The 288,358-nt window shown below is 29.8% G+C and overlaps 8 protein-coding genes and 1 long non-coding RNA gene across 12 annotated transcripts in view; 4 read left to right on the top strand and 5 right to left on the bottom strand.

Moving 5' to 3' along the window:
• The window catches only part of LOC136978029 (transmembrane 7 superfamily member 3-like), a 30,448-nt gene extending 18,556 nt beyond the window's left edge, over nucleotides 1-11,892 (bottom strand). Inside the window, exons 1-4 of the mRNA XM_067273673.1 lie at nucleotides 11,759-11,892; nucleotides 11,469-11,659; nucleotides 2,742-3,062; nucleotides 2,018-2,295 (exon numbers count right to left, since the gene is read on the bottom strand). Of these exons, the coding sequence (XP_067129774.1) occupies nucleotides 2,018-2,295; nucleotides 2,742-3,062; nucleotides 11,469-11,526 (657 nt within the window). The 5' untranslated portion in view covers nucleotides 11,527-11,659; nucleotides 11,759-11,892. The remainder of the gene's footprint in view (nucleotides 1-2,017; nucleotides 2,296-2,741; nucleotides 3,063-11,468; nucleotides 11,660-11,758) is intronic.
• Nucleotides 11,893-14,374: 2,482 nt separating this feature from the next.
• LOC136977954 (uncharacterized) lies at nucleotides 14,375-15,055 on the bottom strand. The gene has a single exon (XM_067273568.1). It carries the CDS (start codon nucleotides 15,053-15,055, stop codon nucleotides 14,375-14,377), a length of 681 nt encoding a protein of 226 aa, XP_067129669.1.
• Nucleotides 15,056-22,190: 7,135 nt separating this feature from the next.
• On the bottom strand, nucleotides 22,191-56,582 carry LOC136978030 (uncharacterized). 2 transcript variants are annotated; one of them, XM_067273675.1, is made up of 6 exons: nucleotides 56,377-56,582; nucleotides 38,870-39,013; nucleotides 36,003-36,200; nucleotides 32,465-32,644; nucleotides 24,897-25,115; nucleotides 22,191-23,696 (listed from the first exon to the last, which is right to left on the bottom strand). In XM_067273675.1, exons 1-6 carry the CDS (start codon nucleotides 56,534-56,536, stop codon nucleotides 23,404-23,406), a joined length of 1,194 nt encoding a protein of 397 aa, XP_067129776.1. In that variant the 5' UTR covers nucleotides 56,537-56,582; the 3' UTR covers nucleotides 22,191-23,403. The 2 variants fall into 2 exon arrangements, with proteins under 2 accessions (XP_067129776.1, XP_067129775.1); XM_067273674.1 differs by having other exon boundaries at nucleotides 38,870-39,016; nucleotides 56,377-56,579.
• A 7,034-nt stretch (nucleotides 56,583-63,616) lies between these two features.
• Pbgs (Porphobilinogen synthase) lies at nucleotides 63,617-95,214 on the top strand. The gene is made up of 9 exons (XM_067273678.1): nucleotides 63,617-63,811; nucleotides 64,300-64,447; nucleotides 69,735-69,870; nucleotides 69,983-70,066; nucleotides 71,397-71,541; nucleotides 75,419-75,506; nucleotides 81,961-82,047; nucleotides 88,160-88,289; nucleotides 95,058-95,214. The coding sequence occupies exons 1-9, from the start codon at nucleotides 63,684-63,686 to the stop codon at nucleotides 95,117-95,119; spliced, it is 1,008 nt and encodes a 335-aa protein (XP_067129779.1). The 5' UTR covers nucleotides 63,617-63,683; the 3' UTR covers nucleotides 95,120-95,214.
• A 5,223-nt stretch (nucleotides 95,215-100,437) lies between these two features.
• Nucleotides 100,438-111,899, bottom strand: LOC136978021 (uncharacterized). Of its 2 annotated transcripts, XM_067273662.1 has the most exons (4): nucleotides 111,578-111,894; nucleotides 106,425-106,741; nucleotides 102,490-102,698; nucleotides 100,438-101,784 (listed from the first exon to the last, which is right to left on the bottom strand). In XM_067273662.1, exons 1-4 carry the CDS (start codon nucleotides 111,620-111,622, stop codon nucleotides 101,102-101,104), a joined length of 1,254 nt encoding a protein of 417 aa, XP_067129763.1. In that variant the 5' UTR covers nucleotides 111,623-111,894; the 3' UTR covers nucleotides 100,438-101,101. The 2 variants fall into 2 exon arrangements, with proteins under 2 accessions (XP_067129763.1, XP_067129764.1); XM_067273663.1 differs by lacking the exon at nucleotides 106,425-106,741 and having other exon boundaries at nucleotides 111,578-111,899.
• Nucleotides 111,900-117,489: 5,590 nt separating this feature from the next.
• LOC136978036 (uncharacterized) lies at nucleotides 117,490-121,124 on the top strand. The gene is made up of 2 exons (XR_010881157.1): nucleotides 117,490-117,927; nucleotides 120,516-121,124. It is a non-coding gene; the product is annotated as an uncharacterized lncRNA (long non-coding RNA).
• On the bottom strand, nucleotides 120,757-200,419 carry LOC136978024 (transient receptor potential cation channel subfamily M member-like 2). 2 transcript variants are annotated; one of them, XM_067273666.1, is made up of 30 exons: nucleotides 200,261-200,419; nucleotides 186,356-186,541; nucleotides 185,718-185,897; nucleotides 184,599-184,814; nucleotides 179,692-179,872; nucleotides 173,959-174,151; nucleotides 171,580-171,736; nucleotides 171,100-171,193; nucleotides 170,465-170,592; nucleotides 170,079-170,270; nucleotides 169,567-169,895; nucleotides 169,234-169,486; nucleotides 166,021-166,108; nucleotides 162,750-162,828; nucleotides 148,194-148,356; nucleotides 138,995-139,138; nucleotides 136,918-137,148; nucleotides 132,635-132,809; nucleotides 132,498-132,563; nucleotides 130,589-130,697; nucleotides 130,315-130,504; nucleotides 130,079-130,221; nucleotides 126,182-126,324; nucleotides 123,660-123,855; nucleotides 123,425-123,583; nucleotides 123,258-123,344; nucleotides 121,802-121,892; nucleotides 121,634-121,726; nucleotides 121,370-121,549; nucleotides 120,757-121,300 (listed from the first exon to the last, which is right to left on the bottom strand). In XM_067273666.1, the coding sequence occupies exons 1-30, from the start codon at nucleotides 200,363-200,365 to the stop codon at nucleotides 121,190-121,192; spliced, it is 4,662 nt and encodes a 1,553-aa protein (XP_067129767.1). In that variant the 5' UTR covers nucleotides 200,366-200,419; the 3' UTR covers nucleotides 120,757-121,189. The 2 variants fall into 2 exon arrangements, with proteins under 2 accessions (XP_067129767.1, XP_067129768.1); XM_067273667.1 differs by lacking the exon at nucleotides 200,261-200,419 and adding an exon at nucleotides 189,699-190,065.
• Nucleotides 200,420-200,923: 504 nt separating this feature from the next.
• Nucleotides 200,924-232,342, top strand: LOC136978020 (zinc transporter Slc39a7-like). Its single transcript, XM_067273661.1, has 3 exons — nucleotides 200,924-201,785; nucleotides 221,374-221,570; nucleotides 230,408-232,342. Exons 1-3 carry the CDS (start codon nucleotides 201,014-201,016, stop codon nucleotides 230,657-230,659), a joined length of 1,221 nt encoding a protein of 406 aa, XP_067129762.1. The 5' UTR covers nucleotides 200,924-201,013; the 3' UTR covers nucleotides 230,660-232,342.
• Nucleotides 232,343-234,304: 1,962 nt separating this feature from the next.
• On the top strand, nucleotides 234,305-279,185 carry LOC136978033 (zinc finger protein Gfi-1b-like). Its single transcript, XM_067273679.1, has 5 exons — nucleotides 234,305-234,526; nucleotides 234,615-234,776; nucleotides 234,838-235,236; nucleotides 255,219-255,407; nucleotides 278,660-279,185. Exons 2-4 carry the CDS (start codon nucleotides 234,644-234,646, stop codon nucleotides 255,404-255,406), a joined length of 720 nt encoding a protein of 239 aa, XP_067129780.1. The 5' UTR covers nucleotides 234,305-234,526; nucleotides 234,615-234,643; the 3' UTR covers nucleotide 255,407; nucleotides 278,660-279,185.
• The last annotated feature ends 9,173 nt before the right edge of the window (nucleotides 279,186-288,358 follow it).

The raw sequence follows: 288,358 nt of genomic DNA, 5'->3' as shown, positions 1-288,358 counted from the left end.
TATATTTACATTAGTACTCAATGCAAAAAAGCAAAAGACAAGTCTGATAATCTTAAGACTCCTGGTGTGTACAGTGTCCTGGTGAGGGACGACAGGTTTAGGCAAGACTTAGTGTACATTGGCTCCACCAAATGTTCCATCCAACAGAGAGTCCATGAGTACAAATACAATATAAACCATGCATGTTACACCACTGCCCTATCCACCTATGCCACTGACCCAGAAGTTCATGCAGACCTGTCCAACGCCAAGCTGATATAAAAGGCCTTTCACACAGATTATATCAGGGCCCTTAAGGCCCTTGAAATTTACAAGGACAGCCTGGCAGGTAGATGTATCAACTTTAAGGACAGCAATGCATTATTGTATGCCTGGCGCTAAGTATGCGAGAAACAAGAGGTTGCTGATGCTCCATGAGTGTGTATTATTTACGGTTACACCAGTCCCGCAATTAACAGGCTTACATGGGACACCATATGTATTTACACAGATGGCACGCTTTTGCAACCGATAAATATGGTTAATAACCATGTTCCAATTTTATTTTAAAATTTAACATTTGAAATGGTTTGATACAAGGCATTCTAAGTTTGGAATTCCTTCTCAATTTAACCTGAAGCAGACCTCAAGTGAGGCTGAAAATGTTTGCTTCATGAGGTTTAAATGTTACTGGACACAAAGGTTCGTTGGGTGTGTTTCATAAGTGATAATCTACTATTAAAACAGTCCTTCTGGTACACCTGTGGTAAATATTAAAAAATCTTAAATAACATGCAAAATAAGATTTAGAACACTTCCCCACATTGTGACACTGTGTGGGATATAATAAGCAAATTTAGGAGCACTGGTTACACAGTAACCACACCAAGAAGTGATAAACCTATTATGCTGACAGATGAAAAACAAGACTATTCATAAAATGCTGGCAAGCCCACCAAAGTTAGTACAAAAAATGTCACAAGGAAACAGAACTCATAGTAGAAAGTGTCTGTAAAGCAGTCAAAAGACAATATGGTACTTAACTTACAAAGTACAGATCATTCACAAATTGTAAACTTCCAATCCAACTAAAAGAATGTGACACTATCAATGGTTTCTAAACTTCATAGCAGAACATGAAATCAAAGGTGATGGATGACTGCTTTTTCACAAATGAGGCATGGTTCCATCAAGGATATGCAAATTCACAAAACTCATGATTATAGTGAATCTGTATACACTTTATAAACAGCCTGTGTTTACTGAAAAAGTTAATGTTTGAATAGCAATTTCTAAAAAAATGAATAATGGAATTCTTTGATAGCACTGTTCAGAGACATTCTAATTCAGAACAAATTTCCAGAAAATGAATAAATTCCCTCACTTCACATGAAATATAAGTGTCTCTAACTATTACATTCTCACGTTTTCCAGTTTTCTTAGTGAGGAAGTATTTTGACATTAACTTCTGTAATAGATTTGGTACATCATCTGAATTTTTTAAATACATATATAATAAAATAAATATTTAAATAAAATGTTTATACATAATTTTTTAAGATTAAATAAATTAATATGACCAATAATAATAATAAAAATGAATAACAGAAGTTATCAATATAACAAAATACTTATTACATACAGAAAGATTTCAAAGCTGACTACAGCTAAACTGCCAGCTGTTTATTAGATTTATGATTCATGTTTTATAACTATTCATTGTATCAAGAATTAAATAATAATACTTTCATTTTTAAGCTAATGATAAAATGGATTTTACCATTTCATTCAAAATTTTAAATTTTGACATTATGCTATTCTATAAATCAAAGTTAAATTCTATATTTATAATAATTTAATTTTTAATATTAAAATAAAAAATTATCAATTCTTTAATTCTTGAAATAATTACTAATGTTTAATACACAATATTCTATTAAAACTTTCTATTAATTTTACTTATGTTTTACTTAAACTGTAAAATATATGAATTACATTTTTTCTAAAATTAAATGAATTTTTTTTATTTATATTGTACCTTTTTTGCCACAGAATAAATATTATTTAAGTCTGTCATTGAAACAAGGGCTTTGAAATAACTTTCTTCACTAAAATCATTTTCATCCAGAAAATATATATACACATCATAAGAAAATTCTCTTGCAGTAATAGAACAAGGAGGAGCATGCTGATTTCTTTTATATCCAACGTTAGCATGTTGATATTCTAAATGTGTAATTGCTCTTCCAAACAGAATTTTAAGAAATGGAGAAATTTCTATTGGAAATTCTAAATTACATCCTCCTGGAATTGGTGCTATTAATATAAAAATAGAATATATTATTGAATCAAACAAATTAAAATAATTTTAAAATATTGTAATAAAAATTTCTTGCTACTAACTCTGTTAAAATCATCACACACTATTTCTGGCATTTATTTAGAAGCCGTATTATAAATATAAAGAAATATCATTTCATTTCATTTGAAACCTCTTAAAGAATAACCAATCAGTATATCTTGCTCTTACATAATTGTTTATGAAATACTGTATTTTTCATATAGAGCAATTGTTTAAGAAAAGCATAAGAAAAATAATTTACGAATGCTTTTAATGATAAAGATGAAATATTAAGATTATACAATAAAAAAAATATATAAACTTCTAAGTATATTTCATTAATAATATGTGATGATTTGAACATATTACCAGTAATCATTTTTAAAATATAAAAATAATTATGGTATCAATTTATTCTTACCTTCAGGTTTTTTAAGTATAATTGTTAAAAGTACAGTAATATCAGTGTCATAATTATTAATAATCCAAACAGAACCAGATATTTGGTTCTCTTTCAGTAATATAATAAGACCAACATTATTGCCAGTTACGTATGTTCCAATCAAATCTGCTGACATGGTTTCAGAAATAGTGACTTTTTCTTTCTGGGAATGAACTCCAATTTGTATATAATGATATATAATATCAACATTTCTAACTTCTACTTCTAGAGTCTCATTAGCATTCAGATTCAATGTCTTAAATGTAAGTGGTTTTATAGGAAAAAACACTTCTGGATTTGCTAAAATTAAAATAAAATAACATGCAAATTACAAACTTACATTTACATGAAATATATGAATTTTACAATTAAGATTTTTATTAATACAAACAAAAATAATTGTTGATTATAAAAGTAATTAATAATTTAAATTAAATAGTATCGTATTAAATGCAAATCTTCATACTTAATTTATAAATCAAAATATTTAATTATAAGATTTATATAAATCTAAATTTATATTAATCTTATGAAAATAATCTATGCACTAGAACAGTGTTTCTCAAACTTTTTGGACCGCGACTCCCCTTCTGCACTTAAAAATTTCAAAGGACCCCAAAGAATGAGTATGTGTCAAAAAACATCCCGGAGGGTGGGGGTTAGGCTCGTATTTAAATATTTATATTCTTTTTATTATTTATATGTGCAATTTATTTAAGTAAAAATTATTTTATATAGTTTTTATTTCTATTATTTCTAAACATGAATCCATAGTAAATTTATAAAATATTTGAAAAAAATTGATCTAGAATCAATTTTTCAGTGACCCCCCAAATATTTTTCACGACCCCCACTTTGAGAATCACTGCACCAGAAGACTTGGATTACAACTTTTAATTTTAAAACTTTTTAATTTTTAAGCTATTACTATTGTTAAAGTATTTGTAATATAAGAACAGATATAATTCAGCACCATCATTTGTTTGTCTTTTAAATTGCATTATATTTAATGCAGGGATGCCAGATGCCCCATAATGCAAGGAACAGTCCCACACAAAAGTGATTTGTCCCACATCTCGGATAAACATTTCAATGTCCTGCAGGTAAAAAATTAACAGATTTTGATTGTAAAATGATAAAATAATGCCATAAAAAGAGATGGATGCTGTTATGAAATGTATTTCTTTCCTAATAAGTATGAATTTCAGACATTGGCGGGAGAGTTGCCCACTAATGGTCATGGGATACGTTAGATCTCAAGGAATCCTTCCAGCTGCTCAGGGATTTTTAGATGTAGGCATCTGTGTAAATAGTGTGATCAACAATGTCAGTGCTGTCTGGTGCAATTTTTAGTCTAATGATGAGTGCTCAGCGTAAAGATAGAAATATGTTGATTCTAAAAAATTTCTAAAAATATTGTTCTGAATTCCAATTTTTTTAAAAATCAAGATTTAGTCATTTTTAATGAAGTGAAATCAAGTGATAAATATTGAATAATTTTTAGGACAAATAGTATAAATAAAAGTTTATCTCAATTATTTTTGTTGTTTTTTTTTTTATTAGATACATTTTTAAATGGCCAAAATGAATTTAGTTATTAAAAATGATATGTCAAAATCATTAATTGTGAAATAATTTTCTTGAGAAAAATTGCCGCAATCTCTCTCATTTTTGTCCCATGAGACCTAATTTGAAATCTGGAAACCTTGATTTAATGTGACACTAAACTGAAGGATCACAAAACAATAAAAATTAAATATGGTATAAGGACTACTTTAAAGTTTGAGTGAAAGTTTTAAGTCATTTAATTTAATAATGATATATCATTTACAATACAAAATACAAGATTCTCTGTTTAATATTTATAGAGGAAAATTAAGAGGGAAAAAAGAGACTTCCTAAAGAAATGATATAAAGTAGGGTTTTTCAAACGGGATTCTGGGATCCCGGTTGTTTTTTTAACCTGGGAAATATCCCAGGAAATCCCGCAAATTTCTTAAAAATTCACTTTTTTCTTATTTTATGTTAAGGTTGAGGAAATTTTGCAAATAGAAAGTATAATTAACTCATAAACTGTCAGAATACATTTGTATTTATTAAGTTTAAACCTACTTATCACTTTTTTTTTTTTTTTAATTTTTGCTCATTATGGCACGTCACAAATAGTCAATAATCAATATGTAGCTTATTTGTGGCAGGACTCTCAAAATTCTTTACCAGTAATATCTGGAATAATTGTGCTTATGCTGTCTTAATTTTTAACCATGCCCAGTAGCTTTAATGACTGCGTAACGCCAAGTTGTGCAAATTGAACAAGGATAGAAACGAGTACGAAGTCAGCAAGTATGAAGTTTTTCTTCATAATCTGATTATTAAAGACAAACGAACTGTCGAATTATTGGGCTATGATGTTTCTATTAATTAAAGCAGTCGAGGTAGACAAATCAAAAATACTAGAGAACAAAAGAAGTACTATAATCTCGAAAATGAACTAGAAATCTTCCAGGCTACAAGTGAAAAACCATAACATCTGTCTTCTCTTAAATGCATTAAACATGATTCCAATCACATCAATTGAATCGGAAAAGGCATTCTTGGTAGCGAGACTTTTCATTACTAAAATAAAAATTAGATTGAGTGATCGGAGTATTGACCATCTTTGCTTTTTAAAATCTTATAAAAATTTACAATATTTTGTATTATATTTTATTTTAAAAAAACAAAAACAAAAATTATCTTCTAAGTTAGAAGTTCGATCTTTCTTTCTTTTTTTTTTCTTAATTTTCAACTCAATTCAAAAGCATTTTTGTTGTTGTTGTATGCAGTTTCCAGCAAGCTTTAATAAATTTTTTCTATTTGTGAAATTTCTACCCAATTCAAAGGTAATTTTTAATATATATCTTACACAGCATTATTAATATGATTTTGGAGGTCGCAGAACGTATTAAATTACTTTTAAAAAACAAAAATAATTATATCATTTGATTTCATGATATTTTGTATATCTTAAAAATAATTAATTTTGTCCCAGGATTTTCCAGGATTCCAGGAAACAGTTCACTTTTATCCCGGAATCCCGGGACAAGCAAAAGACCGGAATAGAAACCGTAATATAAAGCTTCTGAGGACCCTAGTCTAGATCTTCAGAAAACTAGTAATTTATTTATTTATTTAGTACAATTGGAAACATCGGAGAAGATTGTATTCCAACCCCCTGATAACAAAAAATAAAACAAGATCCCCAATAAAATAATAACAAAATATAAAAGACATAATAAAAATTATAAACATAGCAAAACAAAAGTTACATTATGTATAATACAAAATAGATTTACATTTATTTGATATAATGACTTGAAACCTAGGAAGAAAATACAATACAGCAGGATGAAGCCAAAGTTATCATACAAGTCAAAGATACAAGATTAGCAAAACTAGAAATTATAGAAATTTACAAGGTGCAACAAAAAATATTTAACAAAGCAAAAAAGAAATAAAATTAAAAAAAAAAAATGTAAAAACAACATTTTCAATGCCTGGAAGTTTTTGTTTAAAACAAAATTTAATGCACACAAAGGTTGTAGTAAATAGTATTTTATTAATGGAATATATTTTAAAAGTATAGTTACACCTGAAAATAATTTTTTTGGGCTGAAATTTGAAAAAATTGTAGACCTATAAATTCCCACTGTCATCCGTCTGTCCTTCCTTAATCTTGAGAACAGTTATAGATAGATGGAAGTTGAGACTAGATATGAAAAGCTTAGAGGCAGAAAGTTCCAATATATAAACTTTTTCGTTGGGATGAAAGTCATGTTATTTCAATTCAAAAATTTTTCCCTGAAAGCAGTTAATAGATAACTGACACGACTCTATTGTTAAAGGAAAAGTATGATGTATGGAAGCAAGCCACTACTAACTTGAGGTGGAGAGCATATATTTTAAATTAAATAAATTACAGATATGATTAAAAATTGCAGCCCAGCTTTCTGACAATGTCACAATAAATAATTGCTCATTTCATATACTTTATTATATTTTAGTGTTATTTTATTTATCCAGTTTATAATTAAATTTACTTTGTAATAATAATTTTTTTAAGTAATTAGAACACCTGTATGTATTTTAACTTCTTTTTTGAACCTGATGAAGTTTAAATTATCTTGAAAACATTACTTAAATATAAATATTTATTGCTGGAGTAAAGTCAAGGTTGTTTTATTTGTGCTGCATCTACATTAAGTTTTTCAATATACATGTATTCATCCTATGATCTCTGTTTCAAATTAAGTTTATTTTTTAATGCTCACTAACAAGATATAATTTAAAAATTTTGATTTTTGTTTCATCATATTAATATAATTCTAGTGTTAAAAAAAAGTTATTAAATAATAGCAATAAAATAGAAAAATTAAACTTATAGGTTATCTAAATCAGTGGTTCTTAACCTTTTTATACTCGTGGCCCACCAAATATTTCATAATTTTTTTGTGACCCCCATTTTTTTAATAATAATTTCTATTTGTTAAATTATCTATAATAAATTGATTTTTTTATTATTGCTTTATTTTTTATATAATAAATGTAAATCATAACTTTATTATTTCATCATCTATTTAAATAATTTTGTTTGACAAAATGATTCAAATAGTTCTTTACAAATATTAAACATGGCAGGTTTTAATAATTCTTCGGCTATTGTAAATTGTATTTTTTTGCTTTAGCAACGTGAAGAACTGTAATAAATGAAGCTTTTAATAATTCTTTATTTTTAGTAGTTGTCATTTATGAGTGTCTTTTTATTTTTTAATTCATCATTTTTTCTTATAAAAACTCCTGCATTTTGTTTTTATATTGTTCATGCTTAGAATTTAAATGCCTCAACAATTTATTTGGTTTCATTGCTTCATTGGAGAAAGCTGCACCCCAAATGATGCATGTGGTTTTGTAATTCCTTGAACTTCTATGCTTATGAACCCATATTTGATATAATCATGATCATATTTTCTAACTTTAATGTTACTTAATTTTATACCATTAGTTTTAGGACTTGTGGTTTTTTCCATTGCATTTTTCACTGTATCATCACCAGAACTTTCACTAGTATTTTCTTCACTATATTTTCTTTTTGAAGGTCCCAGTCTGCAATTACTTACATTAAAAAATTTTTCTAACATTCCTTTGTTTTTTGGCTCATTTTTATGGGTTAATTATAAATAATTAAAACTAAACACAATATAAGAAAGAAATGCACTATTATTTGATCCAAAGTCGATGCTAAAACTAAACTAAAACTAAAACACCCACAACTTGTCGTAAACATTTTGCATATCTTTTGCAAAAATATTTAAATTTTCAAAGCCTACTATTTTTCCTAATTATTTTTAAAATTCCAAGCATTAATAGTTTCTTAGAATTACATTGGAATAAAAGAAGTAAATACTGCAGTGTAAGTAGCATATTTGCATTTATTTCTTATGTACTAACAAAGTTGTATGTAGGAAGAAATAAAAAATAAATAAAAAAAACTAAATAGGAAAACTATCTTTCTTATTTCACTTTTCAATACAATATTTGGTTATGCATCAATTTTCCTTTTATGATATTCTGAAGGAAATTTTGCATAATTTGGCAGCCCCCGGCAAACTTCTTATGGACTTCCAGGGAGCCGCAGCCCCCCTGTTAAGAATCACTGATCTAAATCATTGACCGACTGTTTATTGAATTCAATTAAAATTATTTCACTTGTATTTAAATGATCGCATCATGCTCTCAACATTCCAAAATAAATATATTTTCATATTTATATTTTAAAATATCTATAAATTTTTATGTAAAAAAGTAGATAAAATGTTCATATTTTTTGTAACCTATAACATGATCTACACACAATAAAACTTGATTGCAGTTAACTCAACTAGTAGATATATAACAAAATAATCAACCTATTTCCAACCAGAAAATTATTTAATTTAAATCACCAACTTAAATCACAAACAAAAAATAAACATTATCTTTCATCTTTAATGACCAATATTTCAATTCCAAATTTTTATCAAACAAATTTGTTTATATAATTAAATATCATTTAATTATTAATGATTGTATACAGACACTCCTCACTTAACAACTGAGTTCCATTCCATTCCATTCCTATGACTAGGTTGTTAAGAGAATTGATCATTAAATGAGGAGCTTAATAATTTTTATTTATTGTAAATAAATAAAAGGTCTACAGAAACTCCATCTTGATATCTTTGTTTTAATTTGCATTCCTTACATATAAAAATATTATAACATTAAATATTATAAAAATACAATCAATAAAAATTACAAAAATAACATACAAAAAAAAAAGAAAACAAAGTTTATTCATAAAAAACAGAATTCAGATTAACATTTTAGTCATTGAATATATCAAATAGGATGCACAATAAAGTACAAATTTATAAATGCAATAAGAAGTCTCGGAGATTGCAAATGCTTCACATAGTGAATTCTGACTGACTGCAGGAACTAGACTAAAATTAAGAAAGGGATTCTCCATGCTGGATAGCTGATCATAAGTTCAAGTTGTCTTTAAATAGGTAGATTGTTAAGTGAGGAATGGCTGTATTGTAAGATTCATTATGATTCTCACAATGGACAGTCACTGAATTTTATATGATCATATATCGTACAATGTAGTATTTTTCCCTTTTCATATTAATGGCAAATTCAATAATTATGTTAACGAGATAAATGATTTAGTCATTATATTTGCAAATATATTAAAAAATATATTTAAAAGTTTGATAATAAGGAAAGGAGTATTATGGTCAGGATTGACTGGGAGTTTGAGGGAGATATCTAGCCCTTCAATGTTGGCAAATTATGCTGTATAGCAGGGATGGCAAACCTTTTTCAGTCCGTGTGCCATATTGTAAGCATACTTAGCTTTAAAGATGTTAATGTGTGCCAATGTCTTAGACTTCGAATAATGATATTTAAAAAAATTAAACGAATACGCTTTAATTCGAATAAATGTAAAAAATCTGATTGAAAAAAAAAATGATCAGGAGATAAACAGAAAGGATGATTGAAAAAGACAGAAATCATATGATACATTACATGCCAGATGATTTCTCTTACGTGCCACTTTGGGCACGCGTGCCATAGGTTCACCATCCCTGCTGTATAGCAAACTCACACTGTCAATAAACAATATTTTTTAAAGTATGTACAAAGTTGTTAAAATCATTGAATTTATAATCATTTACTTTGAACACAGAGACACTTGTAAAGGATAAGTTAAGTTAACTTGTTAAGTTAAGCAAAGGATTGTTTACTTAAGTTTGACTTCATTTCAGCCTTAAGTATCAATTAGCAAAATCAGCCTCCATGTCCAAATGAAGACGTCTAAATACAGCCCTGATTCTAGTGCCATTTTTGCCACATATCCAACTGCTCTATCTTCAGAGCTTTATTCTTTTAAAATTTTCAGTTATCAACTGTTGTCTGCCAGTTTGGATCATTGCTGCTTCCTATCTTCAGCAAAAAGTTAGCAATATCCTTAACAAGATTTACATACCCATAACAAACTTTCTAATCTAAGAGTCACATATATTGGTGAGGTTTCCAGATGCAGACTTGGTTTTTCCACTTTAAATAAAGACAAGCTCCATGTAACTACAATGACAATAAAGACATTGAATATTTTGATATTTTATTTTTCAAATACTTCCAAGACATACTTTACATAAATTGAGAATTCCTGCTAGTGTTACTCACAATATGACAGGCATTTTGTCTAGCTATCAGTGGTCATTTTTTTTATAGCTCAGTTCTTTAGATCAGACAAATAGAAGAATCTTTGTTTTTATTTTCTCTCATTTTAAAAATCTCTGTTGTCATTTAGTCTATTGCTCAAATTGAATGTTTATCCTCAGTTTAAATGCATTTAACCAATTTTTAAACAGATTTTTTTAGTTTCAATTTTAATTACTATTTTCTTGTGTTGTAATTTTTCTCTTTTATGGTTTTGTTTGTATTGTGACTGCATATGAATCACTATACATATGGAGTGTTTGCTTGTTTATTTTGTTATTGTAGGAATGGTAATCTCAAGTAATATAAGACTTTATTCTGTACATAGATTAGAAAATAAATAATAATATTTAAGTATCATTTTATTAAATAATTTAAATGTAGAGTACACATCCTAATAAAAGAGTTATGTACTGTAGCCTCATTTAGTTATTTTTTAATGCTCACTAACAAGATATAATTTAAGAATTGTTTAAATTTGTTATTCAATCAATATCTCTTGGATCATGTTCACTAAAGTTGATTTAAAATATTTGATTTCTCTTAAATAACTTGCTAGTTGTTCTGTTAAATTTATATAGTGGATCATAAGGTCTTTTTGCTTTGATTATTTATTTTTTTTTGTTGCTTTCAGACAAAAAGTAAATAATTCTAAATAAATTTTGTAGAATTATAAAATATTGATATAATCAATTTAAATAAAAAAAACAGTAGAAATTATTTTAATTATATAAATTTCATAAAATCACTTTTATTAAGTTTTACTACATCTTAATCTTTAAATAAAGATAAACATTAAGTAAAATGAATCCAAAACAAGATAAAAATCATTTTTAAAAGATTAATTAATTAATTATTTATATATAATTTTAGTATAAGTAATTCATTATATTAACTTACCATGAGTAATATGACATAAATATAAACCAAAAAAAATCTGTAGCAAATTTGAATTCATTTTATTCCAAGGTTCGAGCACAAGTCAATTTACGCATTAAACATAAAAATTAAAGGGAGAGATAAATTCACATCGCATGATTCACTGTAGTTTCCAATGGCGATAAATGTTGGCTATCTAAATACATCGGGCACTGATAAAAACTATAAATATGCCGTTTAAGTTTTGAGATGTTTGTTAATCGCACGCATAAAGAATCGCGTGGATCAATATTGTTATACTGTAATCTTACACGAATGTAAACTCACTGGTAAACACGAGAAATTCAAGGTTTCTTGTCACGAGACATTCCGATTGAATGAAAACGAATGAGAATTGACTGGAAATGTGTCAATTGCAAATCACGTGTACAGTACCTTAAGACTACTTATATGAGAAAAATAGTTGTTATTGTTGAATGTCTCTTCTGAATTATTTTTCTTATTTACTCTTTGAAATATAATTTATGGTTCATTTCGATTGATCATAAACTTTGATGTCAATAATTTTCTTCGTTGGTTTACATCAGCGGTTCCCAACCAGTGGTCCGCAAGAGCTAAAATATGGTCCGCGAAAGATTTAAAACTTTTATTCGTTTTAAATTATTATTCCCCATTGATACAAACTGAATTTAATTTTTACTAAAAATGTTATGTTTTCTATTATAATAGTACTGTTAAAGCATGTTACTCTTGCGTTTAACGATTACTTATGTTAACAGTTTTGATTAAAGTTTATTTTTCTTAAACCTTGTGGTCCCTGCCAGCCTCGGATTAAGCCTCTAGCGGGCCCTAGACAAAATTTAAATTGGGGCCCCATTTAAATAAGTTGCTTCTAAACAAATCTTATATAATATGACATTAGCGTAGCTAGCATGGGTGACACCCGGTGCGGATATCCTGGTGTCACCCCAAGTCACACCGTAGTGTCACCCTTTTTAACTCTTTTATAAAGCACTATTGAATTGTAATATCTTCGCACTCGAGAAACTTGAACGCTATATCGAATATGCGATGTCGCGATGTATAAGTTTAGATTTAGAAAATAAATAATAACCATACATCAGTACTACCACGAGAAGTGGCCATAGGAATATTTCTAGATGGTGCGAGAGATCTCGTGGCGTACATTACTTATGACGCACGGGCGGCTGTTGACTTTTTTTTTTTTTTTTTTTTTAAACGATGGCTAGTCGAGCGGTGCTTAGTAGGAATTGTTAAATACAGTCTTTTCTGTCCTAAGTAATTTCTTAAATAATTTTTAACTCGTTTTGAAACAGAGAAATCTGTGCTAAAGCCGGGCCCCTCCAAATTACGGGCCCTAGACATATCTACTTTGCCTATTCGATAATCCGGCCCTGGTCCCTGCTAACAACAATGAAATCAAAGTGGTCCCTGGTCAAAGAAAGGTTGGGAACCGCTGGTTTATATGGAAGTTCTAGCCGGATCGCCTTTCCTCCGAATGTGTGTCAATCATTGTAGGCTGGCCGGATGGCCGAGCGGTCAAGGTTAGCAGCCTGCCGCCCTGGGGGACCCGGGATCGAATCCGGATGGGTCGAAAAATCCCCAAGAATTTTTCGGGGGTGGTCCGCAACCTCATAAAGCAAACTCTTGCTATGCCCCGCCGAATGGCACCACAAGGTTAGAAGAGACTATGCCTTAATCATGGGCTTGGTCTAGTACCATAAGGTAATCTTGGACATCTTTTAGTTGGGCCACCGGGTACATCTTTCGGGCTCCCATCCCTTCCCTTAGGCCCAACGCACTAACTTTGGCATAACTTTTGTATATATGCAGCCTGTACTGCATTTTAACTTTGCTCTGTCATATAGCTCACATAACACATACTTTAAACGTTCAGACATCGGACAGCGGGTTACTCCTCCCTACAAGAAGGAGGCACCCTGCCCAGTGCGTCCACTGAGCTTATAGATCAAGTAGATCTATTACCCTTACCATCAATTCCTTTAGTCTCTTTAGGTTTCCTTTACTAGCTGCTAGCATTCTAAGCACTTGTTCAGGGGGCATACTCAGTGCCAGATTTAACAATCAGGGGGCCCTGGGCACAAATACGGTGGGGGGGCCTCCTTTAAGAGTAAGCAAATTTGATGATTTAGAAAATTTACACAAAATACTGCACTTTCAAATAGATTTCAACTAGGAAGTTGTAAATTTCATTTAAAAATAAGGTTATTGTAAACATACATATATTTTATTGTGTAAAACTAATTATTTTAATTTAACTGAAAAATACCTATGTGAAATTTTTTTCCCGAAATTTTCCGATGTTTCATAGGTTTTTTTCCCGGGTTTGGTTTTCTCTGCCTGTGACCCTCATGATTAGGCCACACTAGACTGTCGCGGTAATAGAAAAAAAAATTATGTTTAAACATAATTTTTTTAGTTTTGTGGGGCCCCTATTTTGTGGGGCCCTGGGCACAGGCCCCAAATGCCCTTATGTAAATCCGGCCCTGGGCATACTCCAGTTGACCTGGTCGGCCCCTAGGCGGAAGTCCTCAGTTAAAGGACAGTCAAGCACGTAGTGTCTCGCGTCTCCGCGAGGAGCAGCTACCATCTCCTTGTCCGAATTTGGACTTGAAGTGGGGAAACCTCCTGTGTCCGGTCAGTATTTGCGTTTTGTACCAGCACAAACTTACCGGAGTAAGGCCAACATCAGGCACGAAGGCGTAGGTTGGCCTACCTACTGCACTCTGAGTCCAGCTCTCTTGCTAGTGTTTCATCGATCGCTGCAGTAGAGTACCTTTTATGTATGTTGTCGAGGGTTCCACCGTCCTCGTTACAAATGAGCCCCTGGCCCCCGCCTTGGCCAGTTGGTCGGCACGCTCGTTACCCAGGATCCCGATGTGGCCTCAGACCCATTTCAAAGTAACGTGTCGTTCGTGCCTCGCCCTCAGTACCCTACCTCTGATCTCCTGTACCAACTCGTCTCTGTGGTATCCGTCGCTTAAAGCCTGAAGCGATGACTGGCTGTCCGAGTAAACCGTGACCGGCTCTGGGCCTGGATGTTCTAAGACCCACTGGGACTCCCCCGCCAGGGCCACCAGTTCCGCCTGGAACACGGGCGCTTCCTCGTTCAGTCTGACTGACTGACAGTGCACTTCTACTCCGTCAGAGAAGACGCAGTACGCAGCTCCTACTAAGTTACCGTCCTTTGAGCCATCGGTGCATATTTCAACGCCGATATGTGTCGGTTCACTGACATCCCAGTCGAGTCCAATCCGATAGGCCGGATGGATCTTTAGCACGTCTGTCTGAGGTCTAAGTCTGACCGGGTACATCTGATTACAATGATTTGCCTCAATGCCCTCCACAGTTGTCCTGTAGAAGGCTGCCTCTTGGCTAACCACCAAAGGCAACGGGAGCAGCCCGGCCAAGACCAGGGCCGCCTCCGTAGACGCAGTTCTGTACGCCCTAGTGATCCGCAGGGCAGCGGGTCTCTGGATCGTTAGCAGCGTCCTGCTCTGTTTGACGTTGGCAGAATCATTCCACCACACCCCACAGGCATAGCAGATAACATGCTCTACACTCATCTTATAGATGGATCGAAGCGCTTCTCCGCTTAGCCCGTAGTCTTGTCTAGCTAGTCTCGATAGTGCCGTTATCGTGAGGTTTGTTCTTTCTCGAACACTCCTCAGATGTGGCGTCCAACATAGTGTCTGGTCGATGATAACACCAAGGTACTTTAGCTCGTTTACTCTTCTGATGGGGTTGCCCCGAATCCGGTATATTGGTCGGCGAACCAACACACCAGTCCGGGCCACCGTCAGCACCTCCGACTTTGTGGGGCTGAAGGATAGCTTGTGCAGCTCTCCCCAGCGAACGAGTCGTTCTATGACTTCGTTGCCGCCAGTCTCCATCCCGCTTCGGCTGTAGCCAGCAACTACTAACAACAGATCGTCAGCATATGCTTGCAGCTGGACTTCGTCTGGTAGGACTTTTTTTTTTTTTTTTTTTTTTTTTAACTCTTTCCGCCCTGTGGGCACTAAGAGGGCCTCTTTTAGTAGGCCCATTATGGGTTCGGCCAGGCCCACAATGGGGCGACCGGGTGGTGAGGGACGGGGCCGACATATCCGAACGGACCACCCCCGAAAAATTCCTGGGGATTGTTCGACCCGTTCGGATTCGATCCCCGTCTGGTAGGACTAGTCGCAGCGCCGTGTCTGTTAGAACGTTCGATAGTAGGGGTCCCCTGCGGACAGCCCCTTTCCAGTATCCTCTCATACCTATTGCTCGGTGTCTCGTATACAACACAGCGGTTACTCAGGAAACTCCTGGTAAGTGCAACGAGGGTGGTCGGCAGGTTCGCCTTCTGCAGTTCACCCACGATGGATGGCTACCAGACGTTGTCGAATGCCTCCTCAACGTCCATCGAAACGAGCGACGTGTGGAGACCCTTCAAGCGATTCTGGCGAACCAGATCAATCGCTCGGTGTAATGCGCGGCAGGTCGACGTGTCTGGGCGGAATCCATATTGTTGTGGATGCAACATCCCTCTCCGCTTTAGATGGAAAAATACTCTGTCACTGAGGATTCTGTCAAGAACTTTCCCCAGGACTGGCAACAGGCTAATCGGTCTGTAGGACCTAGGTTCGTTCTTCGGGCGCCTACTCTTGTGAATAAACACAAGACGCGCCCGCTTCCACTGCACTGGGAAATGACCCAGGAGCAGACACTTCTGGTACAGTACATGGAGCAAGCCAGGACGTTCATATTGCAGAACTTGTACCATTTCGGCCGTGATTCCGTCATCGCCAGGTGCTTTCCCTTTCCTTAGGTTGCCGATGGTGTGGGCCACCTCAGAGTCAGTCACCGGCTCTGGCATCATAGCCTCAAGAAGGGCAACTCCGCATCGCCGCGAAGCCGCCTCTGTTCTTCAGTGTCCTCGGACCGCTCATCGCACGGAAAGTGCGAGCGGAGCAGTACCTCTATCGACTCTTCCTGTGTGGAGGTTAGGGTTCCATCAGGTTTTTAAATGGGCCCCGAGACCGTACTACGTTTGAGTTTGCCCACCACTAGCTTGTAGGGTAGACAGAACGGGTTCTCGTCACTGATTTCCTGACAGAATCTGAGCCATGAGGTTTTCTTAGCATTGTTTAACTTATACTTGTACTCAGCATTGGCCCTCTGGAACTCCAGTTTCCTGGTAGCCCGAAGGTCATCGTCCCTACAGCGTTGAAAGCGTCGCCGGAGCGCCTTCGTGCGCTTCCTCAGGACACTCAGCTCCTGGGTCCACCAGGGAACTGACTGGTGGTCGTTGGGCCTTCTCTGCGTGAGTGTGCGGTCTCCCGCTCCTCTGACTGCGTGGGTGAGTTCGGCCACAACTTCCTCCAGATCCTCGACACTCTCTACCGCAGAGACACAATTGATGATATCGGCCGTCTTTTCGACGAGGCATTTGCTAAATTGATGGCGGTTTCCTTCAGTCAGCTCGTAGCGCCTACTCGGCCATTGGGGTAAGCCACACCCCACCTCAAAAGAGATGAAGCGGTGGTCACTACAGCTTTCTGCATCGATAGTCTCTCACTGCGAGGTCAGTCTCAGCATTGTTCCACTCACGATGGTGAGGTCAATAGGTAAAAAACGTTTGTAGTCGGACACTCATTGTTTATATCAAACTGCCAGGCAGAAACTATAAACCGCGAAAGGAAATCGTCCTACGATCGGTGGAAGATCGAATTAATCTTCTATTTTAACTTTTCTCCGGCTCCAGGTAAGAGTCTCGTTACGCTTAGTAACCAGGGACCACCACTCGGGAAGCGTGATTGAGGGAGAGTGACCAATCAAATGGACGAAGGAAAGAACGGAGATTGATATAATCTTCGGCAATTCCACCACGCACGTACGAATGGACCCTAGATCATTACTGAAGCGCAATTAACTGATTGCCCCTGGAAGTCGGCTTCTTCCAGAAACACAGCTTCCCTATCATCAAACGTCACGGCACGCACTCTTTTTCACTAGCAAATATCTAGCTAAACCGAGGTTAGGGTTAATGTCGAATAAGAGCCAGCGACCCATTCTTGAATTCGTGTCATTGATTATCAAATTTATTGGACTACAATTAAATTGCAGTGGCGTGCCGTCATTGGAAGCGATGGAAGCGCCGATTCCACCTTCCAATGACCTTCCCTTGTATTTTATAAAATATAAATTTTCATATTTTAACGTACTTTGCATTAATTAAAATTAATATTTTATTATAACTGCATTATGTATCTTTTACAAATTTCTATACTACATGTGAAAAAAACGATAAGATTGCTATTGTATATTCGAATAATTCGGTGGCGGAAGGAATGTCGAAACCAGTTGTTTCCAATCAGCCAGATTATACAGACATTGGCAAATGCGGTTTACAGAGCACCAACCTCACCCGGTTTAGCTGGTAGAAGCGACACACGCGTAAAGCGTCCAATTTTATATCCCGGACCGGTTGTGGGCTGTTAGCCGCTTGCCTGCTATATATTCGGCCGCCCTCGCCCGATTATGCGAATCATGAGTAGACTAGATCAACGGCGGGCAACCCCCGGCCCGCGGGCCAGCTACGGCTCGCGAAAAGTTTCTATCCGGCCCGCGAGATTTTTAATAGATAATTAGTTATTTTTCCAATTTAATAAATAGTTATTTTTCCAATTCTTTGTAATTTTCGAAAAACGATAAGAGAAATAAATGTAGTAATTAACTTTTTATTTATTTATTTCATATTTGCAGACTAAAAAAATTACGAGTCACAAGAAGGCGTCAATTAACTACTACGGCCCGCGGAAATAACGTAAAATTTATTCTGGCCCATGTTATAAAAAAGGTTGCCCACCCTAGACTAGATTTATAACTTAACCCAACCGATAGGAATTTACTGGCATGTTTTTATGATAGTTCTGTATAGTTGACAGGAGTTTAAAAATCCATTAAAATATTTGATATATTTATTCTGCGTTTATTCTGCTCTCCCATCTTATATTACTTACGGATTTCAATGTTAAACCGGTGATATTACGACTTAGTACGTCCCAGCTGTAAGGGGATGGAGAAAAAACGTGTACAATTCTAGTACAGTGTTAAAAAATTAACTGTTACTTCGGCAGCATCATTTACAACCAAATTTAATGAATGAGACGTACAATGGTACAAAAAAGCTCTAGAATTTTTCTTCTTTAAATTTACGATTTATGTATCGGTTGTCATAAAAATTTCTTTCCACTTCTTTCCCAAGACTACAGATATTCAAGTACAAAGTAACCGGTTTCAACTTATTTCTACTTAAGTAGTAGTTAAATAATTAAGCGATTAGGGAATTAGAAACATATATAAAACCCTGATGAAAGAGTCGAAATTAAACAGAAACTTAACCAAACCAATCTCTTGCCGAGTACAGTGGGGTTTGATCTCTTCATAATATTAGATGTAATAAAGACAGCAATTTTTCTAGTTCAACGAGAGTGACCGAAAAGTTGTAAATTTTGGAAATTTCCGTGAACACTTGGTCCTAAAACCAATTAGTTAGAAAACGAACGACGGACAATCTGTTAAATTTAACATATTTAGATTTTTACAGCTATGGTGAGAAGCGTTTAAAATTTACAACAGCTCTGTCGCGTTCTTTGAGATATACTAGTGATGCGACAAAAGAGGCATTTGACATTGACCGGTATCGGCACCCTCGGGATTTGGCACACACACCTACCTGGACCGTCTCTGATTCCATTCATTAGCCACTCGTAGGGAGCTATTTCACTAAGTGGATTGTTTTAAGATTTAAAAAGTAAAGAATATTTTGTTATTTTTATGTACGTTTCTTCACAAAGTTATATTTAATTATAAGTTTCTTTAAAAGTATATTCATACAATTGAAGAATTTTTTTTTTACTAAGCATGTATATTCATCAGACATTTTGTTTTACCAAGTAAGTTTTTTTTTATAATTTTAATTTTAGCCCTTATATCGTGGCTAGTGATTCAAAAATTAATTTTTAAAAAGTTTTGGCTCAAGACCGTATAACGAAAAAGAAAACATTATTAAAAGAGAAAGACCAATGCCTAAATTAAATATAAATACGTGAACAAAAAAATTTCGACATTTTGACGATAAAATTTATGACGAATGACGATTCTTTCGTAAAATTGAAGCAATTTGGAAATCAAAGCGGAATAGAATTTAACATTGGTAGACAATATAAAATAAATATTGAAAATTATAACAAGATAATTACGATTAATAAATATATCTAAATTAATAGACGTTATATGTTTTTTCTCAAAGTGAGAATTGGCATTTAGAGGGCATAGGAAATTTATTGAATCTAATAACGGAGGTAATTATATTGGACTTTCTTATTTATTAAGTACGTCAGATAATTAATTAAAAATACATTAAAAAAAGTGTACGGTTTTTACTGGCTTATCGAACAAACGAATACGAACGGGCCCTGACGCGCAATTAATTGATTGCCCCTGTAAGTCGGCTTCTTACAGAAACACAGCTTCCCTGTCATCAAATGTCACGACACGCCACTGTTAAATTGTAGACATAAATTCCCAGTGTCGTCCATCCAACTTAATCACGATAATGGTGTTAGATAAATGAAATTCAAGACCAGATATGGAAAGATTAGGAACAGGAGGTTACGTTATTTCAATTCAAAAATTTCCCCTGAAAGGATCTACATAGATGACCGGCACGATTCTATTGATAACGGAAAAGTATAAAGTACAGGGGTAAGACACTGCAGTACTAATTTGAGGTGGAGAACATATATTTTAAATTAAAAGTGATTAAAAATTGCAGCCTGGCATTGTAACAATGTCACAATAAATAATTGCTGGTTTTCTATTTAATTTTTTCTGAGTTTATTTAACATTCAATATTATTATGATATACCGTATTTTACGGACTATAAGACGCGCTTTTTTCTTCGAAAAATTGCCTCCAAAATTCAGTTGCGTCTTATAGTCCGTAGTGTCTTATAGGTATTTTTTTAAAAAATTGCTTAAAAATTAAGGTGCGTCTTATAGTCCGTAAAATACGGTATTTAAATATTATTTGATAAAGAAAATAAATGAAGTAATGTGACCAAAACAAAATTGCTCTTGATTGGCATTCTCTCTTCCAAACATGAAGTTCCTCTCAGTAATATTTTTTACTTATTTATAACATCTACAATTTAGGGTAATAGAAGGTTTTCATATTTGAGATGTACCTTCTAAACTGCATACCAGTAAAGTGTCATGCTTTCAACCGCTACTTCCAAGGTATGGGTTATGTGGTCATTTATGTTGTAGCATTTTCTGCCAGGCATGTGACATCACGAGTATCTAAATGAAATGGTGATTATATCACAATTTGAAGAATTTGTGTGTGTGAACTTTCGTTCAAGACTTAAAAATAAACAATATTGAGTCATAAATTATAAAAAAGCAAATATATAATTAAAAACAGATCAAATCAAGGTGTTATTACAATTGAAATCATAGATTTGTATTAATTTTTGCATGCATTTTATTCATTGATCCAGAAAATTTTGCTGAAATTAAGAACTAGAAAGTTTAAATTTTATAATTTACAATGAAATATTTATTTAAATTCAAAATATATGCTTAAATAAATAAATTTATTTAAGCATATATTTTGTGCTTTTTAAATTATGTGGGTGTCTACTTAAATGTTCCACCTAAATTAAAATATTAAAAAGTTTTAAAATAAATATTCAGAATATAACCTTTATTTTTATTGACATTTCTTAAATATATTTAACAAAAATTATATTCCCATTATTATTGAAGGGATTAAATGCATTTAAATATGATGTTTCTATAAGAAATTTTTTTATTCGCTATCAATCTTCTTGGAAAATGAATGAAAAAATTGTTCTATATCTTTTTACTCTTCCCTCCATGTGGGCAATGCACTTTTTCCCACGGCCATCATGGGTTTGATCAGGCTCAGAGTGAGACAGTCAAGCAATAGGAAAGGGACTTGCATATCTAGGATAAACCACCCACGAAGAATGACTGTTGTTTGCCTGGACTTGATCCTGGGTCTCCCATAGTAGTAAACTCACATCTTAACTGCCAGCCATCTGGCTGCTCACATCAAATACAATTGATTTAAGACATCATTAACAATGTATTTTTAGGTATTAATATGCCTTTAAATACTAACATTTGCTCTAAGAAAAAAAAAAAAAAAAACAGAATGCAAGAATAATACAAGATATGTTAAATTTTAATTATGGTTTCAAAATTATATTGGATTGTATTTTTGGCTCATGGCCTAGCTAGTCTTTTACAAGCATATGGCAGACTTTGATTCACAGCAGGTTTAATAGTTTCAAGTTTAGTTTTTGACAAAACTATTTCTGAAAAGAGAGTCCAAATTCCTCATTGTGCTAGGTGTGTCCTTATTCTGTAATAGTCTATCCAACCAATTATTATTAACCTAAAATTTGTAATTTGTTTTTTCTTTCTCTTCACTCTTTAAGGATAATCTCTTATATGAAATGACTCTATTTTGAATCTACAACAGAAATATTGAGTGTATCTAAATATAATTATACATTAATCTACATGTTGGAAAATTGAGAAATTGAAATTTGTGGATTTTGTTTCAAGCTTATTTCAAGACAAAACACTGTGAATGTTTTTAGTAATTGATTTAATACAACAAGCTTAAAAGGAAATCAAACTTTATTTTCATTGATATGCAATTGTGCATAGTATCTATTATTAATTTACATTTCAACATTTTACAATAAATTATATTAGCTTATATATATATTTTATAAATACTACCATTACTACTGTATTTTATCTATTACTTATGGAAGTCATTTAATACAAATGTCATTGATTTAGTTGCTGGAACATTTTGAGGAAACAATGACTTATTAAAAAACATTGTTTTGTGTCCTGTATCAAATGCTACGAAAATATGGCAAAATTTGCTGTGGAAAATGGTAAAATTCCTGTGACATTTATTTTTAAGATAAATTTAGAATATAAAATGAGCAACTGTATTTTACTTTGCTTATACAATCAGATTTATTTTGTTTTATTTTTTTCTATAAAATTTGAGCATCTTATATTAAAACTTTAAATATATTTTTGAATATCCTCAATAATTCTTTGAGTTAAAGTTATCACTTATAACTTTCGTATAATTGATATGTTATGCATTTTGCAATTTGACTAAATTGTTGATTTGTCACATTTTATAAATATTAAGATGATGGTATTCAAATATAATACATAAATAATGAACATTGCAAAAAACTGCAAGTACATAATAAGAATGTATATAACAAATAAATGGCACTTTATATATATATTTGTATAACAGATCACAATACATCAAGATTCACTGTACTTCACAACATTTATCATGCAATATTTATAATACAATGTGCCTATATTAAATAAAACACTTTTGAATTTTACATAAAAAGTTTACTTTAATTTACATATTTTTTAAATTATGACACCTGAGCTAATGACTATTATTAATGAGTGATTTAATGAATGGTAAACTAAGATTTGCATATTTTCAGGAATTAAAAATATTCAATATTCAATCATTGTATTTTTACTTGCAAATTTTGTAATTCATGATTTTAAAATTAAAAAACTGAAGTATTGTATACATATATAAAATACTTTTCAAGTTATTAAATATTCCATTTTTATGGATATTTTTATATTTTAAATGTGCCATAATTGAGTATTTATATTATGGTGGTTTCAGAAGCAAAAGGCACAGACTAGAATATGAGTTTAATTCATTTTTCACAATTTTAAAAAATTTTTATGCATTTCATTTACAAATGCATAGTTATGTATTAGTTTTTGTTTTTGTTTGTTTTTGGTCAATCACAATTAAAACTTTTCAAACATTGATGGCATTATAAGTCTTTGGAGATGAAGGTGAATACAATTTTCCTGCTTCCAATGAACTTGTTGGTGTTTCAATAATTTTATTTGTTGAAACATCTAAATGCTGATAGTTGCAATTTGGAGGATTATCGTCCTGTAATTCTATGCTCCAAAATGGTATGCGTGGACGGTTTCGATGAATTGTCCAATAACGATAACAAGTAGCAATTGATGCAACCAATACTAAAATACCAAGAGTGACAACAACTGCAATAAGAGGTACAGTTCCATCTGCTATTGTCCTATCTGAAATATATTTTTAATATTTATAAATATTTTTATCATATTTTATTGATAATTATTCCTTTCATTAAAAAGTTTACAACATTTTTATAGATATTTATAATCCTACTTGGATATATTTTAATTAAATGGGGTATCTATAATTTACTGATCAGAATATAATTCTTAATAAAAAACTTCAGCAACACGTTACTTAACTTTCCTGACAACAATTGATGGCACCATTGTTATCATATTTTATTAAAAAAACATTTTATATTTTTAAAAGCTTAATTTTGAGGGTACAGATGGATTTTATAAAATTGTAAACATTAATGAGTAAAATCATTAAGTCCAACCCTACTTGAGATATGACACGATCTCCCGTTATCTCCTCCTTGAACTTTAACTACAAAATTTAATAGCATCAATCCTCCTAATAAACAAACCTCCCTGCAAAATTTCATAAATTTTTGACAAAAAGCACAGGAGTTATTAAGCCTCAAAGAGGTTGAACAAAATTGTGCCCTTCCCACATAAAACATTCATACATACAAAAAACCCCTAAATTTTTTTGAATTTCTTGATATTTTAAGGTGTCTCAAGTCTAAAAATGTAAAAATCTTGGGGAGTCAATTGCCATATACTTTCTCTATGTTATATATAACAGCTGGGAAAGTAAAAAATTAATCAGAATACATAACATGAGATTCTTTTGCATTGAATACAGCAACAAAAAATTTTTAGGAACACCCAGAAATTTGTTTCTAAGAATGTCCTGGTAATTGAATTGGCTGCCATGACCCTATTCCAAGCTCCAACAGATTTCAGAACTCTGAGTATTTCACAGGGTTACTATAGGACAGAGTATGTTAAAAGATTGTCAACATTGCAGAATTGAAACATTGGATAGTGGAAGCCCACTGCTCAGTCTTCCAAGATATGTTGTGCAACAAAAAAGACTCATATATAACAAGATACATTGTGACATTGAAATTAATTACGGATTGAACATTGTACTTGTTGAAATTTACTATATTTCTTAGATCCTTGTAGGTTTGTGATAAAACAACTTTTTGGGTTACTGTATTTGCTGAAAAAACCATTTCTCTGTACTTGTTATGGTTATGTTTTATCAAATATCTTAATTCAGTCAATAAATTGTAGATACCCTATATTATTTGAACTAATTACTTATCTATTAATATATAAAAAACTTTTTACCAGATTTATGAGGTATTGGAGGAAGATGATTAGAAGATTCTTCAAATAATGCGCATTCCTCACATCCTGGAGCACTTTTATCTTTCTTACAAATTGTATTGCTGTAACAATTAAAAGGAATGCAATGATTTTCTTTCCATTCATATCCAGCAGTGCATAGCTGGCAATCTGAACCACGATGTCCAGGAAGACAATTACACTCTACATTACCATGTGAATCTGTGTTGAAATAATTTTATTTTAATTACAAATATTATTATTATTGAAAATAAAAAATTATTTTAAAGTTTAATATTCAACAATTCCTAAATCAATAGAAAATTTTGTTCAAAAATATTTTAAACACAGCAGACTGTTTATTGTAATCACTTTGGGACTTCCATGATCTTATTGACTCAGACATTAAAAGACATGTTAAAACAATTTAATAAATCTTCAATTTAACATTAATAATAATAATCAGCAATGTATGTTAGTGAATTGTGTGCTACGTTTAGTTGACACTGTTACCTTGTACAGGAGTCTCGATAAATCAAACTTCTTTCACTCAATTTTATTTTTGTTTCAACTTAAATCTCAGACTCAATGCATTCTGATATTTCTAAATGTTACAGTAGCTTTGAGATCACATTTCATTAATTTAAAATTTATGATTTGAAGATTATTTCATGTCTAATTTTATATGTTTTCTTTTGCATTTTCAAGAGATAGATGGTTATGATATAAAACTGAAGATAGAATTATGCTTCTGACTGCACAACTTAAAACTCAAAATTTTAATGACATTTTAACCTAAATTAATAAACACCTTTGTGATTTGACAACTTTCTGAGTTATTGGCCAATCAAATAAGAGTTTTTTATACCATGTCTCCTTACTTGGAACTAAATATTCATCCTGTATAATTTTTACAGTAAGGTTTGAATTATATGTTGACATTTTAATCATTGATAATGACCAGTTTTGGATGAAAATAGTCAAAACATTGATTGTATTGATACAAGCAGTGTATTGACTATTTTCATTTCAAAGTAGATAGAAATGATTAACAAGAGAAAACTAATGATTTTGTCAATAGCAGAAATGTTATCCTCATGAAGATGTGGAGGAAAGTAAGAACAAAAAAATATTAGAAATTGCAAAAGAATTTTTATTCAATAATGTTTTTGTACTTTTATAAGAACATTAATTCTTACATATAACTGATGATGTTCTTATAAAAGAACAAAAATGTTACTGAATAAAAATTAAATTTGGTTTCCAGAATTAAGCATTTTTTCTCATCTTTTTTGAGCATATACAATAAATAGTTGGTAAACTTTCACTAAACAATGATTTTCATAAATATATCTTTTCTTAAGAAAATTTGTTTACTTCTATGACAGCAAAATTGTATATACATAGTAAATAGTTATCAATGAGTCAAATGTAATTTATCAAATCTTTTAAAAGAAAATTCTAGTGAATCATTAAAATTTCAATATATTTCTGTAAGAAATTTTAATTAAAAACTGGACCAAACAGAAAGACTGCAAAATATGAACAGATAACTTTTAATCTTTGTTGACTTTTTCAACAGAATTGTCAATATTAAAAGATTTTGTTTTCAAGTTAGATAAAATGAAACATTTAGCATTTGTTTGTTTGGAAACTATTGTTATATTTTTTGCCAAAATAAATACATGTTATTTTTTTAACATTAAGAATCATCTGTACAATAAAAAATATTTTTAACAATGTTTCAATTTATCAATAGAATATAACTTACAATTTGTTATTCTGAAAGTGACTAATTTTAAAAAATTTTATTACTTATTAAATGTAAAATTTTTATATTTATAAAAGTTTACTAATTAATTATCTATTTTCCCTTTAGTATTTTATATTTTTATATCCAGTACATTTAGTAAATTTCTTTCTTCAAAATAATATTGTGTTTAATAGTGGATAATCTAACAAATTTTCATTATTTCAACATTCAAATTTGCAAGTAAACAATTTTATATTTCTACTACATATGTGTTTATAATAAAGTCTCTACATCTCAAATTTCAGAATTAATTACAATTCTCATAAATTAGACCTATCTAATATGATACCACTAAAGCAATAGCAAATTACAGAATATGAAATGTAACTGATAAAAACTAAAGTATTTAAGTTTTAAACAATTTCTTATCAAATATAGGTCTACTGCTTATAGCGTAGTAATTATTTTGAGAAATTAAGCACATGAAAAGACTAATTCCATCTTCATTCTATAAAAAATCATTTTATTAAATTACATTATATATTCTTTACCTGCACTTAAATCAATCAACAACGAAAACCCTTTAAGATTCAGTCTTTTTTACTTAAACTTCCAATGTTCACAGTCTACTTTATTGACCTTCCTCAGGAAAATCAAACATTATTATAAAACAAATGAAACTTATTCTAGAATGTTGTTAAAAACTTCTTTTACAGCTACCACACATGTCCCTTATTAATAATTACAATCATCTTATGAACAAAATTAATAGGTAATTAAATAACCAAATAACCAAATAGCTGCTAATATCGATATAATTATATATACATAACTGACAAAAAATGTGCGCTTATTGCTTTCAACTGCTGCATTTTATTCCAGGACACTTTTTAAAAACATTCTGGAATAAGTTTAGTTTGTTATATAATAGTGTTTGATTTTCCTGAGGAAGGTCAATAAAGCAGACTAAAAATGTTAGAAGTTTAAATAAAAAAGACTGCATCTTAAAGGGTTTTCATTGTTGATTAATACATTATATATATATAAATTAATTTCATTTCTCATTGAATTAATTATTATTACTCAATTGATATTTTAATTTTTAAGTTGTAACTGTTTAATATAGTTATTATAATGAATTCATAATTATGATTGTTGATTTAGATGACATTTTTTAACTGTGGTTATCTAAAAGTCAGAACAAACTAAATATAATATTTTCAAGATTTATAGTACTTTATATTGATTAAACCAGTTTTCATTTCATTATAATACATTAATTTATTCAATTAATAAGGTTATCGCTGCAATATAAAAATATAAATCTGTAAAATGTTATGGTTTAATACTCTTCAAAATTTTCACTTTGATATGATTTTTTGGTGAATTGATCATGTTGTACTTTTTCTACAATCATTAATGAGTCACACTTAAATGTTAATCTGAACAGTTTATGAAACTTGCATTAATATACATATATTGTATACAATAATTTTATCATTGATTGCAAAATACAAAATAAAGGATTTTTTTATTATTAATGCCAAAATTTTTCTAATGCTTTTTAAAAGCCTACTCAGTATAAAATTTTGATATATAGGTCAAGATCACATTAATATATGATTCATTTTATTTATTACCCAATATAAAATCTCAGATACAAGTCATATACAAGACCAAAAAGTCATACACTAGAATCAAACAGGGCCGGCCATCGGGGGGGTGCGGCGGATGCTACGCACCGGGGCCCCGCGATTGAGGGGGCCCCAACATTATCAAGAATGCACACGAAAACTTGACAATATTCCTATCGTTATCAGTATGACGAAAAGTACATTTTATCGTAAACATTATTATTGTAGATCTCTGAATTTCGACAATCTTTAAACTAATTCTCGATGATGCGAATGTTTAGTTTTTGTTATTTGATTCGGGGAACTCCCGAGGATCCCCACCTAAATTCGACTTTTTAAAAAAAATTTCAAAACCATATAGCCCGCGTTAAGAAATGAAAATAATACTGTGGCCGTCGGCCATATAAAATTATACGATTTATGTATTCGTTTGTCATAAAAATTTGTCTTTCCACTTTTTTCCCGATACTACAAATATTCGAGTAGAAAGTAACCGGTTTCGACTTATTTCTACTTAAGAAGTAGTTAAATAATTAAGCGATTAGGGAATTGGGGACATAAACAAAACCCCGATGAAAGAGCCGGAATATTACTTAAACAAAAGCTTAACCGAACCAATATACAGCCGAGTATAGTGGGGACTGATTTCTTCGAAATATTGTATTAGATGTAATAAAGACAAATTTTTCCAATTCGACGAGAGTGACCGAAAAGTTGTAAATTTTGGAAATTTCCGTGGACAACACCTGGTCCTAAAACGAATTAGTTAGAAAACAAATGACTTTTAAGTTTAACATATTTAGATTTTTACGGCTATGGTGAGAAACGTTTAAAATTTACAACAGCCCTGTCGCGTCCTTTGAGATATACTAGTGATGCGACAAAAGAGGTATTTGACATTGACCGGTATCAGCACCCTGGGGATTTGGCAGTCCTCTGCAACCGTCTTCGATTCCATCCATTAGCCACTGGTAGGGAGCTATTTGACTAAGTACATTGTTTTAAAATTTTAAAAGTAAAGAATATTTTATATCTTTATGTACTGTACGTTTCTTTGCAAAGCTATATTTAATTATAATTTTCTTTAAAAGTATATTCATATAATTGAAGAATATTTTGTATGTACCAGTACATCCACCACATATTTTATTTCACCGAGTAAGTTTTTATTATTTTACTTTTAATTGTAGCCCTTATACCGTGGCTAGCGATTCGGAATGTAATCGTGATATTAAAAATGCATTTAGAGAAGTCTACGGTTTTTACTGGCTTATCGAATAAACGATACGAATGGAGCCTAGACCATCACTGACGCGCAATTGACTGATTGCCCCTGGATGTCGGCTTCTTACAGAAACACAGCTTCCCTATCATCAAATGTCACGGCACGCCCCTGGTATATAATCGTAGTTTTAATGTTTCTTTTATAATTTCTTCTATCTTTTTTTGTCTGTCTTATTTCTGGAACTTTCGGTCTGACTACAGCCTACAGGTGGGTCCTATTGACAAAGCCGGCGCTTCCTTTGTTTTCCCTCTGTAAGGTGTTGACCTTACAAGTGGTATTACCCAACCGCACGTGGGTCCAATTGACAAGGTCGCGCTTCTTTTGTTCCCACTCTGCTAAAAGATCAATACTTTACAAGGAGCCTCCGAGAAGTTGTGAGAGTTCGAGTTCAGCACGAGAAAGAAAGACGTGTCATACTACAAAACGTTTAATTATTGTTACATCTAATCATGTCCATGCCAAGGAAATATCCCTCTGGGTGTCAAAAAAGAAAATTAGCAGAAAAGAAAAAAGTAGAAAAGCTAAATTTCAAGAAATCACAAGTAGATCTGTTTTCTTGGCTACGAAGTAATTCCAGCAATGAAATTGTTTCGACTTCAGAAGTTACAGTTCAAGCTTCAACTGGAGAAGAAAGTTCCGCACAAACTACACAGTCTTGCAATGAAAATCTTGACTTGAGAACCCATGAAATAATAGGAACGCCTAATAATGGAAATTTTTTAAGTTTAATCGAATTTTTAAGTAAATACGACTCTGTGTTAATGGATCATATAAACAGAATAAAAAATTCGAAAAATAGAATTGTGCATCATTTAGCACATAGATCACAAGAACAAATTATTTCTGCGTTAGGAGATGAAGTCCTTAACAAAATTAAAAACGATATAAAAGCAGCCACATACTATAGTGTCCAAATGGATTGTACTCCTGATATTTCCCATAAGGAACAAACTTCAGTTATTATTAGGTATGTAAATTTTGAAGAGAAAAGATTAATTATAAATGAGTCATTTATAAGGTTTATTGAAGCAACTGATGTGACTGGAGAAGGACTAGCAAAAACTCTATTGAAAACATTAAGTGAGCTTGATTTAGATATTATGAATTGCAGAGGGCAGGGATACGACAACGGTAGCAACATGAAAGGGAAATATAAAGGTGTACAATCTAGAATAATTGCTCTAAACCCTCATGCAATATATGTGCCTTGCCTATCACACTCTTTTAATTTATTAATTTGTGATGCCGCTTCCAGCAGTATATATTGTAAAAATTTTTTTGGGATATTGCAACATTTATATTGCTTATTTTCTGCATCTACAAAGAGATGGGAAATTCTACAAAAACATTTAAACATTACTCTTAAACCATTATGTGACACTCGTTGGGAAGCCAAAATAGATTCGGTTAAAGCAGTGTATACACAGTTTGAACAAACTTGTAATGCCCTAGAAGAATTTATTTATGTAAGTAACGATAATACAGCGGTATCCGAAGCTAAAAGTCTATTGGATTCAATACAAGAAATGCCATTTATTTTATGTTTAGTAGTATGGTTTGCAATGTTGTCTAAAATCAACGCAATCAATATACTATTTCAAGCAAAAACAATTATTCTTGAGTCGGCTTTTAATTTAGTCAATAAAATTAAAACTGAAATCCAAAATTTAAGAACAAAATTTAACACATTTTTAGACGAAGCAAAAGTGCTAGCACGTAATTTAAATATTTCAGAACATTTTCCTGAAAAACGAATACGAAAAAGAAAAAGGTTATATTCCGAAATAGCAGAAGATGAAGTTATAGAAAACCCGGTAGAGGAATTTAGATGTTATTTTTTTAACACTCTAATTGATACGGTTATTGTACAAATAGAAGATAGATTTAAAAGTATACCAAATATTATTTCTGATTTCAAATTAATCACTGATATGAAAACCTTAGAAAAACATGAATTAGAAAAATGTTCCAAAAACTTTGTAAATTTTTATAACAAAGATGTAGATGAAAACCTAATCCAGGAAATTGGTTTGCTACGGGATTTGATTTTGAATGAAAGGGATGTAAATAACGCACAAGATATATTGCAATACATACTAAATAATAATTATAATGAGTTATTTCTAAATGTATTAACTGTATTAAAACTTTTCTTTACGTTGCCAGTTACTATAGCAAGTGCTGAGCGCTCTTTCAGCAAATTAAAATTAATAAAGAATTATCTTCGATCCAGCATGTGTGCAGAACGCTTAAATGCACTTGCTATATTAAGCATCGAAAAAGAAATTGCAAAAAATTGTAATTTTTCTGAAGTAATTAATGTATTAGCAAGAACAAAATCACGCTTTAAATAAACATGCATTAATATATGTTCGTGTTTGTAAATTTTTTTATTTTAGAAAAACATTTGGGCCCAAATAGTTTCTTGCACCCGGGCCCCTTTATCGAGAAGGCCAGCCCTGGAATCAAAAGACCAATTTCTACCAGAAAGGCTTAAAAGGGTGTAAAATTTAAATAGGTGTACACACCAAATATTATTAGAAAAAGATAATGTACACCATTATATGTTGGAGTCACATAAAAAATTTATTTTGCAAGTACTTTTGTCAGTATATAACTGTCCTCAGTTACAAGACCAAAAAAAAAAAAAAACCTACTTATATTAAAATACTTTATAATGCAAAAGAAATAATGAAAAATTAAGCTGCATAAGAGATTAATTCCAAAAAATATATTCCAAATTAGGCAAGTTACAATTTTTTTAAATTTTAGCTTTGCAAATTGCATGAGAGATTTCAAATTATAAATGCAATCTCTCATGTTTAATTGATAAATAAGTACTGTATAATGAAATAACTTTTAATTGAAATTAAAAAATTTATTTTAATAACACAAATACCTAAAGTGCAATTTCCAGTAGAAGTATATTTTGTACACGGACATGATCTGCATTCCTTAGCCATTAGATAATATCCTTGTGAACATTTTTCACAGAACCGACCAGTATAACCAACATGACAATTACAAGAATTTGTAATTCTTTTACAATCCAATGTTCCAATCTCACTACAGTTGCAATCTAAAAACAAAATGAGAAATTTATATGTTTTGAAATATATTAAAATAAATTGTATGTTTAAAAAATGTTAACTCAATTTATAATCAGTTTTAATTAGAACAATACAAGTGGCATTCAAAAAATTTCCAGAAAATTTTAATTATTCATAAACCTATATTTATAATTAATTGATGCGAACATAAACTTGTTGAGACTTGTTTTATCAGGGTATTTGCAACAGTACAGCACAAGACTTGTGCATGGTGTTATATCAGTTTGAAATTAGCCTTGCATTTGCAAAAAATGGATTCAGTTAAATTTGGAGTGCTAACATTAAATTCCTAGTTAAATTGGGATGAATAAAACCTGATATTATTACAGCTATCACAGATTTTATAGAAAAAAATGAACCAAAAACAATCACTCTTTATGAATGGATAAATCATTTTGGTGAGGATCCACAGAACATCAAAGATGACAGTTGCAGTGGAAAACCGTCAACTTCACTTTCTGAAGAAAATATCCATTCTTAAGAAACTATAGTTAAAAGTAGTAACCAAATAATAGTGCAAACGATAACTCAGACTTTAGGCATACCCATTGGATCAGCAGAGAGCAATTTAAAAGATAAGCTAAATCTAAGCAAGTTTTCACTGCACTGGGCACTAAGTTGTTGCCTGAAGATCAGCTGGCATTGTGCATTGACTAATTACTTTAATTTTTAAACAAATTTGATGCTAATTCTGAAGCTTTTCTAAACAGGATTGTTACAGGTAATAAAATTTTGATCTACCAGTTTGATTTCAAGAGCAAGCAACATTCAAAGCAATGGTTACCAAATGGTTTAAGTGCTTTCATAAAGGCTAAAGCCATAAGATTGGATATGAAGGTAATACACACAATTTTCTGGGATTCTGATTGTGTGTTGCATATAGATTTTCTTAAAGATTGAAGAAAAATAATTCCAAGCTATTATGAAACAGTTTTAAGAAAACTGCATGCAACTCTAAAAGAAAAACAACCTGGAAAATTTATCAGTATATCTTGTACCATCATGATAATACACTCTGCAAGATCTGCTAGGACAATATTTAAAGAATACCAATAAGAAATTTTACCACACCTTCCCTATAGTCCAGATCTAGCTTCAGATACATTTTTTTTATTCCCAAATTTAAAAAAAAGACATTAGCTAGCAGTCAATAGATCAAGTTAAATGTTTTATAGTGCAATGGCTAGAATCAAAAGACCAATTTCTACCAGAAAGGCTTAGAAGGGTGTAAAATTTAAATAGGTGTACACACCAAATACTATTAGAAAAAGATAATGTACACCATTGTATGTTGGAGTTACATAAAAAATTTATTTTGCAAATACTTTTAACAGTATATAACTGTCCTCTTCAGGCAGAATTATTCATAGAGAACAAAACATTTGAATTTCAGAAAATTTTCTTTAATTCTGCCTGAAGAGGACAGTTATATACTGTTAAAAGTATTTGCAAAATAAATTTTTTATGTAACTCCGACAGACTGGTATACATTATCTTTTTCTCTTAGAAGGCTGATGATACCCTATGAAAAATGCTTTAACTTAAATGAAATACATGTTGCAAAATAAACTGTTAAATTCAATTTGCTGTCTTTTTATTTACATTTTCTAGGAGCTTTCTGAATGCCCATCATATATTACTATAAATTGTTCTAATTAAAATCAGTAAGTAAATAAATAATGACTATAATCAATTTTTTATACTTATAACTTTTCTTCTGTTAATATATTGATATGTTAGCTTATAGTTGTAAGCTAATGTATATTAACAGTAGAAAAGTTTTAAGTATATTCAAACATAACTTTAATTAATGTAGTATTATTTCTTTGTTTTTTTTATTTTGCTTACTTTTCTCATTAGTACAATGCAATAAAATTATATAAATGATGGCCAGTGATTAAGATGCATGTCTTCCCTTCTGAATGGCTCATGTTTAAATCCAGATCAGATCCGGAAATTTTTCATAGGTAGTCTAGTCTAGAAATGTTAGGCCTTGTACTTCATTATTCAACATCTCATTGTGAGCTTAGCACAATGATTAAAGGCTGCTTAAAAGGATCTGTTTGTACCCACAGGCAGAAATAAAAGCAGACATAGAATTGTAATCAGCAAAATTAACAATATTGTATCAAACTTCAAATATCACATTTATATAATTGTAAACAAATGAAATAAACTTTTTATAAAAACAATAAATTTTGAAAAAGTTTAAAAGTTTTGTATCAGTGATAAAGATCATAAGTTTGAAAACACTTATGAATAATTAACAATATCAATAACATCATTAATTTTATATACAATAAACATTTATTTTAAAGAATAAATATTATTAATTAAATAGTGTAAAATCATGATAATTGAAACAGTGATTTTTGGAGATTATAACAAACACACTAAGCACAGATTGTGTGTTTATGATTCAAAACGGAAAATACAGGCGTGAGTGGCAAAATTTTATTTTTAATATTAAATATATTTAAATATGTGTTTTTTTTTTACACAGAATATAATGTAATTTGAAAATCAACAAGCATATAAAATGTGATGAAAAACAGTTATAATGCAATTATCTATAGAAGTAGCTAAGAATTAATTATTATGATTGACTATTTCTGTAGGCAATTATATATTAAATTATTATACTTTTCATAAACTTTTATAAGTAAGTCATTTATCAAATATAGATGTTTATCATTCATTTGTGATTAAAGAATTTTTAAATAAAGAAAACTTACTTTAAAATTTTGATAGATAAAGATTAATTTTAGAAAAATATGTAGAATAAAACAAATATATAAGAATCTATTTGAATATTTAACTTTTCCATAATATTCCCATTACACTCAGAATGAACTGAGCAGTAATTTACCAAATTTTAAATGTTATGAATGATAAACAAATTATTAAAATTTAAATATTTGTAAAACTGAATATCACTTATGTAGTTTGTTATTCATAATTTCTATGTTATAAATTAACAAATAAAAATAAGTATTTGAAAATATTTATATGGAATTTTTACAGTTTTTCTTAACATTGTGCTGTTCAAATGAATAAACTTATAATTATTACAAAGGAAAGTAGTTATGTTATTTTCAATCACTCTTAAAGTTTTGAATTTTCAATCACTCTTAAAGTTATTTTCAATCACTTCTTAAAGTTTTGAATTTTGAAAGTTTGTAAACTTTCAAAATTCAAAATTTCAAAATGTTACTTTCAAAATTAAACCAGTTTAAAACAATAAAATTCTGTAAATTTGATTTATTTGAAAAAATTATTAACAGAAGTACTATGACAGCTGAAATAAAATATTTTAAACTAAAGTACCTTGTTCTGTAATCCTGTAAGTATCATCTCTTGCTGGTAGATCTGATTCTTTTGTGCCAACAGTAAATTTTGGTGCAGAAACTTCTTTGAAACCTTCATAAATTGATGATAATATCACAGCATATTTGGTGCCAGGATTCAAATTAGACACAGTTTTAACTGTTGATGTTGGGGGAAGCTGTAATGCCCTTTCTTTTCCTGAAATTTATTTTTATAAATTGTTGTCTAAAATAATTGTTTTTATTATATTTTAAATTAGTAATTAAAAATTAAAATATGATCAAAACAAAAATATATTTAATAAAAATTTTTGTGCAACTATTAAGCTTTAGATAAATTTAATGAACTATTTAAAAAAAATTAATAGTAATATTTGTTTATGTGTGTACCTATATAATAATGTTACATCGACCTCATTCACTAACACAAATGTTTGTTTAGTAGCAGACTTCTCACAGAAAAATGAAATAGGTTATTTGAATGAGAACATCAAGTATATTTGCAGAAACATCTGAAATCTTAAAAAAGTCAAATGACATCAAAGTTCAATCCTCAATTTCACTTAATAAGTGTTTCACATTACAAGTAAGATTCTGGAACAAATTATGCTCGTTAAGCAAGGTTCCACTGTATTTGTTTAGTTTAAATCTGTAGTGGAGTGCAATTTCTTCTGTTGCACTGTCTCTTAGACCTCCTCCATCCCGAATCCGACTGCCTTCACACGCGACCACTCACGGGGGAAAAAAAACTAATGGTCAAAGTTCAATCCTCAGACTGTAATGCCACAATGCTTCATTTTTAATTTTATTTTTATTAATTTGCTGTGCAGTATTTTAAATAACAGAATTTTCATTATGTATTATAATTGATTAATTGATTTTTCTTTATTAAATTTTTAAAATATTATTTACAATTACTTAATTAATATAATATACATATAGACGAGAACCTAGATTTAACCAAGAACCTTTATTTAAAAGGGATTCAAATAAATAAATAAATATATATATATATATATATAAAATTTACCAAATAAGTGTTAGAAATTTTTTATTAACACAAAACATAGCTACAGGAAATTATTTTATTCTATTTCCCACAGACTTGCTTCCTTGTCCAGAGATGACACATCTGAATGTGTCATTTTTGATTATATATCAGAAACCTACATCCAAAAATTGCTATTGGATTAGCTAATATAATATTTTCAAAAAAGGAGATGTGAATAAAGGGGGAAGGCCCCCAAATAAAAGAGAGAATCAGATGACAACAAGGAGTTTGTCTGTCATTGTCAATTGACTATTACCTCCAGTTTTCCCATCATTGGAGTTTGTCTATCCTCTTGGTGTCAGATACCCCAACTAGACTACTTCAATATCGACTACTGTGGATCACCACCTTGATCCAGATCCTACCCGACAGTGCCAGTTTCATCCTCCTACCTAGATGAATTCAGATCCTACCTGCGAGGAGCCAAATACATTCTCTTATTGGAGCCTATCTTCTCTTGACCCTCAAGTGTCTGGCTTCCTCAACATTCTTACAACAATAGGTATTTATCATCTCACACCAGAGTGTAAACTCTCTCTCTCTCTCTCTCGCATTAGAGACCCACCATAATATGCTTACAATGACTCGTTATTATGATCTTTATTGTAATCAATATGTAAAATTCTATGTAAATGTTGGTACAGTGGAACCTCGCTTAACGAGCACTTCTCATAATGAGTAATTTGCATAATGAGCAAATCAAATTGTAAAAAAATGACTGACTTAATGAGCAATATTTTGCATTGTGTGCATGTTACACCAGTCTGTGTTTAGCACTCATTCCGCTAGCATCTTAGTGTTGCTTGTGATCACACATTTTTCCAAACTTGTGTTCAAACATATTACATATAAACATCAACAACCATAGCCCATTATATAATAAACACACCAAACAATATGCCAAATTCTTGGGCTATGTAAAGTCTATAACTAAATGTTAAAAATTCAATAATTTGACTAGAGGTAGGCAGTTATGCTGACATCTTGTATTAAATTTAATGACCAATTCCTAATTAAATTTCGATTTTTTTTTTGTTTTCTGAAAATCAAATTCACATTCCAGGTTGGTTCATTCCATGCTAGAAGAAAAGATGATAATGATTCACACTCCTTAACAATGTATATTGTATAATTTTCTCAAAATAAACATTATACATAAAATATTTGAGTATTTTTTTCATCATGGAATGCATTATCATATTTTACATTAATTTATATGGGAAAAATTGTTTCATTTAACAAGTGTTTCACATTACAAGTAAGATTCTGAAACAAATTATGCTCGTTAAGCAAGGTTCCACTGTATTTGTTTAGTTTAAATCTGTAGTGGAGTGCAATTCCTTCTGTTGCACTGTCTCTTAGACCTCCTCCATCCCGAATCCGACCGCCTTCACACGTGACCACTCACGGGAAGAAAAAAACTAATGGTCAAATGGTTTTCTGTGTCTTCCCTAAAGACACATTGGTGTCAGTCCTGATGTGGGCATCACAGATGTGGTGCTGACCCTTTGGTCAAGTGGTGCAGAAGCATGGGGGCACTTCTCACATTATCACATAATATTGCTTAGAAAGTTATAAATTACAACATAGATATGTGTGTGTCAAAGTAATGCAAAATGTCAGGGTTTAGACTGCCAAAGGCTGTCAAAAACTCTTAGTGTGAGTGAGTGCACAAGAGTGTGTGTCGTTGAATCTGAATTAATTCAAATTATTAGATAACTTGAACAACCCATCAAATATAATAATAATAATATAGTAATTAATGATTATGGTGTTCAAAAGTTTATTAAATATATTATATTATTAACACTACTTACCACTTCCAAAATTTTTTATTGGCATGTAAGTCAAGGAATATGCAACTAATTTTTTTTGTTTTTGAATATCAGATGCTCTCCATGATAAAGTAAAGGAATGTTCAGTTATTGACTTGACAGTTACATCCAGTGGGGGGTGCATATCTTCTATAAAAAAAAACAATTTTATTTTTAAATATTATAATTGTAATTTAATAACTAAAAAATAATTATTCTAATTAAAAATGAATTTATATTTGCTCAAAAATAACCATATGTTACATTACTATAAATATAAGTTTATACCTTTTCTTATTCAATAAATATGAAAATCTAATGAATCAGAATGAATGGAACAAAATTTAATGAGCAAATTGCAATGAAATTGGAAGCTGTGTTCTAAAAAAAATATAAAATGCAATTTTACCTTTTTAATAAATATTAATTCAAAATTTTAACCCTCACAATGTCACACAATGAATAGCATTATCATTTTTCATCTAGAGATGTTTTGAAAATAAAATAAACTTAATGTATAAAAGAAATTCATAATCATATTCTGATAGTTGGTATTGGAATATACATCTATTATTAAAAAATGCTCTTAGTTTTATTTAGATTACATTTGAAAACATGAACAATATAATGAAGTTACAAGTGTGTTTTCTACTGTCTATTATAGTGATTCCCAATCTTTTCTAAAGTATGGAACACTGCTGTGAAGAAAATTGTTAAGAGGAACACTTACCTAAATTAAAAGAAATAAGTTTATAATCTGATGACTTATGTCTGTGCTATCCATTTACAGCATACTAAGGAATGGAAAAGACCATCCCAAGCCAGACAGATTACTGGGGATCTACAGTGTCCTGATAAGAGATGGCAGATGTGACAGAGATATGGTATATGTTGGTTCTACCAAACGTTCGTTAGCAGTAAGATTAAAGGAATATAAGTCAGACATACTACACAATAAATGCACAATGGCCCTTTCGACTTATGTGATGGATCTGGACATCACAGCTGACTTTAACAAAGCACGTAACGTCTTCACCACCCCACATCATGATCACCTCAAAGTGTTGGAGGCAATGGAAATATTTAAGAAGGGTTGCAAGTCCATATGCATTCATTTTAAAGAAGAAATGTCATTTTCCATGGCATGGCAAGTCCTAGTGGACGATAGCATTTGATTTTGTATTGTTTTTTAATGGTTTGAACTGAATCTTGTGTGCATTTAGAATCTCATACGATTATCTGATATTTGAATATCTTGGAATGCGTGCACGTTTTCAATCAGAAATCGAATGCCTTCTAAATGAAATTCAAAAAATTGAATGAACAGCTTGCAACGGATTTACGTAAAAGCCTAAAGAAGGAGCATCAAAAACATTCGCATTAGTAGAACATTTTTGCTCCAGTTATTTGGTTTAAGTAAGGTTGATTTAATGAATCCAAGTAAAATGGCATTTTCACCGATATCAATGGATTTGTCGATTTGAAGAGCGAAGTATGTATTGTGAAGATTACTTGCAAATCTGCCTTCAATGTCACTTGTAATATCAATTATTCTTATTTAAATAATATTCATATTATTTGAAAGAGGTATTTTCATTACTTTTTTTTTCATTTTCTGTAAACATAGTACTAGAGATTTCACAACATGTAGGTAAAATTAGTGACTTGGCTTTAATATGTGGTATTTGTTTCATAGCTGCTAATTCTGCTTCTTTATGTGATGCTATTTAAATTTTATCTGATAATTTCACAAACTGAAATACATTGATTGTTTATTTTTCACATTTAAAAGTCTCTCAAAAAATCTTTTCCTTTTGAAGTAAGATTTTATGCTTAGTTATAAACTGTCATTTCAATTTTGCAGGAACCATTGTACTATTAGCAAGTTTAAGTCCACATACACAATGCATGATATTGAATAATTTTATCACTTGCCATGTAAAACCATAATTCATATACTCATTCATTTACTGACGATTAATTTTAAGTTTTTTGAACAGCTGGGTATTGCTTTTAAACTGGCTGCCTGTTCAATCTCATCATCATTACTGAACTTGTATCGTAATTATTTTTCCTTATGATAAATCTGTTAATCATTTTTAGAGGTATAAAATTTACCATAAAATATAACTAAATATACATCTACTTAACTTACAATTGTTTGATAATAGAATGTTGTTAATATAATTTTAACTGCATAACAATTACAGATATACCATCTCCATTTGAAAACAAAAACAAACTGTAGCAAAAATAGCTAAATATCTGATCTTCTGTTCTTCCATTAGTAGTTGGAGGGAATAGCAAACAGCAATAGAATTTGTAGTGAGAGTGCAGCACTTAGACGAAAAATACACTACTCTGATGTATGAAAAATGACACATATGACACAAGGTATTAATATCTGGAATGCTCATTTTATATCAAAATGCATGGCTTAGAAATACACATATCTTATATGATGCACAAACTTGCTTCTGACATGACACCGATCTGGATAGATCAGACAAGCGTCAGAATGTTGCGGGTTGCCCTATGTACAATCAACATGTTGCCAATGCTAAAAAATATAATTAATATAACGACAATCAAAATAGTCTGTAATTTAATCAAATTGGAATTTTAAATATTAAACTATAAATATGACTACATTAATATAAAGTTAAATATTGTGAAATAGTTTAATATAATAATCTGGTCTTATCATGGAACACTTTTAAAATGCTTACAGAACACTAGTGCTCTGCTGAACACTGGTTGAGAACCACTGGTCTGTTACCTAAATAGAACTAAGAATATCTTTTATGAATAAGCTAGCTAGTATTTTCATCTGCAGTTATTTTGCAGATGGAAATGAGTCCTATTATGATGGTGATTAAATGTTCTACTCTTCTGCAAACTGGGAAAGTAAATAAAATAATGAACACACTAGCCTTATATTTCTCCCAGCAGGATGGTGTAAAAATTAACACAAAATAAATGTTTTCAGTCTACTTCTAAGACTGCTTTAGGTTGATGAAATTGCTTTGCTTTTCAGAGATGGAATGCATTGAAGAAAATATTTGTATAAATTTGAATTCAAATTTTAACCAATGGGATGTTTCCACTCTTGGCCCATGCATGGCATGCCCTATTTTGGCCCATAAATTCCAAAATGGAATAATCAAAAGAACAGTCATGAATTAAATTTGAAACAACCAATAGGTGTGCATATGTAATTAAATTATAACGCTGTATCATAATGTGCTTGCCAAGCATGAGAAATATATTTTTCTTCTTTAAAGTTAATATGGGTAATTAGAAATGCTTGAAATTTTTAAAGCTGACAAACAATGACACTGTATTAACTTCCATTTTGGAATGTGTATTATATCTGAAGCAGATCTTAGGAAAAGATCAAAAACATTCATTTTTGATGAAATATACCTGTTTTCTGGACCAAATCAAGGTTGTTTGGTGTCTATAATTTTAGCTTAAGATTTAAACTTAGAAATCATTTTTAAAGTAACAACTTAGTTAAAAGTAACTTAAATTACAGAAATAAAATCTAAATGAAATTATCAAGAAGGATATCTAGAAATAGAATATTAGAAAGAAGACAACTTATAATTTTCAGTTTGATGAAAAATAACAAGTCTTTAAATTGTTACCCAGCCTTATGACAGAAGCTATTAAATCAAATAAAAAAAAGATTTATACATAATACAATGAGAAATCTATTTAATGAAACTGAATAACAAGAGAAAATCATTGTTAATTATAAAAAATAACAGATTTTTCTTAAATATACAGTGCTGCTGTTGATTAGTAAGGAATTAAAATTATACAATAAAAAACAGTTTTTTTCACAAGTTTGATAAGAAAATAAAAAATTATATAGATTTTAACTGTTATATATATAAAGTTAAATAATATATATTTTGAACATGGCAAAAAGTAAATTCAAAGTAAACTAAGAAATTGGAATTTTAAATTTTTAAAATATTATAGTTTTGTTTCTTATATTTGAAAAAAATTTTTAATTTGAAAATATAAAAAAAACATTTGGTTTTTTTTAAATTAATATTTTAATTTTAAACTTTACATTTAAAACAATTATATTTTAATAAGTTCAAATTCTTAAAGAAATGAAAAGTGAACAATCTGTAAAAATAATAAGCAAGCATTTTGTTAATTAAAATTAATTAATCTTTTTAATTTTATCTAAAACATGAATCATTTAAAAATATTATTTAATTAATTAAATAAAATATATTAAATAATTAAAATCTTAATACTTTTAAAATAATGATGAAACTATTTCTAAATGAAAGTATATACTACCTAAAAATAAAAAATTTGTCTATGTCAATAATTGCCATTTCAGAAGGAGCTACTGAATATGTATACACAGTATATTGATGTTCTGAATGAAGGCCAACATACTGTATTTTTGACTCCTTAAGATAACATCTCAAAAATGAAGTAGAAAATAGTTTTAATTAACTGAAGTAGTCTTGATCTAATAGTATTTTTGAAGTCTAAGTTTAATATTCAAATGTGCCAAGAACTTTGTTCAAACAAAACTGAAAATATTTATGTAGTATTAAATTAAGACTTATACAGCTAATGAAATTTTTTATTTTATTTTTGAGCCATATTGATGTTCTACCTTAAAAATATTGAGGTAATGTTTATGTTTAGAATTATAATAATCAGCTTGTTTCACTTACTTTTTGAAATACATTTTGAAAATGGCACTAAAATTTAAAAATATCAGTGATTGTGATTTCTTAAGAACAAGATCATTCATATATAAATGTATATTTTTTGTGTTTAATCCAGTAACAAGGGAATTATGCTTGATGTCACTAATCAATTTAATTAAACACGGTATCAAATGAAAGATAATTAAGTATACTATCACATATTAAAATATTATCTGCAGAATACAAGTATTAAGTCAAATGAGTTATATCCTATTAAAGTTTTCATGTTTTTTCATGCAAAAAAAAACTAATTACACAATGACTATTCAACATGATTGGTACAGTAATATTATTTAAGAATGAAAATTGGGTTGAGAATGAAGAAAGTGATGAATACACAAATACTCTAACAAGTCAATTCTTAGAACTTACTATAGTGAAATCATTCAAAAAATATCAACATGTAAAAATGCTTTGCTGCATATTTCAACCAAGTCCCATGTTAACCTATGGAAAATGTCCTAATTTTATTCTAGAGGTGCAGAACTGCATCCATGAGGGTCATCTGAACTCCCCTGCATGGAGAATCATGAGGAATGGAGGAAGGAATGTTAATTACCTTGCATGATTTTTTCATGTTTTTGAAGTTACTACTTATCAAAATTTGACACACAAAATATCAATCAAAAGGATTTTTACTGCTCTATTATTATGCTGTTGATTTTTGCATATGTTGTATGAGTTGTGAGTGATTTTCAGTTGTGTTTGGTAACACATTTTCTTCACTATCACTCTAACACTTGTTATTCTGCAAATAAAAATAAAATGTCTTATTAAGTAATTAAGCTCTTCCATTTGACATGGTTTGTCGAAATCAGTTAGTGACATCAGGTGTACTTTCCTTGTAAAACAGTGGTGCCCAAACTTTTTGATTAGTGAGCCAAATTGCACACAAGTCATAGATAGTAGGCCACAAATATTTTGAATATTCCATATATATTAAAAGTAGGCATACTTCTACCATTTAAAGTGTGAAATATGTTCATGCTCTAGATTAATGTGTGCCATAAGACAAATTTGGCCCAGGGACTGTAGTTTGGGCACCACTACTCATTGATATGGTTCCATAGATACAGACTATTCCCCTAAAACATTTAATCTATTAATAAAATTAATAGATTATACTACACATATAACTAATATCCAGCAAGAAAATACAAAACTACATGAAAGCAAATGGTTTCATCGATCATTGTCAGGATAAGTTAGTCTGACAATGACCATTCTGCTTTGGTTTAAGGTTAGCTTCTCTTGGCAGTTTTGTTCCTGGGAAGTTTAGTCCCTTAGCACATTTCATTGGCAGTTTAGATTTTTGACACTTGATGTCTTGGTCACCAACATTTTACATGAACTTTGAGTCACCTTTTCAAAATTGCTGACCCAGACATTTTAAAATTAAGATGTTATACTTGAAAAAACTTAATTTTTTTATTTCTATTGTGAGTAGAAAATAAATAGTTTTTTATTAGAAGGTAAACATGTACATGATATATTATTAAAGTAATGACATGTGGCATATCCAAAAATAATTAATAACAGTCCAATGTTGATATTAATTGCAAAAGTAACACAGTTACTTTTGCAATTAAGTTACATAAAAGTACATAAAAGTGCAAAAAAGTTACATAAAAGTAAGAATAATAAATAACAACACATACCAACACAAGTCCCTAACTGGTTTGAATATGAAACCATGCAAGGCATGCACAAGGTCATTTTACAGCCAAAAACTGAACAATGCACATGCCGGTTTTAAACCAGTTAGGGATTTGTGTTGGAACAAACCTAATATTTGCCAGAGATATTTGCAAGTTAGAATTTTAAAAGTACTGTACATCTGTCACTCTTAAGTTTGGGTGAGGGTATGAAGTTAAAGTCTTTAACAGTTATAATAAAATACTCATAAATATTTTTATAAATTTATTTTGTTTCATTATAATTTCACAGTTTCTATGAAAACTGGACAAATTAATAAATAATCCAGACTATGAATTCAAAAACCGGCCTGTGCTCAACACTACTTTGAGCGGATACATGCCCACCTGTATCCTTTAGCAGCAGAACATTCACATATCCTTTTCTAGTAGAGAATGGCTAGACCCTTCTCAATTCTGTTCTAGACAACTCTTGGATTATTCAACTTCTTTCATGTTTTCTTTCAACTTTCTTGTCATGTTCTCCTCCTTTTTTAGATTTGGACTTGATCATTTACAGCCAATCTAGCTCTGATTTAATGATTCACTTAAGACAGGTAGGCAATTTATCTTCCCACAGAAACATGGTCTGTTTATTCAAACTCTGAAGATGTTGATACTTCTTACTGTGTCCTTTCCTGGCAGGTTATGACTATCTCATAGCAAAGTTGCAATTCAGGACATCACAAAAATACTTTTATTTGGAATGCAATCTATAGAAAATCTTTAGGCCTAATAAGAAATTTCTATAAATTATATCCCAAATTTTAACTGAAATAAATGAAGTGATCCCACCAGAATGAAATAAATAACTGCTATGTGACTTTTCAATAAAAATTGAATTACTCTGATACATAATAATGCTAAACTGATTAAAAATTTTTAGTATAAAATAAAATCATTTCACAAACTGAATCAAACAGCAAAATTTTCTTAATATAGAGTTATCTTTAAAATAAACAAATAATCCTTCAGTATATAATAGGTCCCTCCAAAGAATATTGTTTTTATTCAACAGTTAACATTGTTCAGTCCTTGAAAAGTCCTTTATGTCTTTTTCTGCTGTCAAAATGCACTGATTGGTTGCTCTACCTCTTAAATCTTATATAGTAAAATAGAATCTTTCATGTAAAATAACAAAAATAATGAATAAAGAAACTATTATAAATCTGAAGCATGTAACAATAACAACATTAACAAAGAGAAGTTGCTAAACCAAATTAAACTAAGTCGTTTTCAAAACATTAAACAATGTAAAATTTTGGAGTTATAAAAAAAGCTGTTTTTCATTACTGTAATTATTTTTTTCCATATTGTAAATTTTTCAATAATTTATTTCGATATTAAGCTGATACTTTAATTTGGCAAAGAACTCTTAAATGATACTTTGTGCAAGACAGAAAAGTTTATTACATTAAATATTTTAAAATTATTGGGCTGCAATTTGAAAAACTGTAACTTATAAATTCCCACTATCGTCTATCCATCCGTCTTTCTTTCCTTAATCTTGATAACAGAGTTAGATAGATGAAAGACAAACCTGGAAAACCCGAGGAGCAGGAGGATCTGATTAACCAGGGGTGGCCAACAAGTCGATCGCGATCGACCGGTCGATCGCCAAGCCAATTTTGGTCGATCACTAGCGATGTCTTGACTTAATGTATTATATTTGTAACTGAACGCAGCTATATGCATGCAGTTATGACTCGACTCATAAGCAGTGAGTGCACTTCGTACTGAAACAGTGTATAAACATAGTATGTATTTCACACTTTCCCCTCCCCACTTAGACTATGCCTATGACAACAAGTCGATCAGCGACACATTTTTACCATAAAACGTAGATCTTATGTGCACAAAAGTTGGCCACCCCTGTGATTAACTATAGATATATATTTATTTAAGAACTTCCAATGCAAACCAGAAGTCATGTTATTTCAATTCAAAACTTTTTCTCCAAAAGGTGTTAGATAGATGAGTGACACAACTCTATTGTTAAAGGAAAAGTATGACATACATGGGCAAGCCATTAATAATTTGAGGTGGAAAACCCATATTTTAAATTAAATACATTAAAAATATGATTAAAAATTGCAGCTGGCATTGTGACAATAGCACAATAAATAATTGCTCGTTTCATTTATGTCATTCTAAAATGTATTCAAAATTGTATATGAGGTAAATACAACAAACTTTATATAAATATTTGTTACATTGACTGAAGAAACTGAGCTATGTTCATTTACAAATATAAGTAAATGAAATTTTTTGAAAAATTTAATAAGTAAATAATAATTTTAATAAGTAAGTATATTATTATTTCAAGATATTCAGCTAAGTTTTAGAATATAAATAATAATTCTTGGAAATTACAAAAATATTAAATATCATATATTGTATGACATATTATTCATTAAATAAGAATATATTTATTTATAAAATAAATTTTACTTCATTTATTCTGATGTAGAAAGAATTTTCATTGCATTGGTAAACATAATTAATTTTATTTATAATAATTTGGCTAAATTTATTAATTTTTAAAATTTTTTGCAGAAATCTAACATATGAACAAAAAACTTTAATGAAAAATAAATCCTCTATCATAATTAGAAAGTTCTATTTATTATGGGTAGTTTTAATCAAACAAACAATCTATTATAATAATATCCAGTTTTGTCATCTGGCAAGCAGACCAGTGCACATGCATTTTCTGGCAAATGAGATTACATCAGACTATTATTGCTTTGTGCTGATGTAAACAATAAGTATCTAGAGATACATAAGCCAAACTTTTGAAAAATTTGTATTTATTTTATTTTTTTACAACGGTACCATTTTAAGATGAATACCATCCTTCTATAACAATAATGTCTATTTAACAAGTATATAGCATTATTTTTTTATATGTGGTCACTATTATGTAGCATCTTCAAACTGAGAAGTTTAATACTATTAAATAACTGGAAATCCTGTATTTAAAGAAGTGTATCCATAATAAAGATGTTTAATCAGAAATGTTTTGCAACTCTGCTAGCTTATAAATGTTCTCATCATTAAAGCTTTATTATTGCAAATGATGCACGAGTAAGTTTTACAATGAATTTAGTTCATTAACTATGATCAAAACTGACAATGTATACAGAGTTAGATTACTATTAAATTAATTTTCTATTATTTGAATAATAATTATTTATAAAAAAAAATCATTTTTATATTTAAACTTATAAAAAAAATGCAATGTTTTTCTAATGCAGACTAATAAAAAATTTTTAATTTTTTATTAAACTGAGAATAGATTTTCAATAAAACTAGATTTAAATATATTTAAATTTATAATTATAACAAATATTCAAAATATTATGTCGATGTACAAAGTAATTTGGTCATACAAACCACAAATTTTTCCTGCTGTTAAAAAATATACCTTCCAGATACTACTATAATTATACTAATTATTACTACTTTTGATCAATGGTTGATTTAAATACTGTATGCATTTAATCTTATGAAGAAAATATTTAATAATTTTAGTTATTTTATGTGAATAATGAACTTAGCTACATTAGATTACCTATATATAGAATAAAAGTAAGAAACTTAATTCACTTTATTATTAAATGTCTACATCTCAAAATAAAATATTGTTCAGAAAAATTTAATTATTACTCTAATCAAAATGCAATTCATAATTCAAAAATCTGTGACAAATCTGCGGTTGTTAAAATTTAGAGTGAGAAATGTTTTTTAATAATTAATAAAATTAATACATTAAATAAATTTTATTATTTTAAATTGAATCTTTGTATTATTATTTTCAATTAATACATTTTAAGTAACTGATATTCTTATTATACAACAAAATATGAAAAAATAAATTAAAACAGATATCTACTGTAGAATAATATTAAAATTGGAATCAGCACTTTACAGTAGCTTGATAATTTTCTTAATTGTACAAAACAATTAATTATTGCAGGAATCTATATAATAATCTAAAAATAAAGATGGTGCATTAAAATAAAAGTGGCAATTCAGTCCAGAGAGAGATTATACTACATCAAAGTAAAATTGATTAACAAGCACAAATTACAATTAGACATAATTTTTAATGCAATTTGTAAGCACATTATTTAATAAAATAATTTTCTTTAATATGCTTTTATATAGTTATTTATTCACATTTCAGATCTAGATGTTGGCTTTGATGTCAAACTATTTTTCTGTATATACCATTATCTTATCTAGGCAACTATATAATGATTCAATTTGAATAATTATTATTTTAAGAAATGCTACTGGATCATATGCAACCCAAATTTGTTGTTTAATATTTTATAATACCAATGTTTTGAATAGGTTCTATTAAATGAAATGAATTCTTATCAAGTAATGAATAAGTAAAGATAATTGTGCCACTGTGATTTATCTAATAGATTCATTACATTAATGACTGACCTAATGTATTCAAATTTAAGAGTCACTTGACCTTATCAAATTAGTTTGTACTGTTCTGTTAAATTAATATTCTGAGTTAGCTCACTATTCAATGTGAATTACATCATGATAAATTGTCATTTTTAGAGAAATTTCTCATTTCATAACATTTTTTATTAGAATTTATAGATAAAATTTTATATATCTTCATCAAAAATATTGAATTATAATTTTTCTATTACTGATATTTTACATTCTCTACCTAATAATAATATATATTATAGATCATCTTTCTGAAATGATGAATTTCAATCAGTATTTCAGTAAAAGTAATTATACGTAAGCAGTCATTAAAAAATAATAATTATTTTTTTTTTTAAATTTTCAGAGTTGAAGTTATCTATTTAATACAATCTGATTTTAAAAATTAACAATGAATATTGAGATATTCAACAATATGAATGTGACCTTGATTTACAACAGACATATGGAATAAGTTATTTCTTTTATAAAGCATAACTAGATAAATAAAATTATGGTAATTTGCTTTTCATCAAAGTGACTTTAATAATCATATCTTAGAATAAAAATGTAACAGATAATTTTCAGTGCTGAATTTTATTCAAGTTTCCTCTTTTTTAATATTCACTAGATATCAGTTTGTTTAAAAGAATTCATTTCTCATGACATACAATCAAATTGAAGAGAATGATGAAAAACTTCAAATTATCATTAGTTCGACAGTTTGCAAAAGCTAAAAAAAGTACAATTTATTATAGTAAACTGCTGCAGAAATAGTTTATCAGATAACAAACAACACTTCATACAGAATGATTAAAGAATGAATTGTAAATGAAATATATAAACAAACATCATGAAACCCAATAAATTTGTAAAGCCAAACAACCACCAGATTATATACTTTTCCAGGGTTAGTCATTTTTCTTTGGATTAATCCTCTGTCTTATACTTGTCAAGAAATCAACTTTCTGCAAATACATAAACAAATCTATATCAGTTTTACTTTCTAGGTATTGATATATTATCACAAATCAGCATTTGTCAGGGCAAAAGAACCCTGGTTTCTCCTTTGTCTTCTGAATCATCCTTTTGCCCTTGCTTCTTTTTAATAACCACCACAATATACTCATCAAATATAAACATCCATTAACCTGATTTTTAGACTAATGTCAAATGATTTCTGGATTAGATGAGGCTTTAATAATGCTACTATTTAATGATTAACTGTCAATTAATTTGGCCTAGAGGTACGTGTTAGGCACCATCTCTTGATAAATTTAACAATTATAATTAAATTAATATTTAAAAATTAATTTAAACAGTTATGGAAGAAAAGAATCAGTCCAGAGCAGGACTCAAGCCTGCAACTCCTGCTTGCTGAGTGGATATGTTGCCAGTTACACTACCCATGCTCTATCTTTGCTTTTAGAACTATTAATTTAGATATAACCATATTGGTTACTATAGGTAAGTGCCAACTGGGGACTGTTGTCTCCAGTTGGCACCTATCTCTAGACCAAATCACTTGACAGTTAATTATTAAATAGTAGCATTATTATGGCCCAACATAATCCAGCAATCATTTGGATATCTTCATTACACAAAGCTTTGCAGATAAACATATTTTTGTTGATATTCAAAAATTCCTCTAAACTTGTCACTACATCATGATTTCTTATTAAAACTTATAACTTAATTAACAACCAATTCACACAGGTCCCTGGACACCAGCCCTTCTGAGCTTCCTCCACGACATCATCCTATACAAAAGATACTTCGATGATATTAATTAACAACATGGCTAAATAGGAGGGCTTATCACATCAGAATGAGAAGAAGAAAGAGGTGCAAAACAATCAGATAAAAAATTTTATTGATATGGGAATGCATAAATTCTACTAATAGAAAAATTAAATTGAGTAAAAACCAATTTTATGTTTATGAAGACATCTCTATGTAACTGTACGAGACTGACTACAACCATCAATTATGTTTATTATTGTATTGTACAAATTTACGTATGTTTAATTTAGTATTATCCATTATTGTTAAAATTAAGCCATAAAAGTATCTAATAGTTTGTATACTCAGTGCACTGAGTTATTTGATACCAGACTGTAATCTTTGTCTTAATACAATATTTTAAATACTCATAGTGTTAACTGCCATGTTCTACTCCTTAAATGGGGTGATGAGGGGTCTTAGCACCTGAAATGCATTCCCATATCAATAAAATTTATATCCAATTGTCTTGTGCCTTTTTTTCTGTCTCATCCTGATGTGATAAGCCCTTCCCATTTAGCCATGTTGTTAAGCTATTAGTTTAATGTAGATTTGAAGTCTAGAAGCATACTCAATTTAGTAATTTAATCATGGTTTCTGTATACAATCTCAGTTATTTCATCAGGAATGTTTTAAACAATATCAGGCATATTTAGGGTGCAAAAAAAAAATCCAGACTTCTTGAAGCAATTAGCAATAATTGTTTGGTTAATCCATACACTGGAAAGCATCTTGATTGCATATAAGGTATCAATGTGACTACTGACTCCTTTCTCTATATCATTAATGGTCTTCCATACTAGCCTTTTTCTGTATGAATGAAATATTTAATAATTCTTGATCTGTTGACTAAAGTTTTAGGTATTGTTGACTAGAAGGAAAACCAATTTAATTGTCTTTAAATTGGATAGCTCATCAGGAGCCAAACAATTGTAACAACTATAATACAAATTTAAAAAACCGTTTATTACCTAATAAGTCAAAAGGCCCAATGCAGGCATCAGGTAATACTAAATTACAAAAAGTAATAATAATAATAAAATATTGAATATTATACTGTAAAAATATAAAATAATTTATATTGTTAATTTAAATTAATTTAAATAATAGCTAGGCACACCCCTACTGGCCGTTTTTAGCATACCATAACAGAAAGAAAATGCCCATTTTTTCAGCTATATATAGTAGATTTACACAGTAGTTAATGTTACTTTACAGCTACTCTGTTCTTTTTCCATTAACAGTACTGCGCTCTTCTTGTCGCTTCTTATACCTTTAGTGGCAAACTCCTTGTACTACATCTTTAATTAGTTCAGGTTCATACAGCAAACAGCTAAGATTTTTCCTACTGATCACTTGTTTAGCAAGCAACCTGTTCTTTGATAATTCAATAGTTAAGTAGCTGGAGTTAAGATGTTGCTGTTTGTGTCACAATAGCAAATCATTGCAGGGTATGATTTCATAGCTTAAGCAGGTGCTTAAGTGTATCTGAATGTTTTTAACTCCACGTAATTCAGGATTCAGCGAATAAAGTACCATGCTTTTCATTTTTGTTTCTAAAATCTAAAATTTTTTATTATTTAAGTCATTTTATATTTATTGAAATAAAATGACATATCATTATCCTGTTGCTTATGAGAATTTATCATCAGAACTTTTGAAGAAAAATGACAATTTCTCCAAGGACAACATTTTTCTTCCTGAATAAGATCATCTGAGAATGCAATCAATTCATGATAGTGAAGCAGATGCCAAAGAGTTACTGGCAAACACAGAATCATCTGTCATCAGATTCTGTGTAATTTACTATGTGAAAATGGAACCACCAAATGGTATAAAGAACCAATGTTCATACTAGAAATGACTGTATAACATTACCATGTATTACTTGTTTTTCTATTGATTTGTTGTAAAATATAATGTTTAAGTGCTTAATTTTTAAAAGTATAACCTAGTTTGATATTAATAAACTTTTTCTTAATTCTTCCCCATTATCCGACATTTTGGCTTATCTGACGTTTTGCTCACCCGTTTAGGTCAGGTAATCGAGACTCTACTGTATATATAAAATCATATTTAAAAAAAACCCATATTTTACAAAAAATAGAAAAAAACAACTTAGAAATCAAGAGGTCGAAAAACCCAGATCTGGGTTTTAAAACCAAGGAGTGGTAACCCTGCACATGATGCATTATGTACTAATAATAGATTTTTCAGCCATGTGGACAGTAAGAGGGCCTTTTATCCATACCCATCACGAGTTTGACCATGTCCACAACAGAGCATCCTGGTAGTAAAGGATGTTACCTGATGTATCCAGGACAAACTTTCCATGAAATATTCCTGAATGTTGCTCACATGGATTTTATACTGGATCCTTTGACCTTAACTACTTTGGCCATCTGCCATCCACTAAAAGTTTTTCAATATAGTATATGAAAATTATAAACAATTAATTTCCAAGTGACTTTAGGATAAAACACAAATGCTAAATATTTTAGGAGTAAAAGCTTTATTATTTATTTTTAGTTTATTTTATTGTATTTTTCACATTTATGTTACTTTTTGCCATTCTGCTGGGTGAAACTTAAGATTCACATGTTTGTTATTTTTTTTTGTATTTTTTAATTATTTATTTTTATTCTTTTTTTTTTGAAAAATTGTCAATGCATTCAAACTTCCTAAAGCACTCAACAGAAAATACAGTAACATTTTCATTCAAATATTTGGGTCTGATAATTGAACAGAGATGTCAAAAAACCGGGTAAAAAGGTTAGAAGGGTTTCTTTTATTATTACAAGTTCCGGTGAATAGAGAGATTATATATGTCAAAAAACATTTTACAATAAAGCATTCTTTTATCATTAAAACATTATTTTTTTAAAACAACTATCATACACTTTTATAATTTAGCATTGTAAGTTTAAACTGTGAAGAAAACCAGCACAGAATATCAAAATTAAAGCAAAAAACATGCAAAAACTTACTGTAACAAACTAGCGTATATACAACCCACTCATAGACCATAGAGTTAACTGCAAATTGAAATACATGGAGCCAAACACTGACAGTTAAGCACTGATCTCAAAGAACATTGAACTTCCTCCAATGGTCTTAGCCACACATGCTACTGACCCTGATACTGAGGTTCACTTTGATCAAGTTCACCTTCTACACCATACCAATAACAAAGCACAACTCAAGTATTTGAAACTTAAAGATTTTTCAAAGCTGCAGCAATCAACTTTAATGAAGTGAACTCCTTCCCCCTACTTGTAAGATATGCTTTGACCTTTCCTAATCATACATCAGTGTCCTATGTCTCCCAGGATTACCATTTGGACTACATCCACCAATCAACAAACTCTTCTATTTCTTAAGTTAAAACATTCCATTCTATTTTCAAACGATTTCAGCCTAAGATGACCATTTAATACAGAAGAAACATTGGCTACAGTAAGTTTTTACGTTTTTTGCTGGATGTTTTGTAGTATGTGCTGGTTTTCTTTTACATACAGCCAGTTTTTGCTTGCTAATGTATTTAAATAGGGAGTTACACTTACAATAATGCATGACTACATGAAGACTACATAATATTGAACAATGTAAGAGTAAAGTAGCTATACTACCATAATTATTGTTTTGTTAAACTCTTCTCTTTACTTCATTTATATTAAAAAAAACTAAATTGAATACTGTAATTGTTTTTGTAGGAATCTAAATGAGAACTCAGTTTTTTAATTTATTTTAGCTATATGTCTATAAAAAATTAAAGTCTTAGTGAAAGATTATATATTTATCTTTCACTAAGACTTTAATTTTTTTAATCATAATTTTATTTGTTTATAAACTGTAATTTTACAATTGCAATCAAAAGAACTTTTGAATCATAAATATCCTTGAAAATCCTTGAAAATAAAGAAGTATCAGAAAGGTATAAAATGGTAACATAATTTGAGATTTAATCTTAAACATAGGATTTCTAGACTATTTAATGAGACATCTCAGTTTTAATATAACTTGTTTGCTATGCATTTTGGGCCATATCTGAAGAGATAAGGAGAATGAATATATTGACAGAATCTAGTCAAAAGACTACTGAAGATGATTGGAATGCTAGTTCAGATATAGAAATCATCATTTTATACATTACTGGATTTTTTCTCATGCTTTTCTTTATAAACATTTTAATAGATATTTATGAAGTTTAAGCTCAACAAAAATATACAAAAGTATTTGCCAATTTAAAACATTTTGTTGCTATTTACATTAGTTTCTATATTATTGTTTACTTAGTGCTGACTGTTGTCTAAATGTAAATTTTTCTTATACATTTGAGGCATTCTTATTACAGAATAAATATAATTTCCCAGAGAAAATCAATTTTTATGAAAAATTTAAGCTAAGATAATTTGAATGCATCAAATCAAATGATCGTGGAAAAGAATTAAGCAACAATACTGCATAGATATTGCTTTATCAATTTTCCAATATGTTAAGTTTACATATTTCCAAATACGGTAGAAGTTACTTTTAGGTAATTTGTGCATATATGTTATATACATCAATTACCTAAAAGTAACCTCTACTCAAAGTTTACATGTAGCACAATAAATATATATAAATTCATTAATCAAAAAATTAATATAATCCGATTTAAGAAAATGACTTTTTAAACTAACATGTATATAAAACATCAGTAAATTTACAAGAGTTTTTTGGAGTTTATTTAAAAAGAAGAAAGAAAGAACAGCCTTAATAGTATACAGAAGCCATCCATTGTCAATGTAACCGTTACTAAGAAAAAACTATATAGAAAGCAAATTACCTTCATCGCTGGTGGCTACAAACTTCCCGAGGAGGCAGATAAATAGGAAGGCAATCGAGGTGCTCATATTGCGCCGGAATTCAAGCAAAAGTGTATATCTCCATCTCGACCAAAACAAAGTGTTCCGCATCACTCCGACATCATGACTCATTTCGCGCATGCTCTACTTTGAGTCATCCAGCGTAGACGTTAACCTTGGCGTCTACGAGTCTGGCGTCGCCACTATCAAAGGCGCCTCTTGATTCTCTCATCACCCTCTCGTCTGAAACCATCCGCTTAATAAATTATTTTATGATAAAATTTTAATTATTCTCTTAATTCGTTTGCAGCAGAAAATCATTCACTTACGGGATAAAATGGATGATGCTATTGACGCTAAGGTCGTGCTGTAGCCTGTTCTATACTATAGATGCAGGCTTCTTAGAGTCGAAAAAATATATATTTCATTCGTAATATCTCTATCATTTCATCTATAAAAAGATGCAGTGATATTACTATAAACTAAATGTAATTGATGATCAGAAAAATGCTTTAATCATAACTTTTCCTCTGAAAAAAAAAATGAAGAGTATCTTCAATGGCGTAGCGAACATAACTGGCACCCGGGGCACGACACTTTATTGGCGCCCCCTTCCCCTCCAGAAATATATATACTTTGTCTTGGAGACCATTTGGCACTCTGCGAGTGGCACCGGGCGCCAGTCGCAGAGGGGCCCGGAGCATGATACACCCCCTTGCCCCCCTCGCTACGCCAGTGAGTATCTTACTATAAACTGTAGGCTACTATAGATAGAATTTTCGATGAATATAATAATGTTTTATTCATAACTTTTCTGTAGCATTTCCTTTGTAAAAAAAAAAGAGGCCAACGTATTGTCTTATAAACTTTAATTGAAAAAAGAAAGTGAATTGTCGTCATAAAACATCGCTGATATCAGTCATTGTCCGAATAGAAGGTCATAGTTAATTAGCCTAGATAATGTGAAATTATTTGATCTTGATATACTATTAAAAAATAAGTGATTTGCTATTGTATTTTTGGATTATCTTTTTTTTTTTTTTATCGCTGATTCTAATTATTTGACCTTTAATTATAATTGAACTTTTTCGAATAGATGAAAAAATGAGTTGTTAAAACTAAGTTCCTAGAATAAAATTTCAAGAAAAATTCATAATTTTGCCATTATTGGATTGAAAAATTTGCTGCTCTTAATATATACATCGGATGTAAACAATATAAAACTTAAATACTTTTATATAATTATACAAGCTATATAATTATCATATGTAAAATCATTTTAAAAAGTTGTATAATATTAACATAAATTATACAGTAATTTATGTTAATATTAGTGCTTATGTCTGTAAAATGATAAAGATAAATGTTGAGATCTTCCGCAAAGTACGGAAATCATATAAATTAAGAAGAATTCCGTAGAAAAATAGATTATGTAATGGAAACTTTCAAGCAAATTATTTTTAAATTTTAAGTGTTTTATATATTTTTATTTTTTCTAAATTCTCTTAAAAATCATCATTCATTCATTGGGACAAAGTAATTAAAAATAAATTTCCAAATATTATAACGGGTCTGTAGGCTAACTAAAATCAAACAGCATTTTTAAAGCTACTATATAGTGAATTATATCCACAGAATTGTTTAATATATTACCAGAAGGAAGATATTAAGAAATTATAAAATCAGCATATCTGAGTTCAAAACACTATTTCTTATACTACAAGAGCAACTACTGTACTTCGACGTACTAATAAAATTCAACAAATTACTTACTTATTTATTTAAAAAAATGGAATATAATAAGTGACATAAATTCATTACATCATTTGAAACAATACTGAAAAACGAATCAGTTTCCGAGAACGAATGTTTTTGAAATGGGCACTTTGCTTTGTAAAGAGGCTTTAATACAGCTGTATAAGAAAACCAATGACTGTCCGTTTCATATGAAACGAAACAAAAAATACAGTACGTATATATAATGCTTAAATATTTTTGCTTTTGCATTTATTTGCTTAAATATTTTTAATGCAGAAATCCTATAATTCATATTCATAAGTATTTTATTTTGTTTTCTTTAAATCTTTCAGAAGCTTATCATTCTATATTATTCATCTGATGATTAAATAACAAAATAGTTTTTTTAAACTAAAACTATAATCATATTTTGTCTATTATTTAATAAAACGAAAAAGTGTGAGTAGAATATTTCTTGAATAAATAAAAAAAAAATCAGTTTGTGATGATAGACTTTGGTAGAATTTTTATAATTTTTTAGGCTAAAGATTTACGTTATAACTAAATAAAATCGAACAAAACTTCCGTTCTAATGTTCATATTGATTTGTCAATACTGTGTTAAGATTAGTTGCAATAATGTTTAAATTAATAAATAACGACATTAATATGATTTTCAAATGATATATAAATATGGTCATATATATATTTATAATTGATATAAACCGCTGAAGAACAGTATATGTATATATATATTGCTCTTTCCGCGCTATAAGCACTCTTTATAAGAAGACCTTTTTTCTATACCCATCGTGGGATTGGGACACGCCTACAATGTGGGCGAAGCGGTAGTAAGGGACGGAGCCTGACGTATCTAGAATAAGGAACAAGACCCTCTGACAAATTTCTGGAGATTTTTGGACTGCCCGGATTCATTGTCGGGTCCCAGAGCAGTAGAATGATGACTTAACTGTCTTCGACATCGGTCGTTTTACGTTCATATGTAAATAGTTATTTTCTTATTCATTATTATTATTTGACCTACTAGTGAACAAGTGGATAAAACTCCTGAACACTCATAAATAGGAGCCAATTTTCGTAAAAGTTCTCCAGGAAGATACTCTCTTTTGCAGAGCCGGCGCTAGAGTTTATGCTGCCCGGGGCAAGACAAGTATTTCACACTTCTTATCAGCGTTGCCACAATGAAATTTCAAAACGTACTGAAGCTCCTTCAAAAAATGTACTATTTCCTTCAAAATGTACTATCAGTGGCGTAGCGTGGTGGGGGCGGCAGGGGCGGCCCGCCCCGGGCGGCACTTAAAGGGGGCGGCAAAATTTCACAATAAATAATAATAATACCTATTTAGGTATTATTATTAGGCGGCGAAATTTTCCTCTGCCCCGGGCGGCTGACACCCATGCTACACCACTGTGCACTATGTCTATGTTTGGTTGCTTTTGATATTAATATACCATCATACTCAATTTTTGTGCTTATTTCAAATTCATATTCATGAATACTGGTTAAATACGAATACTTCAAAATTAAATATTTCATAAAAAGATTTTATGAAAATAGTTTGTATGCTTTTTTGTTAACGTTGATTATTAGTTACAGCATTAAAAGTTGATTTTTTAAAAATATAATAGTGATGGATAAAAAAAATTATAAATTAAATATGCGTGGACAGATTCAAATTAACAAAAGTTATTTCTTTTACCAAGATTAATAAAATTGAAGTTCATAATTTAAGAATTAAATTATAGTGGTAGAAAATAATATAAAAGTATTTATATTATTTATACTCGTACAATTTCAAAACTATTTTCTGTAATAAATGGACTCTGACTTAAAGGATATTTTGATATTATTGATGACAAAAGTTTAAAATCATTTATTTCCTTACTTGTCCATTATTTTTGTTTGACAGAGTTGAATTGTTTGGACCACGTGGAGTGAAAAATTTTGTCAAGGTCCTCATGAAAATGTGCAGACGACTGAAACGTTTGACATACGTGTGAAAGAAGACCATTGAGTCAAGACATTTGCGCATGCAACTATCTGTATGTTGTTGACGTCGACCGACATACACCACGTGTATGTTGTGATTGGGTAAATCAAATTAGCGAGTAGTGACACTAGTCACACTAGTGAGACTTTATTAAACTAATTTTTTTCGCATTTTCTCGTTAAGGCATGAAATATTATTTTGTACCATAAATGGTACTGAAATATTATAATGTACTCAAAATGTACTAAAAATCTAAGTGTACTTTCAATGCTCTCGAAAAAGCAAAATGTACCCGAAAAGTACAAATGTACTAGGAACGGCAACACTGCTCCTTATCCCCCTACATAAAATTAAAAAAACATTCATTCTGAAATGACATACCAGTTAGAAGTGCTATACCTTGCTCCGTCAATCAGTATTCAACTCGCGTCGTATAATGTAAATAAAAATAAAAAATATTTAAAAAATAATAATACGCCTGAAAATTTTGTACAAATTTATGAAGATTTGCCGCCCTAGGCAAATGCCCTATTTGCCTATATCAGGGATGGCGAACCTTTTTGAGTCCGCATGCCATATTGTAAGCATACATAGCTTTAAAGATGTTAATGCGTGCCAAAGTCTTAGACATCGAATAATGATATTTAAAGAAATTAAACGAATACTCTTTAATTCGAATAAATGTAAAAAAATCTGATTGGAAAAAGGATGATCAGGTGATAAACAGAAAGGATGATTGAAAAGGACAGAAATCATATGATACATTACGTGCCAGATGATTTCTCTTACGTGCCACTTTGGGCACGCGTGCCATAGGTTCGCCACCCCTGGCCTATATGATAGCGCCAACTCTGTTTACTTGCCAAATCTTAAATTACATTATACCATCAATCTAATACAATCCAAAAAATCCTATTATTATTAATTTTAAAGAACAAATTTTTATGATTCGGGTCTTCAGTATATAAAATTAGTCAGATGTCTTATATATTTATAAATAATCTCTTATCTTTCGCAAAATATATAATTATTCATCACGCAAAATTTTATCAAAATTTATCAATTTATCTTTGTACTGTATTAAAAATTAAATGCACTAAAAATCTGATAATGAATATTAAGACTAATCTTTAGGAAATTTCAAAGGTTATTGTAACAATCCATAATTCGTTTTTCGTTTGTTACTGTTAAAATATTTTATTGATAACATTGTTTTTACATGACAAATGATCAAATACAGTAATACCTCGGTTTTTGTCGAATTTTTTCGCGAAAAATTTGTCTCGGTTTTCGTCGATTGCCACAGATTTCGTCGGCGTACCCGAGTGACCTCGCTGCTAATTTTGCGAAAGGACGACCCAGGCGTTTTCCGGCGCAGTGTGGCGTTATTTCTCGTTGTGTGACGCCACACTGCGAGAAATAACGCCACACTGCGTTCACACAACGCTGTGAACGTTTGTGAACGCAGTGTTGCGTTCACGACGTTCACACAGCGAGAAATAACGCCACACTGCGGTGTAGCGTTATTATAATAACCCCACGACGGTCCAGCATTGGCTAACGGTTCCGTTCCCCGAACACTGGGAGTTCGGCTGTGGGTTCGCGCTTTCCCAGGGCGGGCTGGCCACGTGAAGTTTTCCGGGTTTTCTCCACGTCTGTAACTCCTGAATAGGGGCCTGTTACCCTTAAACGGATTTTCCGGAAGGCATTATTCCCCTCGATACGACCATCATAAACGTATACAACAACGATTACATGACAATTACGTCACACTTTACCACGGGGCGATATAGGCTAGAACAGCGGTTCCCAACCAGTGGTCCGCAAGAGCTAAAATATGGTCCGCGAAAGCTTTAAAACTTTTATTCATTTTAAATTATTATTCCCGCATTGATACAAACTGAATTTAATTTTTACTAAAAATGTTATGTCTTCTATTATAATAGTACTTTTTTTTTAAAACTCTTTCCACCCTGTGGGCACTAAGAGGGCCTCTTTTTGCAAGCCATTATGGGTTCGGCCAGGCTCACAATGGAGCGACCGGGTAGTGAGGGACGAAGCCCGACATAACCGGACGGACCACCCCCGAAAAATTCCTGGTTATTTTTTGACCCGTCGGGATTCGAACCCGGGTCCCCCAGAGCGGTAGGTTGTCACCTTGACCGCTCGGCCATCAAGGCCTCGGGCCAACAACCTATTATAATAGTACAGTACTGTCAAAGCATGTTACTCTTGAGTATAACGATTACTTATGTTAAAAGTTTTGATTAAAGTTTATTTTTAGATTGACACAGTTTATTTTTCTTAAACCTTATGGTCCCTGCTAACAACAATGAAATCAAAGTGGTCCCTGGTAAAAAAAAAATTGGGAACTGCTGGGCTAGAAGTTCATGCCCAACTAGCTTCCACAAGACGAGATATTACTCCGCGTGTCCAGCCAAACAATTCTATTGCTTTCATCTTAATGCTAATTATCTTATCTTTAATCTTAATGCTTTTATCTTTATGCTAATTAGTCTTTTATGTTAATTTCTTATTGCTTTTAGTATTTAACGCTATATTAAATCTCTATAAAATGTGTTTTTGGTATGTAGTTGGAGTCTAGGACGAATTAATTAGATTTACATTGATTCATATGGAAATAATTGCCTCGGTTTTCGTCGGTTTCGGATTTCGCCGATTGTTTTCGGACTGATTATGGGCGAAAACCGAGGTATCATTGTATATCTATTTTAGAAATAAAATAAATAAATTGTTTATTTTTGTTATTTCCAGTATTTGTTTAAAATTTTTATGGAAACACAGCTTCCCTATCATCAAATGTCATAACGTCTGCCATCCGGCCGGATGGCCGAGCGGTCAAGGTTAGCAGCCTGCCGCTCCTGGGGGACCCGGGATCGAATCCGGACGGGTCGAAAAATCCCCAGGAATTTTTCGGGGGGTGGTCCGTCCGGATATGTCGGTCCCCGTCCCTCACCACCCGGCCGCCCCATTGTGGGCCCGGCCGAACCTATAATGGCCTTGCTATTAGAGGCCCTCTTAGTGCCCACTCTTTTGTTTCACTTGAATAAAGCTATCGGTTATTTTTTCAAGCGCGAAACGAACTTTTAACTATAACGAAGTGACGTGCATAAACTCCGCCTACTCGAGTGACGTTTGTCGATGAAAAAAAATTTTACGGCCGGGACAAAACGTGGTATCGTTCCGTTACGGTAACACGAACGGTAAAAATAATTATTATATAATGTTTAGATAGAATGTTTTGTGAGTGGTTATTATTATTATTTATTTATATTTTACTGTGCTTTCTGATAAATTTTGTTAGAATAACGATCGATCATATAAATTAATGTATTGTAATTTATTTAAATATATTTCATAAATGAAAATTTTATAACAAACTAAATTTATATATTTATTTGTTTTGTTAATAGGTGGCATTGAGGATTTTGTTTAGCGAATCACGTGTGTTATCGTAGAAGTGGCAAAGAAGTTGGTCATGTGGCATTAGTTGATCGAGTTCGTGTAAAATTCTGAAACATGGAATTCGAAGCTCCAGAGCCGAAGCGTAGATTACATAGCGCTCAGTTTCATCCAATATTAAGACAGTGGCAATCTTCTAATACTAGTATTACTCCACTTAATCTTCTCTATCCAATATTCGTCATGTGAGTATTTTAATTGATAAATGCATAATTATTTTTAATCATATTCGATAAAGTCAGAACTATGATATTGTAAACGAAAATATAATCCACTGACGTGTAAGCAATGTTGACATCAATATAGCAAATAATGTTATCCCCTATTTAGTAAAAATTTAATTTAATTTAAAGGGCAAAATAAATATTGATTTGTGCAGAAATTGTAGGTATTTTGAAAATTTATTTTCCTGTTAAATATTTATGGAAACAACATTCTTATAATAATAATAATAATAATAATTTTTTCCAATAGATAGAAAGTGAATAATGTATTATGTTTGGAAAAACATATTGTATCTGATGACTTAATTCTCATTTACATTTTAATTTCAAGTATTTTTGTAAAATTTAAATTTTGTTAGAGTTGTATTTAATAGCTTAGTCATTAATATTTCAAAATATAAATTGTTTAATGTGAATACAATAATAAATTAAAATTCTTTTTATTTCAGAGATACACCTGATGAAATTCAAGAAATTTCATCTATGCCAGGGATTAAAAGATATGGAATAAATAAACTTGAAGATCACTTAACACCATTAGTAAAAAAAGGACTTAGTTCTGTACTAATATTTGGAGTGCTCACTAATCTTCCTAAGGTATATACAAACAACTCTCAAGAGACCTAATATATTTCAATTTAATACTACAGTATTACTAAATAAGTGGTAATAATTTTACTGCAGAAAAAAATTGCATATTTTAAATCAAACTTTATTGAAACAATTTTTCAATATTAATAATGTGCAGTATAAATAATTTCAAAATAATTTAATTTATTTGGATTTTAGTTTTATTCATCAGTTTTATATTTTTAAATATTGTTGTTTTGTTATTATGTTTCTGTTTATATATTTCTATATTGTTAACATGCAAGTACAGCATAATAACAACATAGAAAAATTAGATCATAATTTAAATAATTTTTTCAACATACATAAGAAGCTTCAAAAAGTTCCTGGAATACTCAAAAGTATGTGTAAAATTGACAAATCAAGCAACGTGTCCTTCAAAGTATTGTTCTTCAGCAACTACACACTTTTGCCAATGTTTTTAGCAATTATACCAGCATTCTTGGAAGTGGTCTCATGACAGGTGCCTGTAATGCAGATGTTGCACTCTCTATAACCTCATCTTCATATCTGAAATGTGGCATCCCTTGATGGCATCTTTCAAGAAGGTAGGGGAACTGAGGGAAGAGGTAGAAATTGCACGAGGTCCACTGTGAGCATTTGTGGCACTGTGTGTTGGCAAACATGGTACAGGTTCAATTGATCATGTAGGATGGAATGACAACTTCCAACTGAAATTCCTGCTGTCTTGGCAATCTGCTCAATTGACTACTGTCTGTCTGACTTCACAATCTTTCATACAATTGACACTTTCTCCTCAGATGTTGATGTTGATGGACGACCACTTTGCAAATCAAAAGGAATACTTTTTTGTCCCTAATGACAGCATCTTTCCCAGTCTTGAGAATGCTTCATGGAAGATTCAACATATGCTTCCTGAAGCATCTTCAAGATCTCAGAAGGTTTTTTCCCCCAATAACACAAAATTTGATATTTTGTACATTGTTCTTCCACAGACATTTTTGCCAGACTGTTTCACGATGTCTCACTAACACGACCTTCAGTGAATGGTAACTGTTGTTATCTTTGCAGTGAGTTCAGATTTGTTTGAACATATTTCTCTATTCCTGACATGTTTAGCTAAGACATGCAATACATGTTCCCTTTTCATTGCCTTTAATTGACTAACCCAGCATAATTCCAGGAACTTTTTGAAGCTACCTTGTATATGTAATATTATTGTTATTATTATAATATATATGGGATAATATAAAATATCTACTTAAAGCTGTTTCCTAGCTATAAAGATTAAACTTTAAAGTTTGGATACATGTTCCATAATGTGTATAGCTTAAAATTTCATGTATTTTTTGTGATTAGTAGAAGTTCATCAGAAATTTGATCTGGTTAATTAAAATCATTGTAATTTGGCAAAATATACCTATATACCTATCCTCGCTTTTTGCATGGTGTGTATGTTCCAAAGAACATCATGTAAAAAGAGTATAGTACATACATCCTGTGGAAAAAATGCTTGATAATATTGACAACTTCAATGGAGCAAAAAAAATAAGCAATTCACAAAAGAAACATGCTTTTTTTTTATTCAAACATCATTTATCATTAACATTATTTGTATTTTTGAATTATTCTTTAATTTTGCTAATTTTTTCTTCCTTATCTTGTCTCTGTATGCATTAAAATATAGCTCCTTTTGGAAAAATATATGAAAGCTTGAAGGCTACTTCAAGCTTTCATATATTTCATATACGGTAGAATCTCATTTTAACAGATCTCAGAAAAATGGATTTCTCCCAGGTCCTGTCAAATCAATGTGATTCTACCTCTTTTTTAGCAGATCTGTAACTCAAAATAACGGATTTTTTTTTCTAGTGCCACCTATTGTAAACTTTGTGTTTTTTTAATGTTTAGTATTTCAGTATTAGTTGGCAGGCTTTGTATTAGTTGTCAACTGATTTGTTCTGAAGTGATACAATAGTGACGATTAAATTCATAGTTGGGTATTTCCAGGAATTTATAGAGTTTGAAGATGAACTTGTTACATCTGGATATGTACAGTACAATTGAAGAATTGCACAAAGAGAGTCAGCAGGCTGATATGATTGAGGAGGAGCCACACAGGTCCAAGTGTAGTGCCAAAATAGTGAGAACATCAAGTCTTCAAGTTGTGAAGACCTTCCCGATGAGTTTCATCATAAACAAACAAGCAGTTGTTATATTTAATAGGCCGAAAAGCGGCATCAAAACAAACAAACAAACAAATCATGAAGTTGAGTGAAGTACTAATGAGCATACATAATTTGTCTGTTTTTGTGCTGCTTACAGTATATACAGTTTCCATCAGCTTTATTGTACACATGTAAGGCATAATATACAATTTTGTAACATGTGTTTCTATAGAATACAGATTCAAGAGACTGAATAATTTCAAGTATAGGTATTTCTTATATGTAGGAGATAAAATAATGGATATTTTCCTGAAAGTGCTGGAAATTCGTTGTTCTTGATATAACAAATTCTCAGAATAACAGATGATTTTCAATGGCCTGGGTGATCTGTTAAAACGATATTCTACTGTAGTATTTATCCAAGAGAGCTTTATTTTCATCATACACTTTAAATTGAAAAAAAATAAAAGAAATAAATAACAAACTTAAATTTAAAAGACAGTACATTTGATGATAAATTAAATTATCTAAATGTATCATCCACATAAATTATCAAATGTTCTCTTCTTTACATATGTATAAACCCAAATAATTTTTGTAGAGCTAGTTCCTTTTTGTATTTTAAACCAGAAAACATTAGGTAAACAATTATTGTTTCTAATCATTATTATTCTCATTTTTAGACTTGTGTTTTTTTTTTCTTATTAATCTACTAACTCCATAATATCTTATATATATTTGAAATTTTTTTATAATACTATTACCCTTTTTTTACAATACAGTAGAGCATCGATTATCCGACTCAATTGGGGACTGGGGTTGGTCAGATAACTGAAAAACCAGATAACTGAAAAGTGTGAAAAAATACATTATTAGTATAGTATATTAGTATATCCCATGTAATTAGTATATTAGTATATTGCTATTAACTACTTTGCATTGAATTTTCATTGATGTTAAGCCTAACAGTATTTTTTTAAAGTAATAATCATCGCTATTGTATCATTAAAAATTATTTCTTTATTTTGCACAAAATAAATACAAAAATAAAGCAAAAAATTGAAAATTAAGCCTGGTTTAAATACTGGTCTCCCTTTCATGGTCAAGCCAATGTTGCCAGCTAAAACATGCAAACATTTAACAAAAATAATATTAAAGTAGCCAAGACATAGCCAAATGTTGTAGCGCCACATCACTATCGGACACTTAAATTTGCCGACTAGAACGCGGTCGGTTAACTGATGTGACTGTTGATCGGGGCTTGGATAATCTATGCTCTACTGTATTTTGAATGGAATATTTATCTATCTTAGTGATTACTAAATTTATTTATCTTCTGTATACTTTTTAATCTTAAGTTATCATTGAGCCTTCTCTCATTTACAAATTTTAACCCTCATCTTGGGGTGTATGTATCCAGAAAATACATGGCAGTTTTTTTCTATGAATTTCTCAAAAATAAATAACAGTTGAACTGCAGGCTTTGTATTAGTTGTCAACTGATTTGTTCTGAAGCAATTCCTATAGCAGTTTTCAAGTTTATGATCATTTTTTTGGAGAAATTTTATGAAAGCAATACCTTACTAGCACCTTCAGTAAATTCTCTGTGTGAAAGTGCTGTACTCTTGATTGTTGCACATAACAGTTGTGATTCGATAAAATAATGTAGAATATTTAAACTTTACCACGATGCTACACTTCCTTTTTTTTTTTCCTAGTTTCAATGACTTAATTCATTTCAAATGGTCCATTGCAACTATTTTTGACAATGCAATTTTCTTGCTTTGGTGTTATTGCCCAGCTTTCTCGCAATCAAAGCATGATAAGAAATTTAAAACTTTCAGTTTCGCAACAATTAAAATTTATGTTCATTACATAGCAATACCATTTAGTAATTGTGACCCAAACATTTATTTGGTAATTGTATTAATATTTTTTAAATTATTAAGCTTTAAATTTGCAGATTTGACATTTAGTAAATTGCTGAATTATTGGTGATCCATGCATTATTTTTATGAGCAGTTCATTTCCCATATAGAAAACATACCTGTGTAAACAATCATCAACAAATTTTGATATTTTCTGTAATATTTTGAGTAATGTCTATTTTTGAAATTATGTAACCAATTTTTGAAATGTGTACAACTATCTCTCAAAAAAATTAAAAATAAAATTATAGAATTTATTACTGGTAACAATAGTTGTTAAATCTTAAAGAAAACATTCTACTGAGTACAAGAAGATAATTTGTTAGTCATTTGATCTACTACTGACAGAGAAGGGAGTTTTTTGAAAACAAAATAATACAGTGATAAGCAATTTGTTGACCTTCACAGTGGCAGACCAGCTGAGTCTGTTACTTTTGTGGGAAACAATAAACAAAGCTTTACTACCCTGAACTTGAAAGATAATACAATTTTGTAAAATTAAACACCAATTTGATGTCAATAAGTGAGTTGAAATAATTTATAGTGAGTTGAAATTTGATAAGTTTAGTTTCTTGCATTTACAAATCAAATTACAAAAAATATATATAAAAATCTTTTTTAAACCCACAAATATTTTATACTGTTATATAATAGAGAAAATGTAGAAATTGAAGATATAATCATAGTCAATCAAATACATTTATAAAAATATAAAAATTGTATTAATTTGCATTATGTATCCCACAGATACACATGCCCCAAGTGAGCTCTTAATATTCTACACACCAAGATGAGAGTTAATAGATACTGAAAATGGAGTATTGAAATTCCAAAAAAAAATGTTAAATAAAAAAAAATATGTTCAATTTTACATCAAGAAATTTATTTTAATTTTTTACATTGTAATAAGTCAAATAATAGAAATGAATTCTTTGTCATTTTATTTATTGCAAATAACTAAAATTTATAATTGCATTACATGATATAAATTTTCTAAAATACTAAAGAGGACATATGCTAAAAGAAATCTAATCAAAACATTATTAATATGGATGTTATTGGAACCAATAACATCAATTTAGTTTGTAGGTATACTATCATTCTTGTATTTGTATCTTTTTAGAAATTATTTGAAACTTAAAGGACTAATAATGTTCTCAATATAATGCATTAGTGTGATTGAAAATTGTTTTTTAGGATGCACGAGGTTCCTCAGCTGATAATCCTAAATCACCTGTGATTCAAGCTATAAGAAAATTAAAGGGATCATTTCCAGAATTACTTATTTGTTGTGATGTTTGTCTTTGTGGGTACACAAATCATGGACATTGTGGTAAATAATTTCATAAATATTTATCTTTTGCTTTTCACTTTGAATTTTTTTTCTTTTATTTTAATTTGCTATTTAATTGTAGTATTTAATTAATTGCAAAACATTTATTTAGGTATTTTGGATGAGGATGGAAATATTGATAATGATAAAAGTATTTGTCGTATTGCTGAAATAGCAGTCGCTTATGCAAAAGAAGGTATTATTTTAATGACTCAAAACTTATTATTAAATTAAGTTATAATATTGTTTTATTAGAAATGTAGAAAATTTTAACAAGTTGTGTTTAAACATATTGAATCATGGAATTTTAATATTTTATATTAGGGGTTGCAAATTTACTATCTTTTTTTAGTACCAATAATATGGTAAATTTTAAAAGCATACTAGTTTACTAGGAAATTCCTGGTAATTTTTAAATTTTGATTTCAAATGCAAAAATTAGAGCACTAATGATTCTTTAATTGCTGTCTCATCTGTGAGTCAGCAACTAAACAATCTCTAGTCAATGCTATGTTCAATTGCATTTCCTTTTTTACATATTAAAAAGTAACAGTCTTGCTGCCTGAAAAATAAAACAGGCTGTGATTAAAAAGTTGCCAGTGCGAACACTCACATTCGAATAAATTTGTCAACTAGAAAGTTGCTCAACTAAAATCGATAGTGTGCAATAGGCATTACAGGTAAATAAACAAATTGCCAAACTTCCAGTAAAGTGCTGTAATATGATACTTTAAAAATTGTAAAGAACTATAATGTAAAAATTTAAAAAATAAATGACATAAACTACTTTTATGGTTTAAATAAAAACATTTGACACTTATGTCTTTCATGTTAATTTACATTTTTATATTATTGAAGTATATACAAATGTTTGTATATACTTATATCAATGAAAATGTAAAATCACATGTAAGATAAAAAGAAACCATCGAAAAAGAGTCCTGTTTTATCAATCCCTCACAGCTTTCACAGGCTGCATGAAATGAGGGACAGGATTGATATATCCAGGTCAGACTTTCTATGAGAAATTCTGAACAAGTTGCTCTCTTGGATTTGATTCTAGGTCTTCCAGAGCAATAGGCTGATACCTTAATGAATTATTAAAAATAATTGTCTAATCTTTGTCAGTTATTTTTATTAAATTGTTTTATTATTCATTTATTATAACAATTTCATAAAATATTAAAAATTGGAAAAAATGTTGTGTGAATGATAACAAATAAATTGCAATGTTAAAACAGTTAAAGTTTAATAAAATAAATAAAACAAAAGCACGTTGCCTAGTTAACTTTTTTTCAGAAACAAAACAGAAGTTCTAAGAGAACACAAAGGTTGAACAAAATTTTAATTTTTATCAAGTATAAAATTTTTACAAAATATTTGCAAAATTTTTTGTGAAAACTTTTATTCACAAAATATTTTCTTATACATCGAAATATTGAAATTGATACATAGATATAAAACAATATAACATCTTGGTGTAGAATAATTTGATCTTTTTTCTTTTTGCATTAATATGTTTTTAGGCTGTCATGTTATTGCTCCTTCTGATATGATGGATGGTAGAGTTGGTGCCATAAAAAAAGCTCTTTCTAATTCCAAGAAACTTTCCTCTGTAGCTGTACTTAGTTATGCAGCAAAGTTTGCTTCCAGTTTTTATGGTCCATTCAGGTAAGTAACAGAGTTTGATTTAAATTAGGGATTAAGCTAAAGATTTTAAACTGTATTGATTTGGTTAATTGATCTTGAAAAGTTGTAGCCAAATATCAAAAAATTTAGCTAAATTGAGATGGCATAAAATACTTTATTAAATTGACCAATTTTATTATTAAAATATTAACAAATTTAGTTTCTTTTAAAATTATTATTTTCACTTTTGTGTTCATTTTTTGGAAAATTAGACGACAAAGTTTATATACAAATTAGATTTGTTTTAGCTGTAGTTTTTTAGTCAAATGGTGACAATTTTATTAAAGTGAGATATTTTCTTTAGCTTTATGAAGGATTTTTCAGATTATGCAGAATTATATATAGCTTTCTAAATAATATGTGTAGTTATCTATAATTTTTCATTAATTTATTGAATTGAAGAGACTTCTATCTTTTCAATTCAAAGCCATAATCTCTTTCCTTTTAGAAAGAGATGATGGCTTTAAACTTTCTTTAAAATCTTTAATGAATGTATCATACAATGATTTGCCAGAACAGCTAATTGAATGTTTCCTGACTAATATAAAAATTATTCAGAATGTTTTACTTTGATGTGACATGTTTAATGTAAATGAACACAAAGTTACTGTGCCATTTCACAGAAATTTTTGATTATAATTATTAATTCAATTAAAATTTGAAATTTAAATTTTTAAAAATTATTTTTCTAACCTATTTGAAGTATGAAGTAAAATTCAGAAAATTTGATAATTGGGCTACCATTTGAAAAAATTGTAGACCTATAAATTCCTACTTTTGTCAGTCTGTCTGTCCTTCTTTAATCTCGAGAATGGAGTTAGATACATGAAAATTGAGACCAGATATGGAAATCTTAGGGGCAAGAGGTCCTGATTAACTATATATGAACTTTCCATTTGCATTGGAAATCATGTTATTTTGATTAAAAAATTTTCTCCTGAAAGGAATTAGATAGCTGATGGGCAAGATACTACTAATTTGAGGTGAAAGCATATATTTTAAATTGAATAAATAAAAAATATAATTAAAAATTGCAGCTTGGCATTGTGATGATGTCACAATAAAATAATAATTGCTCATTTAATATCTAATTATAACTATTTGATCATTTTATGAATACAGTAGAGTGTCATTTATCCAAATTGACTGGGTTGTTCAGATAACTTATTTTTCAGATAACTGATTATGTTTGAAAAAATATATTAACCTATCCCATGTTGAAATTTTTCTCCATTGTTTGTCGCTTCGTGTTGATTTTTCATCGATGTTAAGCCTAACGTAAATTTTTTAATGGTATCACTGTTCTTTTTAATGTCTGATCTTGTGCCATTTCCAACTCCATATTTCTGAGCTAAGCTTGATCCACTAGCACCACATTTCAACTTATCTATTATTTTAAGTTTATCAGAAACACTGAGAACAACACGTTTAGGTTTAGTCGCCATTGTGAATGGTACAACAACTACAGCATGATCTGTTACAAGTATAAAATTCACAGATCCAAAATTAACGTCCCTAGATGGAAACAGATTTCGATTCAGCCAGACACATGTCCCGACACACAGTCCTAAGAAAAACACCAGACAAAAGTGCCAGGGCTGCCGGCTAAAACACACACAACAACAAACAAAATATTGGAGTAGCCCAAGACAGCCAAAGATTGCAGTGCCACAGCACTAGCAGAAATTCAAGTTTCTGACTGGAATGCTTTCGGTTAACCGACGTTTTGGTTGATTGGCTTTCGGATAAATGACGCTCTACTCTTTTTAGTTTTTCTGTTGTTTTGAATAATTTGTGTTTTGCTAAATTTAAAATTATAACATAAATTTCAATCAAAATAACTAAGATTTTAAGAAAAGAACAAATTTCTTTTTTTGGTAACACATTGTTGTGTACTAAAAAATGCATTACACATATGTCTTTCGATTTGATTTTTAAAAAATATATAAAATAATAATAATAAAAAACTTAGGTAAAATATTGAATATCAAAAATTGATGGCCAAATAGATAAGGCAGTTAAGTTGTCAACTTACTGCTTGAGAGTCTGAGATTGAATTTGGATAAGCCATCCCATGTCAGGCCACTTGTTCCTCACCATTCTGTTGCATGCATTGTGGACTTGGCTGAACCCATTTTGGCTATTTAAAAAGTTCCTCTTTATGCCCACAGAGTAAGACCAAAATTAAAAAAAAAAATAGTAGTAATATCTAAAATTTGTAAATATTGAATTTACAAATTTACTACTATTTTATACTAACACTATTATGCAAATTATTTACTATTACTATTTAAACAATTTTCAACAATAAGGCTTTTCTTAAACTTGAGATTAACAATAACTGATTTTTTTTTCAAAATAAAAGCACAGTAAATCCCCAATTATCTGAACCCCAATTAACCGAGCTGCTGTAAGATCTGAGGCAAACTTGTAAATGAATACATTACTTTTCTTATAATTCATAAAAGATTTGCTATGAATACATCATGCATGTAAATATTGTAGTACAGTAGAGTGTCGAAAAGTGGAACCAATTGGGGACTGGGGTCCTTCCAGTTAATGATTTGTTCCAGTTTCCGACTTTGTACGAAAAAATACATTAACCTGTCCGATGTTCAAATTTTTCTCCGTTGCGTATCGCTTCCTGTTGAATTTTTCTCCGTTGCGTGTCGCTTCGTGTTGAATTTTCGTCGATTTTAAGCCTAACAAAAATTTTTATAATAATCATCGAGGCTATCGTATCGTTAAAAATTATTTCTGCATTTTGTACAAACAAAATAAATATATTAAAGAATATAAAAAACATGAAAATTATACTTTAGAAGTAAATTTAGTATCAAAAACATTCGATTCAGCACGACACAGTCCGACTGAAAATCGTTCCACTTTCCGGCCATTCCACTTACTGACGTTCCACTTATCGACGCTCTACTGTACTTTTAATCTCCACTGTATTGAACAAGTGGTTGATACTGAAACATTGAGGCAAAGAAAGGAGAAACTGTGATAAAACAAAATATTTTAGAGGACTTTTTGTTGAAATTTTAAAATGATAACATCATGCATTACAAAGTATTTGTTTGTTACTTTTTATCATTTAAATTCAATATAAGACAAACTATTCATATTAAAATGTAATTTACAATAGTACACTTTCATTATTTAAATTATTGTATGCATTAGCTGTATAATAAATGATATATATATATATATATAAAATTAACACATTTTTATGATAAAATTCACTATGGTATAAAAAGAGGCTTAAAATTGATACAATGTAAGCCTAAATCTTTTATATTCTTAATTTTTAAACCAGAATGGCCATTGCTGTCCATTTTATCCAAGTTTTCACTTATCCATGGTAGCATTGGTTCATATTATCTCAGATAATTGGAATTCTAATGTACTTAATTTTTGTTTTTTTACAATTTAATTTTGTTGTTGTTAATTATAAAAAATAAATCATTAAAATTTCTAAATGAAATTATATCTGTAGAGTCATAATAGACTATAATTTTTTTGGATTGAAATTCAATATTTTCAAAGTTAACAAATTAATTAAAAAAATTATATTAACTTACTCTAGTAACTTTAAATGTAAACAGCATCTTTAATTATACAACTTTAAGTGAAATTAGGAGTATTAACAAAATATAGATAACTTATATTATCTCAATTTATTAGATTTCTATTTTCATCAATTAAACTAAAAATAAATGAACAAAGTTAAAAATGATCGGTTTTAAAATATTTTAAAGATGTATTTTATTTGTAATTGTATCTAAAGAGTTATTTACATGTAAACATAACTAATTAAAGGTTAATTTAAATGAAATATAAATTGAATATTTTTCAGAAATGCTGCCAATTCTGCTCCATCATTTGGTGACAGACGATGCTATCAATTACCTCCTGGAAGTTCGGGATTAGCCCACTTGGCTATTGTAAGTAAATGAAATTTTAGTGAAAAATATTTTAATAATTCAGTATAAAGTTATTCAAGAAGTTTAGATATATAAAAAAGCATAACATATTTTTGATTTAAAGTTTTCTATAGTAATTTTCTATAGTAATTTAATTGAATTAAAATGTTAATGATACACTTAAAGTATAATTAACCCAAAAACATACAGGAAATACTGCAAAATTTCATTATATACATATATTTGAAGAGTGACAAAGAATACTCCAAATTTCAGAAACATCTCAACCAGTGGCGTAGTGTGGGTGTCAGCCACCCGGGGCAGAGGAAAATTTGCTGCCCCTTATTTAGGTATCTCAATTTAAAAGACTAAAATATACAGTAATTCTAAAGAACTTTTTGGCAAAAACAATCATTATTATTGTGTATTGTACAGGTGTATTGTATTATTATTATTATTATGTTGGGTTAAGTGAGAGATACTCGGTTAACACCGGTGGCTGTGTACTATGCTGGACCAAAGTCAAGGCATAGTAACCAAAACAGAAATTAAAGAAGTGTATCAGTGTGTGTGTCTGTATTCAGGAATTTTCTCACAATATGACATGTATTCAAAATAGTGGTCTTCTGTAGTGTGATGTATATGTTTCTATTCAATTGTAATGTGCCCAGGCTTTTGTGTAGTGTGTGTGGTATGACACCTGTAGAGGAGAGAACAACAGGTACAATAAGCACCCCATCCATCTTCCACAGATGACTTATTTCCTGGGCGAGTTCTGTGTACTTGCTAATTTTTTCAGTGCATGCGTTTTGTATATTGTGAGTGTTTGGAATGGATATGTCTATAATGTATGTGATTTTATTGTGTTTGTCAATGAGTGTGATGTCTGGTCTGTTGTGGTAAATTGTTTTATCTGTGATTATGGCTCTGTCGTAGTACATTTTGTGCGTGTTGTTTTCCAATACTGTCTGTGGGATGTATTTGTAATATGGTTCGTGGATGTCTGCTAATTTGTGTTTCTTTGCAAGCTCTTGGTGTATTATATTTGCTACTTTGTTATGTCTGTGTAAATAATCTGTCTGTGCCAAGAGCTTGCAACCAGAGGTGATGTGTTGTATAGTTTCTGGCATGATGTGATATTTTCTGCATGTGTCATTTGTGAGTGTTGCATCTTTGAGTATGTGTTTTCTGTAGTTTTTAGTATTTATGACCTGATCCTGTATGGCAATCATGAATCCTTCCGTCTCCCCAAAGAGGCATCCCCGAGCTAACCAGCTGTTTGACGTAGTTTTGTCAACAAAATCCTGGGCCAGATCATAAGGATGCCTGCCATGGAGTGCCTTTCGAGCCCACGATTGCTTAATGGTGTCTATGCTTTTTACATGTTGTGTTGTGTCCATATGATGCGAGTGTAAGTTTAATGGTGTGTTATTCGAGTCTGCTAGAGTTACTGCTTTATGTAACTGTGATGTTTCTTGTTTTCTGTAGAAAAACTCTCGCAGTGACTGTATTTGTTTGTAGTGAAGGTTAACTATGTCAATCAGGCCACGTCCGCCATCTTTACGTGGAAGGGTTAATCTTTCTGTGGCAGATTTAGGATGATGTTGTTTATGCTTAGTAAGTGTTGTTGTTGTTTTTCTTTGGAGTTGCTCAAGATCTATGTGAGTCCAATGTATAACTCCAAAAGAATATGTGAGTACTGGAATGACATATGTGTTTATTGCTTTAACTGTGTGTTTTGCATTTAACTCTGTTCTGAGAATAGCATTTAACCTACTTTGGTATTCTTTAATTAATCTTTGCTTTATTTGTGTATGTTCTGTTAGTTTGGCCTGTTGGAATCCTAAATACTTGTAGAACTCGCCCTCTTCCATGGATTCAATAACGTCTCCATTTCCAAGTGCAAAATCTTCTTTCTTCAGGATTCCTTTTTCTATGTGAAGTGTTTTGCATTTATCTAGGCCAAATTCCATTTGTATGTCCTTGGTGTATGAATGTGTGATTTGTAGGAGTTGATGAAGTTGTTTTTGTGTGGATGCATAAAGTTTTATGTCATCCATGTACATGAGATGTGACAGTGTAAACTGTGTTGTTTTTTCGTGTCTGATATTGTAGCCATATTGTGTGTTATTTAACATGTTGGATAATGGGTTCAGGGCTAGGCAGAACCAGAGAGGACTCAAGGAATCTCCTTGAAAAATTCCTCGCCTAATAAAAATTTGGTTTGTTTGTATGGAAGTGTTATGAACCCTGAGATGTAGTGTTGTTCTCCAGTGCTGCATAGTGTTTTGAAAGAATGCAATGAGTGATGGATGTATTTTGTACATGTGTAGGATATGTAGCAGCCAACTGTGTGGAACACTGTCGAATGCTTTTCTGTAGTCTATATATGCCATGTGTATGTTTCTGTGTTGTCTGTGTGCTTGCCGTAGAATGACTGAATCTATGAGTAACTGTTCTTTGCATCCCCTGTGGTTTCTACGGCAACCTTTTTGTTGTTCTGTTAGAATGTCGTGTTCTTCAACATGTTTGTATATTTTGTTTGCGATACAGGATGTCAATAATTTGTAGAGTGTTGGAAGACATGTAATTGGTCTGTATTGTGTGGGGTCTGTGGTATTGTTGTTTTTAGGTTTCATGTAGGTGATGCCCTGAGTAAGAAAATTTGGCATGTCTTGTGGATTGATGATGATGTGTGTTAGATGTTTAGCTAGTTCCTGGTGCAGTGATGTAAACTTTTTGTACCAGAAATTGTGAATGTTGTCTACACCAGGTGTCTTCCAGTTGTGTGTTCTGTTAACAGTGTATTGGAAATCATGTATGTTTATTTCAACACGGGGCATAGTTGGTATGTTGTGCAAGTTTCTGTTCTCCTCCTCGATCCAGCCTGCATCAGCATTGTGCGTGACAGCACTGGACCAAAGAGAAGACCAATATGTTGTGAGTTCTTCTTCTGTTGGTGTGCCACTGTGCTGTGTATCAGTGTTTGCTTTGTTATTAATTTGTCTGTAAAAGAGTTTTTCATTGTTTGTAAATAATTTATTTTGTTGTTTTCGTAGTGTACATGTTTTGTATCGTTTGAGTCTACGTGCTTTGGCAGCAAGTTTTTGTTTTAGTGTATCAATGTATTCTGTAATGTGTGTGTTGTGATGTTCATGTTTTGTGTGTGTTTTTATTTTCTTGAAAATGTTTTTGAGCTGTTTCCTTAATTTGGGTGTTATGTTGTTTTTAGTGTATTGTGTTAGCCTGCCTAATTGCTGTCTAATGTCATTTATTTGTGTTTCTATTCTTCTCTGCCAGGCAGGTTTGTGATAGAATTGTGTTTTCTGTGTATTTGTCTGTGATTGTACTTTCAGTCCATGGTGTGTCACTACTGTGACTGCCCCAGCATAAACTAATGTATGAATGTCTGCGAGTGTAGAAATTGAATGAATGTAGTGTGGTAGTAAGTGAGTGTTTACATAATTTAGTGTTTTTCCTACTTCCTTTGACGTGTTGATTTTTGGTATTCGTGGTCGTTGTGTGGGATCTGTACCTGTATATTTAGTGAGTGTTTCCTGAAATATAAGTGAGAGCGTATTAACTAAATCCAAGTCTATGTTATCAGTGATGGATGAGGAAGTGTCTGTAGTATCATTAGTGGTAATTGTTGTATGTGTGTTATTATCAATGCTTGTTGCTGGATTATCCTGACAGGTTACATGATCTTCATTAATGTTAGATGTTTCTGTCTGTTGATGTATTTGATCAGCAACCTGTTGTTTGATAAGTTCAAGTGTTGTTTGTGGAATAAGGTTGTTGTGTATAATTGTTCTTTTTTGATCAACAACCCTTTGTTCGGTGACAGTGAGATGAGGATACTGTTGTGTGAATCTATGGTGTAGTTGTTGTCTGTATGCTGTCATGTTTGTTTCGAGTTTTGTGATGGTGTAATAAGTACGGATGATAAACTCGTTCATTTCTACTGTCCATTTCATCCGTTGGCGTGGTTTTCCAGCCTTTGTGGTCTGTGGATGCATTGCCACAGAAACACCAAGGCTGGGTTGGTTCCTCACATCTGTTGAGGGCATTGCAGTAGCCATGCTTGGGCCGGTGCTGCTTTCGCCACCGGTAACCAAGGGAGACTGTGACCTATTTTTCGAACGTGAGCCTCTGCCTAACCCACGAACGCGGACCTTGTTAACCCGGGCGACGTCCGAGCCGGTATCACACTTTGATCTAGTTATTACCATGATGAATATCTCCACAGAATGTGGGCGTGGTCACTCTTAGCTTCATTTCTCCCCATAGACCTTACTGGCATGGGTGTCCCTACCAGGAGCTTATGCTCCAGCCTGCATTGCCCTATGGATCAGTAAAATTACTGGGCTCTCCCACCACGACCAGGTGGTGACCACGGGAGAGTTATTTTATTGTGTTTGTCAATGAGTGTGATTATTATTATTATTATGTTGGGTTAAGTGAGATATACTCGGTTAACACCGGTGGCTGTGTACTATGCCGGACCAAAGTCAAGGCATAGTAACCAAAACAGAAATTAAAGAAGTGTATCAGTGTGTGTGTCTGTATTCAGGAATTTTCTCACAATATGACATGTATTCAATATAGTGGCCTTCTGTAGAGTGATATATGTGTTTCTATTCAATTCTAATGTGCCTAGGCTTTTGTGTAGTGTGTGTGGTATGACACCTGTAGAGGAGAGAACAACAGGTACAATAAGCACCTATCCATCCTCCACAGATGCCTTATTTCCTGGGCGAGTTCTGTGTATTATATTATTATTATTATTATTATTATTATTACTATTACTATTAATTGTGAAATCTTGCCGCCCCCACTATGCTACGCCACTGATCTCAACCACCCTTCAACTTTAAGTTCAGAAATGTGAAGTGTATCTTAAATCTTAAGTAATATATCATATCATCAGAATATATACATTGTGCATTTTCCTCTTTCAGTTATCTTCTTTTTCACTTTTTCTCTTGTTTTATACTAATATATACATATATATATATATATATGATGTGTTACAGTAAAAACCCGTTTTTAGTGAAAACGCGTTTTAACTAGTTGAAACTAGTTTTTACTGGATGTCATTGTTATAATCCGTTTTGTCTAGTTAAAACTAGAATTTACTGCTTTACATGTTTTGTTAATGTTTGATTTTAGATAAAACTAAATCGAACGTTAACTTTTTAACTTTTAACATTAGTTAAAACTAATTTTAGCTACATAAATATGTTTGAGGGAAAGAAATAAAGTGATGATTGGGATTAAAACATTTGTATTATTTAATACGATATTTATTGAAAATATTGGTCACACGTCACACATCTGTGTTATTAACATTAATTAACCCTTTGTCCCTGAAGGCATCGATTGATCGGTACCCTGGCTTTTTAAGCAAAACTTTGAGGGTACCGATTCATCGTTACTTTGGTAAATATCAATTTTTGTAAAATTTATTAACAACAGATATAATCTCGTTCGATATGAAGTGAATAAAGTATAATAATTCATTATATTAGTTGATAGCAGTATAAAATTTTGATTTCAAACAAATGTTTGATATAATGTGTGATAATTTCACAACAAATAAACATACATGCATAAGTGTTATATCAAATTGTACAAAACAATATTCTATGTCTTTCTGGCTCAGTGCCAGCAAACAACTATGTAACTAGACAATGTTAAATTTCACAAAATGTTACAAATTATCAAGTTTGTGTGTCAGTTCTGATATATATTATTTTTTTTTCTTATAAATTTTTCTTATAAAATGTATTGAGAAATATTGTATTTAAAACTAAAGATATTAATAAATGTAGGTGATTTTTTCATATAGATATAATGATAATTTGATTTTTGGTAAACTTTTAAAATAATATCGCCTGACTGACCTATATTGCCTTAGGAGGGATCGAAAAATAAACGTAAACAAGATGTCGGGGGAAAAGGGTTAAAGCAATACGAAATTCATCATACACTATAGGAACGTGTTAGCTGAATGAACTTGGTCGAAACAGTTTTTACTAAGCCATTTTGTTAAAACCCGTTTTGTCTAGTTAAAACTAGTTTTAACTCAAATTCATTTTTGAGTAGCAGTAAATTCTAGTTTTAACAATGACATCCAGTAAAAACTAGTTTCAACTAGTTAAAATGCGTTTTTACTAAAAACGGGTTTTTACTGTAACATACATAAAATTATTCCTTTTGTTTATTTATATTCAACATGTCATTTAAATTAAAGATAAAATGCAATGCCATATTTAATATTTTCACTGAAATAAAAATAAATAAATAAAATATATAAACTGAATTGAAGTCTGAAAAAATTAGTTTTCAAATGAATTTTTATATTTAGCTGATTAAATTGTGATTGGGTAAGTTACTGCAATATTTTAATTCCTATATCACAAATATTTATGAAATTGAATAAAAAATTTTAACTTTTTTATTAATGTTTCAGAAAAGGGATATTGAAGAGGGTGCTGAAATGTTAATGGTCAAGCCTGGAATGTCATACTTAGATATAGTTACTCAAGTAAAAAAAGATGTAAGTATCTTAGGCTGCTGATCTAATTTAAATTTTCTATATTGTTATGCTAAAAATATAAGTTTGTAATTTTCTAAAGAATTACTTCTAGTTATGGAATATAATCAAAAATTTAAAAGATAGATGAGATTAGTATTGTAATTAACCTACAGTATATTGTACAACAATTACATTGTAGAGTAATCTTTATCTTAATTATTAATCTTGAATATCAATCTTGTTCATTAATCTTGAATATCAATGTGATATTCAAGATTAATGAACAAATTAGATATTTATCTCAAATTTTTTCAAATTTCTTTTTTATTCTTATAATGAATTTTTATCACATTTTAATTTTTGTTAATTATTCATCAGAACTAAAGAGAATATATGTCTTTCTCTAAGAACGTCAAAAAATTCCTTCTTTAATTGTCAATGAGAACATTTAATGTGCAAGCAAATTTTTAGTTAAAGTCAAATTTCTGTCTAATAACTTAAATCTTTAAATTAGAATTTCATTATTATTTATTGCATACTTATGAGAAATGCTTATTATATCAATTTATCATCTATTTTTTAATTAGAATGTACTGTATAGTCAAACTTTGACTAGTACCACCATTTGTTAATCTCTAATTGACATGAAATCAGTTATGGCACTAAAATGAATATATATATGCTCATTTTATTAGATATCTGGGAATAATAATTGATAGTAAGTTGACATTTAGAGAACAAACTGATAGAATAATAAAAGATGTTTGTTATGTTGCAGAATTATGTGAACATTTTTTAGCTCTACATTCTATAAATACTCTTAATTCCTTCTTCTGTAGATTTTTAATCCATAATTGAGTACTGTTTTCTGGTTTGGTCAGATGCCACTTCTAGTTTAGTGAATAGACTTTACAGTAGAGCATTGATTATCTGAACACCAATCAACCGAAACATTGGTTAACTGAAAGCATTCCAGTCAGACTGTGTCGGGATGTGTGTCGTGCTGAGTCAAATGTTTTTGATACTAGATTAACTTCTAAAGTATAATTTTTTTGTTTTTGTATTTTTCAATATATTTATTTTGTTTGTACAAAATAAAGAAATAATTTTTAATGATACGATAGCCACTGTTGTTATTAAAAAATTTTTGTTAGGCTTAACATCTATGAAAATTCAATGCGAGTGACATGCAACGGAGAAAAATTTCAACATGGGATATATACAGGTATACCTCGCCTTACATTGGCATTGGTTCCAGGAGAGGCGACATAAGTTGAAAAACGACGTAAGTCGAAACTACGGTGGAAAACGCCAATAATGAGCACTTAAAGACTGCTAAATAAGACAACACAGAAACACAGATGTTTTCATGTTTCCTTCTCTAGGATTTATGATGATTATGTTAACATTTGCTGTAAATGTATAAGATTTTATGTGCTTTTAACGCTTTTCTAGTGATATTACGACTTCAATATTTGTGGCGGACAGATGTAAACTTGAATAAAATGACTTAAACTTGATTTTTATTTTTCCACATACTTTTTTGACAAACGGCATATAATCGAGAACGACATAACTTGAAACGACGTAAGTTGAGGTATACCTGTATTAATATACTATTATTGGGATGTAATATACTATATTAATAATGTTTTTTTTTCGTACATAATCGGTTATCCGAAAAATCGATTTCCAAACAACCCCAGTCCCCAATTGATTCGGATAATTGATGCTCTACTGTAAATGCCAAATTAAAATAAGTTTATATATTCAAATATGAAATAAAAACAGATGACTCATGAGTATATATATTAGAAAAAAGTATATTATATATTAGAAAAAACTTAAAACCATTAAAGGAGTTAAAATATTTAATTTCCCTCCTTTAATGGTTTCAAGTTTTTCTATTCTCATCTAATGTTTATTTATTGTTTAACAAATTTTCCAACTTTTAGTATCTTTTTCTCCCTTACAATTTTGTTGAAGTAATCTGTGCAAGATTTAATTTTTCAAGTTTTTCCTATTGGCTGAAATATTTTGACACAATTTTGTTAATTAAATTTTTACTAGCATTTTACCACCTTGTGGATTTGGATTTTATGTCCCAAGTAGATTCACCAAAAAACCTCCCATTTTCATATTAAGAGATGCCATTTAGATATTAATAGTGATCATTTTTGTTTGTATCATTACATCTACAAGGAAACTGAAAATTCTTTACATGAAACTTTTATATATATGTGAAATAAAACTGCATTATTTTAAAACTTGTTGTTTGTTGTTGTATGTACTTTATAGGATTTGTTTTTTGTTGCTTTGAAGGAAGTCTTTTCTTGTCCAAATGAACATTAACTTTTATAACATATACATAACTCTATTTTCTTAATTCTGGAAAAAATCTTTCAAAAGTACTGATAAATAAAATATCTATTGGTTTGAATATATTACTTGGGATTTACTGAATGCCTAAATTTGGACATATTTTCTGAGTCAAACCAGATGAACAGTCTGTAATGCACTGTTTATCAGTCCAGAATTAAACCTAATGAAACAGCATTACATAAAACAATGAAAGACAAGGATCAGTTGGATGCCAGGTCTGGACTTCAGAAATGGGCATAAATAGCATGAATGAATTAGTTCAAAACAACACTTAGTGCAATAAAAATACAAAAATAATTCACTCAGCATCAAGAGTAACAAGAATTTATTGAAAATATTATGAGGAAGTGATATACAAATGAATTAATAAAAAGGTTAATAAAAAAAAAAAAACACAAAACTACATTAGTAATAATAAATCACAAAAATTATAAAAATCAGAACTGTAATTAATCCAATCAAAAACAAAACCAAAACTAATTTTGACAAAACTTACCTGACAGTTGGGAACTTAAATCTAACTTAAAATTAATTCTCCACAAGAACCAACAAAGTAAATCATAACCAGATTAATTACAATGAAAGAAAGACTTTTACAATCTAAACCACCTAACTGTCTAACTGTTACATCAAAAAATCCTTTCATCAACAGAACTCACTTCAGAAATCACCTTGCTTGCTCTCAATAGCTTCACTTCACTGTCTTCAGCTTTAATGGGATTTTTATTCATCTCAGATGTGACATCATGAATGTGCCACTCTATCTCATTTACATACATAATATTTTTTCTTCACAATATTTTCTTTTATAATAATTATTCTAGTCTTTTAAAAAAAAAGGTTTTTTGATTTTAAAAATCAGTAACAAAAGGATTAAGAGAGAATTCTTTAACTCAGAGATTGCTTAATCTGAGATGCCATTCTGTGATTGGTGACATTGGTTTTACAAAATGTTAGTCATGTTAATGGTGTGTTTTAGAATTTAGGGCTGGAAAGTTGTGGATTTTTCTCCTTTAAACAAAATAAAATATCCCCAAAATAAATGCTAACAATAACTAAATAAAAACCCTGAAAATAAAAGATAATGGTTGACTCAACTCGTTACAAGTAAAAAAAAAATGCAAGTATAATTAGATTGCTTACAATTACTAATTTAAAAAACATTTACATTAATTTGTCTTATATAATATATATATTTAATAACTGTTATTAAAAAAATTTAAATTAATAAAAACATTTAATCTTACAAAAATTAATTTATAATTATCTAATGATATCAAATAAGTAAAGCCAAAAATTTTAACTTTTATTAGTAAAAGAACAATACAATTCAAAATAACAATAGTAATAAGAAAAATCAACAACTTAAAATATAAATTTTAAATCTTAAACTAATTTTCACAAACTGATATTGGAAAAGTTAGATATAATCTTTGTTTGGTTATATCTTTGCTCATTACTTATTATGTAAAAATCTATCTTTATTTTTTTATTTTATTCTCTTTATATGCTTTGGTGCACCTATCTTTATATATTTCATAAATTCTAGCATTGAATAATTATTACAAAAAAAAATTGACTATTCACTAACAGTAAATAATTGAAAACATTATCATCATTGTCTTTAGCATTTTTAATACTTGATAGTTTGATTAATAAGATTTTTTTAACTCAATTCAAAATTGTCTTAATCAGGGCTGTTGTAGTTACAAGAGTGATAATGTTTTTCTAGAAGACAGCTGATAAGGTAAGAATTTTGAATAGTGAGTTGGAAGTGTAAACTATAACCCAGAACTAAACAAACTTCTATACTAAGCATGATTACAAAATAATGAGAATAATGAAAATACAGAGTTCAATTCTTCACAAATTGAAAGATGATGAAGATTTAATGATCAATTTATATCAATCCATAAAGCAAACAAAGTTCTATGATTGAGACATAAGTTAATATTCTTAAGAAGACTACAATTATGAAAAGAAAACAATATAAAGGCAACTCTGTGTTGCATACATAATGACAATTTTTGACAGTTTTTTTAAAATATCAATATCAATGATATAAAGAATTTTTTTTGTTAGTTTGTCTATAATTCCTAAATCTCCAGAAATTGTAAGGGAAGATAATTAATTTCTTAATGAAAATTTTTTGGGCTGCAGTTTTCAAATTGTAGACCTATAGATTCCCACTGTTGTCCATCTGTCCTTCCTTAATCTTGAGAATAGAGTTAGATAGATAAAAATCGAGACCAGATGCGACTTCCACTCAGAAGTTTGTTTGATTTTTTTTAAAATTAAAGCATGATTAAAAATTGCAGCCAAGCATTGTGATTGTAGTGATATTGGACCTATTCTTCCTCCCCCAACTGCGATCTTGTTGGTCCATGTCCAATCCCTTTACAAGCAGTCGTAAAGGTAATAAGCAAATGTAGACAAAGGATTATAAAGGGGGAGGGGGTAGCTAAACAAGGGTAGACAAAAAGCCATAAAAAAAGGGGGAAAATGAGAGAGAGAGAGAAAAGGGGAGAATCAGGTGTGAGAGGGAGTGAAGAGAGGTGAAGTGGTGGAGTATGAAAGTGGAATTAAAGATTTTTTATGTTAAGATATTTGGTGGTTTCAGTTTGGTGCGATAAACCGGTGGGACAGAATCCATTAATTCAGATTGGATTCTCTACAGTGATGATGTCACAAGAAGTAATTGCTTGTTGGGTTTAAATTTAAAAAAATTGTAGTCTTTAAATTCGTCTGTCTGTTGTCTGCCTTTCCTTAATCTTGAGAATGAAAGTTGAGATCAGATATGGAAAGCTTGGGCAGGAGGCCCCAACTAACTATATATGAACTTCGGGTGCAAACCAGAAGTTTGTTTATAGTTAATCAGGACCCTCTCCCCTGAAAGGAGTTAGATGACTGGCACAACTCTATTGCTGGCAGGAAAGTTATGATGTACAGGGGCAAGACACTACTAATTTAGATGGAGTGCATATATTTTAAATTAAATAAATTAAAAATATGATTAAAAATTGCAGCCTGGCATTGTGACAATATCACAATAAATAACTCATTGTAGACTGCATAATTTATCAATACAACATACTCGGAACACCTTGTAAACATTAGTATTTAATAAATACGGCTGCAAATTTACAAGGTGTTCTGAGTATGTTGTATTCACAATAAATAATTGCTCATTCTACCTTAGTTTCTCTATTGATGATTGAATTAATGTGCTCTATATGTATAAATTTCTTCTTTAATTATACATCTTTAATTTTAAATTTTTAATGTATTCCTGTAAGATTTACATTATGAATTCAATGCTTATTATTATAAAGTATACTTATTGGATCAAATGATCATTTTACTGAGGTCTTGGAATGAATTAATGTATATGTTATGGACAAAGTGATTAATACGGACATTATTCATAATGCTCGGTCATGTTGGATGATCACTCTTCAACGTCTTATTATCGCTTTGCCCGACTAGGTGATAGCAGTATTCATAATGACCGGTCAATTTGATAAATTAATCAATATTTATCACACTGAGCACCCTTTTTGGTCATTATTCATAATGCCCAATTAATCACTTTGTCCATAACATATGTAACATAATTTTTAATTTCAGTTGAAATTAATTTTGGTTAACTGTTTGTCTTAAATAAGTTTTAAAATATTAATTCAATAGCAGAAAACATAATTTAAATTTTTTTCTAATGCAACGTGTTTAATTATTTTATTGAATATTTTAGTTTCCAAATCATCCATTATTTGTTTACCAAGTATCTGGTGAATATGCCATGTTACATTATGGAGCTGCATCTGGAGCATTTTCATTGAAAGATATGGTTTTAGAAGTTTTTACATGTATGAGAAGGGCAGGTAAGTTCTGAGGAACTTTATTAAAACATTATGACAAGAAATGAAAAGAAAATGAATGAATAACATTAAATTAGATTTTACTAATTGGGCTGCAATTTAAAAAAAATTGAAGACCTATAAATTTCCTACTGTTGTCTGTTGTCTGTCCTTCCTTAATCTTAAGAATAGAGTTAGATAGATGAAAACTGAGATCAGATTTAGAAAGCTTGGAGGCAAGAGGCTCTGATTAACTATATACGAACTTCCTGTTTGCATTGGAAGTCACATTATTTCAATTCAAAAATTTTCCCCTAAAAGGAGTTAGATAGATGACTGACTATTAGAAAAGTATGATGTATAGGGGCAAGACACTACTAATTTGAGGTAGAGAACATATATTTTAAATTAAATGAATTTAAAATATGATTAAAAATTGCAGCCTGGCATTGTGACAATGTCACAATAAAAGAATTACTCATTAACAATGAATATTATTTTACAAGAAATTATTAATGTTAATTATTCTTCTAGTCAACCAATTCTTAATTGGCCAATAAAAATTAATTTTTCAGAATAAATTTATAAATGTTTATTATAACTAAACATATTACCATATTTATTCAATTCTACGATGTACATTTTTACTTGATTTTACTTGTCTGAAATAGATGTGTTCTTATATTTGCAGTGAAAAGTAACAATCAAGAATTGTAACGAGAGCATGGTGCAACAATTGTAATGAGTGCATGGCAATTGTAATTGTATATGCATGGTGCACTATGCACCAATAATAAACATTTTTGGCTGGACTGCTCAATGCTTGCATCAATTCAATGAGCTTTGCTAGTATTCAGAATTTAATTTAAACTCTATTTTAATGTTTAAAATGTCTTCAAGATAACATTATGATTCAGCATTAAAACAAAAGTAATTGTATATGTGGAATAACATGAAAATAGAGCTTCTAAACATTATCTAGTTCATGGAATTTGTATTGTTTTTCTAACCTATAACTTAAAACTTCTGTAAGATTGATTCTTTTAAAATTTTTCTCACCATAAAAACAGCTTCACTATTCAGTGTCAAAATCATGCTGCATCTTAGAAGTGAAGAATCGTGGTAATTTTTAAAGTAAATAATGGAAAGATTTTTATTTTATTTTATTAACATGGTTAATGTAACCTATGGTTCGAAGATGGCGGCACTTCCTGTCGCCATCTTGGATTATTCTAGAGACTGCGTGGTAACCGATATTTTGAATGGAGATCATGTGACACCCTAACTATAAAAACTATTCTAGTAAAATTATTAAAATATTACTCACATTAATGCTTCATTTTATTTTCGATCCTACTTTTTTTCCTTATTTTGTCCATTCTTCTGCACTTGTTGCAGTTTTCTTCTTCCCTGACTTTGTCGATTCAGCTACATCTTAATTGATAACTAAGTAGTTTTAAAATAAATATTTAAAGTAGATATATCACTATACATTGAAAATTACTTACTATGTAATTCATATACAGGGTGTGTGAAAAGTTCTGTCAATTTTATTTTTGTGCGTTTTTGACATTTGTCATTGCATTTTTTGTTATTTTTTATGGTTTTATTGGATTGTACCTGCAATTTTGATCAAGAAAGTGCTCTAATCATTTTTTTATCTTTAATTGTGCTAACGTTATGTCTCATGAAAATGAATGTATCATTATCGTTGAGTTATATAATCTCTCTATTCACCGGAACTTGTAATAATAAAAGAAACCTTCTAACCTTTTTTACCCGGTGTGGTTCTATTTTTAGAAACGCTTCGTTCTATTAGCAAACGTTTTCATAGCCCCTCCTGGGCTCTTCTTCAGGCTTCAGGCCGTTAACATTCGAAAATATTCAATTTAAATTTCTTTCCGGAATATTATCACGTGCGGCAGCTGGATAATTTGTACTGCGCATGCTCGATGCTCCTCTCCTTTAAACGCTGTTTTCTATGACAATCTGCCATGCGCTCGATAGGATCATTTCGTCCTTATGATTAATGCAGGTGTTACGTAATCCAGCCTTAAATATCTCTATGGCTTCTAGCCATTTCAATTGCTGTGGGTTATAGCTGGGTATAATGATTTTTGCCGCATGCAGGTCCGCTGTTATCTCCTCTTCCGACGCGTACGTCGCCAGGGCCGTGGTGTATCTACCGTGGTGTATGTCTGACTCGTGCTCCTTTAATCTCACTTTTAACGCACGTTTCGTGGAACCAATGTATGTTAATTGTCTATCGCACCTGTGATCTTCTAGTGGTATCATATATACTCCCGGAAGCCTGTCGGGGTTTGGTGGGTCTTTACTGTTGCTTAATATTCTGAAGAGAGTCTGACATCTTCTGTACACGATGTTAATTCCTTGACGGTTGGCCACGGTTTTGTAAATGGATTTCAGCACTGGATTGTATGTGATAGGTATCCTTTCATTTTCCTTCTGTGTGATATTCAATGGTTGTGCTGTTTGCTTATTTTCCTTTTGGGAGTTCTCATGTCTTCTAGCCAACTTTTCAATGAGCGTTTTGCTGTATCCATGGCTTATAGCAATATTTTGGATATGATTGAGCTCCGTTTCGAGCACTTTTTTTGTAGAGGAGTGCGTATGAGCCCTTCTCACTAATGCTCGGAAGGCAGCTATTTTGTATTGAAAAGGATCATATGAATTTCTAGGAATATATGTGTGGAACGTGCTAGGCTTTCGGTATACTGATGTAAGTATATTAGCTCCTTCAAAGTTGATATCAATATCCAAGAAGTGCACCCTCGATGAGTCGTGCTGCTCCACCTCTAATGTTAGCCCGTACGGATTACTGTTTATGGCTTCGAGGAATAATTTTATGTCCGGTTCTACTTTCCAAAATATAATAATGTCATCTATGTAACGTTTGTACAACAAGATGCTGGGCAAGAATCGCGGTAGGATATTGTTTTCCAATCTCCTAATTACCATTTCGCACAAATCACCCGAGAGCGGGCTGCCCATCGGGACTCCTTTGCCTTGCATGTACGTGATCCCTTTAAATTGGAAAAGAGAGCCGTAACATAACAAATGGGCTAGTTCGAGAATATGTTGGTGCATTGTGTTGTCCTCAACTATCGAAAACAGAAAGTCCCTTAGTTCGCAAAAACATGGTGGTAGTTCTATCGACGGAAACAACGATCTGAAGTCTAAGACCGTAGCATAAGCTGGTTTTGCTATCTTCTTCAATTTTTCTATAAGTTCTGCTGGGTTGGTTATATTGAACTGGTATCCTTCCAGGTGCGGGATGAGCAAGTTATGAGTAAAAGATTCTAAGATACGTGTGGGGGCCTTAGTCTTGTCCACCACTGGTCTCAGTTGCTGTGCTTTTTTGTGTGTTTTTGCAAATGCAAATAACCGCGGTATTTCTGGAGCATCAACTATTATATTTCCCATTTTCATTCTCTTGGCCAGGCTTGTGTTCGCAAAACGTTTGACCCGCGATTGTAATTTATCTATATAAACCCCTTGCACTTCCGTACATCGAGTCATGCTAATGTATTCTTCTAAGCCTTTTTCATACGTATCCCGCTTCATCAGTACTAACAGTTTATCCTTGTCGGCTCTAGCCATAGTGATGTTGTTGCGTTTTATCCATCTTATGGTTCGCCTTAGTTGTTCTTGGAAATGATAAACCTCTTTCGTTTCTTTGGATTTTCTTATTTTAAACGCCGCCATCCATCTATAGTACTCTTTTTGGTTCTCCGTGAGCCCTTTCAAGAGAATCTCTAAGTCCGGGATGTAAGATACGGCTGCTCGGTTCAGTGGAGGTTTAGGCGCGTATGAAGGTCCAAATGATAACACATGCTTGGCAAAGTCAGGAACCTGAATATCGTCCCAAATCACAAATGGACATTTATTAATTTTTGATTCAATGGGAATCTGAAACTTGAATATCCAGTTTATCTTCCTATCGTATTTTTGTCTCAGATTACTGCTCAATCTTTGCTGGATTTTGGATAATTTGGCATTTTCGACAGTCAAGGATCTTGGGTTTTGTGCAAATAACGCATCTTCTGTTGCTATAAGCCTTGCCAAGTAGGAATATAGTGATTTCCTAGTGCTTTTAATGGCCCTATTTAAGCACATCCATCGTACTTTATTGAGGAGTTGTTCATTTCCGGGTGGAAGATGTATACGATAAATGGACATGGGAAACACCCCACTCCGTTTACATTTATGAAGAAATTCTAGTTTGGCCCTTGCCTTCGTTAGGCTTATCATTAGTTTTCGATATTCATTAGCCGGCATCGCTATGTAAATATATAATCTCTCTATTCACCGGAACTTGTAATAATAAAAGAAACCCTTCTAACCTTTTTTACCCGGTGTGGTTCTATTTTTAGAAACGCTTCGTTCTATTAGCAAACGTTTTCATAGCCCCTCCTGGGCTCTTCTTCAGGCTTCGTCGAATAGGCCGTTAACATTCGAAAATATTCAATTTAAATTTCTTTCCGGAATATTATCACGTGCGGCAGCTGATAATTGGAAAGAAATTTAAATTGAATATTTTCGAATGTTAACGGCCTATTCGACGAAGCCTGAAGAAGAGTCCAGGAGGGGCTATGAAAACGTTTGCTAATAGAACGAAGCGTTTCTAAAAATAGAACCACACCGGGTAAAAAAGGTTAGAAGGTTTCTTTTATTATCATTGAGTTGCACAAGTTGGGAATGAAGACAGCCGACATTGTTCGCGCGACTGGTTTCCGACAAAGGACTGTCTAAAGGATTGCGAAACATTTCAAGGAGACTAGAGGAACTGTGGACCGTTTTCAGAATGATCGTCCAACTACTGTGACCACTCTGGAGAACATCAACAAGGTGCAATGCTGGATTCGTCGCAATCTGGAGGTGTCCATGTGCAAAATGGCCAAGGAGCTCCAAATCAGCGAGGAACGAGTCCATAATATCGTCAAGAGGAAGTTGGGAATTTGCAGCTACAAGATTGCCTGCATTCTTAAATGAAGTGATAAAGGTGAAGAGGCCTGAGAAAGCTCACCGAATGTGTTGACTGGTCGGCGCTGGTTGCTTGAACAAGGTGCTCTTCACCGACGAGAAGATTTTCACCCTCAAGCCGCTTCAAAACCACCAAAACCATCAACAGCTGCTCAAGAAGGGTCAACAGAAGACTGCCGCTGCAGAAACCATTGGTCGCGGCCATTTTCTGGCCTCAGTCATGGTGTGGGCCGGCATCTGCGCCACTGGGAAGACGCTGTTGGTCTTCATCGAACAAAACGTCAAGATCAACACCATCATCTACCAGCAATGGGTCCTACGCGATGTATTGGAGCCATGGGCATCACAGCACTTCAGCCCAGAAGGATTCACACTTCAGCAAGACTTGGCACCGGCGCATTCGGCCCAATCAACAAATACCGTCTGTGAAGAGCCGTTTCCAGGCTTTTGGGGCAAAGATGTTTGGCCACCTAACTCGCTGGATCTTAACCCGCTGGACTACTCGGTGTGGTCGATCCTGGAGCAAAAAATCTTGGGAACATGATACACCACCAAGGATCAGCTGAAAGCAGCGTTGACACGTGCCTGGGATGAAATTTCAGTGGAAGAATGCACGACCATCGTTGGAACTTTTCACAAGCGACTAAGCAAATGCATGAAGCCCAAGGAGGCAATTTCGAGCATTTGTTGCAAATTTTTTTGCTTATTGTTATTGTTATTCGTTAAATAAAACTTATTGTTCATTTAGTTTTGTGAATTTATTTATTTGTAGAGTATTTTTATACTATTGAAGTATTTCAAAAAATTGACAGAACTTTTCACACACCCTGTATTTATAGAGATAATTCAAAAAGGAAATCATATCATATTTTATATATACTCTTTTAGGAATGGGTATTCTTTTATATTTAGTGATGCTATTATAATATTAGATTGGTAGCTTTAAGCTAAAAGTAACTCTATGCAATACTGAATTTTTTTTCTTACTAAATTCAATTAATTTATAAATTTATTCAATGATATATATCCTATTAACATAAAAAGTTAGAAAACAATTATTGCAAAAATTATTACTATTTTGCTATTAATTTCAAAATTATTATATTTGAACTGTATTAAAACATTTGTGGTAAACTATGTGAAGATTCATAGTTTGTCATAAATGCTTTAATAGAATTCTTATATAATATAGTCATCGTACATGTTTTTGTCTTAGTTATCCATTTTCAGAAAGGAAAAACTTAGAAAAATAACATCTATCTTCAATAAAATTGAAGAAATCATTTCAAAATTAAATATATTTTTGTTGTTGTAGCAACAACTTTAGAAATAAATTTAAATAAAATACATAATAGTTTTAAAAGTTAGATTTAAATTCATAATTTTCTTATAAAAAAATTGTGTTACTCTTAGACCTAGGTTTCCAGATTAAAATTTTCTGACAAACCATCAAGAGACTTTCTTTATTTTTATTTTGAGAAAAGATGTATAGAAGAATTACTTATAAATAGCAAAATATTTACAGATATATATTACTTTTAGTTTACTCCTGTTTATTTCCAGTTTCTGATTGAATATTATGTTTATTTTTGTGAAATTATTATATTTGATTTTCACATACAAAGCCAATAAATAGTGTTAAATGTGTTTTTATGTCAAGATACATTAAAGATTAAAGCACTAATTTTTAAAATAATTAACAAAAATATATTTGTTAAATTATTTTTTTAAAATGCAATAAATAAACTACTGTTAATTGTAACTAAAATATCAAAAAATTTTTTCTAGGTGCTGATGTCATTATATCTTATTTCACACCCGTGGTATTGGAATGGTTGACAACTTCATAATTGTTAGAGTTACCTATAACATCTTTATTAAACAAATATTTTTGATGTATTCAAAGGTATTTGTATATGATTAAAATATTGAAATACTTTTTTAATCTAGTTTGAAATTTTTCTTTACATGTTCATTAAATTAGTTTTAACATCTTTTTTATTTTTATTTTGTCTTAAAATCAGTATAAGTTAAAATTAGTTAATTACTGTATTTCATATCTGTAATTAACTATTTTCAGTAAATTTCATATCTAAAATTTACATAAATTTTTAAATTTTCTAAATATAAAATAAATATATTTGAAATACTGTATACGTAAATCTAAAGCATTGATAAACTTTTAATCTGTAATTTGTAAATTCAAACAAACTATAAAAGGAAAACAATATATTTGTAGTTTTCTTTCAGATAACATAATATATACTTGTACTCATAAATATATACTCATAAATATATACAGGGTAATTCATACAGACCGAAACCCAAATTTTTTATTATAAATCTTAAATGAATGAATGGAAATCAATGAGATTTTCAGGAAGTGTACTTTTACTTAGATTGAACACACCACATTACTGCAAGTATTGGAAGTAGCCATCATCTTTGTTGTGCTCATGTCAATGCTTTGCTGCATGTTGTTGATAATGTGCCTCAATATTGCATCAATATTTTGAATCTCCTTCCTAATGTTATCCACTAAAATATCAGATGTGCAGGGTTTGTAATAGTACTCCTCTTTCCTTAAGATAGCTCCACAAAAAGAATTCTGGGCTGATAAGATTGGGCAACCATGGCAACCACAGATTCTTAGATTGTTGCCATTGACATCAGTAATGTGTGGCAAGCCACTCTATCTTGCTGAAAGAAACCATATGTCAGTTCCACTTCAAGTTGTTCAAAAAATTCTGTGAAAATCCACATATATACAGTGGTGTTTAGTGTTTCTTTAAAGAGACCAAGTCCTGTCTCTGCTGCCATCTAGCAGCCAGTTTTAGCACTAATATGTTTAACACAAATGGAGGTACATTTCTTGAAAATCTCATTGATTTCCATTCATTTATAATAATAATAAAAATTTGGTAAAACCAAATGAAGTGCCAAATTTAGAGATGATGTTGATATAAAAAATTTGGGTTTAGGTCTATATGAATTAGTCCCATATATATCCATACCACCAGGTCTGGCATACATTGCATAACATATTCAAGGGTATGCTATGGGAAAACTAATCCTTGAATGATTGGAGTTAGAATACTGATATTTAGTTGTTGAAACTAATTTTATGCTATATTAATATAGTTGACACCAAATTATCATACTGGTAAGAGAGTGTTTTGGGCAGAAGGCAACTACTTGAAATGTAGGCCATATGTGGTCCTTTGAAATGAAAAATGTTTTCATGCAAAACTTTCTGTACAAAGTACTTTTAGTTAATTTGATTGTAAGTTGCAAAATCTTCCAAATATTTTGAGGATAAAAGTAGGTATTGTCTAAACATAAACCTTATCAGTTGGTTCATAGTCAGTTATCCCAACATTACATGCTTTATTTGTTTTTATGGTACTAGGTTTAAAAGTTAGTTTGCAATGTACAGGACAGTTACAGTGGTTTTGAATATCATTGATTCTTAAAACTTTAATAAATTCAGACATTTAATATCATGTCTCCAAAAACTGATGGAGAATAAAGATGGTGAAGTTTCACGCAGCATCAAATCTGATTATGATGATAATGAATGATAAAATTACTGATATTTATTTTAGCATTTAAATTTTTATCATTAATAAGCTATAGTAGTTTTATTCATCAATAAGAAATTGATAATTGAATGATTCTAAATATGTGATCATAGATACCCACCTGTTCAAATTTGACAACTTCAGTTGCATGTTGAAATGTGTTTTGTTACTTAAACTATCTTTAAAATAGAAGGAATTTATAAGTAATAATTTTATATATTAAATTACAGATAGTCAGACTTGCCATTTTTCAAGTCAAATTATATTAATTTCTAATCCAAAAGTTTTTTAGAAAAATTTAGCAATATTTATTGTTTTTTGTATTAAACAGGAAAATCAGAATAACTAAAAGTGCCTTATTCTCTATATATTAAAAAAATATACCGTATATCTCGGCGGATAAGACAACCTTCAGATAAGACAACATATAAATTTTCGTCAAAGTTTTATAGTTTTAGTATATATGTCCTATAAGACGACCCCCAAACTATCAATGGCCTATGAATTTAGTTTAGATCAGCAATCATTATCTGAATAATAATACTGTATAGCGTATGTATGTCCTATTCGTAATTTTTTGAATGAACAAATTTTATTTTCTTACATCTGGCGATTTTTGCAAACATTTGCACTAATTCGGGCATTTGGGTAATGGCCTTGACTATTTATTTATAAAAACATCCTATGGGCTAATCTATTTTGTGCGCATACCCTACCCTCTTCTAGTAAATAATTACGGTTTGTCTGTCTTTTTATAATGGTTTTAATTTATATAAATTTCAATCTAATTTTTTTGTATCTGTCCTATAAGACGACCCCGGATTTTCGGGGCCATTTTTTTATGGTTCAACTATTGTCTTATCTGCCGAGATACACGGTATATATATATATTTATCTGGTGTTAATATCTATTTCTTGTTATATTATTAAAAAATTATTTTTTTGTTCAATTATAAATGTGCAACAATATTTATATTGTATTCTGAAGATTTATTACAATTATAAAATAATGACATTTTGTGGTATAAATAACATTTTCTTTTTAACTTTTTAATCCAGTAATAAGAATAATTGTTTGAGAATTATAAGTTAAATGGGATGTATAATTTACTACTAAGTTTAAAAATTTAAGATCTAGAATATTTGTTCAAGATTTAATATATTCTTGTTTAGTGAATAAAAATTATTTTTAAAAATATTGCACAATATTTATTTTCAATAAATAATCCATTCTAAATGCAAATAAAAGTATACAATACAAGAATTGAAAATAAGTATAATTTTATTAAATTTTTATATAAGAAACTACAAAATGAATTAAGAATTACTATATTTTGTACTTTCATTTATACAATAAATTTAATTAAATAAATATTAATTATTATTTAAATATTAAGTCAAATAAATGATATAAAAACTAGTTTGATTTCAAATTATTGCATAAAATAATAATCTACTTGCTTTTTTTTTTAATCACATACTGGAAATTTATTGATTTTTAATCTGGTATACCAATCATCATAATATTTTTAACAAAAATGATAGTTTATTTGGAAAAATATATATTTTTTTTACACTTGATATAAATCATATTTTAATTGATAGCAACAGATAAGCAAACATGTTAATATTGAAATTTTTTTGAGGTAGCTAAAATTGTAAGTTGTACAAAAATATATTTGAAGCATGCAATGCCACATTGTAAATGCCATTTTTCTCTATATACATTTTATTGAAGAATTGAATTCTAAATGCAATGTTTTCTGCTGCAAAAAAATATTGCGGTGATAGTGGAACTGTAAGAGGCTGTATTTTGAAGTTGAATTTATGTGAAGCCATAACATTTAAAGTGCTAGCATGTAAGTCATGTGACTGTTTATATTTACATTATTTTGATATTTCAGAGAATTTGTAACATAGTTTTTTACCATTTTATTGTAAAATTGAAATGAATTCATTCACTAGAAAGTGTTTTTTATTTCTCTGAAAAGTTTGTTTTTTGGCATTTACAACATTATGGCATTGTGTGCTTCATTTATTGTTTTAAACATATACACTTCTTTTAGTTAGTGATAAAATTTAACTTCATAAATGTTTTATTATTTTTTATATTAAAATTGTTTGGATAAAATAAGATTTTTAATTTATGCAAATTTTTGTTGTTACTAAATTATAAAATTAATTCCTAAAGATATAATAATCAAATAAACAATCTTAGATTATATTACTAGATTTAAATGAACAATTTACTATTATTACTCTCCTTATCACTTTCAATAAAAATTTTTAATATTTTTAATCTTATTATAGTATAACATATTTTAGCTTTGCGCTTAATTTTTTAAATCAAAAATATAATGGAAAATATGTTTTTTTGTCACTGTTAACATTTAGTGTATGCATAAACACTTGCATGTAAATAGATATTATTATTTATAATTGTTTTTGTTTAAATTTTTAAGTAAGTGATAATTACAGTTAAATTTAATACTTGATAACATTTATTGTTTTCTTAAATATTTTGAAAATACAATAATAGCCTTAGAATATTCCATTTATTTTCATTTTTGTAAATTTGAATAATTATAGATTTAGACACTTAGAACTAGATCTTATTATAGGTCTTCTATTCTTTTTTATAGTGTTATATTAAAAAAAAGAAAAAACATAAAACTTGTTTAAATTTTTATACAATATACATTAAATTACATAATTCTTAAAATGACATAAATCTGTTTTATAAATGTTTCTTCAATTTTAATATTGAGAAAATAAGTTATTTAATACAACTTAGCAATACAATTTTTACACTGCATTGAATCTTAACCAACATACTGTTTTTATTAGTTCAGACATTTTTGGCCATTGTCCATGGCCATCTTCAGAAAATCAGATGGCCAAAAATGATGGTCAAAAACAGTTGAACTAATAAAAATAGTATGCTGGTTAAGATTTAGTGTTGTGTATTATGTAACAGTATTAGTTCAGGAAAGACACAAACACAATTTTTCATATTTAATTGTTTTATATACCACTTATAAATTTTAAATATAAGCTTTGTTGATAAACATATCAAAACAACTTTAAAACTCTTGAGAGCATTTCATGTTCAATTGCATTTATAAAAATATGGAAGACATCTTATAGTTACTTAAATTGAAAATGCTTTAAAATATGAACTTTTTAAAACTTCAAATTTTTTCAATTATATAAAAATATCAGTAAAATAAATTTTTAGAAAAATGCTTGGATATAATACATTCAGAGCATTTTTTTATTAGTTTTACTGATATTTTAATTTATGTACATCTTTAAAAATATTTTTTACATATACAGTACTTCAGTACATAAATCTCTGAACATATACATAAAATACAAAAACATTATATATATATATATAAAGAAGTTAGAAAAGGAAATGAAGAAAAGTTTATTGAAAAAAGATTATTATTATTATTATAAGAATTAAGTAAAGAATATTAAATATCAAAAATATTGAGTTATAATTGACAAGTATTGCAATTTACATTGTACTGTACATATTCATTTACAAATAAAAATGGAAATATCTCTAGAAGCTGAAAAACTACTATTTGTAAGAGAAACAAATACTACTAAAAATATATCTGTATTTTATATTTTCGAGAATTTTGATTATGAATTAAAGGTATCACTAACATATTCAGGATTATTCCCAAAAGTATCAATTGGAAAAAGTCTATGTATATGATAGCCTGATGACTGAGGTGGTTAAGGTGTCACCATTCTGGAGGATCCAGAAGTGAATCTGGACAGTTGAAAAATTCCAGAAAGTTTTTTGGGAGGTTTATCTTGGTTATGTTTGCTCCATTCCTCAACACCCAGCCACCATATTCTGGGCCTGGACAAACTCATGATGGATATGACTAAAAGGTCCTCCTATGCCCATAGGACAGGAAGAGTAAAGAATTAAAGGAAGAAAAAAGTATGTATAGAAAATATAAGTTAAATTTTATTTAAAAAGGCATTGATTTTAATCTGTGCTGTTTGCTTTTTATGGAATTGAAAAAAATTCTAAAAATATGGTAAAAATTTATAATTTATACAAAATGAGATTCATGATACACAATATTTATAATGTATCAATATATTTATACAGTATTAAAAATATATTTTGGTCGTGGTATTATCACAATATTAAGCTTATGACCAGATTACAAAAATTATTATTTTTAAAAGAGATCATATAAAAATATTAATTTAAATCCTTAACTATGATTGTCTTATTTGTTGAAGATTTAAATTTATCCATTGAGAAACTGGAAGGTTAAATGCTGCATCACAAAATTCAAAATACATTCCAAATGAACTGGCATTCTCTACTTTCATGTCATGCAAAACAATTTGATCTGTATATTTTGGTTTTATAAATATATAAAGCATAATGAAGATAAATCCTATAACTGATCCTCCACCAATAACAGCAGTAAAGAAAGTATTGTTTATAGTCCATTGTTTATTTTCTCTTAAGAAATACCAAATACAAAATAATACAATGTTTTCCAAACCTAAAATTAGCATAAAAATGAAAGGACGTTTATTTTCCTTTAGTTGAAACAGGATAGGCCAGAATATTAAAGAAGGTAGTCCAAATATAACATATATTATAAAAATAATAGATAATTTTGTTTTATTGGATAATTCAGTTTCTGTATAACTTCGCCAACAAATTGGAACCAACCAAATAGTAATAATTAATGCATGAAGAAGGCAAAAGCCAACAATTCCTCCATGGATTATTGTTGCAGTTAATGCAATGATCAATGTTCTAGATGTTGCAATTAATGTCCAACCAATAAACGAAAAGAATGTTGTTAACCAACCATCGTCTTTTCTTCTAACAGCTGTTATCATGGAAATAATTATTAAACTTGATGAAATTATTTCTTCTTTCACTGAAAATATTAAATTATAATGATTAATCCAATGCAATCATATTACATTTAAGTATAAATTCAAATGAGAACAATTTTTAATTAAATTTAATCTTAATTTTGGAATATTTCATTAAATACTTCTCTCTAGATTTAAAAATTGGAATAAATCATCCTTATCTATCAAAACTCTGACATTAAGAGGATATGATATAAATAGAAACAGAACAAATTAACTTTAAATAAAAATTGCCAGTTAATATTTATCTTTGTTAGTTTGTAATTAGTTCAATTATTAACTAGTAAATGTCATCAATCTTTGTTAATTTTTTGCAAAATGCTACAGCTAATCAAGGTTAGAATTTCTAAAATAAATATTATCCCAGTTATATTACTATACAAAGTTTTTGAATTGTAATCAGAAAAATTACAACTTTATTCAAAACTTTGTATCCAAAGCAAATTTTATTATTAAGTATTTGATTTTTATTAGAGGAATTAGTATTTGGTATTAGAGGATAGCTTTAAAATTATTCTATTTTTAAACTTTATAAACATTTTTTTTTTAATCATATTATGTGATATTAAATACAATACTTGTTTAACTATTAAGTAAACTCAAGCCATGATATTCTTCCTGCTAGATAGTGTTTCATACTACCTTATATTATTTGTTCTTATTAAAACTTTTGATATCAAATTCAAATTAACAATTAAGACACTTACATATTTTTGAATTAAATGAAGGATCATCTAGACTCATTATTATTATATATAACTGTAAAGCAAGTTGAATAAACCCAGCAAAGAAGTCTTCGAAAAATTCAAGAACCATGGCTTGATGCTCTATAAGATTATATTCTTTTTTTTCATCTTCAGACAGACCCTTTCTTTGACATATTCTTTGAGTTGAAAATCCCAAAACTTCAAGAATGCTGTAAATGTAAATTATTATTTCTATATTTTGATTTTCATTCAATGTAACAATAATATAAATAAAACTAAATGCATAAGAAAAATTGCAATAATTAACATTAGCATTTGTTGTTGCAATTGCATTTCAATAATTAACTGTTGTCGTTGTTAGCAGGGCTGTGAAGACTGACTCATCTATAATGAATATACTTCTGGCACTGACGTAACTCAATCAGTAACAATGGACAGATCCTGACTATTTTTTTTTATTATATATTTTAAGCTCCTAATAGCAGCATTAACCTCCCATCTTGTATTATAGAAGCTGCCTGTAATGCAAGATCCTATTTTATGATTATTTCCCTACTTTATGGTCTTTCTTTACATATTAGTAATTACTGTTAATTTTCTTTTCAGAAATTTATATTCAAACACATTCTGTGTTAACTAATTCTAAATTTTTATTGTCAAAAGACTCACACAAAATGTCTAAGAAGACTCTGGTTAAATTTGAGTGTTTTTGAACTTCAATTTAACCCAAGTTTTTCCATCTATGAGTGTAGCAAAGTGTTTTCCTATAACCACAGATGGAAAACGTTTTGTGTATCAATGAGTGGTTGAAGATAAAGATATGGTGGTGGTGATAGAAAAAAACTATGAGAAAAAGATACTGTATTTACTCGTTTTATACACGAGTAAATACATATACGAGATCTCTCATATAGGACGAGGTGTGACTTAGGGTCAAAATAAAGAAAATTAAATTTATTAATACAATTCTAATTTTATTTCATTTAATCACAAATAAAATATTAAATGCATGTAAATGCACACATTGTCCCACAAAAATTACTTGCATTTTAAACTTTAAAGAAAAATCTTGTAAAATTGACAACATAAATTGTTCATGGACACAGTTGGGAACCTTTTTTGCCAATTCTTAACAGTCAAATCCACTCTGTCGATTGCACTTATGAGTTTCTCCGAATTCTGATTTCCGAATAATCATCTGTTTTCACATGGGAATGGATTAAAACTTATATTGGACTCCCGTGCATTTTGAAATTTCAATTTGAATTCAATTCAAAACCTTTGCTTTTCCTATTGCTATTCAACTTTACTCCTGACAATAAACAAAAACAATTCAAATGACCCAGATAAAATACTTTTGTTTTTAAACACTAGAGGGTGAGCATCTGGTAAAAAATGCAAATACACTGTTTACAAAAATTATTGTAAAAATGCAAAAAATCCTTTGCTCATGCATATGGGACAACCTAGGATTTTGAAGCAGTGAAAAATAAAAACCTCATCTTACATATGAGTAAATATGGTAAGTACTTTCAGTTTAGATAGGAATGCTTGATGACTCACTTCATAGTGATGAAGTATCCAGTCTGGGTTAATATAATCGAGGTATATTTTAAATTATTATTTAGAATCAGAAATTGGAGTTGGACTTTTTAAAGTTCTATGAACAGTCTCAGAGGCTTTGTTAGAACACTCCAACTAATATCCCATACAAGAATTTTGATTAGTTCATTAATACTACTGCTATTATTGTTAAAATTATGTGATTTAATAAAAATGAACTATACACCTGCAGTTACTCAGCTGAATTAATCAATGCACTCCAACAGTAGATGAAGTTTAAAGAATGCTGACGTTTTTGATCCAGTTAATGGGCCATCTTCAGGTGCAGACAGTTGCTGACAGTTTAAAATGCCCATTTTCAACTGTTAATCAGTTTTTAACAGATTAAATAATTTCAGATTAGCATTCATCTTGATCATTTACAGTGAATATGTAGAAACTTTGATTATATATGAACTGATATATGTATAGATACTTCATTTAGAGTTTTTTTCCTCTCTCTCTCTTCATCCATTTACTAACAGTATACATCATATATTTATATTTGATTTTCTTTATCAGCTGAGTTCAGATTTACAGATTTATGAACTGATAATCAATGAAAGTAAAAAATCTCATTTCACTTATACTAGAATATATTTACTTCCAGGTGCTTTTCAAAATTAAGAAAACAAAATTTCAAGAAAGTTCTGTTAGCTTTGTCAATGTTATTTTGTATTTTCAATGCATTTTTCTTAGTCTTATAGTTTTTTCAAAGCACTTTTCAAATTAGAAAAAGAAATGAATACCCTTTTATGTATTATTTCTTTTTCTAATTTGTTTCAATATATCAATAATGATCAGTCATCAAGCTCCCATTTCAGTATTACTTGGTAACTTCATTCTATATTTCTCCATTTCTTTTATATTTTGGTGAAGTCTCTTATTCCATTTCTCATTCACTGCATGTGTTATTAGGAAACTGAATTACTAAATGGGAATGCTAGAAATGAATTTTTATATGCTTTTTTTTTAACTTACTCTGTCTGTCCAGATGAAGTAATTCAATTTTCATCTTCTTCCCAATTTCCAATATATTCAAAACTTTAAAAAACTGTATTGTCATTGGAAATACATATGTATGCAGAGTTTGCAAACAATTTTAGCAATTTATAAAAATCTGATAACAGATGACACTACCCTTATGGCAGCCCTTTGCCTCTTAGTTGTTCTGTCTACATGAAATCTTAAAGCTCAATTTTTCACCCACTTCTCAATTAAATGCTAAAACAAGAAAAATTTCAATTATTCATGTTACATATATAAAATTAACAAGCTTGGTCAAGCCGATCTGATAGCATGCTCCACAAAAGTGAATCGAAAATAAATTTTATAAATTCTTGGAATCAAGTAGTTGTTCAGAAGATTTTTTCACCGAATATACAGTAAGGGATGTGGTTTATAGATTCCAGAGGAACTGCATGGTTTTTACTATAGTTTAGTGATCGTAAACGAAAATGTTCAGTTCCCTTTTGCTCATGCACATGGACATGCACGATGAATGGATTGAATGGAATACAATGTCTGACAGACACACAAAAGTCCTAACATAAGAACTTCACTACTATAGTGGAGGCATGCTAAAAAATAGAAAATAAAAAAATATAAAAAGTTTTCAACAAATGCTTTTTTATTGACATAAATGCAGTAAAAGGTAAAAAAATAAATCTAATTAAAAAAGTTAAATTAAAACTTTTTTAATTTAACTTTTGTTCTGTAAATCTGAACTTTAATTTAAATTTATCTTGCATTCTAACTGCTCAAAGCTTTTAAGCATATTTTCCATAATATTTTTGAAATTGAAATATTTTTTATTTTCGAGAAAATAGAATAAAAAGGGCTTAAAAATTGTTTTTTTTCTTTTTTTTTCAACTTTTGTCCTTGCATCTTAAAACTGCTAATCTTTTAATAGCTCTTCAATGCCAAGTTTTACATGTGGCTTCTTTCAACTTGGCGTCTGAAAACTTAGTTTATTAAACTTGAAAATCTCTCTTCTTTATATTTTTATTGTTTTGCAAGACCCAAATTCATTTGGAGCAGTAACAAGAGAACTTCTTTTACAAAGGTTGTTTTTGATCTTGGATGGAGAGTATTTTACTTCTGTTCCCTTATGGTGGATTCTGCCGTCACATTCACATACAAAACAAAGCACTTTTGTTTTTTTGTTTGACTATTTCACTTTAAAATAGATGAACAAATTAAAATAGTTTAAATTAGATTAATTCTGTACCACAAAAGAAAATAGAAGTCTTGTACTTGTTTTATAACTTAACATTAACATAAAATTAATATGAAAATAAATTTTTCATATACTTCAAAAATTTTAAATATACCTTTTAATTTGCCAAGGAATTAATAATAATCCATATATTATATTGGTTATTGCAGTCGTTATTTTGACTTTTTCTTCTTGGATTATATTAGCAAAGATTAAGTACACTACATAACTAAAAGCTGGAACTAGAAAACAAAAAATTGAGATGATGCAAAAATTAATGTCACCCCCTTTGTAATAGGTAGATACTGCATAACAATCTTGATATATTTTATATAAATAAATGATTAATCTGGAAAGAGAATAGACAAAGAACCAAGGAAATATCCAGGTGCAGCAACTTATGTTCTTAAATTTTTCCTTTATGCTTGTGTCCTAAAAAACAAATAAAAACCTAATTATTAGACAATACTTCTTATAATAGGTTCATTTTACTTAAAATTTATATTATTAAAACGAGGAAAAAATGGATGCTAATTTCACAATATCCTGAACTTAAGACACATAATCCACAATTCATTTTAACAATAAACTTAGCTACTATGATTAACTTAATCTAAAAACATTTATATATATATACCACTGTCAACTTCTCTTATTTATGTAAATTATGTTGATATTAATTTGTTCAATGTAAGATTTACTTTAAAGTTAATAAATACACTTTAATGTCTATGTCTCTCAAAAAAATATGTTATGATCTAACAAAGATTGATTGATGTTTTATTTCAGCAAGAAGTTAAAATAATTTTGATTTGCTTTAATATTAATTTTATAATAAAGGTTTCCACTTTATAATTGAAAATTGTTTCAAATACAAAGCAGCAAAAGCTAAACAGTTTTAATACAACATAATTCAAAAATTTTTACCAAAATCTATTTTATGAAAATCATTTATTTATCAGTCATTGCAATAATTATTATAAAATAAAGTCCCTACACAAGATGATATCCTGATTTAGATGAAGATCTCAGTGAAAAATTCAGTAGACAATGGATTAGAAGTTCATCTGATATGGCATGGTTTTTTTGAAATCTAGATTTAAATTTATAACACTTTGCTTTAACATTATGAAAGAAAATTCTCAACTCTGTCATACAATAGTGAAGACCTAAAAAGAGCAACGAGGGATTGATTGATTACCAACTGTTAAACAAGAAAGATACCATCCAGAATGTGAAGAAAAATTAACTTATGTTATTCTTCATTTCCAACACAAATTTTAACTTCTGAGTAACATATATGGGGATCTGTACATTTTTAATTTATTAACATTTGTTAGAATTACCTAGTAGAAAAAAATCATTAAAATCAAAGTAGTAGTAATACTGTTTTGTGAAATTTTATTATATATCTTTACAAGAATATTAAAAAAAAAACCCATTTTCTCTGGACTATTACAAACAAATACACAAAATTCCTAAACTCTGTACTGACTTGTTTAAAACCCCTGTACTTTGATAAATTTTTTACACTTTCAAACAATTCAAACATATAAACAATTCCTTATTTCCATAGGTTTTATACAATATAACAATGAAGTGTCACTTTCTATTAGTTTTAATTTGAGTTCATATATATGCATGAAGGTGATGACAAACACACTATGCCAAAGTTTTCTGAAAGAAACACTTTTTAAGCTTGTAATCACAAAAAAATATTGCCACACTTTTGTTAAACTGCATTAATTATTTTTGTCCAAAGATAAAAATAATTGATATTAGTAATTCCTGAACAAATAAGCATGCAAATTAGCTTGACTCATATTTCATAAACAGTGCTGGCTTGATGGTAATTTACACCTGAGGCAAAACCAACTTTTACCACCAGTGCTTTCAATTACTAAGAGAAAGCACTTCTATCACTGGCATTTGTGATTTCATTGTATGCAGTTTATTATTTCATTTGTTTTCTTTCTCTCCCTTTGAATGTTTTAGACTGCTCATTTTTCTGCTTGAGGTCATCTCATCATCTGTTTATATACCTTCCACTTTCACAGTTGTATTCTTATAAGAGAATGGCTCACAGACCACAGCTGACAGAGGTTACACAGACAGATTATTAGACTAGTACAGGAAGGATGCTTACAAACAAATTGCAAGTGGAAAAAATAATAAAAGTACACTCACGCCAAAGTTGTATATACTTCTGATAAATAGCACTGAGTTCAGCGTTAACGTAAATTCTTCTTTTTACTGCAAGCACTTTCGACAAAATTACGTTCGTCGTCTTCAGGCGAATAAGGAATGAACAAATTTGAAAGTGGCACGTGCCACTTTCAAATTTGTTCTTCCTTATTCGCCTGAAGACGACGAACGTAATTTTGTCGAAAGTGCTTGCAGTAAAAAGAAGAATTTACGTTAACGCTGAACTCAGTGCTATTTATCGGAAGTATAAATTGCAAGTGTCTGGATGAGTACAAAGTATCAAACTTATGGAAGAAAAATCAATTCACTGCTTCAGTTAAAAAAGGAAGGTGGTAAGGAAGGTGGTAATCTTCCATTTTCTCTGTCTTGACCAGAACAAGACAGAGAAAATGGAAGATTAGTGAAAAAGGTGACAGAACAGATTTTTCATAATGGTCTGTCAAACAAGTTTTGTGACATCAAAAGAATTAAAATCATGAATAGGAAGAGTGGAGTTAATTTGTGATAAAACAGTGAGAAGACAGAGCAATGGACTATGGCTTTCAAAAGGTAAAAAGAATTTCAACCAGCTATATCAAAGAAATAATCATCTACCAGACTGAAGTAGAAAAAAAGCACACAATGAATGGACTGTAAGGAATGGAAATATGTTATCTTCAATGATGATTTGCACAATTGCTTGGGGCATGGCAATGACAACAGTGTGTTTATCTGGATGAAGAGCAACAAAAACTTCCACAAACTGTGTTTCAAGAAATCTTCCAAATTACTCCAGTCTGTTATCTTGGAAAGGGCAAGGCAAACTTTCCACTCTTTAAACTAATGTATATGGAAAGTCTGAAACATTTCTAACAACCAATGATTGAAGATCGGCATGGAGATGATGAGATGGTGTTTCAATATGACAATTGCCATAAAGCTAAATGTGTGAATATTTTCTTGGGGCAAGTCACTTAACACATTTGTCATGGTCACCAAATACACAGATGTGAATCTGATTGACAAAGTCTGGTGCCAACTGAAAAAGTTTGTAAACAAATGAAAGCCAACAATAATAATGGAACTGGAGTGTAATAAGAGAAAGTTCAGAAAGAAGTGGATACAGCATTCTACATTAGAAGGAATATTATTTTTTTAATCTGAATGACTTTATATATTTTCAATATTACATTATTAAATTTCTTTCCTCTAATATCAATAATTTGTTATTGATAGTTACATTGAATTTAGAAAATTTTAAAAATATATTTATCTATTAAATATCTAACTGTGGAGGTAAAATTGATTAAGAAAAACAAGTCTTCTTGAAGACTAAATCATACAAAATATACTTATCAAAATTCCAATGGCAATAATTTGTCAGTTACTGGTACTGTGTTATTTGTGTTTTGAGTTGAGAAAATTATTTACATTTAATTAGGTATTACTGAAAATAGTTCTGTAACATTCCTCAATAAATTTGATTTTGTAAATATAATTTTAATAATAATACATCTGTGTACCCCAAAACACAGAAATTTTAGTATATTTTCTATTGATTAGTGTCTTCTGATGATTTCTCTCCATGTTTGTATTTTTTTTATTATTGAATTAATAATAACTAAAAATATTCAATTATTTCAAATATCTCTCATAAAGATGGAATGCAGACTTCCTGACAATTTTTTAAAAATAATTTATATTTTCCTGTATGGCATCATATTCCAGTTTAATATCAATGGATGTTTAATTTTCGCAATTATCAGTTTTATTCCAAAAGAAATAGTTGTATTAATTTAATAGTAAATAAACTTGTAATTCTACCAAATCCAGTTTTCTTTTTTGTAGATAGAGAATACGTTTAATGCTTTCGTCTCTGCATTAAATTCCATAGAATTGGAAAGACTAAATTTAATATTTAATATCACAGAATGTTCTTTACTATCTAATATTCTATTTTTATAGAAAAACTTTTTAAACATTTTCATTTTATTTGACTAATGTTTTTGGGAGTTAAATTTTTTATTTAATACAAATAATCAATTAAATAAAAATTTTTATTTAAAAATTGAAAATTATAATTATAAGTGAAGAGAATTCAGTGTTTTGTGTGTAAAAAGCTCAGACAAAATGTCTTCTTCAGGAGGAATAACTTTACAAAGCCATTTTTCCCGAAGAAACATTACAATTATAATATTTTGGACGTTACTTGTTTTTTTAAATATTTTATTATTATTTATCCAAAACTTTTACACCCGAAAACTGAATTTCCACTTATAACTCTAATGTAGTGTATGCCTTTTTGTATATAGAAAATTGGGCAAAAATTGTAATTTGCCCTAGAACATACACTCCAGTACCTTAATTTCAACTTTTTTTTTTATAATAGTTGAATCTGAAGGAAGCCATAAAAAAATATTGAAAATATTTTTCAATAATATAATTTAATAGAAATACACCTACTTTAGAATTTTTTTAAACTCATCTAATCACTGCATGATACATCAATTTGTGTTCTTGAAATCACATATAGTTTGCAATAACTCAAATGAAGTAAATCAACGAACCATTACATTTAAATGGAATAATTTATCTTAAAAATTTATATAATGCATCAAAACTAATTATTTTTAAATGATTTTAATCATAACATTTAAAACTAACTCCATGTAAATTGTATAATGACATCACCATAATATTGAATTACAAAAAAAGAAACATTTGAAACTAAAGTTTGGAACAAGTGCAATAAAAAATTATTATTAAAATCTTATTCAATCGGCATTCCTTCTATAAATTAAATGCTAAAGTTGAAAGTTGGATTAAATGCTGTGTAACCTGTAAGGGAATTTAAAGTTTAATGTAGTATATTCACATATTTACAATAATAATTGTGATATTGAAAGTGAGAAAAATCTCCAGAAACAATTTTTTTTTTTAAATTAAGAGTTTTATTGACAAATTAGGAAATTATGAATGAGTTGTTAAAGAGAAACGTGCAATCATTCTAGAGATCCACATAGGATTTTTAAATCACTTATTTTTAAATATTAAAATTAAAAGTTGCTAGATTAAAGGACTTACATTTGACATTTCGTTTTCAACATTCATTTTCACTCGTCTTTCCATTCCAGAGAAAGAATACTACACTTACATATAACTAACGAACATCCTGATGACGTAAGACAACCTGTTACCATGTCAAAGGTCGACCGTGGGCGTGTGAGAAGTAGAATAGGCAACTTAAAGTTCTAGCAGGTCATAATAAACTGATTAGATCGTAAATATAACTCTGAAATAATGTAATACTTTAAGAATACTGACAAATTCTGAATTTATATCGAAACTATCAATTGCGTCTGTGAATAGAATAAGTCTGAGTCAACGGGCATGAGAAGTCTTTAATTAATCAAAATTAGGTCATAGAAGGGATGAAGTAACTTGATCAGTTAGTGTGTATTTTAAAATCGTCGTTTTTGAATATATGCAAATGAATTGTTAATTAAATATAGAAATTGTTGCAAACTCGTAATTACCATAGCCTAATGTTATTTTGCAACTCTGTAATTAATAATTAATAGTACACAGACGATTAATTATAGGGGTCCCATAAGTCACGCACCATAGGTGAAATAGCTTTTTAGGTGATACGTTTGATGTGATTGCTGTCGTGTTGCATAGTCTCAGACGGGTGATCCAATCATTGCAGACACCTTGCAAGATGTTCTGTTACGGCCTGAATGATTCTGACTTTCATCACAATGTAAGTGGCATTATCTTCTGTTTATAAATGTAGGACCTCATATAAAGACCCAACAGGTAAGAATTCATTGGGATGAGGTGCGGACGATAAGGGGGTGTCCGCAAATTACGTCCGCATTTTTTCTTAACAATTTTTACTCCCCTTCCCCTTTTTTCTCGGTTTGACCAACTTTCCGTAACCCTCACCCTTCGGACATCCAGCAAAACTCAACCCCTCTTAAAACCTTTGTCACTATACAGTTTATGCATTTTATTATTCATAAAATTTGATGAAATAAAACGAACGTCCATTGAAGTTCAACCCCCCTCACCCTTATCCGATTTTGTCCGACTAGTCATAATCCCCCTTCCTTCCTCCCTCCTAGTGTGGACGTCATCTATGGACACCCCTAAGGAAGCCATTTCACAGGCGTTCGTCTCGCGTTAACATTCTCCTGAAACGGAAAAGCCAATTCTAGTGGAACCGGCTCAAAGTGGTCACCTTACACATTGGTTTCACTGTACATTACATTTTGCTTTTGGTGCATTGGCTTACGGGACACCCTATAGAATGGATCTGATGATGTTGACAATCTATAAATGAAAGACTTAAATGAATATTCGCAATATTTCTAGTCATGACCATCGAGATAAGGTGGAGATTTTTCTCCAGGCACAGAGAAAGTTCGGATCAGTAGCGATTCCTTCTCGTATAAAATTAATGTTATTTTTACTAACAGAAGATGAAATCTTTAATACGGGTTTTTATTAGTAAAGAAACCTTCGCATTTCATTTGTTAAAAAAAAAAAAAAAATGGCTAAAGAGCCCGTGCAAGATTTCGTTGGCCCCTGCTTCTAATTGAATTGATTTCTTCAGAATTTAAAAGATTCTGAATTTATTTTGGATATGTTAAATTTATTCGTATTTTTTAAGAGTTCGACATTTTCGTTTGTCTTAACCGCTTGGTTATTTAGATTCTTCCGAATCATTTTTTAAAAATTGAAAAATGATTGGCGACATATCAGAGAGAAGATTACTCGATATAGGCTAATCATTGAAACGATAGAGACGGTAGCAAATAAAAGATATTGTATAGGCTATTAAAATGAAGATAGAATTTAAAATATTGAATAGTTTTAAATGAATTCTAATTATTTTTACATTAAAAAATCAAAATAGATGCAATGTGTTTGTTCCACGAATATAAAGACTAGATTCTATATTCTCGTACAATATAAAATAACATAGGCCTACTGTGTATTTTATTTATTTATTTTTTTTAACTCTCCGCCCTGTGGGCACTAAGAGGGCCTCTTTTAGTAGGCCCATTATGGGTTCGGCCAGGCCCACAATGGGGCGACCGGGTGGTGAGGGACGGGGCCCGACATATCCGAACGGACCACCCCCGAAAAATTCCTGGGGATTATTCGACCCGTTCGGATTCGATCCCGGGTCCCCCAGAGCGGTAGGCTGCCACCTTTACCGCTCGGCCATCCGGCCGTCGACCTACTGTGTATTAGCCTGATACGTATATTCATACTTAGACGTATTTTAACCTGTAAACTCTTAGAAAATTTTATATATAAACATCGTTATAATTTTCTGCGTTCACTGTTACTTGATGATGGGTTCATTCATTTGAATAATTTTCATAATTCGAATGAATTGTCAAATCTATAAAACTCCTTCTTTCAGCTATTCTTTGCAATTTCTTAGATGCTTACCGCTGAAATGATATTTTAATCACTATAAACTATAAAAATATGAACATTCTCAAACTATTTTTAAAATTCCAGTTTCAATAATGAAATTTATCACTTTAATTTATAAAATTATTAAATAGTCGAAATGTTTTCTTACTTCTTTTTTCTGTAAAGCGCTAATGATTTGATTGATCAATTTGCGTTTAAGAATAAGATCTTTACATTAGACTCGGAACTTCGTTAAAATTTTGAATTTTAATGTCGTGTAATTAGAGGCGTAATTCTATACAATGTCAATACAGTATTTAAATTTGTACATTTCCCTGAACTTGTAAAAGAAAGTACACAAAATTAGACATAAAATAGTCTCCGGATCTTAAATTTCGAGTTAGCAAAATGTGATCTCGAAAGTAGCGAGGTTGAGCCCGAAGTTTTAAAGGCGAAAACGTGTACGTCGGACGTTCAGCGCCGCTTTCCTGTAAGCCTAGAAGTTTGACAATTGCGTTTGGAATGTCGAGCATGATTCCGCTGACTTTTCAAACGCCATTGTCAACCTTCTAGGCTTACAGGAAAGCGGTGCTGAACGTCCGACGTACACGTTTTCGCCTTTAAAACTTCGGGCTCAACCTCGCTACTATTAAATACTTCGACTTGTAGAAACAGAATGCATTAGTCTATGGTAGTAAAGTCGGAGAAAAATAAATAAATGGGAAGTTTTGAATAAATCTCATCTAAAGCAGCGTTTCTTAAAGTGGGCGATAACCCCCCCTTGTGGGCGGTGAGTAAATCTAGGAGGGGCACTGGAGGCAGGGTACTGAACGGTGATCAAAGGTAAAAGTTCCCTTTCCTCTGTCAAACGGATAAGAGGAAACATTGCATTTAATGGTTTCCAGATGTTGAGAACAATGTACGGTAAGGACACAAGTGTGAGATTCATAGAAAAGTTTTCTTAAGAATATTTCCAATTCTTTCTCACACGGGGGGTATAACTTTATGGAACAAAGGGGGCGGTGGATCGAAAAAGTTTGAGAATCACTGGTCTAAAGTTACCAAATAGAATATTACAGAACTTAAAATGTTTAAAAATTTTGAACAGTATGAACGTCACGTTTTAAAGTAATAAATTTTAAAAATAAACTTAATTTTTTAAATAAAATTTTAACGAATTTCGGAAAAAGCATATTTTTCATCAGATATTTAGTTAATGTTTAATAAACTTGAAGTCTTTGCAGACATATAATTTGAAATTTTATATGAAAATAGAAATACGGTAGGACTTGCTTAAGGTGATCAGCCTTGGAACCAAGATAAATGGTATGATTAATTAATATCAATACTTTGAAGCCTGAGGAAATTATTTTTCATGTTTCAGTTTTTAGAACATTTATTTTAAAAAAGGAACTTAAAACGTTACCATATTTTAAATCTAGCAGCTTGTGAAAAAATCCAGCCACAAGTTGTGTAATTATTCCGGTCGTTGCTAATTTTCTTTTCTAAATAATTTTTTATATTTTTAATTATTATCGAATGGCAAAAAATTTAATTTTCAGGGTAGAGATGAGTTTTACAAAAAAAAAAAAAAAAAAAACTGTAAATGCTAGTAACGAGTAAAATCGTCATTAGTCCGACCCTACTGGAGATACACACGACCCCATTATCTCCCAACCTTCTCGAACTTTAACCACCAAAATTTAATTGAATCAATTCCCGTAATACACGAACTTTTCCTAAAATTTTCGACAAATAAACACGAGTTATTAGGCTTCAAACGGGGTGAACAAAATCGTGCGACACACACACTAACATCCATACATGCAGAATCCCCCCCGAACTTCTTCGCATTTCTCGTAATTTCAAGGTCCCCGAGTCCAAAAATGTAAAAATCTTGAAGGGTCATTCTTTGACCGATCGCCATACTTTCTCGCTGCTATATGTAACAGCCGAGAAAGTAAAAATACTTTCCCCTCTCTCCAATGATATATAATTTATTAAAATGTAAGACTCGCACGAGGAAACCCTCCCTTGTTCGTTCTACGTGCAAAACAACGTGTTTCAAGATGACAAAAACGAAGATTTCTCTGTAAAATAATTAACTCTTTGTGGTTACCGTTAAGACAATGACAAGAAATATGTTTAGAAAAGGTGAATGTTTATCCTTGACTTATGAATTTGTGTAAATTTAAAACAGGATAAGTAAAAAGTTGCAATGGAGAATGTTGTTGCTAGAACGAATTTACAAATTGTCTGCAATAATTTAATTCATTAATTATACATTAATTTGATTTATAAATTGCAAAAATTTCTGTGAAAATATCAATATATCGATTGACGAAACAACAAACAATCGACAATACAAATAATAAGAAAAAATATAATAATCGGGCGTCTTATTTGTTTGACTTCGTTTAACGCGGAGAGACGAAATACGCGTCTCTCCGGACTAAATGGGGGCGGAAACGAAAATCCTCCGAGCCTTACCTCCTCGTGGTGCCCCGGGTATCTCCTTTCTGCCGCACTGTGCGGTCGTGTCTAATCAGAAGATTAGATTTTTTTCTCTCGGTAAGTTTACAAGATTCTTCTTTTTCTCCTGCTCAGCAACGGACAGTCGGCAGTTGGTAATATAGAAAACAAGGCAGAGGGTAGATTTTTCCTCCCCGTCGTGTCTCCTCCTTGTCGTGGTCGGGAGGCTTGGTGATCTGTGCTGCAGTGTCTCGATGAGATTTCTCGTCAGAATGTTGCGGCCGGATCCAACTAAGAGAGACACACCAATGCCGAACAGAAAGGCATGGTGCAGAGGTAGCTTTCTGCCTTATCTTTGAGTACACTTTGTCAAAAAATTCACGTGGCTGGTGACATTTAAAATGTGAAGTTTAGAGAAAATTTCTGTAGTTACTATAAATATACATGGAATTCTAGTCTGTAACAAATGTATAAACACATCTTTTTTTATTTTACGTTAAAAAGCTATAAAAATTACTTATATCTACAGATTTTAAGTATAATTTAATACAATTTAGTAAATTTTTAGGGGATACTATAGATTACCACCTATGGAATTTCGGGTCTTTGAGTATATTCTGGAACAAATTATGCTCATTAAGCGAGGTTCCTCTGTACTTTTTTTTTTTTTTTTTTTTGTAACTCTTTCCGCCCAGTGGGCACTAAGAGGGCCTCTTATAGCAAGCCCATTATGGGTTCGGCCAGACCCACAATGGCTCGGCCGGGTGGTGAGGGACGGGGACCGACATATCCGAACGGACCACCCCCCGAAAAATTCCTGGGGATTTTTCGACCTGTCCGGATTTGATCCCGGGTCCCCCAAGGCAACAGGCTGCTAACCTTGACCGCTCGGCCATCCGGCCGACAAGGTTCCTTTGTACTGTACAGATATATAGAAATATGAAGATATGTTAGACAATTATATACTGTTCATACACTAGACATCTGTCATATTCCCACCCATTATCGTACGGTACCTAGGTTACTATTATTTAGTCATCACATAGCTAAAGATAACTAAAACGCCAAACTGAATAGTTAAGGGAGAAGGCTCCAACCATCCCATTTTAATAGTCTGACAAACCTTTATGGGTATGGAAAAAGTTTTCGTGGTTTGCGTAGAACTGTTTTCTAAAATATCCTAGAACTTAGAACGATTAAATGGCACAAAATATGATGATAAAGTATGCGGTATCTAATCTTTTCATTTAGGAATTTTAATCGGTTAAACAATTTATAGAAAAAGAATCAATCAAGACACTGATTTTAATCTAATCGCGTATTGTAAACTGAGCAGAATAATCCACTGATAAAATTGCGATTACTCCACTCCGTTATCTATTATTGGCAATTTTATTTATCGACCTACCAATACCGTTTTCTAACACTCCACGCCTTTCTCATTTAGCCGCCATATTGTAGTAGAAACAACCAACTAGTTATTCTCTCGACGCGAGTATTTTTAAATATACGCTCACTACATCACTTCGGTAAGTATTTTTGATATATTTAATATAAAAGATGATGGTTAATTGTTTTATTCTCGATTTAGATAACCGTGACGAAAATCGCTCCGATTTTACTATTTTATAATTTAATTAATTTGACCCTTTCCGAGACCATTTTGATTAAGATTTATATAATTGATATTCATTTATCGCAACTTTTATTCGGGTCTTTATTTCGCGGAATCATTTAGGTGGGCGTCGTCCGGTGACGCCACACGTATCCTTGTGTGGCGTCACTGGCTTTCGTCTACGACACCATTCTCTAGATATTGTACTGTACTTGTTTTACGACCGATTTCAAATTTCAGGTAATAAATTAATATCGAAATCTTAAATGTCATCTAATAACGATTTTAAAAGTTAAAAGATAGTACAAACTGTTTCCTATATCTTATAATTTCCATTGTTTAAATAGTTAAACCGTTGGGTTATTTCTAAATACTATGATAAATGAAATCGATGCTTTATCTACTAGGAAAGGAAAATATATTCAAAAAAGATTGTATTTTCCGTTGAAAAGGATTTTTATAATTTACATGGAGTAAGTTTTACTATGAAGTTAATTAATAACAGTAAATGTATCCGTAAAAGGCTCGTGTGTAACGTATCCGAGAATAGCCATTTTGTTTTCGTTCCGAAACTGATAATTAAGCTGATACTTCGTTATACGAATGGTTTTTTGATGAGTTTCATTTTAGCTATTTGTATTAAATGGAAAATACTACTGTGACGTAGAACTAAGTAATTTTTGTGAGCCTACTAATGGCCGAGTGGATAACGCGCTGATCAACGGCTGGCCACGTGTTTTCCGGGTTTTCTTCACGTAAATAGGGGCCAGTTTCCCCGTATAAAGTCCCCCGTAGGCGTACAGTACATACGTACGGGTGTGCAAATACTACATACCATGGACATAACGTATATAACGTTTCTATGATATCCATATCAAAAATATGCAAAAAGTTTATTTTTATGAAATTATCCATTTCGTGAAACCGTATCCATAAAACTTCAGTTTTAAACTGAAGCAAATTGAATCGGAAACAAAAATCATAATTTATTTTAAGTGTCTCAGTTACTGATAAACATTTTGAAATTTCTTGTTCTTAATCATACTTTATCATTCCACTTCTGGATTTTTTTATGACTCATCAATTACATAAATAATTTCTTTTTATGTACTTTTACATTGTCTAGCTTGTTTAGATTATACTTTACTACTTGAAAAAGATCAACAACAGAAATAATTTAATGTAGGTGGAATTAATTTCTAATAAATTTTAGTACTCATAAATGTCTAACACATTTCAAATTGCAAAATTTTTAAAATCACAAATAACAATAGTATATTACTTATTAATGTGTAATAATGACTTAAGTAAGGGGTGGCTGTATGTGACTTAACAACAGAGTTCTTTCTATTCCTATAACTAGAAATTTTAGTCGTGAAATGAGGAGCTTAATTCTTTTTATTTATTTTGGATGAAGATAAGGTCTAAAAGAATCTCCAACTTTGATAACTTAGTATTTTTATGTTCTGTAATATGTAATAGATGCAAATTAAAACAATCAGCAAAAATTATAAAAATGATGTACCAAAACAGTTAAAGTTGATTCATTAAAAAAAATTTTTCAGATTAATATCTTAGTCATTGAATAGTGAATACTGACCATCTCTGCAGGAACTAGACTAAGATTAAGAAAGGGGATTTCCTGTATTGGATAGTTGGTCATAAATCCGAGTGGTCATTAAATGGATAGGTTGTTAAGTGAAGAGTGGCTGTATACTTGATTATTTGTTTCTAAACAAAAATAATATATTTTGTGTTCTGCTATATTTTTTTATAACAATGTTTAGTAATTTGCAAAACCATTACTTTTGAATAATGAATATTTATCTGTATTTGTATAATTAATATTTGTTCAAAAGTTCTGTTATTTTAAACATATTCATTAGTCAACTATAATTCACAATTACACAAAATATTTTGGTGTATGTTACTGGCTTAGAAAACTAAAATGTCTTTAAAACATTAGTCTTAATTTCTCTCAAAATTTCCTATATATTGTGAACTGATCACTATCAATCAGTGGCTTATATTTAAATATTATATTATTATATAAACAACTTCATATAACTGTGTGTAGTAAAAAACAATAATAAGTAATTTTTAAACATTTTTTATGCTTGATACTTATATGAATATCAAAGTAACTAGTACTATTTTCATATTAATACTATTGTCATATAATGAATTTTCTTTCTTTCAAAAAAGAAATTATTCTTTTAATATAGAATATCAGGGATGTAGCCAGAAATTTTTATATGAGGGATGCCTGGTTAGACCTATCAGAAAGATCAGTGCAATATCCTTATGTGTTTTAATGGAGGGATGCAATGCCATTGTCTTCCAGAGAACATTGAAAATTCAGTTAGTGGCAGTTTACTTATGATAAAGAATGGGTATCAGAAAACTTGGGCTAATTCCACACACTAACCAGCCTAACTCATATGGCTACATCCCTGAGTACATATAAAGTTCAGTTATTTAAAGCAATCCTTAATTTTTCAGATAAACTCCAAATAAAGATTAATTTTTTCTGGACCCAAAGGAGTTTCTGCCAACAGGTCAAATCCGAATCGGTGTTAGCACCCATGGAGAATTGGTCGCACAGATAGCAATCTGCGCGAGCAATTCCCCATGGGAGCTTGCACGGGTTCGGGATTTGGCCAGCTTAAAAGAGAAGACCGTACCAAAATAGTCTGGATTTGTCGAAGTTGAAGAATTGAATCCATGGAAATAATTGCCATAATTTGGAAGATAACAGTTTATTAAAACAGTCAAAGAGACAATCTGCAATTTACATAATAAAATGTTTATCGTATAGCAGTTTTCAATGTTGCAAGAATAAATAAAATTATAATTCTAAAAGACACAAGCAGTGTCTGAAAGCACCAATTTGTTAAGTTTTTTTATATCTAATTAAATTAAATTTTTACAAAAATTATCATGTATGGGATAAAAATCCTTATTATTAATGTACTTTTACAAAATAAGTAAAAGTTTTTTTATCACAGTTATATTATATGTAAAAATCACTTCATTCCAAAAATATTTTTCTAAATTTTAAATGGTGTAAAATATCCTGGTTAAAAATTGGAAAATAAATTATAAAACTAATCTCCTTGTGCTTGTATCTGTAAAATTGTTTGTATAAAAACAAATATCATAAAAATAGTTTTAAACTATATAATGGAAGGTTGGAGATTATGCGTAACTTCTTGTAATAGGAGGGCCTGGCCTGGTGGTAGTTTCATAAATATATCTTCGGTAATCAACCTCCAAAAAAGCGGAGACTAATACAAAAAAAGATAATGTCAAAAATGAAAATTTAAAATATTGCAAATTACTTTAAAATAATAAACCTGTAATTTTTCGCCAAGCGTTTCTGTCTCAGAGTAATGAATGTGCCAGAGTTCCACTTCTCGCCACGCTTGATCAGTATTGCATGGATCATCCATATAACCTACTAGTAGCTGTTGTCCTTTCATTTCAGATCCTGAAGAGTCCTTACCTTCCTCCAAATGAGTGCATCCTTGAAAGAACTGAGAAAAGTTATTAATTATAATTTTGTTAATTAAATGGCACAATTCAGAAAATGTACTATTTGAAATAAGATTTAGGTTTACCTGTAACATTTCTTCCTTATTTTGCCATTTACCCTTATCCAATTTAAATAAATTTGCAAGCATTTGATATTGATTTTCAGCTCCAACAAAGCTCTTAAAAAATTTTTTTAAGAATTCATTGATTTGAATAATTTTAGTTAAGAAAAAAAACAACAAATGAATAATTACCCCTGGAAGTGTTATTTGATTTTTTTCATTCTTCATTACTATAACTTCCAAACCTTTTCCACCAGCAATTGGTAATTTTGATCTCTGCCATCTAAAAATAATTTATGAAAGCAACTTAAATTATTAATCTAATATAATGATTTGTCTCAAAATTAGTAAAATGTTAATTTTGAGTTATTTTGATATGTGGGATAACAAATGCCATATAAAAATGTATTAATAAGTAGTAATGAAGTTGCTGTGAAAATGTATTGATCATGATAAGAATAGTTATCTTAAATACAAAAGAATTTAAAATAATTTTACATATCAAGAATTTCATCAATCAATATCTAGCCATTAGAAACAATTTAATTTAAAAGTTTTTTTTGTTCTCTGCTATATATGCATTTAAAGGGCTTTAAAATCATACCCATTGTGGGTTTGGCCAGACCCAGTGGAAGTGGCTGATGTTGAGAGATGGGTTTGACTTGACATATTAGGGAAAGAGTTCTCAAATTTTGTAGGGTTGCTTGCCCAGATTTGATCTTGGGTCAGCCAGAATGGTAGGTTGACATCTTAAGCACCTCAGCCATCTGGCTGACCTGATTTATTATTTGAGAAGAATTTTCCAATATAATTATTTTCTGTAAATTTAGAAAAGCAACAAATATCTTACTGTTTATAAATTCTTAATATTCTATATATACTAGTACTATTTTAATTATTGGCAAAACTTCCTTATTTATTTTACAATATTCAATCAATACTACTATAATAAAAAGAAAAATTAATAGGAGTAAGTTTTCTTATGGAAATTATTATAGAATTTTCAATTTTATGATGTGCTACTCTAATTATTATATTTGGAAATATAATTCAACATACAATTATTTATTTCATGACTAATATTTTTTGTTAGAAGATTCTTTAGATTTATCATAAATATTAAGGTCATTGTACAGTAATTTGATAATTACAAACAATAATAATAACTAAACAATTATTTATTTTCCTAGAATTACATTATAATTAGAATTTATAATGTAATATTGGTGATTACTATAATATGCATAATAAAATTTCAAAAAATATTGAGATAGTTTTTTCAAAATATCAATCATTCAAGCATATTATCCAGGCTTTTAACATGTTTAAAGAAAAATGTTCTTAATATTAATGTGTTGCAATTTTTCAGAATGTTTTTTACAATGTTTTTTTCTTGAGAAAGGTCTTTTAACAAAACAGAAAACATTTGAAGTTAATAAATTTGGCTGCACATTTAAAAGGTTTTCGAGTAAGTGTTTATCTATTTTTCAGAATTTTAACTAATTTAAACTTTTTGCCTTTAATAATTGTTATCAAAAGTAACATCAATAAATCTTCCATCATAAAAATATATAATTCATTGATAAAAATAAATTACTTATTTTTTAAATCATTATTATTGGATCAGTTTGAATGAAGTTGTTATTACCTTGTTATTATTATGTAAATGTAATGATTGGGACCCCATCGAGGAAGTATACCTTTTCCTCTAATTCCACTTCTTCCCATTGGATTTCTAAATAAATAAAGTTAATTAAAACATTAAAAGTTAAAATTAATACCTATGCATATCTTAAGAATATACTTAATATATACCGTGGCAAATTTTCACTGTCCAGTTTATAAATTAGTGGGATCCCATCAGAATCGACCATCCATGATTTTCTATTGGTATAAACTCCAGCTACATTGACATTAACAGTATTCCATTGTAAGATGGGCAATGTTTTATCTTTCTTATCTCCTTCATAAATTCTATAATATAAATTTTTGCATATTTGTATCAATATAAAAGCAATGAAACAATTATTTTTAATTTTCACTCTCTTACAAAAGTATATCCTCATCCACATAAGACTGTATTTCAATAGGAAAATCACAGAGAGGTTTAGTGTAAGCTACTGGATCATATTCTGTCCACATGACTTCCCAAGGTACATATTTATCTGGAACAGGAAATCTCTGAATTTTTGTACCAGGATAAGGTGAATGTCTGGATAAAATGTGTATACTTGGACCAGCATGCTCTAAAGAAGAAAAAAAATTTTTTATTAGTAAAAATAAGTTTTTTTAATAATCAAGAAAGATTTAATAAATTCTTAGATTTTCTTTTGAAGTGTTGAACACAAGATCATGTTGTTAACCAATCACATGGCTTCTTTTCCACCTTTATTGATTGGTTAATAACACAATCTCGTATTCAATACTTCAAAAGAAAATCTAGTACAACACGGTTTCACAACAAATGAATAAATTCTTAAATATTGAAATAATTTTTTTAAATCATAAATTTATAATAATTTTATGATTCTTCATAAAAATTATTATTTATACAATGAATCAATAATTATTTGGTAAATTTTTCTTCAGTTGCTATTTTCTTTGATTATAAATAAAGTAGATACCACCTAATTAACTTCTGAAGTATTAGGCATATGTAAGTGGATAAATGGATATACATTATAAATTATTTTTGAATAAAAAATACTAACATAAAATTAGATAAAATTATGAAAGAACTTAATTTAACATCTCAAAGATACCTTACTATAAAATGTAGATATTTTAATTAATATTAAATGAAATAATGAATTTCTCTATTCTTGTTGAATATGAAATAGTATCATTCTATGTGAAATTATGAAAATTTCTATGTAAATAAAGCAAAAATAATCATTGAACTATTTAAAACAATTCATAAATTAGCTTCACCAATAAAATACTATATTTAGTAGGTGACAATTAACAATAAATTATGAAAACTTTCAAACAATAAATTGTTTGTAAATAATCAAATACTAATGAATGAAATATACAAAATGTTTTAAATACACTTTATTTGTTCAATAGAATATAAAATGAAAAAAATCTTGATTTTAAATGAACGATAATTTTATATATTTTATTTTATAGTTTTTCCTTCCTTTTTGTATATGCTCTTTAGGCACTAAGATAACCTTTTAATCAAGCATACAATGGGGTGGCTGGCTAGTGAGGGATAGAGGCTGACATATACAGGATGGACCACCCCAAAAAAATTTGTGGAGTTTTTCTAGACTGTCTAGATTCATTCCTGGGTCCCCCATAGCAATAGGCTGATGCTTTAACCATCTTGACCATCCAGCCATCAAAATTTTATACTAATAAATTTTATTCTTAAAATTAATCAAAAAGCTAATTAATAATATTAACAAACTTATAAAAATAGTTAAAAGTTTTTAATACTAAATATCTTAGTTTTCTATGCCACAAAGCTCAGTTTTGTTTTCCAAGAAAATATGTCCTAAAACTGTGCAAAAAAAAGAGGTTTAAAACTGATCTAAATCTTTTGCTGGATTTTTTAATTTTAAACCACTTAACTTTCCTGGCAACATTTAAAATTTTGGCAATGCCATCTGTTATAATATTTTATTTAAAAAAACTTATATTTTTAACTATTATACAATGGTAAAAAGCTTAATTTTGAGTAGGGATGGGTTTTATAAAAATTGTTAATGAGTAAAATCATCATTAGGTCCAACTCTACTCGATATATGACACGCAACTCCTTTATCTCCTGCCCTGTCAACCTTTAACCAACAAATTTAATAGCATCAATTCCCCTAACATACACACATCTCTCATAAAAATTCTGAAATTTTTGAAAAAAATACAGGAGTTAAGTTTCAAAAAGAGTGAAGAAAATTGTGTCACAAATAAACATCCATACCTACAGAAAATCCCCCAAATTTTTTTGCATTTCTTGACATTTCATGGTCCCTTGAGTCAAAAAATGTAAAAATCTTAGGGTCATTTTTTGACTGATTGCCATACTTTCCCTCTGTTACATATAACAGAGGGAAAGTATGGCAAAGGAAAGTAAAAATTGTCATAGAGATAAATGTAGATTGATAGCAATCATAAACTTGACTGACAAGTAGTGTACAACCAGCTTAGACTTTACTTGGCAAACTTTGATTTTGAATATCTCAGCCCATAGATCAAATTTCAAAATTCCATTCCAGCTTTGTCATGACACTGGCCTTGCCAAGTTATATGTATTTGCAAAAAAATTGCATTCAGTGATCAAGTGGTTGCTTTGGACTTCAATTACAGACAAAACACTGACTTATGCAGAACTCCATTAAAGCTCCACTAAAATAAATGGATTAAGAAAATCAAATTAATACATTAAAACTAAATTCATGAATCAGTTAAAAATACAATAAAATAAAATTATAACAAGAAATTCTATCATATTTCCAAATCAAGCAAATATGATCATTTTAAAATAATTTTACCAAGAACTATAAATAGATCATACGTATGCAGACATTCTATTCATTTATATAAAACAACTTTACATAAAATTACCTTCATGCTTTTCTGTTATATGTTTTATTGATTCCAAATATACTTGAGACACACGAACTGAATGTTCCAATTCTCTCATTCTGCCTTTCAACTGTTTCAATATTTTTTTCTGATACTCAAGATCATCAGTCATATTTAATATACTAGAAAAAAAAATTTTATTTTATAATTTGATTTGGAAATTAATTAAGTGTGAATTAATTCTTTATACAATTGAAATCAAAAATACATTCTTTATATGAAGTTTTTATCACTACTTGAAATTCATAATTACAAATTTTGTATTCAATTTTAAATCTTAAAGGGGGGTTACAATGTGGTCCTCAGAGGTTTCATTAATATGATTTTTATGTACCAGCCTTGATGATTTGAGAATCCAAAATTCTTAATCAACATAATATTTTGTTTTATTTTTTAATTCTGCTACTCTCATCTAAGCCTGAAATGGCTTAGATAGAGTAGATAGATAGATAGATAAGCCATTTTATGCTTAGATGAGAGTAGGATGAAATGTTAAGGTTTTCTCTCAAAATAACAGTGATGTCCATCTCTTTCTGACAAACTAAGAACTAATTACCTAAATTGTGATTGGCCATACAATTGAAAAACTTCACCCATATTGGTTTAATTTCATGAAACTCAGTCCATATAAAAGGGCATATTGGAATCCTCACCTCATTCAAGTCAAAAAATTTCTGTCATAAGATTCAAGTCATGGGCAAAAGGAAATTTGTATTCATATACTACAAATTTCTATTTATTGTTAACCAAATGGGATGGTTTTAACCAAAATTTCAGTTGTAAACAGTACTTATTGATCAACCACTAGACACACATGAGGACATTTTGTCACTCTCTCTCTCTAAATGTTCAAATTGTTGAGTGTAAAAGTATATTCAGATGTACAGAAGAATTACTTGATTAAAAACCTTTAAAAGTCTTTACTTTACAAATAAATATATTATTAACAATAACAGAGGATTAGCACTCTATCTCAGACCCATGTGACAGTGATATTTAACAAGGTGTGTCCTTTATTACATAATGTAGAGGTTTGTGTAGACCAACCACTTAGATCTGACCATGATTGTCAATAAAAAATACAGATCTCGTGGTCTTAGTCTTAGGTCCTCCTTTGCCAAGTAGCATACTAGGATATCAGCTGTCTCAGGCAAATGTAGTCCGCTGCAATGGTTTCAGCTGATCTCATGGTACAAGCTTTTATTGAGCAAAGGAAGAAAAAGTGCTTCTCGAACATCTTCAAGAAAATAAAAGTTAAAAATCCCAACCAACTTATGAATAAGCGAAACCTTTCATTGAAGACAATGTGGTTCAGAACAGTGTGCTTTACTCATATTTGCAAGATTGTTGGTTCTTATCTCAATAAGTGAATTTTTCAAATCAATACAATTTATACATAAAAATAATTGTAAATACATAAATAGACAAAATGTATAAACCCATTTTCTATTAAAAATGTGTATTTTCTCTTCTTTCAATATTCATTTTTGGAATTGTGTTTGTTAAAATAAATGTAAAGTTTGTTTTTAAAACTTGAATAATTAATAAAATCATAAACTTAAAATAATTAGTCTTACCTTATAACTTTAACTTACTTTTACTATCTGCTTGTTTTATTTGCTATGAAGAAGGAATATACTTATGATATAAACAACAAGAAAGAAAAGAGATGACATTGAAAAATGTTTGAATTGTTATGTATGGCAGTAAACAATGTGATAATGAAAGTTAGTTATAACTAATGATTTTTTGAATTTATTTATTACTTAAATTGTCAAATTATTCATAATATTCTTAATTCCCAAATGTAAAAAACTTTTTTGGTTAAAAAATAAATTTTAAGTTTTTAACTTTGATTTTCTCATAAATATTTAAGAAGCACACTTTCTTCTTTTGCTCAATAAAGGTTCATAGCAAGGCTTATCCACACAAACATTATTATTGAAATCTCTGAAAACATGTCATAATCTCTCCTTGTAAGCATCTTTTGACTGAAGGCAATATGTCAGCATCCTCTGCAATACAAAAGTAAGAGCCAACAAAAATTTGCCAATGTTTGTTGGCTATTAAAATAAATGTAGTAAGTTTATTAAAACACCAGTGCTCCGAATAAGAAATTATGTCTCATACTGTTGAATCTTGCTTTTATAAAAGTCTATCTGATGTCTTATCATATATAATTTTTTTTTAATGTTGAAATTTAATCCATAAAAACTTTTGATATTTATGTGACTGGTAACTGCAATTGAGAAGCACTGATATAAACTAATTAATTGGAAAATCTTTTTACCGTGTTTTATCAATACAGTTAAAAATAATTCCTCTGTAAGCAAATCTCTTATTAAAATTTTGATAAATCTGTTTCTGAAGAAATGACCTTAGTTAAAATACAATCATAATTTTAAAACTTTTGAATTAAGTTTCTAATAGAAGAAATTATGCCTATCTATCTGTAGAGTAATCCACAAGTCATTAATTATATGATCCATTTATTTTGAAAATGGGGCAAGTCCAAAAAATGAAGGTTATGATAATAATAGATAAAATTTAGTATGATCTTTTTATCAGTAAGCAATCTATAATCAAAATAAGTCAACATCCTTAATATTTTGGCAATGGAAGTTCTGATGGTTAATGGTAGTTATTGAAAATTTGTTTATTTTGAAAATGGTTCAGATCTATCTTGGATAAAAATTATTTAATAGCCTAACATTTTACAATATCATTTAGCTCTAGTAAAATTTAGTAATATTGGCAACACTGTGAAAACCTAAAAATTTCATGTTATTCAGATATTTCTCATTTAATTCAAATAGTGTAAATATAGTAATGTAAAAGTCATTTAAAATTCTTGATTTATCAAAAACAAGGAAGCCGAAGTAATTTCAGAAATAAAAAATATATTCTCTACAGTTGGAACTTTTTAAAGGGGTAATGCACTGACCTTTTGCACATTTCCAGCAATTCAGTATAAACCATAAGCAGGCAAAAAGTTCAGCTAAAAACTCTGTTAAAAGCCTGATACTGGCCCATAAAAGAGGCTGAAAACATTTGATTCTGATTTATATCAAATTACTGGAAACATGCAAAAGGTCAGTGCAATACCCTTTAATTTCAGAAATATAAAATTACTTTCTTTGTATGAAAAACCCAGGCCAATTATATTAATTTAATGACTTAAGGAATTTTAAAAACTTTAAAATTTTTGTTAAATATATTTCTGATTCTAATAATATATATTATATAATTCTATAAAATTTAAAAGGAACTTAAAAATTTAAGGACATGATGGATTTATTATTATATTATATAACCATGAATACTTTAAAATGCTAAACCCTAAATAAACTCAAAACATATATAAAGCAGTAAAAATTATTAACAAAAATATATAATTTTAATGCTTTACTTTTATTTTTCATCAACTGAATAATTATTTAAATAAAATATAATAATATTTGTTGTTATTGAAAATAAAACTGAATGAACTGAAATATTAGTCATTTAATTAATGATTACAATAATTCACTAATTCTGAAAGTGACATAAGTCCATTTGGGTACAATAAAAATCTTCAATTTTTTCAGCCAACATTGATAAACACTATTGGATAATAAGTTTACATTATCTAACATCACAAAATAAATAAAAGTTGTCTATTAGTGCTTAACAATTTTTTAAATTTGTTGAAACAAATCCTTAAATACCTCAAAACAAGGAAAAGATAGATGTATTTAACCCATTTTCAAAATAAATGGTTCATATGTAAATAATCTAATTGCAGTCTAGAAATTATTTGACTATCTTAATCTATCCCAGAGTAATGTTAAACTTGTAATTATTTATAATTTTTTTTAGGAAAAAGTATTTACTTACGCGTCCATTTGTTTACTTAATTTATCTTTATCTCGATCCTTTTCTTCTTCTTTACTAAGATAGTCTTGGGCTAACTGTCTCCAATAGTTGTAATCCTTTTCAGAAAGTGAACTTTTGTCTTCTGCTTTTACACATAATGCATCCTATAAATGTATTAATAATTTCATTTTGAAAGATATTCTCAAAATATTTTAAATAAATTATAATTAAAATATAAATATATTTTTATAACTCACCACTTGATCTTGTTTTTGACAAAAAGCACAGGTCAAGCATTTAATTGCCCATTTAAAAATTATATATATATAACTTATAACACATAAGGGAGGTGGCAAACAGGAACGATTTGCAAAATCCACCACAAGTTGATATCGTTGAAACTTCCAAATAGCATCTGTTTCCATTTGAAGTTTAGATGCAGTAGCACTTAAAAAATCATAGTATTATTATTATTAATATTATAAATTATGAGAATTAAAAATAAAAATTTTTTAATGAATAAAAACATACCTAAATAATGCATAAAGCAAGGTGAGTAAAATTAATTTGAGAAGAACAAAATACTGAATGGAAAATATATATGGCCACAATCCATCATTTGGACAAAACTTATCTGCATCTGAAATTAATATATTTTTAATAAAATTAAGAATTTAAAGAATTTTTATAATCCATAAAAATTTATGAATCGATCAAACAAAAATTCCTTTTATTTAAACAAATGAGAAATAATAGATCAAGTTTTATGCCTTTGGTGTCCTTAACTATAGTTTTTATAATTTAATTGTCTTCTAGGACTTATTATACTGTTATTATTCTGCAAATTAAGAAAACAAATCAGAATAAACAGTCTTTATTTTTCACCTAAACACATGTTATACAATGTTGTTGTGTTTTGGACCTGCTGATGAGAAACCAACAGGTCTGAAACACAACAACATTGTATAACATGTGTTTAGGTGAAAAATAAAGACTGTTTATTCTTATTTGTTTTCTTAATTTGCAGAACAAGTCCTACAGTATAATAAGTCCTAATAATAAATAAGTCCTAGTAGACAATTAAATTATAAAAATTATGAGAAATAATAGTTTTTACTACAATAAATTATTTTTATTTGGAAAATGAACAATTTTCTTCAAATTATTACATTAATTTCTGGATCATGTGTTAATAAGAACGGAAAACGTTTTAAATTATGCAAAAATTTATAAAGCAATAAGAAAATTTAAAAAATAATACAAATTAAAAACTAAATACAAATAAAATTCACTGTCTTCTCATATACCTTCTAACCATCGGAATACAATTTACATTGCAGAATTGACATTTCTTTGAGGTTCTTCCTTGTCTTCAATTATGTAAATTGAATAAAAGTCTCTCTGGAATTGGATTACAGGAATCTGGTTCCAGCAAAACTTTTAACCAATTTACATAATTGTAGGTGGAAAGAGCTTCAAAATAAAGCTTAACTCTGCCAATGGTAATTGTGTTCCTGTGGTTGAAAAGGAAGTAAGAAGACAACAAATTTTATGTGTATTTAGTCTTCAATTTATGTTATTTTTAAATACATTTCACTTTTAATTTTTAAATTTTTCCAAAAACAAAATATTTATTTTTATAATTATCTGATAATAATAATTAGAGTTTAAAAACACAACTTTATTAATTAACTTTTGTACAAAATTTTTTTATACTATTCAAAATAATACAATTTGTTTTAAAATTATTAAAATATCATTTTAAATAATAAAAATTATTATATAATTAAGTGTATAATTCTACAATCATATTTATATTAAATTTATATTTAGTTTAAATATGAGTAAAGGAATTAAAATAGGAACAATCTACAACATAAAGGATGTAAACATTAATCCAGTTTAAAATGATTACTATATGAACAAATTAAATGTTTTTCCTCTATGAAATTTCAAATGCCTTCAGATGTTCAAATTAAACTATTTATTTCAATATAAAAATTTTTTTAACAATGGAAATTTTAAATTGCAACTACAAACTTGTGCCTGTGGAGCAATGACTGCTTATGACACACCCATCATTGCTCCATAGCAAAGGAATGATGGTCCAGGTTATGCTAAGGTTTTATTTTAGTTCTAGCATATTTCTGATTTGTATATACCATCATAGATTATATGCAAGAAAATATAATAATTATTCAATTTTGTTTTATATATTCATCTATTTATTCACTTAATAAAATCAGCCAATGACTTATTATTAACAAGAAAATAAATATATCCTTAACATTTTTTATTAATTAATTCTTACAATTTGATAATATAATATGAAATTAACTAATAACTAAACAAAAAAAAATTATACAGCATCTGAATAAAAAATTAAATCAAAACCTGATTTTAATTTAAATTATCATTTTATAATTATTTTTTAACTTACATTTTCCAATATTTGAGCAAGTTGTAATATTATTTATGTTGCCTTTTTCTCTACACCAGTCTTTACCTGAAATTTTTAAGTTTAAAAATTTAATTTACAATTTAAAAAAAGAAAGAATATTCATAAATTAATTTTACCTTGTAACTCATCAATTGGTGTTATGAAGAGAGAAAACCATGCACGATGAAAAGCACGTCTGAATAATTCTGAATCAAGTGGAAAATCTGGATATAAAGTAGCTTGTATGACTATTCCACCACTAATTATAACAAGCATTGTCATCCTCATGAAATTTAGAAAATCAACAAGAACCTTCAAGGAAAAAGATATTAAAAATCTTTAAATGATTTTTCAGAAGTCATTATTTAAACTTTTTTATATTAATAAATGATACAGTACAAACTGGACATACATTAAACATAAAAAACAACCTTTACTTCATCCAACAATAAACTTTCAAACATTTTAAAATCACTTAAGACTCATCTTCAGATTCAAACTTATGGAATAAACTACAAATGCAGGTGTTCCATTGGATTTAAAAATAAGTATTAATTTGCAATAAACCAGAAATTTGTAAAAAAATATAAATATAACTCATTATAAAATTAGAAATAAATACAAATAATGGACATAAGAACATAATATAACAAAATGAATAGCTTATGCCAAACTATACTGTTTTAATAAAAAATTTTACATGTTGGGAATAGATACTGCATCTCTTATTGATGTATTCTTCCTTTTCACTGGCTTTGCACATCTCCAGAATCTTGGTGATATTATAAGTTAATGCTTATTTTTAAATCCAATGGGATGTCCATGTGTGAGGTCTATTTCATGTGTTGAACCTGAAGATTAATCATTAAGTGACTCAAAAAACATTTATTTGAAATTTTATTGCTGGATGAAGAAAAGTTGTTGCTATTTCTTTATGCATTCTAATAATTTATTACTAAAATCTATTTACAAGCTGTTATCAAATTTATTTGTCAGTAAAGTTTCACATTACCAATAAAATATTACTTCAAACTATTGTAAGACTGTAAAAGTATCATTTATTCAAATCTTCAAATAACTAGTTTGGAAGTTTACAATAAATAAAATATATGACTATAATTTACTTTTACAATTTAAATTAATCTACTATCCTTGATAATTTGAATTTTAGATACTAATTATCAATTGTAGTGAATAAGAAAATGTAAATGATATGAATTGTTAGTTGACAAACATCTGAAAGAGAAGTTTTCTAAACAAAGTTATCACCTTTATTTAGAAAAAAATTAAACCTAATACAAACCAACAAAAGATGTATATAAAATAGTACACTGCCAAGAGAAATATGGCAACAATAAAAAGTGAACAGGAATGACTTTTAGCAACATGATATAAAATCAGACATTCATTTCTTTCTTACGGGCAACATGAATTATGAAATGTAAAATTTAAATATTTTTAATGCCCCCAATTTAATCCCAGGCCTCTCAGAGCATAAGTTGATGCCTTATCCAACTCAGCCATCTGGCCATCACTTGGAAATTTAGTCAAGAAAGAATTAATTAGAAAATTTAAGTTTAAAACAAAATCATTATTGATCAAACATTAATTTTACAGTATGATAGAAACAATAAATGGAACATTTCTTCTACTGTATGTTTTAAATAACAGACAAACAAATGTTTTTTTGGCATATTGCCCAAACTTTGATTTTAGTGCATTAGTATTAAACACCTAAATAAATAAGAGTTAAAAACACTTAATACATTTTTTTCACAAATGAGAATGATCAAAGCTAGCAATAACATTTAATACATATACCTCAAGAAAATTTTCAGAATAAATGATTTATATATAACATATACAGGATCTTCCAAAAAGAATTTTACTATTTTAAATTACAGTAATTATATTAATTATTACCTTAAAATAATTTAATACATTTCAAAACATAGAAAATCTCTTCAAATTTCATACCTGTTCATTACAATCCCTCAAAATGTGCACCTTGTGTCACATGATATACATCCAGCCAATAGTCAATTTCTTCCCAGACTCACTACAATATATCCATTGTCACTCCTCCCAAAGCAGTTATAATTTGATTCTGCAGCTCCTGCAAATTCCTGAGCAATGGTGGCAAAGACAGTGTCCTTCACATAGCCCACAAGAATAAATCACAAGTTGTCAGATCAAGGGACCTAAGAGCCAGCAAAACAAGATTGTCATTAGGTCCATGATGTCTGATGCCATGCCCCAATCACTGAAGAAACACACAATTCATAACTTCATATGAAAATGAGATGGAGCCTCAACTTGCTGGAAGATATAGTCACCAGAACCTCTCTCAGTTAAGAAAATGGCCAGAACAGTGAGTCTGAGAAGAAATTGACTATCAGCTGGATATTACCAAATACCTAATTTTTAGTTTTTACAATTTTTAAAGTTTATCTTCAAAGACATTAGATAAAACAAAAAGATCATCTATGGGGCAATTAAAGTTTTTGTTTGATGTATCAACTTTTTAGGCTTAAATTTTCAAAAATTTTCTTTAACAAGAAAAGCCTTTCTGAAATATTCAATATGATAAAATAAAACAAAACACCAACTCCTTAAAGCATTAGTAGTATTTGAGATTTTATTTAATTATATGTACCATATTTCCAAGATTAAACTTGGGGATTCAAATAAATCCCAGTTTTTGAATAAACTCCAGGAAATAAAAATTCCATTAAAAATAAACCCTGGATTGAAAAGTAAGGGAAACATGTTGAAGTACTGTACAGGGTAAATGTAGTTATGAGTGACAGAAAAGGAGTAAAAAAAATTCTAAACCTTCAAATTATCTAGAGACAGACAGCATTTTCTATTCCAAAGTTCGTGAAAAAATTTTTTGAAATAAAATTATAAATATTGTCATATTGAGCAGGGAAAGTTGCAACCAAGTCCAGAGTTTATCAGCCAAAGTGTAATTAGAAAAATTCTAATTGGAAAGATATGGAAAGTTTGAACCAAAAGATAGCTGTCAAGATTTTGATTCCTGCAACGACATTGAAGCAGACACAAATGACAATGTAATAACTAAATTGAAAGATAATGAATCAGATTGACTACAGTAATGCCCAGAGTTACATAAGTAATGCGAACCATAGACCTTTACATAACTCAAATTTTACATAAGTCAAATTTGTAAATTGCTTAAGTATAACTACATAATTAATAAATTAATACAGTAGAGAGTCGTTAATCCGAACCCCGGTAATCCGAATCGCCGGTTGTCTGAATGATTTTCAGTCGGACTGTGTCGTGCTGAATCGAACATTTTTGATACTAGATTTACTTCTAAAGTATAATTTTTTTGTTTTTATATTTTTCAATATATTTATTTTGTTTGTACAAAATAAAGTAATAATTTTTAATGATACAATAGCCTTGATTATTATTATAAAAATTTTTGTTAGGCTTAAAATCGACGAAAATTCAACACGAAGCGATACGCAATGGAGAAAAATTTGAACATCGGACAGGTTAATATATTTTTTCGTACATAATCGGTTATCCGAACAAATCATTAATCCGAACAACCCGTCCCCAATTGATTCGGATTAATGACTCTCTACCGTACTGTATTTATTATTATATGTGTACTGTACATATATTATTTATTTTTTTGTATAATTCAGTTTGTTGTTTCAATTACATTTTAACAGTACAGTACTGTAAATAAGCAATGAACACTATGTAAATTTAGCAGTGGTAAACAAGTTGTGTATTAAACAAATCACTTGAGGCAAACTACACTAATAACGTGAAACAATACACACAGAAAAACAAGCAATGATGATGTGCTTGGTTTCTCTGCTCAACCTTCACTGAGTACTGTAGAAGAATCTTGTTTACATGAGTGCCCAATATGTTTGCAGATGTGCTTACAATTAGACTGTAAAGTAACAGATTAGTAGAGCAATAAAGTAATAAATTAGTACAGTGCAAAAGAAAGAAAGGAATAGAGACAGAGAATGAATGTTTGAAATGGAATAATTCTTTGTATAATTACATATTACTTTACTCAGATTTTTTTCCAATTTTTGAGATTTACATTTTACATAACTGCAAATTTATGTAAGTCGTGTGTTACTTAACTCAAAGTATTACTGTATAAAACAATAATTATTTCAAATATTATAGCAGTAACCAATAAATATGGTCAATAATGGTTTTGATAGTTTGAAAAATGTACAAGTAATTAAGGTATTTCTTTCAATTTTTACTCATATTCTGTTGCAAGATAATAAACACCAACATAAAAAAACACTGGAGAAGCATGTTTTAAAAATAAATCTGAGGTTTAATTGAGGAAATATAGTAAAATATTATATACAGAAAAATTGTAAGAAACAAAAGTCTATCTTAAACTTACCATTAGTTTCACTCTATAAAGAAGTGGTCCTAAAGTTGGTGATATAGGAAGATAAATAGCAATGAGTCGATAATAAAAATATAATAATCCAACACACAAGAGAATCTTTCCATTATATGGTTTTAAAAAAATTCCAACATTCAAAATTCTGCCCAAAACATATAGAACAACGAATGCTATTATCAAGAGTATTTCTACACACTTCAGAAATAATGGTACACTGGTATATTTCTGGAAAAAAAAATTATTATTATTATTATCATCATGAGGAAAAAAAAATATTTATTTATTTACTGAAAAGAGAAAACAACTGTAAAAACCAAACAACCTTTCTAATCCAGCATTTAATTTTGAATAAGCGCACATTCTGCTTTCAGATGGCTTAACTAACTTATTTTAAATATACTGGAATATATGCTATGTTCAAATAAAAATATAATATTTAATAATTTCCTTGGAATGTAAAAAAATCCAGCAATGAGTTGTGTAACTTTCATGGCAAAACAATTTAAAATTGTATGTGGTGCCATCTGTTACGAAATTTAATTATTAAAACAATTTTCATATTATTAGGTCGTTGAAAAATGAAATGGCCAATTTTTTTTAAATTTAAACTTCCCAGCCTTGTAGTTCAACTTTTTTCCACATGAATAGTGCTGTATATTTGCAATTGGATGAGCACACATATAATATGTGAATTTAGAACTGTAATCCCATTTATATTGCGAGTTCCACATGTTTAAGAGTATTTTTTCTGACAGCAAGGAAAAAAGTATATTGAATATTTTTCTTTTACAAGTATAAGCAGGGACAGAACACAACCAATAAAACCTTTGGTGAAGGTTCTATGAGTGAACAGACCACCAGACATTGGTTAAAAAATTTTATTCCAAGAATACAAATCTCAAAAATCAGAATTGAAGAACATCGTTGAATCAGAACATCTGACTGTCTAGGAAATCATGGAAAGATTGAACATTCTGAACATTATTCAACTATTTCTCAACATCTAAACATATTAGGGAAAGTCAAGAAGCTCGAAAAATGGGTACCACACAAACTTAGTGAAAGATAAAGAGCATCATTTGGAGGTCTGCAGTTCTTTAATTATTCATCACAAAACTGAAAGTATTCAAATGAAATTCTTTCCCCATCCACCTTATTCTCCAGACTTTTTTGCCAACAGACTATCACTTTTATACATTTGGACAGCTTTTTTGGCAAGGAAAGTTGTCAAGAAAGAGGATGCAATAAAAAATACCTTTAATGACTTTTTGGCTTCTCATTCTTGTGATTTCTATCAAATTGGCATTAATGCATTTTTATTGTATTAGGAAAAGTATATTAATGTTGGTGGAGACAATTTTGATTGAATATGTAAGTTTTAAATTAAATTAATAAACATTCAAAGTCAGAAGTAAAAATTGGCCATTTCATTTGCAAAACCTAATATTAATTATTATAAAATGGCAAAAAGCTTAATTTTAGGGTAGAGATGAGTTTTATAAAAAATTGTAAATGCTAATAAACAGTGAAATCATTCAACGCCATTTGAAATATGACATACGACACTTTCTATCTCCCTATCCCCTTGATCTTTAGCCACCAAAATTTAATAGCATCAATCCCCTTAATACATAAACTTCCCTGCAAATTTTCAGAAATTTTTGACAAAAGGTGTTATTAAGCTTCAAAGAGAGTGAACAAAATTCCCCCAACACATACTAACATCGTTACATACAGAAAAATCCCAAATTTTTTTTGCATTTCTTGATATTTCAAAAATGTAAAAATCTCACAGGGTCATTTTTTGACTGATTGCCATACTTTCCTTCTGTTATAAATAACAGCCAGAAAAGTAAAAACAATTCCCAAAATGCTTACACTAATAAATGTATTCTAATTTGTATTGTTTATTGATAGAATACAATAAAATTAATTAAATTTATAAATTGTAAATTTAAGATAATTAAACAATATAAATTTCTTCTAAACATCAACAATCTGCTTATATTTTTAACAATTTAACTATACTTCAATTTTAATTTATTCACAAATTATCAGATAAAGTACTCACTTTGAATAGAATATATGCTCGTCTGATATTTTCTATGGCTATGAGAAATGTCCACGAACAGACAATTATGTCTAGAATTAAGATACCACAAGAAGGAGCAAGAACTGCAACACTAAATATCCCCAAATAAAACATATAAAATAACTGAAATGGTCAAAAATAAAAATAATTAGATATTACAAATTGGAATAAATTTAAAAAATAATTTATGAAATAAAATAAAATTTAAGCAACATTATAATATAGCCACAAAATAATATATAATTTTAAAAGATTTATTTCAGAGAGAGTATTTTTAATAATAATAAAACAAAGTGGAGGGCGTGTTTGAACGTCGACACTGCGAGTGACTTTTCTGCAAACCCTTCATTGTGCAGGGAAGTGGTAAATTACTGTTTAATTAATTAACCTAGGACTAAAATAAGTTCAAACTAACATTATCTAAGTGAAGGTAAAGGAAAAAGCAAAAAAATTCAAAAAAATAATAATATGCAAAGATCTCCAGTCAGGCGTGGAAGACCTCCATTGACTAGAACAAGGACAGAGAACAAACAAGCTCAACCATGCACTTCAAGTTGTAAACTTATTACGGATTACGGAAAACAACCGAAAAATGATTTACAAGAAGGAACAAAAGAACTCTCGAATCAAAATATGGAACCTGGTCAGCAGAATTTATTGGGCTCAACAGGTGAGTCACTTAATATTAATTCAAGTCTTCTTACTAATTCGGCTAATCAACTTGACACCACAACGGCACTTCTATGGACTAAAATATCAGATTTAATAAATACTTCAAATGATAAACTGTTAGAACAAATGGCCTATATAAAAGAAAATGTAAAACGAATACGTCAAGATATACGTGAGACTAAGGAAAGACAGATAAATATGGAGGAAGAAATTAAAAATTTACAACAACAACTAGAAAACCAAAAAAGTGAAAACGAACTAATGCAATTTAAAATGGACTTTGTAATTAATGATTATAATTATAAAAACATAATTGCATATAAATATCCAAACTCGAAAACCATATTTAAGTTAGAGGTATATAACTTTATGACAATGTACTTAATATTCACGATATACCCAAACTGAGATAATAGAAACAAACTTAATAACAAAGCAACCTAACATAACAGTAAGAATAACATTCAGTAATAAGCAACTTCGTGATAAATTTTTCTATACTTTTATTCAAAAGAAACAACAAAAAAATGCATTAGAAGAATGGGAAGATATGCAAATATCCCCAGATTTGACTAAAAACTCAAGAGATAAGAAGGAAAAATTTACTCCCAATACTTCATGAATTGAGAAAACTAAAAGACCAAGTGAAACTCTGTAATGATATATTAATGATAAACCAAGAAAAAATAACATATAGCTTAAAATTGAGCAAATTGGTTTATGTAAACAATTTTCGTCTTTATAGTAATCAAATAAATACAGATAGTTGATATTATGTTAAGCAAAAATATACGCAACAAAAAAAGTCATAAAGAATAACCAACTGGTTTCCATAGCTAACTGGAATGGCCAAGGAATAAAAAATAAAATGTCACTAATAAATAACTTTTGTGTTAGATACGAACCGGATATTTTAGCTATTACTGAAACTTGGATTACTTTGAATTTGTATTATAAAACAAAATTTTTCAATAACTTTATAGTAGAATCAATCCAAGCACAAAAACCTACAGGTCCAGGCCACCCAAGCAGAGGAATGTGTGTCCTTATAAAAAAGAACTTTGGTAAAATAATTGATATAAAAAAATGTAATAATTATATGCTACTGCTTATCTCATTACAAAAACCTACTTTTGTAAATAAAACATATAATTTAATAACATTATTAATTGCTTATATTCTGCCTGATGACTTAAGTACGTAAAAAAATATTTTTAAAACATTAGAAAGTTGGAATCATGTTTCTCTGCTCACTTTGGTAATGGGAGATTTTAATGCAAAGATTGGTGAGTTAACAGATTCAAAATACAGAGGCGACAATGTCTATATATCTAATAAACATCTATCGAAAGATAAACAAATCAACAGACTGGGTAAAAACCTTATTGAGTTGCTAACGGAACACAGATTGTTTCTCCTTAATGGTAGAATTCAACAGGATAGTCCGGCTGAACATACCTGCTTGACTAATACGGGTGCTTCGACCATAGATTTTACAATCTGCTCTGAATTATTCTTAGATTGCTGTGTAGAATTTCAGACCACAAATTTTGATATTTCAGATCATTTTCCTACAATAGCAAAATTCCGTTTATTTCCTTCTGAGAATTCAGATAATACACATAACAACAACTTCAAGATAAGGTACAAATTGACCAATTATAAGTCCGACATTGAAAAATCGGTTAAAAAATATGCTAGAAGTAACTAACTACAATTGTGAAGAGGTTTACAAAATAATGATAAATATCATGAATGATTACATAATATTAAACAAGGATAATAAAAACGTGCAAAACAAAAATAAAAAAATTTGGTATGACCTCGACTGTTATAAAGGAAAACTGCGGAAGCAACAAGACTTAAAAATTTATAGGCAAAATCCTAATAAAGAAAACTTGATTAATTATAAAAATTCCAAACGAATCTACAATAATTTAATCAAGACAAAAAAGAAAAACTACCTTTGTAGAATTGAATCAAATTTAATAAATAATAGTAATAATAGCAAAATATTTTGGAACACTATTCGAAAATTTCGACCAAAAGCTAATCTAGGGGACATCAACATTTGTATAGAATTCGAAACTTGGAGGAAATTCTATCAAAGATTCAATATAAATAATTTAAAAATTCCAATGAATAGAATTATTAATTACTATGATGATTATTTAAACGCTGACTTGACTATGAATGAACTCGACGAAGTAATTCAAAAAACAATACCACCCCTGGGGATGATAACATACCAACCAAATTCTTAAAAATGTTGCCAATGGAAGCTAAAATAACATTTTTGAAAATATTCAATGCTATGTACAGCACAATGTCCTATCCTGAATCTTGGAATTCCATAATCATGACGATAATTTATAAAAAGGGAGACCAGACGGCTCCAGAAAACTATAGACCTATAGCTTTGTTATCTACACTTAGAAAATGTTTCACCTCGATACTTGCAAGAAAATTCCAACATTGGATCAAAATCAACGAGTTAGAGGCAGAATTTCAATTTGCTTATACAAAAAATAAAGGCACTGAATTTGCGATATTCACCTTGCTCATGATTATTCAATTATATCTCGTAAAAAAACATAGAAAAGTGTATGCTGCCTTCATAGATATTACAAAGGCATTTGATTCAGTATACGTACCATTATTACCACAAAAACTTAAGGAGAGTGGTGCAAGTTCTCAATTTATAGGAACAATATCATTATTATTTCAAAATTATAAAATAAAAATTAAGCACGGCAAAAATACTCTTTCACCATTAACGCATTCACGTGGTATTCTTCAAGGAGACCCACTGTCTCCATATTTATTTAACTTTTATCTGAAAGATATAGATCATCTTTTTTCTGAAGTAAATGATGGCATAGTTATAAGTAATAAAGCATTTCATTATATTCTCTTTGCTGATAACTTGGTTGTGGTAGCACAGACAAAAATTTCTCTCCAAAGGAAAATTAACCAATTAAATTCGCATTTTAAGTCTAAATATTTGGCACTTAATTCAAGTAAAACTAAAATAATTATTTTTCGGAACAACAGTAAAATATCTGCTAATGAAACAAAAATATATCATGAAAATATCTTGCTACAAAATGTCAATGAGATAAATTATCTAGGAATTAATTTTGATTGGAATTTAACATTTAAATCACATATTTCTAAACTCAACAATAAAGTTAAACAAGCAATCGACAATCTTTTGTTTTTAGCAGCATATTGAAAACTTCTGATTTAAGAATACACATGAAACTTTATAATTCAATTATTAATCCTATGATATTTTACGCCAGTCCCATCTGGAGCTTGGATTATCTCTATAAATTAGAACTATTTCATATTTACTATTAACGCAGATTATTTCAGTTAGAACGGACAATATCTGGATATGCACTACGCCATGAAACCAATCGTATATGGTCCTTCCCGTTTATATTAAAACGCATTATAAAATTTTATTACAGGCTCAAATTCAATAGTGACACCAATTTGATTGCTCTATACCATGAAAATATTAAGCAAAGTAAATTTCAAAAAAATAAACAGCTATGGCATAATAAATTAAAAACTATCCTCAACTCTTTTGGAGTATCAGAACTACTATTTCAAGATATTATTCAAGATTGGAAAACAGGTTACTCACTTCTTTTGAACTCAGCTATAGCACAATCCATAAACAAAGATCAATTCTCCCTATACAGCAGTAAATATCATCCGTGGTACTTAGACATATTCAAAATACCTTCAGTTCAATCATATATGTTGTATTCAGTAAATTTGAATGTAAAACACCTTATAGTACAACTTCGTTTAAATAAATATTCGCTTTACGTTAACAACACTTATATAAGCTTATCAACAAAATGTTTCTTATGTAACGCTGATGATTTATCACCTTATCATTTAATATTAGAATGTCCAAAATTAAATGATATTCGTGAACACTATGACATGGCTCAAACTTGTAAAAGCAACTCGCTAATAGAATTGTTAAAAAACTTCAATAAAATGACTAAAAAGGACTTATATAAAATTTATACTATTTTAGTAAAATAATCGACATTTATAATAACAAAACAAACAAACATTAACGAAGCATTAAAATGTGCCATTATTAATGAAATATGACAAAAAAATCGTAAGAATCAAATTAAAAATGTATGGAATGTATCGGTGGAAAATTGGTGTAAATTAAAAAAATCACAAAGTATTGTAAAGTAAAAAAACAAGTAAATAATGTAAATGTTACCCCCTTGTAATAGGGAAGAAATTCCCAATGAACAATAATAAATGATGATGATGATGATGATAAAACAAAGTGCTAAAGTTCTCATCACTAAAAATATATTTAATCAGAAATGTTTTTGACTTTCAATTTAGATAATTCTCAGCTGATAGAATAAACAAAATAAATTTGTTTTAAATTTAAAATTACAAATTTAAATATGAAAAAATAAAAATAAAATAAATACATGAATAAATAAATGAATAAAATGAACTAAAAAACATAAATATAATTATACTAGCAAATAGGCCCAGCATTGCTCGGGCAAAAGTAACAATAGCAAAGATTAAGATTACGTTATAGTCACAAAAGAAAAAGAGTGATTTCATCAACAAACTCAGTATTTCTAAACAAAGGTTGAATTTGAAAATCGAATGTTCTAATATTGTTCAATTTTTACGATGTGTTCTGATTATATCCTTCAATTTTCATCCAATGTTCTAAAGAAGAAAGGTCGAGAAAAACCGAACTAATCTGTTTAAATTTGAAAATCAAATATGTTCTAACATATTACTCTTTTTCTTTCTCTTTTTTTCTCCAGCGCCCGTAAATCTTGCACGTCGCTTTCTCTTGTTCTCCATTGTTACTTAACACTTTGGTGTAACACAATTGCTTAAATTTGGTACCCTGTGTACCAAATTTCAACTTTCAACTCCTCACCGTTTGGACACGTCTCGATAATGTATATAGAAGCTTTAACCCTGTCCCTCCCCTCATGGAGAGGAATTTCAAAAAAATCCCTTCTTAGTGTGCATTCTCGTGACATACCCTAACTGTGTACCAAATTTCAACTTTCAACTCCTAACCGTTTGGGCTGTGCGCTGATTATTATTATTATTATTATTATTAACTCGTCTCAATTATATATATAGATATGAAAAATTTGTATACATAAATGTTCAAATATAAATAAAAGTACGTGCAGCAAATACAAAATCTAAATTCAGTCAATTTTAAGTTATTTTTCTGATGTTAATCAGTTAATATAGCCTTCACCTTTCTCTTTATTTTAGAGACATTTGACATTTATTTATTCTGGTCTTTGTTGTATATATATTTATTTATATTTGAATACAGTAGAGCGTCGAAAATTGGAGTCAATTGGGGACTGGGGTTGTTCCGATTAGTCATTTGTTCCGATTACTGACTTTGTACGAAAAAATATATTAACCTGTCCGATGTTCAAATTTTGCTACCGTTGCGTTTACACTTAACGTCCGAATTCGTCATGTATTTTGAATCCCGGGAACACCTATGACACAAATCGTCATCCGCTTACGAGCACGTGACCAATTTCCCAGGCAAAAACTTATAAAAGCCACTCCTTCCACCCCCTCAGGGGAGTCTCTTACCATCTGCCGGACAAACACCGTCGCTCGTCGTCACCGACTCGGACCTACTGTCCGAACGTCTTCGCGCTCAGTCGCAACATTATTAACCAGTGCCTATTTCGGATAATAATCCTCACCTCGTGGATATCAAGTGTTAACCCTACGGAAACGAACTAATGAGGTATGAAACCAGAATGTAAGCTCTCTCTCTCGACTCCTACGCGACTTAGGAAATTAGTCTGATTTTGTATTTGTGTCCATTGTTATATCGTAATAAATCTTGTTTTTATTGTTAAATGGTCTCCTCTTTGCCTCGAATATCGCTTCGCCTTATCGTCGACCCCATCCGTCGCACCTCCTATCCACTCGCATAACGCGTAATGCGTCACGCTAAGAAACGAAACAGCCATCCTTGACAAGTGAGGCAGAAACGGGAGATACGTCCTCCTCTGACCTCCCCCCTGTGTTTTGCATTTAGGTGTGTTCTTAGTACTAATGTAATCTGTTTTGATATTCACGTGTTAATCTTCATTTTACATGTGCATGTCCTGTAAGTTTAACCTGTTGGAATCCTAAATATTATTATTGTGTTGGGTTATGTGAGATATACTCGGTTAACACCAGCGGCTGTGTACTATGCCGGACCAAAGTCAAAGCATAGCAACCAAAACAGAAATTAAAGAAGTGTATCAGTGTGTGTCTGTATTCAGGAATTTCCTCACAATATGACATGTATTCAATATAGTGGCCTTCTGTAGTGTGTTGTATGTGTTTCTATTCAATTGTAATGTGCCCAGGCTTTTGTGTAGTGTGTGTGTGGTATGACACCTGTAGAGCAGAGAACGGCATATACAATAAGCACCTATCCATCCTCCACAAATGCCTTATTTCCTGGGCAAGTTCTGTGTACTTGCTGACTTTTTCAGTGCATGTGTTTTGTACATTGTGAATGTTTGGAATAGATATGATTATGATTATCATCATTATATTATTATTATATTTATATGTTTTTAGTTTATTTTTATTTTACTCATTTATTTATGTATCTATTTTATTTTATTTTTTCTGGATTTGAATTTGTAATTTTAAATTTAAAACAATTCCATTTTGTTCATTCTGTCATTTGAGGATAACCTAAATTGAAGGTTAAAAACACTTCTGATTAAATATTTTTGGTAATCAAAACTTTAGCAGTTTGTTTTATTATTATCATAATGGTGTTAAGTTTTATGGAATTTCATAAGAATATTTTTATTTACAAATATAAACATCCATTAACCTGATTTTTAGATTAATGACAAACAATTGCCAGATTACATCAGACTATAGTAATGCTATTATTTAATAATTAATGCCAAGTAATTGACCTAGAGATAGGTGTTAGACACCATCTACTGATACCTTTTTAAAGTTATCACTTATCTGTAGGCCAAATTACTTACATTTAATTATTAAATAGTAGCATTATTATAGCCCAATGTAATCCAGAAATCATTTGGTATTTTATTTACTATATATTATATGTATATTTAATTGTTCCTTGAATGAAATTAAAAACATTTTATTGAGAATAACCAAGACATTTAAATGAAAAATACTCTTTTAGGTAAATCTTTAAGTTATGGTAGTATATATATTTTTTACTTTTCACCCTTAAGGCACTAAGAGGGTCTTTTAATCATACCCATTATAGGTTTGGACAAGTCTACAATGAGATAATCAGGTGGTGAAAGATGGGGTCTGACTTATCTGGGATAGACACCCCTAAAAATTCCTGAGGTGTTTTGACCTTAGATTTGTTCCCAGGTCCCCAGAGAAATAGGCTGACAATGGTTTTCAGCTGGGGTGCCACAATGACATATAGAGACACTTAGGGGTGCCATGAAATATAGTGCTGAGCAGCATCATAATTCTTATATGTATTACTAAAAGTATGAAAAGTTCAATAACTCTACATTATAAAGCAGTAGGGCTGCCTCAAGAAAAAAGTATCAAATTAGGAAAACCCTATTAGAAAAAAGTTGAAAAAAACACTGGACATCAGCAATCAGCGAATTTGAATGTAGAAATTTAATCATGATAATTTCCTGTCTATAATCTGCGGATTATGTGTTAAAAAATCTTCCAACTTTGATGGTGTAGATCAGTGATTCCCAAACTTTTTCGATCCACCGCCCCCTAGCCCATTTTCTTTTGTGTGAGAAAGGATTGGAAATATTCTTAGGGAAAACTTTTCTATGAATCTCACACTTTGTGTCCTTACTGTTCATTGTTTTCAACATCTGGAAACCATTAAATGCAATGTTTCCTTTTATCAGTTTAACAGAGGAAAGAGAACGGCTGTCAGTGACCCCAACTTTTGCCTTTGGTCACCGTTCAGTACCCTGCCTCCAGTGCCTCCTAGATTTACTCACCGCCCACAAGGAAGCGTTATCGCCCACTTTGAGAATCTACACTGTAGATTATATACTAACTTCAATGATATAGATTTTATCATGTCAAGATTTCTTAACGTGATAAAATAGTGTGTTGTGTTGTTTGTATGTTGAGTGTATACAAAATCATTTGAACTTTCCACAAATAGCAACACAAACATTTAATGATAATATAAATTTGTTATTTTAAACTTATTAACTAAATTATTACCAAAGTGCTTTATAATCATATATATTTGACATCTATATTAATCTCTAGATTTGGAAATATCATTAGCAAATGTCTGTATTCTAAATATTGAAAATGTTAAAGTTCTCCATATTCTAAATAATAGTAAAAGCATATAGCCAATATTCCTCAAAGATAATTTTAAAATTAATTCTAATAATAATTTTTATATCATTTAACATTTTAATTTTTAGTTAATATTTTTAATATTTACCTGAAAAATCCAAAACTTTGTAATAGGAGCACTCCACATCCAATATATCATTTTCCAAATTGGAGGTTGTGCACGAATAAACACTTCTTTTTCTCTAAGTAATGTTGCTACTTGTTGTCTATGTTTACCATGACCAAATGGAAATTCATATCTCACAGAATTACTGAAAAAATGTTTATAGAAAATAAATGTTTTTAAAATAATTTATATTATAATTAGTGTAAAATAATATTTAACATTTAAATCACTTTTTAAAGTCAAAATATCCATTATTGTTTTAAAAATTTTTAAATAAAGGTTTTGAAAATAAGTCAAAATATAAAAAAAATTTTAACTTTTATCTTCAAATATGCTTTTCAAAATATCAAATAACAAAAATATTTTGTTTATAAATATAAACGAACATGTGCCATGTTCATTGAAAACTTTGGCATAAATATATTCACAGTTCTATTGACAAAACAATATCACATTCTCAATTAAACTGTGAATGTATTGTGAGAATTCGAATATGAGATTAATTTATTTTTCTAAAATCTAAAACTCCATGCAATATTTTGTTATTCAATTGCACATTTTTCCACCTTTTGAAAGAAATTTGAGGAGAACAAAGAAATAAAACTTCCTTTCCCAACCGTTTACTTCCTGAGAAAATTACTACTATATCCGATGACTAAACTCCTAATTAACTCGACTCATCGTCAGATGACCACAGTCCGAACTCCTCACTGGAGAAAATTCTGAATATAAAGGTTTTACGCACTGATTCGAGGTGAATTCGGCCATTCCAGCCAGTTCTACAAAACTTTTGTTTGTGCTTAGTCTACTCAGACTTCCCAACCTCTGCCTTGTATAAGAATCAAGAAAGAAATTAAGTTCAGCGATTATATTCAGAGGTATTATGCCAAACTTTATGTAAGCTCTCTCTCGGTATTTAGAGGTGTAAGTAGTTAGGAATCGATATAGCGATAGATTATTCCTTTATGTATTTCTTTATTATATTCATTAAACTTTTGTTTGTTATTTGTTAACCTATCTGTTCACTTGGTTAGATACGGAAACAGACACCTATTGATAACCTTACCCATTGATCTTCCCCACTCGTAATCAATAGCCCTCTTCTTAGAAAGAAACTACAAGATACTATCATGAGTTAGGACATGATATTAAATAAATTTAATCCTAACTGGGGTTGGGAATCCTGACAGGAGATGATGCTTTTATGATCGTCTTGTCTCCAAATTCTTAAATTAGTATATTAAGGCCATCCAATGACAAAGTGAGTGGTTTTTACCTAACCATGCTGATTAAGCGTCAATAATAAATCCCTATTGACTCCGGCTTCTCACAGTATTATGCCTGCTTTTGTTTATATGTTTATGGCTTCATATATGAAAACACTGCAGAAAAACAATTTATCTATAACAACTATTTATCTATAATAAAATTTTAGATCTGAGTCAAACATTTATTTTTGATTAAATGATTTGTGGGACATTTCACATTCTTCAAATTGAACAGTTTAACAGTTTTAAAGCAAAATGAGATTCATACTTGAATCTGTTATAACTTTTTGGAACATACTCCTATGTTCTATGTTTGAAATGGTTTAGAAGGATTCCATCTTATGATAAGATGTGAAATGTCTCAAAAAGTATTTACAGTAGAGAGTCATTAATCGGAACCCTGGTAATCAGAATCGCCGGTAATCGGCACGATTTTCAGTTGGACTGTGTCATGCTGAATCGAACGTTTTTGATACTAAATTTACTTCTAAAGTATAATTTTCATGTTTTTATATTCTTCAATATATTTATTTTGTTTGTACAAAATAAAGAAATAATTTTTAACGATACAATAGCCTCAATTATTATTATAAAAATTTTCGTTAGGCTTAAAATCAACAAAAATTCAACGCGAAGCAACATGCAACGGAAAAAATTTCAACACAAAGCGACACGCAACGGAGAAAAATTTCAACATCGGATAGGTTAATATATTTTATTGTACATAATCGGTAATCGGAACAAATCACTAATCTGAACAACCCCAGTCCCCAATTGATTCCGATTTCTGACTCTCTACTGTAATTGAAAATAAATACAATTAATTTCTTGAGTTATATATAATTCAAATGTACAGGGTGGGCCAAAAGACACTTTACCATAGAAAGAGCTTGCCTTTGTGAAGAAGAAAACAAGGTCATTTAAAGAATTTTATCTTTCATGTTTAGGCCAAAAACATCTCCAAGATGTGTACATTATAATGTTAAAAAGAAACTTATAAAATAATTAAAAGTAAAACAGTTATTTCATTTTTACATGATAAAGTGACTTTTGGCTCACCCTATATATAAATAATGAAATCAATTATAGATAAGAAAGATAGTTATATCTAATGTTAAAATTTCTGTAGTCATAGAATACATTCCAATACAATTTGCCTTTTCAAATATGTAAAAATATACAGAACTATAAAGTTTAAATAAAAATATGATGCCATCAGCCAAACATTGCAACAATAAAAACTTAATTGGCTAAAATCTGATTATTACAAGTATCTTTCAGAGGTAAATTTTTATATAATTTTCTACACAGATATAAACTATGTAAGGTGCTCCACAAAAGTATAGAACCGTTGAAAAAATTACTCTTTTAAGATCAGAACATGCACTAATAGATAGAAATAGATTTTTTTTATGTGTAATTCAGCACCTAACTTATAAAAACATAATTTTAGGAAACTAATTTTTGGCTGACTGCAAAATAGTGAGGAAGTCAATTTACATACTGCCACATAAGTATAAAACCACCATCTTTCTTGCAAGTTTGAAGTATGAAAGTTTTTTCATCGTGCCTCGTGGTATTTTTTTCATCATGCCATTTAACAGACTTTAAGAAAGGATAAATTGTAACTTTGAGAAGCACTGATTTAAGTCATCAGGCAATAGCAAACATCATCAAGCATTTGAAAAAGGTTGTTCAGCATTATTTGTCAAATCCTGCAAATTATGGATCAAAGCATAGAAGTGGATGTCCTTCGAAGCTTACCCTGCAAGACTGCAAATGAATTATTAATGCAGTTTCTAATTCCACAGCATCAACGCACAAAATTTGGAACAATTTGGGTATTTAAGTACATCATGAACCATTTGAAGGATTTTACATTGCAACAACAACATTGTTTGGTCTCAAATGAGAAGTGCCCCTGCTCTTAAGCCTGAGCACAAAGCTGCCTGACTCAATTTTGCTAGGAAAAACATGGCCACTTAATAGAATAAGGTAAGTTTTTTGCTTTGTTTAGACCTATCATGCTAGCACAACAAATAACAATTTTGTCATATATATAATCTTTTTGGACGAAGAAAAAAATTTAATTTGAATGGGCCAGATGGTTTAGCATTCTACTGGCATGATTTACAAAAAAAAGCCCAAGTACTTTTCACAAAGGAACTTTGGTGGTGGGAGTGTTATGGTTTGGGATGCTTTTTCTATTTTGAGAAAGTTACTATCAACAAGTTCTGGAGAACAAATAGCTCCCATACAAACATAGATTCAGAAGAATTCCTCTTATTTTTCAACAGGACAACACATCTATCCATGTATCACAAGATACGAAACAGTGGTTTGAAAATAAACAAATTGGCCAGTTCGTTCTCCTGATTGAAACCCTATAAAAAACATTTGGGGATCTTGGTTGACCCAATTTATGACCAAAACAGTATGCCAACGTTGAACACTTAAAACAAGCAATTGTCACTGCTTGGAACTTCCTTTAGGCATCAATCATAAAAAACCTTGTTGATAGCATGCCAAATTGCATTTTTGATGTTATCAGTAAAGGAAGTGTGCAAATAAATTACTAAATTAAACTATTCTATAGTATATAATTCTTTTTGCATTAATTTACTAGTCGATTCTATACTTTTGTAGTGCTTAAAATCAGTTTTTTTTTACAAGTTCTGCTGTTTGCTGCAATATAGGAAACTATGAGTTTTGACAAATTATGCTTTCATAAATCCTGAACAATATAATAAAGGTAGCTATGTGTAAAGTCCTAACTTTTGTATAGTAAATTTGCAGCAGTTCTATACTTTTGTAGAGCACCTTATATGTATGTATATCTTTTTCATTTTTCCATATACAAAGTATTTTATATTTAATAGCATAAAGTACATAGAGATATTTAACAAGTAAGTACATAACGATATTTAACAACATATTACAGTGTTTTGATACTTATTTTAAATTCATCTTTCAATGCATATAAATTATATTATATATTTGTCATATATATTATATGACAAATTATATTATATATTTCTTCTATTAATTCTATTTAATTTCTATTAATTTCTATTTAACTCTAATTAATTTCTATCTATTAATTCATTCTGGCACATGTTTTCATTTAAAATGCAAATTAATTTATAAAATAAATTTAATGCTGTATTTGAATATGATTTAAATTTTTCTCAATTAACATTAAAACAATATTATCTAATTGGAGATTTATGAAAGAATTTTAATATAATAGCACAAAAGGAGCTCAAACATTATTGTCACACAAGGTAAAGCCATATAGAACACCTCCTAATTTTCTATTTTTATAACTCTCCATAAACTGTTTATATTATTAACAATTATTACAATGAATAATTTTTTGTTGTTTACCTTCCATATAGAAAATTTATACAATAATAAATTTTAAAAATAAATAAATAAAAAGAAAGAAAAGAGCACATTCAATAAAACCTGGATATCTGATAATCTTATAATCATTAGAGATTCTAAATTTTTAGTAAAATAACAATGTTAGTAATGCAATAGATAATATTTAATAATAAGAAAAATAACTTTCTATAAATTGTTTTCTCCACAGTTTGGGAAATCTATCAGAGATTGATTTCTCTGATGTCAAAAAGTATTACAGCTAGTTGAAAAAATTAAAATTTACATGTGCACTACATGGTTTGCACTAGACAAGGAATATTTTTCTCTGTATTTTCAAATAATAATATTGAGTAAATGAATAAATATGAAAAAAAAATCTAGAAACAAAAAAAGCAATTTTAATATTAAAGAAAAACTTTAAACAACATTTATATATGGTTATGTATTGAAATGTCTGGAATATGAAATATTAAGCAAATAGCAGATACTAGATAGCAGATATATAATTGCATGATTTATAAATACAGTGAAGTATTGCAAATGCAGATTTGGAAAAAAAAAAATATATGAATTTACCCATATACCTGAAAATCCAGTTAGGATTCTGTCTAATTAGTCCTGATTTTTGACATTTCATTGTAGTTCCAAAACAACCATATTTATTTCTGTTAATATTCTATACTTTCATATTTCTGAAAAGTTTGGATCACAGTAAATATATTTCTCATCAATTTACTTATAGAAACTGTCTTTAATAATTTTATGTACATATATAGACAACTCGTGATATAGCATCCTAAACAATGCTACCCTTGTGTGCTAATGAATAATTGTGAATAAGTCTTTCCCATATATATTAAATATAGAACCTTTCAGTATTTTAAATTACTAAATACATATGCCAGTTTTATTCAAATAATAACCACTGCTACTGTTTTAAACTGCACATTTTTTCCATTGTTATTATTCAAGAATGGCAATTATTTCCTTTGCATATATCGATTTAATGTCCATTATTAATAAAGTATTTACATATTTATTTATGAAAGTTTGATTTTTAAAACAAATTATACTTGAAGTGGCAAATGATATCTTTCTTTATAATAAGTTTTACTTTCTATATACCAATAAAAAAGTACACTAAATACATTAAGATACATTGCTGAATTAAAAAGGTTATTGGATTGTGATATTGTATGAATTCAGTTTTATCACTTAAAAGTCATAAAAAGTAATTTAAAAATATAATACTGTATATTGTACAATTACCTATTTCATTTTTTATTAAAGTTTCTTTTTAAATATCTATAGTACTTGTTAAGTTTACATTACAGTAGAGCGTCGTTTATCCAAAAGCCGATTAATCAAATGTCAGTTAACCAAAAGCTTTCCAGTCAGACTGTGTCATGCTGAATCAAACGTTTTTGATACTAGATAAACTTCTAAAGTATATTGATCTAGTAATAGTCTCTTTAATCTGAAAAATATTGACGGTAGACTGTCTCACAGCTTAACAGGTTCAAACTCCTTTATTGCCTTTTTACAAATGCATTTCGGATCAGTATTATTTTTTCTGACCCAAATGCATTTGTAAAAAGGCAATAAAGAAGTTTGAACCTGTTAAGCTGTGAGACAGTCTTACAGTCAATATTTTTTGGATTAAAAAGACTATTACTAGATCAACATATAATACAGCTACCATAGGAAATTTAATAAGTAGTTCTAAAGTGTAATTTTTTTTGTTTTTATATTTTTCAATATATTTATTTTGTTTGTACAAAATAAAGAAATAATTTTTAACGATACAATAGCCTCGATTATTATTATAAAAATTTTCGTTAGGCTTAAAAATCGATGAAAATTCAACGCAAAGCGACACGCAACAGAGAAAAATTTCAACATGGAATAGGTTAATATATTTTTTCGTACATAATCGGTTATCCAAAAAATCAGCTCCCAATTGATTCGGATAAACAATGCTCTACTGTATTTCCCTGAGTTTCTGAAATCCTTGAACAATAGACATAGCTACTATTTAAATAAAACCAGTGTATAGTAATATGATTTTGCATTGCAAATGATGTTCTTATTAGCAAATCACAAATTTTCAAACTCTCATATAAATAATCATGTGTTCTACACACAATATATATATAATTATATATATGTGTTACTGTGAAAGACCGAAATTAGAGAATGTTGATATTATCTGGTGAATGTTGACACATACAAAATACATCGGTGAAAGACCGAATATTTGGTTATATTATTATACAGTACATTCGAACAATCGTTGGTATATGTCAACAAGCACAGATAAGCTTTGGTGAGGGTCAAAATGACACCCGAGAAGCCAATGCCGACAGAGAGGCGACAGTCTGTTGCCAAATCCTTTGTGGGTAGTCGGAGGTAGGACAAGATTGTATCTCCTTTCCCGGCAACAGTTTGGTGGAAACCGCCCACTTTGTCATTGGATAGTATTTTTGTTCTTTTGATCCCATGAGGTGGGGATCGGTTTGTCAGCTTTATACCCGTAATCAGTTCGTAATTTGTAAAAAAAAAGTTATTTTCCATAGATGAGATTTCTTCTCAAGAAATATCGCTGAGAGAAGCAGCTGCAGCTAATTCGAAAAGTGGAGGGCAAGGCTATACATGCTGTCATTGCAAAAAGTGTTCCACGAATAAATGCAGTTGTAAAAGCAAGGGACTCTTGCGCAATTCAAAGTGCCATAATAGTTTAAGTTGTTGCAATAAATAAGGTTGTATAACGTTAATCACATAATTTATGTGTAAGTTTATTATTGTATTATTTTCTTTAATGATTTAGAATGTACTGTTTGTTTTAGGTTCAACAGTTTATTTACATGTGCTGTTACTTAAGCTTTCTCCTATTTTGACATATTAAAAAGTTGCATTTTGTCTTAACATAATAAAAATATTTTTATTCAACATTCACCACCAGTGCATGCTGAATGTTGACTTATGCTGGTGTAAGTGAGAAATAATGATATTTAGCAAACATTTCATACATACACAAAATGACTGTGTGAATGCTGACATTCACCAGATATCGGTCATTCACAGTAACACATATAAATAACAATATAACTGAATAATAAGAATTATATATACATATATAATTCTTATTATTCAGTTCAGACCAAATTCAATTTACTGACAATTTCAGAAGTAAACAAATAGTGGTTCTAAATTGAAGTTTGACTGTATTTTTAATGTTGCTATTTTATAAAAAATGACAGCAATAAAAAAGTATTTTCTTAAGAAATTAAGTAGATTACATTATTTATTATACCTCTAATAGGTTGTTGATCACTCATCAATATAAATAAAACTGTAATGATCAGTCTGTGTCAGTTTGGACATTTGTTGCTGTATCACAGGAAAACTAATATATTTTAACCAAACTTCATATTTTGAATCTGACAATTTAGGAGATGGTTTAAACATACATATAATCTCCAAATCACCATTATAAAAAAATTAACTGTAACAGATTTCTATCTGTCTGTCTCTTTTTGCTAGCTGGCAAATATATGATTCAGCAGCTGCCCCTCAAGTAATTATTTATAAGAAAGTTGTAGTTATAAGAAAGTATTGAAGTATAGTATTATATTTGGAAAATTAACATTAAAAACAATTTATTTTTATTTTTCACAGACAGGTAAGGTCTGGCTAAAACTGGATTTCTCAGTCAAATCAGAAACCGAAATGGAATTTTACACTATTTTTGGTTAAGTTAAACTTATATAAAAAATATTAATGACTAAAAATCAATAAATGTATTATGTCAAATTTTATTTTCAGAATCTGTATATGCTTAGAATTCTGATTATTATTTATAAATAAATATTTAGTTAAATGTTATGTAGTACTTTTGTTTGTTAATCAACTTAGACTATCAGTGATGTTTAACATTAGCTATAATTTTTGTATACTTGTTTGCACTAATATTTGTAAAATCTAAACAAATAAACTTTCAATGTAAAGAAACTGTTTTACCTCTTTACCAACAATTTCTAATCCACCCCTACCCCATGTATAATAGTACTCACAGAGCCCATTAGCTGAACTAGATCTGGGGCTTCTTTTCATCATATGAATATAAACTAAAGTATTGACTGATACACTGACTTCTGAACTAGATAGCCAGAATTCAATTCCTTGGAGTAAGCAACAAAATATTAATTGTTGCTCTGGTGTTACGCAGCCTTCATTATAATGAGTACAGTATCTTCTCAGCAGTAAAAACAATTGGAAGTTGATGCAACAGACAGGAGCAACAGCCAGCAAAATTTCTGGTTTTGATATCAAAACTCAATGCTGATATTGGATAGTATTGATAATTTGAGACTGATGCCAATACCGGTTGGTATCAAAACTTTTGTGGTATTGGAACATCTCTAGTGGCACTACATAGGTGCATAGTGGAATTTTTGAAATGTTTTGTGATATGTTCATGGTTACTTAGGCCTAACTATTTTGGTATAAATTTCATTTCTATAAAAGATTGGTTTAACATATATATATAAATAAAAATATGTAAAAATATGTTCAACATATCTGCACCAAATTTGGCATAATATTATTCAACACTTTAGAAAAAATACTGTGCAGACCCTAACCACCCCTAAAGTCCAGCTCCTCTTAACTTATTATTTATGGTTTTAGGTAAAGGGCTCTATACTGCTCAATGTATCTAAACCAAATTGGGCACAAATATTCTTTGACACCATAGAAAAGTACTGTGTGGGTCCCCCAACTGCCCTTAAAGCCTACTCCCTCTTAACTTAAGCCCAAGCAATTTTTTGTGTTTTGCTGTTTCATTATTGTAAATACTCAGGTCAATAAATGGGCATTTTAATTACTAAGACCATTGTTCTTATCACACTCTCTCAACCTCCTTCAAAAGCGCAATCAAAGACAGGCACATGCAATTAGTAAAAAATATAGCAAAAGCATATTAAAGTATCATCATCAGCTACATTTTTCTACAAACAAACATTCACTAAAGTGTGTACAAATAACATTTGTTCTTGAATATGTTTTTCATACAAAACATAGATCATAAATGGAGATTATGCAGTCAAATTAATAAGAGATGATTTGGAATGTTTTCTTGAAAATGATGCCTACTGCAATTAATGATTTTCTTATATAAATCAGCTTACTAGATAAATAAAACTTACTAACACAATAATGATAATATAATAAAAAGAAAAATAGACATATTAGAAAATAGTCATAACAGATAATAGTCAATTGTCATAATAGAAAATTATGACAATTAAAAGTATTGACTTTTACTTTTAGTGACTTCATAATTACTCTTTTGTTATAACTCATTTATAAAAAATACAGAATGATATAAATAAATGAGGCACAATTGGCTTCAGAATAATAGGTGTTAATATAATTAATGAAGATCCAAGCAAATAATGTTTATTAAAGTAAATTATTAATATAAAAATACAACTTACATTTATTTCATAAAACTAAGCACTTTCAATTATTTAAATAGTCATCTCCATAATTTATATTAACAGAAGCAGGAAGCAGGATATGAAACTGGTTAATGAAGTGTTTGGAAAGGGTTAGTCACTTATTCTGAAGATACAGAAGCTGCAAAAAATAAACAAATGAGGAAGAATGTTTTTTTAAATTGAGTCAAGCAAGATATTGAACTTAAAGTATATAGATATAGATAAAAGCAGAACATATGGAGAAAAAGGTATTAAAATTGATATAAGAAAATATAAAGTAAATATATATGTTGATGATATAGAATAAATATGAAACAAGAGTTAACAGTATAATATAAAAAGTATTATTATTAAATATATGAAATGCTAAGTAAGTTATTTTAAGCATAAAATTAAATATGATAGAATTTTTAAATAAAATATATTTTAAAAAATTTGAAAATTCTGATAGTAAAATATTAAATGTATTTAAAATCAGATCTAATTTATCATATATTCATAAAATATAATTTGAGATAAATATCCACTTTTTGATATTTTCAGTCTTTATTAGCATAAACATTTCAGTTGCCAATGTTATATGATATATCAGATTTAGGTAACGTTGTATTTAATGCCAATGTAATAATCAATTTCAACAGAAAAAAAGCACAGATAAATTTTTTTATAAATTCATTAAATCTAAAATATAGTGTATCATTTAAGCTATGAACTTTCAGAAGAAAAAATGTGTAAACCTGAAGCTAACCTTAATAATAAGTATTAAAAAACAAACAAAACTAATAAAATTGTATTTAATCTATTAAACTAAATTCTATTGCCTACACTGATTAGTACTTAATGAAATAAACAATTGCTTGATCTAATAATGTATGAATAATCATCAAAGAATTAAATAACATTCACAGGAATAGCATATAACAATCTAAATATTCATTATTGCAACTTACTTAAAAATACAAAATGTAGTGATATTCAATAATTTCATTTTGTGTTTTTAAAAAAATTTAAATTTAAGAAATTTGCCTATTATTATGCCCTTTTTTTTAATTATAATTAATATTAAAATATTATTAGAATAATATGAGGTTAGTATCAGATAAATAATGATAAATACTACTATATATCAGAATTACATTTTATGGCAATCATTTCTTAACAAATTCAGAAGTGTATATTGTCAGTGGACTGCAGTTTATTTTCATCATCCATAATATAGAAAATAATCCAATGTTCTTTAATGACATTAAAAGATATGAAATATATAGAAAATTACCCTTCATAATGAAATATCCATAATGTAAATTAAAAATTATTTTTAAAAAAACTGATATTATAAATATAAAGGGCAAATCATCTTTCTAACATTTTATCACTTTATCATCATTTATAATAATGGAAAGATTTATTACAAACAAAATATTTTTATTTTTAAATATAGTTCTTATATAAAAAAATACAATTTGTAAAATTCAACATATGTCAAGATGGATTCAAAATTCTGTTTATATTTTTTTAAAATAAAATTAATATTATAAAATTTTGTGTTTCATTTTTTATCATTTAAATCTGATATATCATATTGTGTGTATTAAGTAAATATTAACAAAAATTCTTAAATAAAACTTTTAAGAACTGTTAAATGTCAAAAATTACACAAACTAATTTTAATATATATATTTAAGTGTCATTATAGTTTCAGAATGATTTTTAAAACTATATTTAATGTTTACTTATTTAAATATAAATCCATATTGAAAACGTACATATTACTTTTCAGAATATATTCTGCATGTTTTTTCTCCATACAACAATTTGATAAATTAGATGTAATTAAGGTTCAAAACATGCATTGAAATTTGAACAAATTAGTAACAAATGTGTTAATATAGCAATTGTAATGTTTTTTACTAAATGGTATTATTGTTAATAAAATGAAATTCTTTAAAATTATAGAATAAATTACAAATTTTCAAAGACCCCAGATTTGTACGCAAGTGAATGAAGCATACACAGAAAATATTCCATTATATTGAATTTGGTTCAATCAACTACATAGATAAAACAGCAAAAACTGATAATGATTCACAAAGAAAGTATGTAGAGGAGTTTCATCCTATACATTTAAAACAAATCATTTCCTGCTAAAAACCAGGTTCTCAGCATGTTGAGATACTTAGTCTCAGTATCCTTACATTAGTGCAACATAAGCACCAAAACAGGTTAAGTTCTAGTTCCACTGAAATTGACTTTAATACAGTTCATATCTGTTGGAAACAGAACATTACTTCAGTCCTGCATGGGCTACATCAAAATTCAACGCTATATCTACAATCACTGCTGCTTTACATTAATTGTTTGGTATTACTTTATACTAATTTGTAAACTTATACCATATACCTTATACCATATACCTTAACCTGTATACATTGTCACGCCATTTATTTTATATGGATTTTCTGTAATTGTTTATGCTTTTATGCTGTTATTGTAACTGTATTTTATTTTATTTATTAAATATAGGCAATGCGGGCTCCCATGGATCCCATGGTCACTTCCTTCCTTTATCCTATCTATCTAACTTCCTCTTGCTGCTTATCACCTTACCTTTGAACCTTCTCTCCGTTTCCTATCTAAAAGGGCTAAATCATCAGCTAAATGACTGACAGTTCTCTCAAACTCTTTTACAACTACAACTAAATCTACAATTAATTAATAACTTATTAAGAGCATTTACTCATTTCTCATCATTGGCAAGATTATAAATAAAAATACACAATACTTTAGATCAGTGATATAACTATAGGATAAGGGAAACTAACAAGGTAACCCAGTCATCCTCAAACATCTTGTAAATAATAATATATAGAGAAATAAATTCAATAATGATTGATTAAATAACAAAAAGTTATAAAATTTTTATTGAAAATGTAATTTTATTTGTAACTGATTTGATTGCATATCTCCTACATGAAAAATTATTCTAATATAAGTTTTGTGACAACAACATAATTTTCAAATCGCTTGTGTCACCTATTGTCATATGTTTAACCTCTCCACCTAAAAAGTATGACATAATAGATATTAGTAAGGATTTGCTTGCAGAGAGTACATAAGCACTCCAACCTACAAATTTTAATGTATATTATTAGTGCTTTTAACATGCATAATGCATATTTCAAGCATTTTAGCATGCATATATCTAGAATTTTTATGTTTTTATGGTTGTATATATATTGCAATTTTAAAGTGTAAATAAATCTGGCCTTTGTATTCATTTTAAATATTCATAAGTAATCACAAATACTAACTTATGTAACAAACAATAACTCATATTTACAAAACCATACAAAATATTCTGAGATTTATCATAAATCACTGAATATTTTGTATGGTTTTGTAATAGGAAAAAAAATAATTAAGATTATCTAAACATATCAATATTACAAAAAAGTGACAAAGTATAAAGCTTAGTTTGCACTCAGCTAATGGTGAAAGCAAATGAGAAAGCAAAAAGTGAGTTTTATTCACTTAGTGAAATTGATCCATACAACAAAAGACGAAATACAATTGCGAATTTTAAGGAGCAATCATTTGCAAGTTAAAGAAACACCATCTTAAAAAACAAAATAGCCACTTCCGATATTCCACCATTAATCATGTTTGTTTATTTACTGAGAAAGAAAGAAAGGTCAAAAAGAAAATGATGCTGAGTGAGAGGAATATTAAAAATCCGTAATTACAACATTTACTCTATTGCATGAGAAAGTTTCTGTAGCCATCTGGAAAACAACAAGAACCACTTGACAACTAACAGGAATACGAGTGGTCGCAAAATTTTTTCGCTAGTGAAAAAGCTCAACAGTTACGAACTTCAAAGTGAATGATGAAATGGTAAAATTTGCTGGAAACGACGTCATGTCTGACGTGTTATTCACTCTGTTTTTTGCTTTCACCAGTGAATCACACTCAGTGTGAACTAAGCTTAAGAAAAAAACTAAAATGATAATATAATTATGATAAAGTTATAATTTATTTTTGTAGTATGTTCATCATTCAGTTTTACAGTATTTAAATTAAAAGAATACAAATGTAATATGATTGTGATAAGCAACTGATATTTTTGAATCATTGAAACATATTTTTCTGAATATTTTTAAAATAACAAAATATTTGAAATTCTGAAGTAGAGTGATACTATAAAGTCTACATAATTCTGTATAGTTTATATTATTATATATTGTAAATTAATATTCATAACTTTTAAATTTTTTCAAATGTTTTTAGTATGTTTGAAGAAAAAGGTGAAAATGATTTTATTATGATATGTCATGTCAAATAAATCATATCAATTTTTAAAAAATATTTTATAAATTACTAACCTATTTTCATAAACATACTTCTTTCCATTTGTCATTGCGTCATCATTATCATCATTATCATTGTCATCATCAGTTTCATCTGAAATAACATTTACTTCATGAAATAACTATTAAAGTCAAAAGTATAATTAAAAGTTTAATGAATTTTAATTTATACAATCAAACATTATTTGACACTTAAATCAAACTTTTAAAGTTCTTAATCTTATAGGTGATTCAATATCTATATTAAAGTAAACCTAGTAATTAATTAAGCAGAAAATTATATATAACTTGTTGCTTAATCATGTATTTATATGTAGTTTTTAAATAAAAGTAAATTATTATTCACTTTTTTACAGCTTTCAAAAAAATTCATGTATTAATACAACAATTATTATTTTCCAAGTAAAATAAGTCCCAAATATCTTTAAAATTCAGCAAAGAAATTTTATGTAAGAAATGTTTTCAGTTTTATACAAGATAGGTTTTAAAACCATCTTCAGGTTAAATCCGTTTCACACTGTAATTTTTAAGCTAGTTTAATAGTTAAACAGGATTAAGTTAAGTCAAATTACTGCTAACAAAATTAACTACTATTCACAATGAGAAATGTTAAGTGACTTATTTCACATTACCCTCTAGTGATTATACATTATGTTACATTTTAAATAAAATTAAAATTTTGTTCATTTTTGATAAACCATTGCAAACTAATTTCTTTTGTATAATTTCAGATTAAAATAATAAATGTTGGATAAAATATCTATTATTATTGTGGTTGGCAACATGTCATTAATTTTGTTATTTCAACTATGAAAACAATGAACGTTCTTTAATATATGCTTCTGTTATTCAAAATATTGAAATTAGAGTAACATACTTATCAATAAAAAAAATATCACATTATTTTTGACAGAACAAATAATAATTCAAACAATGTATTTTTGTTAAATTATTGTTCAATCTGTCAAAAATGATATAAAGTTAAAAAATGTATTGTTTTAAAATATTGCTTGATATGTCAAATATGTTCAAATTCAATTGGAACAGTGACTCGTGTACTATACATTAACAAGCTGACTGTCCTAAAGCAGGACAAAAACATTCCTTTTTGAAAAATTTAAACAGCTGGCCAACTGAAAGTAAACATTTTATACGGATAATAATATGGAGCCAGAAACATGAGGTAATATAAACTTTTTTATTTAATGTATATAAAGCATTATAAAGCTGCTTAGTTCAGATAGATCATCTTTAATAAAAATAATTTTTTTTATTAAACATCTGAAACTTTTAGTAAATATTAATAAATAAATTAATTCTAATGAAACTATGTTTTAATTTACGTTGTTTTATGTTGACACAATGGAGTAACGTTTAAATTAATAGACATAAGGAAAAAAATGTAATTAAGAAATGTTCTATGTAAGACCTGTTGGTGAGGTAAAAAATAGTTGCTGTAAAAAACTCCATTAATTCATTAACTGCAAATTATATAAAATTAACGTCTGTCCAATTAAATGCCTTAACTGTAAAAAAATCACAATTTATATATAAATGTTCATTAATATCATAATTTTATTATATAATGATATTAGTTAAAATCTGTCCATTAATGTTAAGTGAAGGTTTGTGCTATTAAGATGAATGTGTGTGTGGTTTATAAAAACTTAAAATTTTAGTTGAAAAAATTCATATTATCAAAAAAGTGTATATCGATACAGTAATCTTACTATATATTAATATTGGTTTAAATTTGTATGTCAATGTATATGCAAATCAGCTGACGGGTTTGTGTTGTTCGGTTAATGTATGTGTGACTCATATAAAAAATCTACAATAGTTATATTGAAAATTTAGTTAGTAAACTGGATATATATTAAACTAAAGGTGAAACATTGTTCTAAAAAACACTTCTGTATTAAGTTTGTATGTTTGGACTTAAAAAATATAAATTCGTCCTCTCCGAAAGGTCAGTCATTAGAGCCGCCATTTTTCAACCTGCTCACTTTTTTACTTGATCTGTGAAAGCGGCTACATCACGTCTGCCTATATGTTTTTCCGGATGTGCTTTTGTATCTGGAGGATCCGTTATCAAACCCGCCAATCTGTTCACACTTCTCTCATTTGATCTATGAAAGCAGATACAGAACATTGCATTAGTGGTCTGTATGTTTGTGATCTGTGCTTTTAAGGTATGTTTTAACTATGTGACATCTATGATTATATGTAATTTGTATTAGTATGTATAAATTTTCTTATATTTAATTTTAAAATTTAGTTAGCTGAAGAGGGGCAAATGCCCAAAACACGACCTGTAATTGGCGTCTTAACTAAATAAAGTGATGAATAATATACCAAGTGCTTTTGAAAAACAAAAAAAAAAAAATTAATATCAAATATTTTAAAAATAAATGGTTTAGTATATCAATTTGTTACACTTGTGATACAGCCAAGAATTACAGGAAAAACTCTTGGTAGAAATTTAAAAAAAAAGAAAAAGATCAAAGAATAAATAACAACTGTTAAATTAAATATAATTAATCATTTTTTTCAAATAATCATGGTATTGAATTTCATATAAATGTTTATATATTTTTCTTATGTTTATTAATGTAAATTTTAAAAGGTTTTGAAAAAACAAATTTGTGCACTATGCAGATTTAATATAAAAAATATATATAGTAATGTTAAACAGAATTATAAAAGTGTTTTGATCTGGAGATCAGAAATAAGTCTTTAATTGTAAATAACTAAAGCTTGGCATATGTTTACTTGTTGAAAACATTTAAATATTTTAAGTATTTCAGTTTTTTTTAAGAAAAAATTTTATGAAACAAATGAAACTTTGAATCCTTGTTGAATTTTACAACAAGCAAGAGAAGAAAGTGTAAAAAGAAAGTAATTAGGTTGTACTTTACCATATATTTTTACAGAACACTATCACTATAGAAAACAATGATCAGTAAGTTATGTATTTAAGAAGTTTTTAATATTAAACATTTTTTACAATTGTTTATGTAGTTATTTTCAATTTGAAAGACTGAAAGGAGCTGTATAACTTGAAATGCATTTTGACTGAATAAAACTAATAAAGCTTCTGTGTACTAATTTGCTCATGAAATATAGAACTAGTTTTTTTCCTGACTTGTATCATATATAGTAATCAAATAGCAGAGTTAAATGTTATATAGAAATTTTATTTAATATAATAGAAATACAAATGTCTTTTTAAATATACACTTATAATATTTAATACATATAATTCAAAAAGAAATCATTATCATACCTTCAATACTACTGAAAGTGTTCCATGGTTCCGATTTAAATCTTATCCATATATACATAGGAAAGATTAAAAATGCACATAATATTATCTGTTAAGAAAAAATTTCATCAATTTTTAAAAAATTCTATTTGAAGTTTTAAGAACTTATTTAGAAAATTTTCAAAGTATGAAAACATATATAAAATTTCTATATATCTAAAATTGTAATATATATAAAATAAAATATCAAACATAATTTTAATAAATAAATAAATAATAAAGAAATTAAAAATCTACAAATAAAAGTTTTAGTACAGTTCAGATTCAGTATACAAATTTTAAAGAATTATACTGTAAATACACAAGTATTGAAAACCCGTTTTAAATAAGATGAATTTTGTGAAAAATCACTTATATGCTTATGTAAGATGCAAAGTAGCACATCATTATATCACAGTAATAACATAAATAATTTTTGGTATCTAAAATAAGCAGTTATTGTCCAGCGTGTGTTACACCAGCGTTTCTCAACCTGGGAGTCACAGTGATATTAAAGGGGGGTCGTGAGACAATAACGAAATCATTTTATGAGAAAAAATCATTTATTATAAACTTATAAATGCTTTACTTACAATAAGTACACATGTAAAGAAAAGAAATTAATGTGATGGTTGCATTTGTTTTTCATATAAAATTTTCTCCATACGTGAATCAAGTTACAAAGAGTACATACACATCAAGTTGGAACTTGTAAATTGCTCATGTATATACACATCATACATGCATGTTCATACCGTCACTATAAATGCAGCAACATAAAATAATAGGAATAGTTGTATTACATTTTTTATACTGTTAGTATTTTCTTAACATATAAAATTAGTGCAATGTGATTATATAATATTTATAAAAAATTTACATTTATAATTACAGTCAAAATTCAATTAGTAATAGTAAGGCTTACTGTTATTATTCCTTTGAGTGGGGGTTGCGAAATATTAATTTTATTTTATTTACTATTTGGAGGGTCATGGAGCTTAGAAGGTTGAGAATTGCTGATCTACACCATAAATATTTATTGTTTTAAATATTGTTTTTATTTTTTTGAAAAAATCTGATTCTAAGCATCAGCTGTATTAATAAAATGATTTGATAAAACTGATAAATAAAATTTATTTTTGTGATTCTAAATACTAATTTTATTCTTCATAATTGTTTTTTAATAGTTTTAATACCATATTACACTTATTCTAAATATTGAAGAATTATAATTCAACTATGGATAACTTGTTGGTTCACTAACATTAACATCAATAAAATATTATGAGAATTACATAACCTTTTCATTATATCATCTTCAACATTTTCTTTAATAACATATGAGTAATAATATGGGGATAAGTTTATAAATCTGTTTTCATGATTTTATATAATTCATGATAAAAAAAAAAAAACCAAATGTTTTTCTTTCTGAATACAGTAAAATTGAAACAACATTCTTTTTCTTAACGTTTCTTTGTCATATACTATCGAATATTCTTACATTAATCTAATTAAACTATATTTATTAATTAAATATATCAAATCATATTAAGAAGAAATTGTAGAATCACAATATTGATAAAACACTCATTGTAGCAATTAAAAAATTAATAAAATATTTCAATTTAAAATATAATAGACTAGGCTCATTGTAATAATTTTGCACTCATTTATACTGATAATAGCAGCTGATTGATAAATGGCATGATAGCTGACTGGTCAAGGTAGCAGCCTACTGCTCTGGGAGACCCAATATTGAATCTGGATGGATTGAAAAATCCCCAGGAAATTTTCAGAGGGTGGTCCAACCAGATATGTTGGCCCCTGTCCTCACCACCCAGCCATCCCATTGTGGGTCTGGCTGAATCCATAATGGGCTTGCTAAAAGAGGCCCTCTTAGTGACCACAGGACAAAAAGAGTTAAAAAAAAAAAAAAAAAAAAAAAAAAGGCAGCTGAGTGATGATGTCCAGCAAAGTAAAAAACTAGGCACAGTTAATTTTCTGTCTGAACACAAACTAAAAATTGAGTTTAAGTGCTAGCAAGTCAATAATATTGTTTTGGGAGGCCATCTATGATGAGATGATCACTGTGATAGTGGCAGTGACAATGTTGCTGGCATAAAAAAAAAATTTTAAATTGTGTATTCTCATGCTAGTGACATTAGACATTGTCACTCTGACCCCACTGTTTCTTGAAAACAAAATCATGGATTCTCAACTTTCATTACATTTTTAATTTCCTCATCTCATATCATGTAAAATATCAAAGTTTAATAAAAATTGATTAAACAAATTTTGAGAACAAACTCAATTCTATAATCTACATAGAAAAGACTTGACTACCACTCTGCCTCAAATATTAAAATTAGATGAAAGCTGGTTTTACTGACTAATGATAAAAGATATTAAAACAATATGACTTGGAGATTAATCAATTATTATTATTAAATATACAATTTATTCAGTGTTGTAGTCTGTTACCAACTTTAACAACAATGATTGTAATTTGTCGACAATTTAAACTATTGTATTGCAATCAAATAACAAAACAATTAACATTTAAAGCAATTGTTAAGAATGATATTGATTGCATGTTATCAGATGTATGCTACAGCTGACAGACAAAATGAGGTGTTAATAAGACCTATTTATCCAAGATGATAACAATAACCAAATTCTAATTACAATAAAAAAATGTTTCTATAATGTATTTTAACCTGCATGTTTTGAGACCTGCTAATTTCAATGACATTAACCAAGTGATAACATGATTTGCAATTACAATAAGAGTGATTTCACATTATGATTGAGTACACAGACAAGTTTTTGAAAAATATTTATTATTCACTATCTTTTCTCACTATTGGGTTTGATGAATCCAAACTCTAATTGACTACAGTTTTGAAGCTTTCATTGGCTGTAGCTCACTGACTGCTCAAAGTCAACCACAGATATTTAATGTTTTAAATCTATTTGACTGGAACTACTAGTTGGTTGACCTACTGCTGTTGTCATGACAACAAAACTAGGAAGCAGTCCAATCAGTTCAGTCAGTCATAGTGTGAAATTGCTCTAAGTAGAGTCTACAGTATTTATTTAATCTTAAAAAATAAATGAAATTTTAAAAAAATTGTTTAAAATTAAAATCCTTATATGAGTTTCTAATAATAAAATATAATTCATTGTTCATACCTTTAACCATTGAGGAAAAGTAATGACTCCCCAGGTAACATCCCTAATACTGATTTTACCTAAAAACATAGTTGTTAACCACTTCTGGCAACAAGGATGGGCAAGAAATGTGCGATTTCTAGCATCTGCAGCAATATCTACAGCAGTTTTATATGACCAATCTGCACTCTCTTCACTCAGAATATCATAAGCCCTACATGAAGCATCATTATAACTAGCATCTAGAACTCCTGTTGCCATATCAGCAAACTGTCTAAGAAAACATTATTGAAAAGGTATTTAAGTAAATTTTAAAAGTAAATATATTAAAACATATGCATGCTAAATTCTTACTTGCTAAGTTCCATCATTTCTGATTTCATTCCCATTTCATGTACATACGAAGACAACCGTTCATAAATCATAGACACAACAAGAGCAACATGTACAGGTTGATCTGAATGTCTCCATAATAATTTACACAGCTTCGGACGATTAGTGAAAACAGCCCACATAATTAGTATGGTTAATGCTTTGCGTTCTGCTGATGTAGGATCACTGGCATACATTCCCATTCCATTCAATGAAAGTTCTTGAGGATTAACAAAATTTGGTATTCCAGTAACATGCTCTATTAACCAATTTAAGTCTCTCTCAACAAAATTTTTTCCAAGTTTCCTCTCCTTTGAAAAAAAAATGTACTAATTAAATATTAGTAATATTAATATTCATTCATTCATTTTATTTATTATGCACTGTCAAGTATATTCCTAGCCCCGCATGGAGCATTACCATAGAATTGTAAGTAGAGTATATAAGTAAGTAATATTAATAGAGGTAATAATTAAAATATTTCATAAACTTACCATTCCATGACCTAATACTCCTTCCCAACAAACTGACTGAAAAAATTCTTTCCGCCGAGCTTTTGAAAATATCATTTTCAGTCGCTGAGGAGTTAAATATTTATGAACTCTGAAACCTTGATTTAAAAATAAATCCACAAATTCTTCTCTATTAGGTCTTAACAGAGCTTCATCAAATATTGCTTTATCAATCTATAATAAAATATTACATATATAATAATATCAACAAAGTAACAATTTACTTTAGACTAAATTATTTCGAGAATAAAAAATATTAAAGAAGTAAATTTATTAAAATTATAACTTTAAAATATTTAGCTAAATAAAACTATTTATTTTTATGGTAGTAGATATGGTTTATTTTGTTATTAAAAATAAAAAAGTACCCGAAATTTATTTGAAGGATCTTTCATAAAAACTTCTAAAGTAGCTACGTGAGGAGTATTCCAGTCTAATGTAAGATATAGGTCTTTACGCATGTTTGCATGCCAGTTTGAATGTTCAGGTCGCTGAGCTATAAAATCAACATGTAAGACTTTTAAAATATGGAATTTATTTATTTATTTATTACTTTGCAAATAACACAAAAAGCAGAGAAAAAAATTTTGTTCTTTTAACAATGATTGTTAAATACCTTATTTCTATTATCATATTTATTCTAATAAACAATGCAGCTGCAAGAGGAAAATATTATAGCCAGCATACCCTATTTTGTTCTAATAAATAGCATGCTGTTTATTAGGATAAATACAGTATTTTCAACACTTTCGATGTTAGATATTCACAAGGCATAAAAATATTCTACATCTCATTTTATGTTACAAAATATAAAATAGTTTCATGCCATAAGAATATTTAATCATCTATATCCATATTGAAATATTAGAAAACAACAAAAAACTACAGCAGAAAATAAGCAAGAATCTAACAGTTTTACTTTATAAATTAAAAAAATGTAATCTAAAATTAAGAATGTCAGTGAAATTTAATAAATTTTAATAAAATAAAATTATAAATATACCTTTAAATAATGAACGAAGCAAATGTTCATCCAGATTTTCCAAACCAATGGAATGGCCATGAAGGTTCAAAATTGTTAAATAAACTTGTGTATTCTGTTTAACAAATGACATTAATATGATTATAATATTTATAAATAACAACAACAATTTAGAGAATAAATTAATTGCAAAATAAGATTTCCTTAAAATTAATACAATATATTTTTAATAAATTCATATAACTTTATATACATATACATATTTTAATATGTTTTTGAAGAATCTTATTATCTCTACCATTACATTATAAAAGATACTAACTTAATAACATATTATGAATGTTTAATTTAACCTAAAATATAACTCATTTAACATTAATTCAACAGCTAAATGTTTGAATATACCAATTTCAATCCTCATAAACTGACAGATAAAGCTAATGGAATGGTAATTTAGTAATAATAACATAAAATGTTTAAAAAATTATTATTAATAGATACCTGATGTGAATATCTAACACATTCCAAAATTCGGTCTCTGAATATGTTTCTAGCTAGAGTATTATCTCGAAGTCTTGGAAAATTTCTTGTTATTTTACTTGTTAAATCTGGTTTTAAAGAATTTTCTACAAATTCTGCATCCCAACATCCCTGTAATCTTGTAAACATAAATTTAAATCAATTAACTTGTTAAAAAAAATCAAAATATTAAAACATTAAAGGTCTCAGAAATTATAATTTAAATTATAAACACAGGAGCTCCCCTACTTATGAACAATTGACTGTAAATCTAAAATTTAAATTTTGCATGGATTCCAAAGTTCTCTTGCCAATCATGGGTGGTGTTGAAGTCAGTCTTTAGCCAGTAATAAATATTAAATTTTTAATAAATAATTAATGAGGATTTATTTTTATTGCATACAGAATCATCAATTTTCATTTTTACACAAATTCTGACGTTCCATTGTTGCTTGTGAGGTGACATTGAGTTGGTAATGTTGGAATAATGACATTTTCTGCTATTGTTTGCAATTTTTTTAAACTTTCACAATTAGTGCTTCAAAAGTGCATCCAAAACATAATAATAAATCTAACAGTGGAGATGAGTGCAAGAAGTGTGGCTCTATTACCTCGGTAAGGAAACATACTTTTGATTTTCAACAGTAAGTTTAATACCATGAAAATGTTTTTGACCTATTTACAGGTGGAAAACATTTACTACAGAAAGTAAAGCTGACATAAAACTAAGTGCATTAGGTGAAAAATTAACATTTGAAACACTTGCTACTAAGTACAGTAGACCCCCCTATAACACAAGTTCATATAACACGGATTCGTATAACACAGCGAAAAAACTGCGATCATGTTCGTATAACACTCTAAAAGAGACTCGTATAACACAGTAAAACATCATCATCGACTCACGTTGCAACAGGTTTGGTCGAATCTGGACCAATAGCAAATATTGTACAAACCGTTGAGATTAAACGAGCACTGGACCTACTAAAAAACATTTATTATTAAACAGCCATAAAAATTATATTTTTATTAATGATGTCTCCAAAGTTAAGTTATTTTTCTGTGAAAAATTTGCTGATCAGGAAACACGTGCCTGCCTTTCAATGAACCACTCCGTGACGAAAACAAGCTTAAGCAATGGCGTCATTGAACGGTGCACACTCAGTAAGTAAGCCTACAATTTTTTGTTTACAGCATAGTTTATATAGATTATTCCCAAAAAATTATACATAATTTTGAAATGTTGAGTCAAATTAGTCTAGAATCGATTAATTTTGTGGAAGAAAACCTTTCAAACAGCCGTAACCCCTAAACTGCACATGTGCCGGGCTGTGATTGGCTCATGTATTTAAGTGACTCATACAACACGGAATGTATCTACTGTGTTATAGGGGGGTCTACTGTAGTAGCAAGTGTTTCAAATGTTAGTTTTTCACCTATTGCACTTAGTTGCCCACTTGCTACTACTTAGTAGCAAGTGGGTAAACAAGAATAATGTACTCTATTAAGTACATTAAAGAATAAAACATTAACAATACATGATTATTCCATGTACAAATGTACTTTCTAGATTAGTTTTTGGCTTAGGAAGATTTCGACTTACGATGAAACCTTTGGAACCTAACCTATTCATAAGTAGGGTAGAGTCTACTTATATATCTAATATAAATTTCTACATTCACATTTCTAATATAATTTTTGATTACAGTAGCACTTGATATCTAATTAGTTTCTAGGAAATTGTTGATAAATAAGTAATTTTAAATCAAACCTTAATATCCCATACGTTTAGTATCATAAATTGAGGTGTTATTTCTAGAAATAAAGTTTGAACTCTATCAAACAACATTCAAACTTTGCAGATGCTTTACAGATTTCTTTACAGTTTGCACCATTACACAATTTTAATACATCAATTCTTTTCGTTTTATAATTATTTTGTTATTCTTTATATTTATTATTGATACTTTTGATAAAAATAATTTGAAATTAATTAAATTAACAACTGAATTAAACATTTTAAAATTATGAAAAGTATGATGAATATATTATTATTAATTGTCTACTTGGACTTTACTTATTAATAGGACTTTATACTGGTGTTTAAAGATTGGCACAGTAATGAAAGTTAGTTCAGGAAAGAACAAAATTTCTTTATTATATCACCTGTAGTAATAATTTCTGAAATTATTACTACAGGTGATATAATAAAGAAATTTTGTTCTTTCCTGAACTAACTGCCAATCTTTAAACACCAGTATAAAGTTCTATTAATAAGTAAAGTCCAAGTAGACAATTAACAATAATATTAGAATTTAAGGACAGTAAGGCTTTTACAATTAGTATGATGAATATATTTACCTATACTGAATTTCATAATAAGCATGTGCAATTAAGTCAGCTAATCCACCTGATCCATATAGCACAACAACAGGAAGTTGTTTTTTTAAATGGTCTAAAACAAGTCGAGCACAATTGTAACCACCTTGGATTAACAATGCCACTACAGGAATTTCATTTGAACTCAAAGTTTCAATATCATCATTTCTTTGATCTATAAATAATATAAAATTTTTATTTTGACAAATCAACAGTTTAGCATTTGGATATTAGGTATTTCTATTATTATATTTTAAATAAAAATTTTAAAAAAATATTTTCTTTAAATTATTAAATTAATTCTCAATATAAATCATATATTGATAAAACAAGTAAAATGTAAATCATCACATAAAATAAAAATTAAGAATTTTTACTAAAATTTTTTATTTATATTTCTTTTATATACTCTCCTCTATTTCTTTTCTACATTATCATTTTAATATAGTTATTCTTTTATTATCATTATTAATAATTATTATACAGTAACAGTTTGATACAGGTATACCTCACCTTATGTCAGTAATTGGTTCCAGGAGAGGCGACTTAAGTCGAATTTACTTGTCACTAGGCTAAACCACAAATAACCATTCCCAGTTCTGTATTTTATTTATAAATGCATTTTTAATAATATATGGTTAATAAGAATCTATTTTAAGCTAACAAACATATTACTTCTTTTTCTGTACTATATTAAAAACTAAAATTTATATAAATTTAGAAATACTGGAACAGTACGTACGTACTTGTAAATGTACATGTTTACAATTTGATGATGTTTACAGTACATCGCAGACTCTTTATTTGTTAATGTGGTTTGCTCTAAGACATTATAAAATAAAATGATTTTGTAAGTTAAATAACAAATAGTTATTAAAATTATTTTGCGATAGTAGAAAATAAACTAATTTATGTTAAATTTACCAATAAAAACTGCCAAATAAGATGACAACACAGAGTCACAGATGTTTTCATATTTCGTTCTCTAGGATTTAGGATGTTCAATATTAACATTTACTGTAAATGTACGTATTTTAATATGATTTTATATACTTTTATTCTTATTTATTGTGTAGTAACAGGTTTTTTTGTGCTTCTAACACTTTTGTAGTGATATTATGACTTCAATATTTATGGCTGACAGATGTAAAGTCAAATAAAATGACTTAAACTTGATTTTTATTTTTTCATATATTTTTTTTGACAAATGACGTATAATCAAGAACGACTTAACTCAAAATGATGTAACCTGAGGTATACCTGTATATACTTTTGTGATATATACCAGGCATGGGCAAATGCAGCTGTTTTTGAGTTATGTGCGGCTCTTGCTGAAAGTGTTAATTTCTGTTTTTTATTAATATTTTTACAATTTTATTTTTATAATTTTGTGAAAATATGTTTATTAAAAAAATTCAATATTTGTTTTATATTATATAATAAAATCGCACACCTTACCATACTCTCCACCATGACAGTACAGAACTGTGGCTCCCATGCATTTTGCAAAACTTACATTGCGGCTCCCACTGAACTCTTGCTTGCTCACCCCTGATATATACTTTACTATTTCTAAGCTTCTTTCTAGAATCATTCGCAATGCCTTTACCTACCCAGAATGCAAACTGTTCTTCTTCCAAGTAATTGTCTATTTTACTTTGTATTCTGCTTTTTATTATATGTAGTAAAATTTTTTTGAGGTGTGCAATAAAAGATATTGTTATGTAATCAGAGCATTCTAAAGCAATGTTTTTTTTTTGCAAGGTGATAGTTCTGCTTTTCATAAAATTGCTCGGTATCTCAGCTGTTTCATAACAGTCATAAATTACTTTTATATAATTTCTTTTTCATATCTATTCCTACATTTTTAAAAAACTCTAAGTATACTGTCTATTCCTGTTGCCTTCCCCAAGCTCAGTTTTCTGAATGCTTGTCAAATTCTTCCTCTAATATTAATGAACCTAAATTTTCTCTATCAATTATATTTTCATTTTTGATGTCTCTAATTTCATCATTATATGATTCCTCCATATACTCTTTCCATCTGTCACTAATTTCTTCATTGTATATAAAAATTTTGCCTTCTTTTTCTTTGCCTATAGTTGATCTTAATATTATGTGTATGAGCCATTTGATTTTATGGTATGCTCTGTCTTGTAAATCATCACATAAAATAAAATTGTATCTATTAAAATTAATTATATCCAATAAAATTATAAAGATATAAGCCTCTTTATATCTTTATTTCCTCTGCCATCCAAGATTTTCTAAGTGCCAATTTTCTTTTTGGAAACTTCCTTAATTCCTGCCTTTATTCCATCCTGTCCAGTGTCAGAGGTTCTACTGAACTAATTATTAGTTGTTTCTTGATCAACTTGTCTTGTTGTTATGTCTGTTAATCTCTCTAGGCATATATTTTTTCTTCCAATTCTCGTGACCTTTTTAAGCCTAATGTTACCCCTTGCTATAACTATCTTATGGTCAACTGTATATCTGAGCCTGGGTAACTATGACTAGATTTTATCTGGTTTCTGTATCTTTGTTTTACATGGATATAGTCAATTTGATATTTTTTGGAGTCAGGTACTACCCACAAATTATGTATAATTAAACTAATTTTATTATAGATAAATGGCATAAGCAAGATACAATTTAGTTAATATTACACTATTTAGATTGTTTTTGAAATCTTCAATATTTATTTTCCACCTCATAAAATCAATTTCATGTTTATAAAGAAAATTCGACAACAATAATTGTAAATAATTACAAATGTTCTTGTATCGTCCCTCAATGATGTTATAATGAAACAACATTAAGTGAAGGCTTGCTATACTGCTAAAGACAATTTTATCATGGTTATGATTCAGAAAAAAAGCTAAAAATTTAGTTTAAAGATTCTAATTTGAATATTTTGATGCTAGTGATGGAAGAACAGTTTGATAATTATATGCTCCTGTGCAAATATCTCACAAACTGACTATAAGCAATGCCATAATACAGTTGCTAAAATGATCTACTGGAATATTTGTGAAAACTACTTTGTACTAATTACAAAAGACTGGTGGGATCATAACAACAAAAAAACTTGTAGAAAACTCTCCTATGGGATTTCAGAATACAAACAGACATTGTTCCAGGACATAATACATCAGATATAACTGTGGTTGAGAAAAAGAAAGTATGGTGGATCATCGACATTGTCAAATCAGGAGACTCCAAAATAAAAAAAAAGAACAAGAAAAAATCGTAAAATACTAAGATCTAAAGATCAAAATTCAAAGTTCATAGAACGAACCAGCAGTTGTGGTACTAGTGATCATCAGCCCACTAGGTGCTATTCCAAAACACCTATGGCAGCACTTGAATCTAAAAATTTTCAAAATTACCATATTGCTTGGGGGTCTGCACACATTCTTCACTGATACATTACTACATCTTAGATTCTTGAAAAGAATTCAATGTGTAAAAAGGCTAACACCAGCAATACAATCAGCAGATGAGAAACAACGGTTAATGTGAGCCTAGGTATACAAAATGGCGGCGCTTCCGGTCGCCATCTTGTTTGCACACGCAAATGTGCAAACAAGATGGCAACCGTCGGCAATAACATAAATGCGCCTATATTTAATTTTTTTAAAACTAAAACATTTTTAAAACGTAAATTTGCTACTTACTTTTTCCCCTGCTTTTGGTTACTTTTCGTACTCTTGGACCACAAACGAAAAATAAAAAAGTCATCATACTACCTATAAATTCAATTGATGCATGGACGAAGTGAATTACGAGATTCTATACATCAGTGGTTTGAACAAAATTTGCCTGTATTGTACATAAATTTTACTCCTCTTAAGAACTGCAGTCTTACGATTCACATCTCTCAACTTTTCATCTATGATAGGCAGCGTCTCCATAGAGGTTGGCACCTGCGATCCACGACCACCTAGCCTTCCATGTGTCGTTCATGTTGTCTTTCGTGTCAGAAATCACTATTACATATACTTGGTTATGACAAATTTAGCACGTTTAACACACATTTGCAAACTTTAAAACACGTTTAACACACATTTGCACACTTTTAAACACATTTAACACATTTACACACTTTAAATGCAAATTTGAACCACATATAAACCCTTTACAAAATTTTTACCTCATGCAATGTTAACACACCTTTAATACACTTTTATGACATTTAACACACATTAAACACATTAATGACATGTTTATCATGTTAATTACCATTGACAAACTTTCCTCCTCGATAACTTTAGACTTCGAGTAAATTGTACAAACTTTGAAAAAAACACAGACACTTTTAAAAAATTAACAATGTACATAATCCGTCTACATCGTAACCAAAATTCGAAATTCACATTATTCCTCATGTTTCCCGAACGGAATTTTTTGCTGGATATTTGCATACAAAGGCATCATTACTATCAGCGCCATCTACATTTCTTTTCTAAAAACGCCTGCCATCGAGGTTACCGAAAGTGCCGCCATTTTGTATACCTAGGCTCACATTAACCGAAACAACAGACAACAACAACAACAACAACAACAACAACAACAATAATAATAATAATCTTAAGTTTATCAAATTATTTAAATCTTCAACTTATACATTTTTTAATTGCTTTAACATGTCCTTTTAATCCATTGTCAGTCTAATTTTTTCAGAATGATCATCCAAAAAATGTTTTCAATTATTTCTTTATTGATATTCAATATATAATTAATATTTATGAAGTAATATGCAAAAAATTAGCTCCTACACGTTATTTTTCTAAAAATAGAATCATTTTAATTATTTATTTAATGGTTATTAATAATATTAACAAATAAAAAATTATTTGTTTGCAAAAAAACTACCAAAAACAATTTACATAGATGCTGTCAAATTCCAAAAATAAATTAGGAAAAACGTCAAAACAATTTTTGTAACAATGCCGTCTATTGGAGAAATAGTAAAATAAATATTTAACAACTGTAAATGCATCAGAGATGTTAAGATATATATTTCTATTTTATGTTTATGTTTGTTGTGAAATATTTCTACAGCAAAAAATGCTGTAGAAATATTTCACAACAAACATATGACACATCAAAGCCAAAAAAGTGAATGTATAGGATGTGACAGTGACTGAGAAAGGGTTAATGAGAGATTTAATAAAACAAGAAATCTTCATCTATATACTTCACTTAATGTTGATATTTATTTAATGTTATCAATATAAACAAGTTCCAAAATAATTACAATGAATGAACTGTACTGTATATTGCATAAAACTGAATGAGTTCAAAACAAAAAAATTCAAAGTATATTGAAATGATAGTTTGTTAAAAGAATACTTGTGCCAAATTTTATAAAATTTATAGTTAGATATAGTTTAAAATTTATAAATAAATTTAAACTATATCTATAGTTTAAATTTAATTATAAAGTTTAAACTATAATTAAAAGTATTATTTATTTTTTAAAAATTTATTTGCAAGATATTTATAGAAAAGCAGAATGCAAATAACATAATACTTATCTATAAAATATTTCCCAAATAATAATTCATTATTTTCTGTAAATCTATGTATTCTGCATATTCTCTAAATGTTTGTATGTTTAAGTGATTCTGTGTATTGTTACAATATTCAATCAATTATATCAAATATTAAATAAATGTGTAATATTAAAAATTACAAAAATGAAATTCTTACTTGGAGTTGAAGTTTCCACAGCACTAGCCATATATTGTTCCAGATGAAGCAGAAAATGATTCATTCCTGTTTTATTAATTGTATTATCTTTAACAATAATGTAATGAGAATGATCAGGATTTAATTCATACTTGTTTTCTTCTGGACAATTTCCTTCATTTTCAATTTCTACTCGATCAAGCTGCATAAGAAAAAAATTGAATAAAAGTTTGTCTCTAATAAATTAAATCTAATTATTGTTTCAAACTATTAAATATTTAAAAAGTAAATGATGTTATTTAATAATATAAAGTTAAAACAAGTTTTGAGAAAACAATTCATAAAGTTATCACCAAAATGTTTTTAATTTTCAATTAAAAGTGAGGTGAACTGATGAAAATAATCAATATATTTTGTCATTTTTCTGATAATTTTTTCCAAAATTATCTTCTGTTATCAATATTTTATTGATTCACTACAATTCAAAAACCTATAAAAACAAAATCTAATTACTTTTCCAATTTAAAAAATGTTATGATTGGATGGTTGAATAGTTAAGATGTCAGGTTACTGCTGTGAAGAAACAAGGATTAAATCCAGGCAAGCAATTTCCTGGAAATTTTTCATAGGAAGGACTTCTTAGTGCCCACTGGGCAAAAAGAGTAGAAAAAATTAATTTTTATGATTATATTGAATTAATATAATTCAATATTGATTTTAATTGTGCAATAGTTCCATTTTTAAAGAAAATAAAAATATATGAATGATCTAATTAATATATTAAAATATATTGTTTTATAATCAATATATTTCACTGAAGTTCCTTAACAGTTTATGTATTAAAATTACAAATGAAAACAAATTTTACAACTTACATAAAAATAATCTATGTTTAAAATTAAATTGAATCTGATTAAAGCTTAACCAATTATTTTTTAATTAAGTTTCAAATAGAAATCATGATTCTGTTTCTGTTTGATCTTTCCTGTAGTTCAACAACAAGAATTTTTAGTCTAGAAGTATCAAGCAGAAGATAAAATATCTTTACTTAAACACTTAACAGGGAGAGATTACTGCAAAAGTCGAATAATTTGTTGAAAAATTACTTTACAATACAATTTGTATTAATTATTAAGCAAAGTATGAAATGTAAAATTATTAGACATATCATTAAGTATTGCTGACCAAACAATGGTATTAGGGCAGTGGTATAAGATTTAACACTTGGTTCAGGAAACTTAGCAGATGACTACTTGAATGCATTCAAAATGTAGACTAATTATCTAAAAACAAAATGCTGATGATTTTGAGCAAAAAGGAGTATAGATTACTATAATAAAGTTGACATATTAATACTTAATTTCATACGTACTTATATTTTTTAATGTTAGTTTGCTTTGAATTTTGTTCAATTCACTTATTTGGTTTGTTCCTGAAGAAATCTTAAATTGAATATAAAAGAAAAAGTATTTATATTTTCAAGTTTGTCAGTCTTCTTATGTTTCTTTACACTTTAACATTGATTCCTGTAAATTTACAGTTTGCTTATTTCCAACAATTATACAATGATTGCAAATAGTTCAAAACTTTGTAATAAGTATAATGATGTAAAGTTTGTTAGTATGCTAGATATTCACATATATATATAATACAGTAGAGCATCGATTATCCGACCCCCAATCAACCATCACATTGGTCAACTGACTGCGTTCTAGTTGGCAAATTCAAATGTCCGTTAGTGATGTGGCGCTACAATATTTGGCTATGTCTTGGCTACTTTAATATCATTTTTGTTAAATTTTTGTGTGTTTTAGCTGGAAACACTGGCTCGACCATGAAAGGAAGGCCAGTATTTAAACCAGGCTTAATTTTCTATTTTTTCTTTATTTCTGTATTTATTTTGTGCAAAATAAAAAAATAATTTAATGATGATTATTATTTAAAAACAAAAAAAATTTGTTAGGCTTAACATTGATGAAAATTCAATGCGAAGTAGATTAATAGCAATATACTAATATGCTTATTACATGGGATATACTAATATACTAATACACTGTACTAATAATGTATTTTTTTATACTTTTCGGTTATCCATTTTTTCAGTTATCCGACCAACCTCAGTCCCCAATTGAGTCGGATAATCGATGCTCTACTGTATTGTCTGTATTAAATTCCTTTTATGTTGTAATATGGATTTATGATGGCAAGATGGCCAAGCAATCTCAGCTCACTGCTCTGGAATCTGGGAACAAATCTCAGCAGATTAAAAAATCCCAAGAATATTTTGAGAGACTGTTCTATGTCAGGCCTGGCCAAACCCAAGATGGGCTTGAGGCCCTCTTTGTGCCCATAATGTGTAAAGAATAAAAAAAACAACAACAACAAAAGTGGATTGTATTTGTTTCATTACAGTTAAATAGTTTAAAGATATTTAGGAATAATAAAAAACAAAGTTATTTTAACCTTTTGCCCCCGAAGGTACCGATCGATCAGTACCCTGGCTAGTTAACCAAAACTTTGAAAGTATCGATTCATTGTTACTTTGGTAAATATTGATTTTTGTAAAATTTATCAACAACAGATGTCAGCACTTGACGGCATTGTCTTGTCTTGTCTGATTTACATATTTTTGTCCAGGTGGTGTTTTGTTGACTTAAAAAATTTTAATTAATGCTTGTTTTTCTTAATTTATTGTTTTCTGGTAATTTTTTATTACATTTTTAGCATATTCATGCAATAATATTATTATAATAAGTTCATTTATGCTATAATAAGTTTATTTAGCTATAATAAGTTATCGTATTATAAATATTCAAGTTTTGACCTGCAGTTTTGATATTTTATATATTTTTTAATTTTTTATTTTAATCGAAAATATCAGCAAATGTTATATTATTGCTACTGGTAATCATATGTTTATTACAAAAATAATCTCATTCAATATGATGTAAATAAAGTATATTAGTTCATTATATTAGTTGATATCTGCTATCAACTGCTATAAAATTTTGATTTCAAACAAATGGTTGATATAATGTGCGATAATTTCACAACAAATAAACCTACATGCATAAGTGTTATATTGAATTGTCCAAAACAATATTCTAGTCTTTCTGGCTAGGTGCCAGCAAACAACTAGGTAACTAGACAATGTTAATTTTCACAAAAAGTTACAAATTATCAAGTTTGTGTGTCAGTTCTGATATATATATATTTTTTTCTTATAAATTTTTCTAATAAAATGTATTGAAAAATATATTTAAAACTAAAGATATTAATAAATGTACGTGATTTTTTTCATATAGATATAATGATAATTTGAGTTTTGGCAAATTTTTAAAATAATATTGCCTGATTGACCTATATTGGCTTAGGAGGGATCACAAAATAAACGTAAACAAAATGTCGGGGGTAAAGGGTTAAATTAAATGCATTGATTGGCTGTGTGCTAGATGAATATTTACAATAAAAGTAATTTATAAAACATAAAAGTTTTAATTAGAAAAGTACTTTAAAAATTAAGAAAATAAATAATAAAAAGATAAAATAGAACCACACTTTAACAAAACAGATATGTTACCATTACTTTTGCCTGGAATAAGAATCACTGTCAGCTAAGAACAAGTATAAACACAAAAATAATTATGAAAGTATTTAATAAATATGTAAGTAGTATCAAAATATATGCAGATTATGACAAATGTTTTAATCCAAATGTGAAGTAAATATTTGAAATCTTCAATTAAGTCTTTGAAGCAAGAAAAATAATGGTGGCACTTCTGGTTTACTTGAGTTGATATTACACTTGTTTGACTGGCAGAATATACATCACATGTCATATATAAAACTCTGATTCTGATTGGCTAGATGTATATATAAATTAGATTCTGATGTATCAAATACCCATAAAAGACTTATATTAAATTTGGATATCTGCAAATTATTTTAATTTTAAGTACTAATTTAAAAATAAGATAGATTTATAGATTTCTTTCCATTGTTTTAATAAAAATATAGTGTACAGTAATACCCAAACTTACGTGATAGGTGGGACCAAGCGATAACTGCGTAAGTTGAATTTGCATAGGTCGAGGTATAATTTCGCATATAAATACATACAAATTATTTTTAATTGGGGGCCAGAGACTAAAGAAAACAATAATTTAGAAAAAAATGTTTAATAAAATCTTAAATACATATGTATAACAAATTTTATTATTAAAATTGTAAACCGAAGTTATTTTGATGTAGAAGGCTTCATAAAATCTAACAAATTCGTCTGACAGCTCAAAGATTTTTTTTCTCCTGCAAAATTTCCTCATAGCATGCTAATAATTTTTTATTTCTTCATTTTGTAGAAGAAATGCGTCTTCATTGGAGTCTATATTTTCTAAAATTTGTAACCCCTTTTCAATTGAACTGAGGCCTTCTGTCAAGTTTTCACAGCTTCGAGAATTTTTTCTTTACTTTTTATAATTGTTCTGACCATCGATTCCGGTAGATCAAGCTTCTTTGCCAATTCACAAATTTTCATTTTTGTATCGAAGTCTTTAATAATGTTAACTTTACATTCCAAAGATAAAGTTTTTCTTTTCTTGTTTGATGCAGAGGAATCAGTTCTACTTCATTTGGATGACATAGAGTCTCTCAAGTCTCCGTAGATATAATAAACACAGAAATAAGTAACACAAAATAAATTATAGCTATTCGTCAATTCCACGTGAAATGTCTGAACGTGTAAGCTGAACAATAGTTTGGGGAGAGTGAGTAATCAAGAGTTGCATGGCGCTCAAACAAAAGACGAATCGATGAGATTTGAAAATTGTGTAACTCCAGGTTCGCGTAAGTCGTGGTAGCATAAGTCGAGGTATTACTGTACTTAATTTGTAGTTATTTTTTAATCTAAATGTATTTTAATGTATACTTACTCTTCCATCAAATAAATCTCCATATATTAAAAAATCTTCTCTTACAATACCAATTAAGTTCAAAGGTATAAATTTAATACTGTTTTGATTAGGATGTTTGTGGCATTTTAACCCTTGTCGCCTTAACTGTTCCAAATGGACTGCATCACCAATTACGTTTGTAATTCCAACATTAATTCCTTGAGTTACTATCCACATATCTGTAGCATTAGCAGCCTACAAAGACAAATAAAAAGAAATTTTTAAAAATACAATATTTTTAATAAATATCAAATGTAAAGTATGAATTCCAGAAGTAATAAAGATTTTAAAAGATTAGTTTGCAATATTTTATAAACATTACTTATAAATATTGTCAATAATAAAAATACTATATATTCCTAATAATAATTCAATAAAAATATAGATACATTTTTAAAAAATACAATACAAAAAAATTTCATGATATCAGTTTCTATTTTTATAAATTATATTTTTCAAAATAAATGTCAACCATCAAACCTTTCAATCACTAACAGGAATATAAAAATGGTCAGTACTTAAGATGACCATTGTATGCCAGCTATTTAAGGTGGTTCAACTGTATTTATAATATATAGTAGACCCTCAACTTAACAGACTCATTGATGAAAAGGTGGTGTCCATTATTGCCAAAAGTATATTAAATCAAATGTGTTTCAAAAAAACATATGTTAATAACAAACTTACAAAGTACAAGATAGATCAAAAAGCTGTTATAATGTAAACAAAATATTACTATAATGTACAGTGAGTAATTTATGTTCATTAACTCATTGATCCATCTTTCAATGTATTCTATCCATAAATAAATAAAAATTATAACTTTTTCCTTTAGAACAGAAATTTTTTGTTCTTTACATCAATTAAATTGAGGGTCTGCTATATTCAAAAATTGAAATTACTTTTTATTGATAAACTGAATTAACAAGTTGTTTATTATGGTTAATGAAATGAAATAAAAATATATAAACTTGAATAAAAATTAGTATAAAAATCTATCATCAAATAACTATATTAATTTTAAAAAGTAAGATTTAAAAAAAATTCTTTCCCTATTTAATTTTAGAAGTCTTATTTCTGAATTATTCAATCCCTAACCTTAATCAATCCTTTTTGAAAATTTTCTAACTGCCTGCTGTTTTTCCAATCATGAGGAGATGTTACATTAGAAATCACCACTAAAACAATTCTTGGACTTTTTATTTTCCATTTACTTTGTAAAATATTTGCTATTTCTTCTAGATTAGCATCATGAGTAGTAGTAAGAAAAGGATGGCCCTAAATGAAAGCATAAAATTATTATTAATTAAATGTAATAAAACTTAATTTATAACTGAAAATAAGGTCAATAAATTTAATAATTCAATCATTATAGAAATTCCAGGAATTAACCTGTTTATTTCTGATTAAATGTTTTTTGTGACCTTTTTGTCTCATTGTCAGATCAAACTCTTAAACTTCAATACATTTAATCAGAAAAAATTGGTTGACTCCTTAAATCTCTATAGATTATGTTAAATTTAGCTTGTTAGAGTTGATAATTTCAAAAAAAAATTGAATAATGCAAAACAATTTCTAATAAGTGAAAGAAAACTATATGATTCATGTATATATAAATTAAAATATAAAATTTTAATTTTATATATATAAATATTTATATAATTTTCTATTCTTGTTATATTAGTTATATTATTTTATCATTTAAAAAACAATAATAAATATAAATAAACTTTAACCTCAGTTTCATAGGCAAAATTTTTCCAAAAGCAAATTTTTCCAACAGTAGAGGTAAACTTTGACATTCCTTCTTCACCAAATGCGACAGAAGGTGCGTGACTGCTCTGACGTTGAAAACATGTATTCAGCTTATCATAACCAGAAGAAGTACCTTCAAAAGTTTGTAAATCTGTTTCTGAAACAATCTAAAAATAGAACAAAATTAATGTAAATATGACTGAAATTTTTTCAAGTAATTTTATTTTTTATTATTATAAAGTCATTTAAAATATTAACATTTTAATTAAAAAAATGAACTATTAGCAGATGACAATTATAATAGTTCTCATTCAGTAAAAAATATAACTTGGTACAGTACTTCATACTTAGTAACTTGTGTCATATGGAATGAGAAAAATTACTAGTGAGTCATATTTTTCAGAAAATAAATGTTAAATAAGCATTAACTATTTCTAATATATTTATGAAGTAATTGAACAGATAACTTTTTGATATTCAAAATAAAAAATTTAATATGCATAATATCATATTGATCAGTATTATTAGATCAAGAGTTCATTGAGTTAACTCAATAATAAACATTCATAAATGGTTAAAATATATTAAAGTTAACCTGAACAATCTCTTATTGTCTCACTTGTTATCTTATTTTTATTAAATATTTTTCCTTAAGCTTGAAAATTCACCATTAGTAACATCATATTCTAAGTAATAATATTAAAATGTATTTATTTAAGATTAAAATAATTAAATTATTATAACCTTTTATGTATTTTAATCACAATTTTCATAAAATCATTACTATTAAATTTAGTTTTGTAAGAGTCTAAATTTTTTTCAAATATTTTTAAATGATTATTTTATAACATCTAATTACTCAGAAATTAAAAACATTATGAAAAAAAATTCAATATGTAAACTTTAGCAATTATAAATGGTAGAAAAAAATGTTTTAAAAGAAATATTTGCATCATAATTAGAGAGATGTCTTACTAAAAAAAAATAAATAGAAAAAATAAAATAATTATTTTTAAAGTTTATTTCTTTTTAACTTTTACAGAAAATTGCTGCTAATGAGACCACACTGTGACACTATGGAGATTTACTTCTGACCAGTGATGCATGTTACATGAATTAATAATCCCATCTCATGAAAAAATCACTTCATCTGGAAAAAAAACATTATTCAGAAAAGTGGAATTTTAAGCACACCAAAGCAAAAGCCATTGACAAAACTCCACTTGTTGAGAGTAATCATTCAAATTCAGCAAATACAAAATACACCTTCTGTAGATAGTTCTATGTACTTTGCATGCATCCATGCTGTCATGTGGTTAACACACACAATAGCATCAACCTTTCTAGTATTTGTGCCAGGATTGTTTTCTACCTATTGAAGAGCCAAGTCTTGGACATTCTGGTTGATATTTGGTGGTTGTCACTCACTTTTACTAGAGAATAACTGTCCTTTTTTCCTCAGATGTCTATCTACAGCAGTGAAAAGTTTGGTGATTGGGCACTCTTCTGCCAGGGAAAGTTTCTTGGTACAGTTCTCTAGCTTCAAGTGCATTCCTGCAAGCTTGCCCATACACCAAATGCATATTAGAATATTCTAAAAATGTAAATTCAGACATTGTTAAAAAAAATCACTTTGGCCGATACAAACTAATCGTTACTGACGAACAAATACAAATAATGCAAATGCTTTTGACTTCAACATAGTAAGTCAAAAGTTCCATATTATTCAGAGATATTCAAATATGGAAATTAGCAGTACATTTAAATGTTTAAAACATTCCATATTTGAAGATGTTCTAAGAACATTTTCAAATATGCAAATTTTTTTTAATTGTGGAATTTATCACAGCCTGAAACAGATGTATAAAGTTAAGCCATGTATTGTTACAAAAAAGACTCAGAATCCAAGTAACAAATTAATATGTAATTATCAACAAATATTTTCATACATCACACAGCATTTTGCTAAACAGAAAGTGATGTCACATTTTTTTAATCGCTTATGACTCAAAATGAATGCTTCAAATCGAAAAATGACCATAGAGTTTCCAACTCAAAATTAACCCCTCTACAACTCCTCAAATGTTTTCACACCTTTCTGTTACATCCTGTATATATGTATAACCAAACACACCAAAAATAAAGTGAAAAAAGCACTTAAAATCAGTTGCTTTCACAGCAAGCACAACAGGCAACTTGAAACACAATAGATGGCATTTTTTCATTGTTTGCACAGTTTGAACAAAGAAGCATTATTCCAATTCCAAGTCAAATTTTTCTTGAATTTACCATTCAAACTCGGAACATCCAGTCATTCAAAATATGATGTACCACTGTATTTGGTCTTGGCTGAATTTCACACGTTAACTTAGAAAAAATTTAGCTAAAATAGGTATACATCATCTTTATTATAGGATCAAGATGGAATGAATCAAAAGAAGAATGAAGCAGATACTAAGAAAAATCTAAAAACTGTAGAGAACAGTGTGAGTTGACACTGAAAAGTAAACATGTTTCCCCAGTTTAGCCAGTGAGTAAATAGCAGAAGTGCAAATAAAAATAACTGATTAAAAATTTTTTAATTATAAAAATATTTTTTAAAGCTTTTAACATAGATGTATTAACTATGTTATGCATTACAAAGCTAAAATGCTGGTAACTACTTATTCTTTCTTCCATACATGTTCTTGATTAATCTTTTAAAAATTATTGATAAATTATAATTTATTCAGTGAAAAGTTAAAAAGTTGTTTATAACTATTAGATTTTGTAATTTTAAAAAATAAGTCTTTTTTGAAAACATTAAAAAAGAAGTCAAAACCTAAAGATTATCGTTTAAAGTAATTGAAAACATTTGAAGTGATAATCTTTAGGTTTTGACTTCTTTTTTTGGCTAACTAACTAATTAACTGACTAACAACTAACTAAAGGTATTAAAAATTTTTTTTCAATTTCACAAGAACTTTTTCCATATTTTTTATTTCCATATATTTAACTTGTTATTACTACAGTATTTTTTTAATTTTAAAAAATTTGAAATGAAACATTTGTATTATATTTTTAATTCATAAAATTATAAAATTATAAGAAGTTTTTAAATTTAAATATTTTGAGTTATTTTTTATTAAATAAGTAAAATTATGATAAACTCAAATTTAAAATTTTAAAGTATTTCTATGAAATATAAAATTCTTGATCTTGGTGTTTTTTTATTTATATTATGTTTTTAATCTATATATTTAAACATGATTCAGTTGATTGTAAAGTCCCTCCATAGTGGGCCACACCTATGTGGCTCAGCCAAGTGGTAACGTCATAACTTACATTAACTCTTTTGACATGCGGTCTGCCTGGGATGTAATTACTTTGTTCCAGGAGGCTTTTCCCATTTCCTCACCTACTGCAGAGAGACTTTGTGATTTCTCTATCTAATGTAATTATATAAATTCAATAAAACAATAAGGCATTCCATATTCTAACTAACTCACATATTAATTCTACTTTTTAAAAAATATTCATATATTCTCATTGTAATTTCATTGAGAATCGTGATTAATTCAGCATATTCTTTAAATATCACTTGTAATAATGACAAAGCGGAAAATAAACTATTTGACTTCATTCTGTTCGTGACTTTGTAATTAATTTAGCTTCACTTGCTTCATAAGTGTTCTTTTGTTTATTCTTAATTGTAGCAGTAACATTTCTTTTCCTCTCTTTTTTCTTTTGTTTGAACATCTAAAGATAGAACAGATATATATCTAACAATATTTTTATTAAAAAATTTTTGACTTTATTCATTGGGGACCATTTATTTTTGAACTTAAGAATTTATTAAAAATTCATTATTCTATAATCGAAAAAATTTTGAATAACAGTTTCACCTACATTTACAAGCTTAATTTATATTAGAACAAAACTAGTTTCCCTAAAATGTAGTTATTCCAAGTATTTTCATACTATAATAATATATAGGCTATGAATAATTTAAATAAGATTGTATAAATTGTAAGAAGTTAGGATAATTTCACTTGTCATCTATTACTATTATTGTTATTATTATTACTAATAATTATTATTAATGATAATGAATAATGAAAATTAAAAACTGAAAATATTTATTGTACTATTTAATAATTAGAACTTTAAAAACCAAAAATAATTAAAACTAGAGAAAAGTTTGATTTTAAAAATTATAATTAAATCATTTCAATAACTAACAATTTATGAAGTTTTTAATAAGTTAAAGTGTTTTTGAACAAATTACTATAAACAAATTTAAAAAATCATTATCAATACTGTATTACCCTAGATCAGGCCTGGCCAACCTGCGGCCCGTCATGTTAAATTGTGTGGCCTGCTAAGCGATATTATATATCTATTAAAACTTGTTTCCCCGTTATGTGTATAACAAAACAATTAAATAAATGGAAATTTGCATGTGTCATTGTTATAATGTGCAAGTGCGAGCACGAACTCTTGGTATAACAATAAAATCTTATTCATTTTATATTTGTTTTACTTTTTTAAAAGCATGTTTGCCTAAATTGTAGCCCACCATAATGTTACGCACGATCAAAGTGGCCTGCGAAACAATTTGGGTTGGCCAGGCCTGTCCTAGACCAAATTCCCTCAATTAATTAAACAGAATTCTTACCTACCAATAAGAAAATATATAAATATAAATCTAACTTTTGTAATTACTTGAATAATTTGAAAACTAAATTTATGATTGCAATATCTTATTTAATTAAAATGTTTCTCAATTTAATTCTGTGATTTGTTAAATTGTGTTACTACATAACAATCATGTTGTAATTTTAAATATATAAAATTGTTATTTTTAAAACTTAAAATCAATATCCTATTATTAAAATCTGAATTTTCATATTTAAAAAATTATAAAATAATTACAGTAAATAAAGTTAATAGATGTAGTTTTCTTAGTTGAAAACTATTGATGCTTCTCTAAACTTTCTACAAATTGTAAGTGGAGCAGTTTCACAAACTTGTAATTAGTGTGCAATGATTTTAATTTTTTATGTAAGATAGCATTAATTAACGAAGCGATTCTAAAAATAGAACCACACCGGGTAAAAAAGGTTAGAAGGGTTTCTTTTAAAAAAACAATAATATCAGTATATGAATTTTAACTTTATTTGTAAATACAAATTAACAGTAATTTAGATTTAAATGTGTTTTAAACTTTTATTTAAACTGATTTTATTGAATTAAGCTTTTCTGATTTTTATAAATTCTATACTCAATTGTATATTCTATTAATGTAGTGTATTTATTATTATACATTGCACAATTACAAATAACATACTAAATGATAAACTGAATTTAGATTATTTTCAGTTATGTAGATTTATGTTTTTACATATTTTATTATCTTTATTCCTAAATTTAAATTAATTTTATTTTTTACATAATATTTCGGGATTTTTAAAGTTTGGCATGCTAAATTTTTAAGAATTACACATATATACTTAAATTACAAATTTTAATAAATAAACTATGTATTTTATCTGTATAATTTTTTTGTTTTTTGATAAGAGTTTTTGAATTTTCCTAACATCTAGTGTAATGTATTTAAACAAAATAAATAAATCATAATGTAAATATTTGATCTTGAAAATTATTTTTGCAGTCTGATTCATTCTTAGAAATTCTGTTGCTTATTTTGCTTTAAATGTATATATACAATGTATAAAACAATTCCGTTCAGAATTTAATATCCATAATATTTAGCCTACAATAAAGATGTTTTCAGCTCTGTTATAATCATTAAAATGCAAAACTTTAATTGAATATTTTATGTTATTATAGTTTTGATTAAATATTTTTCTTCTAAGTTCTTTTTTATGATCAAGGTTATTTAAGACCAATTGAAAGGTTGACACAACAGCACAAAGTACAACAGCTAACAAAACAAATCAATGCATGGTAATGTATTTTAAATTAATTATTCTAAGGTCAAAAATTTGTATGCCCATATTTGTTCATTTATATCCAAAAATGGATGAAATATTTAAATTTCATGTACACGTATTTAAACTTTAAGAATTTTGAATTAGAAATTTTAATACTGAACTGCTTTTTTCTTCTATTTAGGAAAGATATAATATATTGTCTATGGAACAAAAGAATTGTTTATTTGTTCCATAGCCAAATGAATGCTTTTAGTCTAAGCAGATGATGCATTTTTTTAAAATAAAAAGTTATAATTTTGATTATAAGAAAAAGTTTTATTTGAAAATTTCATATAATATTAAAATTTATAAAGTTTTAAGACTTATTATAAAATACAATAAAATAATGAATTCTAATAGTATACAAATTTAATAAACTGAAACACAGATAGGATAAGCATGCCTGCAATTGATATGAAACACCTTGATAAAAAAAAAATGATATACAACTTTTAGATATGAATTAAAGGAAATTGCAACTACAGATAAACAGAAGAATTACAAGCTATGTCTAGAATAGTTAGGATTAAAGCATATTTGTTAAAGTTAAATCTTTTGAAGGTAAAATATCAAAAGTTTAGAATAAGTAATGATCATCTATCAAACAAAAAATAATAATAATGTAAATAAAAAAAAATAAACTTTACAAAAACTATAAAATCAACTTTCCTTCCAGTTTCACCTCAATGACAAAGCACTTTTCTGTCAAACAGACAGAAAATGAATGATCTTAACATTTGTGTAAACAATGATTTCACTTAAATAAATTAATTTATCAAAAGTTTATACACATTACTCATATGTAAACATTTTCAATTTCTTAAAACTTGTACTGAAGTTTTATATTAATGATTTGGAAATCACTTTTCAAAATCACTTTTTTTGGAAGTTGCTAAAAATGCATTGAAACTTTCAAAGTAAATATCAGAAATGTTCATACCCAGCCAATATTACTACATGGCATACAAAGTAGTGGTGTATACAATAGTAATAAATATATTAACTAGAAATGTTTTAACTAATATTTATAAGTCCAAGGTCCTTCCTGCACAATTTTCTATTCTAGATTATTTTGCAGATGCATAGAATTTCAAGTTTTGCTAAGACCCAGAGCAAGAGAACATCAGGTTTTTAAAACTACAGATCAAGTTTCACTCTCACTGTATGTGTAGGCCTATACTTGTGTTGTACATTTGGTCTTGTGTTGCTGTCACAAAACACTGTGGTAAATGGCAACTCCATGTACTGTACAAAAGAATGTGCCAAGAAGGCCATTCAAACTAAACAGCTGAAGGTCGTAGAAAAGCATTCCAAGATGAAGAAATGTATCAAAGTATAAGGGTTCCCCAAACATGTCAGAACTGGCAAACATTTATTGCAAATCTAAAAAAAAATCTCCATGTTTGTTTAGGCAAAGATCCCTGTGTCTCACAAGCAGATTGATGCCCTATGTAGTATTCTGGGGGCTGCTGATAAACAACTCCTTCAACCCTATCCTTCATCTCATAATCCAACGTGAATCTTTGCCCTAACAAAGCTTTCTTAAGAGATCCAAAAATGTAAGTCACATGGCAGTCGAAAAAAAAAGTCAACAACACTTTTCCAGCACTGGGCATTGTTAAGGACTTATGAGATGCAGGGAGGACAAATGTTTTCATTACTTCCTCCTGTTCTTCGTTTCGGGAGTGTAATGGTGACACCATGCCTCATCTCTTGCAACAATACAAAAGAGGAACTCGGGGTCTTTGTTATAGTGTCATTCTCATCCATAGATGTTGGCACTCCTATCCTCTTCAGCCACTAAAAACTGAACTGCCATCCATTGTTTAATCCTGGATGCTTCCATTGAAACTAACTTAACTTTAATCTGTCAATTATTGGATAAAAAATCTATTCCTGTCAATACTTAATGCAGCCCATGCTTTGCCTGTGTTGAGCTTACCTGCCCATAAGGTGGTCCATCAATTGCTACTCTGCACAATAAAATATGACGTGTGGACATATGTCATATTTTAGTGCCAATAAAAGTGGCAATTCTTATAGAAACCTCCCTTTGCTGCCAGTACTGTTACAGAAGAATTAATTATATTAGAAAATAGACAATAAAAGAACATTATCTATCTCGAACTCATATTGTCTATTTAAGTGTCTGTTTTACTGGAAATAAAAAGGCTTAATGTTTTTTGTGGAATTTTATTAAATTTTTCCATGAATTTCATCTGTCTCTGGTCATAAGTCAGTTAAGATTTGAATTTATTGTGTGTATATATATATACAATAAATTCAAATCTTTCTAAATAAAGATAATAAATATTAACATTCAAATTAGATTAAGTATAGGCCTATACAGTATATAAATAAAACTAATTGAAGTTTCACTTTTATAACTTAGTAATTTATATAAATGTTGCATATCATTTTAAATTATTTTCTGATTATAAACATTTCATGCCAAATGGTAGGAAATGATATCATTTGCAATCATTTATTTTGAAGAAGTATATAAAAGTGTCCTCTCTAACAATGCCAAACTAAATTTAAGAATAAACTTCAGTCTTTTAGTGTTAAAGTTGTTTACTTGAAAAGTTTTTAACTACAAATAAGTATTTTCAACATTTCAAAATATATCTTCAGGCAGAATGTATATAACATTCAAATTACAACTTATTAAATACCATATTTACTCGCATATAAGACGACCTCGCATATAGAATGAGGTGTGACTTTAAAGATCAAAATAAAAAAAATTAGATTTATTAATACTATTCTAATTTTATTTTGTTCAATCACAAGTAAAATATCAAATGAACATACACATTGTGTCACAAAAATTATTGGCATCTTAAACTTTAAGGAAAAACCTTGTAAAATCGACATAATTTGTTAATGTAAAACTGGGCAATCGGAAACCTTTTTTTGCTAATTCTTACCAGTCAAATCCACTCTTCGTTAATTACACTTATGAGTTTCTCCAAATTCTGATTTCCGAATAATCATCTGTTTTCACATGGGAATGGATTGAAACTTATATCGGGCTCCCATGTGATTTTGGAATTTCAATCTAGAATTCAATTCAAAAGCTTTGCTTTTCCTATTGCTATTCATCTTTACTGCTGACAATATACAAGAACGATTCAAATGACCCAGATAAAATACTTATGTTTTTAAATACAAGAGGGTAAGCATCCGGTAAAAAATGCAAATACACGGTTCACAAAAATTAATTGCAAAAAAATGCAAAGAATCTTTCGCTCGTGCACATAGGACAACCTAGAAATTTGAAGTTGTGATAAATGAATAAAAACCTCATGTTATATGCGAGTAAATATGATATGTTAAAAGATTACAAATATGCAGGTTTAAATCTTAATGCTTATTTTTACAGGAAATTGAATGAATGCATTACATGAATCAATTTAAGATAAATAGGTAGTATATTATCAACAAATACAAGAATAAAATAAAAAGAAAAAAATTAAGTAAAAGATAAAGAAAAAGAAAAATATAGAAATCCTAAGATATGAATATGCTATAATTTTAATTTGAACAAGTGACTATTAACAATTCATATCACTTCCATATAATTATTTATCAAGTGATCTTGAAATCTTTTCGCATTTTCAATTCCAAATAGCTGATATCAACTGATGTCAACTGACATCTTTAGTGACAGACATTAAATAGTTTAATTTGGCAAATGTTCTGTTTATCTTAGCTCTTTTCCAAACTAAAGTTATAACACAATAAAATTGCAGTGAACTTTAACTTCAGTCAAATGGTATTGACTCCAAAACATTTGATCTTGCAAAGGTCATCTTAATAGTCTTCTGAAGAAAAGAAAAAAGAATATTCAAAATCTGGACTGCTATGTTCCAATCTGAAAATTGGATGTTTTTTTTTTCCTTCTCTTTAGAATACCACTGAGACGACGTTTGAAAGGTCAAATGTTTTAGTGTCAATACCATTTGACTAAAGTTAAAAGTTAGTGCAACTTTACTGTCCTGTTTATCTATAATAATGTACATTATTTGATTTATGTTACTTCACATTTCAAATAAATCAAATCAATTTACATAGTAATTTTTAGTGTATCATTTGATATCAATTGATCACTTAAAATTGTTGAGAGTAATTGGTATCAATTAGTCATATGAAATTGACCAAATAAAAAAAATTTTAAGTGACATCACTCCTCAATTGATACCAACTTATATCATTTCATGTCATTTGGTAATTTTAAATCATTTCAACAGTTGATAACAAGTGATGATATCATATCATGTCACTTAATCACTCAAAACTGTCCAAAAGTATTTCAGAAATGATATCAATTTATATCATTTGAAAATGATGAAATGATATTTTTACTAGAACATAACTTCACTGAAAGTAAGACAGTTAGAGATGCAAAAGTTTTGAACTAATAAATAGAACAATTATTATTATAGAAGAATATGAATTCTATTTATCAAACAAAGATCATTTTCACAATGATTAAAAACAATTAATAAAAATCCAGTGGCGTAGCATACATAACTAGCACCCGGGACATAATTGGTGCCCCTCTTCCCCCTCCAGAAACACATATAGTTTGTCTTGGAGACCATTTGGGCGCCACTCTCAGAGGGGCGCCCGGTGCATGATACACCCCCTTGTACCCCCCTCACTACGCTACTGTAAAAATCTTTAAATGAAATCCATCATTCAGAATATACATAGTACCAAAATCAACTACTACTAATAGATGATATTACAGTTTTGATTTAACTGTATATATTAATTCAAGTCAATATTACATACAATTTATCATTTAATAATATTGTATCGATCTATACAAGTCTCTTAAGTTGTTTAAAGATAATTTGTAAACTTTTATGATATTAAGCTGTGATTTCAAAATTTAAATAGAATAAAAAATAATCATCATTAGCATCAAATGGTGCAAAGTTTCTAAATCATAAAAAAAAAAAAAAATATAAGTTCAAATTCTTTCATTATCAAAATGTTAATCGTATTGTCAAGAGAATGAGAAAAGGACTGCCAAAAATTTCAACATTTAATTATGTAAACAATGAACTACCTTTGTCATACTTAAAAGAAAAAAAAATGTCCTATCAAGATCTAATGCCAGATTTAACTGAAAATTGGCAATAAGATAGAAAATACTATAAATAAAATTCCAAAATGAAAGATTTGAAACCATAATATCATGGACCACTATTTTTATGATGCACAACCATCAGGCACAACCACTGAGGGTTGTGCATCATAGAAATAGAAATTTTATTTTTCTTTATCAATCTTTATTTTAATTCTCTTAGTTTCCTAATAATTTATTTAAAAAAAGATAATATTTATTATGTGAAATATTATTTTCATCTCAGAGTGGCAAAAATTGGCAAGATTTTACTTCTTCCTGGCATTATTGGCACTTTCCTAGGATTGTCAGTTATCCTTATGTAAGCAAAACAAGTCCAAGAATCACAAATGAGAAGAGTAATGAATCACCTTTCATGAGACAAGTAATCTTAAAAATATGTTTCTTGCAGTGCTAAATGATTTGCAAAACTTGATGAAATCTTAAAATAAAAAAGAAAATAGTATATTAAAACAATATATGATGTGAAAATATCGGAATGTTATTTGCTGACATAATATGGCAATCCTGTGTAGTAAATATTACATAAGATTGATGCAATGTGTACACTATAGCAAAATTAAACTGTTTACTAAATATAAATTATAACATTCATCTCAGGAAACAGTTGAGGAAAGCCATTTTTGAAAAACTAAAATCAATTTTTGGGAGAAACTGGTCAAGCAAGAATCAACACAGAAAATTCTGGAGCAGAATATTTCATGAAAGGTCATTCCCAAATTTATAGTTCCTTTTGATATTTTTGTTTACTCATATAAGGACAGCTAATAATCCTAGCAGATGGGATTGCAAATTTACTGACGAAATTTACTGACTGGTAAATAGTAAATTTTGAAAACATTACAGTAGAGTCCCATACAACGCGAAGGATTCGTTATGCATTATAGGAAATCGCGTTATCGAAACCTGTATTATCACACGATTTATGAAAGTTTAAACCTTGGCCTCTAAATTGAAAAAAAAAAAACATATACCTCTGATTGACAAAATTCTAGGGTTGTTGCTTGCTTTATTTGCACATTGTACTGGACTCTACTGAGCTTACTGGTAAATTATTTATAATTTTTAAATTTTGACTCCAAATGTAAAAATTAGAGCACTAGTAATTGTTTAGTTGTGAACTTATTGGTGAGTTGACAACTAAACAAATACTAGTACATTATGTCCATTTGAATTCCCTTTCTTCTATCTTAAATAGGAATGATTTTGCTGTGTGAAAAAAAGAGTATACTGTAATTTTTTAGTTGCTATGATTACTATAAAAAGTACCCAATGCAAATGCTCACATTCAAATAAATGCATTGTATTTTGCCAACTAAAATTATTATTGCACTCTAATTATGACAGGTAAAAGAATAAATTGCCAAACTGTATAGCATAATGCTGTAATATGATACTTTAAAATTGGGTTAAATTTCAGATGCACGGCTTGTCTTCGATTCCAGCAATCAGAATACAGGGAACAGTGGGGATCCACGTTCTAACCTAACCTAACCTATTCTAATAAATTACCATAAATATTAGCAACCAAACTATTAGAATAGATTAGGTTAGGTTAGAACGTGGATCCCCACTGTTCCCTGTATTCTGATTGCTGGAATCAGAGACGAGCCGCAATGACAGTATACACATCTGAAATTTAACCTAAAATTGTAAAGAACTGTAAAATAAAAGAAAAATTAAGTAAACTATTAATACTTTTTACAGTTTAAATCAGTGGTACCTAAACTATGCTCCCTGGACCAATTCTAGCCTTTGGCACATATTAATCCAACCTGCAAACATATTTGACACATCACTTATAAATGATAGAAATAGGTCTAATTTTACTATATATGGAATACACAAAATATTTGTGGCCTACTCAAGATTAAAAGATGAATGGAATAAGGAAATGTAATGCATGGAAGATATGCCAAGAGAAAGTGTCTCTCAGGAAGACTTTTTATGAGCAATTGGTCCCTACTTAGGTATTAGATGTGAAGGAAACCCAAAAAAACTCCACGAGGATAGCACATTAGTCAAACAGGAACTGCAACCTATTACCAGTGTTGTCCTTCTTAATGAATTATTAAGGGTTGGATTAGCAAGAATGTATTGCCAGCCTCTCAATTATCTAGTATATCTACCAGCGCGATTGCCTACGCACTTAAGTTTCCACAGAAAATGTTAATCACGTCACAAATCATATTTTATTGTTTATTTCGATTTACAGTATTGTATGCGAGTACACCATATTTGCCTGCCCGCCTCCAAAAAGAATCGGTACCAAAGGTGCGACAGGTCCCATCATTTATTGCCTTTTAAGCAGACTTTTGGTACTTACACTCTCGGTAATTTGGCACCTTCTGTGGAAGGAATGGCCAAGCGTAGCGTAATTATACATTTATCGAACACATCTGTTCCAAGTGAACTACATCATAGATACAATACCTTCACTAGTATTAAATTTGAAATTTCATAAATAATGGTCCAAACCTGAAAATTTTTATATATAAAAGCTAATAGCAAAAATCTGAATTTTATGGTACTGTACTGTACATTAAGCAAAGGTCATCACATTTAACCTATAAACAGCTGAGATGTTTTTCAGACATTCACCTTTAATACCAAACGAATTGTAACGATATTTAAATATAGATATTAGCTGTTGACCGGTTTAAATTTCCTGTCATGCGTTTATTAAAGTTATTACATTAATCTACTTTCATTGAATGAAACAAGTGCACAAACCGAAAACAAGTGGCTAATACCTGATGATCGGTGTTTCTTCTAAATCTGGATCGTACTTTTCTCATCCAACTGGGACGTCTTTCTTTTCCGGAATGAAAAGAAACAGATTTGCCTTCTATACCCATTTCACATTTTTTAATGACATTCAGCAGGTCGATCAACAAGTGAGTATTTTAATCTTGCATGAAATGAGTGTATACTATGACAGAAAGCGTAATTTTAAATATTGAAAGAAATTGAATCGAATTAAATTATTAATTTTAGTTTCTAAATATCTAGTATTAATTAATATAAATTAATAAAATTTTCTTTAAAAAAATCTTACAAAAAAAATCCCTTTTATTTCGGTAGATCTACGAAATTTCCCTATATGATTTATTTACTATGTAAAAATTATGTTTTATTTGATTAGATTGAATTAAATTATATTAATTTTGTTAATAAAATAAAATGTTATTTTTTATTTACTTTGTCTGTAAATCATTTGATCGGTGTTTTTTGATAAAAACTGGAAAATCTAAGTAAAATTTTTTTAAGGTTTAATGTCATAATTACGATAATTTTAATATATATTTTTTTTCATTTTAAGTAATTAAATTTAGAATTTAATGATTTAATTTATTTTTAAATTTTCTAAATAATATTTTATTTTCCCCCTATGTAAATACACGTTGTCTTTTCTGTAGGGAATATCCCTCTGTTGCTTAATCGTATAATCATCTGAGGTTTGTCGCTCTTCAACGTCATCAGATTGAGTTGGAAGTAAACAAGAGATGAGGTTTATCCCTTGGAAGTTTGGTTTAGCGATATTCCTTTTATACAACTTATTAAAGTTGTGTAATAGTCATGGACACGATCATTCTGAGTCTCCTTCTTTTAAATATACCAGAGAAGCTAATGAGCCTCATCACGATGTAAAACTTGATAACTTTAAAACGGACTCAGTTAGAAGTCAAAGTTTAATATGGTTGGAAGCACTTCTTTCTACGCTTTTAATTAGTATAGCGCCTTTTGCCATTTTATTTTTCATTCCTTTAGATAATAGTACAAAGCATAAGGATCTGTTAAAAGTTTTTCTCAGTTTTGCCTCGGGAGGATTATTGGGAGATGCATTCTTGCATCTTATTCCTCATGCTTTATTAGCTAAAATGAAAGATGTAAATGAACATAGTCATCATCATCATCATCATCCTAATCACCATCATCATCATCATGACCATCAACAAGAAAATGATGGAGAAATTCATTTTCATGATTTGAGTATTGGGTTGTGGGTATTAGCTGGTATTGTTACATTCTTAACTGTTGAAAAATTTATTAGAATTGTTAAAGGTGGGCATAGCCATAGCCATAACATTGAAAATTTAAATAGTATTAATAAATTGGAACCAATAGATAATGAGAAAAGTGAAGATGAAGAAAACATTCCTAAAAACTGTAAAGAAACTAATAATGAGACCACTTCAAATGAGAAAAATATTGATAATTTAAAAACAGAAAATAAGGAAACTTCTGAATTGCATGATCATTCTCATTCTGATAATGGTAAATATTTTATTTATTATTTAATTTAATATTAAAATGTTTTCATAATTTGAAATTTTCATAATGATTATGTGTTTGTGTATAATAATTTTGTTAATTTTTCTTTGGTTAAATGTATTTAAGCCATCATTATAACTTTGAAATTAGAATGTCAATAACAATATGGTATGCCAACAATATAATAAATTTAATTTGGATATAACTAAATAAATAGAACACATAAGAGCAATTTAATAACAAGACATCTTTTGATTTCACCAAAATTATTTATTTGGTAAGGTGAACATTTTTAATTAATATATATTTGTCGTCAGATCATAAAAACAAAAGTGAACATATGTATACATGATGTATCAGTACAGTGGTTACAAACTTTCAGGAGAGATAGAGTACACCTAGACGATGGGAAATCACATAGCAATGCATGGTTGGAAATGTTTTCCTGGCACGGTAGTGACGACACAAAACACAAGAAAGGAAGGACATGAACAGGGTGAGAAAACATGTTTATTATTCTTAGTACAGCTAAAATGCTGGGACGTCTTTGGTTGGTGTACGTGATACGTCAAGGCACTGGTGTATGAAACTCCCATTAACAGTGCTGAGGAACTTGTTGCATGCATCTCATCAGCTGCTGGGAAAGTTCAGGACACCTGGTATTTTCAACAATGTTAGATCTTCAATGCACCAGAGATGTGAGGCCTGCATCACGGCCCGCAGTCATAATTTTGAACACCTTTGATTTTTGCTATACTAAGAAAAATAAACATGTTTTCTCACCCTGTTTGTGTCCTTTATTTGTTGTGTTTTGGTATGGTCACTACCGTGCCAGGAAAGTGTTTCCGACCATGAATTGCTATGTGATTTCCCATTGTCTAGGTGTACTCTATCTCAGACTCTTAACAACCTTTACGTCACCAGTAAAATATTTAATTATAAACAAACGTTTTTGACCGTAAAAGCCTTTGCATCAAGTTAGACCAAATAAGTAATTTGAACGCAACCTTCCTTGACATCAATATACAATTGGAAGGGGACAAGATATCAACCAAGGTCTATTACAAACCATGCTATACTCCTCTATTCATCCCCGCTGATTCGGATGACCCATTTGCGTACAAGATAGCGGCATTCCGGGCCCTAACCAAAAGAGCATTCACACACAATTCAAAATTCGAGGATACTATGTCAGAATTACAACACATCTAGAACATAGCCTCACAACATGGATATGGGCGAAAATTAATTCATAATCTTGCGTTTGCCTATTTGGCGCAAGCATATAATAGCAACAACTACAACGCACACACTAGCAACTCGAATAATATGCAATCTTGTGCCATAGTCCAATATAACCATCACCTGGACCCTATTTATAGAGAAATTGCTGCAATTACAAACAAAAGAATTGCGTATAAGAGACGTAACACGATTTATGACATCATCTGCAACTGCAAAGATTATATAGACAGAAGATTGACTCCTGGAGTATATTTTGTCCCATATGGGACCACAGATTTCAAAAGCGACCTGGTGTATATTGGCTCTACAATACGTTCTCTAGATAAGCGATTGCGTAAACACAAGTATGACATTGATCATAACAAAGTCACCATTGCCCTATCTACTTATGCTTTGACCCCGGGCATAAGAGTGGACCTACATAACGTGCAAATAATTAAAATATCACACCAAAGAGAACACATACGTTCGCTAGAAACTCTAGAAATATACAAAGCGGGGTTATGCAATAACTGCATCAACTCCAAGGATGCGATTAATATTTCTAAAGCTTAGAAGATCTATTATGAAGGTGAAAACTACTGAAACTCCTATTAATGCAGCCCTCCACCGTTTTGTGTGTAAAAAGAGATTAATATTTGTTGTAAAAAGAGATTAATATTTGTAAATTCTTTTGTGCATGCGCACAATGAATTTCTATACAAAACGTTACAACGTTCTAAAAGATATTTTTAAAACGTCGAACACAATGGTTATTCGAATCTCGGAACTTTTAACCTGATGAAGACCGGAAGTTTTATGGTCTATTGGTCTATACGTTTGTTTATAATTAAATATTTTACTGGTGACATAAAGGTTGTTAAGAGTCTAGTATATAATATACCAGTACCTATAGAGTAGTGAAGATAACCTGTTTACAAGGTACTCTATTTCTCTTGAAAGTTTGTAACTGCTGTACTGATACACCCTGTATATGTAAAGAAGCAGAAAGGATGTTTTCAGAAAACACATGACTAAAGAATAATTAATGAATATCATCCAAGAAAATGCTGCTGAGAAGATTGCAAAACAAAAGTCTTGCTTCTTTTGGCAATGGAAGAACAAAGTAAATTAGAGAATGAAGTATTGATGGAAGAAAATCATGTAATTATATATTAATATGCAAGAATCAAGAAGAAAGATTTTTCCTGATTTTTCGCACTTCCATATTTTTTGAGTAAATTATAATGCTTTTCCATTATTATGTTGATCTTGGAAACAATGTCTTCCTTCACTTTTATAATGCTCTAGGTATGTGAAAGTCCAGTTAATGACAAAATCATAAAAGAGGCGAACCAGTTGAGAGTTGGTCACACAAAACTAACCTAAGGCTGTCTTATTATGTGTAGAACCACAGCCAACTTACTCTAATTGTAATACTTTTCTTATGGTTTAACACAAATTATTAATTTGTCTCCAATATAACATGGTAAGATTATGTCATTTTTACCAACAGAAAATTTCCAGATGATAGTGAATTTCTGAACTTGGTGTTTGGAGAAAATATCAGGTTGCCAGTCTTTGCTTTATTTTCTACACTAATACTAGTTTATGCTATAGACCAGTAGTTTCCAAAGTGGGGGCTTCTACCCCTATGGACAGTGAGTAAATTTAGGGGGCGAGAAGAAGCAAGTGGGGGGCAGGGGGCACTAGAGGCAGGGTACTGCCTGAAAGATGACCATAGGTGAGGGTTAGGATCACTGACAACCTTTCCCTTTCCTGTATTAAAATGGTAAGAAGAAATTGTAAAAGCCTTACTGTCCTTAATTCTAATATTATTGTTAATTGTCTACTTGGACTTTACTTATTAATAGGACTTTATACTGGTGTTTAAAAGATTGGCAGTTAGTTCAGGAAAGAACAAAATTTCTTTATTATATCACCTGTAGTAATAATTTCTGAAATTATTACTACAGGTGATATAATAAAGAAATTTTGTTCTTTCCTGAACTAACTCTCATTATTGTGCCAATCTTTAAACACCAGTATAAAGTCCTATTAATAAGTAAAGTCCAAGTAGACAATTAACAATAAAAATGGTAAGAAGAAACATTGCATTTAATGATTATCAGATGTGTGAACAATGTTAGGTAAGGACACAAAGTATGAGGTTCATAGAAAAGTTTTCTAAGAATATTTTCAACCCTTTCTCATACAAGGTAAAATGGGTTAGGGGCATTGGATATAAGTTTATGAAACCAAGAGAGCAGTGGTTCAAAAAGTTTGAGAATCCGTACTCTAGACTAAAGTGCTATCGTGTGAACCTGTCTCCTTAATCATTTACGTGCATATCCATCCATTTTATCAGACTGTAAAAGTGAAATTTAGAGATTTCAATTTTTTATAAAATTGATTGGAAAAAAGTTCTAGAATGTTCAATGGAAGTAGTACATAGAGTAACCAGAAGACATTTCATCATATGTTTCATTGAAAATAGATGCATCAACAATATCTGACAGTATGAAACTTTCAAAAGAACACATTCACCTGCTCTGCTCTATCACATCAAAAGGCTCATGATATCATCTGTAAGGCATTTGGCTAAGACACAGTCAACAGATAGATCTGCTACAATTGATTCCAGAAATTCAAGGATGGAGATTTCTTACTTTAAGATGAACCCCATGTATGCAGTGATTCTACCATTGATGATGATGATGATAAACAATAATCCATGTTGTTTAATTGTTACTCGTTTTCTTGATAGATCCTTTAGTAATAAGCATAAATTTTGCTCAAGAGAGCAAATCATACAAGGAACACACCAGTAATTGACTATTTCAACTTTATTGTACAAGGAAATGCATTTTGGGCTTCCTGCCCCTCTGCAGTTCTATATTACAAATTTTTGACTTTATTATAATTATGTTAGTGATTCACTGAATGAATCAACTTTGTATACTATATTTAGCAGCTGAAGTACACAAAGTTGATTCATCCAGTGGTCACTAACATAATTTTAATAAATTCAAAAATCTATAATAAAGCCAACCCACCACCGGATTACATCGGGCTACTTTTCTGCGACTATATTTAATTAATTTCTAAATTCATGTCAAGGTTGAGTGATGGTCGGCTGAGTGATATGAGTAGGAGTTTATAGGACTAGGATGCTGAAGACATCTCCAATCGGCACCATAAGTAACCAAGGATGGATGTATCATTTAAATGTCTGGAAGAGGAGATTGGACTGGAGGCTCAGGTAGTGTAACTGGCAATGCATCTACACAGTAAGCAGGTTCAGTAACTGGACACAATTTGCACAGCTAAACTATTTAATTATAATTATTAAATTTAATAAAAGATGGTGCCTAATGCATCCCTCTAGTGACAAATTATTTAGAAATTAATTAAATATAATTGTGGAAAGTAGCCCAATGTAATCCGGTGGTTGTTCGGCTTTTTACAAATATATCAGGTTTCATGTTGTTTGTATATCTGTAATAAAGGACCACAGAGGGGCAGAAGGCCCAAAATCCATTACCTTATACAATAAAGTTGGACTAGTCAATTACTGGTGTGTTCTTTGTATGATTTTGTTCTCTTCAGCAAAATTTATGCTTACAATAATCCATGGTTGACCACCAGAGAATTAGCAAAACTTGAGTGTTCCATACACCCCAAGAATTGACAGTTCAATACCACTAAGACAACACATCAGCACGTAGAGCAAAGATGACTTTAGAGAAGCTGGATTCCTGGTCTGGAATGGGAGAATTTTCATCCTCTGCCTTATAGCCCAGATTTGGCACCAACTGACTGCCATTTATTTTTTACCTTGCAGAACCACATTGCCAATATACAGTTGATTGACAATACCCAATTGAGAACAATACTTGAGACCAGAGTCGTAAGTAGGGTATGGCCAACGTGGCTCCCACCCCATAGGCACCGATTTAATAAAGGCGCCAACGAGAAGGTTTTGGAATAATATGTATTCGAAATTAATAACCCAAAAATCTTCTATAATTATATTTATATAGTATTTATTATCTGTAATTTCTACGAACATATAGTTCAGAAATAAACCATCATTTTTATTTTTATTTAATAACAAAAATTAAAAAGGCGTGCTATTTTTATTCTTGGCCATAGGCGTCCAAAATCCTAGTTACGGCACTGCTTGAGACTTTCTTCAAAGAAAATTTCTAATCATTCTGTTGGATTGAAAGTTTGCAGCAAAAAGTGGCAAGATGTGATTGATATTGATGGTTATTACCTAAAAGACTGAACTGTAATTGTTGTTGAGTTAATTGTCAATAAAGTTTATTTCAAAATGTCTTAAATTTCATTTTTACAACCTGATATAACTTATTCAAAACTAATCTGGCTTGATACTCTTGCCCCCAATACTAATATACTAGAATATGAGACACAACAATTTTTATAATCTTTTATACTTGTATATTTTAATCACTTGCTCTCATAAACTTGATGATAATGATAATAATTAAAAGCATCTGTCAATGAAATTGAATATTGTTGTGTATTATATTAAAGTGTTATGCTGTTTAATTGTTAATTTGCTTAATATTAAGTTAATTTTTTTTATATACATATATAGATGTTCAGACTTTGAGTTTGGAGTTATTCTTTGCTACTATTAAAGATTTTTTTTGTACACACACAATAGTTTTTAAGTTTATATTTTAAATATACAAGATAAAATTTATCCATATATCATTATGTCAAAAAGAGATTTAATTTTTTTAAAATCATTATTAAAAATTCCATCTGGAAATCATGTGTCAAATTAAGACACACAGATTTGGACTCCTTAATGAATGATCTAAAATCTGCATTCTTACATTATCTAACCGTAAATAAAATCTAAAATAACATTCCCTCAATACAAAACAAGTAGTTAAAGGTTTTTTCATTTGATTTACTTCCAGTAATTCTGAAAGGAGATAGTATTCTCTGGCTGTTTGGTATTCAAATGAACTATCTTCGACAACATATATTTTCAGACAATCAAGCTCTACGGAATATACTAGATCAGGGGTCACCAAATTACAGCCTGCAGGCCGGATCCAGCCCACTGCCACACTGTGCCACAAATGAGCTGAAATATAATTTATATGGAAATATCATACATTGTAGATAAACTTATACTTATTTTAATTTTTTCTACATAGTAAGTAAAAATGCCAAAATTGATCCAATCTGGTTTTTGCATCTGAGAGAAAATTAATATTTAGGAAAATCAGTGAAATAAAAAATTGGCAATTTTTTGTGACTTTGGATATCAGAGTGCTTTTTGTGTAAGTACTTGCAATGAAGTTTCTAAGAAAAGCAATTATGAGCTTGCTGCAGTGATCATCTTTGTGTATTGGTAAATAAATACAGGGTGGGCCAACGAAAACGAAACGGCAGAGTGTTCGTGTTCGTCCAAGCAAATCACTCAGACAGGTCGATTTTATTCTCGAGGAGACATCTTAAAATTTTTTGTTGTCTGTTGTATTCAGAATCGCAAAAACTTTATTGCAAAAGATGTCCCCTCGAGAATAAAATCGACCTGTCCGAGCGATTTGCTTGGACGAACACGAACACTCTGCCGTTTCGTTTTCGTTGGCCCATCTTGTATATTGGTTGTCATTACTTTTTGCATATTCAGTATACTGTATTGAACAAAATGGTTATGCAGCCTGCATCCTGTTATTCTCTCAGTTATTTGGCCTGCTGTGAATATAGTTTGGTGACCCCCTTTACTAGATGATAATGGACAAATTCAACCTATAATGACATATCTGAAAGCAATAAACTTATATACAGAACACTAGGACATACAACAGAAAGATTTGACATATTAAAGGACCCAAAAGGCATACAGACACATAACTGGCTAGACCTGATACTCTTTGGCCTACCTAAGCCCTTGTGATGAAAAATCCCAAATCCAACCAACCAACCATCTAAAACAGTGGTTCTTAACCTTTCAGTGATGATGGACTATTTATCAAAATTTTTCTCTTGCAATGGACCACAACCACAAGCTGTTTGGCAGTAATATAAGTTCTTATAAGGTTGTTCTATAAATTAAACATGTATAAAATTATTTGAAACCAAGAGTATTATATTATTTGCAAAAATGTTACATTAATTATATTATTTTAGTGCAATTTTTGTAACTGCATAGTGTTTACTAACTGCTGGATTCTTTGTTCAGTGCTACTCAAAGCCAAACGCATGTCGGCACTGGCATCCAACCGATTTCGATGTTTATTTTTAATTATCAAAAGCACTGAGAATCCTTGCTTGCATAAATATGTGGTTGAAAATAAAGTTAGGTACCGTAAAGCAATTTCTCGAATTTTAGAGAAAGCAATAGCTTTATGGCTCCAAAAATCTTCAAGATTAATTCCTGTCTCAAAAGTATCCTTGCAGTTACATCATGTTACATTTCAATTAACTCTTCTTGTATTTTATCCGGCACCTCAGAAATGTTGACTATGAAAGGATTGTGGATCAGTTTCCAAACAATGCCTTCCAGGAGGTCTTTTAAAGGAAACTGGCCCCTATTCAGGTGTTACAAACGTGGAGAAAACCCAGAGAACTCCACATGCCAGCCCGTCCGAACGCAGTGGGAACCTGCGACCAAACTCTCAGTGTTTAGCGACAGAACCACTCGGCCACTGGTGGGCATTTCAGCACACTGTCAATAATTGGGTTCAATGTATCAAACGCAGAAAAATTCTCTCTTTCAACTTTGCTGATCAATAGGTCGATTTTAGTGATAAACGTACTGATTTTATCTTCAAATGCAAATATATTGCTAGTGCCTTCCAATTTCATATTTCCTGACCATTGCAGTTGAAGGTTAAATTTATTTAGTTTGTGCAAAAAAATCCACTAAATAAGCAAAATGTATTTGAAATTTGAACTGACAAAACTTGTCGTCATTTATTTAATAATTTTAGGATGACTTCAGGGACCACTTCGGGTGCTTTCAGGGACCACCAATGGTCCACGGACCACCGGTTAAGAACCACTGATCTAAAATAACAAGTTTAGTTTGATGTTACAATAAATTGTTATTTGGTATTGTAAGATTAAATCTATGTATTTAGATCTATTTATAACAATTTTATGACATGGATATGTTATCATGTAGGGAGAATAATTATCTAATCAGCTCTTTAATTTTTATATTTATTTTTAGAATACACTTGTAATTAGTCCTTTTTTTCTAAAAAAAATGACTGCAACATCATATATGATGACTGAACATATAGCCTAGAATTGTTTTACTGAGTAACTGCCAATGTTACATACTATCTATAGATATTTTTTGTGCTATATGCTGGTACAGCATACCAGTACATTCTGGCTGTAAAATTGTCTTGCTTGTAATCATATTTAGCATGTATGAAAACATTTTCACTGACTATTCCTCAACTTGCTTTATTTATATCTCAAGTACTGTACATTCATTGATGAAAAAGTTATAGTCTAAGGAGGAGGCATTGGAATTGAATGAAACTTTATTGCTGCAAACATAACAATAATAAAAAGTGGTTACAGTGTTTATAGCAAAGGGTCGATTTCTTATGGAATAATGGTACAATTTAAAGGAACCTTTAGAACCTTGTCAGACTTCCTCTTGCTTGGATACATGCAGAAATAGTCAGGCATGGAGACATACAGACATTATGTTATTCTGCAACAAATTTACCCATAGACATTGCAACTGGCACTCCAGATTCCATATAAGTTGTTGATCAAAGCTAGCATTCCATCAGATCCCACAAATGCTTGATGGGTAGGAAATCTGGAGACTGAGCATGAAGTGTGGCAACATGATGGAGTTATTCCTGAAAAACTCTCGTTTACAGCTGAGCATTATTTTGCTGGAAAATGGCTGTTTGCAACCCTGCTTGAAAGACAACACACGAGAGATGCAGGATTCTGTTAATGTCTTACACAACTACTAGGTATGACTGTCATACAAGCTAAATGCCTGCAGTGGGGCAGCAGTCTCTCTCAGAAGGAAAGGCAAAATGAGATTGAAGCGATCATCATTGTTCCTCCACACATTAACATGGTGATCATTCATTCTCAAACAGAAGTGGAATATGTTCTGAAGACAATATGCAAAGTTGACAATATAATGACACCATGCTACATTGTCAACTTTGTTTACAATAGTACTATGTTGGATGCTAATGGCTGAATGATTAGTACTTCTATGCATGCAAATTTCCCTCTACTAGTTGCCTCCAATGGTATGAGAAGAGAGGTGATTCTGTAGCAAGACTTGCACCTGTCTCTGGATAGTGGGCAAAGATGCCATTGTATCAATAATTGTGCATGCTTGTTTTATAATTAGACAGTCATTTTTCTGAAGTGTTCAGAATTTATTCCACTGTTTTCAGGGCAAAAAGAAATTTATTCTTTTTGCCCTGAAAACCTTTTTCCAAACCTGTCAGTTTGGCTGGGCCGACAATGAGACAGCTGGATAATGAGTGATGGGGCCCAACATATCCTGGATAGATAATCTCTGAAAAATTCCTGGTGTCCTTTGACCCACTCAGATTCAATCCTGGATCTACAAGCTCTTACAATCAGGTCAGAATGATCCATATGATGGGCAGTTCAACAAAAAGCCATTCTGCTTCCCTTGCCTCAATGATGTAACCTTTCCCAAACTGTCAGCTATGTATAATGACTGTGCTGTACAAGGATGTTTGGCATTCAGAGATCTACAAATAGGTATGCTGAAAACTCTTAACACAGTGAGCTTCTGCATCTTTTTATAGGATATTAGGTATCTATGTTCAGGAAGGAGTCAACCTAAATACCTTTCCAGCAATAGAGTAGATGACTTATGAACATTTTTTACTACATTTACTAGCCTACTTCAGGTCTAACTGGAACTTTTTATATTTAAAAATGCAATGCCGTAATAAAGACATTTGCAAACACCACAACCAATTTAAATCCTAACAGACTTTATCCATACAAACATTATTACCCATTTTAAAATGTTTGTGTGAGCAAAGTCTGTTGGGATTTTAATTGGTCTTGGTGTGTGTGTCTATTATATTAACCAGCTAATGTAGTAGTAGTAATCTTAATGTTCTAAAATATATTGGAATATTGTTAAATTATGTAATTGTGTTAACATTGTTGTTGATGTATCATAACTAAGGCAATTATATCAAATATATATGTCAGTTACATAATACATTTTAGAACATTAATGCATTCCATTTTTTTTTTTTTAAATAAAAAGTTCCAGTTGGACCTGAAGCAGACTATGAACATAGTCAAACATTCATAAATCATATACTCCACTGCTGGAAAAGTATTTAACTCTTTTTTGAACTTAGATACTGGGTAGTTATTTTAAGATATTCTGGTAGCATTACCTGGCATACAATTGGACCATAAGTCTAATTATATATTTACATACCTGTCTGAGACATAACTACATGTCAGGTTTTGCAGTAATCAGACAGTTCTATCTCAGTGCATGATATTTTTGTCAATAAGTATATTTACAAGTAACCTTACTCATTTTCAGATCATATTTTAAAATAACTAACAGATTAATCAAAATTTAAACTTGTATTTTTTAATTAATAATTATTTTTTCTTTGAGAACATTCTTAAAGAACTAGTTTTTAGTCTTAGTAAATGTTAAAAAACATTTACTAAGACTAAATTTGTACTAAAATCTGTTTCTTCAGAGTTCTCTAATTATAAGTAATCTTTAATAAAGCAGATTTTTAAAAAGTTTTCCTGCACTCCTTTTCCCTTCAAAAACAAGAATTTCATGACTTATGTTGCTGAATTCATCTTGATGCACCATCATGAATTTAATTGTCAAAGTAAGCAAACTAATGGACATAACAGACTATTGTGCTCTAGCAATGACTTTTTTATTCTTGTAGTATGGCTTTTGCTCTCTTGCATCTGGATAAAGTTGCAAACTTTTTAACACCTTTTATATTCCTATGTTACATATATATGCTTCTTATTTATTTAGATTATAATCAAAACATGTACCCTTTGAGTCTCATGATGAATTAATGCTCTGGTTGACGTAAATCTATAAAAGTATAAAATTAAACATTAAAACTATATAAAGATTGAAAGTGTTCTAACTCAGCATAATTCAAATTATATAATTGGTAATGTATTTATTCAATTTCAATTTATGAAAATTCTAAATTTAAATATAACTTTTTATTGATATTTTTATTGCAGAATAATAGTTTTAACATTACGAAATAAAATGACTATTTTTATTCAAAGTGATTAGTAGTTTTTGGATGGTTGAGATATCAGACAAATGTCTGAGATAACTCAGCTTATATGGATATCTATACATTATACTACTATTGACATTCATTTTTTTCCTCTGAAAATCTATGTTGCAATAATTACTATGTTTGAACTGATATAGCATTTTCAAAATTTCTATACCTCAGTTAAGGTATTTTCTCAGAATGATTCATGACAGTTTACATCCTATTTCACTTCCGTTTACAAATCACATTTCTTATCATTGACCTTGAAATCTGTAAAGCCATCAGGATGTCACATGCTAACTTGTTGCTTACATTGCAGCTTGTTATCATATAAGTCAATTTATTCTTCTGATTGAGTCTCTCATTCATAATCATATTACTAACTTCTCTAATGTTTACAACTGTATTTATAATTGAGTTTGACATGCAATTCTTAGGCTTCTGTTGCTAAGATATCTACAAATTTATGAAAGGGTTATAAAGAAGCATCAGCAGTAAAGATAAAAGCTGTCTCTTTTTGAATAATTTATTCTTTTATGATTATTTATTTTCACTTAAAGATATAAAAGTATGGTTTTATAAATAAATATTATATGTAAATAATTTCTGGACTTCATCAAATAATAATTTAAATCTTGACATAATAATATATATATAATTATTATTATTATTATTTAAACTTTACATAAATAACAAATTGGCATAGGTAAAAAATACATATATAAAGATGAATAATTACACTAATAATGACTCAAAATAATGCATTTTATTATGTATTTTAAAAAATTAAAATGATTTAAGTGAAACATTAACAACAATAAAAGTTAATTGAAGAAACATGTGGAGTGATTGACCTGCCAGATGTAATGATAAGCAGATAATAAATATATATGTTTATACTTTGGCTGTTATTTGTTTACATGAAAAATTTATATAGCTTAACAGAGGTGATATATACATACATATTTGTGTATATCAATATATATTTTTCTTATATTTATTTTAGTTTTAATGATATTATATTTATCTGTGCAAATTTTTATATATACTTTTTATTAACTTACATGATTTTATCTAGACAGAGTAACTCAATTTTCACTTGCTTCACAATTTCTGATCTAGTTGAAATTTTGCATACATATGTATTTCTGATGATTCATAGATATAATTAATTTTGTTTTTGTTTGCAGATAATTTGCACAATTAGCAAAAATTAGTGAAGAATTAAAATTTATAAGTAAAATCTGATATCAGATGTAGCTTAATAAATTGTGAATGATGTTTAAGTCATGAAAAAGTGGCAAGTGCTTGCTACTTTTTGTACTGTCTACATAAAATCTTATAAGTCAAGCATCTTATAAACCAAAAACTTTGATAATTTAGCATTCCATATATAAAACTAAAAGTAGAAAATAAAAAATATAAAAGAAAAATTTAAAGAAATGGTTTTTATTCACATAAATGTAATAAAAATAAAGAATAAATTCTCGCAGTATTCTTGGTATTATGCAAGCAAAAATAAAAGTGTGAGGCATTGAGCAGCATAAAAATTTATAGAAAAGTAGCAGATGAGTGTTGCTCAGGCAGAAAGTAACTATAGCAAAGATTAAGATTATTAGATTATAGCTAATCTTACCTGTTTTCACCGTGTGCAAGAACTATGATAACTTTACTTGAATAAAATGATTAATTTTAAATTCTACAATCTAAGAAAACTTGTTCGGAACATTATATTTCGAATTTGGAACAAATTTAAATATTTGTTCAAATTCATTTATTTTGTATTTATTTTTTGGGTTACCCGAACAGTGGAAATGATTAAAATATTTATTAATTTCAAAAATGTATACTATATGTGCCACTATTTACTTTCCTTCTTTATTATTTACACTTTATACTGACTAAAATTAACTCTCTCCTCCTTTTCCCTGGGAGAGTCGAGTTTCCAAAAATCCCTTCTTAATGTGCATTCTCATGGCATACCCTACTAAAGCGCAGTTAAAAATAAAAAATCGCATCTAAAATAGTACATTAGAAGCTGTTTCTTAGGATAAGCCTTAATCCTCTCCCTCTCCCCCGCAGGGGGAATTTCGAAAAATCCCTTCTTAATGTACATTCTCATGACATACCTTAACTGTATACCAAATTTCAACTTTCAACTCCTAACTGTTTGGGCTCTACGCTTATTATTATTATTATTATTATTATTGTGTTAAGTGAGATATACTTGGTTAACACCGGTGGCTGCGTACTATGCCGGACCAAAGTCAAGGCATAGTAACCAAGACAGAAATTAAAGAAGTGTATCAGTGTGTGCGTCTGTGTTCAGGAACTTTCTCACAATATGACATGTATTCAATATAGTGGCCTTCTGTAGTGTGATGTATGTGTTTCTATTCAATTGTAATGTGCCCAGGCTTTTGTGTAGTGTGTGTGGTATGACACCTGTAGAGGAGAGAACAACAGGTACAATAAGCACCCCATCCATCTTCCACAGATGACTTATTTCCTGGGCGAGTTCTGTGTACTTGCTAATTTTTTCAGTGCATGCGTTTTGTATATTGTGAGTGTTTGGAATGGATATGTCTATAATGTATGTGATTTTATTGTGTTTGTCAATGAGTGTGATGTCTGGTCTGTTGTGGTAAATTGTTTTATCTGTGATTATGGCTCTGTCATAGTACATTTTGTGCGTGTTGTTTTCCAATACTGTCTGTGGAATGTATTTGTAATATGGTTCGTGGATGTCTACTAATTTGTGTTTCCTTGCAAGCTCTTGGTGTATTATATTTGCTACTTGATTATGTCTGTGTAAATAATCTGTCTGTGCCAAGAGCTTGCAACCAGAAGTTATGTGTTGTATAGTTTCTGGCATAATGTGACATTTTCTGCATGTGTCATTTGTGAGTGTTGCATCTTTGAGTATGTGTTTTCTGTAGTTTTTAGTATTTATGACCTGATCCTGTATGGCAATCATGAATCCTTCCATCTCCCCAAAGAGGCATCCCCGAGCTAACCAGCTGTTTGATGCAGTTTTGTCAACAAAATCATTGGCCAGATCATAAGGATGCCTGCCATGGAGTGCCTTTCGAGCCCACGATTGCTTAATGGTGTCTATGCTTTTTATATGTTGTGTTGTGTCCATATGATGTGAGTGTAAGTTTAATGGTGTGTTATTCGAGTCTGCTAGAGTTACTGCTTTATGTAATTGTGATGTTTCTTGTTTTTTGTAGAAAAACTCTCGCAGCGACTGTATTTGTTTGTAGTGAAGGTTAACTATGTCAATCAGGCCACGTCCGCCATCTTTACGTGGAAGGGTTAATCTTTCTGTGGCGGATTTAGGATGATGTTGTTTATGCTTAGTAAGTGTTGTTGTTGTTTTCCTTTGGAGTTGCTCAAGATCTGTGTGAGTCCAATGTATAACTCCAAAAGAATATGTGAGTACTGGGATGACATATGTGTTTATTGCTTTAACTGTGTGTTTTGCATTTAACTGTGTTCTGAGAATAGCATTTAGCCTACTTTGGTATTCTTTAATTAATCTTTGCTTTATTTGTGTATGTTCTGTTAGTTTAGCCTGTTGGAATCCTAAATACTTGTAGAACTCGCCCTCTTCCATGGATTCAATAATGTCTCCATTTCCAAGCGCAAAATCTTCTTTCTTCAGGATTCCTTTTTGTATGTGAACTGTTTTGCATTTATCTAGGCCAAATTCCATTTGTATGTCCTTGGCGTATGAATGTGTGATTTGTAGGAATTGATGAAGTTGTTTTTGTGTGGATGCATAAAGTTTTATGTCATCCATGTACATGAGATGTGACAGTGTAAACTGTGTTGTTTTTTCATGTCTGATATTGTAACCATATTGCGTGTTGTTTAACATGTTGGATAATGGGTTCAGGGCTAAGCAGAACCAGAGAGGACTCAAGGAATCTCCTTGAAAAATTCCTCGCCTAATAAAAATTTGGTTTGTTTGTATGGAAGTGTTACTAACCCTGAGATGTAGTGTTGTTCTCCAGTGCTGCATAGTGTTTTGAAAGAATGCAATGAGTGATGGATGTATTTTGTACATGTGTAGAATATGTAGCAGCCAACTGTGTGGAACAGTGTCGAATGCTTTTCTGTAGTCTATATATGCCATGTGTATGTTTCTGTGTTGTTTGTGTGCTTGCCGTAGAATGACTGAATCTATGAGTAACTGTTCTTTGCATCCCCTGTGATTTCGACGGCAACCTTTTTGTTGTTCTGTTAGAATGTCGTGTTCTTCAATATGTTTGTATATTTTGTTTGCGATACAGGATGTCAATAATTTGTACAGTGTTGGGAGACATGTAATTGGTCTGTATTGTGTGGGTCTGTGGTATTGTTGTTTTTAGGTTTCATGTAGGTGATGCCCTGAGTAAGAAAATTTGGCATGTCCTGTGGATTGATGATAATGTGTGTTAGGTGTTTAGCTAGTTCCTGGTGCCACTGCACCAGGAACTGCAGTGATGTGAACTTTTTGTACCAGAAATTGTGAATGTTGTCTACACCAGGTGTCTTTCAGTTGTGTGTTCTGTTGACAGTGTATTGGAAATCATGTATGTTTATCTCAGCACAGGGCATAGTTGGTATGTTGTGTAAGTTTCTGTTGTCCTCCTCGATCCAGCCTGCTTCAGCATTGTGCATGACAGCACTGGACCAAAGAGAAGACCAATATGTTGTGAGTTCTTCTTCTGTTGGTGTGCCACTGTGCTGTGTATCAGTGTTTGCTTTGTTATTAATTTGTCTGTAAAAGAGTTTTTCATTGTTTGTAAATAATTTATTTTGTTGTTTTCGTAGTGTACATGTTTTGTATCGTTTGAGTCTACGTGCTTTGGCAGCAAGTTTTTGTTTTAGTGTATCAATGTATTCTGTAATGTGTGTGTTGTGATGTTCATGTTTTGTATGTGTTTTTATTTTCTTGAAAATGTTTTTGAGCTGTTTTCTTAATTTGGGTGTTATGTTGCTTTTAGTGTATTGTGTCAGTTTGCCTAATTGCTGTCTAATGTCATTTATTTGTATTTCTATTCTTCTCTGCCAGGCAGGCTTGTGATAGTATTGTGTTTTCTGTGTATTTGTCTGTGACTGTACTTTCAGTCCATGGTGTGTCACTACTGTGACTGCCCCAGCATAAACTAATGTATGAATGTCTGCGAGTGTAGAAATTGAATGAATGTAGTGTGGTATTAAGTGAGTGTTTACATAATTTAGTGTTTTTCCTACTTTCTTTGACGTGTTGATTTTTGGTATTCATGGTCGTTGTGTGGGATCTGTGCCTGTATATTTAGTGAGTGTTTCCTGAAATATAAGTGAGAGCGTATTAACTAAATCCATGTCTATGTTATCAGTGAGGGACGAGGAAGTGTCTGTAGTATCATTAGTGGTAATTGTTGTATGTGTGTTATTATCAATGCTTGTTGCTGGATTATCCTGACAGGTTACATGATCTTCATTAATGTTAGATGTTTCTGTCTGTTGATGTATTTGATCAGCAACCTGTTGTTTGATAAGTTCAAGTGTTGTTTGTGGAATAAGGTTGTTGTGTATAATTGTTCTTTTTTGATCAACAACCCTTTGTTCAGTGACAGTGAGGTGAGGATATTGTTGTGTGAATTTATGGTGTAGTTGTTGTCTGTATGCTGTCATGTTTGTTTCCAGTTTTGTGATCGTGTAATAAGTACGGATGATAAACTCGTTCATTTCTACTGTCCATTTCATCCGTTGGCGTGGTTTTCCAGCTTTTGTGGTCTGTGGATGCATTGCCACAGAAACACCAAGGCTGGGTTGGTTCCTCACATCTGTTGAGGGCATTGCAGTAGCCATGCTTGGGCCGGTGCTGCTTTTGCCACCGGTAACCAGGGGAGACTGTGGCCTATTTTTCGAACGTGAGCTTCTGCCTAACCCACGAACGCGGACCTTGTTAACCCGGGCGACGTCCGAGCCGGTATCACACTTTGATCTAGTTATTACCATAATAAATATCTCCACTGAATGTGGGTGTGGTCACTCTTAGCTTCATTTCTCCCCATAGACCTTACTGGCATGGGTGTCCCTACCAGGAGCTTGTGCTCCAGCCTGCATTGCCCTATGGATCAGTAAAATTACTGAGCTCTCCCACCACGACCAGGTGGTGACCACGGGAGATCATCATCATCATCATCATCATCATCATCAACCCATCTTGATTATGTTATAAGATGTAACTAAGAATATTTCTAAATATGAGCACACCATGCTTTTATTTTTGGTCACATAATACTAAAAATACTGTGAAAGTTGAAAATAAAATTGTTTTACTTTTTAATGCATTTGTGTGAATAAAAAACATTACTTTTTTTTATTTAAATTTAATTTGGAAATTGAACATTTTTAGATATTTTGCTTTTATATGAAAATTGTCTTGATAAGAAAGTAAAATATAAAACACTTCAGTAATAATATATTTCAAATTATAATATTTTTGTAGTTAATTTTTTAAATCATAGTGATTTCTGTTATATTGCCTAGTACAGTAGTCTTATCCAGTTAGTACCCAACTTTGTTGGATTTACAGCACACTTAATCATGTGAAGGTTGCAACACACTATTATTAAATATTACTAGATTGGCCAACAGGTTGATTATGGATACACTTTTTCTGTGACAGTTTAATGATACAAACTTCTGGAATATAGCTGATGACACATAGAAGTAAATTTTGTTATTTACAAACTTAAAAATTTATTGCTTTAATTTTTTTTATTCATTTCATGGCATACACAGAATGGTATCATGGTACAGCAATGTATTGCAGCACACGGTTGGGAACCACTGCCCTAGTATAAATTAAGAATATAAATACTATGAGAATCTGAATTTAATTTTTTATTTTATTTAAAAGTTAAAATTATTACAAAAGTAATAAAAAACTTGAACATAACATTAATTTCTTCTTTAATTTTCTTTAAAATACTATCTGTTTGTAATTATCGGTGAATTATTTCATGATATATTGAAGATTTACAAATATAATTTTATACTATTTCATATGACTCTACATAGATTTAATATTATTTAAAAATACCTGTACTATAACAATTCTGGATTATGCTTTAATATACTGTGTAGTTTTAATTTAATATTTAGATATATTTAAACATCAAATTGCAAACTAATGACAATGTGTTAAAATACATTAAATAAGATTATCAACAAATTTGTATTATCTTCCTAGATTTTTTGAGATTGCTGATTATTTAATTTATTTATAAATTAAATATACACTTATGATTAATTATACTAATTATAATTAAATTTATCATATATTGATATGTGCATTGTGAAAGGCTAATAAATAGTGTGTATTGCAATTAACTATAAGTGTAAATTGTCTTCTACAAAGACTTCTATTTTAAAAATTTTAGTGGAAAGGTTTGTCAGTTGTCTCATTTATCTAGACAGACACTTGAATACCAGAGAATAGAAGAAAGATTACTGCCAAATGTGTCTTTTGTTGAAGGCAGCTTATGCTTGCAGTTAATGGCAATAACTTTGAATTCAATCATCTATATGTTGTGTTTTTTTTTAACTTGTTTCTGAATATAAACAACATAATGTGGGGTTTTTATATATAAATTTAATTAAATTGTTCATATTTAGTTTTCATCATGTTTTTATTTTTAAAATAATTGGAAAGTGATTAATCTTTAAACTAGTAAGTTGATTTAAAAAAAAACTTTCTAATAAGACTATACCAATGAATAATTTCTTTTATTTTTAATTTAAATTTTAGTTGATAGTGACTTGTTAGGAGGTTACAATTTTCAACAAGTTAAACCATAAACATTAATTTAAAATCAAGTTTAACTATTTTAAATAAGTTAGTTTATAAGTATTTTGACATATCCTTACATTGTATCCAGTACTAGACATTTTAAGAATTAGCATAAATTGTCATTTTATTATGATTTTTCTTAATTTATGAAATCTACTATAATCTTATAATTATTCATATAAATTTCAAGAAAATCTATTTATTTATTTTATTTTAGATTTTAAGATTGCTGGTTATTTAAATCTGGCTGCTGACTTTACCCATAATTTCACTGATGGATTAGCAATTGGAGCTTCTTTTCTTGCTGGAAAAAGTGTAGGAATCATCACTACAACTACTATATTTCTTCATGAAGTCCCACATGAAATTGGAGATTTTGCTATACTTATTCAGTCAGGATGTAGTAAAAAGAAGGTACAGGATTATTTATTTTTTTATTATAACTAAACTACAAAAACTATATAAATGAGGGGATCATTGGAGTACTACATTTTCATGTACTCCAATGGTCCATGGAGTTTAAAATATCTGATGAGAATATTATTATATAAGAGTTTTAATTAACAAGAGAATAAAGATATTTGTTTTTAATTTAAAATTATATTTAAATTTATAAAGTAACATACAAACTAGAAGATTTTAAGAATTTAAAGATTATAATGGAACACCACTTATGTGCTTTTCAAGGAACTGGACCAAAATAACATAAAATCAAAGTTAAGATATGTCATTTAAACAACAGAATTAATAGTTTTTATCACAAACATACAACATTACAACTTTTAACAAATGTTCGAATGTTTATTATTTACTTAACCAACTCCGTTATATATAACAGAGGGAAAGTATGGCAATCAGTCAAAAAATGACCCACCAAGATTTTTACATTTTTTGTCTCAGACCTTGAAATGCTGAGAAATGCAAAAAAATTGGAGGGTTTATTATGTATGTGTGTGGGGAGGGGCATAATTTTATTCACTCTCTTCAAAGCTTAATAACACCAGTACTTTTTGTCAAAAATTTCTGAAATTTTATAGGGGGGTTTGTGTATTCGGGGATTGATGCTATTAAATTTTGGTGATTAAAGGTCAAGGGGTGGAAAGATAATGTGTGTCGTGTATCTTATCTCTGGTAAGGTCAGACTTAATAATGATTTTACTTGTTATTAGCATTTACAATTTTTTATAAAACCATCCCTACCCTCAAAATTAAGTTTTTTTTTTTTTTTTTTTTTGCCATTTTGTAATAATTAAAAATATAAAAAAATTTTTTTGATAAAATGTCATAACAGATGCACCACATATGCAGTTTTAAATGTTGCTGGGAAAGTTAACAACTCATTGCTGGATTTTTTCTGTTTCTATTATAAAAATATACACTGATTAAAACAATTACAGGCGCATGTGACTTTGTGCAATAAAGCAAAGTCAGTGCAATAAATGAAAATATGACAACAATTTGTCATAAATGTGTATTTTCTATTTACTACTGCATATTTTACTGTATCTTATTTAACAATAACATCTGATATTCAGAATCACTTGTCATAAATGATTTTCTATTCAATAGTTTTTTCTTCCCTAATTGTTTTGACCAGTGTAATACTTCTTATTACATATTGCATAAATCAGAATTTTAAAATTGCTAAAAAAATTTGTTGCTTTTTGTGTAAATGAAAAAATATTTTAAATTTATATTCTCTAATTTTAAAAGAAATTCTACTCGATATTCTTTTATACAAGAATTTCTTTCCTGATGAAGATGATAATGTGTTATTTTCAAAATTTTAGCATGAAGTGTAACAACAACTTTATTATATATAACTGTGAAGTCTTAGTGATCAAGTAGACATAATTCATATACATGTGATGAACCACAATAAAAGTCTGAAGTAATTTTTGTCTATTAAAATTAAAATACTCTCATAATGTGTGATATATTACAAAATTGTAAATTTCCCTATATTGTGATTGATTGTCAACCAATTGCCAATAATCTACAATTAATCCTTCTCTGAGAGAGAATATAGGGGAGACTGGGGTAACTTCAGCATATGGGCAAGTTCGTCAATTAAATTTTCTTCGAAACAAAATAAAAGGAGACTCTTTTTAGAGGCTAGACAGTTGAGTTTTAATGACGGCTTGTTGAGCGTGGTGTCTGTGTTCTTCTCCGACAAGCGTATCTGAAATATCAAATAAGTTGTCTGTTTCATTCAATTTCATATAATATTTTGCTTCCATTTATATAGAATTGGCATGTTTTGTTATAATTCCATAATAACGAAAGTTATTTTTCCTGTTAGAAGGATAAAACATTAACTTATTCATGTGACCAGATCATGGCTTGGTACCCTATTCTTAGGGTTCCACTTAATGTTTCTAAATCATGACCATTGGGGCATCTTCGGCAGTGTTGCTGATCTTGTTCCTGATCGTTAAGCATATTTCATTTCTACTGTTTGTTTGAGTTCACTAATTCATTTAACTTTATATTGCTTTTGACTTGCATTAGAATGTTTTCATTTATTATCTGTTTGATTTTTTTTGTAATTAATTTTTGTTTACATTTTCTTTACTTAAATATGCCTTTGAACTTGTATTTCATTGTTATAATATTAAATAGGTTTTTGGACTTGTATTTCTTTGTTTTAATAGTGAATTCCAACTTATACATTGTTAATAACACAAATTTATATGCCTGCCTATCTTGCTCTGTTACTGTTGCCAAAGTTGCCCCTGTATGGGGGCAACTTTGGCAATAGCTATCTTTTTATAAAGTTATTATTATTATGATTATTTTTATTTCCAAACTGATTTTAACCAGTTCTATGGTAAGGATACATTCTTGTAGACAATAAATAATGCTTTTCTTTCAGTTTACAGCAGTATTTGTTACAAAAAATTTAACTTATTTTTAACGTGCCGAAGTTGCCCCGGTATCCCCTACTTAGTGGAATCAATTTTGTCATTTAATTCCAGAAATATGAAGAAAGGTATGCAAGAAAAGAACAAAGAATGTATTCTATAAATTTTGTGTGTGTTTTCTAAAAGAATATTGTAATAACTATTATTTTTTATCAGAAAGGAAATTATATATACTGTATATCTCAGCAGATAAGATGACTTTCAGATAAGATGAGGTATAAATTTTTGTCGAAGTTTTATAGATTTAGCTTATATCTGTCCTATAAGACAACTCCCAAACTATCAATGGCCTTTGAATTTAGTTTAGATCAGTGATCATCTGAATAATAATACTGTATAGCGTATACGGAATTATGTCCTATTTGTAATTTTTCAAATGAACAAATTTATTTTCTTGCATCTTGCAGCACTGCCTTGCGATTGTTGCAAGCATTCGCACTGATTCAGCATTCAGGTAATGAATGACCTTGACTATTCACAAAAAATGGCATATGGGCTATTCTATTTTGTGTACATACCCTACTCTCTACTAGTAAATAATTACGGTTTATCCGGTTTTTTTTAATAATGGTTTTAATTTATATAAATTTCAATCTAATATAAAACTCTTCAAGTCTGGAATGAATTACAATAACTACTTGTTGAACCTTTAAATGCAATTCCAGGATAAATAATTAACAGTTTGCAATCTCAAAAACACAGTGTCTAACGTTTTCGATCTACATAGATCTTCCTCAGGATTCATTGAATTGGAATGCGGATATTGAAACGGTTTTTAAATTTATTTAAAAGCAGATAGACGAGGATTTTTTTAAAAACATTCCTTTGAGATTGCGAACTGTTAATTATTTATCCTGGAATTGCATTTAAAGGTTCAATGAGTAGTTATTTTAATCTAATTTTTTTTTTGTATCTGTCCTATAAGATGACCCCAGATTTTGGGGCCTTTTTTTTATGATTTGACTATCGTCTTATCTGCCGAGATGTACGGTAAATAAAATGGTTTATCATTAAAAGGAATTGAAATATTTTAGAACCAACATAAACATATAAATGATATATATATGTTATGGACAAAGTGATTAATCGGGCATTATTAATAATGCCCGGTCATTATGAATACTGCTATCACCTAGTCGGGCAAAGTGGTGATAATATGTTGAGGAGTGATCATCCGACATATGCTAGCTAATCGGCACTCAGTTGCATGCACCTCCACTTATTTCATTTAGAAATATTTATTTTTTGTAAATTATTTCAAAGTATTTTAAAAACAACACACAATCTTTCAAAACTAAGTACTATTAACTAAATTAAATGGCAAAATTTTACCTATGTGCACCATCTTGGCGGTGGTTGCAACTGTCTGTGCTCTCGATGGATTTCTCCCAGAGGGGAGCCGCCGGCAGGCTGCCGATTGTTTAACGTTACTAGATATTGATACATACTAGTTATTGATACGTGTGTTTGAGAACTACCGTGAATAAATAACTAGTGACGTTAAACAATTGGCGGCCTGCCGGCGGCTCCCCTCCGGGAGAAATCTGTCAAGAGCACAAACAGTACCGCTTAGTACGCTTAGCGCATGCGTACTAAGCGCAATACACATGCGCAACTGAGTGCCGATTGGCTAGCGTATGTTGTATGATCACTCCTCAACTTATTATTATCACTTTGCCCGACTAGGTGATAGCAATATTCATAATGACCGGTCAATTTGATAAATTATTGAAATTTATTACAATGCCCAATTTTGTTGGTCATTATTCATAATGCCCGGGTATTATTCATAATGCCTGTATTAATCACTTTGTCCATAACATATATACTGTATATAAAAAATATAAATACTCTACTATATTTTCAAATCATTTCTCTTTTTTGAAGTTAAACATCTACAGTTTATATTTAATTTATTATTTATAGCTTAACCTGTATCTGTTTTGTATTATGTTTAACTCAAATTGGTTGGGACAAAAATTCAGAGTTTGAGTTAAAAAGTTTCAAGGAATTAAGAGTTAACCAGTTTGATTTAACATGTTGTGCTAGATGACTGGGGAAAGAAAATGATTTTGAGTTATCCTGGTTCCATTGTAATAATTCTTCTTTTAAATATGTTAATTAGTTTAATATTTTTGATATAAGATCCTATTCAACTAATTTGTGTCAGACATCTTTAAGCCGTATAATGATAAATAATTTATATTAGTGTAGATCATTAGTGTAGAAATAAATATTAGTAAATGTCTTAAAAAGTTTTGAAAGTTTTGAAATTTAAAAATAAACTGAAAATATTTTTTATGCTTCTAAGAGAGATAATTTTTAATGGATTTTTTAAAATTGAATATTGAGACTATTTCATATATAATAGATACAACCAATCCGATAATTACTTCAAATATCAAATGAACATCTGAATTTCTTTATCAGACTGTGAAGGCTAAATAATTACTAAGTAATTTGGCATGATGTAGGCAGTTAGGCTGCCATGTCTTATTGAAGTGGAGCGTCAGCAAAGCTTCTATGAGGCTTACAGAATTGTGTTCGTTCTCAAAATCCATTTGATAGTTTTTGATTAAACTTTGCCTTTTCCATTAATTGTGATGAAGAACCCAAAAATGCAATAAAAAATGAGGGTTTATGATTTCATTTTCAAGATATAAGATCGTTTCACAAGCGTGTGCGACAAAACAATATTGCATGAATTCTGTGACTTTGTTGTGTGATGATTCACAGTTGCTAGCATGTCTTGTATGGGCTTATAGAATCGAGTTTGTTCTCAAAATTTAATGAATTAATTTTGATAAAACTTTGCCATTTTTTGTTAATTGAGATGAGGAATCCATATTCCTCATCTCAATTAACAAAATTGAGATGAGGAATATGGACCCTCATTACATTCTTTTAACAAAATTGAGATTAGGACCTGCATTACATTCATGAAAAGAAAATGTAAAGCAGAAAGAAATGTAATGCAGGTCTATTTAAATGTAAAAAATCCTACAACAAAACACTTAGCTTTCCTGAATTTAACCTGAACCTAGAATTTAAAATTCTAGTGGCACTATTTGTTATTATATTTCATTAAAAAACTGTTCACATTTTTAAATATTATAAAATGGCAAAAAGCTTAATTTTGAGGATACGAATTTGTTGTATAAAAAATTGTAAATGCTAATATCAAGTAAAATGATCATTAAGTCTGACCCTACTGGAGATATGACACATGACCACCCTCTGTCTCACCACCCCATTCACCTTAAACCCCAAAATTTAATAGCATGAATCTTTCTAATATACAATCCTTCCTGCAAAATTTCAGAATTTTCAAAAGCACAGGAGTTATTTAGCTTCAAAGAAGGTAAACATAATGGTGCCACATGCAAACACACATTAATGTCCATACATACAGAAAAAACTCTGAATGTTTTTGCATTTCTCGACATTTCAAGGTACCCTAAGTCCAAAAATGCAAGTCTTGCAGGGGATAATTTTTTGACTAATAGCTATACTTTTTTTCTGTTATTTATAACAGAGCCAGGAAAGTAAAAATAGGAGTCCATGATTTCGTTTTCTATATACAAAGGTATTACAATGACAATGTCCATGCTCTCTGATGTGACAAGCACACCTAATGGAATTTGGGCCTAGAGATCAAAATAAAAATAGTATTACGCATGCATAATGGAAAATAGGCTTGAAAACAAACAAAAAACAAAGCAATTGCCATTGATTGCTTTGTTTTTTGATCACCTCTGTACCTGGCCAGTGCAAGGATCATGTCTCCTGTGGTTTGTAGGATAGCCTCTTTTGTGGTGGTAAGTGCAAAGTTCACCTGGTTCTTGTCAGGTACTATACAAGAATTGTCTCTTCTATATCTAACAGATACAGGGATTGCTTCTTTCCTTCTGACTGTACTTCAATTCTATTGTGATTCGACATAGTTGCACGATGTCCTAGTTAAATTTAACAATTACAAATAAATATAGTTATAAATATTCTGCAAGAAAAGATGACTCAGTGTGTGGGAACTCAGACTTACAACTCCTGCTTATCATGCAAATGCATTTTTAGTTACTCTTTCCAGACCTCTGTCCAATCTTTGCTTTCAGACTAATTAATGTTATATCTAAGTTAGTTAATTAATTATAAGTCAGTCATGGCACTGACTGTGACTGGGAACAACTTACACGTACAGCCCATCATGGGTGCAATGAGATTTACAAAATGTTTAGCTGTTTTTTTTTATACATAAAAACAAACTATGAATATTGATTTACAAATGCATGTGACTTATCATAAGTGATTAAAATTTTTTAAAGGAAAAAAGGGTACTAAGTTTTAAAATGAATTTAGATTTGAAAAAAGTTGTAATCACAAATTTAAAAATAAAATTCACTCTAGAAGTGATTTTTGACTGTTTGGACTCCTTTCTTTCTTTTACATTTTTGGGTTGTCAGCCTTAGCTTTGGTGAGACTTTTCTTGACTAACTTTTGTTACCCTTTTGGCTTCAGTTTACTTGGAATTTTCTTACCTTTAGTCAGGTTTAGCTTTAGGAACCTGTTTCTTGGGTACTGCTTTCTGAACAGATTTGCTCTCTCTCTTCTTTCCATATTTTACTATGACTTTAAAGGATCCACTCACTTTATCTTTAGTTAGAAAGAGAGAACCATCTATCATGGCTGTTGAAGTGTTTACAGATGAAAGGTACTAATTTCTTGTAGTCAACTTTACACATTATTTTATGTCGATGCGATGTACTTCACATCCTGATGGCTTCAGAGAACCTCTGTGATATTTCAACTAAGTGATGGTTATGTTGACCATTTGTGATATTTTGGATGATTGGGCTTAATTTTTGTCTTTTGTTGAAGGGTTTTTTCTGAAGAAAGGTGCCAGTTTCAGTTGAGGTATCTTTAATTTTGAATGATTTAAATTTATTGTGAATGTATATTTACATTTATTAATATTTGTATAGGCATGGAGAATCATGGGCTCTAAGTCGCCCAGTTGGCACTATAAGTGACCAATATGATTTTATCTTAATTAGTTAATTAATTAGTCTAGAAGTGAAGATCAGATGATGTCCAGGTAAATCAACTTATAACACGTCTGCATGATAAGAAGGGGTTGCAGGTTCAAGTCCTGCTTCAATGTAATTTTTTTTTTTCAGAATATTCTAAAATTAAATTAAATTTATTCATTTATAATTATTAAATGTAATAAGAGATGGTGGCATAACCATGTACTGTACCTCCTACCAAATTAATTATTTAGTCTTAATAGTCTTATATAGGAATCTGGCTGTTTGCTATTTGAAGAATATTTTATAATTATTGAATTATATTTACCAGATGCTATATATCCTCAAAATTAATATTATATTAATAATAAAAATACAATTTTTGTTTTTTTGATTATGATAATTTTTATTGTACAATTACAAGTGAGTTAGCTTTTTATTCTTTCTTATCAAAAAAATTAAGAATTTAATTTTATTCATTTTAAAATTCTGTTCTGTTCATCCTTCAAATTTTAATTATTCAAAATATTTTTTTATGATGTAATGATCATGTTAACATACATAAATAAAACCTGTATTTTCTAATTTGAACTTAAATACAACAAATTTGGTTATTTGGATTAACATTAGTTAATACAAATATTCATTTTATAATTCATTCACATACTAGGCCTATATATAATAATTGTATAATATAATATATTCATAAAAATTAGTTAAGAATAGGAATGTTGGCTTTTTAACTTTGTATGTTCTATAGGTACATAAACACACATTATTTAATTTTAAGTAATTTTTATAAATTATTAAGTTTTGCTTAATTAAATTTTTATTTTTGTACATTGCAAAATTGCATTAAAGTTGATTTTATTTTTAAAATTTGTATAAATAATTTGCTAATGAAATGAGTTAAAAATTAATAAGTTATTGTATAAAATTATATTTAGTATAACTGGGGATAATAAATTATTTGTAATATTATGTGATTTGTTATTTTGTGCAATGTTTGTATTTATTTATAAAAATATCTATTTCAGAATTTAATGTATGTTTAGAAAGGAATATAAGCAATAATATGTACAGTACCATTGAATGTTATGCTTATTAAATTAACATCAAAATATTTAAAGTTAATGCAATATATTTACTTTTATAAATAGGAGCATAAATTATTATTTATACTGTGGAATTAAATTATTAGCTTTGTTTAAATAAGACTAAATTAAGATAAAGCATATTTAATTATTTTTTATTTTAAAATATACTTTGTAAATATTTCATTGAGATTATTTTTTATTTTTAGGCAATAATGTTACAGTTAGTTACAGCTGTTGGTGCTTTATCTGGAACTATCTGTAGTCTTCTTGCAAATGGAGTAGGAGACACTGCTACAACATGGATATTACCTTTTACTGCAGGAGGATTTATTTATATTGCTACTGTTTCTGTGATTCCAGAACTATTAGAAGATACTAAATTTTGGCAGTCGGTAAAAGAGGTAGTTGCATTGTTATTGGGAGTAATAATGATGATTTTAATAGCTGAGTTCGAATAAATAAAATGTTATTTTTATTGTTATTTTATTTCATCTAATTGTGATGAACATATGAATATTGAACAAAATTTTTCCATGTATGAGACCATTGTGCAGCAAAATAAATTATAATTTGTTTTATTTCAATATAATATGTAATAAAAATAATTTTTTTTATGATTGTAAGTTCAAAATTATTGTATTGAAAAGGTCATTTAAAAATCTATAAAATCATGCTGCTCTCTCAATGTTTTAAAATTATTTGAAAAAGTTTGAATTATGAATTGTTGTTATAAATTAGAAATGTCATATTTAAATTTACTATTTTATTATATCATAATAAAAGATTTCATTTTTAACTTATATAAGGATATAAACATTTATTTTTATTTTCAGATATTAATAAACATAATTTTTATGAGAATATTTTTTTGGTTGCTTTTATTAATTGTAATATCTACATTATAGTTTGAAATAAAGAAAATTTAACTTTTGTACTTATAATGATTATATAAAGTATACAATTTATTTTAAAATTTATATTATTAATTATTTGTAAAAGAAATCTAAAATTTTAATTTCATTAAAGGAAGTCTTTACTTAAATTTTTATCCTGTATTTGCTGCAAATTCCTAATTGCTGAAAACATTGTCTTTCAGAAATTAAACACATTCAATATATTTAAATTTTATTTTTCTTCTGTGTATTCTTTCTGTATTTCATTTCGCAATTTTTTTTTTCTTTATTTTCTGTCGTTAGAATTTGGTGAGTGATTTTATGGAGAGAGTAATTTCTTGTTATTTATTCCTGAATTGATGATAAATTTTTACTTTAAAAAAATTGTATATTTTTTTTGCACATGACAGTTTAATATGTTAAAATTATATTGTAATTTTGTTTTCAACTTTAAAATTTTTGCAAAATTTGTCTTTAAAATTATCATTTTTATTTTTAAAATTTTAATTGAAAATTTAAATTAAATATTTGATTTAAAAAAATAAAATATAAAAAATTTTTTAATGTACATTTTCCAATATTTTATTTAAATTTAGTAAGATTTAAGGAAAGGAAATTAGTCATCTGATTTCAAATATTTATCCCATATAAAAATCTCAATAAATGCTTTGTTTTCTATATTGTCGTCTTATATATTGGAAGCAAGAATAACAATATTTTTATTAGTTTTTGTGATTATTTTATGAAGAAACAATTTATTCTTATCAAGCAGTGGATTATTATTTGATTGTATTCTAATTAAGTGCTAAAATAACATTACTGTGAAGCACTGTTAACTTTTTAATGAAGCAAGTTCATGTGAACCTTTTGGTATATTTGATGTGATATATTTTCAAATCGAATCACATAGATATATTTCTAATGTAAAGATCTTGCAAAGTCTACTATTCAAAAATTAAAACAGAATATTTTATTTGTTATGCTGAATATTAATTTAGATAGATGTAAGAGTCCTTAATACAGAAATAACATTTTATTACTACATAATTAAGAATATGGTATATATACACAACTCACTTCCAAGGCAGTTAATAACATCAATCAAAAATAACTAGAATAATTTTGAAACTTTTATAAAAATAAAAGTGTTAACAATAAAATCATTGAAACAATGAATAAATTTTCTTTATTTTTTAAATAATTTACAGTAAATGTGGAAATTTTATAAAATGTTCTATGACTATTAAATTTTAATTTTTTTTTTTTTTTTTTTTTGTGTTTTGAATTTATTAAAGAAAAGTTTGATGGTTAAAAAATTTAGAAAATTTACATGCTCTTGTTTTATGTATAAAATACAACCGATTAACTTATTACAACTGATGTTTTATTCTATTTCTGTATGGTTTAATAAATATTGAATTAAACTGTATTAGGTTACATATATAATTTAATTAAGTATTTTGCAAATCAAAGAATATATAATCATTTAAATTGTTTTTAAACTTAATATAAATTACATTCAAATAATACTGTGTTCATAATTTGTTTATTAAAAAGTTAATCAGTTGTATTATTTTATTAATTTTTTTTTTTTAAAATTCTGAAGATGCCAAAATGTAAAAAAGTTTATAAATATTCATTAAAATTTTATATTTGAATTCACAGTAAGAGAACTTTTACTACTAAAAATATTTCAATAGTAGTAGGAATTTTGTTATTAATTTCAAATATATTTGGTTAAAATAATTTTTAAAAATATTTAAAATATATATATATATTTTGTATGAATGAAAAACTTTACTTAATAATTAATTATGAGATTATATTTATGGTATGTCTTCAATAAGAATTTTGTATAAAAATGAATTTTAAAAGCTGTTAATTACCATGACTTACTGAGGGAAAAAAATCTGTTTTATTAAATGAAATTACTACAATAATTGTTTATAAAACTAATAATTTAAAGTTCTAAAATTCTTTCTTATATTAGAAGAATTTTTGAAATCTTTGATATTAAGTTATAAGGAAATTATAAGAATTTTAATTGGGATACAGTTTTTATTGAATTTTCTTTGTTGTTAAAATATTTGTAAGGGTTTTTAATCAATTATTTGGTTTAGAATATTTAATTACCAAGAAGAACCACACAAATTATATGTAAAATTTGTTAAAAAAATAAATATTATCAAGAATTATGTTTTGATATATTTTTTATACGTTTTTATTGGTGAAAGAATTTTTTTTAAATAGTAATATGAAACAATGAATAATAATAAATCTTATATTTTCATTAAATTATTTTTTTTTAAATATATATTGGATAACTCGGAAAAATTTTAAAGAAATTTTTAAATAATGAACGATAGTGATAAAAAAAAAGATTATAAATTTCGCGATTACAAAGGAAAAATTAGCAAAAGCCGGTAGACCCAGATGTGGCATTACGATGCTAATTTATTTAGCGAATGCGCAACTTGTCGGCTAGATACATGAATAATTCATTTAATTAATTATTCAGAATTAAAGAACCGGATTTCACATCTTCATAGAGAAGAGAGCGACTGATCGAGGGACGAAGCGATTATCATAAATTGAACAAATGGAGGGCGTGTCCCCTTTAGGCTTCCAGTCGATTAACGAAATTCTATTTGACTGGGGAACATCTGCTCTTTCGATTTTCAGCTAATTTGCAGGGTAATTGGCTGTCCCACCTTTTCTAACTCCTTATAGTAGAACTGACTCGGCCTCTTTGAGTAGCAAATTCGATCCCCTCCTCCACCTTCGGCTCTTTGAGAATCTCCCTCCCTCCGGCTCATCCGCAACTTCTATGTCATTATTTAGCGTCTTATCAATAAATTCGGGAATTATTTGGACTTCTTTATTTAAAATTTACAATCACAATATTAAAAAGTCAAACTAATCTTTAAAAAACTTGAGTTAAAAAAAAATATATTTAGAGACCCTGCTTAAATTTTAAAAAGGTATAAATTTAGGTGCTAACTAAAGAATATTTTAAGAAATTAGAATTATATTAGCTAATATCCTAATTAACAAAACGGAAATAAGTCGTTAAATATTTGTACTCCATAATTTTTGCAAAAGGTTGAAAACTATTGAAATGTTTAAGCATTGGTTGCCGTTCGCTAGCTACATAACATTTGAAAAACGCTCTCCCATTGGTCTGTTTTAATAGCACGTGACGACGGGAGCTTTTTCGTTAAACTACAAGTTCGGCTAAGGAAGATGACCATTGGTTAAATGGGAAATGGAGTTACAAAATATTTGCAGGGAAGACGATATAAAGGAGTCAATAAATGGTTTGCATGAGACCAAGATGGCCACGGTAGCTGATTGCAAATGAAAATGTTAAAAAAGTCACAATCCGTGCATAATAGCGCTTTTAGCGTGGTGACTCCCGATACTCTTGGTGCGGTAAGATTTTTTTTTTTCTTTTTTTAATTTTTGAAAACTTTTTCAACTTAAATGTGCGTTGATGCGTTAAGAATTCTTTTTGTCGCAGGAACTGCCGGGAGTCTTTTCTGTACTCCTATGTCATTTTTAACTTCGGAATCTCTCCAGAGTAATTTTTGGTACTGCTGTGCAGCCGGACAAGCCATTTCCAGACCCATTATCCCCACTCCGAGTTCTGCGTTCTCCTATTATTACAGTTCCAGTATATATGGTAAGTATTATTTTATAAACAATTTTTTTTTCTCTTCATATATTTTTCTTGTTGTTCTTAGAAAATGACGGAAACTCTCTCTTATCCGAAATAATTCCTGAAAATAACGAAAAAGATCGCCAGACATTTATTTATTCTTGCATGAAATGCGATAAGACATTCGGAACTCCTCATGGTTTAGAGGTCCACACCCGACGCTCTCATTTGGGAAAAAGGCCGTTTTGTTGCGAAGTTTGCCATAAAAGCTTTGGTCATCCCTTGAGCCTAACGCAGCATAGAACTTTGCATACTTCTACTAGAAATTTTCAATGTCATCAATGTGGAAAATGCTTTAAAAGATCTTCAACTCTTTCTACCCATCTACTGATTCATTCCGATACTAGACCATATCCGTGTCAATATTGCGGCAAGAGATTTCATCAGAAATCTGACATGAAAAAGCATACTTATATTCATACAGGTGAGTTTATTACTATTGTGTTTACCCATACGTGCTATATTTATATTTACATATTATACTGCTTTTCTATATATATTAGCTCTATATGTCTAATGGTTAAAAATAATGTTTTATGCTAGCATCGTAAAAATAAATTCAAAAACCTTAAAATATCGTTTATAATCATAAATTTTAGGATTTATACGATAATACAGCCAGACAACTGTGAAGGTTTTGAGTTTAGGAATTTAAATTGCATGTACTTTTGAGTAGGCCTAATTTTATATTTCAGCTTTGGTTTAATTTATAAAATATAATCTTTTATATTATTCGGTTTTTAGATAATAATTGTCATTTAAGATATTTGAAACGGATAATAATGTACAAAAATTTATTTTCGCTGGTCAGATTATACATTAAAGATGATGTCGGATAGAGAGAATACAGATTTGATTTGAAAGGGAAACGACCAGGTGTTTGAATTGGCCCAACAGTTGTCTGACCTAAAGGACTCATACGTGTTTCTTTATCTGGGAAAGACGATTTTGTTCTATTCACCGAGCCCAGATTGATCCCATTGGCCATATCGGGCCACCGGTCGGAAATTTAATTCCTTTATCTCTACAAATTGCCGAGAAAATTGTATTAGGAGGCAATATTTTTCTCACCGGGAGTGTTGTGGACGTTAAATATCAATGTCGTCATCCGACCTGCCGGCTAACGACTGATCCCATCTGACGTGATCTTCATTCCAATCCTCACATTCTATTTTGATGGAAAAATACGCAACTGATCCATTAAAGAAAGTAATTATTGGCAACTTGCAGATCGATGTTGCTGTCCTCGTGAGAAATATCAAACATTTTTTTACAATTTAAAACGAAATTTTAATCTTAAAAAACCCGAAAAATGTAATAATATTTATACTGTATATTTGTTTCCATCCAGTCTGATCGAATTACGAAAATGATTCCCATTCTTCTAATTTTGTTTTCTTTTTTTTACTGTAAGATGCAAGTTTAATTTTGAAAACGTTGTTCAAGTCGTTTTCAGAATTAATTATGCCTGTCTATATTCAGGACCGTATGGGGCCCGGGGATAGAGGCTCCTTTTTGCCTTTTTTTTTTTTTTTTCTTTGTTATTGTTGTTGAACAAATGAAATACGAAGAATATTTCTTTATTAATAAATGCACTCTTAAAGATTTTATTTTTTATTAGTAAAAATAACATAAATTTATAAGGTTAATAATTACTACTGGCCCCAGTGGCGCGTTACAGCTTTATGAAGTTCCTAGGCAAATTTGAATTAGGAGGCCCCATATACAGTGTTGACTTCAAACATTTTTCATCGGAGGAATTTTTGGAAGAATTGCCCTCCCGGTATCTTTGTTCGTTTTTTAACACGATCTCTAGCAGGTTAAGTTCTGCGCTGAGGCCAGTGCACCCAGTACCAAACCGGCTATGTAGAGCCCAACTTTAAATTTTGATATTCTTACTATAGTAATAAGTTTATAAAAGATTGGTTTGGGGCCCCTATTGATGGAGGCCCCAGGCAATTGCCTTTTTTCCCATAGGATAACGGCATAGAATTTTGACTCGCCTCTAAGTTTTCTCTGGGCCAGAGGAAAAATCCTCAGCTTATCCTCTTGACGGCTCTATTTGTATTCAATAGATAACTGTTATAAATAAGTTAGGGAAACGTTTATATAACTTTCACAGAATTATAATTATTTTTTTATGAACCTACGGCATATATAGGACAACATACGGTAAATATTGAATAACAAATTTCACGCAGATGTTAAAGCTGTTTTAAAACCTCTTTTATGATTTAGGAATCGAACATAATTATAAACTTAATTTAATAATACAAAATGTAAATTCGTAATATAATATATATTTTATTTAGCTTAGTAAGAATTCTTCTAAATATCCGTTTGAAATTATAGTATACATTAATTATGTCTTCATTTAATAGTTTTATACTTTATTTTTAGTTTTTAATAGAAAAGAATTTCTACGAAACAATGTTTATTTTCCGGCAATAACGTAAATGAATAAAGAGTTTAAATTTTAGAATTTTTACTCTAAATTTGTAGAAAGCTTATTTATGTTTATTCTAAATTGAACAAATTTAAAATCTGAGAAACATCTCAAAGTTTGAAGGAACATAATTTTTCTGTTCTACATTTGTAAAAAATTTGCCAGAAAATTTCTTTCGATCGTTTGAAAATCGTAATTATGTTAAATTTAATAAATTAATTTCTTTAATATAACCGAGAAGAATAATTCTCTTATTTTTGCAGAATAGATTTATGTGTTTTATTTTTTTTTAAATTTTGCAATATTTTTTAATTGATATTTTTATTTTTGTTCAATCTTTTTTTCAAAGGAATTAGTTATAACCAGGAAAGTCGCACAAACCTTCTAAACTTTAAAGACTTGTAGATAAAATTATTCAATTCTTACGTAAAATTCCGATAAAATATTTTAAATTTTAGTTATTATTCTTATTTTTTTTAAATATTTCTATGAAATGAAAATATATTGAGCTCAGTAGCGTAACCAAGAAGAAACCAATGGGCCATGCACCCTTTACCTTTATAAAGGAACGAAAAACTAAATAAGTAATAAATATATAAGTATAGGAAAAAGATATATAAGTGCATTTGTCATATTCAAATATATATACACACACAATATCTAAGTTTACATAGCGCTAGTGGTACAGCGGTGAATGTAAGTTTGCACGTTATAATTCGGGCTTTCCTAATATCGCTCTAGTTATGCTAGTGATTAAGAAGTTGATCTTTGGATAGCGTAGTACATTTTATATTATTGCATGATTTATAGTCTGTTGTATTCGCTTTCATATTCATTTTTTATAATCCAATAAATTGTTTCACGAATATTTCCTTCGTTAGTCTTGCTTTTCCTAAGAATATAAGTAAGAGAATTTGCAGTTTCGAAATAATTTAACTTTGATAATTTACAAATTTTTCTCTTATCACATAAACAAAACGTGTATGCCGCCATTTGAGATATATTTTTAAATATATTTATAATTATTTATTTTTATAATTTTCCTCATGCATTTTCTACAGTACTATTTCAAAAATCCAATTATCGTGTTTAGATTCATTAGCAATCTGTTTAATACATCACCCTTAGATGAATCGTTGGGTGATTCCCAAAACTCAAACATTCCCATAGATGGATTTTATAAAGCTGAGCTTTATAAAATCCATCCACCAATCTATGCACTGCTTGCGATTATAATAATAAAAATGTATAATGATATTTCTTTCTTCGAAAATATACAGGCCAATGTCCCGCTGGAAAGTTTATCTGAATTACTAATAACATCAATGGGTTTAATTTTATAAATTATTAATTTATTTCTGTTGGTTTAAACATGTTTTATAAACGTTTAAATTACGTTGGGTTATTCTACATTCGAATATACTTTTTCTTGAATCTTAGAAAATTAAACATTAAGGGGTTTTTTTCTTTTTTTGTAAAATAAAACCTGAAGTGTAATCAAGGAGGAACCCAAGCCCTTTATCTCTGTAAATAAATTAATTAATAAAAAATCAAATAAGTATAGGGAAAAGATTTTATTGTGGCAAACGCACTTATACTCGTATTGTACAGTACATGTACATACAATATCTAAGTTTCATCATTCACAGCGGTAGTGGTACCGGGGTGAATGTAGGTTTGCACGTTCTAATTCGGGCCTACCCAATATCCAGTAGTGGCGTAGCGAACATAACTGGCGCCCGGGGCACGACACTTTATTGGCGCCCCCCTTCCCTTCGCCAGAAACACATATAGTTTGTTTGGAGGCCATTTGGGAGCCCCTCTGCGAGTGGCGCCCGGGGCCACTCGCAGAGGGGCATACCCTTACACCTCCTCGCTACGCCACTGCCAATATCTGTTCTGGTTACGCTACTGCTTCGAATATTACGTTGGCATAACAATCATAAAACATCTCCGACCCCTGCATTAGAGTTCAAAAATTTATCTACTGTATTTATCTAGACACTTTCTTAATCTAGTCTTTAAAATAAACCAAATAATGGTTTACGGATTAAAAGAAATTTTCTAAAAATTAAGATATAATTTTATTTAAATTTTTAATCAATTGCTTATATGACTTTTCGTTTAATTTCTTTCCAATTCTTATTTGTCTTTTTTTCAGACATCTTTATAACAATTTGTATATTAAGTTTAGAAAATATAAAGCATAAATTAAACATTTCGAGTTATTTATACTTAGTTTAAACTATTAATAACAAATTATAATATCTCAAGCATTTACAACGGAGAGATTTTTTGTTTATACATCATGCACAACAGAAATTATAAAAACTTATAAATTATATTTCTATAACTTGTTTTATATACAAGTTTGTACAGTACATAGTATATACACAACTATATCCATTATTACATCCGTTTATGTCTTTACTATAGTTTTTTTTTAAATTTTTATTAGAAATAAGTGCACCACTCCTATCGGCGTATAACACTAAGGATACATAAACCAAAATAAATGATACAAAGTAAACATAAAATTAGTATTCGGCTTTTAGTGAAAACTAAAATGTAAAAAACTAAAAATTAGAAATTATAGTCTTTTCTTCCATATTTTTTGAACGTAATTGTAAAAAGCATCAAACAGTGGCTTCTGAACAAGCTTATCCAGTGGACATGGCCACCTGAAACCATGTAAAGATTTCTAATTTCAGAATAAGTCTATCTTGATCGTAAATTGGACAATGATAGATCATACGGTCGACGGTGTCAAGGTTTACTGTAGAGCAAAAGCAAAAGGCAGTTTCTGCCCAGTTATACATCGCCAGATAGCTTCGAAAATTACCATGCTCATTAAGTAGTTGAGCAGTAGCAAATGTTAAATTTCTAAGTGGTGATGAGAATCTGCAATCAACACTAGGAAAATAAAGTCTTGTTATTCTATCAGTTTTACTGCTCAACCATTGTTGGTTCCACTTCTACATAGCGTTGTCATGAATATAATTTTTAAGGCTGCTACGTGAGAGAGGGATGAGAGTATAGTCCAAGTCAGTGTCCTTTGCAGCTGACTTAGCCTCAAAGTCAATTTGTTCATTTCCTAGTATGCCAGTATGGCCAGAAACAAAAATAAAAGTTATTTTATTAACATGATTTTTAATATGGTGCTGGATATATGTGATTTTGTTGCTATTTCAATTGGGATTTAATAGGGCTTTTAGGACAGACTGAAAGTCACTGTAAATGTTGATAGAAAGAGTTTTGTTAGGTAGTGAAGTGGCCCGCTGAACAGCTTGGTAGACAGAATCTTCTTCAGCTTGATGGAGGTATGTGGGGGGTATCTGTACCTTTTAACATAATTTGGGCAAAATATGTCAGTTTGCAGGAACATACAGATACTTGAGCCAACGTCTTTACTGTAGTAACATGTAATGTTTATATAATGCATAATAATATATTTACATCATTAAAATAATACAGTAGAATTGCTTCTTGAAAATAATCTAATTATATATATCCTTTCATTTCAGAAAGGATGTTTACAATTAGATTATTTACAATAAAAGCGTTTTGAATAGGTTACTTTCTTAATACTAGAAATGTTAATTGTACGGTACACTTACATACATTAAAGCAATAATTTGTATAAAACATTTAATGTATACAATTGAAACGATATACCTAAATAAAATTCGAATTTTTGAATTTTTATATTATTTTACACATTAATTGCATGAAGTTTAATGAAAAAATAATCGATTTAAAGATGGGTAGTAAAGATAAAAAAGAATTAAAATATATACAATCGAACCTCCATAAACGGCCACCTCTAAACGGCAACCACACCATTTTTTCAGAAACGTTGAACAGAAATGCATACAAAACGAACATTTTGTGACATCGTCACATTGCCAGGCTGCGATTTTTATTCATATTTTTAATTTATTTAAAATATATGCTTTCACCTCAAATTATTAATAGTACTGCAGTGGCTTTCCCCTGTACATTATACTTTAATGTTAGCAATGAAATCGTGCCGGTCTATCTAACTCCTTTCAGTAGAAATTTTTGAATTGAAATAATGTGACTTCCTATTTGCATTGGACGTTCATATATAGTTATAGGTCATATTGCCACATTTGCTCTTAAATTTCATTTGTCTAACACAGTTTTCGGGATTAAGGAAAGACAGACACACGGACGACAGTCGGAATTTATAGGACTACAATTTTTTTTTTTCAAATTACAGTTCAATAAACTTCAAACAATGGCCACTCTCAACAACAGTCATTTTTTATGTTCCCGTCAGTGGCCGTTGTTCAGTGTCTCACTGTACATATAAAATATAGCCTATATATAGGCTATATATATAATCATAATCTGTCTTTTTAATCCTGCAATGATTTGTCTTTTTATTATTATATGCCAAATGTTTATTAATGTTAGTATAATTACACTTTTAAGAGACTCCTCCCTATAAAAATAAACTTTCTTGCGTCCTCTGTGCTTTTCTTAGTACAATACTGAACTATAATTTTCTTAGGCTGTATTTTAGTATAATAAAACTAAGATTTTCTTAGTATATAATGTGTAAAATAGCACACAAAGTTATTTACTGTTAAATGAAATAAAATTTTGATGATGTAATAACTAACCGCAATGATAACTTCCATGTTTATTTAATTAATATTATTGCATTGAAACTACCGGATAGAATATCGAGTATTTGATGGAGTTATACTCAAAAATAAGTTAATGATGATAATTTCTTCGCTTTGCAGTTTGAAAACCACTAACCTACGCAATAGAATTATTAAAAATGTTTCCTTGAAATAAACAAAAATACTTGTCTTTTAGTCTAAATGTTTAAAATAGTGCTTTGGTAATATACCATAAAATTTAAGGAATTTTATAAAACTCTAAGAAAAGATGCGCCCCTTGCGGATCTTTCTTTTAACAAATGAAATATGTAAAACGATTCTTTATTAATTGAAAGCAGTCTTAAAGATTTTATTTTCTTTTAGTAAAAATGATAATAATTGTATAAGAGTAGGACAATTAAGTTTTCTCCAGGAAAAAAATCCCCAAACCCCCTTTTCGACGGCCGTAGGACTATAAATTATTTGAATAATTCAATTCTTTATCCTAGTTCTGAAGTTCTTGTTAACTCATTAAGATCACTTAACGAGTTAAACAAGAACTTTTAGCGAAATATAAATTAGCAACGTGTTTTTATGGCGTTTTATTGCGTCTCTTTGGCTCTAACGAATAAAATTTGGCTATTGGCTTCCGAAGATTGGCTATCCAATAATCGATTGGATAAAACCACTGAATACTGCTCGTGATCCTGATGAAAGAGTGGAATTTTCCGGGTTTTTTTCATCTGTCTAACATGTAAGTAGGGGCAGGCTTTCCATAAAAAGTCCTTTCAGGAGGCATCCCTATTGGTAGATTGCCCATATGTTGCGTTGCTTTTTGTCATCAATTCATTTTATTCCCAGGATAAAGTTAGTTGTCAATGTAAGTAAATCGTTAAAAAGTTATTTTATATGATTAAGTACTATTATACATTTTTGTCCTTAATATATTGTCTCAAAATTTCAATGTCATGCTTTTATATTACAGATATTAGTATTTTTAAGGCGTTCGAGATAATATTTTTGTGTGTTCAAATTTAAACATTTACGTTCGTTTTCACGGCTGAATGCAAACAAATGAGGATAAATTTATTGATATATAGTGGATAGAAGACTAGCAGAATATTGTTGCAAAGCTATTTCTAATAATTGATACAAATACTATAAATTTATTACACCTATTCAATATAATTAAAATAAGAATACATTTTTACTTTGTTATTTATTACAGTACTAAAAATTTATTGTCAGTTAAAGAATTTTATTTAATAATTAAAAAATTATTATATATTTTAATTAAAAGTTATATTTCTACACTTCATTTATATAAAAATTTGTTTTTAATAAAGTTTTGATTATTAAAATAGTCAGTGATGGATTTCTGGGAAACCCTTTTACATTGTTTTACATCATTATAAAGTAATAATGTCTAGTCTTAACTGTAAAAGCTATATATATATATAAATGAGGATGTTTGTTTGTTGTGTTTGTTTGTTTGTTTCTCATGCACGCCTAGGTCGTTCGAGCAATTGCTACGAAACTCGGCAATTACGCTCTTATACTTCCAACTTAGATTATGTCGTATATCCCATCTCAAATTATTGATCGGATTTTATAAATCAATTCATTTTTATTTACATTCGATTTTATGAGTTACACGTAGCTCCATCTATTGGCAAAAAAGCTAACAACAATTAACTAAATATAATTCTTACAAAAAAGAATATAATTTTAAAAAATATATATTATATTCACTTAATTACTGCGACAATGATATAGCGCGAAATAGACGCGCCATTACGCCATTAGTACGACAGGTAGCACATAGTATTTGCCTGCATGGTGTGGTAATGTTTTGTCGTGTACACATTATACTTTTCCTGTTAGCAATAGAGTCGTGCCGGTTATGTATCTAACTCCGTTTACGGAAAATTTTTTAATTGAAATAACGTGATTTGTGGTGTAAACCGGAAGTTTTCGTATATAGTTAATCTGGTCGTCCTACTCTTAAACTTTCCATATCTGGTCTCGACTTTCACCTGTCTAACTCCGTTCTCAAGATTAACAGTTCACAATCTTTATGTTTACATATTTTCTTGATTTTTTTTTTTCTTTACGGATTTGTTTGTAAACATTAAAGAATGTTTACAAATATTTATTTATTTATATTTATATAAATATAAGATATTTATTTATTAGAGGAAAATATCTTACATTTTATGTGATAGAGAGTGAAAAATTGCATACTGAACATTAACGTAATATCAAGAAAAAATGTTTCATACATTGTTTTATAGACCGTCGATTAATTATGTATACAATTTTTGAGCCACTTTTAACCCCACCCTTCTTTCCCCTTTGTGTACAATGATGAACTTTTAGCAAACTCTTCCCCCTTTAATTACGTTTACAACAGTTCACGGAGAGCAGAAGAAATGACTTTTACAAGCTCTGCAAATAGTTTCTAGCTGATAGTTTATTTACATGACTAGTATTAATAAGTAGATTTATAAGAACAAATTCGTATGTTCCTAGCACCACTAAAAAATTCACATAGACAATGCCTCGACCACTCCACAAGATGTATACAATGATGCAGTTTTCGCATCCTCCTCCGTTCCTTAAACTGTACAGAGGGCAATTAATGGACGCCCTCTTATCCTACACGTAAGACAAAAGACAAGTAAATTGGTTGAACGTTAGTTCTTTCCTGTACTTTAATGTTGTATTATATTTAAAAGCTTTTTCCTTATTTTTTTAACATTTCGTTTAGATTAATAATCCATAATGTCACTTTTGACTGTACTTTCTTAGTTTATACATAGATAATTTTAATTTGTCTGTGATGAAAACAAAGATCCGTCACCTTTCACTTGTTATGAGATATTTTTGATAGATTGGCATTTAAATACATTTCTCGTGTATATAATATAAGCTACAATTAATTACTCATAACACTTTTTCTTTCATATAATGAAAATATTAATTCGTTCTTAAAATAGAATTGATTAACACTTTGTGTGATTTAAAATGAATTCAAAGATTATCTCTTGATGCATATGGGCATTAATTGCATTATTATTATATATCCTGTCTCTTTATCAAATCATTTCTCGGGTGTTTTCATACAATAAAGTTTCGTTGTTATTTCTGATTATATTCCATTTCATTCAGTCACGATTTTCTTTTTCCTACATTTGTTTACTTTTTCGTTTTCTAATTTTGTTTAGATTTTTATCCAAAATTAATTTTTCTTTTATCGTAAACATAATATTCGGTTGATATTAGCACCAAACAGTAGCGTACTTAAGGAGGGACTCGGGCACTCGGTCTCTTTAGCTTTATAAACAAATAAATGAAAGAAAAGCAAATGAATACAGGAAAGATCTGAATGTGACAAACGCACTTAAATACACATTTATATATAATATCTAAGAGTTTATTCTTCGTCCACAGCACTAATGGTTATATTTATGCTATAGTTGTACAGGGTTGAATGTAGGTCGGTACGTTTTATTCGATCTCTCCAATTTCTAATTACGACTGGTACCATGTCGGACCGAAGTCACAGTACTGTATAACTACTGTTATTATTTGATGATGATTTTATATAAGTGTCAACCGTTTCTCTATCAATTTTTGATAAGTAAGATGAATTTAGATTTTTCATAAAACAATTTTTCTATAGTCCGTATTACTTTTGAAATAATAAAATGGATGATTCGTGAATTTTTCTAATTTATTCTTATTCAAAATTATCGTATATTTCTTTCCCGTTAGGTATTAATAATAACTTTAAGAATTTAGACGGTTTGTTATTTTTATCGATCAACTATGTCTTTAAATTTTATTTCTCACAATGTACAATGTACTGTACATTGCTATGTAGAATAATGAAAATCGTAAAGTATTGTATATCGATACTTATTGGAGACAACATTGAATATTCAGCTTAACAAACTGGCAATACAGTTTCACTTTTTCTTGTAGATTTTTTTTTTCATAACAGTCCATTAAGAAAAACGCCAACGATATTTAAACGAAACTTCACATGGATAATTTGTCAGCGTTCTCTCTTTTGTTCATTCATTAATCCATAAACAACTCGTAGAATAGTTTTAGGGCTAAAAGTAACGAGCAATTATTTATTGTGACATCATCACAATTCCGGGTTGCAATTTTTTATCAATTTTTAATTTTTAAAAATCACGTGACTTCCTGTCCGGATCGGACGTTCGTACATAGTTAATCGGGGTCTCCGGCCCCGACGTTTTCTGTCTGGTCTACATTTTAGTAGCCTTGCATCTATACATCAAACCATTTCTGATAACAATCGAGTTATGCCTGTCATCTAACTTCTTAATGGAGAAAAATTTGAATTGAAGTAACGTGACTTCCAGTCTAGACCGGAAGCTCGTATATATGTTAATCGTGACGCCCTGCCCATATCTGGTTTCGATTTTTATGTATCTAACTCCGTTCTCGAGATTAACGAAGGACGAAGAGATGACAGTGGAAATGTATAGGTCTGTCCTAAAACTTAGGAACGTAACTAAACAGCGTTACTCGTTAGGCATATTAGATCGAATTACAATTTCAGTAAATACTTTGATGCATTTTAATATTATCATGCTAGATAAACGACTTCGTTTATTTGTAGAAAGGCTTAGAATTCTAACAGATTTAAATAAATATTTGATAAAATAATAAATTAGTTAATTGACTATTGAAAAAACCCGAACTAGTATCATGTCAGAAAAGTTATTTTTGTATCTCAGCATTAATGTGCAAAAATGCAGTTTACATAATCAGTTAACATATGTTTAAATTCCAGAATTGTTTTTGTTTAACTTCATATAGTTCCGATCAGATTTGATTAATGTCAGGAACTAGCATATCAAACATGACAGTCTAAAGTTTATTCATCACAGGTTCTTGGCCTATAGTGAAATTTATCATTACCGGTAGAGGATATGAAATAAAAGGGACTTCAAATTACATAATAATAATAATAATTCAATTTTTAAAAAATTTAAACTTAAAATTTAATAAACAGTTTAATAAACATTAACAAATCTTTGTAGTTAAAATACTTAAACAAGAATGGAATAAAATCATATAAATTTAATGGCTGTGATTTCAACTACTACCTGTAAGAAGAAATTTGTCGTGGTGCCATATAGCAACATAAAAGAGCGAAATACTTATACATGAATTTTACACATAATAATAAAATATATATTAATTTAGTTATACCTTACCCGCGGCAATAAATGTACTCACATCTCATGCGCACTTGTCATAAATAGTAAAAGAGCAGAATTATTTATAATTTGTAAGGAAATTTTATGCTAAACAAAGTACTTTACTTGAGTTAATGTTCTACAATAAAAATCGGTACGTACACTGTGACAGGCATCTTGATGTATGCCTAGAAACATTATTCCGTTCAAAACGTGGAGACAATAAATTTAGACACACCTTGCATTCGCATACAATTATCACTTCGTGAATCTCTCATGCGCATTGACAACTCGATCGAACTAGACATCGTTGTGACATAGTCCACATAGTCACAACAAAGGTTTTGTGGAATTTTGGTCCACGCTTCTTGAAGTACCGTCTTCAGTTGATGTTTTGTTCGGGTTTGTGTTTTCACATATCTTTCTTGAGGACACACCACAGGTCCTCCATTGGATTCATATTGGACGGATTTGAGGCCTATTCCAAGATTTGGGCCCGATTTTGGCGATGCCAAGCAGTGTGGCGCTTACAATATGCTGTTTGGCAAATGCTCGTTGGAAAATCGCATCTTCTTTGAACATAGCTCGGCTACAGATGACAAAAATACGCAGGTGTAAAATTGCCTGGTAGTGTTATGCATTGACATCATAAAGAATTAAATCATTAATACCAGAATATCTAAAACACCGCCACAGTTACATTGTGGTTAGAAACTTGGCACTTTTCTTCACATAGTTTTGGTCAAACCTTTCATTGAACCGTATCTAATGACTCTCCACCCACAATTTTCATACAGTACCGGAAAGGGCGACTCGTCATACCAAATCGCCATCTGATGTCTAGGCAGATGGTGGTACCTGGACCATGCAAACAGCTTTCTGTTCTGGATTGACGTTAGCATGGGTTTCAGCTTACTCTTGTACGAACAAGAGTAAGCTGAAACCAATACTAACACCCTGCTTCAAATTGGCATAGGAACCACTACGAAGTGGATATGAACTACCATTTGTCCCCTTTTAGTGAGTTTTCGACCAATTCGTTAGGAGTTGAGAATATCTCAACTTTTGCCGAACTTTTCACAACTAGTATTCAAAATCGTTTTAGTCAATACATTCTAACTTGATTTGTGTCACGTAGTACAATGCGGCAAATATTTCGTTTCGGTTAGTGTTCGTTTCATTCGTTTGCGGTGGTTCTTATCAGAGCCGTAACTAGGGTATGGCCAACGTGGCTCCCGCCATATGCGCCGATTTAATAAAGGCGCCAACGAGGTTTTGGAATAATATGTATTCGAAATTAATAACACAAAAAAGCTTCTATAATTATATTTATATAGTATTTATTATCTGTAATTTCTACGAACATATATTTCAGAAATAAACCACCATTTTTATTTTTATTTAATAACAAAAATTAAAAAGGCGCGCCATTTTTTTCTTGGCCATAGGCATTCAAAATCCTAGTTACGGCACTGGTTCTTTTGACAATGTAAACCGAACTTTGCCAGCAGTTGGTCGAGGTACAGGACGTTCTTTGCGTCCGCTCCACAATTCTGCTGCCAGCGCAAACGTACCAGTTCGATATTTTATGACAAGGCTACGCAAAATTTGATCTTCTCTGGCAGCAGTCATTGGCGATCTACCATTATTGCGTTCAGGCGCTGTAGAATTGTTTCCTTGTAGTGTCTGATAAACATACTGACAGTAAACTCGTTAAAACAATTTCCAAGAAATCTATCGTGTAAGTAATTCTAATTTTTATTTTGTTTTTGTTTTTTTTGAGGATCTTCTCAAGTACCAGCCATCCTGACGCCTTTCTTGCCATTGTTTTGGGTTCTGAACAACGCAGAGACAGTATCAGATTTTATACCGCTGTTTGTATGTATATAAGTGACTATATATGGCACAAAACAGCAAAAAATTATCCAAGCCGAGTAACGGCCGAAAGTGCAGAGTGGGCGTAAATTTATTACTTCCATATTTTGAGCGGAATGATATTTCCAAGCCTACTGTCGAGATGCCTGCTACAGTGTATATAGTAATTTTTATTGTTGGACATCTCTCAAGTGGATTACTTTATTGGACCACAGTTTGAAAAAATTGTGGACCTATAAATTCCCACTAATGTCCGTCCGTCTGTCTTTCTTTAATCTCGAGAACGGAGTTACAGAGATGAAAGACGAGACCAAATCGGGCAGGAGGTCCCGATTAACTATATACGAACGTTCGAAGCAAACCGGAAGTCACGTTATTTCAATTAAAAACTTTTCCCCTGAAAGCAGTTAATAGATGACCGGCACGACTCTATTGTTAAAGGAAAAGTATGATGTACAGGGGAAAGCATCTACTAATTTGAGGTGGAGAGCATATATTTTAAATTAAATAAATTTAAAAAATAGGATTAAAAATTGCAGCAATTATTTATTGTAAATAAATACAATAAATAATTGCTCGTTTAGTAAAACATTTCCTTACAAATTGAAACGAATCTGCTTTTTTACCGTAAACGGTAAAAGTGCGAGTTTACTGCTGCAGGTGAGATGTATAATAATGATTTGAATAGGATTAATTATTTACATTTAATAAATTAAACCAGAATGTTCAGGTCTTACTGAACACGTTTTATTTTTAAAACTAATCAATTATTTTTATTTTTTAACAAATTAATAAATTATAAGTTTTCAGTGAACCGATCAATTTGCCACTCATCTATATCAGGGGTGGCCAACAAGTCGATCGCGATCGACCGGTCGATCGCCATGCCAATTTTGGTCGATAGCTAGCGATGTCTTGACTTAATGTATTATATTTGTAACCGAACGCAACTGTATGCATGCAGTTATGACTCGACTCATAAGCAATGAGTGCACTTCGTACTGAAACAGTGTATAAACATAGTATGTATTTCACACTTTCCCCTCCCCACTTAGACTATGCCTATGACAACAAGTCGATCGCGACACATTTTTACGATAAAAAGTAGATCTTATGTGCACAAAAGTTGGCCACCCCTGATCTATATGATAATCAATTACGATAAGCAGTAACGCATTATGAATCTCAGGGCCCCAGGGTAAAATAAATTTGTGAGCCTCTGAATAAATGGGTGCAAATCATAATTTGGAGGATATTGATAGATTGGTTGCTTTGATGGAATGAGGCAACACACACATGGACGAGCTGCCACAGAGGAGATACTTGCCTGGAGGATTTTCTATGGGAACTGGCCCCTATTTATGTGTAAGACACGTGAAGAAAATCCGGAAAACTCCATATGGCCAGCCCGTTTGTCAGTGACCACTGGTTTTATCTAATTGGTCTCTGTTGAGCTAAGGAATAGACAACTGGGCCATGCAAATATTGTGTAGTTACATAATAATACTTATTAATAATGAATATAATTGGCTATCTGTAATGGTATTGCTTTTCGATTGCGACGTTGTTTGATCTCAACTTAAGATCTGATTCTACTTGTACGTTTCCAGCAGCAATAACGAGAAGATGACAGAAGTTACCATGGAAACAATCCCATATGTACTGCTCAAGCGACTCACCGCGCCGCTAAGAAAAATTCCGACATGTCGAATATTTGTCGCTGCCGATATGACCAACCGCTTTTGATAGCCAATAAAGTGATAGTATGTATAGTGACGTCAGAATATAAAGAAGCTATCCTAGGCTCTAAAGTGTGACGGTGCATCTAATTGGCATTTCCAATTGGCTCCTTTGCATAACCGTAACCGCTATCGCTTCCAATGGAATAAGGTTCTATATGTTTGTCGTTAAACGTTCTCCACTACCGTTGGAAACTTGCGAGTGGAATCAAGGCTATAGAGGCTAACAACGAGTGCGATGTGTGTATTACTTTGCTTCATAAGATAGTAACTCAAATCACTGATATTACTACAAAACCCTTTAGAAATGGGACTAAGGCATTGTCTTATCCTAAGGGAGATTATGCCATTGACTATGGCAGTCCGGATTCGAACTTCCGTAATTTATCAAGGACAGTACGGATCGGGCGTAGTTCTTTATTCCTCATGCATACTAGTAGATCCAATTGAGGGCTAAGTCTTTCTATAATAAAATTAATGACCACGAATGTGGTCTGTAGCCTAACGTGTAGATGCTTCGTGTTAATCAAAAAAATTAAATTCATCTTTGAACCCTTGGTTTTTTGTTTTTTTTTTTATTGTACACCAAAACAATCTTAAACATATTAATAATTTTTTCTCTATTTTTACTATATTCTTCCTGCAATTTAATAATATACATAATTGTTTTTACAGTTCAAATTTTAAAGAAACAACTGACCACATAGAGTTCTTTGTTATTACCTTTACAAAATATTTCTTTCAGATTTCAGCCAGTTATATTTTAAGTAATAGCCTAATAATTTCTGTTGTGATCTTAATGCCTTTTTAATTTACTTTATAATTTACGAATTATTTTATACAATAGATTCATGCAGAAAGTTTACTATTGTTATCACTTAATAAAATATCCTGTTATTTTAGTATTATTAAATACTTTGTGTGAAAAGTTCTGATTAGCATAGCAAGCTGTAAAGTTAATTATTAATAATCCATTTATTCATCCGGGTGGATAACACTATTGAAGAATAAACGAAAGTCGGACAGAATCCACCATTCCGGACACTGGGTTGTGTCTGATCAACAGGCTGGCTCCATGGAGTTGTCCATGGGTTTACTTCACGTGTCTAACACCTAAATTTGGACCAGTTTCCCATAGAAAGTCTTCCTGGGTGGTCTCTTCGTCAGATCGCCCTTTATGTTTGCGTTGCCTAGTAATACAATCCAATCCATTTATTCTTCAAATTACAATATTTGAATTTGTATATAGATTGTATTTGTTTTTGGGCTGCAAGTTGAAAAAATTGAAGACCTATAAATTCCCACTGTCGTCTGTCCGTTTGTCTTTTTTTAATCTCGAGAACGGAGATGGATGAAAGACGAGATAAAACTTGGAAACCTCAGGCAGGAAGCCCCGATTAACTACATATGAACTTCCGAAGCAAACCGGAAGTCACGTTATTTCAATTCAAAGCGTTTCCCCTGAAAGCAGTTAGATCACCGGCACGACTCTATTGTTAAAGGAAAAGTATGATGTACAGAGGCAAGCCTCTACTAATTTGAGGTGGAGAGCATATACTTTAAATTAAATAAATTAAAAATATGAATAACTAGGACATCGCGCGACTTTGTCGTATCGCGACAGAATTGAAGTGGAGCCTGAAGGAAAGTAGCAATCCATGCATCTGTTAGGCACAGAAGGGGCGGTTCTAGTACAGTACCTGACAGACGCGGACAGGTAAACTTTGCACTTGTTATCACAAAAGAGGCTATCGTCGTACCTGCAGGCCACTGGAGACACGATCCTTGCACTAGCCAGGTATGGAGAGACGATAGAAGAACAAAGCAATCAATGGTAATTGGTTTGTTCTTGTGTTTGTTTCTTTTTCGCGCCTATTCTCCGTTATGTGCACGTAATACTGTTTTTATTTGTGATCCAAATTCCGTTAGGGGCACGTCACATCAGAGAGCATTGACATTGTCATTGTAATACCTTTGTATATTGAAAACGAAGTCATAGACTCCTATTTTTACTTTCTTGGCTCTGTTATACTCGTACAGTACATAACAGAGGGAAATTATGGCTATCGGTCAAAAAATTTTTGTACCCTCAAGATTTTTACATTTTTGGACTTAGAGGAATGGAAGGTCGAGAAATGCAAAAAACATTCAGAGTTTTTTCTGTATGTATGGACGTTAAGTGTGTGTATGTGTTTTGTGTGTGTGTGTGTGTGTGTGTGTGTGTGTGTAGCACGATTTTGTTTACCCTCTTTGAAGCTTAATTAATAACTCCTGTGCTTTCGAAAATTTCTGAAATTTTTCAGGAAGGTTTGTATTAGAAAGATTCATGTTATTAAATTTTGGTGGTTTAAGGTGGACGGGGTGGGAAGGTAAAGGGTGGTCGTGTGTCATATCTCCAGTAAGGTCGGACTTAATGACGATTTTACTCGTTATTAGCATTTACAATTTTTTATAAAACCAATTCCTATCCTTAAAATTAAGCTTTCTGCCATTACATAATAATTAAAAATGTAAACAGTTTTTCAATGAAATATCGTAATAGATAGCGCCACCAGAATTTTAAATGTTGACGGGAAATTTAAGCGATTCGTTGCTGGATTGTTACATTTAAATGGACCCACATTACATTTTGGACTCCTCGTCTCAATTAATGAAAAATTGCAAAGTTTTATAAAACTCGATCTATTAAATTTTGAGAACGAACTCGATTTTATAAGCCGGTACAAGACGTGTTAGCGACCGTGAAACATCATACGACAAAAGTCGCATGATTCGTGCGATATCGCTTTGTCGTGCGTGCTCGTGAAACGACCTTATATCTCGAAAACGAAGTCAGGACCCTCATTTTTTATTGCATTTTTGGATTCCGCAACGCAATTAATGGAAAATAGCAAACTTTAATCAACATCTATCGAACGGATTTAGAGAACGAACATAATTCTGTAAGCCTCATAAAAGAAGCTTCGCTAACTCTCCACTTCAAAAATTGCAGCCCGGCATCGTGACGTTGTCACAATAAATAATTGCTCGTTTTCACTTATTTTTGTAAAATAGTAATTAATGTTAACAAATATTTCTACAAATAGAAGATATAGGCTATCAGATTTAATATATTTTAATTTTTTAATTTTTTTATTTTTGGTTTTACGAAAATGACAAACTTCCTGTATACTAGTATTAATGAAAATAGGCTTTGTTATACGAGATATTATTGGTAAAAAGAGATTATTATTATTATGTTTTATGTTTTAATAAAGGATAGTAAAAATTAATTCTCTACTTCCAACGTATTTGAATTTGGTGGTGGATATGTTTTATACAAACATTCAGATGTTTGTATAAAATCGTTGTCTACGTCTGTCTACTGTGTATTGTACGTGTGAAATTATGTGTATAAAAGTTTCTTTAATTTATAAAAGAAATAACGCGCAGATTGATTAAATTTTAAATTTAAATTGTTAAATATTTCAGTTTTTCATTTTTGTACGTTTCGTATATGAAGTTTTACAATTAAAAACGATGTCATAATTATAATTATAATTAAATAAAGTAAATCCAATATTTGAATAAACTAATATTGAAAAATACTAACTAACAAGTAAATAAGCAATATATTTTATAACTAATTAACTTAATGGAAAATTAATTACTTAATTCTGAATTAGTGATTTATTTTAATCAAACTTAAAACTCTAAATATTGTTTAAAGGCATTGTTCTTTCAATGATCATTACTTTTATATTATATACTACGAAGATAATTTAATATGTAAAATTTAGTATTTAAATTAAATTAAAATATGATTTTTTTTCCTGTGGGCAATAAAAGGCCTTATTTTCATGCTCATCATGAGTTCATCCAGATTAACAATAGAGGTTGCGGACTGCTTAGGGATGGAGTTCGACATCTCTAACCATTCACCAACGCCCATTGTGGTTAGGAACTGAATGGTTACGTATTTTATCCAGGACTGGCCACCCAAGAAAAATTCTTGAGGTTTATTCACTTCCCTCATTCGATTCCGGGTCCCTCAGAGCAGCAGACTTAACCTCTCTAACCTGACGGCCGGATGGCCGAGCGGTATTTAAAATAATAAATTTTGTAATTATGTGATATATTGTCATATCAGATATCAAACTTTTTTAATTAAAATTATCATTACTCGATTTCAAACACGGTCAAAATTACAATAACGGTGGTCACCCCTCAACGCGGAGGCCATTTTTCAAGAACGTTTCTTTTTGAAATGCACGTAAAATAACTTCTAAACAACGGCTACTTTTTAACGTTCTCGCCAGTATTCGATTTTAAATTGTAAATTATTAAGATCCTACGAATTTAAATTACTTTAACATTGTATTTTGTTTTAGCGATTTTGATTTTGTATGAAATCTGAGTTTGCATGACATAGACCTATTAGAAATGTACAAGCACAAAGAAAATTGAGGAATAACTCGGGTTTTCTATTCTAGGAGAGAAACCTCACAAATGTGGTGTGTGCGGGAAGGCCTTCAGCCAATCGTCGAATCTAATAACACATAGTCGAAAACATACTGGATATAAACCATTTTCTTGCGATATATGCCCGCGTGCTTTCCAGAGGAAAGTGGATCTTCGACGTCATCACGATACACAACATTCCAACAGTCGACAACATTAGCGTAAGTTCAAATAAATAATTTTATTTGTATTTTTTACTCTTGCTTTTCTTGTTTTTCGTCAATTTACAGTTCTTAATTTTCTAAGAGTCTTCACACATTAGATTTTAAGAATCATAAAGTTGTTAAATTATTAACATCTTTACAAGAAAATTGTTAATAACTTTATAAGAAGACAATTGATAAATACAAATTATAAAGTATTTCATTGGAAACTGGATTCAGAATTAGCCTGTATCTAGTATCATTTTGATACGTCTACTCGATCATCTCATAAAAACAAATTTAGGAATATTTTGAGTTGTGAATATGGAATAATTCGTATTCTTTAAGAAATGATTGTAATTTATATATACAGATAACTTCCTCGATATTTTTGTTAAATAGTATAAACAATGGAACTAGTATTTAAATTAATCTATACAGTATAAAATTGAAATTATATCTGTATTTTTGCCTGCTCGAGTATCACTCGAGAAGAGTTGAAACGGTTTCTAAAAAACTTTTTACATATATATTCAGGATAAACCTGGTTTGTGGACTACTTTCGAATTCACGTCTGGTTGTCTGTTCGAGTGAAAACGGCTGAATCCTTCTCGGGCGTAGAATGTATTTAGAGTAAATTTCGATGTAAAATTGTTTTTGATCGTATCTATAATATTATAAGTTTATTACAATTACATATTTATAAGCTATTATAAGTACCAACTTGAAGAAAACATAATATAAAATAAGGTGCAAACTTGGTTCAACTTGGAATACAAAGAGAACGGCCAAAAATCCCCTACGACCACAATATTAAATACCATAAACTTTGGTTGGATAAGAGATGGCGTGACAGAGAAAAATACCAAACATCCTTTTGTTACATTAAATTGAAAAAGTTAAATTACAAATAATTTTTAAAAATGTCTCTCGAAGATTAATAACTGAAGAGGAGTAAAAAGCTCGAAACACCTCTTAAAAGTCTGGAACACCAACTTTATTATATTTATCTTTTAGCACTGTTGCTCTGGATTTCAATCAATTCTATTAGGATGTTTCTTTTGTTTCTTCGGCATTAAAAGTAGAAGGAGCACTAAATAGTAAAAATTTATTTTTGTTTGCCTTAAATCCTTCAAATCGGTTTTCAAATTCAAATAATAAGTAGCCGCATGTGTCCGGCATTGCTCGCGCTTTTAACGGGATGGGAAATTGGCGAGGTTGAGTTGGGAGAGGATGATAGAAACAATTGTCTTGGTAACTAAAATATACAGTGCATTTATTGACCTCAGCATTTACAAGAATGAAATTGCAAGGCAAAAATAAAATTGCTCTAGCTAAACTTAACATGGACGGGACCACGACATGTTTGATCTGTAGGCTTAACATGTGTATCTTTGCAACTTCGCCATGTAAAGCTTTCTCAAATCTCTTTCTTCAGCAGCAGTATCTACAAGATAAGAGCTTTAATTTCATACCCGAATCGTATTTTTATCACCGGCCGTTTACTCAAACTAAGTCGGAAAAATTAATGCAGTCCCACGGAAATGTGACAAGTAATTTTCGATCCTAAATTGTTAAATTTAATTCATTTAAATACCGCGTAATATCTCTAATGAATGCCAAATCCTGCAACCAGTAAAAATTTTTGTACAACAATAAAATTTTAATCAATTGAAAATTAATTTTCAGTATATTAAAGATATACAGTACTTTGTATTTTTTGTTTAATTCAATTTTATTATTTTAATAACATTATCTTCAAGCTTAGGGCCACTGGCTGTATTACAAAGTCTCCGGAGCCAAATACGGCCCGCGGGTCGCGTGTTTGACATCACTGTCTAGAACATTTGTCTGACGGGTATATAAGGGACGAATCATTTGTCGGCAGCGAAAAGTAAGGGATGCTTAATTTTTCTTCATTCTGATTGTAGTTTTTAGATTATCCCAGGCAAAATCTTAGCTACGTCACTGATAACAGACAATTCTTGCATTATAATATACTAAGATTTCATTGATTTTTGATTTTTATTCACAATTATCTTTGTGACGCATTCAGTACGTTGCAAAATCGTTAGTTTTGCTTATAATTTCCCAATTTAAACTTTAATTTTCTACAAATTTTTTCAAATTTTCTGTTAAAGAAACAGTAATTTATTAACAAACTTAAAATTTAAATATTGACATTTGATCTTCAATAAATACGAAAATAAAATAAATTCAGAATTTTGTTCGGATGTCCTAATGTGAGTCCGAAAATTCAATGTAATTTTGTAAAACTCTAATATTATTTGAAGTAATAACAACGAATAATTTGAAAAAATTTCAATATATTGCATAAGGTATCAAATATAAGATGTCGAAATGATAATAAAATTAGATATCATCAAAATACTATGTAACAATAAAGAAAAAATAAATTCGAACTAATTGGGGAAAACTCTAGTCAGAACTAGCGAAATTTTTGCCGAATTTTCGGAACTTCGGATTTTTGCCGGTTGTTTGGAGAAAACTTAGGGGTCCGTAATGATTCCTACTCTTATAAATCAATGTTCTTTTTACTAACAAAAAATAAATTTATTTATAACTGCTTTTTGTTAATAAAAAACCGTCTACGTATTTCATTTGTTCACGAAAAAAAAAAAAACATGTCCGCTAAGAAGCTAAAGAAGGTCGCTCTATCCTGGGCCTCAATATAAGCTCTCGTCCTTATTCGAATGCCTGTTGTATGATCCGAAAAGTTTACTTTGTTCAAAATTAAATTTTATTGTATACTTTAAATAAATAAATACAGTAATTTGATAAACTTTACAATGCAAAAGTAATAATCGCACAATTCTTTTCATTGCTAACATTTACTAACCTAAGATTAAAGAAACTTAGGTTTTGTTTACTATTCCTCTCCTAACTGTTCATTGATCATCGCTGTTTGGTGCCACTATGAGGAAAAAATAGGAAATCGAAACTATAAATGGTTTATATGTATTTGTAAAACTAGACTTAAAGCAACCAAACTCTTGTGTAATTTTTTTAAATTACTTAAACAGTGCCGAAAAGCACTCGTTCGTGGTTATCGAGGAAATGGTTATTGAGGAATTGTTTTTGTCAAAGCCGCAGCAAGAAAATAAGTGTAGCTTACTAAAACAACTGCTATTTAAATGGATTGGATTGGTTTTACTGTGTTTGTATTTTGGTTAAATAATCCACCTATTTATTATAGCAGATATTAGATTTTATCTGTTAGAGTTACGTTCCAATTTTATGGCTTACTTTTCATTTGTTATTCAAACAAGAATTTTAATGTACAAGTATTCCATGTAACAATTTAATGAAACGAAACTTTACATCTTTAAAATGTTAGTTTCTTCAAAACTAGTGCGAATTTTGTATATGTTTTAGGTGTTCAACGATATCAAATTAAGCAACATGATGGACACCTTTACAATTGATCTGTATCAAACAATGCTTACAACGGATATACCCTGGAACAAGATCAAACATCCTGTAGAACATACAAAAGTTAAATCTACAGACTTCGTTATAGCTAAACAGGAAATATCACTTTTTTATTCTCTTGTTTTATAAGCTTTAAACGTGAGGAATAATAATAAACTTGCGAGGGTTCGAACTTACATATACAAATAAAACTTCCAAAGTCTTAGAACCCAATTTTCAGAGGCCCGTTTTTCGGAAATGCTTGAGAAGAAAATTATTCTATTATTTTACCGTATTATTTGGACAAGGAGATGTTTGTGTTTAGGGCTAAGTGCTCACTAAGTCTGGCCCTCTCCTTGTAAGAATTAGTCTATTAGTTTGATTATATAGTGTACACTCATTCAGCATCTTTTTAACAGATTCAAAATTAAACTATTGAATTTGGATTAAAGCATATGATAAATAAGTTTTAGTTTCAAATTATAAATAAGCATATGATAAATAATGCTTTATTTATCATAAAGCATATGATAAATAAGTTTTCTGCTATCAAATTAGAAGATAAGTAAGAGTATGCACGAAATCTGTACAGATAGGACGAATTCATTTGTCAGACGATAAGAGTAGATAGATATAACTTAATAAATGCAAAAATTTCCTAAATATTTACAGGTATCGAGGTGGACGATTTCGCATATTCTAATAGCTTTGATCTATTGCATCAGTTACAGAATTAGGATAATATTGATCGATTCAAATATATAAATAATAAATATATCAATAACTAAAATATATTATTAAATTAAGTTTGAGGTAAACTTTACTTTATAATAATACTTTTAAAATATACTATATTTTTAAATTTTAAAATAAAACGCTGTTATTGTTCATGTTTTTCGAAATTGGGAGTAGGGGGATGGTGAGTGACCCCATCGTATACTTCATTACAGTGCATTTGCACACACACACACACACACACACACACACACACACACACACACACACACACACACATCATGATTAAATTCTACATTTTGTTATGTTTATCGTGGGGGCACTCCCTAAAACATCATTAAAATGCATTATCCTCGAATAAGTACGTTCTCAGTTTCAGTCTTTTATCTCAATTGTAAATAGATGAAATTTGGGTTGCAAGATTTTTGAAGATATATAAAGCTAAATAAAAGCGTTTTAAAATAATGATCTGTTTGAAATTTAATTAAATGCGTAGAAATGTTTGATTATATAACATAGAAAAGTTATTAAAAAAATTAATTTAAATTTAAAAATGTAGAGATGACTGTCTTTGTATTGTGAATTTCCATGAATGGTAGAGAAAAACGGAGATAAAAAATAACGTTCCTAAAATTTCAACTCATGTTTTATGTTTTCTCTGAAAAAACATAGAACTTTAGAACTTCTCTGAATCCTGCTGTTACTTTAACATCTAACTAATGGGCAAACGGCTATTATCATATACTGATATTTTATATCTTAAGGAAAATGGAAAGGCAATCTACAAATAATTTTCTTTTCAGAGAGATTCATTAATTTTATACAGTCGACGAATCCATAGTGTATAACTCGTTGATATCCGATATCTTAGCCAAGAAATCACTTGTCTACAACAAGTGATTTCTTGGCAAGTGAAATCTTGCATTCCTTTTTATTTGACTTTTAAAATATAGGATAAGTGGTACACGTTTCGGTTTTATTGCTCTTTTCAGACTACATCAAAAGTGAATGAGTGAGTTTCTTTTATTCACTTAGATATATTTTACCTTTTTAATTTAAATCTGTTATATCTTCATTAATCTCCCCTTCAGTAGAATCTTAGGAGTAAGAAGTTTTAAGGTTAAAATCGTTATTGTTTCATATGTATCTACTTATTCTGGTTGTTGTTTCTATCATAAATTTACCAGAATTCTGGTTTTCAGTGCCAGAAAATTGCAGAGGAATCGTTTATGTAAATTGTGTTGTTTTTTTCTTTGTCTTTCCTAGTTTTTCTTCTTTTCTTCTCCGTGGAAAACTTGTAATAATCGTATATCAGATTCGTACTTTCCTGAATGTTAGATAAGCACTCATTATTTCTCACACAACGTTATGGATCAAGTCATCCGCAATGAACAAAATTAAGCCTCTACTGGCATTACTGTAAAGAGGCATTACAAGAAAAATCTGATTTATTCTAAGCTTTGTCATAGATCAGATTAATTTAAAAGAATGAATATATATTTTGTATCTATCATAACTCGTTTTATTGAAAAAAAATTATTGTGATTATAATTCTGAAAACAAAATTTTAGGAGACTTTATAAACAGACATCGAACGAATTGCACAAGTGAAAGGTTCCTATGATCTTAAAATCACTAAAAAACAAAATTTTAAATAAATGCTTAACATATTTTAAACGAAAAAAAATTACAATTAAATATTTTTAATGATCATACAAATAAATTAATGCATAAATTGAAGAAATCTAAATGAAAATTTTTATTCTTTCCTTACGGTTTGATGGATACGGCAATGCAACACACGAGCGAGCTGCCGGAAGGACTTTCCATATAGAACTGGTCCTTATATGGGTGTTAGACACGTAAAGAAAAGCCGGTAGACTCCACGTGACCAGCGACCGACCGCCAGGGTTCAGCGTTTTTTATCCACTCGGCCATTGGTGGATCCTTTCTCTTTACGGATCATTCAGATTCTACCTCGAATTTGGCTTTTGTTTTCTCACAGCTAATCAATTTTAATGTATACATTTTTATCTGCCTAGCTCTATTTTCTATTTGATAAATATATAAGAAAATTTGATGATTTATGACTTCACAATTTTAATAAGAAACAAAAGTATTTTAGAAAGAAATCTACTTTTTCTGTGGTAAAGTCTTTACAATAATAATAAAGTACAGCAAAAAATGGGTATACAGTATATAAGTTTATTTTTCTTTTAATCAATAAAGAATAAATATATATCATTATAACGTTTAATATTAATTTTTAGCAAACTGCTATTACTAATTCTAAATTTCGAATCCAAAACCAATTATGATTATTTTATATTATATATTACACTAGCTGAGGTAATCTGCATCTGTCGGGAAAATGATCTATTAGTAAAGGTAATATACACATAAAAATGTACCGATATATACGGAAAAAAGAATATGTAAGTTACTTGTAGTAAGATTATAATAGATACGACCAAAAACAATTTTACATCAAAATTTACTCTAATTGCATGAGTAATTTACTCTAATTCAGCCGTTCTCGCGTGATACTCGAACAGACAGACAGAAAGACATAAATTCAATTTTACATGTACAGATAAATTAATAAATTTTCCTCCCTCAGTAAATAGAAAGTTTTATTTGATAAAAGCGATAAATTTTGCGAATCGAACTTTATAAACATCCGCATTTCAAGATAGTTAAACTTATTTATATTGGAATATTTCGTAACGATATTAAAGAATGATAATGGGTATATTGCATGTCAAAAGATATCTTTATCGTTTCGAAACTGTTAAGCTTATAAAAATACAAACATAACATATCTTAGATTAAATACTTGTTTATTTAGATGTATATATTAAGCGGAATCTATGATGTTAACTTCTACAGAAAACTAGATTAAGTTTTACTTTCATTTTCTGTTTCTATTGTAAAAAAACAGGGAAAATACAAATCGTTTTAATCTCTAGGATTTGAAGTGTGCATTAGAAGTGGATAAACTTGCAAATTCTTAGTTTTTATCACAGATAATTGTTATAATCTCGAATATCGGTGTAGGCTACGATGAGTTGTGATTAATATTCTCTATTCTCTTTGCATTTTAGTAATTCAGATTAATTAAAATATTTGATATGTCGACGTTCATTTTTTCAATTTTAGAATTTACTTAAACTATTTGCGAATGAATTTGCTGAATTTTTTTGGTTAATTACTGTTAACTAATTTATTTAACTGTTAAATCTATAACTTCCCACTGTCGTTCTGCTGTCTGTCTGTCTTTTATTAGTCTCGAGTACGTTGTTAGATAGATTAAATTCGAGATCAGATATGGAAAGCTTAGGGGCAAGAGGGTCCGATTAATTATATGTGAATGTCTCGTTTCTACCGGATCTATTTCAATTAAAATATTTTCCCCTAACCAGAGTTATATAGATGGTTGGCATGACTCTATGGTCAACAGGAAAAGTATCATGTACAGGGGCAAGACCGTATTAAAATTGAGAGCATTGTGACAAAAAATTTTAGCTGGGCACTGTGACGATGTCACAATAAATAATTGCTCCTTGAAAATAATTTAAAAAAATATATATATTGAGATAAATTTATAAGCATAATTTAATTATATTGACAATGCCGTGGATAATATTAAAGGCAGACTATCGCTTCGCAATCTCTATTTACTCGCATTTAGCATTATCTATTTATATCTTTCTAATTCTGTCTTTATTATACATATTCTTTGCTTAAATCTGAGCAGAATCTAAGTTAAGTGCTCAACTTTTTCGTTTAATCAGGAAGAAACAACACAAAATTAGGTGTTAACTGTATTAGAACGGCAAATGATTGCATGAAAAAGATGGTTAGTATAGTAATTCCCTTATAAAATATAAAATTTAATTAAAGTAATGAAAATACTAGAGTTTACCAGAATTGCTAATGTCTGATAAGTTTCTTGATGGTTTAAGGCAATACAGACGACTTGCCAAGGGGCCAATTTCCCATAGAAAGTCCCCTCACCCCCTCGAGAGGACTTCTATGGGAAATTGGCCCCTATTTAAGTGTTAGACATCCGAAGAAAATCTAATCTATGTGGCCAGCCTATTGGCCAGGCATCAGTGTTCAATGGTTTTATCCATTAGGCCATTGGTGGGCGATGGCTACATTGACTTGACGATTTGAATGTGATGTTATCACAAAGATTCATATTACTCAGTATCATTTAAGTCTTATAAAAATGAAGCTCTCTACATATAAAGTGTTGAAACGTGAATCATTTTGAGTACGAATAGTATTTAATTTTATTACACAGTGAAATCATATCAAAGACTTATTATTTTAATTATTAAATATATTTTTAAAAAAATTAGTTGGTTATTTGTTGCGTGTTTTTCGGGCTTGATTTCTATTGCGCGATATCAACACGTTACTAATTTCTTTTTCCCATTAAAAACGTGACTTACCTGCAATGAAATTTAGTACGAGGAATCGGGAACGAAGTTTCGACTGGATCAGGGGTGGCGAACCTTTCTCAGCCCGCGTGCCATATAGTAAGTACACTTAGCTTTAAAGATGTTTATGTGTGCCAAAATTTTAGACTTCGAATAACGATATTTAAAGAAATTAAACGAATATGCTTTAATTAGAATAAATGTACAAAAAGCTTATTGATAAAAAGGATGATTGAAAAAGACAGATGATCAATCGAAATCGTATGATACGTTACGTGCCAGATAATTTCTCTATACGTGCCATAGGTTCGCCATCCCTGGACTAGACCATTTAACGACTTTTTTTCCCTTTTAGATTCTTTCTTCCCACAGGATAATAAGAGGACCTTTAAATCAAGACACACAATGGAAGACCAATGGTGAGGAACGGAACCGACATATCCGGCCATCAAATTCAAGATATTATAATCAGTGTGATAGTCAAACTCTTTACACAATGGGAGTCCTTGATATACGAGCAATCGACTAAATTATTGTTTTCACGTTGTTCACCATTACTGTGCCACCATGGCCAAGATGGTCGCGGTTTGGAGCCTTAGCAAAGGGCATACCACGTTGAGTTTTCTCGGTTTTCTTCACGTGTCTAACACCTACAGTGGGAATAGTTTCCCATCGAAAATCCTCCCGGGAGGCGTTCTTCCTTGGCAGTATTGCATTGCCTTATTCTATCAACAATCTTTCACCTTTACTTCTACTGTTTTAATGGCTGTATCATATTACTTATTATTATATATTAATCTTTGTAATTTTTAAAATTTAAAAAAATAACACTATACTTATCCCATGACGCAATCTAGGATATAATTGAAGCTAATTTGCGTAGGCCAGATGACTATGCAGTGAGGTATTCTCCATCGTGAGCGATACGCATTGGAAACTAATTTGGAATCTTATAATCTTTAAAAGAAATTCAAATCTAGTGTCGTCGTGCTACGTGGTTTTATTTTTTAAAATTTTCTTATTATTCATGTAGATTCTGGAATTTAGATTTTAATAATTAATGAACTTTTTTAAAAATTACTATCATTATTATTATTAGTAGTTTTTTTATTAAAGAAAATTATAAGTATATGGATCGATTGAAGTAAAATACTAAGCAATTTAGGTACAATTTACAGAAATATGGTAATACGGCAAGTTTTTATTATTTTAATGCATTGTATGTTTCTCAGTGATCATTTTGATTGGATATGTAAAAAGAAAACACTGGTAAAATTAATAGAATTTATACACAATTATACATAATTTAGAGATTCTCATTTATTGAAAGAAATCAATTTATTTACAGTTTGATACGCTTTTTATTGTTCCAAGAAATTTCATTTCTCCAAATTCTTTTACAGAGAGACAGATTCTTTATGCAAAAATTATCATATGTTTTACATAAACGTATTCTTGCTTGTTCAAATTAAAACACTTTTAACTTTGAAAAATTTGATGTTTTTTCTTTCTCTGTGAACTTTTTAGTATTACACTCTCCAGATTTTCATTATCAGGCTCAAATAATTCGGAATCCTATCAAGATGATCAGCCCGATCGTTACGGTTCGAGCTCAAGTTTTCGAAACATTCTTGATTTTTCTTTTGTTAGTTATTTTTTTCTGGCTGGTCACGTAGAGTATTCCAACTCCTGAAGTTTTCCTCTGAGTTTTCCTGGGAGGCACCACCTTCAGAGATTGCTCATGTGATCCATTGCCTTCTTTTATCAATTCAATTGAAGCCGGTGCAGATATTTAATAATATTTTATACTGATTCACAATGACAATCCGTTCACAAAAAGATAAATTTAGTTTAAATTCGTATAATGGTCTTGAAATGAAATAAATCGACAGAAAAACAGCAGATTTGTGCTGAAAATATTCCTTAAATTTGAAGAGTTGTTTTCTGTTAAAACTCGCTTAAATTGAAAATGTAAATAATGAATGCAATTTACAAGGAAATTTTCTTTGCAAACATCAAATATTTAAATTTGATTTAAATATATTCTTAGCCTGCGGCTTTAAGGGCGTGGTTAATAGCGCGTTTTTGGAGCTGAAGAGAGAAAACAACTATATAGTATATATTTAAAGCAAGAAATTTCAGTTTAAACTAATATATTATTTAAAGTGCTGATTTATAATAACGCACAGTACGACAATTTAAATTTTAAGATTTTTAAATGATATAAAAAATTAAAAGATGTAAAATGAATTAATGTCTAGAATATGGAATTAATAAATAGACATTGAAATATACATATATTCCTGCAAGAAATATGATAATTTAAAAAATAAAATATTGCATATTTTACTATTATAGGAAATATAGTAATAGAATATGCAGTTATTAGTCTTATTTTACAATTAACATTTCCATATAAACTCTTTTATATTAATATCATCGAAAAATAGTCTTGAATTATAAGTCAATAGTTACTTTTAAGCCACTATAACGACCAATAACAATCTTAAGCAAGAAATTATATATATATATATTATATCCTGTACTTATCAAAGTTATAGTTACAAATTATAATTTTCATTTATAGAATTATATTGAATCCAGAATCTAGGATTATATCCAATTGGCCCACTAGTGGTCGAGTGGATAAAACTACTGAACATTGATGGTTAAACCTCACCAACAGTCATGCAGCCATGTAGAGTTTTCCGGGTTTTCTACACGTATCTAACACCTAAATAGAGACTAGTTTCCCCATAAAAATTCTCCTGGAAGGCACCTCTTTTGGTGGATCGCACACATGTTGCGTTGTCTTATGCCATCCATCTAATACAGTCCAGTTATCATTTAATTATATAAAGTTTATTGATTTTAAGCTTGAGTAATTTATTACTTTGCCTGGATACGTGACTTTTAAAGTATGCGGAATGAATCAGTAAAACGTTTAAACTAATATTTTAATTATTGTTGACGTTACAAATTTTTATTTTTAACTTACAAAATGTATATTTTATGTATATTTAGGATATATATTAACATATAAAATAAAGTATTTTAATCTAGTAATAGTCTCTTTAATCCGAAAAATATTGATGGTAGACTGCCTCACAGCTTAACAGGTTCAAACTCCTTTATTGCCTTTTTACAAATGCATTTGCATTTGTAAAAGGGCATATAATACAGCTACCATAGGAAATTTAATAAAGTATTTTATTTTAATTTTTAATTTTTTAATCAATTTGTCACTTAAAGTACTTTAAAGTGGGATGAATAGAAATAAAACTTTATACGTAGAAAATAGAAAGAAAATTTTGTAAGTATCTAACAAAGAAACAGACCAACAAATCAGAAATGTTTCTATGCTATGTCTTTTGACATTATTTTTCATTGAAATCACACATATTTTGAATATTTTTATAGTCCATTGATTTCTTTGCAACGTAATGATTTTGGTCGCGGGATGAATAAAAATACAACAAAAATGACTGTTTCTCTTTATCCTATACAACATTTTTGTTTTTCATTACCAGTTGTTTAAAATTTGAAGAAATCTGAGACCTAGCTCCTCGAAATAGCTAAATTCGTCTATTCGTGTGTTTCCGTATTGGTCTTGATTTTAGTGAGGACACTTCTCTTAAACTTGGCGATTTCTTTGTAGTGAATGTATATGGAAAGTAAACGGACACGAGCAGACTATATGTTGCCAAAGTCTGTCAAATTAAAGAATGTACGAGTAGATATGCGAACATCTTTCTACACCACAAACAACGAGATTTTTGGAGACACGTCAAGAATTTTACTTCACGTGTGAGAAGTGTTGTTAGGAAACTCTCTGCCCCCATTACCAGCTCAGTATGCTTCAAAAATGTTATAAGTTTACCCAATGACTTCAGTGACTTTAGTATTTTTTAAAAGCTGTTCCATTTTTATATATGTAATCAGTTTTCCAGATTATCTGAGCGACTTGAGCAATGTTTTTGAAAAGTTCTGTTTTCTTTCGTATATAAGTTTTAATATGTTTAATATGAGGCCTATATAACTAATAAACAGTTTTTGCAAAGAAAAAGCATTTCTTTTCAATTCTCTATTGTAAAGGCTTTTAAGTTGCTATGAGGTGAAAAGAAACGTCAAGTAAAAAGGATAAAAAGAAGCGAGTATTTGATTAGTCTATTTCTTTTATTCCATGTTGAACTTGTTAGAGGATAAGACCAATTTTTGAGACTCACGAGGTACCGTCATTAGCGCTATTGGAGTTATTTAGATATTTCTCTTTAAATAACCTTTCTATTCACCCTAATTTACGGTAATCATTGTTGAAATTCTCTTTATAATTATTTAAATAGAAATAAAATGTAAGAAAATATGTTACAAATATTATGCGAGGAAATTTTAAAATCTATTTTTAATTCTAAATAAAAGCATTAATTCGGTCAGAACTTTTCCGAGAAACTTTTCTGTTTTATTTTTAACTCTCTGTCTTATGAGCCCACCAGTGACTAAATGGATAAACCAGTTAACATTGGTCTTGGGTTTGTGCATTACCAATAGGCTAGCTGCGTGGAGTTTTCCGGGTTTTCTTCATGTGTGTAACACCTAACTAGGGCCAGGTTTCTAAAGAAAGTCATGGGGCATCTTCCCCTTGGCAGTCGCCTATGTGTTGAGTTGCCTTTTACCATCAATACATTCCTTTCTGTTCTGTTGGCACTAAGAAAGCCTTTATTCCATGCCTATGTGCAGGTTTGACCAGGCCCACAATAGTGTGACCGGATGATGAGGTAGTTAGGGCCGTTTCCTCAAATCTTTTCCGAGTCACATTATCATGCTTCATTCAATTCAAATAACGTATAGTTACGATAATTAATACATTGTAAGAAAAATGATACACTAGTAGCGAAACCTGTTATCTATATACAAAATAAAATATTAAAATTTTAAGATTTTTTTAAATTTAATAGCATACCCTTCTATGTTTCTCGTTTTATAGTAGGCTATAAAGAATTAATAATGTATCTGAATATTAACAGCACTACAATTAGGACTGAATGTGGAATTTGTTAAATAAAATTTTGCCTTTGTCATTCAAATATTTAAATGATTTTAAGAATAAATATGATTTATCTGGGGGAAACCTTTAGGCTAAATGAAATTCAAACGAATAGATTTTTTAGTGAAAAATTTATTTCATTAGTACTAAAAATAACAAAAATATATTTTAAAATATGAAAATTTTACGTAATAACCTTATATAATTCTACTTCATTTATTTCATGGGGTGCATTGGTGCACAATGGGACGATTAATTGTACGAATTAATTGAAATTAATTATTGCCCCATTAGTTACGCAAAATTAACGAAATTTTTCAAGCCAAAACTTTGCAATTCCCATTACATTCTAGTCATTTTTCTCTCATTTCTACATTTTTTGAGCGAGGGGGGCAAAGCGGTGCACTTGCATCCCTCGCAGCGCTAGATACGGCAAAACAAGAGTTGGATAAGTAAAGATTTAGAAAAGTGAGATTCTAGAAAACGTGGATAGACCAGTGAGGGACGGAAACTCATGAAAATTTCTTAGGATTACTCGCCTCGATTCTCAAATAACTATTATCAATTATTAATTTGTGGCAACGTTTTGAATTATTTCAAAATATTTAATAATTTCAAATTATATATGTATTATGTAACGACATATTTATACGATTTCGTCTTAGTAAGAATAGAAGAATGAGAATATAAGACTGCGTAAGAATGCAGATATTTTTATCAATATTTCTCTCAATGTGAAAAGTTATTGGGCTACAATTTGAAAAAATTGTAGACCTATAAATTCCCACTGTCGTCCGTCCGTCCGTCCGTCCGTCTTTCTTTAATCTCAAGAACGGAGTTAGATTGATGAAACGAAATTCCAGATCTGGTCTCGTCGACCAGATGTGGAAACCGTCGGAGCAGGAAGCCCTGATTAACTGTATATGAACTTCCGTAGCAGACCGGAAGTCACGTTATTTCAATTAAAAACTTTTCCCCTGAAAGTAGTTAATAGGTGACCAGCACGACTCTATTGTTAAAGGAAAAGTATAATGTACAGGGGCAAGCCTCTACTAATTTGAGGTGGAGAGCATATATTTTAAATTAAATAAATTAAAAGTTGTCAATAAACAATTGCTCGTTGATTATTCCAATTTATTTCCATAAGTTTACTATTATTATTAAATTTTTAATGCAAGAAATTTCTGCATTAGTGCAAATTTTTGTTAGAATTGCGAATTCGTACATCTATTTTTGACATTACCCACAAATATCGAGTAATTTTTTTGTTAGCAATTAAAGAAACTTTACTTGATATAACCTGTTGTGTCACTGGGTGATCTGTTTCTAATTTAAAGTCAAAAATATAGAAAAAATTTTATGTAGCTTATATTTAATCCATGTTAAATAATGTAAATATCTGGATCATATTATACATGCTTTATACAGCAATATTAACTTGCACAATGAGTCATAAAATGAATTTAACAGTTATGAATCAATCTAATAAATTGTTTTGCTTAGTATCTCGAAATAATACTTCTCTAAATTGTTATTCATTGTTAATTATATTTATTTTAAAATGGTTACATCATAAAGTATGTTCTTAAACTAGTTTTTGCATAAATTATACATTATTTGACATTTATTTTACAGAAAATAAATCATATTTTCTATTCAAACTAATTAATATCGTTGTAGATGTTCGATTTTAGATGCTCATAAGTGGCCTTGTGGATAAAATCACTGAACACTTATAGTTGATTCGTGGGTTCGCGTTTAACTAAGGCTGGTGACGTGGAAATTTTTTACTCTTCAGTGTGTGTTGAGGTTTTAAGGATCGACAAGACAGCATTTAATCTTTTTTACGTTTTTTATTAACCGTCTGTATTACATAACAACCATGTGATCCTGATCCGCAGTGTTTCCAAAAGGCTTATATACAAAATTTTATAATTATTATTCTTTTCTTTTAACATATCCTCCCTTTTTTTATCTTTTTTGTTTTTTAATTATACAAACAAATGGTTTTTCATTAGACCATTTAATAAGACATAAACTGTAAGATTCATTTAACAAGGTTCAAACGAAAGCATATTTCTAAATTTCTCGAACTTAATACAGTCTAATGGTTTAGTGAATATATTTGCCACTTGTTCTGTCGATTTTCAACTGAAAATTCCACTATGAGTCTCTTATTTGGAGTAAAGATTTTAGGATTATTATTATTCAGATTCCTTAATGCTTAAAGTGCATCTTCATATCTGATGAAACCAACAAAACCAAATCCTTTTGATATCCCAACACCTTTTTCATCCAAATTTTTAAGATTTCTCACTTTAGCACTTGTAACTTTTGCTTGAGATCCAGCAGCTTTATAAAATATTTTCTTGTTGTCATCTACATGTGGAGGAATATTATAAACACATAATCTCACTGGAGAAAAAACAGTATGATTTTTCAATAACTTTTTCTTGTAAGCTTTTAGCTCTAATCTTTTTTCAAATCTGCTTGAGACACTCCCTTAGCAGCATCAGATCCAACCCTTATTAATCATTCTGTTAATAGCTTCAAATTTCTGTTGTCTTTTCCTTTTTTTGTTTTTCTTTGTTTTTTTTTAATATCTTTACAACTAATTGTCAGACTCACATTTAATCTTCTTCCATCCAAAATAATATTTTTATCGGGTTGAGTCACTTCAGTTTTGATTTCGTCGACCAGTTTCCAGGTTATATTTTTAATCAATACCTGTTTTTCCTTTACAATTGCTTCTCTCCAGCTAGGGCTTTTGCTGCTTCTTCGTAGGAAAGCAGGGCTGTCTTCTGATAATTTATTTCAGTCTTCAAGACGTTTTGTTCTTCGCAGTTTACCTTTATCTCTCAATGTGTAAGGATTACTGCTTTGAATTTTATCACTTCGAGTTCCAGTATTTTCTACAGCAGCATTGTTTTCCTTTTCTTCTTCCATATATTTACTTTTTTGATTCAATCTTATAACGTACAGTACATTCCATTTTTATCCTTTGTTCCTTGGAGCACTTTTATACTGCCCTGTGATATAATAATATTTTCCTTTGTAAAAGTAACTTCAAAGTTGTTATTTGTGATTGCATTAACGGATATCAAGTTTCTACTCAGATTAGGAACATACAGCACATTATTCAACACCCAGTTCCTATCTTCGACTATGCCAATTCCTTTAGCAGTCATCGATTCGTTTTCCTTTGCAACAGAAATATTTGTTTCAATATGTTCCAATTTATTAAACAGATCCTTATTGTTGCGCATATATGAGGATGAATCCGAATCGACCAGAAATAGGGTTTCTTCTTCATTTTTCCGATCAGTTGAGCTCTCACACAAAAGTGACATTTTTTGTTGCGATATACTTTGTGACTTATTTCTGAAGAAACAATCTCTCTCCTTGTGATTATCTTTTTCACAAGTACAAGATCAATCAGTACCAAAATTCTTCTGTTTGGTTCCAAAATAACATTTGTTATTCCTGTGATTATTTTCCTTACATATTGTACAAAATTTGTTATCAGTTTCTCTGGGACAGTGTCTGGCCAAATGTTGTCTGCTATTACATCTAAAACACCTCCTCTCCTTGTGAAATTCGCTAAATGCAACGTCTTCCTTCTTAGTTTTTTAAATTACGTTTTGTATTAATTCTTCTGCTGTCAATCTAACTATCAAGTTCGAAAGGGTTTTCTGATCTGAGTCATCTCTATTTGTCGAATCCCAGGCTATTTTTAACATCTTAAATTCGTCAAGCAACAGTCAATATCTTACTTATAATCATTTCTTCGTCGATTTCCTGTTTCAAATTTTTTAGTTTATAAATTACAGTTTGTAACTGATATTTGTTATTACGTCGCTGCTTCTATCAAAGAAAATTATAAAAGCTTTGTAAGAGATGACCTCTGTTGATGAGTATCTTTCTCAAATATATTGCACAGCAATTCAAACATTACCTTAGCGGTTAAACTGGTCATTAAATGTACGAGAAGCCTCTTATCAATCGTCGATATTATGTATTCTTGCGCTTTAACATATTTCATTGCCCAAACCGCCTTTTCTTTATCATCCTTAAATGTCATTGTCGCGGATCCAATGATTATATTCATGATACCAGCTGTTTTCAGAAATATCGTTATCTGAAATTTCCATGTTGTAAAACTCTCCATATCTCTGTTTGGATACTTGCTAGATCGTCTTCGGCAGCCATTTTGTTCTTTATCGATACTTTCTAATGATTGTATCAACAATCGTAAATCTAAATTTTCATTATATTAACAATTACAATTTTCAATTTTTACTTACGGACATCCCTTTATTTTGGTTTTTACTGGCGTATCTTGAGCCCATAACCTGTTAAGGTTTTAAGGATCGACAAGACAGCATTTAATCTTTTTTACATTTTTTATTAACCGTCTATATTACATAACAACCACGTGGTCCTGACGAGCATGTTGCTAAAAGGCTTACATACAAAATTTTATAATTTATTATTTTCTTTTAACATGTGTCACCAAAATAGAGGCCAATTTCTCATAGAAAGTCCTCCTGGGAAGCATCTCCTTGGCCTAAGTGTTGCGATACTTTATCCCATCAATCCAATCTAATTTGGTGTTTACATCGAGCAATGAAACAGTCAGCGGAGGATTAATTAAGACCTTCCGGGATCCCTGTAGGTATAGAAGATTGGAGGAGTCCTTCTACTTAATCTTACGAAATTATAAAATAATAACGTCTAGTTGTGGCTATAGAATTATTTATAAATTATTGTATAGGATTGCAACGATAATTGCCTTTTTTTTCCAATTTCAATACTCCGAGACCTGGAATTCTAGGAATGTCTAGGGGCAATCCGACACTGAACGTATTGTTATTGTGCTACAATATCATTATGTGTGAAAGAAGACTCCGAACCTCCAGAATATTACTTAAAACATATTGAAATTTTAAAGTTTTTATATAATTCTTATTTTAACTTTACATAAATTGGAATTCGTACAATAAAATTATTTGCTTATAAGACTAATGGATGTTAGATTCGGTCTAACGTTTGGATTTATAAGTTATGCCAATTTATTTCTAATTTTTGTAAAATTATTTAAATAAATATTTTTAAATTAGGGAAGCATTATCACCGTAAAACCCAATTTCGACATTTATAAAATCCTACATAAATATTCTCTAGATGAAAATCTAAAAGTGAGTCTTTTAAAATCATTGAAATTTACCTGCCGGGTAGCCGAGGCAGTTAAGACGTTAGCCTCCTGTTCCTGGAGGCCTGAGATCGAATCCAGACAGTCGAAAAACCCCAGAAAATTTTGGATGTGATCTATCCCGGAAGCCCTTCTAGTGGATAACACCACTGGACACTGACTGGTACTTGGTCGCGGGTTCGCACCTCACCAAAGGCTGGCCACGTGAAGTTCCGGATGTCCTTCACGTATTTAATTAACAACTAAATAAGAACCGATTTCCCATAAAAGTCCTCCGGGATGCACTATCCCCTTGGAAGATCATTCATGTGTGCGTTGCCTTATCCCATTATATCTTACATCCTGTTCTAGATATACCACTGCATGACCGAACCCATGATAGCCTAGAAAAAAGGCTCTCTTGGTACCCACAGAGCAGAAAGAGCCAAAAATGAAAAAGTACAAAATAATGGAGAGAATCTAATCTATATTACTTATTCCTTTTATCTGATTACTTACTGTATACTCAATTGTGACATTTTAGTGACCAGCATAGTATAAAACCCGATAAAAGCAAAATTTTTTTTGAATATAAATAAAATTTTATTGACTGTCTGCTAGTTTATCGGTTTGCGATTCTGAAGAACGACTTTTCTGTCGATCCGTTAACATCCTAATATTATTTTTAACTCCTGCTATATCCACTTCAGTTATAAATCAGCATTGAATGCTTGAACAGGTGAATATCACACATGCTTTTTTCGCTTATAACCTCTTATGTTCCAATTTCTATGTTTACATCTTTTTAAACTTTAAATGAAACTTCAAATGAAAGCGGTAGAAAATACTGCACGTGCTATTACTTTTGAATCCCGACATACAGAAAACCGCAATTACGAGTATGGAATATGCAAACCGTTCGAGCATATGTATTTGAATCGATTTGCGTTTGTCGTTGCCTCCCATTTGCCAGCTGAGCTTCTTCCCAACGGGATACGGAAATAAAATCAGGCCACGTGTCCTTATAACCCAGCCGCTCTCTCTTGTCTTTGATGTTAGCTCATTTTTATTCACTTCCTATTAATCTGCAAACTTTCTTACTTTCTGGAATTTTTGTGATGCCAGCTGATCATTCGTATCAAAAATTTCCGTCGTTCTGTTTCAGATCCATACTTTATCGTAAATATATATTTTGGGAATGTTTTCGTATAAAATGTAAAATTCGGACAGCAACCATTGCAAATGGAGTTATAAGATTTTCCATTCTTTTAGGCCATTATCAATGCTTTTTTCGTTTCTGAATGTGATCGATGACGGCGAATTGTACCATAACGAATTAAAATGATAGAAAAAATAATTTATTATATGATTTAAAATATTAATTTAGAATAGAAAATTACTTTCTTGATTTGTTTTCAAGTTTAATTCTCTACCAGTAGGAACTAAGAGGGCCTTTTTTTCATCACACCCTTTGTTAGTTCAGTTAGGATGGGGATTCGGATGATGAGGGACGGGACTCGGCATACCGCCTCCGGTATGTCGAGTCCCGTCCCGCCTTGAGAAATCATTTGCATTATGAGCATTGTTCCTGATAGAAACTAAGGCCCACCAGTTGCCGAGGGATAAAACTACTAAGTACTGGAAGTTGGTCGTAGATTCGCGCCAACGGGCTGACCATGTGGAGTTTTTCGGATTTTCTTCACTTGCCTAACATCTAAATAGGGGCCAGTTTCCATAGATAGTCCTCCCAGGAGGCAACCCCTTGGCAGATCGTCCACGTGTTGCTTTGTCTTAAAGCATAAATCTAATCCAATCCAATGCTTAGCATGTTTATGACTGTAAATTGAAGTAAATTATACTTTTCTGTATACAGGTATACTTCATCTCACCTTCAATATTTGTGCCGGACGGATGTAAAGTCGAATAAAATGACTTAAATTTGATTTTTATTTTTCCATATATTTTTTGACAAACGACGTATAATCGAGAACGAAGTAACTTGAGGTATACCTGTAAACTTTGTAGGTTCGCAATAAAATTGTAAAATAAATTGCAAAAAAAAAAAAAAAAATTGAAAAGAAAAATAAAATTCGAATTCTTTATTAATTAAAAATAATTAATTATTCCCAAACAATTAACTCTAGAGAATCAAATGTTGAGTTTTCAAGCGTTGAAATTTAATTTAAAATATTAATTTTAATTAACTTTTATTCATCATTTTGTGAGTTTTTCATGTTTATAAATTTATGTGAATTTTAATACAAATTAGTAAGTGTTTGCCGTTATGTCTCAAAGGTACTGCATTTTTGCAGATTATTTTGTGGAAAAATTTGATGGTAATACCGAAATAACTCTTTCACGCTTTCACAAGTTTCCACCTTAAATAAGTTTTTCCTCTCGCAGATTTTGCTACATATTAAAAATAAAGAAAAATAAAATAAATCTGTTTACTTTCGATTAAATTTAAGTGAACATTTAGAAAACAAAAAATGTATTTAAGTCTAGTCTTATCACAACGTTAACAATATAAAATTTCAAACTGGCTCACTCGAAGTCTTATCACTCTTATCACTCTTGTAATATTATTATTGTCTAAATGCTCCAAATTACAACATAAATTATGATAATATTTGCAATTTTAAGAAGAGAGACAAAAGGCCTTTATTAATTTTATTCATCGAGGATCGGATGGCTGAGGGTAAAGACGTCTTGTCGCTCTAGGGGACTTGAATTCGAATTTGGATAAGAACCTCAGAATTTTCATGTGAGGTTTGTCTTGGACATGGGTACTGTCCCTCTCCACTTGGCTGTCGTTATTATGGACCCACCAGTGGCCGAGTGGATTAAACTAAATACCGGTCATGGGTTCGCGACTCTCCAACGGGATGGTCACGTGGAATTTTCCGAGTTTTCTTTATGTGTCTTACAACTGAATAAGAGCCGGGTCCCATAGAAAGTCTTCCCGGGAGAAACTTCCCTCTTGACAGATCGTCCATGTGTTGCGACGCTTTATCCCATTAATCCTACAATCCTATATCAGCTTTTTAATAGCATAACGGGATGACGAGTGGTTAAGGTATCAGCCTTAGAGAGAGCGGGTCGAAAAACTCCAAGAATTTTTCGGATATTTTTGGCACCGTTCCTCATCACTCGGCGCTTCTCATTGTAGGCCTAGCTGAACCCACGATGGTATTGATAAAAAAAAAAAAAAAAAAAAAGGTCCTGTTAGTGCCCAAGAGCGGAAAGAATTTTAAAAAAAACTGCCTCGACCATCCGGCCAGCTAATTAATATTTATAAATTTATTGTAATATAAGATTCAATTTATCATATAAATCATAGAACTATTCCAGTGTGAATGTGTAATTTAAAGTTTTAAAATTTTATTTCTTATTTGATTTCAATTGAATAGATATAAATTAGAATGAATAAAATATTATATTTAATTATAATAATTGTTTTATTAAACATAAGTCAAAAATCAAATTTTGTTCTATTTTTAATAAAATTTAAAGATATATCAACTACCGTATTTTCTCCGTTAAATCCGGGGATATGGGTATTCTTTTGTAACAGAAGACGATTGGTGATAAAAACTGAAATACCTTAAGATTTGGAACTATGAAAACCATTTATTGGCTGTACTTATAGGTTATAGCTTCAACATTTGAAATATTTACTCTTTTTATAATTAACCTGATTCTGTTGCTACGTTGTCGATGCCGTTGTCGAAATCAGAATCTTGACTTCTACATCCTGGTTCAAACTCAATACCTTTAATTCGAGTTTCATCTTTCGGCTGATAAGCTCTCGACTTATGAACTCGATCGCCACTCTTTCGTACTCAATATTCGACAATATTTATAATTTTATTTTCAAAAATGTGTCCGTGCATCTTGGAATAGAATGCACTGTCTAATTCGAGACAATTTAGAGGGTAGAATTTTAATTAAATTTCTTAACTGTTAGTCTAAACTACATTATCGTATACTTTGCAATACTTCAACATGTTTTCCGTGTTATTCAACCCGGGTTTAACGGAGGAAATATATTTATTATATCCTATGTTATGTAAATAAATTTTCCTCATTCATAGCTGCCTAGATAGATATTTAGTAGACCAAATGTAATCAAATCTGGTATAATGACTGAGCTCTTTAAGGTCGTTTAAGACCACTTTGAGAACTTCTGATATAAATAATAATTTAAATAGACAAAACATTGTACGCGTGGAATTTTTACTTGAATTTTTATTTTTTAATATCTTTGATTGTTTGAAGTTAATTGTATATTTTACCGAAATATGATTTTTTATTATCGAATTTAATTTTAAAACAAATTTAATTCTGTTAAATCTGTTTTAATTATTTAGATAAAATTATTTAATTGCTTATTAATATATGTATATTTTTTAATTTTCAGTAATCTTCTATCTCTCTACCTAACTTTCCATAAAACAGTAATCTACTTTAATCAAGAAATCTTCAAAATAATATCTCTTCTGGAGCCTGATGTGAAACTTTCTTAATCGTCATCAACTTAACGTTTACATTAATTCGTAGAAAATAAATTACGCCTAAGTGTTCTAACAGATTTCATCTACAATTAAGAATGATTGAAGTTTTTTGAACGTGAGAATAATAAAAAAAATGAAGTTTTAATCTAAAGAAATGTAGTAAATTCAATATTTCTGATGTTTATTGAAATTTCGAGCAGATGTCAAAGATTCAAAACAAACAGAAGTCGTTTTAAAAAATAAATGATGTAAAATATTTAAAAATATTAACTCAATTATTGCTCCAGGGACCGTCCATTAATTACGTATACAGTTTTTAAGACATTTTGACTCCATCCACCCAGTTGTGTACAGGTACAATAGTGTATTTTTTGTCAAGTCCTCTCCACTTCAATTACGTTCACGGACCTCCCTCGTAATTGGGCTTTTAAAAACAAATTCATATGCCACTAACACCGCTAAGGTATGACATCGTAGACAATGTTTTGACCCCCTTCCCCATCTTATACAATAAATGTATTTTTTGTGACCCCCTTAAACTATACCTAATTAATGGACTGCGCCCTATCTCTGTCTATGATACAGTTACAAAGTAAGATGTGTATTAAACTCTGTTTTATGTTTAAAATTGAAGTATGATTTTGTTATGTTGAATTCAAGAAACAATCCAATTCTACTAAAAGTTTTATCCGTGTTTTCACTCTTATATTATGCAATATAACAATAATAGTGACAATAATTGTTTTCTATTCAATATTTTTCTGGCGCTCTATCGAACGATTGGGACGTACCAAATTAGTGCTTATACGTATTATTCAAGGTACGAGGAAAGATTCAATGAAAAAATCTTAGTTTCGAAACCCGCCGATAGGAAGAAATATGCCGCTGTAAAAAGTAAAAACTCGTGACAAATGAAAAAGTACAGAGAAGTGAAAAACGAAGACAAACTTAATATTAATTTTTTGCGTTAACACATCAATTGAAACATTATATTAATTACAGTCAAGCATTTTGGAGGAATTGTTTCCACAATTTGATTGACTATTGGTTTTACTCGCGATCAAGTTATCACGATTCGATGAGGCTATTGTTTTTATGGATCAGAAATGCATTCGGTACATAGTGTAAAATTAGAGCGGTTACTATATTACATTTACAGTATTTAAATACAAGAATTTACAATTAACGCTAGATAGTAAGATAGAGGGGATGGTTAAGACATCAGCTCCATTTCTGAGCACCCGGTCGATCCCATTGAGAGTCTAGCCGAATTCCCAACGGGCATGAAAAAGTCTTGTTAAGAATCCACAGAACGAAAAGAGTCAAAATAAAAAATGTAAAAAATTTGTGCTTGTGCTTGTCTAAGAAGCTAGCACTTTTCAAAACGTCTACACTGATTCTAATATTCTAAATTACGTTCGAAATGTACTCGAGATATTTTATTAATATTGTTTTGTTAAATATTAATTATATTGAATTTTTGTAACGTAAATACAATCAAACCTTAATATGTTAATACGTTATCAGTTTATGCGAAGTAGATTTGCTGTCCTGTTTACGAGGATAGACATTTCAGTGTTAGCGAGTTCCATTAGCAAAAATGAAAATTTCGGTTAATATATAATATACAGTGTATACAGTACAATCGTGAAGCCTCTCCGTAGTGGGCGGAGAAACGGGAGAAACTTTCAGGAACGAAGTAACGATGTCATAGCCTACCAATAGCCAAAGGGTTCCGTGCCCTGAACACTGGGAGTTCGGTTGTGGGTTCGTGCCGCGCTCAGACGAGCTGGCCACGTGCAGTTTTCCGGGTTTTCTCTACGTAATGAGAAAATCCGGAAAACCATTTAAGGGGCCAATTTCTCTTAAAAGACCTCCCGGAAGGCATTATTTCCCCGCACTCACGTATGGCCAAGCAGACGCGAAAGCTTTGGCCGGCTCATCGGACGCATGCGTCCATCATCGTTTCTTCGGAGTCATAGCCTCAGGTGCTGCATACTCCATATGAACAGAGTAGATAGATAGATATCATAGCAGACCGCAGACCGTCGAAATACTCGTAGTTAAAGTTATGATGTCACCACTCGGGCGACAGCGCTAATGACGTCCTGGGGATTTTTCGACCCGTTCGGATTCGATCCCGGGTCCCCCAGAGCGGTAGGCTGCCACCTTGACCGCTTGGCCATCCGGCCGCCACGTCATTAGCGCTGTCGCTTCACCACTCGGGCGACAAGCGCTTAATGACGTGGCGGCCGGATGGCCAAGCGGTCAAGGTGGCAGCCTACCGCTCTGGGGGACCCGGGATCGAATCCGAACGGGTCGAAAAATCCCCAGGAATTTTTCGGGGGGTGGTCCGTTCGGATATGTCGGGCCCCGTCCCTCAACACCCGGTCGCCCCATTGTGGGCCTGGCCGAACCCATAATGGGCCTACTAAAAGAGGCCCTCTTAGTGCCACAGGGCCGTCGAAATACTCGTAGTTAAAGTTATGATGTCACCACTCGGGCGACAGCGCTAATGACGTTAACGTTGTCGTCTTTAGCAATGCAGTTATTGGGCATCGCCACATCAACGATGTTTACTCAAACTCACAAAATTACTTTATCTTATAGTCAGCGTTTTATACTCTGTGACAGAGGGGTCGAGACGCGTCGCCGGCCCAGAGAAAAATTTACATAGGCCCTAAGTAAATAAATTATTTGAAATTTAATTTTAAATTTATTATGATATGCTGCTTTTTCACAAAATAAAAAAAAACAATAGTTATTGTTAAACATTTTATACTACAATAATAGTTTAGTAGTAATCAGTGCCGTAACTAACGCGGTGCCAGCGGTGCCCAGGCACAGGGCGCAGAAATGACCTGGACCAAGTTTTGGGTCATGGTTTTGGAGCGTAGTTACAGAAGCTCGCACCGGGCGCATAAAAGATAATTAGCGCGTAAAAACAAAATTGTGAGATGTGTCCGAGCTCTGAAAGTCGCAGGTTTGGGGAATTTTACCTCATCATTCCCCCTCTCCTCTGTTCTGGCTTTGGCAACGTTGAACGATTAATTAAGACAGTTGACATGCGCATTGAAAACCGGAAATTCTTTTGTTTACTCTTTCTGCCCGATGGGTACTAAGAAGACTTTTTCCCAGGCCCACAGTGGAACGGCCGGGTAGTGAGGCACCGGGATCGACGTATCCGAGAAAGACCATCCCTAAAAATTTCTTGGTTTTTCGATTGCCCGGATCTCCAGAACGGTAGGTCAACGCTTTAATTTCCTCGGCAATGTCGCCAGCAAGGAAACCAGATATTATAGGATTGGGAGATTTTTCGATTAAAAATCAGTAGGTTTTTACAAAATAATTTCTATTTTTAATTGTTTTAATAACAGAATTATAATACCAGATGTTTTAATTAGTTCATAATTTTAAAATTAGACACAAACCGTTTCCCTCGAAATCCAAGAAAATAAGTTATTTTTAAATTTGTAAAGTTTTACGCTTTTGCAGCTCCTGGATTTAATTTGTCGGCTAGGTCAGTCTGTTATATCCAATTGCTTTAATTGTCATTCTACCGACCCTAAACTGATGTCAAAAAAAGAGCGTTTATGCTTTATTCACGTCATTGGGCTGAAATTTTCAAATTATATAAGTTGACCTATAGACCTATAAGTTTCCATTGGCACTCGACTGACTGATTATCTGTCCTTCCTTAATCTCGGAGTTAGATAAAAGTCGAGACCTCATGTAGACGTTCCGATTAACAATATACGAACCGGAAGTCATGTTATTTCAATTCAAAACTTTCTCCAAAACGGAGTTAATACTGTATGATTCTCTTGTTAACAGTATGATGTACAGGGACAAGACACTATTAAAATCATTTGCACATATTTTAAATGAAATAAATTGATGCAGCCTGGCACTACGTCGGTGTCACGATAAATAATTCCTCGTTTTATCTTATAAAGTGCATGTGAAGTAATGCACAAGTTTACCTGTTTTTTTATTTTTTAAAACATATCCAAATAAGATAAAACATGAAATAACTGGAAGAAAATTTGGCTTGTGCTATTTGATGGTAACGTTGACAGACGGATGGCCGAGCGGTCAAAGTGGTAACCTATCGCTCTGGAAACTCGTGATCGAATCTGGACGGGTCGAAAATACCCCAGGAATTTTTCGGAGAATAGTCTGTCCGAATATATCCGGCCCCATCTCTCACTACCGGTCTCTCTATTATGGTCCTGGCCGAATCTATAATGATCTTGCTAAAAAGGCCTTCTTAGTGCCTACAGGGCGGAGAGTTAAAAGGAAAAAAGGTATGTAAAGTTTGCTTAATACAAGCCTCGTTAATACAAAGTGCCAATTTTTAAGTCTCTTCAACATTGTACTAATGAGGTTTGATTGTATAAATGTGTCATATAAAAATCGGCTATAAAACATTGTATTGAGAGATGCATACGTCTTGAATTTATTTGTTTACTGCAACGCGACATGTGGGCGATCTGCCGAAAGGAGGTGCATCTCGGGAGGATTTCATGGAAAACTAGCCCCTATTTAGGTGTTACAAACATGAAAAAACCTGGAAAACTCCACATAATCAGCCCGCCCGTTGGCGAGGGGCGAACCCACGATCAACTACCAGTGTTCATTGGTGTTATCCACTCAGCCACTGGTGGACCCGAGATGCTTACGTTCTAAAAAGTTTGGGTATTAAAAACAAAAAAAAGCCGTTAATCGGAGAACTTTTTTAAAAATCTTTTCCATCCTTTAGAAATTCTTTTAACTCTCCGTCTTGTGAGCACTAAGAGGGCCTTTTTAATCCTACACATTGTGAGTTCACCAGGCAACAATGGGGCGGCCGGATGGTAAGGGACGAGGCCCGATAAATCAGACCCCCAGACGAATTCAGACAAATCGGCTGGATTTAAAGCGTCGGCTATCCAGCCAGCCGGCCGTTGTAAATCTGGCCAAACCCGCAATGAGCTTGATTAATAAAAAAAACCCTCTTGCAGGGTGAAAGAGTTAAAAAAAAAACACCAAAAGAGGCACGTTATGAAATAATTTTTCTCTGATTTAACAGATATTTTATTGTTTTTATTTGTTATTTGTTTTTCTTTGTTTTTAATTTAAATATAAATAAATCTTCTACTTAATATATTTAAATAAAAATAATACAATGGCAAGATGGCCGAGCGGTAAAGGTGTGCCTAGTAGATTCTTTGACAATTTAAAATCTATTTGGAAGCTATAAGGCCAATAATTACTGTAATGAAACCACAGTATGTTACCCTATAAGGCGCTTTTGTAGGTATAACGTGAATTCGCAGCAGTCACATAGTTGAACATACTAGAAATGGGAAAAGCAGTTTTGCGTCTGTAACTGGAACTGTTGGTTGCAACTGTTCTGAATGCAGATTGTTCTGATTGAACGGTTCCTCGGAAGTGGTTAGTTAGTGGACCAGAATAGCCGTTTCTCGGAACCGATTATATTCCATCGAAATTGCCTAGACCAGGGATGGCGAACTTTATTGAGCCCGCGTGCCATATAGTAAGTATACTTAGCTTTAAAAATGTTTATTGTGCAAGTTTATTGTGACTTCAAATAACGATATTTAAACGAATATGCTTTATTTAGAATAAATGTACTGTACAAAAAGCGTATTGAAAAAAGGAAAAAGACAGATAATCAATTGAAATCGTATGATACGTTACGTGCCAGATAATTTCTCCTTACGTGTCTCTTTGGACAGGTTCGCCACTCCTAGCCTCTACTGCTGGACTTGGCAATGCCTGAATGGATCAACCAAACAGAAGACATTTTTCCTGCGTATTTAAGAACGAAATAGCGGAAGTAAAATATGAATAGACATTATTCTCAAGAATGTATTGATAATAATAAATAAAATAATTTGTTAATTGCAATTTATGTGTCGTAATTTTACGTGACAAATATATAATCTATATATATAATCGAGACGAGTTGATAATAATATAATAATAATAATAATAATAATCAGTGCAGAGCCCAAACGGTAAGGAATTGAAAGTTGAAATTTGGTACACAGTTAGGGTACGTCACGAGGACGCACACTAAGAAGGGATTTTTCGAAATTCCTCCCCACGGGGGAGAGGGACAGTATTAAGTCTTAACACTTCCATCAACAATGGAAGTGTTAAGTAACAATGGAAGTGTCAACAATGAAAGTGTTACGTAACAATGGAAGTGTTAAGAGAAAGCGACGTGCAAGACGCAAATGCAGTTTTTTTCGTTTTTGCGAAAAATCGAACATATTTTTAGACCCATCTAACAATTCTCTAATTAGTCTAGAAACAGGGGGACCCAATTCTTGTATTCTGTGAAAACGGCTAAGGTTGACTATAACATAATAATCTTAATCTTCGCTATCGTTACTTTTGCCCGGGCAACGCCGGGCCTATCTGCTAGTTATATATAATACTCGTACAATGTTTGTGACTCAATTCTAAGTTTTTTTTTTTTTTAATCAATCTGTATCAATTTTTTTATTCTTATTCTCTGGGAGTCTGAGGAAAATAATAAACTTCCATGTAATTTGGACATTCTACTCTTCCCCTGATTTGATCTTCCTGATAATTCGCGAAAATCATAACGATAGTAGGCTAAAATAACCAAACTTGTCATACGGTTTTTCTCCTACTTTTTGGCTGGGAAATGTCGGACATATCTGCTAGTTACTAGCAAAATAAATAATTACAAATTCTAATAAAAATATGGATTTTTAAATATTTTTATAAATTTAAAATGATCTAAATTAATTTGATTATTCCTAAAAATCCGTGGAACATTTTTATTTAGTTCAAGTACAAATCCAGATAAATCGTTCACTGTTCCATGAAAAGCCGTATTCATAAAAGTACAAAATGAAGAACATATTAGTAGTTCGGAACTATCTCGACACTCAGTCTAAAATTGTTTTTAATAGTTCTGAGTCCGAAATTATTTCTTTGGAAAAGTTGGAGAGGTAGATAACTCCGACCTGAAACTACCCACCTGTAATGGAAGGAGCACTTGATATGGTTGATAGTTATCATAGATTGCATCTAAATAAAATATCTGATTTTGCTCACTGAAATGCTAAAAGCACTGAAATATTTTATTAGTTTTTTTCGGTGATGATATTATAGTAGTTTGAAAATAAAAACAAATACTTATTCTTCAGTTGTTGTTATTGTAAAACTTATTATCGTTCTACTTGAATGTTCCATCGCCTTTTCTACACTTATTAGCGAGGTTGAGGCCGAAGTTTTAAACGCGAAAACGTGTACGGTGTTTGGAAGGTCAGCGGAATCATGCTCGACATTCCAAACGCCATTGTAGGCTTCTAGGCTTACAGGAAAGCGGCGCTGAACGTCCGACGTACACGTTTTCAGAGTTTCAGAAAGGCTGCAGCATTGATCTGTAGGAAACAGGCTGGCCGTTTCGCCAAATTGCCCGCCATCTGGGCCGTTCTGATCTGACTGTGAGGAGATGTTGGTCTTTTAAAACTTTTTCCTCCCTGCGGACCCTAAAAGGATTTTTTTAGCAAGCCCATTATGGGTTAGGCCAGGCCCAGAATGAAGTTGCCGGGTTGAGAAGACAGGACCTGACATATCAGATACACCACTTTCCGAAGAATTCTTGGAGTTTTTCGACTCGTCCGGATCTATTAGGTCTCTCACAGAGGTGGCCGGATACCCGAGCGGTTAAGGTGGCAACTTGCTGCTCTGGAAGATCCGGGATCGAATCCGGACAAGTCGAAAAATCCCTAAGAATTTTTCGGTAGTAGTCTGTACGGATATGTCGGGCTCCGTCCCTCGCCACGCGGCCGCTCTATTGTAGACCTAGCCGAACTCATAATGGGCTTGCTAAAAGAGGCCCTCTTAGTGCCCACAGAGCGGAAAGAGTTTAAAAAAAAAACCCCGTTCGTCAGATTTACCAGTGTTCAGGAGTTTTATCCATTCGGGCCCGTCAGTGTCCTAAGCGGTTCCGTTCCCTGAATACTGGGAGTTCGGTCGTGGGTTCACGCTTGGCCAGGACGGGATGGCCACGTGAAGTTTTCCGAATTTTTTCGACGTCTATAACGCCTAAATAGGGACCAGTTACACTTAAAAAGACCTCCCGGAAGGCATTCTGCTGGGCAGATCGCCCAAGTGTTGCGTTGCCGTAACTTAATATAACAATAACAATAGAAAAAGTAAATAAATAAAGTAGTTTATACACTTTAGTTCTTTTTTACGCATTTATACAGTAAAATTTTCTTTCATAAAACATTTAAAATATAATAATATTATTTTAAAACATTTATTATAAACCAAATTAAAAATAACGTCTTAAAAAACATATTTTCAATCATATATTTTCCCATGACGTAACAGAATTATTTTGGTGGCGCTATAACTCCATCTTGGACATGGCGGACTCTCTTGAAAGTAAGGAAATAGCTTTTAATAACAAACTTACTTCCATAGTTTGTTTAATTATTGAAAGTCCGTTTTATGTTCATAAATTCCAATAATTTACATAAATGATCTAAATGAGAGAAATGATTTTAGTCAAATTGATTAAATTTACTTTATATCATTGAATTTAAGAAGTTATTGGTATACGAATTACCTTAAATCATTTGCTAAGGTTTTAATATGAAAGTTTACATATTGTTCTATAAAGAATACGGTTAATTATTACTAAAAGTAATCAGATGTGAATCAACTTTAATATGCGTAAATAACGTACCGGTTTGCATTCAAATTTGAGATCTAAATACTAAATAAATAGCGTATTTCCGCGTAAATAAAGAGCGTATTGTTATGGTGAAAATCGCTTGTTTTCGCGTTTTTTGAAACGCATGCCTTCCCTGCTTTGCTTATAAGAGCATGCTCTTATGTGTGCCAGCTTATTTCGGTGTATGAGAGAACTGCACTGCTGTGTCAATGTAGACTAAATGTAAATGTACTGATAGAGTCACATCTCTGTGGTAATCATTAAAAATAAAAATCAAAATAAAGAAAATGCTTCTTATACTATAAAAGTTTTAAAAAAAATTAGAGTGTGTGTTAAGGATTTTGTGGAATATACTGCTGATTTTGTCCCATCTCTTGTGTGTGGAAATACAATTTTTTCCTAAAATATTTAAAATGTTTTTAGATTAAATAAATGTTTCCCCCTTTTGGTAAAAGCTTTTTGCTGGTCAAATCTTTGTTTTTGGTTTATGTGATGATTTTTATCATTAAGTAGATAGGGGTGGGCAATCTTTTTAAGTGTGCAAAATCTAGTGTTGCCGCCGGGCCGGTTTTCACCTGGACAAGCAGGTTTTTAAATTTGTGGTCTGGATTAAATATTAAGTTGTCCGGTTTTCACGGAAATTGGGAAATTATCATGATACAAAATAAATGTATAAAAATATTTGCAAGTATTTTGCATATATTAGATTTGTTCCAAAACAAGTCCCTAACTGGTCTAAAACTGGCATGTGCATTGTTCAGTTCTTGGCTGTAAAATAACATTGCGCATGCCTTGTATGGTTTCCTACATGCCTTAGTATAACATCTTAGTTTTAAAATGTCCAGGACAGCAATTTTGAAAAGGTGGCAACACT

This window comes from Centruroides vittatus, unplaced genomic scaffold (assembly GCF_030686945.1).
Source record: "Centruroides vittatus isolate TY-2023 unplaced genomic scaffold, ASM3068694v2 contig_484, whole genome shotgun sequence".
Lineage (NCBI taxonomy): Eukaryota > Metazoa > Arthropoda > Arachnida > Scorpiones > Buthidae > Centruroides > Centruroides vittatus.
This window is presented reverse-complemented; position numbering and strand designations above follow the sequence as displayed.

What these genes read in the sequence shown, in the direction of transcription:
- LOC136978024 (XM_067273666.1), bottom strand. Translation starts at nt 200,365, where the DNA reads ATGGGTATAGAAGGCAAATCTGTTTCTTTTCATTCCGGAAAAGAAAGA. An exon ending in GAGATTTATTTGATGGAAGA is followed by an intron (nt 179,873 to 184,598) that starts GTAAGTATACAT and finishes TTTCTTATGCAG; the next exon opens with CTTGATCGAGTAGAAATTGA. An exon ending in ATCCTTCAAATAAATTTCGG is followed by an intron (nt 170,271 to 170,464) that starts GTACTTTTTTAT and finishes ATTTTATTATAG; the next exon opens with ATTGATAAAGCAATATTTGA.
- LOC136978021 (XM_067273662.1), bottom strand. Translation starts at nt 111,622, where the DNA reads ATGGAAAGACGAGTGAAAATGAATGTTGAAAACGAAATGTCAAAT. An exon ending in TTGAAAACGAAATGTCAAAT is followed by an intron (nt 106,742 to 111,577) that starts GTAAGTCCTTTA and finishes TTTGTTTTTTAG; the next exon opens with GACACAAGCATAAAGGAAAA. An exon ending in TTCATTTAATTCAAAAATAT is followed by an intron (nt 101,785 to 102,489) that starts GTAAGTGTCTTA and finishes TAATATTTTCAG; the next exon opens with TGAAAGAAGAAATAATTTCA.
- LOC136977954 (XM_067273568.1), bottom strand. Translation starts at nt 15,055, where the DNA reads ATGAGTGTAGAGCATGTTATCTGCTATGCCTGTGGGGTGTGGTGGAAT.
- LOC136978033 (XM_067273679.1), top strand. Translation starts at nt 234,644, where the DNA reads ATGTCATTTTTAACTTCGGAATCTCTCCAGAGTAATTTTTGGTACTGC. An exon ending in TTACAGTTCCAGTATATATG is followed by an intron (nt 234,777 to 234,837) that starts GTAAGTATTATT and finishes TGTTGTTCTTAG; the next exon opens with AAAATGACGGAAACTCTCTC. An exon ending in GCATACTTATATTCATACAG is followed by an intron (nt 235,237 to 255,218) that starts GTGAGTTTATTA and finishes TTTCTATTCTAG; the next exon opens with GAGAGAAACCTCACAAATGT.
- Pbgs (XM_067273678.1), top strand. Translation starts at nt 63,684, where the DNA reads ATGGAATTCGAAGCTCCAGAGCCGAAGCGTAGATTACATAGCGCTCAG. An exon ending in CTCTATCCAATATTCGTCAT is followed by an intron (nt 63,812 to 64,299) that starts GTGAGTATTTTA and finishes TTTTTATTTCAG; the next exon opens with AGATACACCTGATGAAATTC. An exon ending in TACATGTATGAGAAGGGCAG is followed by an intron (nt 88,290 to 95,057) that starts GTAAGTTCTGAG and finishes AATTTTTTCTAG; the next exon opens with GTGCTGATGTCATTATATCT.
- LOC136978020 (XM_067273661.1), top strand. Translation starts at nt 201,014, where the DNA reads ATGAGGTTTATCCCTTGGAAGTTTGGTTTAGCGATATTCCTTTTATAC. An exon ending in TCATTCTCATTCTGATAATG is followed by an intron (nt 201,786 to 221,373) that starts GTAAATATTTTA and finishes ATTTTATTTTAG; the next exon opens with ATTTTAAGATTGCTGGTTAT. An exon ending in CAGGATGTAGTAAAAAGAAG is followed by an intron (nt 221,571 to 230,407) that starts GTACAGGATTAT and finishes TTTTATTTTTAG; the next exon opens with GCAATAATGTTACAGTTAGT.
- LOC136978030 (XM_067273674.1), bottom strand. Translation starts at nt 56,536, where the DNA reads ATGCGCGAAATGAGTCATGATGTCGGAGTGATGCGGAACACTTTGTTT. An exon ending in TGTAGCCACCAGCGATGAAG is followed by an intron (nt 39,017 to 56,376) that starts GTAATTTGCTTT and finishes TTTTTTTTATAG; the next exon opens with AAGATATGCACCCCCCACTG. An exon ending in TTACAGGATTACAGAACAAG is followed by an intron (nt 32,645 to 36,002) that starts GTACTTTAGTTT and finishes TTTTGTTTTTAG; the next exon opens with ATTGCAACTGTAGTGAGATT.